The sequence below is a fragment of the Meriones unguiculatus genome, chromosome 4 (assembly GCF_030254825.1).
Source record: "Meriones unguiculatus strain TT.TT164.6M chromosome 4, Bangor_MerUng_6.1, whole genome shotgun sequence".
NCBI lineage: Eukaryota > Metazoa > Chordata > Mammalia > Rodentia > Muridae > Meriones > Meriones unguiculatus.
In genome coordinates, this window is record NC_083352.1 from 93,957,197 (window position 1) to 94,245,554 (window position 288,358).

Below are 288,358 nucleotides of genomic sequence, written 5' to 3' on the forward strand. Positions count from 1 at the left end.
TTATTAAGATTTTTTTTTTTATATGAGCCATGGGACCTCAGCAGCAGGCTGGCCAGCTAGACCTGCCTCTAACAGCAACCCCTGTGTTGAGAGACCCTGCTCAGTGAACAAGGTTGGAACCTACCGAGGAAGACTCCCGATGTTAACCTTGCCTTTTTCACGTTCCCACATCCCTCACAGTACACATAGGCAGGTGTGGAGCTACACGCCAGCACTCAGGAGGCAAAGACAGGCTGATCTCTCAAGTTCAAGGGCAGCCTGGTGGACAGAGCCAGCTCTGGGACAGTCAGGACTACACAGAGAAACCCTGTCTTGGAGGAAAAAAGCCACATCTTGGAACCTTTCTTCCAGGTGTTGCTTTAATGGGAGGGGCCCATGCCACTAGAGTAGATTGCTAACTCAGTCAGTTAGCTTGAGGGGAGGTTGCTACACAGCGACTCTCTTCCTGCGTGCATGCTTTCCCTTCTCAGCTCCATCCCTCCATCCCTTTCTCTGGCAGGAGTATGGCCCAAGCTGGCTATATAGTAGGGGGTAACCTTGAACTTCCTATCCTTCTACCCCAACCTCTTCCCTGCTGGAAACACTGCACCTCCGAGCCCAGTTCCTGCATGCCAGGCTGCCCTCTAGTGATTGAGCCACAACCTCCAGTCTTGCTGTTTCCCTTACACGCGTGTACACACAGAGTCACTTCCCTCCAGCTTCTGGAGGTCCAAAAGGTATAGAAGCGTCTGAAAGCTGACCCATTCTCTTGGACTTGTCAAGCTTCAGAACTGTGAGCCAAATGTGATACCTCTGCATTATAACTAAGGAATCCATGGGTATTCTGTTACAATAGTAGAAAAACTGACAGGAACAAGAAAGCAGAATTTGCTCTCACTGGGCACAATGGCACCAACATTTCCAACTGAAACTCTACTCAGTGTTCACGTCCCCATTCTACAGATGGAGAAATGGAGGTACAGAGAAGTGAAATAAACTCCCAGACCATCACAGCCTCACACCTATGTTTATAGAATGAACTCCTCGTCTCTGATATTTCCTTATCAAGTAATGGATTGGTCTTGTTTTGTTTTTAAATATTTTTAAAAATTTATTGTTGGCATACATTAAAAAAAAAAACCTTTCATTTACATTTTTAATATCTCGTTCTCCCTACTCCACCCAAAACCCTTCCAATACCCCAAGTAGGAGAGAGAAAGGGTTAGTGGGAGAGGGGGCGTAGTTCTCTTAGTGGCTTCCTGCTGGTTAGGGTCCTCGGTTTCTTTGGAGCCAGTCCAATCCTTGTTTCAGGAGATCTCCAACTTCTTGTCTCACTGCATTAACAGCAACAAGAGCCGAATGGGGAAAGCGGAAGCAGCGGAAGCAGCGGAAGCAGCGGAAGCAGCGGAAGCAGCGGAAGCAGCGGAAGCAGCGGAAGCAGCGGAAGCAGCGGAAGCAGCGGAAGCCGCCTTCTTTCTCAGAGCTACTTTACACTCCCGGGCCGTGGCATTTATTCTCTCTCCAGAGTCCTTAGATTTAAATATCTGCAGCTGGCAAAGAGCTCCTCTAAGAGCCCACATGAGGCAAATAGTCTGTTGCTGTGGACCTTCTGAATCAGTCCCATACCCTACATCTGGGATTAAAACAAAAACATGTTTATAGCCACAACAATTTGTGTGTGTGTGTGTGTGTTCGTGTTCTGATCCCCCTTGGGCTGAAGTTATAGGGAGTTGAGGGTGCTGGGAGATAGTACAAGCTCTTACTCGCTAAGCCCTGTTTTTGTTTTGTTTTTTATTTGATTTGGGGTCTATGTGGACTAAGCAGGCAGCAAACTCATGGGCTCAAAAAATCCTCCTCCTGCCTCAGTCTCAAGAGTAGGACCTGAGACTGTAAGTGTTTGTCCCTCTGCCTGGCCTCAGGAATTAGCTGTTAAAGTCCAGAGTGGAAAGGTCTTGTGGTGGAATCTATGTGCCCTTGTGGCAAGAAAGCATGCCCATTTAATCCTTGGCAAAGCTATCAGGGCTGGAGTGGTGGTGCACCCCTTGTAACTCCATTTTCTCAGGAGACCAAGGCAGGACCAGGCTGAAGCAGGAGGAGTCCAAGTTTAAGGCCAGCCTGGGCTACATTACAAGATCCTGTTTCAAAACAGCAATTTAGAGGTCAGGTGTGGAGTCACATGCCTTTAACCGCAGCACTCAGGAGGCAAAGACAGGCTGATCTCTAAAGTTCAAGGTCAGCTGGTCTACCCAGCCAGTTCCGGGACAGTCAGCACTACACAGAGAAATCCTGTCTTGTGGGGAAGGGCAACAACAGTAACAACATATTAACAATTTTAAAAGGTCTGGGTTACAACTTAGCTTTTGCCAGGCTCTGGGTCCAAGCCCCAGTATAATAATATAATTAAAATGCATTGGGCAGGACAGGGCTAAGAGCAGGGATGGCTCTTCCAGAGGGACTGGAGTTTGGTTCCTGTTTGATGTCAGGTGTCCCCCGTCCCTACCTTCTGCAGGGTGTGGCGGTATACCCAAACCCAGTACCCTCAACTCTCCGGCCCCTCCCCTTCACCATACAAGAGACTTTCTGTCTCCCTGCTCTCTTCGTTCTTTCTGTATCTCTTCTCCTTCTCCACCTCTCTCTCCTCTCTCTCCAGAGCACTTTTCTCCCTCACGGCAGCCGAGAGCTGCTTCCAATAAACCCGTGTTTATATATAGCTCCATCTAGCAATTAGCGCATTCCATCATTTCAATCAGTTTCCAGCACTCACATCAGGCAGATCCCAACCGCCTGTAACTCCAGCTTCCGAGACCACAGCGGCCTCTGACACACACACACATAAATAAGCCTTAGAAACAACAGCAAAAGATACACTTACAATATGTATTTCAAGAAGCTTAAAAAACACACAGGAAACAACAAAGTAACGAAAGCTAGTTCTTGCTAGTCTAAACTGGAATAATAAATGTGTTGTTTCAGCTGGACATAACGCACCCACTTGCCAGCTCTTGAGAGGTTGAGGCAGGAGGATCCGGGATTTGAGGCCAATACAAAGCTACTTAACCAGTTTCAATTGAAAAAACAAAACAAACAAAAAAGTAAAGTGATCTAGTTTTCTTTGGTTGCTATGTCAAACACTGTGACCAAAGACAAAACTGGGGAGGGATTTCTTTCAGCTTACACTTTGAAATCCATCACAGAGAGAAGCCAAGGCAGGAACCTGAGGCAGAAGCCAAGGAACGGTGAGGCTTGGCTTTTCCCAGGTTCACTGCCTAGAGCTGGCCCCGCCCACAGGGGCTGACCCGCCCACACCCGTCAGCAATCAAGAAAACGCGCTGCAAAAGTGCCCACGTGCCATAGGATAGAGGCAATTCCACATTTGAAATTCCCTCTTCTCAGGTTTCAGGTGTATGAGGTTGACAACCGAGAGACGGAGGAGAAGGGGAACAGAGATAAAACAAGAAATTCCCGTGCTTTCTGGACCTGGAGCCAACAGACAAGCTCAGTTACAAGCGTGGTCGCCAGGTGGCGCTCTCATCGCTGAGTGGACTTTGGCTCCCTCAGCCAAGGCCATCTAAGAGGTAACCATCCAGCCAAGAGGCATGAAACTCCAAAGAATTTTCGAGGTTACTGCTCAGCCAATAGCCGCTGCGGTCCAGAGAAGTCAGGACGGGCTAAGAGTTACTAAACATCTCATTCAAGGTCACAGCTCTTAGGAAAAAAACGGAGACTCCACACCCGGCTCTGGGCTCTGATAGCCTAAAATGTATCGCACAGCTAGGGACACAAAGCAGGAATTCCTCTGGTTAATTCAGGAAAACCCCTCCCGTCCGTAAATACTGGAGACAGTGACTTTTGTGCAGTGTAAGCCGTGAGGAGTAGAGGCATTCACCCCCAAACCCAGATTCGTTTGCCCCCAACCACTGCTTTCTTAAAATAGCCCCCCTCAGGTCTTAATTGATTCCTTCCAAAGGATGGGAGTCTGTTCCTTTTATTTTATTTTTTAATTGCTAGGACCAACTACTTGAAAGAAGCAATTTATTTTTTATTTAATTTATTTATTATGTAGTTAGTTAGTTAGTTGGTTTCGAGACAGAGTTTCTCTGTGTAGCCCTGGCTGTCCTGGAACTCACTCTTTAGACCAGGCTGGCCTTGAACTCAGAGATTTCAACTTGCTGTTTTGAAAACTAAGTGTGGTCTCAAGCCACAGCTTGAGTGTGGAGATCAGAGGACAGCTTGCAAGAGTCGGTTTGCTGCCTCGATCTTGGGGACCTGGGGTTGAGCCACAGGCTGTTCGGCGTAGCTTCAGGTCTTCTTGTCTCCAACCCCTCTTGGCGCCATGTTTATTGCTGTTACTCTGCCAACTGCTTTTTGCACTTAACATATGTGGGTCTTCGTCACACCATCCTTCGTGAGTGTGATGGCGCTTTGTGAAAACTGCTTGCTTTTCCACAGTGGAGCTTCCTCGCCATGCCTCATGCTTCCCTCAGTGGACCTGTATGCTGCTCCCTCTCATTCCCCCATGGTAGAAGAGCAGCATAGACCGGTGCTGCTGCAGCCTTCTGGGGCTTTGTGGAGAGGAGGACAAAACAAACAAACAAGCAAACAAGCAACTTGGTCTCTCCTAGTTTCTCACAATACAATCACATCTGAGGCTGAACCCCACACCCGCCTCTAACTCATGGTTGCCAATTCTGATATTACCTGCACACGGCGATCCCCCACAGCTTCTTCTGACTTAGCTGCCACCAAAGTGGAGGACCCCCGAGGGATCACTGACCCTTAGAAGCAGAGACACTCGAGGCAAGGCAGGTGGGAATTTGTGCAGAACTCCGTGCGGTCCCTAAGTACCTGAGGTCAGCTTGCCTCTGCCCCTCTGAACCCTGCTGTTTGTTTTTTGAGATGCCTCCCTGTACACACAATTACCCTCCACCTTTCTCTCCTCTGTAGGGAGCTGAGGGTGAGAGTCCTCACCTGCCCGTCAGGAGCCTAGGGTCGGCTTCTTCCCTTTGGGCATCCAGACGCCGCTGTGTACAGGTGCTGGAAGCAGGGTGGAGGAAAGAGGCGGGTCTGCAGGACCCTTCTTCGGCAGTGAGTGGGGTGGACTAGGATCGCTGTCTCTCCGACAGCTTTTATAGTGTTTCAGCCCTTTCAGCGACACAGCTCTCTGGGGGACTAAGGGCCAGCTAAACCTTGAGGAAGAGGGTAGGCGTTTTGGGGTGAGTGAGTCATTGGCTGGGGTGATATGCTGAGAATATGTGTGCTAGGCTGCGTGACTGCCTTGAGGATGGAGATGGTGCCCGGGGCATTCGGGCAGAGAACAGGGAGGGAGCTATCTCTACTCCTGCCAGTCTCAAGGTTGAGATTTTTAGGGCTTGAACACGTCTGGACCTCACTCCAGCTCCAGCTCCAGCTCCATGCGGTTTTCCCCAGCTGCACACCCCGTGTGCCTCAGACACGTCCTCTCACATTCCTGGGTTTCTCTGGGGACTTGCCTCCATCCTAAATTTACCCGGCCAGGCAACTCAATAATAAAACAAAAGCAAAAACAAAAAATACCCACCACTCTGAGAGCCCAACGAGTTCAGGAATTATGTTTCAGAAAGTGGGACAAAGGCCAAATGTCTATTTCACAACCTGGCATGGGCAGCTTCTCAGATGAGGGCTAGGTACAGGCAAGCATGTCTGAAGGTTGCGTTGATCCTGCCAAATTGCCTCCTAAAAAGGATGTTACTCCAGCAGCCACGTGCAAGCTGAGCCCCAGTCTTTCCCCACACCCCAGGAAGTGCCACGTGTTTCAGTGATGAGGTTTAAAAGGCTGCCGCTGGCCAGGGATGTATCTGGACACGGAGAGTGCTTGCTTAGCCTGGGCAACATCCTGCTTTCCATCCTCAGCACTGCATAAGCCAGGTGCAATGGGCACCTGTGACCCCAGCGCTTTGCAGGTGAGGTAGGAGGATCTGAAAGACAGGTTCATCTTGGCTACAAAGCAAGTTCAAAGCTGACCTGGGAGACATGAGACCACAAGAAGTTTCAATTAGTTGGTTAATTAAGTGCAGCGACAGAGACAGAATCCAGGCCATGACAGATGCCGGGCACGTCCTGTACCACTGAACTACCCCCAGGACTAGACTGGAAGGTTTTTTGTTTTGTTTATTTGTTTGTTTGTTTGTTTGTTTGAGACAGGGACTCCCTGCCTAGCTATGGCTGTTTATGGAGCTCACTCTGTAGACCAGGTTGGCCTTGAACTCACAGAGAGCTGCTTGCCTCTGCTGCCTAAGTGCTAGGATTATAGGCATGAGCCACTAGGCTTGGCTCTGTGAGGTCTCTTAACTTCTCTTTGAATGGAGAGGGGAGGCAGAGAAAGAGAAATAAGCAGTTTGAGAGACCACACCTCATTTGCCGTTAACACTGACATTAGAGCCCAAGCTTTACATAAAGCGATATACCCGCTGTTCTCCAGGAGGCCCCTACCTGCAGCGAGACATGCCTAACTGACTCTCAGGAGAATCAAAGATTTTACTTTTAGTGTGTGTGTGCCTGTGTGAGTGTAGGTGCTCTGGAAGGCCGGAACAGAGCAGGGTGTCAGGCCTCCTGGGGCTGGAGTTCCAGGTGGCTTTTAGTTACCTGATGTGAGTGCTGGGTCCTCTAGAAAAGCAGGGTACACTCCTCGTCACTTCCCAGGTCCCCCCAAAGAGGAGTAAGTGGAAAATTTCCCTCTCTCTGCTACAACCCTCCTCCCACTGTGAAACGTGGGAACAGACCCCTCCCCACGTCACCAAATACTTGCGTCTAAAGCAGTGGTTCTCAACCCATGGGTCGAAACCCCTCGGGGGTCACATACCAGATTTCCTGCATGTCAGGTACTGACATTACGACTCATAGAAGTCACAAGATTACAGGTATGAAATAGCAACGAAATAACTGTATGGTTGGGGGTCACCACAACATGAGGAATGGTATTGAAGGGCACAGCGTTAGGAAGGTTGAGAACCACTGGACTCCAAAGCAAACTCGTGGCCACGAATGAGCCCATCTCACTGCCGAGCAGGAGAACAAGAGCAAAAATCTATCCCTTTATAATCATATGTGTCTGGGCAGTGGTGGCACGTGCCTTTGATCCCAGCACTCGGGAGGCAGAGGCAGGCGGACAGAGTTTGAGGCCAGCCTGGTCTACAGAGTGAGTTTCAGGACAGCCAGGGCTACACAGAGAAACTCGGTCTCAAAACAAACAGAAATGAAAATAAATAAATAACCGAATGAATAATCACAGGTGTCCACTGAGGACTTTGTCGCTGCTGCTGGGATCTGCCTTGGCACTTGGTTTCCCAGTGTCTCTGTTTACTCACCTTGAACATCTGGATGGATATTAAGTTCAGTGTCTCCTCACCCGTCCAAACCAGTCCGAGAGGTCACGGTAAATCCAAGGTTGCTGTGTTTCGATAATTTGATAATTGAGGATTAATTTCTGGATGACACAGAATGTTCTAGTAAACTCGAAAGGCTTTGATATGCAGGGCTGAAGTCTGTTTTAATTAAGTGACTGACACCGTATGCAATTTCTATCAGCTATGCACCTGTGCGAGGTGTTCCCCAATGCGGCATGAACGTTTGCCGAGTCAGTCAATGAGAGGGATGTCCGAAATGGTGTGCGCATGGCTCATATCCCACAATGCCGTAAGGGCGGGCAAACAGCTAGACATGGTCAGCGTTTTAGCCAGCGACCGAGCCCGGTGCTCTGTATCTGTAATCACAGCCATCAGGAGGCTGAGGCAGGAGGATGGCGAGTTCTGGGTCAGCCTAAGCTAGACAGCCAGACTCTACCTCTCAAAAATTCCAACACAGCAAGATGGCTCAGGGTAAAGGCTGCCAAGCCTGATGATCTTCATTGGATCCCAGGCCCCACATGGCAAGACCACAGAACCAACTCCATCAGGTTGGCCGCTGGTCACCTGCTCCCCACCCCACATAAATAAGTAAATCAACGGAACTTAAAAAACCCAAAGAAGCCAGGAATGGTGGCACACACCTTTTAAGTCATATTCTTAAGAGACAGAACCCGATTGAGCTTTGTGAGTTCCAGGTCAGCCTGGTCTACTCAGTGAGCTACAGGCTAGCCAACACTACACAGTGAGGCCTTGTCTTAAAAAGAAAAAAAAAAAAGTGAGCATGGTGTTGCATGCCTTTAGTCCCAGCATTCAGGGAGGCAGAGGCAGGCGGATCTCTGTGAGTTCGAGTACAGGACAGACAAGGCTACACAGAGAAATCCTGTCTCAAAAAGAAAAAAATGAAAACAATTTAAAAAAAATTACCAAGAAGAGTGACAAGCAGGTGGCTGGGGCTGGCCACATAACTCAGTCTACAAGAGTTTCGGGGTGTTAGGATATAGAAACCTTCCCTCTGTGGAGTTACTGTCCAGGATGTAGCCAGGCTGCAAGCTGTACTGGTCCCCTTCTCCCCTTGCTGTGCGACAATCACTGAAAACTTTGAGTCTTAAGACAACACAGATTTGTCACCACCGAGTGACTCAGTCGTTTGGTCATAATAGTAATGGATTCTCTGTTGAGCAGGGGCCTCCCAAGAGGATGTCTAAGGCAGCGTTTCTCAACCTGTGGGTCGAGTCTCCTTTGGGGTTGAATAACTCTTTTACAGGGGTTGCCTGAGACGACCATTAGAAAACATAGACATTTACATCATGATTCATAACAGTAGTAAAATTACAGTTATGAAGTAGCAACAAAAATAATTTTATGGTTGGGGATCACCACAATATGAGGAGCTGTATTAAAGGGTTGCAGCATTAGGAAGGCTGAGGGCCACTGGTCTAAGGGGTCAACTGAGGCTGGGGACTGAGCTCAGGACAGAACTGAGCTGGGTGTCTGAACAGCCAACACAAGATCAGGAGTTCTAGGCCAGCCTGCATAGCCTGTTTAAGGCCAGCCTGGGGCACACAAGATCCTGTCTCAAAAAGAAATACACACATTTCCTGAGTCTTTTCAAGGAATTTTTTAAAAGGTGCCAGTGAGAGTATGGGGTGTGTTTTCAGCAGCTTTGAGATTATTAAGGACACACATAGGCAGGCGCGCGTGCACGCACGCACACGCACGCACACACACGCACACACACGCACGCGCGCGCACACACACACACAGTGGTATTTTTACAATTTTTTTTTTTTTTTTGCAGTGTATATAGCCCAGGCTAGACTTGGAATCAGGCTTCTCCTACTGGAGATTTGTAAGAGCTAGTGTTACAGGTCTAGTCTTCGTCAACTGGTTCAAAGCACATTGTTCTTCATAAGTACATGTATCTATGTGTGCACACGTGTGCAGTACCCATGCAGGCCAAAAGAGGCCACCAGACTATCTACATACAGGTGGTTGTGAGCTATCTGTCATGGGTGCTGAGAACCAAACCCAGCACAAGGACCTTGTTTCACTCAGATTCCCAACACTGTAACAGGTACCTGGGGAAATCACGGAGGAAATGCGTGCCAGGGCTCACAGGTTTGTATGTGAGTGCCTATGTGAGTGCCTATTGTCTACCCGCCTCATTGCCCTTGGGGCTTGTGGGAGGAGGTTCACGTAGCCTTAAGCACGTGGTGGAACAAAACCACATCCCCCGTGGTCAGAAGAGAGCACAAGAGAACAGGGTCTGCAGTGTGCCTCAAGGACACTCTCCCCCATTACCTAAGACCTGCCAGCAGGCCCTACCTCCCAGACTTAACCTTTAACACGCGGGTCTTTGGGGGACTCTTGTCAGAACTCTCAAAATTTACATATTAGAAAGTTTTCAAAATAAGAGTCCTCAAAGAGGGTATGGTGGATAACAGGGACCGTTGTCAGGTGACAGGATTCAGAATGGCTTATGGGTCAAACCTCTGGGTGTGTTTGTGAAGGGGTTTCTCCACTGGGTAAGTTGAGGCCGGAAGACCCACACTGCTGGGTGGGAGGCGCTGGGCCGTGGGTTGGGGTCCTGCACTGTATAAAAAGAAGGAAGTGAGCCGAGCACCAGCGTGTGTGTGTGTGTGTGTGTGTGTGTCTGGTTTTTGACCGCAGGCGCAGCGCGGCTGGGCACTCCTTGGCACCTTCCCTGTCACGCTGGCCTGCTTCCTCAAACCGAGAGCGCGCCCAGGTAAAGCCTCTCTTCTTCACGCTGCGGTTCTCGGGCGTTTTGCCGCAGCGTGAGAGACGTAACTAAGAGGGGGAAATGCAGGCGTGCATGCATGTCCATGGGGATAGTGTATGTTCATGAGTTTCCTTTTTCGAACATTTTTACTTATTTTCAAATCTTTCTCCTGTTCAGGAAGGGGAGGAGCCTTGTGAAGCCAGAGATCTTCCTACCCCCTCCAGGAGGCCCTGTTAGGAGCGGCTTATTTAGGACGGTCTCCTCTGGGTCATTATGGCTTCTCTGTTCAAAATATGAAGGGTGTGTGTGTGTGTGTGTGTATTTAGTGGGTAAAGGCATTTGCCAAGCCTGACCACCCAGCTCCATCCCTGGCACCACATGGTACAATAGAAAGAGAGACCCACCCGACTCTCACAATTTTCCTCTGAGCTCTATACTTAGACCTGAGGCAAGCATATTCAATACTGCGCACCGGTATACACACACAGTTGACAAAGAAATGAAAATAAGTCAGTGATAGCCAGGCCGCGGTGGTGCACACCATTAATCCCAGCACTCAGGAGGCAGAGGCAGCGGATCGTTGTGAATTCCAGGCTAGCCTGGACTACAGAGTGAGTTCCAGGACAGCCAGGGCTGCACAGAAAAACACCGTCTTGAAAACAACAACAGAAATAAACCTCAACAAACAAATCAGTGATCATGTCGTCCCCGGAGAATTAGAGCATTCCCTGTATTCCATTAGCCACACAGTGTAAAAACTCGGAGGATGGATGGCAATCAATCCTCATCAGATCTGCTTCCTTCTAGAGGCCCAGGTCCATCTGCAAAGCTGGCACTGGTCCAGCTTTGCTTACCCTCCCTCAGTATGGTCTTGTCAATCCCGCTTTCCATTTCTGTCTTGTAGGACCCGTGGGATGACCTGGGGGCCACCCCGAAAATATCCACATTCTGAGGCTATCGATTGGCCAGCTGATTTCCGCTCTGTCTTCTAAAGTTGTCCGCAGAACTTGTTCTGGCCTGGGAAAAGCACTGTATCTACGCGCTCAGCTGTTGCAGCTTGCAAACCACGGTCAAGATGGGGCACGTAGACTATTGACATTCCCTCACAGAAGGAGGTGGGGTTGTCGGTTAAGGCCTCACCTGAGATCTAGCCTCGTCCTCCCAGCCATCCTTATGCAGTTCTGCCCTATTTTGCAGGCACACTGGCTGAAGGGTTAATTGTACAGAGGTTCCAGTGTGGGCATTTATGGGGCGATAGGGAGACCGTCATCCATGCCCGGAGCAGAACTTGCAGTGCAGTTGCTTTGGAGTCACCCACAGACTCATTGGTTTCCAGAGCTTGAAAGTCGTTGGTTGACGTTTAAAAAAACCTTTAAACCAACAACAAAAGATAACGCAGAGAAGAAATCGGGATCAAAAAGAAATGCAAGGGGAAACGCATAGTCTTATCTCTAAGAATTGCGAAATGGAGCAAAACGTCCTCCAAATGCAAAGCAGGAGCCGCAAGATTAATTGACACCATAACCTTCACTCTCAGGCCTGCAGGCGCCGCGCGGAAAGCTTTGCAGTGACCCTGGCGCTCGGACCGCCCAGGTCCTGATCAGCCAATCAGAGGACGAGGGGGCGCGGCCTGACCTGCGATTGGTCAAGCGGCGGCGGTATACTGCGCAAGCGTCCTGGCTTCGCGGCCCTCGGGACTCAGCGCGCGTGGCCTCTTTCGTGCAGTCGCCATGCCCGCCGACATCAGCCAGTGGGCCGGGCCGCTGAGCCTGCAGGAGGTGGACGAGCGGCCCCAGCACGCGCTGCGTGTCGTCTACGCCGGGGTGGAGGTGGACGAGCTGGGCAAAGTGCTGACGCCCACCCAGGTAGGGCGCAGGCCTCGTGGCGAGGGAGGCCCGGGGGCGGTGGGGCGGAGCAGGCCGTGCACCCCCGGCCTCCTGCTTTTGCAGTCCCAGCTGCACGGCGGGAGCCCCACCCGACAGCCGGGGACCTCTTATGTAACCTTTCTTAACGGTCCAGAGCTTGCAGTCAGCCCTAGGGAGCGGCCTGCACTTTGAAGGGCTCCAGGGCCAGCGCCTTCCCGTTACCTAGTTTGCTTTTGCGCGTGGGGGTGGGGCCGACGCTCCAGAGCGGCTCCAAGCTCGGAGAAACTGGGTCTGACCGCCCCCGTTGGTTATTTAGAGCGCAGGGTTTGGGATGGTGACATGCGAGTTTTCCACCGGATGGACTGTCCAGTCTCCATTGTCTCAAACTTTGTACGTGTCCTTGGGCGCTCTCATTTTCGGAAGGCAGGTCACACCTCAGCTGGCCCCAAGTGGCCCCGTGGCCACCACATTCAAAGTCATGGTGGCTCAGGACCTCAGTAAGGTTGTGTGGGGGTTGGGGGACCTGCTGCCACCGCTGGACTCCTGTCCCACCACTTTCTGTTAATAACGTGAGAAGTGTTGTTAAGGCTGGTGTGTGTGTGTGTGTGTGTGTGTGTGTGTGTCACATACAGGGTCTCACTGTGTAGCTCCGTCTGGCCTGGGATGGAACTCACAGGGACCCACCTGCTTCTGCCTCCCAAGTGCTGGGATAAAAGGAGTGCGTCACATCTGGCTTCTTCTGCCTTTTCTGAGATTTGTTTTGTTTTTATTTTATGTGTCAGTGTGTGGACATGTGTGAGTGAGAGCAGGGAGCTGTGGAGGTCAAAAGAGGCATCAGATCCCCGGGAGCTGGAGTTGCTGGCAGTTGAGAGGAACCCCCCCCAACACTCACACACAGGGGTGCTGGGAATGTGTGCCCTTTGCAGGAGCTCTTAGTGGCTGAGCCGTCTCTCCAAGCTGCAGGCCTTTAGTAGAGGCCCTTACTCAGGACCGTCCACGCACCTGCTGTTGCAAACTATAGTAGAAAACATGGGTGAAAATGCAAGAAACTGTTTCTGTCTCCTTAGTAAAGAGAAAATTCTCATGTTTTACCTTTTAGGAGTACAAGGTGGCAAAGTGTTGAGTTTTGAGAGCATTTCTGAATTTTTAACCCACAACTGGTGCCTTCCTACAGGTTAAGAATAGGCCCAGCAGCATTTCATGGGATGGCCTGGATCCAGGGAAACTCTACACCCTGGTCCTCACAGACCCGGATGCTCCTAGCAGGAAGGACCCCAAATTCAGGTAAGTGAGAAAAGATGGGGAGGGGGCAGTCATCCAGATGTGACAGACCTGGTGGGAGTCCCTTGCTAGATAGGAACTCACAGACCCCCCCCTGGGGTTGCAGCGTTGTGTGTAGTGCCGGGGAGGAAGTGGGAAGGGGCTCAGGCATGAAGGGGAAAGACCCCCTCCTCCAGCCACATCCTCAGCCTTATAAACAGGGCCCTCTTGCCACACAGCCTCTCACTTATTCCAGCTTTCCTACTGTATCATCTGCCCATCGTAGTCCAGCATGGAGGGTACCCTTGGTGCACACCTGCCATCTGGTGTTCACAGTCCCTTGTTCCCCCCCCCCCCCCCCGCAGGGAGTGGCATCATTTTCTGGTGGTCAACATGAAGGGTAATGACATCAGCAGTGGCACGGTCCTCTCGGATTATGTGGGCTCTGGGCCTCCCAGTGGCACAGGTCGGTAAAGGCTGCTTTTGGGGGAAGGGTGGGAGGGCAGTCTGAGTGTTGGGCTGGCCTAGGGGGGCTGCCACAGGCTCTGTTTATTTCCAGGCCTTCCTCTAAGGGAGATGGAGACGGAAGCCTGCTTTCTTTCTCCTTCGGGCAGGTCCTTTCCAATGCGGTCAGCCTGTAGCTAGCACTCTGGTTCTGATGGGGTGGGCCCTCTGTGGAGCCGCTTCTTGGACTCGTGGAGAGATGTGTCTATATATGATTTTTGGTGGTCCTGAAAAATCAAAGCCAGGGCCTCAGACACTTTAGGCAAGCTGTTTGTCACTGGGCCTGTCAAGGGCTGTGGGCCTTTAATAGGCAGGAGCACAGAGAGCAATCAGGGCTGTAGGAAGCTCACAGTGGGTGTCTGGGGGTTGTATGTGAGGCCAACCGAGTTGAGCCCCCTCTCTTCTCTGTCTGATCTCTGCTTTGTGTGATCTTGGGAGTTTCTGATCCTGTAAACAGGAAGTAAACACTATTTTCATACTCATGCCAAAGATCGAGTATAACTCTCCTTCTCTCCACAAGATGTGGTTGGGTACTTTGAAAAGATTTGGAACACCATAGTAAGCCACACTGAATACAACACACACTCTTGTCACTGTGTTTACAATGGAAAGTGAGACAGTCCGTGAGAGGTAACGCCACCACTGAAATCTTCAAGCCACACCAGCACTCCCTGGAGCTGGTGGGGGACAGTTAACGCATGTTGCCTGTTACACCGTGTTCCCGTTCACTGGAACAAGGCCACGATGATGATGGCTCATGCATGGCAGAATGCAGATTACCTCGCACTGTTCTGCCCTGAGGATGGACTGGGATAATGAGTACCCCGGAAGAAGGACCGTGTTGCTCCTTGCTCATGTGGTGTCCATAGGCCCAGAGCTTCCAGGTGGTTTAAAGGCCTCTTGAAGGTTCATAAACAGGAGAGTCAAGAGACAGCCCTCCTGGGGACTCTGAGGTTCTCCAGGGCACCGACAGAAGCAGGTGATTTAATTAGAGGCAGGAGACACTGGGGAGTAACGAGATTCTCTGGAGTCGGAGCTGCGCTCTGCTTGAATAAAACCCCAGCAGCTCTCAGGTGCTGGGAAGGGTTAGCGGGCATGATGAACTGGTGGCCTGGAAGGTTTCAGGCAGACAATCTGAGGCACCCATGTCTGGACACCCTGGGAAGACAGAGGTTCTTCCTGTCATCCCGAAGGTCTCGAGGGGCCTTGTTCCTGTCACTGCCCTGTGGTTCAGCATTTTCTGAAATGTACCTCCATGGCTCGCTTTGGCCACCAGTTTCCTATGGGCGTGGGTAGGTCCTTGGTGTGAGAGTCTTCCAGTTCTGGCTTGGTTAATTAGTATTCCCTGTCACGGCGTGCTGCACGGTTCAGCATCCTCTTGGGCTGTGGCCAGGATGTGGGTGTTATGAATAGAGCCACTGTGTGCCATCTGATTGTTCTAGGCAGGAGTTTCCACTGCTCTTGGGCAGATGTCCTAGGTCTAGGCATTGCTCTAGAGTTCTCCAAAATGGATGTCTTAGACTTCGATTAGCCTGTGTAAGGTTTTTATGAGTCCATGTGTAATCCTTGCAGCTCTCTGAAGCTTTTGTGGTGGGTGTGGCTTCCTTGTCTAGCCCTTGGATGGATGATGACCACTTCTGTCTTTATATTTAAATAACTTTTCAAAAAGTGGTCATTGTAAATTGCACTCACCACGGATCCTGTGTGGAGAGGGAATGTGAAATTTTAAAGTCATTTCTTTTGAGAGAAACTTGTTTTGGATGCTCCCCCAAGCCACCTCCTCCCCTTCATTGTAAAATGTTGGGTCACAGGATGAAGTGGGTTTTTTAGTTGAGGTTTTTTGTTTTGTTTTTTTAAACATTCCTCGATGTAAATTTGTACTATTTAACTGACTACTGGTGTAAAATCTTGTCATGTGTATAAAAATTTAAAAAGATCCCAAATTAAAAAAAAAAAAAGAAAAAAGTGGTTATAACCGTAGGACTTGACGTAGTTTCACGTAGCCTCGGGCCGCCCCGAGCTTGCGTTGTTCTTGAGCCAAGTGCTGTGTCACAGGTGTGCACCGCTATACTCTCTTCTCACGTTGCGCTGCGCAGAAAACCAGCCTGAGGTTTGGTGCATCTTAGGCAAGAGTCTGGGGTGCGTCCCCGCCTCCAGATTTCCTGTCTGGGTGATGCTCGCCCCTCCCTGCATCCCCGCCTCCAGGTTTACTGTCTGGGTGATGCTTGCCTCTCCCTGCAGGCCTGCACCGCTACGTCTGGCTGGTGTACGAGCAGGACAAGCCCCTGAGCTGTGACGAGCCGGTCCTCAGCAACAGGTCTGGAGACCACCGCGGCAAGTTCAAGGTGGCGGCCTTCCGCAAGAAGTACCACCTGGGCGCCCCGGTGGCGGGCACGTGTTACCAGGCAGAGTGGGATGACTACGTGCCCAAGCTCTACGAGCAGCTGTCTGGGAAGTAGGGGCGCTGCAGAGGCCAGCGGTCCCGGGCAGCCCCGCAGTATTGTCAAGCTGTGCAAAGCATGCCGTTTCTCCCCCTTCCTTCCCAGCCCTCCCAGGGAGTCCTGAGCCTGCTAGGATAGAGGTTTAGGGTGAGTCTTCTTGCTGCCCATCCTTAGATTCTAGATAGTCCCATCCCAGCCTGTGTTCTGTTAGGCTCCATCCGGGGGTGTTTAGGATTCTGATGGAGTCCTTATAGTGTTGATTTAGAAAGAGCAACTCTGGAAAAGAAGATTTCTGCCAGGACCAGGGCCACAGGGAGAGGGCCGGGGCTTGTGTTGTCTGTAAGTGCTTTAACAGGGAGACTCGGTCCAGAACCAGGCACAGTGGCGTCCTTTGAAGTGTTTTTTAGGGTCCTGTTCCCCGACTGAGACAACCCAACCCTCCCATCTCAGCTAAGCTCTGATAGTTCAGCTTGGTCTGGTGGCTGCACGGGTGTTGATGTCCTGTAGCTCTAAAGGACAGGGCTACCGTGCGGAGGTGTGGCCGTGGAGCGAGAGCCTGCTAAGCTCGTTGCTTTTCAGTGCTGTGAGCAAAAGTCACTGGCGTTGCTGGGTGTGTTAATCTTGTTCGTCGTCAAATAAAAATAAAGGCATTGGAATCAGACATTCAGGTATTTTCCTTATTGTGTCTGGGCTTTATACAGGGGCAGAGTCAAAACCAGCTGAGCTAAGTGATGTGATCTGCTGGCCACAGGGAGGGTCCTGCCATCCGCTCCCTCCAGATGCTTATAAAGGGCAGTGGGAGAAATGCTCAAGAGTCAGATGTGGCACACGCCTTTGGTCCCAGCGCTTGGGAGGCAAAGGCAGGTGAATCTGTGAGTTCTAGGCCAGCCTGGTCTACATAGGGAGATCCTGTCTCAAAACAAGAACAACAACAAAACCATACTCCCAGGCTTCAGGCCAACCTGGGAATGGTGGATTGGGCCTGTAATCCCAGCAGCTGGGGCGGAGGCAGGATTGTGTGAATTTGAGGTCAGTTTGAGCTATGTAAAAAATAATAATAAAAATAAAGGCCAGGGAGGTGACTCAGCAGGAAAAAGCACTCGTCACCAACTCTCATGTCCAGGGCCCGGGTGGTGGAAAGAGTAAAGTTGGAATCTTACTTGCACCATGGTACATGGATGCCCAAATGGGATTTTAAAGAAATTGTGAAAGAAAGCTAGGCTTGCTTCAGGCCAGGAAACAAGTCCTTTCTGGCCAAGGAGGGACATCGTTGCTGTGTTTGTGCCCTTGAGACAGACCTGACCCATAGAAGGGTTTGCTGGTTTATAGTTGAGGGAAGGTACAGCTGGATGGCCCGTGCTTTGGGGGTGGGATTGCCTGGCAAATGGGCTCAAATTCTGGCAAGACAGGACAGGGAGCTGAAGAGCCAAAAGAAAAAAACGCCTTGATGGCAATTCCTGGCTCGGATTTTCTTCAAGAAGAAACAAAATACATGTTATCTTTTTATCCTTCAGATAAGAGGAAGTCTCAGATGGAAGGAGAGGAGGACCTCCCCTATCGGTGGACTTGGAGAGGGGCATGGGAGGAGATGAGGGAGGGAGGGGCTACAGCTGGGATACAAAGTGAATAAACTGTAATTAATATAAAAAATAAATTTAAAAAATGTAAAAAAAGAAAAGAGGAAGTCTTGCTATGAACACTGATAAACACTGTTAGGCATGACGCCCTAGAGCTGGAGTTAAGGGGGTTGTGAGCGATTCCTCACATAGTGTGGGGAACTGAGAGGTTGGGTCCTCTGCACAAACAGTGTGCGCTCCTAACTACTGAGCCCCCTGTCTAGCCTGTTCTATCATCTGTTGTCGATACCTAGTGTATGCATACACGTGTGTGCACACGGACACGAGCTAGAGCACACTTGAAAGTACAGTTTGTGGGCGGTGCTTAATCTTCCACTTGTGGGTCCTGGGGATCAAGCTCAAATTGCTAGGTTTGGCAGCAAGCTCCTTTGTCCACTGAGCCATCTCACCTGCCCTAGGCACTTAGTTCCCAAACGTACTACTTTATGTGGTAGTTAAGGTGTTGTAGTTGACATTTTAAAAAAAGATTTGTTTATTATGGATAGAATGTTCTGCCAGCATGTGTGGGCCAGAAGAAGTCATCAGATCTTACTACAGATGGTTGTGAGCCACCATGAGGTTGCTGGGAATTGAACTCGGGACCTCTGGCAGAACAGCCAGTGCTCTTAACCCCTGAGCCATCTCTCCAGCCCTGTAGCTGACATTTTGAATAAGTACTTTATTTTACAGATGTTCATAGCACTGTGCAATTTCCATTTATTTGTTCCTATAAATAGTACTTCAGCAAACACGCTTCGTACGTGTAAGAAGTCCTTGGCAGGTTTTGTAGGGGGGTATTTCCTAGTATCGCAACAGTTAGGTGCAAACTGCCCCCAGGAAGACGGTCAGTGGCCAGTGAGGCCCGTCTCCACGCTGAGGCCAGTTTTATTGAACTTCAAACATATTTTGTTTTCTGTTTTTCAAGACAGGGTTTCTCTGTGTAGCCTTGCCTATCCTGGACTTAATTTTTAGACCAGGCTGGCCTCGAACTCACAGAGATCAGCCTGCCTCTGCCTCCCCAAGTGCTGGGATTGAGGGGTGCAACTACGCCCAGCTGAACTTCATACACTTTGACTTGATAGTTACATGTATTTAAAATCATGTACTGTTTTTTTCCTCTTTTATACTATTTTTCATGTGTTTTTCTCTCACTAATTGCAAGATGTTAGATTTTTTTAAAAAGTGATAATCAGGGTGAGGTAGGAACCTTGTCTAAACAGGTGTAGTCGAGGGCCAGCAAGATGGATTAGTGAATAAGGTCACTGCCACCAAATTTGATGACCTGAATTTTATCCCAGGGACCCACATGGCGGCGGAAGGGAAGAACTGACTGTCCAGAGTTGTCCTCTGAGCCCCATGTATGAAGCGTGGCACATGTGGCTGTGCACATACACACAAACTAAATGTAATAAACAGGGGCTGGAGATGGCTCAGAGGTTAAGAGCGCTGCTGTTCTGCCAGAGGTCCTGAGTTCAAGCCCCAGCACGCACGTGGCAGCGCACAATCGAGTGCCTTCTTCTGGTCTACAGGCGTATATGCAGATAAAGCACCGGTATATATAACAAATATATCTTACAAAATAAAGAAGCCAGGTGGTGGGGGTGGTGGCGGCACGGGCCTTTAGTCCAGCGCTCAGGAGGCAGAGGCAGTGGATTTCTGTGAATTTGAGGTCTACAGAGCGAGCTCCAGGACAGCCAAGGTACACAGAGAAACCCTTTCGGGAAAAACAGAACAACAGAAATGTAATAACTGATTAAACTGGACCTGATTGACATGCAAGAGCAAAGTCCAGAGGTTCTGGGCTGCTCCCTTGTCTCCAGCCTTCCCAAGACCGTAGTCTAAGGCTGTGGAGTAAGCACAAGAGTGTTAGTGACAAAGCACTGAGGCAGCTTGTGGGAGGAAGGGTCTATCGTGGCTCACAGTTTGAAGAGCTCGAAGTGGCTGTCCTCCACAGTCAGGAAGCAAGAATGCTCAGGCCAGGAGCTCAAGCCGCAGCATGAAGCCACCGCAGTCAGGAAGGGTCTCCCCATCTCACCCTCACCCACAGAGACATGCCCAGAGACTTGTCTCTTCTCTGATTATTCTAGATCCATGCTAATAATTAATACAGCCTAGGGGCTCACGGCCCAGTATTGCTTAAAATTTTATCCTGTTGTTTTTGTGTGTGTCTTGTGTGCATGCATAGCCACAGCATGCGTGCGGGCAGTGGATGACTTGGAGTTGATTCTCTCCATTTGTTTAGCTATTAAACTCAGCACACCAGGTTGGCACAGCAAGCTCCTTTGTTGCTGAGCCATCTCATTGGCTCACAGTTGGCCCAAAGCCCAGTATTTCTAAGGTTGGAATCCTGGGATGTGCTGGTCACTCTGACCTCATGTAGAAGGGAACGTGTGCCATGCCAAGCCCTCCGGAATTCGGGAAGCCACCTCTCATAAACAGAGACCATATCTCAAAAGCTGGGGTAATAACTCGTCAATATTTAAACCCAACAGCACAGGGTCGAAGCCTGTCTTGACATTGGTTCGGTCAGCAGCCTCAGACTTGATTGGAGAAATCCCTGAGCAATTTACAGATCCATGGGGCCCGGGAGCCTTTTGTAATCTGATTGCCACAAGCTGTCAAGAGGCTCTCATTCAGCTCCTCTCTTCCAAGACTGCTTTCTGGTTCCTTGAACTTGCCAGGCACCTTCCAGAGCTGGCCCTTCACACACACACTGTCATTTTCCCAAAGCCCTCTCTGCTGAAGCTCTGATGACCCTCACAGCACCTTATCTGAATGGGCTAATTCCTGTGGCTCTGTGGCCGTGTTTCCATTGCCATTTAAAGATGTGTGTGCTTATAGGCTCTCTTTCTCTGCCTGTCTCTCTATCTCTGTCTCTCTCTCTTTTCCTTCCTCTCCCTCCCTCTCTGTCTCCCTCTCTGTCAGGGTGCTATGACTCCCAAGGTGGCCTGAAACCTCTCATCTCCCAGCCCTACTCCTCAGGTGCTGGGATTACAGGTCACCTGACTGATAAGCAGTTGTTACCAGCACCATAGTGAATAGCTATATATGTGTGTATAATTTATTTAAATGTAACGTTTAAAAGATGGCACCCTTCATGAAGTCAAGAACTGAGAATGCTGGGTGGAGGTGTGACTCCATGAATTCCCTCCCCCCACCCAGCACTACAGGAAACAAAACAAAACAAAACAGACAGCCAAACAATAAGAGACTGAAGAGTCCAGCTGGGGTACAGTGGTGCACGCCTCTAATCCCAGCACTTGGGAGGCAGAAGCAAGCACATTTCTGTGAGTTCAAGGCCAGCCTGTTCTACAAAGAGAATCCAGGACAGCCAAGGCTACACAGAGAAGCCCTGTCTCGAGAAGACAACAACAACAACAAAAACCAACGAACAAACAAAAAAACCTGAAGTCCCCAGTAGGGGCAGTTACCTCACGTGTAATGAAGTCTCCTGGATGATTGTCAAGTGCATGTTAGGTTTCAGGACTTTTGTTATTCGTTTTCTCTCTTTGCTTTGAGACGGAGTCTTACTGTGCAGGCCCGCAGAGCAGACCAGCTTTTCCTACATGTACTTCCGTATCCCTAGGCGTTTCTACCAGTCATTTACCATAACCACTAGCTAACTGGGTTTCTTCCAGCCCTGCGATCATCTCCATTTGAAAGCTCATACTCACCTGTTTCAGGCACATTAGCACATCTCAGGCATCTGGGATGGGCACGTGTAATGCACTCAATAAACAGCCTCAATAATTTCCGGTCAAGGATTACCAGCTATGCCTTATCTATATTCCCGACAAACACAGTAAAAAAAACAAACAAACATTTATTTTGTATGAACATGCCATGGTGGGTGTGTAGAGGTCAGAGGACAACTTGTAGGAGTGGGTTTTTGCCTTTCATCATGTGGATTCCAGGGTTTGAACTCAGGTTGGCAGTAAGCACCTACCTATGGAACCATCTTGGCAGCCCATAAACCTGTTTTTATAGTCCTTTAAAACTCACGGACATTTGCTGCATGCTGGAAGGGAGCACGCCTGCTCTCTGCCATGGTCCTATGTTTCTTTTTTTTTATATGAAAGATGTTTATTAGATGGAGAGAGAGAGAGAGAGAGAGACAGAAGGGAGAGCAGGACATGATGGGAGGAAGAGAGGGAAAAGAAAGAGGGGGAAAGAAAGGGGAGACCGACCGTCAAGAGGGCAAGATGGGGAGCAAGAGGCAAGAGAGAAGAGAAGGCAAGAGCAAGAGCCCTATGTTTCTTTTAATTGGGTTGTTTTCTGCTGGGGATGGAACCTAGAGCCATGTCCCCTGCCTTTACACATCCTTCTGGCTGCCATCCTAGATCCTGCCATTTCTTCTTCTCATTCAGGTACACAAAGGTGATGAAGATACGTCTGGTCCCCCCTCCTGGCACCTCTGTTCTGGACCATCACAGACAGAATCAAGAAGGTGATTAGATAAAATGCCATCTATTACCCTCATGGGTTTGAAGTGTTTTCACAAGCCACCTGGCCACTGTCACTATAGAGAGAAAAGGATGGGGAGACCAGGTGGGAGGGCCTGTATAACTGTAGACCGACTCTCCTTCTGGGTTGTGAGTTCTGAAATCAGATCTCAAACAAGACCCCACATTGCTGCTAGCCACCACCTGAGCTTTTCATCTGTCAGATGTTAGGGTGGCATTCCTTGACATGGTAAGCAGAAGCACGTGACACATGCTATTTCTTTTCTTTTTTTTTTTTTTTTAAGATTTGTTTATTTTATTATGTGCCTGTGTGCACACATGCACACCAGAAGAGGGCACCAGATTTCAATATAGACGGTTGTGAGCCATCATAGGGTTGCTGGGAATTGAACTCAGGACCTCTGCAAGAGCAAGCAGTGCTCTTAACCTCTGAGCCATCCCTCCAGCCCCCGATTTGCTCATCTTTACTATGACAAATACCTGAGACAGTCAACGTAAGAGAGGAAAAGTTTCTTTGGCTCATGGTTTCACTCATGGTTGCCTGACCCTGTTGCTCTGTGCCTGTGGGGACATGGAGACGGAGAAGGTCTATTTGTCCATGGCAACCAGGAAGGGAAAAGGATGTCTCAAGGTCCTCTCCAAAGGACTGAATGTCCTTTCATTGGGTTTTACCTCCTAAAGGTTCCAATCACTGCCTCACAGGACCACACACTGGGGACCTAGAGCTCATCACACAGGACGTCAAGCTGTGTCCATCACCTGTCTTCTTCGCCCTCTCCACCGTTACCTACTTTCCTCTTTCTCTGTCTCTCTGTGAGACAGGGTTTCTCTGTGTAGCCCTGGCTGTCCTGGAACTCACTCTGTAAACCAGGCTGTCCTGGAACTCAAGAGCTCCCCCTGCTTCTTCCTCCTGGGTGCTGGGGTTAAAGGCTCGGGCTGCCATGCCAGGCTCCTCCAACATGCTGAGCACTGACGCTAACAGGCTCCACAGCCCAGGGAGCTGGATGGCCGTTACAGGCTTCATGGAGACGTTTAACTCACATTAGTAACTCTCTGTAATTTTATACCTGTCAGGTTTAGTTTATCACAATGAAGCCAATAGGTTACATTTGTACTTTTCAGGGTCTAAGAATGGTCCTTAGGTCCTCATTCAAAAGAGCAGTGGAGGGGCTGGGGCTGGCTCTGCTGTATGTGCGTAGGGAGCTGCCCTTAGTCTCCACACTGCAGAACAGAACACTGCATCTAATCCCAGCCTGGCTAAGGTCTACGAAGCCCAGCCCTCAAGTCAGCAGAAAAAACACAAAACAGGGCTGGCTGTGATGCCTCTAATCCTAGCGCTTCAGGGCAGTAGGGGTGGGACAGAGGCAGAATGATCTCTGGAGTTAGAGGCTAGCCTGGGCTACATTGTCAGTCCAGAAAAAAAAAAAAGTAAAGAAAAAAAGAAGAAGAAAGACAATAATGACAAGAAAGCAAAATCCAATTTTTAGGCTTGCAGAGCTAAGGCTAGAGCTGTGAGGTTGTCCTGACCCCAAAACCATATCCCGGAAGTTTTATTTTTACTGTCTAGTTGCTCCGGTGAGCGAAAACCAGGAGGCCATGGAGTCTGTACTACAGTGGGACTATTTCCGGTGGGAGTGCCCCCTTGCCTCCTCCAGAGCTTCTTCGTGGGGTCAGCTTCTCTCGCCTTCGATCCCGGGCGGTTCTCACAGTGTGTGTGGCTTGTGCTTCTGTGGCTAGGGGCACCGACGCTGGGCTGGCCTCACTGAGCACGTCAAACAGCACACCTCCACCTCTGTCCAGGAGAAGAGACTGGAAGATGCGGCTTTACTTCAGCATCCTTCCGGGAGGAGCAGCCGAAGCCCTGGAGCACAGTTCCAGGCGGGACCAGCCCTCAGAGTCATCCCCAACGGTACCTGGAAGGAAAATCCTGCTACAAGAACACAGCCAGGCGATGTGACGAACACTTTTATTTACAAATATAATTAAAAGCCCTGACAGTTAATCATGCTCTTCCTTGGAACCTGAAAAATGTTTTTGTTTTTTTTTTTTAAAGTTTTTTTTTAAGGTGCATGCAAAAGGAGTAAAGCCTTTTTTTCTTCATCATTTTTTATTGTAAGAAAATACACAGTTTGAAAGGATGAATAATGCAATATTTATGACCAAAGATAGGGGGCATGGGTAGGGGAAGGAGAAATAAACAGAGATGATCGGACAGAAAAGACATTGAACTCCAGAGACTGACCTGGAAACTGCGGGGAGGTGGGCGTGGGGGCGGGGGGAGGAACAGGAGGAGGAAGTAAAAAAATTTTGATCAGAGAAACAGTTAAAATACAATATGAAAATAAGCAATTCCTCTCCTTAGATTCCCTCTATACACAAAATACATGATTTGCCAAAGCCCAATTTTGTGCTACTGGGATTCTGTGAGCTCCTTAAGTGTATTCGCACCGTCTGCAACCGCAGAGGATGCCGGGATACAGTAGACCAGGCTGACAGCAAGGCAAACTCTTGCCGGCAGGTTCTTAAAAATCACAAGATCTCTTCACCCCGCCCACCCACCCGACCCCAAAATAGTAATAATATGTTACCACTCCGTATGTACATCACAATTAGTTCCTGTAAAATGTATCAAATTTTCAATCTTTAATAAAACTTTGTTTTTTTTTAATTCCTGATGAATAAATACCAAAAAAATAAAATAAAATAAAGTTATGCAGCAGCTGGTTAAGGTGTAAGGCTGCGGATTTTGTGTCTCTCTCCCCCTTGGCATGTTTTATGTATTTAGTTTTCTTTCTTTAGGTATTTGCTTGTTTATCTGTTTTTGCTTTACTTTCACTGGTTGGTGACAATGAGGGATTGCTCAAAGCAATATCCATCTGTGTTCCATCGCCGTTTGTTGATTGACAGACCCTAAAACCACCTCCGAGGTTTTCACCAGAACATCCGTGAGCCACATCGTACTGCCGTGTGGACGGTGGACAGTAGGGCGGCCCGGTCGTGGCCAGCACTGAAAGTTGACACGGGGGAGGAAAGGGCCCCTGATGGAGTAAGAGTAAACAGGCACTAGTGCGACACGATGTCAGGAAGAGTGAGAGAGAGAGAGAGAGACAGAGAGAGAAAGGGGGGACAGGGAGAGAGATAGAGTGTGTGTGAAGTGAGAGCAACGCCCGTTAAAATGGGGAATGTAGTTTTGCAGGGTCTGAATTTTTTGTTTTCTTTTTTCTTTTCTTTCTTTTTCTTTTTTCTTTTTTTTTTTTTTTTTGTAAATGGCAAAAAAATTTAATCTCATCTATAGTCCTCCTTAGGAAAATCTAATGTCACCAAATTCCCAAATCCCATTCTGAGGCTCTCCATGTCAAAAGTCTCCGTCTCTCGCTCTTGTCTTTCCAGGAGAATCTTGATCCTCTCACTGCGTTCCTTCTGCAGGGCGGCCAGCTCCTCTTCAATCTGCACCAAGCATAGAAGTGGGTCTCCGAGCCAACGCTCACTCCCACAGCCATGAGGGGTCCCTCCCCCCAACACAGGGGAGTGGGGAATAGCCTAGACCTGAGAGAGGGGAGCCCAGTGATAAAGTGTCTCAGATTTAACCCACTGTGCTTCAGACTTGCTGGGGCTAGGAGTGGGGTGCGGGTGTGGGGTTGGGGTAGAGGTGGAGATGCTCTCTGAGCCCAGGCTGATGTAGGCCAGTGCCCTCCCCTGGCATGAGGCAACTGCGGAGAAGCCCCGAGAGCTTGAGCACAGTGAACCCTGTGTGACTGCTGTGGAGGGCCTCCTGCAGCCTTAGAAATCTGATGCTGGAGCAGTGGCAGGGACAGCAGGCTGCCGTGCTGCTTGGGGAGAGAAGGTGAGGGCAAGCAGAGAGCGGGGCACCAACTTGAGGCGCTGCGCCTGTGCGTGGGACATGTGTGCTGGAGCCCAGAGGTCTGCTTTGCTGTCTTCCTTGGTCACTCTCCACCTTGTTTTCTGAGACAGGGTGTTACTGAACCTGGGGCCTGGGTTTCAGCTCCCGCAGGCTATCCAGAGTCCCTGGGATCCTCCTGTCTCCGCCTTCCCAGGGTTATGACTTAGGGTTACATGTGTGCTGTCCAATCCAGCGCTCACATGGGGGACTAGAGAGCTAAAATCAGGTCCTAGTGCTTTCCCAGCCAGCACGTCGCCTGAGATGCGTTGTGTGTATACACACACGCGAAAGCTTGTGTTTACGGGGAAGCCAGACAGCAATGTGTGGTACTGCTCCTGAGGTGCCACCTGCCTTGTTTGTTGAGGCAGGACTTCTTAGTAGCTAAGTAGGCTGGGCCGGCTAGCCGGGGAGACCCAAGGGGCCGTCCGTCGCTGCCTCCCTGTGCTGGTGTCACAAGTGTGCACAACTATGTCTGGCCTTTTACAATTTTAATGTAGGTGTTTGGGATAGCACTCAGGGCCTCATGTTTGCACAGCAAGCACCTCATCCACTGGGCCATCTCCTCGGCTCCGGCTCTGAGATACTTCATGACACAGCTTCCAGCTGACGTGCCCTAGAACCCTGTCTGGAGCAAGGCCTAAACCAAGCAGGGCCACATTCACTATATGTGGCAATACTGACCTATCTTCAGTTTCACTCTTCATTAAAAAAAACATTTTTATTTAATTACTTATGTCTGTGTTTAGGCATATTCATGTGCATGTGATCTGTGGAGGCCAGGAGAGGACGTCAGAGCCCCTAGAACTGGAGTTACAGGAGGCTGTGAGCTGCCTGATGTGGGTGCAGGGAACTGAACCCTGGACCTCTGGAAGAGCAGCAAGTGCTCTTAACCTCTGAGCCATCTCTCTAGAACCTCATTTTATTTCTTATTTAAAAAGCCCTGCTGGTAATTTTTTTTTTTTCTGGAAAAAAAAATCAAATCTCATTTGATTTTCTTAGGCTACTGGGCAGCCATGTAGGCATCCCATAGTTCTTTTGAAGTGATGTCATCCTGCTGGCTAAGATGGTGGGATCCCTAAGCAGAACCTCAGATGGCTGAATAACATTCCTGAGCCATGGTGTCCCAGGTCAGGGGGGTAATGCCTGCCTCTCTTGGATACCAGGGCTAAGGTGACAGTCTGACCCTTGGTCACTAGGGAGGGCTCCACACAACACCACGACCCTCCTGCCTCCCAGCCCTACTGCCCGGCTCCCAGGAACCTTCCTACCTTTTGCTCAAGATGAGCTCTGCGTAGAGATACCCTCTGCTCTAGCTTCTGTAGCTCGCGCTCGTGCTGGGCCTCCGTCTGCATCTTGATTTTGCTCTGGTAGGCGTTGAGCAGCTCCATCTCCTGCTGGAGCTGTAGTCTCAAGGCCTGGCACTCTGCCTCTTGCGCCTCATCTAGCCGTAACTGTGGGTACAGAAGATATACGCTGTCATAAGGCGGTCCCTACTGCATTGCTCTAGGGCAACTGGGAACGGTCTCCTTACTCAGACGTGGGTGGAAGGACAGAAACACACGGACACTGTAATTTGGATTAGCTCCAGTGGAGTCTGTCTGGTCGGCCACAGGATTCTAAGAACACATTTCCCTCGGTGCAGGGCTCAAGATCCTGGGAAGGCTGCTCGCTCCAGTGGCAAAGCTTGTGGGCTCCGGAGGTGCACACTGGTGAGCCCGAAGCTGGGCTCTGCCACTCCAGGGTGGCATTTTGCTAATTATCTGGCCTCCTTTAGTCTCATCTCTCTCTCTCTTCAAGAAAACAATAGTTCCCATTAAGTTTTAAATGAAAGACTCTATATAGGATCCCAGACCTAAGATTCCACGTGTACTACAAGGTCCAATAAACAGTAGATGTTACATCATTTTGGTTTTGACAAGACTGTGTCCATATTTAAACACCTTTAACTATAAAACCATGACGCCATTTAGACATGCTTAGTACAACAGAAGTAAATCCAGAGTCATGCAGTGTGAATGCCATGTCACCATAGCTGTTATGACCAAACACTTCATGCTGGCTATGGCTGTGGCTACACCTGGCATCTTTCTAGCTGCCAATCCAGAACCCCAGAGGTTCAAAACCTCACCATTTGAGAGCATCTGGAAACCTCAGGAGACATATTTAGCGTTTAAAGCAACGGAATCTAGATCATGCATGCAGCCTGGCGCAGTTCCCTTTGCATCCAGGCATGTGCATCTGAACTTTACATCTGGTACCAAGATGCCCGGATCTAGTGTGGAGATGGGCTAAGCCCACTTGCAAGGGACTTGAAGGCTAGAACCCAGAGATGCTTCTGTGTCAGACCACTAGCAGAACACAGATTAGGTACTCTGTCATAGGCTTGGGTATATCCCCACAGCAGTCCCTCAGTGTGGCTGGGACCACTGAGGTCAGAGCCCCTGAATCAGAAGGTAAGGCTACCTAGAGTTTCTATGCATCTTCCCATACAGGCCATTTTCCCCAGTGTCATCTTCAGCTGATCTAGGCCTGTGACAACGGACAATCCATCCCACAGCAGGGAGTGATTCTGGAAATGTTAAAGCTACTTGCAGAATGTCATCTTTAGTCCTTCTGTGGGAAATACACCATGGAGTTAAGGGGAAAGTGTGTTTTTGGAGTCCCAGCCTATGCTGTCTATATTAGAATCCACTGGGGGACACAGGCGGTTGCTGCATACACACAGTCGGTCTGCAGCTGGAATAGCTCACGGATGAGAGTGAAATGTGTAGCTCCCAGTGAGGACTGCTAGGGATTTTCTCCTGATCTGGGAGGCTCCTTCCCAGGAACCTTTCTCTATTCCTATGCATCACCTGCCATGAGCCTGGGTGAGCGGCTGAGAGTTCAGATGTCCAGTGGGCAGTGCTGACCTCAAAATGTCTCCAGCTTCCTCTGAGACAGGGTCTCATGCAGGCCACATTGGAGCCAGCGCCTGTAATGCAGCCAAGGATGACCTTGAACTTCTGATCCTTCCTCTATCTCCCAAGGGTGGGGATTACAGGTGTGTGCATGGCCATGCTGGGATTCTAGCAGTGGGGTAGCAAAACTGAGGACTTCCTGCATGGTAGACAAGCCCTCTGTTAACCCAGCCTGCAGCTTTTGTTTCTGGCGTCCAGCTATCCTCAAACTCTACTCTGTGCCAGCTCTGACCACACAAGTCCACGTGCTAGAATCCACAGGAGTTCCAGATTTTGGAGTTTTTGTTTTTTGCACTCACAGTCACACGTGCACTCTAAGGTTTATAACAATGTGAGTGGCTATCATGCTTGCTTCTACAGTAGCTTAAGAAGAGAGGAAAAGGATGTAAGGAGTGTGCAGTGTAACTCAGCTCATGGCCTCCTCCTTAGGTAAATTCAAATCCTGCCTCCCCAAAATGCCAGAAACTGGAGTGCTATAGCCCCTAGGCCATGCCATCTGTCGATGTATAAAGTTTACTAGGGCATGCCGGATCTATCTCAAACACACACACACCTCATTTCTGGCTGCCTCTGCAGAGGTGATCTGGTGAGTGTGATGGACACCTCGTAGTCCACATGGATTACATTTATGATCTGTCCCTTTACAGAAAAAATTTAAAAAGTATCAGCTCATTGGAATGGCCTTCCTTCAGTGTGCCTCTGGTTTGCCCAGGTAAATAGGCATTCACGGCCAGTACGTAAAGGGCTACACCTGACCCATGGCCCGAGGCCAGTGATGGGCAGCTGTGATAGCCAGACTGACTCACCTCTTCCCTGTCCCTGCTCTCCTCTGCACTCCTTCTCCTGTGTCTGCATAACACAGTCACTGGACCCTTGCTGCAGAGCCAGGAAATGCCGCAGGCGCTATGAGTACAACTAACAGGACTGGAGCCAGGCTAGGGTGTGGGCAGGCCGGTAGAGTAGGGCAGCATGAAGCCCTGGTCCCGTCTCCAGCCCGAAATAGACAGTATGTGGTAATGAACACCTGTAATCCCAGTGGGAGATGGGGAGGCAGGAGGATCAGAAGTTCGATCCTCTTTTGGCCACATAGTGAGTTCCAGGCCAGCTGGGGCTACAAGAGAACCTGTCTCAAAACACACCAAAAGACAAGGCAGGAATCCCACCTGGCACTATCTGACCCATCCTCCACTTACATTACTCACACTCCGGTTTCTGAGCATCTTGGTGAGATGTTCTTATGTGACCTCATGTCCCGGGAGGGTTTGCCACCATCGGCTGCCTCCTTTCTTGTGATTCTTTGTCTCTGTCCTTGACTTGAGACATGGCATACCCCTCCCCGTGCTTTTCTTCCCACTTTGCTTCTTTCCCAGCTGGGTCCTGCTCAGGACCTTGTGAAATGCGGCTGCTCCAGGGCCTTGGCTGGGGCCCTCTCTAAACTGCTCTTTCTATGACTATTTGTTGGGCAAATGCTGGCAAATCCTGGGATACATGGTCCAGACTTGCTTTGGGGAGGGGGGAGGCTAGCCCTCCTGCTCTCCCTCTTGGTTTATCTGCTTATCCGCTGGACAGCTTCACCTGGGCGGTTTCGCAGACCCATGAGCTCGATGTGACCACTACAAACTCATCCTTCCTTCCACTTCCCCAGCCTGTCCCACTGCTCTTTTAGAAAACTGTCACTGTCACCTACTATTAAAGTCAACCCAGAGACTTGGATCTTTTCCCAAGCTTTCCTCGTAATCTTGACCCTCACCGTCTCGAACATGGCCACCTTTCCCTTCATCCCCGAGACGCATCTCTACTGTCTTACCCTTACAGCTGGGCAAGAGCAACACCCCTTAGTGGCCTCCCAGTGCTCCTGCCATCTCTCGTGCCGTTCTCCGCATGTCTCAGAGGGACGGTCCCCAAACAGCAATATGATGCCAGCTCCCCTACTCTTTAGTGACAGTGTACTGTGCTACCCTGCAGAGCCAACTGTGACCTGGCCCCCTGTGCAACCCTCCTGTCTTATTCCCAGGCAAGACCCTCCCCAGTGCTCTGAACTCCAGACAGAACTGATGCCTTCGAGCTCTTCAGAAGGGCGACTGTTTTTCCCCTCCTGCACCGGGGGCTCCTCAGCCTAAATAGCTGTGGTGGTAAGGCTGTTCCCGCCATTCCAGACCAGGCTAGCCCTTCTGGTTCTGCTGCTGCCTTCTCATTCTTGCTCTACCCCATGTGAAGCCCCTTTGATGTTGTTTCCACCATTATCCCAGGAGGACCAGGTTGGGGGATGACAGGATATTCATCATGGTATTCCAGGATGCCTGGGTCATGGTGCAGATACTCATGAACACCTGCCAATGGATGGATGAACAGATGAAGGCATGAGGGCGGCAGCGCCCATCCTCAGCTCAAGAGCATGTTTAAGCCTCTCCCTACTGGCAGAAGCCTCCTCAAACCATCCCCTCCGCTTGCTACATGTCTGTCTGCCTCTGCTGATGAGGATGGGAAATGTAGTTCCACGTGCAGTTTCTTCTTCTTTTTATGGGCACTCTTTATTTGTGAGACAGGGTCTCATGGAGCCCAGGCTGCCACTGGCCTTGAACTTATGTGGCTGAGGATGACTTTGAACTTCCGATCCTCATTCTCCACCTCTCAGGTGCAGGCATCGCAGGTGGGAGCCACCATGCTGGTTTGCGTGGTGTGGAGGGTCAAACCCAGGGCCCTAGGCATGCTTGGCAAGCATTATACCCACTGGGCTGCAGCCCCATCCCTTTGAAGTCTGAGAATGTCTAGTCCACTGCTGTACTGTACTGACTAAAGCCACTGTCCAAAGCAAGGAGGTCGCCGAGGCTTACTGCTCTCGTGGCTCCTGCACATTTGAACCCTCCCGTGGGAACCATTGCCCTGGCATCTGTGACTTGTGCTTGCCCGGCCCCTCCTGATCTCTGGGTACTCGTCCTCTTTGATCTATGTCTCCTCGGGCCTTCAAATATGGACAGCTACTAGTTCCTGTCCCCGGCCCACTTCTCAAACCCCACCATCTGTCCCTGGTAGATTTTGCTTACTCTTAAAAGTTACAGCTGCCTTCACAGGGCAAAGGCATGGTGCCTTCTGTCTTCAATCCTGGTGTCCCTTCTGACCTGTAGATTTCAGTATCTGCGTCTCTCCACATGGACGCCCACAGGCCTCAGGTGCCATGGCCACCTTGTGCAATTACCGTGCCCGTCATCTGAATTCACCTGCCTCCCTCAACTCTCCTAGTCTCCTGACAACCTCTCAGTTCTCTCTGCTGCTCTAAGTGTCCCTCAAACCATGCCCAGCCCTTACCACATCTATGTGCCTGCCTCCCACCTCCCACCTGTACTGTGGTGGAACCCAGGCTTCATGGCAACTACACACCAGACATCAGTCACCTCCTGCTGGGGTTTCTGTCCCCCACCCTCTTACCCCCCCCCACATGTCACTTCCTGGCTGCTGCAGCTACTCAGGCTGCTCCCTTGGTCTCAGACCCTTTGAGGCCTCTGCATCTTTGCAGACTACAGCCTTAGGTGGGACTAATGCTTCTGTTCGGTAAACCGTTGGTTGTTAGGGCTTTTCGCTGTGAGATGACATCGTTCAATCACCTGACACACCCCTTCCCCAACCTACCAACATCCTCCATGTCCTAGGATGCCTGGGACACAGTGAAGAACACAGGGCTGGCCCGAGTGTAAGACAGGAGGGATGCATGGGGATCCCAGCCCCCCTTCTCTTTCCCTCCTCCTCCTTCCTCTCTTTCCTCCTTCTGCTTTTCCTCCATTCTTTTCCCCTTTCCTTCTTTCCCACCTTCCCTCATTTTCAGTGCTGGGGGCCCTCCATCAATGGTCTACTGATGAGTTGCACCCCCCACCTTTGTTTTGCAAGACTACATCTCGCTAGTAGCCCAGGCTGTCACAATCCTCTTGCCCCAGTCTTCTGAAGGTTGGGATGGCGGGTGTGCGTCATGGCTCCCGGCCCAGTCCTCTTCCTTGCACTCTGGGCTCACCCTCCAGCTCTGAGCCCCAGATACACACTCTCCTCATCTGGACCCTTGCCCATGCAGGCCCATGTATTTTGATGGCTTCCTTTTAGGTCTCCAGCTGTTCCCGGGCCAGCTTCCCTGTTCCTTTTTGTCCTTCCAAGGCCCTGGGTACCCGAACAACCAAGTACTCAGTGTGCTTGACTGTTACCGCCCAGTTGCTCTGACTCCCCGCTTTCCCTGACACAGTGTGAGGCCCTGCCTAGCTCCATGGTCTCTGGGCCCAGCACAGTGCTGCACACGGAGGCTTGGCCAGAGCTTATTGAGCAAATATGCCTCTCTCTGTGCGTCCCCTCACTTGACAGTAGCTCTGCTTGGAGGCAGCAGACATTTGTTGGGTGGTGATCAGTAAACCTCTGATGAATAAGCATACACACACACACACACACACACACACACACGGTATCCACCCCTCCCCCGCTCCCTGCGTGCCCAAGGCTGGACTGGCTCTGCTCCTTCAGCTCCACATTGTAAGATGTGTTCCAGCGAGTATCCTCTACACGGGCTCAGCTGTACTCGGCGTCACGTCACTTTCCTCCGTTCCTCGGGCAGGGAGAGAAGCCAACAATATATCCTAAACCAATATATCCCGGAAGGTGCTTGGGAAGGAAAGCCGAATCTTGAGTTTTCTTGAAATCCCAAAAGCTCTCGCAGCCGTGGTGACAAACCTACCCACTTACCGCTTGAGAGGCCATCATCTCGTTTATGCTCTGTTCATACTGCTCGGCCAAAATGGCCAGTTTCCTCGTCTGCTCGTCCTTCAGCGTCTTTAGGATTGTTTTGTGCTCGTTCTTTGGAGTGACTTCCAACTGGTGATTTTTGAGTGCTTTGTACTGTTTGGTCTGTACTTTGCAAGTGTCCTGAAACTGTTTTTTAATTTGCATTTCCATGGCCTGGCAGATTTAAAAAAGTGACAGAGAAAGAAAATATAAACAAGTCAGTCCACACGGAAGTCCTTAGGTTACATGACAGCCACCAACCAGTATTCCGGGTTTTGTTTGTTTGTATGTTTTTGTTTTTAAAGATTTATTTATTATGTATACAATGTGTGTTTTGCATGTACACCTGCAGCCAGAAAGGGGCACCAGATTTTATTTTAGATGGTTGTAAGCCACCATGTGGTTGCTGGGAACTGAACTCAGGACCTCTGGAAGAGCAGACAGTACGCTTATCCTCTGACCCATCTCTCTGGCCCTTTGGTTTGTTTTTTAACAGATTAAATGGATGAGGTGATTTTGAACTGACAAATGGCTTTAGGAAAAAAATGGATTACAACAGAATGACAGTTCGTTAGCAGATTGTGGAATATGACAAAGTTTGTTAAAAAAGCTGGCAACTGTTTCCCTGCGTCCCTCCAAGTCTTCAGTGGCCCCTGTTGCTTGCTGTTTTTTCCTCTCTCTGGGTACGTGTGTACAAAGCCATGTATACACTTTCTCCTCTCATTTCCGAGTGAGAAACAGGGTAGCTGTACAGCCAGCTCCCACTGCCCTGGCTCACAGTGTCTCTCTGAGACATCAATGAAGAAGAACGCCTGACAGCAGCTCACACCCCAACCCATTTCTACTTGGTCTCAGTAGAAACTGAGAGAGAAAGGTGATTTTGGGTCTTTGGATCCACTGAGCATGCTTTCAGGAGGTGAAGTCACATCTGCACTCTGGCAAGTAGGCAGAGGGGTATATGGAAGGCACAGGCCACATGCTCCATGTCACTTGTTGAACACTCATGGCTTCTGGTGGCAGGGGTCATGGATGTGCCTGGGGTTTGCCTTGAAGGGACAAGAGCCAGTGTGATTAACGGCAGCTTGCATCTGTACTGGCACTGAGGCTGGCCTCTTTTCCTGACATGTGATAGTGGCTGAGGACACAAAACTTGCCACCTGGTGTGATGTGATGCAAGAACTAGCTGGAGGCTGCAATGGCCAAAGGGTCCCTCCATTTATCCCTCTCTGCAGCCTGGAGAGCCAGTCTTGATGCTCAGGCCCACAGCAATTTCAGGGCTGTAATTTTGCTACTGTTATGAATGTAAATATCTGTGTTTTTCTTTTTTTTTGGGGGGGGGTGATCCCTGTGAAAGGGTCATTTGAGAATCTCCTGAGCTCTCCTTGTTCACTTTAAAATTTTTAGCTCTATTTTATAGACATGGGTGTTTTGCCTACACGTAAGTCTATATACCATATGTGTGCCTGGTGCCCTTGGCGGCCAGAAGAGGGCATTAGATTGCCTGGAACTGGAGTTACAGATGGTTGTGAGCTGCCAAGTAGGAGCTGGGAATTAAACCCAGGATCCCTGGAGGATCAGCCATCTCTCCATTCCTTTTTTACTGCCTTTCAGAGCGGGGGGGGGGGGGGGGGGGCGGAGGGAGGGGTAACCTATGGCTCACGTAGGTAAAGTACTGAACTACAGGGAGGGCTGAGGCCCCTGTAGCCCAGCAAGTTGTAGAGCAGCTTCCCAGTTGGCGGGAGGCGCCCTGGACCCCACACCTGGAGATTCTGATATTGGGGAGGCGGGCACAGACATGCCGCTGTGGCCCACCTGTCTGTGAGATGGCACCCCGGGAGCGGGCTCCCTGCCCTCTTACCTTTAAGTTTTTCGGCTGTTGCCGAAGCTCCATGACGTGCTTCCGGTGCAGCTCCCGCTCCCGCCTCTTATTGTACTCCAGCTGGTTCTCCAGCTCCGTCTGGTGCTGTAGCCGGATCAGATCCATGCGGAGCTTCTGCAGCGTGTGCAGCTGTCTGTACTCTAGCTCTCGGGTGGACTCGTCATGCCGGATCAGCATGGCGTGCTCCATCTCCTTCTGCGTCCTCTTCTTATTTAGTTCCTGCATCCGGGGGCAAAAGATGAATGGAGAGAGATGAGTGGAGGGGAAGGAGGCGGGGCTGGGGGGCGGGGACACGACAGCACGGTGAGGGGCGGCTCTTAATTAAGTCCATTAGTGTTTGCAGCATGACTTAATGAGATCAGAGGGGCAGTCCCTGGGGTTTTTCGTTCTGTGATGAGGTCGCCACCCACAAGGTGGAAACTTCCCAGCAGTCATAACTGCGCTACCTGGGAAATGGGGTTAATGTGGTTAATCCCACCTGGTTTTTCCTGCCTCATAGAGGGCCTGTGGGTCTTCGGTGACATTCTAGGCTTCCGTGTGGTTAAACCCGGGGCTCCCATACTGACTACCCATTAAAATCATGTAAGGACACACACCCTCAGATTCTGATAGTCGTCTGGGATTGGGATACCCGATTTCAATTTTAAAGACTTTTCCAGGTGACTCTGTTATATGACCACTGTTGAGATCTCCAGGTGACTCTGCTCTGCAACCAGTGTCAAGAACCAGACTAAAGCACCAGAATGTCTGCACTGCCCTCAGCTTTCGGGGGAATACCCTGTTTTCATACATAACAGAAATAGGCCAATTATCTATTTTTAAAAAGCGGAGCTTAGGGCATGCTGGGAGAAATTGGAGGACACCACTCTCCCCTTTCATCTTTCCCACGGCAGTCAGTCTGATCATTTCTAGATCTAACCACTTGCTGCTTGTCAGTTTTCTTTCTTTCTTTTTTTTTACTGTGGCATTGGGGATTGAGCCCAGAGCCAGGCACAGGCTAGATAAGAGCTCCAGACCGCTGAGCCACACCCCCTAGACCGCTTAGCCACACCCCCAGACCACTGAACCACACCTCCAGACCTCTCTTGGGTTCTATTCCTGTCCATCTGGTTCCTTTTACACCTTCCTTCCTCGGAGGGTGGAGAAGGATCAACCAGAAAAACAAAAGGTTAAATAAAAACATTTTTACCAACTAACCTGAGACTATTTTCACCTCTCCCAACTGGGGATTGAACTTGGAGCCCCGGGCTGGTTCGAGAACTGAGCTCCATCCCGGCCCCTTGATGGCATCTCCTAAATGCGCACTTGCAAAGCTCTAAACCCTGAGAGCCCTGGATTCCTGCTAACGTTTGCTAAACTGTGGCCGCTGCCCTCGACCTGGGGGACACTCTAATGGTGAGGTAGGGTAGACGCTTGTTGAAGGAGGTGCTGGTCTCACAGGTGACCGGATCCAAGGTGGGCGAACGGCCTAACCTGAGCCAATCTATTTTCTCTCCTAGGAATTTGGAGCTGTGACTCAGGGCCAGTTGTCTCTGTGGTGGCTGGAGTGACGGCACACACAGGAACTATGGGGTGGTCATCTGCTATGAGGGATGACGTTTAGATAAAGCTAGACTTCAGAAGAGAGGGAAAAGGGGGAGTGGGAAGAGGGGGACGGGAAGGAGGGAGAGACGGGGGAGAGAGGGAGAGGAAGAGGGAAAGAGGGAGACAGGGAGAGAAGGAGACAGGAAGAGGGAGAGAGAGAGAGAGAAATGGATGCAGTGAGTACATTGTACCCATGTCTTGGCTGCTTTTCAGTCCATCTCTATGTCCAGCTATATTAACTTCTACTGAGGTTTTTGTTCTGTTCTGTATTTTTTTGTCCCTGAGATAGAGCCTCACTAGGTAGCCTAGGCTAGTCCAGAACTTGCAACTTAGACCAGGCTGCCCTCACAGAGATCTGCCTGCTTCTGCCTCCTGAGTGTTGGGAACAGAGGCGTGAGCGACTGCACTAGCTGCTGTTGAGTTTTCTTGGTGCTGTCTCCCTGCCCAAATAAGTTCCAGTTAACATGCAAGCAAGACAGTTCATAACCAGTGCAGGCAAACAGGCTCTGTACAAATTTAGAAGGGAAAAGAGCAGGGCTACGGAGATGTCGCTCTGGAAAGGATGCATGCTACGGACTTTTGGGAAAGGTGTTATTGGCTGAGAAGGTCAGGGTGGGAGAAAGCTTGGAGGTGAACTTGGCAGGAGAACAACCTCTCTCTTGGCATCTGTGAGAAAAGGAGAAGATACAAGGGGTTTGTATCTGCAGGGGTGTTAGTAAAAGGTGGCTGGAATTATCCTGCAGACACTGGCCTTCCACCCATAACTTCTAGCATCGTCACTTAGCAAGCATTATTGCAAAAGTGGCATGAATCAGGTACTGAGGTAGGCACATGGGATGGAGCTTGGACAAGGGCATCCCTGGAGCTCATTTTAAGTGCAGGAATAGTTACTGTTAAACATTGTTTAATGTTTCAATTCCTGAAAGGCAATTTTGCCAGGGCCTCTTTCCCTAGATCCTCAGTGTTTCTATTGTTTTATTTTTGCCTTTCTACAAGGACCACCAAGTGTCTTCTTTAAAAAAGAATTATTTTTTAACATCTATGAGTGTTTCCCCTGCACTGTATATAAAACACAAGTGCTGAAAGAGCCCAGAAGAGGGTGTCAGATCCCCTGGAACTGGAGTAAAGATGGCTATGAGCCAGTATGTGGGTGCTGGGATTCAAACCCAAGTTCTCTGGAGGAGCAGCCAGTGCTCTTGACTACCGAGCCAGCTCTCCAGCCAAAACTAAATATCTTCTTTCAAAAGTCAGTGAGTGGCACCACAGGAAAGTGGCCCTCGCCACAGATCAGGTGATCGAACCAAGAATTTGGAGCGTGCCAAGGAAAGCTCAGACTGTTGTGAGCCTTAGTGCTGGGCTTTATAGATCTAATGAACTCCAGGAGCCCAAATCAGAGAATAAAATAAAAGCCACTAAGCAAGCTTTCCGTGGAGAGCATGGGCTTCCCTTCTTGGGTGGAGCGGCTCCAGGTGCTGAGGGACACCCGCATGGGGTGCTCTGGGTGCCAGGACTGTCTGGGGGCTGAGGAACACCTGCATGGGGTACTCTGGGTGGTGAGTTCTTTGGGAGTCATCCAAACAATGCTCAGGTGAGAGTCAGCTTTGGTCCTTCTGGTGACTTGCTGTCTGTGGCTTTGGCAAGCTTCTATACAGGCAAGGCCCCTAATGCACACTTTAGTTTCTTCAGGCATGAACTCAGGACCTTCTCCCCAAGCACAAACAGTGTTGGTGAAGATGAAATGACTGAAATATTTCAGAATGTAACTATATGTCTTTGGTTTTCAGTTCTCAGAAATGAATAAATAACTGGAGTAGAGTAGCTTAGACTTGGTTTTTACAAATTATTTAGAATATGCAAGTATGAAAAAAAATGGTTCTGGGTTGCAGTTTCTAGGCTGTTCCCTTCATCCTGAGTCCTGTGTCTGGGTTGGTGAGGTGTAACATGGCCACTTGACTATAGTAGATCAAGCTCTGGGGAACCCTTTTACATCCATCTTATCTTGAGTCCACTGCCACGTCCATATGACAACATGCAAAGTGCTTTCACTTTTCTCTTTTATATGGGAGTCTTGCCATGGTACCCACGCTGATTTCCAACTCCTGCACCCAAGCAATCCTCCTGCCTCATCTTAGCCTCCTGGATAGTGAGGACTTCAGGTATGCCCCATCATGCCTACCTCTCAATTAAAAAAAAAAACATAATTTCATAAAGCTTAACTCCAACTGCATCCCTGTAAAGTGACAACCTTGCAATTACATATATATGAATCACACACACACACACACACACAGACCAGGCTGGCCTTGAACTCACAGAGATCCCTCTGCCTCTGCCTCCTAAGTGTTGGGATTAAATGTGTGCACCACCACCCTGAGGACTCCTTGTGAAGATTTTCATACGTAACAATGAGGACTGGGAAACTGAAGGTCTAAGATTACATACAACTTCTGTGAAATTAAATGGAGGCTAAACCTCTGGGTCTCAGGTTTGCAACATTTCTGTGAAAAGACAGCCAGTGAAGTGTGTCTTCCTGTATTCTATTTTTTCCGATCTGTGTTAGAATGTTCTAGACAGTGGTAATATATTATATGTTAGAGTCATGAATGTCTGTGGCTTGTATAAAATCACCAACATTGTATAAAATCTGTAACATTGCTGACCCAGCCTGCCAATGCCCTCAAGGTCCACACGCCCTGCCAGAGGGGGAGGCAGAGGCAGCCATCTCCCTTTCTGCCGGGCACAGGCTCTCCTAACCTCCAGATCTTCTCATGAGATATTCCGAGACAGAATCTTCGTAAGTTGCCTAGGCTGGCCTCCAATTCATGATTCCCCTGCCTCAGCCTTCCGAGTGCTGGGGTTATAGGTGTGTGTGCCACCCATCCCTGGCTTGGAACTCAAACTTCACAGTGGTGCTGCTGTTGGGTTGTGTATTTAGCAATTTCTTAGTTCCAGTTCTTGGGTCAGGTTAAGAGGACTCAGCCAGACTGCTGTTCCTTTGTGTCTGCTTCGTGAGCTAATGGGAGTGGGATTTCTGAGAGTGATGAAGGAAGTTAGGCTCGCTGGTGGAACTACAGACACCTAAGAGGATGACATGTGTCTGTCCATCTATCTGTTGGTCTTGGTCTATCTGTTGTTTTTTTGTTTGTTTGTTTGTTTGTTTTGTTTTAACAGGGTTTCTTTCTGTAGCCTGAACTGTCCTGGACTAGTTTTGTAGACACTGAACTGAACTCACGGTGACCCGCCTGCCTCTGCCTCCCTAAGTGCTGGGATGACAGGGGTGTGCCACCCAGTTCTATCTGTTCTATGGTTTTGCTTCTTTGTGGGTGTGCATGTGTGGGTGCATGTGGAAGTGAGTTCTCTCCTTCCACCATGTGGTTTTTGGGGATCAATCTCCGGTCATCAGGCCTAGCAGCAAGAGCCTTCACCTCCTGAGCTGTGATATGTATCTAAAACTTTGGTCTAGAGACTTGACGTCTGAGAAAAAGCTATGAAAGCATGTGTGCATGGAAATCCTCAGCGATGGATTTTTTTTTTTTCCTATAGCGCTGGGGATGGAACCCATGGCCTCACGCATGCTAGGTGTGCTGTCTACCACTGAGGCACAGCCAGGGATACTAAAAACATGCAAAGGTGCTCTCTGTAGTATTGCTGGTGACAGTCACATTTCCGAAGATGCCCTGAGAGGAACAGCATTAATAAGGATCCCGTGATGCTGTGGGGAACAGGGCAGTGCTCCATGTGTTTCACGGTGAATGGAGAAAAGCTAAGCAGAACAGTGCAGTGGACATCTGGGATTTCTGCACTGCCCCGCCCTGGCCTTCCTCTTCTGCTTGGAGAGAGGACTCCATCTTTGCTGGAGTCATGGTAAGCCCCGCCCTGGCCTTCCTCTTCTGCTTGGAGAGAGGACTCCATCTTTGCTGGAGTCATGGTAAGCCCCGCCCGTGCCTTCCTCTTCTGCTTGGAGAGAGGACTCCATCTTTGCTGGAGTCATGGTAAGCCCCGCCCGTGCCTTCCTCTTCTGCTTGGAGAAAGGACTCCATCTTTGCTGGAGTCATGGTAAGCCCCGCCCGTGCCTTCCTCTTCTGCTTGGAGAAAGGACTCCATCTTTGCTGGAGTCATGGTAAGCCCCGCCCTGGCCTTCCTCTTCTGCTTGGAGAAAGGACTCCATCTTTGCTGGAGTCATGGTAAGGATGGCATGTCACCCACTCAAGTTCTCGCTCTCCTGGGAACTGAGTCTGGTACAGAAATGATACATTAGCGAGGTGGGAGGAGGCACTGCCAGAGGAGCATAGCCCTTGCCTTCTACTTCAGGGAATGTGCTTTTCTGGCACGTCTCCTCACCATTCCTGCCTTGTTCCATCACCTCTGTTACCTGCTCTTCATCCTCCCAGTTAGCTCTGGGGCTGGAGAGATGGCTCAGTGGTTAAGAGCTTGCTGCTCTTGCCAAGGACCTGGGTTAGGTTTCTGGCACCCACATGATGGCTCACAATCTAGCTCTAGAGGGACACACTACCCTCTTCTGGCCTCTTACGCACAATGCAAAACATCCAGACACATAAAACAAAAATAAATAATTGTTGAAAAATGTCATCACCATGCTTATGCCAGCCAGAGTTTGTTCCTGTTGCAGATAATGTCACAAAGTTAAAGTCACACATAAGACACAGGGGGAAAATGTAGAATGATGTGTGCTAAATGAATGGTTGGCTGTCTTGGGGGTAGAAGCTGGATGATATGAAGTTAGGAGGGAAGGGCAATATTGATCAAAAGCCACAAACTTTTCATTATGCAAGATGAAGAATTTTTGGACCTCTGAAGGACAGCATGGTAACAATAGCTTGCCATGTTATGTCACAATGTTTGTCATGTTGTATTTGTAAGGATGGACAGAAATCTCGTCACACAAGCAGAGATATGGACTTGCACATACTGTATACACACATACACACTTGCACATAATGTATGCATATGCACAATCATACATGCACAACACACACGCATGTATACTTACACATAATGCATGTACATATACATGATACATGCATACGATAACTATGCACATAATGAATGTATATACATACACAAAGCCATGCATATACACATGTACACCATGCAAGCACACACAGGGAGACACAGGCACACACTGCATGCAATGCACAAACATACAAAGAGCAACCCTAGAGGGCTGATGGCTATGGTAATCAATTCAAATATGCTAACTTGACAATGCACACTATGCCAGAGCGTAGGGTTACATGCCCTCAGAATACCCAACTTCTACTCATAGTAAAAAAGAACTTTCAGATTACACTTCTTATTTTTTAGTGTTCTTGCTGCTTGTGTAACTAGAAAAATATAAACATTTTCATTAAAGCGTTTCTAGGGGAAAAAAAAAAACCTAAAAAAAAGAAAATGTGAACCTGTAAGAAAAATAGTCTTGTTTAGCTGGTTGTGTGTGTGTGTGTGTTTTGTATGTGTATCACCTGTGAGCTGTGCCCTTGGAGGTCAGCAGAGAGCACTGGGTTCCCTGGAACAGGAGTTACAGGTGGTTGTGAACCATGTGAGTGCTAGGAACTGAGCCTGGGTCCATTGCAAGTACAATGAATGATTTTAAATGCTGAGCCATCTCTTCATGAATATAGTTTTTTTTTAAAATCATGTTGGAGAGTAGTCACTTTCTATAACTTTTATTGATGATAACTGACCATTTGGCTTCAAAATTTTCCTAAAAATCTGCTATTGGAATCATAGTAATTGTCAGGTGAAAAAATATTTTATTTCTAACCAGCAATGGGGCTTTTTATTTTAATTTAAAAAATGTGTGTATGTGTATGTATGTACATGGCATGTGTCTGATGTGCATACATGTATGTGTGTGTGTGTGTCTGTGAATGTGAGTGCATGCCATGACATGCATGTATGTGGAGGTCAGGGTTCTCCTGTCTCTGTCTTCCTCCTTTCTGTATGAACCACAGGAGCACCAGGATTATAGGCATGTGTGCACTATGAGTCCAGCTTTCTGCGGGCCTGGGGCCCTGAACTAGGGTCCTCGCGTTTGCACAGTCATGAGGCACTCTTTATGGCACCTTCTCCTGTATTTAATTTTTGCTTTCTGACAGATTCAGAATATTCACTGCTTAGTTAATTTCTCTCTTGAAGCTTCTAGCTCGACCTAGATGTCTCCAAGTCTTTAGTCGTTAAGTAACTCGATTCTATCCCCATCTCTCCTCTCATTGGCTGCCAGGACCTGCTCTTGTTCCTTTTATTTCTTAAGTCAGGGTTTCGTGCGGCTCAGACCAACCCCAGATATCTCCTGAGTGCTGAGGTGAAGGTGTGACCCATCACACCCGTTTCTGTGCCGCTGGAGGTGGGACTCAGGGTTCTCTGTGTGCTAAGCAAACACTACCGGCTGAGCAGTCCAAGCCCCGTTTATTCTGTTTGAAATCATGATTCAGACCCAGCTGTCTTTTGGAACCTCCCACCACCATGTCGTCCGTTCCCCGCACTTGATCTCTTTGCTTCTAGTCTCTTCTCTCTAAACAGCTTTTCTCAAATATTTGTTGTCATTACTGCCCACGGAATGAACCTTTCTAGTTTTTGTCTCCTCTGTTTACTCATAGCCCTGACACATCACTACAGCTCCACTGTGTGTCTATCTATGGCCTGTGGCCCAGCAATGGTCCCCACATCATCACAGGATCTAGACGTATCTTCCCATCCCAGAACCCATTTTCATCCCCTTGGGGTAAGCTTGGACCTCACTAAGGACCCAGGCCCTAATCAGCCCCTGTGTCACTCCAAACCAGCCCCCTCCCTCTCAGCTCTCCTGTTTATCAGATCACTGTCCTGAGTGGAAATACCCATCAGTTTCTCCTTCCCAGAGCTCAAAACACAAACACAGAGCCTGGCTGGTCTAGAATGGCTGCTGGCGAGCAAATTCCAGTTTGCTTTGCTCTTTCTTCTAGTTGGAATGCTGCTGCGAGCACACCCAGCACTCAGCAGGCCGAGGCAGGAGGACTGACTGCAGGTCAGCTGGCCCACACAAGGAGAACTTGTCTCAGAAAAATGAATATTTTCTGCAACACTTGCTCCAATTCCTCTCCTGTTCATGGTGCCTGAAGTGGGTCTGTCCCTCTTGTACACAGGGGCTTTTTTGGAACCATGAATATTTTTACCATTGGCTCAGTGGCATGTCTTTTCATATTAATAATGATTTCCTGACAGACTGATGTGCCTTCTATAGCCTCCATCTTACTGAAGGCCAACGTGCCTACCTAGTCTCCCAAACTGGGCGACTGGCAGTTATTACTATAACTATTATTATTACTAAAGTTATTGTTATGATTGTGTGCGTATGTGTGTTTGTATGTGTGTGTGCGTAATCTCTGTCCACTTTATATTTTCAGACAGGGACTCTCACTGAACCTAGAGCTCCCTCCTTAGCCTAAACTGGATGGACAGCGAACCCCAATCATCCTCCTGTCCCTGCCTCCCCAGTGCAGGGATAACAGATGCCCACTGTTGCACCTGGAGTTTTACGTCAGTGCTGGGATCTAAACTTGGGTCCTTATGCTTGTATGGTAAGCACTTTAGTGACGGAGCTACCCTTTAGCTCCATCATCATTATTTTTGAGACCAGGCTAGCCTCAAACTTGTGATCCTGCCCTGCTCTCAAGACCAGAAATCACTCTGGACTCCTCTGTTTGAAAGCCCTGTAGGAAACTGGTAAGGATTAACAGTAGCTGACTTTAGGAATGTGCCTCTGATAGAACCTCCCCTTTCTGTGCTATAGACTCTGGGCTAGAACTCACAGAGGAAGCTTGTCTGCCTCCCTCCCTGCTCTTTGCCTCTCACTGGGGCAGCCTGGGTCTCACGCTGGTGCTTTAGCTCTTCAAAGCAAAGCTAGCTTTCGCCAGGTCAATCCCCTGCCTAGAAGCCTCTGATGGCTGCACTGCCTTCAGGGTCCAGCCTGAAGGCCTCACTTTAAACGAGGTCTTCAGCCTGCTCTGGCCAGCCCCCTTCCCCCTCATTCCCAGGCTGCCTTCCACGTAACCCAGATCTCTGGCTGCCTGAGAGTCTCCTCCAAGCCCATGTCTCCAAGTCTCAGCTCCGTGCCCCCATTAGTTGTATGTCTGTCACTGCCACCCAGGCAAGAGACTGACATTAGCCTGTTATGTCTGTTTCCCTTCTCAGGCCTTGGCAGTCAGGTGCTGCTTGGTAGCCCTGGTGTCTGCCTCAGACAGAGCCTGGCACAAAGGGGGCGTCCAATGACAAGTGTGATCATGGTGATGCGTCATTTAAGTGTCTCCCGTAGAGTCACAAAACTCAGGGCCCGGGCAGGCAGGCCTAAAGCGGAAGTTTTCCTCTCTGCTCTACCTCCCACTCTGGTTTGCATGGTAGTATGCACATGCGCCTCCATCCCAACAAAGCTTTTCGTCTATTTAAGGCTGATCTTTACACTGCAAACGGCTTTCTCTTATTGAAGGTAACTTTGCTCCCTGACACGTTTTGCATGTGACTCTGCCACTGTGCTAAGGGCTAAGGACATAGGAACGGAGGAGACGGACTCCCCCACCCCCCCAGTGCCCCTCGGAAGGCCTCAGTGCGACAGATAGATACCTCCCGAATGTTCTGCTGTTCCACCTCATGGCGCTTCATCATTATTTTCCGCTTGAAGAAGCGGCAGTTTCTGTCGTAGTACAGTCTCTGTTGAGTGAGCAGGTGGGCTTCCTCCTCGGCCTGCGTATGCTGCAGGTTTTCTTTATGCTTTGATATCCGCTCCTGCTTCTCCTTCTTGGGTGTGCTGTGGTCCTCATTCATTTCCTTAGAACAACAACACGAACACATCAAACTGCACGGCACCGAGGAACGGGATGAAGCCAGTGCCGATCTCAGCACAGAAAGGCTTTGCTGTGCACAGCCTCTGCCCACCGTCCCCTCCCCCATTTGTATTTTACCCAGTTACTTGAGTGTTAAGAGAGGGATATTTAAGAGAGAAGAGCTTGTCTTGCTCTGGCTTCTCACTCTCAGAGATCATTTATTCAGTCATCAACCAATGACTCTAAGCTCCAACCATGGGGCTAGTAGTTGGCAAGAAGAGATCATGCTGCCTTGACCCTCACGGGCCGGACAGTCCAGAATCAAAGACAGGCTTAAGAGCCACGGAAACGACTGTCAAACCTGCCGTCAAGGGAAGGCCTGGAGACCTCAAAGGGTATTGGTGGAAAGCATTTGGCCTCAAACCACTATGTCGACATTTGAAGAAACCGGTGAAGTTAACTAGGGGAAGAGAAGAGGAGAACTATTCTGATATTGCGAATGGACAGGGCAGCCCGTGAAACACTCTTAGTGTGGAATAATGTGGTCAAGGGGTAACAGGAGGCGACAGCCTGTAACATCCAACATGCCACAAGGCTGCGCAGGCCGATGGACACTGAAGCCTTGTAGACCTGGAGTTGGTGATGTTTTTACCCACTTCTGGGGTTGAACCCAGGGACTTGATTGAACTCAGACATGCTAAGCAAGAACTCTAGCAATGAGCTACATCCCTAGCACACCAATGATCTTCGGTCTGGGGCAGGGGCACTGCTCTCGGGAGTGTCACAGTGAGAAACCAGGATGCGGGCTGCAGTGTGGAGAACAGCACAGGGGCAGGGCTGTGTCTGTGGAGGCAGGTGGGAGTCTCGTGGGAAGGTCAAGGCAAGGGAACAGAGTGGCTTGGACCAGGGAGGAGGTGGAAGACTTCAAGAGAAGGGGGAGGTTTCAAAGTCAGGAAGAAGCACTGCAGATGTTACAAATTGGAACTCAGGGAAAAACAGATTCATGTTTCATTTGGGATCAGAGGGTGAGGGAGTCACACAAGAGAACTCTCCCCTCTGGCTTCCTGGAACACATGGGCAGTGTGACGAGGGATGCAAACTGGAACAGTTGGGATGGTGGTCTGTGGAGAGGGTGAGAGACTGCTTCTGAAGAGAATACAGCGCTCTCCCTCACCTTCCTTCATACCATCTAGCTTGACCCATATTTGGCCAACTCTCACATACCTGAAACGATCTGCTTTTCTTAATGTTTGTCACAAACCACCACTATTTAGATTCGTTTTTGTCCTTAGTCAAGAGATGCTTGTAAATCAGAGTACTTGGCTGATGCATCTTTTTATGCCATGATGCTGTGCCTAGGTTCAGCATGAGCCTTGAGTCTGCATGTTTAGATTCAAATATGACCATAAGAAGTTACTCTAAGGTCAAGCCTGGATTATTAACGCCCTTCCATACCCCTGTGATTGGCCCCTGGTGACATTCTAGAGGCTATCCGAACACTTAGTAAGTGGCTGAAGCCACCTCTAGTTGGCTTGGGGCCTGCTTTTCTCCAAGAAAAGGCCCAAACCTTCTATGCTGTCTAAGCATGATGAGCCAATCATAACCTGTGGGATTGGGTTGGGAGTGGGGCAGAACTCTGGAGTGGGTGTTTTGTGGAGAATCTTCTAAAGCTATTTGTTGACACCCAATATCTTGGTGTTACAAATACCCAAGATGGCAGCCATGCTTCTAAAGGATGACCTCCAGATTGGGAATGAACACAAAGACTTTATAAAAGGAGGAGGTATTTGGAATTGAGGAAAATTGCAAAATATCCTATTGGGAAAAAAAAAAATCAAAGCAATCTCCAAGATCCAGCAATATCCTGTCGACTAAAAAAAAAAAAAAAAAGCCCTGAAGAGAACACAGACCTTTTTCTTTACTAGGCTATTGCTCTCTAATTCTCAGAACTTAGAGAGCCAGAGACCCTTGGCACTCAGGTAGCATGGATGAGCGGCACCAGTGTCTTACCTGGCAGGGCCTGATAGCCTACTGCTGGATATACCTGGATACCTGACCTGACCACTCACAGGTTCTTCACTAGGCCCTGTGTTATCCACCAGCCAATCAGCTCATGAGCATATGACTTCACTAGGGCAATGCCCAAGACTGCACTTTATTAAACCTTAATACACCTAGGAAGCCTTCAGATAAGGAATCCTAAACCTCATGAAGAGGGAAGAATGCGGAAGCATGGGAAATTCACCTGTCAATACTGGAAAAAGGAGAATGAAGAAAGCTAAGCTCTCAGATAAAAGTGCAGTTCCTCTGGGGACTCTCTTAAGTCCATCTGCACTCTTCAACCAAACATTCTAGAATCATCTCTTCACGAAGCAGATAGACTCAGATACCATACATAGTCTTGGGCAACGGCAGACATGGTCTCCGCTTTTGTGGTTCTGAGCAGCTAAGCAAGTACCGTGAATAGTTATTAAACACTCTGCTTTCATGAAACGAAAGACATGTATCTTGGCCAAGGAGGTTAGGAAAGGCTTCCCTGGGGAAGTAATGTTTAAGATAAGATTTCAGTAAATCAATCTTAACTCTTACAAGGAGGCGAATGAACTGTGCAGAACTGGGGTAAAGAAGCACCATGTGCAAAGGCTTGGGGGAGGGGGAGCTTGTCATATTTGTGGAACTGAGAGGCATCACTGCAGACGCAGCAGCTGTGAGAAGGCTTGGGGTGGGGAGGCAGGGGGGTGAGGGGAAGCTGGTGGTGGACCACGTGGGGTCTTTAGACAGTCAATCTTCTCTGAGAACAATGGGAGGATGGTGGCCTTTACAAGGCTGAAATGGTACAGTGGGTTTCAAAATGGTTTAAAACTATGTCTTCAGCTGAGGTGTGGAGAACAGGCTGGAGAAATCAGAACTTAGATCGAGGTTCCTGAAATGCAGCCCACGGCTCAGCGACATAGACATCCCACGGGACCCAGGCCCAGTGAAGATGGCAGGATGGAGGGGTGTTTAGCTCCCCGCTTTTAATAAGCTTTCCAACAACTCTAACGGAAAGTCAGAACTGCCGGATTCAGATGCTGATCGCACTGTGAAATGGGCCATTTCAAGCTCTGAGCCAATTCAACGTGCCACAGGTGACCTGGGGTTGGGGGGTGGGGCATGGGTGTGGGCATGGGTGTTTTTACCTCTTTTATTTTTTCCTTACAAATCTTGTACTGCTTCTTCTGACTGTCTAAGAAAGTTGTCAAATCCTTCTTCTGCTGGGCCAGGATCTGCTGCTGGAACTTCTTCTCATCCGCTGCGGCTACCTTCGCCTGAGAGGACGACAGAGGTGTCCAAGGTCAGCCTGAGCTTTGCTCGGGACTCAGTTGTCCATGAGTGCCAAAAAATGTCATGCCTGGACACAGAATGAAGGAGATCTGAAGATCTACCTTCTGTGGTCCTTCTGCATCTTAAATGACAGGGGTAATATGAAGGTGGACCAGAAATGTGTCGGTGTGTGCGCATGCACATATGTGTGTGGGTGAATGTGGGTGCCAGAGGTCAGTCTCAGGTGTTGTTCTTCGGGGGATACCCACCCCGAATTGTTTATGTGTGTGCGTGCGTGTGTGTGTGTGTGTGTGTGTGTGTGTCTGTGTGAATGTGTGAATGTGCTGCATTGCATGGGGAAGAGGAGATGCTTGTGCCTGTGTGTGCAGACTCTTGGAGGTCAGAGGGGCACATTGGCTGCCCTGCTCTCTCTACCTTACTTGTTTGAGACAGTGTCTCTCTCTGAATCTCAAACTAGTGTGTAGCAAGCCCTGGTGATCTCCTTGTCTCCCTCCCCACAGCACTGCAGTTAGAGGTGTGCATAAAAGCATGCCCATGGAGGGCACTGGGGCTTGAACTCAGGTCCTCATGCATGTATGGTAACTGCTCTTATTTACTGAGCTACCATTCTCCCTGACCTCCACCCCTATCCATCACTTTGTTTTTGGAGACAAGGTCTCCCATTGGCCTGAGATTCACTACCCATTAGGCTAAGCCAGCTAGCCAGAGAGCCCCAGAAATCCCATCTCCACCTTTTCAGTGATAGTGTTATAGGTATGTGCCTCCATGCCTGGCCCACGATTCCCTTCTAATATTAAACATTTGATAGTAATAGAGGCAGTATCTTGAATCTTTGTCTTATAATTTTCTCTCTTTCTCTCTCTCTCTCTCTTTTTTTTTGCCTGACAGGGTATGATGATAAAAGCCAGGAAGGCCTTGAACTTAGATTAGAATCCTCCTGCCCAAGCACTCAAATCCCTGAGATTGCAGGTGCATGCCAAACACAGAGAGAGAATGCTTTCCAAATTAGTTTATAGGGCTTGAGAGTGAATCTCAGGTGAGCATGCAAGGAGGCCCTGGCTCCATCCCCAGCACTGCCAAGAAATTAACTGAAATAATTAAATTGGTTAAGGACATGGATGAGGAAGAGACCCTTCCTCAGAAAATCCAAATCAAAGACAGATTAAATCTTCACTGTGGCCAGTGGCTGGTGTAGCAGCCACAGCAGGAATGGCCCTTAGCAAAGGGGCTATGTGAGGAGAACTGGCTGTGGCAGGCACAGGACAGATATGCTCTGTGCATAGTCCCTGAAGAAAGTGGCATACTGCTTCCCTTCACTGGTTCTAAGGCCACCGTGGAGGGAGCCATTCTCTCAACTGAAGTCACCTGCTAATTTTGCCTTCCATGGTAGTAATTTCAGGCAGGACCCCAATCCAGAAACAGTGCTCCCCCTCTACTCCCTCTCCCTGCTGACTGCCACTGGCTGAGGCAGGCTAGCGGTGGCAGCATCCGAGGGTGGGCCCCCTCCCACAGCCCGTTTACTGACCTCCTTTTCTATGGTAGCCACTTGCTTCTTGGCCAGCTTCTCCAGCTCGATGGACGAGTTGTTGGCATGCGTCTCCACCTCCTTCTGGAGCTTGAGGCGGTGCTCATCCATCTCTGCCTTCAGCTTGTTCTCCAGGGCGATCAGCTGCTTCTGGTGCTGGCGCCGCATCCGCTTATAACCTGACATCTGTTCCCGCAACTCGTTCTCCTGCTCATGCTCATGGATCTGCCGTGTAACCTGAGGCAGGTGGGGGCACAGAGCTTGGGTCACCATGTGGAACAGAGGTGGCCTTTCAAGGCAGAGCAGAGAGTGCCCCCGTGACATTGGCATCCTCGCCAGCCTGTGGCTTCCAAGCCTCCAGATGCTGACCTGGAGGGGGTCTCTGCCGGACAGTGTCAGCCTCAAAAACATCTCATTTGCTTAGCTCTTTTATTCTCATGAGGTAGGTGCTACTGCTCTCATTTAATAAAGAAATGGAGATTTGAGGGAGGTCATTCATATATTTTTAACAGTCATTCAGATCATATATATCACACACATACACACACACATACACACACACACACACATACACACACACACAGAATTTTTAAGCCCTTTGCCCCATCCCTAAAAGAGCTGCCAACAAATTACAATATTTTTTTCCTAAAAAGGAGAAAGTGTTTCTGAGTTTCGCAGGACCGCTTGTCCTTAATTCCCTTTCAATTCAATGTCCAGCAGGCCCAAAGCTGCCAGGGGAACTGCAGCCTGTTACCTCCTGTCTCCTCTTTTGATCCTTTGGGGATTTTCCAGCCTCCTCCGCTGGCTTCTCGACCTTCCCTTGGAGTTGTCAATCACTTCCTTCTCCTCTCCCCTATTTTAGAAAAGCCCTTGGCTTTCAGCATCGCTGCACGGTCTGGTGACTCCCCTGGAGAATGAGCCCCACCCCCCACTGCACCCCCAGAACAAGTTTTCTTGGAAAATCCCACACTGCTATTAATGTTCTACACTGTTTTCATTTTGTGGGTCAAACTGTGTTTCACAGATGGTGCGGTTTGTGCGTCTGCTCTTGTCAGAAGGGTGTCCCTGCACTCTTCACTGGGTCCTTACTACAGAGCAGTGGTTCTCAACCTGTGGGTCATGACCCCATGGAGGAAGCATATCAGATATCCTGCATATCAGACATTTACAGTACAATTCATAACAGTAGCAAAATTGCAGTTATAAAGTAGCAACAAGATAATTTTATGGTTGGGGTCACCACAGCGTGAGGGACTGTACTAAGGGGTCTCTGTGGTAGGAAGGTGGAGAACCACTGTTGTAGAGGAAGGGCTGTCCTGGGATGGACTTCACTCCTTCCTAGCTGAGAGCACTTGTGTTTCATATGCATGCCTCACTTGCCTCACTTGGAAGGACGGCCCTCTCTAGGACTGAGAGCAGAGGGTATTTTAAGACTGACCGACAAAGAACATCACCCTAAAGCCCTCTAGTACTCTGAAAAATGAGTGGTGTGTTTTGTTCCTATAGTCCTGAGTGATCTCTCTCGCTCTCTTTCTTATATTTTGGGCACTGGAAAAGAAACCAAAGGTTTCCAGTGCTAGCCTGCCCTTTAGGCAGGCTGGTCTGAAACCCTGCACCCTTCTGTTCTGGTCTTCCACATCCTGGGACGACAGCTTTGCCTCTACCACGCCTGGGTCTATATGGGCTGTGTCTGCTCCTCACCCCTATCTGCTACCTCCCCACCCCCACTCCTGTAAGCTTCCCAGCCCAGTGCTGGAGTGGAACACTAGCTGACTTCTCTACCACTGAGGTAAATTCCCAGACATTATTATTATTATTATTATTATTATTATTTTGAGGTTAGGGTGTCCCTATGTAGCCCAGGGAACCTTGACCTTCATAGCAAGCCTCCTGCCTCTGTCTCTCAAGTGCTGGCATTACAAGCCTATCTTAATAACCTACTTCCATTATTGTTTTCTTAAATGATCTTGGTAGAGGAAAACAAAGGCTATGTGTGTAAGTTTCAATCCCAAATGCTCATATCACACACAAGGACAACTTTAAGAAAGAAAACTAAACAAAACAATTCTGGTCAACAGAGAACATACAGGCCCTTTTAAATTTGGATTTTTTTTTCCCCACACACAAATATGACACTACAGTGGCTGTTTCCAGGATGACATGTTTTATCCAGATACTTTTTATTTTAGTATTTGCTTTTGTGTGTGTGAGACAGTGGGTGTCTTTCTCTATTGCTCTCCACCTTAGTTTTTGAGGGAGTCTGGAGCTCACCATTTCAGCCAGGCTGGCTCCCCAGCAAGCCCTGGGGATCTTCCAGTGTCCACCTCTCCAGTGTGCCGAGATCACAGGCGCACACTACAGTGCCTGGCTTTCACATGGTGCTGGGATCTGAGCTCAGCAGCAGGCACTGAACCCACTGAGTCATCTCCTCATCTCTCCGGAATTCCCTCTTTAATGATATTCCCAGAGGGAGGCAGGGCTTACTCTAATGCCACCACGATGCATCCAAACTGCACACATGCTGGCCCATGGCTGATATGATGCTCTGAGATGATTACCTTATGCCAGGCCTAATCCTGGACCGGGAGGGAGGCAAGGGGCATTTCCTGTATTACCTAGGGGTGGGTCCCTGCAAACCCACTGCCTGTCTTTTCACACCTGGGTCAAATGTGTGACAAAGACAATTGATGGAGCCCAGCATGCTCTCCTTGTACCGGGCCATCTTCCAGGAGGGCAGCTTTGCTTTTGGATGCTTCCCACAGTCAGGATAATCACCTTTTCAGACTCCAAACACAACCTTCCATTTGTCACCACCAAACTTTCTGAGTTTCAGATTGTCTTCCTGGGCACATACAGAGATTTTTTTCTCCCCCAGAGGCACGGTTTCTGTGTGTAGCCTTGGCTGTCCTGGACTCACTTTGTAAACCAGGCTGGCCTCCAACTCACAGAGATCTGCCTGCCTCTGCCTCCCTGAGTGCTGGGATCACAGTCGTGCACAACTGTGATCCCAGCTTGAGACTTTTTGGTTTGGTTTGTTTGTTGGTTTCTTTGTTTTGACACAGGATCTTGCTACATAGCTCAGGGTGACCTGCAATTCCCAAGTGGTAGGTTAGCAGGTGTGAGCTACCAAGAGATGCTAAGTTTTATCCTTCCATGCTCAAGGTAGACAGACAAGCTTAAACTAAAGTATGAGCAGTGGACTCACGTGTGAAAGTTAACATGAAATATATTAATTTTGTTAATTACATTGTGAATCTTATTTCACATTTACGCAATTTGTCTGAAGATACGCTGCCTGGTCAGCAGAATTTTGAATAGCTAATGATTTCATGTACTTTATCCGTACTTTGTAATATATGTCCATGTGTGTGGTGGATGATTTGTCAGTGTGGGTGTGTACACACGCCGGTGTATGCACCTGCCTGTCCCAGTGTGGAGACTGGAGGGGAGGCTCACACCAGCTATCTCTCCTGGATCTCCAGCTACCTTTAGTTTCCGAGACAGGGTCTCTCAGTGAACCACGGCTCATCAGCTCTGCCAACTGGGATGGTCAAAGAGCTTCATGGATCTGCCGGTCTTTACTGCACCCCCTCCACCCCCACATACCCAACACATACCCCCCCCCCGTGTTGAGGTTACAGACACATACCACCAAACCTGGCTTTTTACATGGATTCTGGGGATTTGAACTCAGGTCCTCATGATTGTAAAGCAGATACTTTGTGGACTGAGCCATATCTCCAGCCTGGAGACAGGGCCTCACAGTGTTGTCCACACTGGCCTGGGACTCACTATGTATGTAGCCTCATCTGGCCTCAAGCTTGTCACATTCCTGCCCCAGCTTCTCAGGTACCAGGCTCAGGGGTGTCATTGCACTTCTGGCCCTGGGGCCTCACCATGAAGCCCTGGCTGAGCCGGAACTCACTATGTAGCTCAGGCTGGTCTAACCGGAGTGATCAGGCTGCCTCTGCTTCTAGAGTGCTGGGATTAAAGGCGTGCACCACCGCATGCTGTCCAATTCTGGGGGTCAGAACCAAGAGCTCACAGTTCTGGATCTTCCTTGGGGAATCCATTATCGAGGCAGAATGACTGTTTTCTGTTATAAAGATATCAAAGGAAGTCCCCCTCCCCCCAGCCAAAAAAAAAGGTCAGAGCTGGAGAGAACGGTAAGACTGACTTACAAATTGAGTTGAGTGTGAAGCTGCAAAGAACTATAGGAATGTGGTGACTACAGTTCTACAAGGGACGTCTCAATGATGCCAAACATGAGTGGGCAATGCCACAGCGCCACATCCATGCGCTGCTGTGGAAAAACATTCATTCTGTCCCAATTATACCTTTGACCCTGGGCAAAAACTTGACCTCTTGAAGCCTTTTGATGCCTTCCCAGGGAAAGGGTAATGGGCCTAGTTTTCCTCAGTATGGTGCACTGGGTAAGGTGGCTGACAGGCCTCTGACTCAAGGGAAAACAAATGACCTGTTGGTCTCCTACCTTCTCCTGCCAGCCCTGGAGGGATGGCTCCCCTATGCCCCTGCTTCTAGTGGTGCAGGTCTGAGTCTCAAAAAGTGGACAGGAAAGAAAGGGCTTTATTTCATTTTTATTTTTGCTTTTAGACAGAGTCCCACCATAGAGCCCTGGCTGGCTAAGAATTAACCATATAGACCAGGAGGGTCTGGAACGCATGGAGATCTGTCTGCCTCTGCCTCCTGAGTGCTGGGATTACAAGTGTGCTCCACCAAGCCTGATGAGAGAGCACACTTAACAATGCAATTGCCCACTGGCAGCTTGTGGGTTTTAAGGGGAAATGTGACAGAACACAGGCTTAGCATGAATGAGGCCCTGGCTTCTGTACTCAGCACCCCACCACACACACACACACACACACACACACACACACACACTCACTAAAAAAGGATTAAGTATATTCCCCCTGAGTCCTGTCCTCCGGCATGTTCTCTAGACTGAGCTATACTCCCTGTCCACATATAATTTCTTAGTCAGAGTTACTGCCCATCTCACATACCTAGAATACATACACTGTAATGAATAAATATCAGCTAATGAGCCTGAATCACCTTTTAAAGGAAGTTCACAGTTGTTCAAGGCTACCCTGTTTAATCCTGGGAAGACCTGGTTCTGAAGCCTACCATGTGCAAGCATGAAGGCTGACATGCAGCCTACTGAACAACAGGCTCTTGAGTGATCCAAGTGCATGAACAGGATTAACTCTTCCTAAGGCGCAAAGCAGTGCATTTGGTGGAGGTGGTCACCTCAGAGCCGAACGTCAATAAACTGCCAGCAAGTTCTCAGAGAGAACATGGTAAGACTCACGTTGGCCGAAGAGACCTGACTCGACACCCTTCAGAACACCAAGGGAAAAGGTGTTGTAAGTTCTTCAATAACAGTCATGAGAGATACCAGGAGATTTCTGTCATCTGTCTCTCTCCCCCTGCCCCTGTCTCTTTCTCCCCCCCACCAAAAAAAAAAAAAAAAATTCAGAGTAACTGACATATACACTTTTTTAAAGAGAGCTAGGATCTCATTCTGTAGCCCAAGCTGACCTTGAACTTGAGCTCTTCATGACTCTGCTTCCCATGTGGTGGCATCACAGGTGTGCACTACCACACCCAGCTAAAATGCATACTTCTCAATCCAAATCTTCATGTGGCGGTGGCTGGAGACCTCGTTCATTCACTCGTTCATCTAATATGTGTTTATGGAGTGAGTGGCCCTGTGGGTTGGGCATATTGATTGACAGCACAGGTGAAAGCAACTGGTATCAGCAACTTGCTTAGTGAGTTAAGAAGACAGGTGATGGTGAGAAGTATGCAAAGTTCATGTATGTGCGTGCCTGTATGTATGGAGGCTACAGGTCGATACTAGGTGTCATTCTCAACGTTCTCCACCTTGTTTGGGGAGGATGAACTCATTAATTAAGCTAGACTGGCCGGCCAATGAGCACCAAGGATCTGCCTGTTCCTACTCCGGACCCTGCCCTTCCCTCTTATCTGGAGAACTAGGGCTACAGATACACACAGTCACAGCTGGCTATTCACACGGGTAAACTGCACTGACTGTCACCTCCCCAGCTCCAGCAGTTGCCATGTATCGATAACACATTCTCTGTGCACTGTCATGGAGGGCACACTTTCAAACTCTCTCTCTGATAAGCACTGGGCTCCTGAGAGGTGACACACAGGAGGGCTTCCTGCTGAGGCAGAAACATTTTTCTACTTATGGACCACACTCATTCAAATGTCACATGGTGAGCTCAACAGTCAGACTGCACTTCTAAAATTCCGAAGGCATAGCCCCCCTTTTATAAGTTTTTCTCCTCGTTCTGGTAAGGCCAAATAAGAAAATCTGCACTATGAGGACAGAACCACAGTTTCTCTTCCACGTTTTTCTGACCTCAAACTAAGATTTCTTCTCATGTTCGATAGCTCCCTGATGTGTGGTCCGTAACGAACTTACTCGTGCAGGTGGGCCATTTCTTTCTTTAAGAGATAACGAATGAGCCATCTGGTAGACCCCATGACGTTGGTGTACTGTGGAAACTACCAGGGATCCAGAATATCACATATAAGAGGAAGTGACATCAAACATGGAAACAACCAGAACTGGTCTCCTGGGTCAGCAGCAAAAAATGGAAACAGAAGGCATTCCATTTGCCAGTTGTCAGAACTCAAGGAAGGTGCACCTCAAAGGGCCAAGGACTCGGAGAGACAATCCTGAAGAATGATATAAACTGCTTTCCTCTAGGCAACAGATCAGCTTGATCCACACTTCCTTACAGAAAAAGGCAGACACCATGATGTTCTCTTCTTTTTCCTAAGTCTACATGAGGCTATGGAGGTTGCTCATGGGAGGTTCTAAAGAAGAAGCCATATTCCAAAGCTTCCTCAGGGCCTGCCTTTCCTTTGTTCCACATGCAATGGGGCAGCAGTGTGTGGAACCCAGAACTCACTGTTTTGAGGTGCCCTAGAGAGGCATGCTCCCAGTAGCAAGAGCCCATAGTTCATGGCCTTCATGCACCTCATACAGAGACACGACATAGAGAGCTACGCCAAGAGCAAGCCATGTCCCGCTAGGGTCTCCTTTAGGTTTGCATAGAAAAGGTGGGTTCATGAAACACATCTGAGAAGTTGGGACTGTTGGTTTGCAAGTCAGGTGAAAAATGTTCTCGTCGTTTATTGAGCTCATAATGGAAATGTGAGGCTGTGTATTTCTTTGCTCTTTGCTGATCACCTTTAGAGCTCTCTGTGGCTCATCAGCAACTCTACCAGAAGGAAAACCATAGAGAAAGGGCACAACCCAAACCAACCAATAAGCAATGGTTGACACGTCAACCAACACAACCAGTACTGCCATCAGCTCTTGGTTTTGACCAGTGGCTTGAACCCTGATGGTGGCACCCCCCACTGTCCTGTAGCCTTGCACTTAATTTAATGCTTTCTACACTATGTTAGTCAGTTTCACTTGAAGTAGGATCCGTAAAAAAAAAAAGGGGGGGGGACATGTGATCCATTTTCTAAAATTACACCCTTCTTTCCAATATTCTAGTGTCATGGCTTGAGCAGTCCTTGGGTCTAGTGTTTGAGACCATGTATTGAGGAGCAGGATTGAAGTGCTTGATAACATACATGAAAATAGCCAATAGTTAGATCATCCCAAATGGGACACAGGTGCAACCATCCAACACCATACTCCATTCTTCCCTTCATTCATTTATTTTTCTCCCTCGAAAATTACCAGGTACTCAGAAGAGCGTCCAAGGATACTATCATGACTCCCAAGGCATGCCATCAGGAGAGGCTGTACCATAAAACAACTGATTTCCGTGCCTGGAGCGCCAGCTGCTGCCCCACCCAAACCCGGGCTACTCCGCTTCTAACTCAGCACTGGAGCAGAGACCTTTTGACAAATCAGAACGTCCACTAGAGAGACGGAGCCCATGGTTCCCTGCATGGGGGTGGGGTGGGGCCACTTGGAAGCCTGTAGGATTCTGAGTGCTTCTGAAGGCTCTGCCTGTAGCCTGAAGTGGCCTAGCAGGGGAGCAGCTTCTATTAGCCACCAAGAGGAAGGCTGTGATGGCTGAAGCCCATGCTGAGCAGCCCTGGTGGGAGTTTTCAGAGGCCGGCATGAGACTATTCTGGCTGTAGTAATAAAGGGAGGGAGGAGAGAGTCATGAATATATGATGTGGGAAGGAGGAGGGTGTGGCCTGAGGGAAAGCAGAGAACCTGTCCCACAATGGAGAAACTGCTGGGCTAAGGTCCGCCTCCCTGCAGCGCCTGCTCCCCATGGCTTCCCTTCTCACTCCTGGAGAGCAGGTGGGGGTTAAAGGGACAAGCCCCACCAGAGCCTGTGGTGAGTAGTCACAGCTTTCTTGTCAGACAGATGCGTGGCGTGCAGGCCACTACTGACAGCCCCACCATGTTCCATTGGCTTCCCAGGCTTGTTTGTGAGAGGCTCGCCATGCCCGAGCAGCTACAGAGTGGACATTTTGAGATCTCCCTCCCACGGTGGGGCATTCCTTTCAGATGAAAAATTGCCCATTATAGAGGTTACAGAAACTTCAACATGAAGGAACTCGGGAGTTGGGGATCTTTACGAGCAGACTACATTAAACTGGGAGATTTTTTTTTCTCCACATGGAATAGGCATAAGCAATAGATTGCTGCTTCCATCTCCATTTTCCTTCTATTTGCTCTTTCAAAGATTATAATTCCTTCTAAATTTCAAACATCACTGAAGCCTTAAAAAAAAAAAAAAGAACTTGGCAGGGTAGGGGGATAAAAGTAGAAATCACGTTTGAAAATAGGACAAGAAAAAACGCTTATTTCTGGGTCGGCCTCGGATGATGTCATCATGGGTTCTGGATGTAACGGCCAAGCAGTGTACAGTAACCCTTCCTGCTCATGTGACCTCTAACATCCATTTGGGCAAAACAACTAATATTTCAATAATTTTCCTGGCTGAGAAGTGAGATTTGGGTGGAAAAGCTAAAACAGAGTTGCAAACGCTAAGGATGAAAAGGGGAGAGAGAGAGAGGGAAAGAGGGAGAGTATGTGTGGGAGCGCGCACGCGCACGCGTGGGGGGCCAAGGGGAGGAGGCATGAAAACTAAGTCTTCCTGCGCACACCCCTTTTGCTACTACAAGGGCACCCGGCAATCACATTTGCAGTAGTAAAAATGCTGAGGAATCCGACGGCCCCTCGGCTCCCACAGCCGCTGCCAGCCTCTTCTACAAAGCCCTCCTCGCTTTATGGCCACCAGGAAATTCTTCAGGGGTTAAATGGGGGAAGCTCGGCCACTACCACTGTTGCAATAAATAAATGAATGAACCAGAACAAACTGGCGGACTAGCCCTGGGAAGGAAGTGTCTGGTTTTTCTACAATTCCAGATGGAAGCCGGCAACCATATATACATACATATACATACATTTTAAATCGAGTTTTACCTTTTGATGTGTGTGTACATCATAGAGACACACATGCACCTATATAAAAAGAAGCATAGTGCCCTGCACACACATCCATACCTTGAAAAATATTTTTAGCATTATTTATTTCTATGAAAACACAGATCGCTTAGGAAAAATTTGTTCATGCCAGCAACTCACCTCAAAGCCTTATATTTTGCATATACAGCATATACACACACACACTCACACACACAAAATCACACACACAAAGGTTTTTTTTTTTCCTATGTCATAGACAATGCTAAATATCTGAGACCAGGTTGCTATGCCAACAGATTTTTTTTTTTCTAAAATGAATAAAATTATTTGGAGGGAGACAACATCCCTGGCTCCTTTTCCTCCCATCCATGAAGCCGAGGGAGGCCCAGGGAGGGCCAGAGGCTGCCAGACAGGGAGGAGGGGAAGGCAGGGAAGGTGGGTTGGGGAGTATCAGCTTACCAAAGACGCGGATTTGATCGTGGCAAAGCGCTCTCGGTTCCGATAGTGGAGGGCCTGGCTCTGAACTGACTGGGTAGGCCGCGGCTCAGGCCTGGGATCGCCGTGGCCCGCCTCATCCCTTACGAATACATGATCCTGCAGAAATGGATGAAGAGAAGGAGAAAGTCCAGCTGCGCTCTTTCCTCGCCGGCTGCCTCTCTCTCACCCCTCTTTCTGAACAAGCACCGCTGTTTGAAATGCATAGTTCAGCTCTCTGCTAGTCCCCGCAGCTCCCACGGTATAAAATGAATAAGCAACACATTGCAGCCTTCAGTTAGGAGTGTCAGCTGATCGCTAGCGGGATGCCTTCTGAGTCCCTGGCAGGCTTTTTTTTCCCCCTTTACCTCCGGAATTACATATATGCAAAAGCAAAAAGGAAGAGGAGAGAGAATGGCGCGGACGGGTGCCTCAGAGCAGTCTGCTTAAAACGCGGTGACCAGCTAATTCCTTTAAAAATGTCATGTCCATGTCTGGCGGGGAGGATGCTGGTAGCTTTTAACATAAAAGCGAGCCTCCGCCTCATTCCCTTGAAAGAGCTGCGTTGTCAATTGAATTGGATCTGTGAGCTGGTCGGTGGGGTCATCCTTCTTCTGGGGGGTGGGGGGATCAGGGGAGGCTTGTGGCAAGCCGCCTCTCCGTCTTGTGCTGGGAAGATTCGGCAGTCACTGAGGGATCCTGCTTTCCAGTCATGATCGTACACAGTTCTAGCACCTTCTCTCTACAGCTTCTGAAAGGATTTTTTTTTTTTTTTTTTTTTTTTTTTAGATTTAAAGAGACAGGCGTACAATTCCAAACCAAATGATACTTTCACAAATGGTCCCTCAACTCAGCATCGGTATGCCAGGAGACTGAGTGAGGCTGGGATTTAATGTCCTTGACTGCTTTCCTGAGTCCTATGCTTCCTTGATGGCCAAAGATGATTAATCTCATTCTAATGCCCCGTGGGAAAAAAATAATATGCCCTGGATGAATGATAATGGATGTTCCTTAAAGGCAACTGGAATGACTTTTAAAGGAAAACTGTTTTCAGAAGACCATGACTGCTCTGTACAAAACGAGATGGTCAGTCAGTGGGGAGTGCTAACCCTTTGGAAAATTAAAAAGACAACCCCCCCCATAATACTCTGGCAATTTGTAGCTCAAAACCATGTTTAGTGGTGGGGGATTTTTAAATAGCACATGCTCAGACGGGGAAGGAGAAATCAATTTCCTATTCCCCAGGGTTCGAGGAGAAACCATTTGTTTGCATTTTCTCCAGGAGTACCTGAAATTTTAAAAAACATATAATTGCCCTTTCCTTCATTACAAAACAAGGACCGGAGAGATTCAGAAAATACGAAATTACATCATTTATCTGAAGTTAAAAAAAAAATCAAAACGTGTAGATTTTTTTTTGAGGGAAATAAAATGTTATAACCAGGTTTTGATGTAAAAGCCGCAACCCTAGATTAAATTTATTATAGCACTGTTCCCTTTTGTAAATCTTAAGTGTTTTGATATGTAGGGGAAGTGTTTCCTCTTAGATCTGTATTTAGACTTTTCCCCGTTTCTATACTGAAGTTCAAATAATGAAAAAGATCTTTATATTTTAAAATCACATTTTAGCGTGTGTGTGCGCGCACACGTGCGTGTGCGTGCGTGTGTACATGTACCACAGCACACACATGGAGGTCAGAAGACAACTTTTGGAAGTTCGTCCTCTCCTTCCACCATGTGGGTCTTGGGGAATCTAACTCCAGTTTGGCGGCAGACCCCTCTACCCGTGAGCCATCTTGCAGGCCCGAGAGCGCTGTAATAAATTTGTCGGCTTTCTACCATCAGATTCAGATGGTCCGCAGCTGTGTTGGCAGGTGAACTGGCCACTAGCCACAGGAGGCTATTTTAATTTAAATGAATTAAAAAGAAATAAAACGTAACAGCTGATTCCTGACTCACCCCAGCTACAACTCAAGTTGCCATCCCCGTGGCCAAGGTTGGGGGACTTAGAGCACGGCTGCCTCTGCACAGGCTGAGGTGGGACTTTGCTGGAGGGTAAAAATGCATTTCTTAAGCCTGGAGGATGGCATATCCGGTGAAGCTTTTGCTGAGCAAGCCTGATGACCTGAGTTCAATCCTCAGAATCCACATGAAGGTGGAAGGAGAGAGCCAACCCCCACCAAGCTGACCTCTGGCTGCCATGTGTGCCGTGGCATGCGTGTGCCCCTCTGTCATGTACACACGTGCAATGATAATAAATGAAAAGTGATGCAGTTCTTGAGCTGGGTGAGGTTGTGTGTGGCTATACTGCCCCACCCCGCCCCGCCCCCAACACACACATGCAGCCTGTTCCCTGCACCTAAGGAGGCAGAAGAGGTTGCCAAGTTTGCAGTCACTGTGGTCATTACAATGAAAGCTCACCTTTCCTCCTTCCCCCAATAATTAAAACAATCTTTAATATGTGTATTTTGAAAAACTGCTTGAGGGATCATTTTAAAGTATTTTGTATGACTTCCCAGAAAATCTGAACTTGTGGCACAGAGGGAAAAAAAAGGGCTTGGTATGTGACTGGGACCCTGCTTTGGGCCTAAGGTTCTCAAGAGGTCCTCATCTCATCACTGGGCATTCATTCACTAATGAAGCAACATCTAAACCTGAACTTACTTAACCCAGCCGCTTCAGAAAGTCTCGAGACTTTTAAATGCCAGCATCACTGCAGACACACGAGGTCTGGGGCTCTGAGTCATGACTTTGGTGAGAATTATGCAGGTTCACTGAGAGGGGATCTGGCAGAAGTGGTGGCGGCAGTCACATTTCAATAGGTGGTGACTTCATTTGCAAAGGCAGCCCGTGGCACCGGAGGCCGCAGTGCTCACACCACAAAGCCACACAAAAACCATCCACTCACACCCATAAGTAACAAAAACTAGATCCTTGGCTGTGGCGATGTGTATACACCTATAACTCCAGCACTCAGGAAGCCGAGGTGACAGGGTAGATTGGGGCTAGCCTGGGCTACATAGTAATCCTCCACCTCAAAAACAAATAAAAAAACACAAGAAAAAAAAAAAACCTCAACCAATCAAGCAAAGCTATGAATATTTTAAGTTTAGAACCCTGATTATCAAATTAAAAGTCACTGATGTTTTCTAGGTGCATTATATGTGTAGAAATTGGAATACACTAAGAAGGTTAAAATCTGACATCACTTTTATTGCACTGACACATTAAGTACCTCATAAAGGTATGTATAGAAGATGCTGCACACAAGCCAGGCAGTGTGATGCCGCACAGAAGCCAGGCAGTGTGATGCACACCTTTAGTGCCAGTGCTCGAGAAGCAGACAGGTGGATCTCTGAGTTTGAGGCCAGCCTGGTCTACAGAGCCAGTTTCAGGACAGCTAGGGCTACACACTGAAAACCTGTCCAGAAAGAACTAACAACCAACCAAACAAACAAAAATTGCTGCCGACAGTGTGAGACCTGCCTCAGAAAAACAAACAAACAAACAAAGAAACCTAAGCCACCATTTTAATACTTGGTTCGAAGACAGATCCAAACTTTTGACTTACTTTAAATACAACAGGTAAAATTAAAAATCTAAGTCTTTGTTTTACCCTTTTTTCCTTTTTAAAATTTACATTTATTTATTTATTTACGTGTGTGTGTGTGTGTGTGTGTGTGTGTGTGTGTGTATCTGATTACATGTGTGTGCCACTGCTCCCCTCTGTTTTTCTTTTCATAAGAGAAGTCTTAGATTTGCTGGGCAGTTTTGCACCAGCAACAAGACGGGGCTGAACGTCAGTTGAACAGTGGACACACCCATTTCCAGTGCATCAGTGAAGTAAGTCTACTTGTTTTATATTATATTTTATTTATTTACTTATTTGGAGACAAGGTCTTGCTATTGTAGCCTGGTTGGTCTGGAACTCACAGCTCCACCTGCCTCTGCTGCACGCTGGGGTTAAAGGCATGGCCACCATATCTGCATTACTTGTATTTTGTCTTTTCAGGCAACCATTCACTTTAACACTGAATGACATTCCCTGACCCAAGAAATAAATTTATGAACGTTCAATCTCACTGCATTAAAACAGGCTGAAAGCTGGGTGGTGGCGGCAGCACATGCCTTTATTCCCGGTACTTGGAAGGCAGAGGAAGGTAGATCGATGTGAGTTCCAGGCCAGTATGGTCTACAGAGAGAGTTCCAGGACAGCCAGAGCTGTATATAGAGAAACTCTGTCTCAAAAAAAAAAAAAAAAAAAAAAAAACAAATCAAAAACCAACTCCTCTCGGCCCCCCTACAGAAAAAATCCAGGCTGATGTTCCCAAATCGACTTAATGACTTAACGAACAATTTAAAAACAAGGAAAATGTGGCTTGAGACCTGAAACCCGAACACAATGATGTGCCACGTTCCCTGGACATTGTCCCTTCAAGTCACAGACCCTTAGAGTCTAGCCACTGTATCTGAGTGGTTGTCTCACAGTTTCTGAGCTGGGCATGGTTTAGAACTAGCCACGCAGAGGGTCAGCTGACAGGGAGCAGGAAACGCCTGTTACACACCCAGGAGGACTGAAGGGCTGACATCTCCAAAGAAGGATTTTATGACATGAAGAAGAGATGTCACACTACATCCTGCTAAGAACAGACGCGTGTCCTGGTGAGGGTTTATCTTTAAATATTAACCTCAGGGCTGGTGAAACAGGCTCAGTGGGTAATGGTGCTTGTTTCACAGTCCCAAAACTTGCACTTGATCCCCAGAATTCACTTACTTGGTGGAAGGAGAGAACCCACTCTTGTGGCTTGCCCTTTGACTGCCACAGGTATACTGTGGCTAATGCATGCACACACACACACACACACACACACATAAACACACACACACGTGCATGCACACGGAGTAAATAAAATGTAGTGAAATATTATCATTCGGCAAAACATGAAGTGGTCCCTTGAAATTTCAGTGGGATTAGGGAACCATTGTAAGTCCATGTATTTTAATCTGGTAAATCTACAGTGTGTGCTCATTGTAAAATACAACGGAAATATTTCCTTAGACTAAAAAAACTGCTGATGGACTGTGGGCAGAACTCCAGCTACTGCCTGCTCAGTGCCCTCTGTTAATATACGCAGTAAATTTGTTTCTCTTTAAATTGCATTGTTTATACAAGAAGACTTTTTTGGGAACAGGGGTCTTGCTTTGTAGCCTAGGCTGGCTTGAATCCATGCTGCCTCAGCATCCTGAGTGCTAAGATTACAGGCAGGTGATACCATGGCCTGATAAAAACAATTACATGTTTACATAATAGAGTATGTCATATCACACGAGAGAACCAAACTTATGCCCTGGCTTGGGTCATGTGTGTGTATGCTCATGCATGTGTTCGTGTGTGTGTGTGTGTGAGCTTGCATGTGCATATATAGAGGACAGAGGTGGACAGTGTTGTCTTCTATTGTTTCCAACCTTGTTCTTTAAGGCAGGGTCTCTCACTGAACTTGAAGCTTTGATGGGCTAGCCAGCAAACTCTGGAGTTCTCCTGTCTGTGCCTCGTACTGCTGGGATCACAGGTGTATTCTGGGGATGGAACCCAGCCTGGTGCATGCTCACTCCCAGGACACTGCTTTTATTTAGACTGAAGCTCCACCCAAGACTGGGACGCTTTGTGGTCACCTCTCTATGTTGTATTTGAACGTGGCAGTGACCTTGGTCCCTCTTCCTCTGGACTGCCGTGTGGGCTGGCTTCACTTTTACCAGACTGTTGGACTGGAGGCACCCGTCTCCCTGGCACCTGGCCTGAGGTGTGGCATGTAGTAGGCACCTGGGAGTCGATGGCTCAATAAAGTCAGGAGGAGAGGTCTGAGGTGACTGTGAGGGTATGATGTTTTCTTGTGGGTTATTTAACAGAATTCATGGTCGTATTGCACCAAAGCCTGCTGCTCTGTTCTACAAGAAAGCTGTGAAATAGTGACAAGCGTGGCACATCCCACGGGAGCGAAACCCAAACCAGCTGCTCTCTGGCTTGAACCTTGTAGAGACACCCTCACTGGCCTATCTGTGGGTGAAGGGCCAACAAATTCGTTGCCCTCCTTTGCTTTGCTCATTTCAAAATTACCTTTCTTTCTCTCTCTCTCTCTCTCTCTCTCTTTTTCTTTCTTTTTGAGACAGGGTCTGTCTTTGCAGCTCTGGCTGGCCTGGAACTCGATATGTAGAGCAGGTTGCCTTCAAACTCACAGAGATCCGCTGGCCTCAGCCTCCCCAGTGCTGGGATTAAAGGTGGGCAGCACCATTCCTGGCTTCACTTCAAAGCTATTAAAGGACCCTTGAAGTGGGTATAGTTACCCCATCCTGAGGCTGCTAGATGGAGCTGGATGGGAAGCATAGACCTGAACCAGGAAGTTAGGGAGAAAAGACAGCATGGAGCAGGAGCTGAGGACAGCCTGGATGGCAGGAGCTGAGGACAGCCTAGGGCAGGAGCTGAGAACAGCCTGGATGGCAGGGTGTTCCTTGCTGCTGGTCTGCACTGTCATTCCTTCTTTGCTGAATGTGAGTGGAAGCAGCAAAGAGCCCAGGCATCTGCACAGGCCCCGGGGGCAAAGGCACCAAGGACACCCTACCCCCTCAAGGACTTTTCTTCCTGCTACAAAATTGGGGATAGACAGGCTCCGGTTTTCAGAGAAGGCAACAGGGCTGGTGAGATGGCTCAGCAGGTAAAGGGGCTTGCTGCTAAGCCTGATGACCTGAGTTCTACTCCTGGGCCCCATACACTTGTTGGAGAGAACTAACAGAAAGTTGTCCTTTCTCCTCAGCACAGGTGTTTTTAGTGTGCAGTGCATGTGTGCACACGTACACAGACACACAGTCATACACACATTAAATGTCACAGAACTGAGTTCAGACCCATGACCCACACACACACACACACACACACACACACACACAAATTTAAATTTAGGTCCTACATGGGACACAAAAGAATACTGTAGTGACAAATATGGGTGAAATGCCATAATTAAATCCATTACTTTGCATGATAAAATGTCATTAAGGGAACAGAAGGGCAGGATATTCTAAAAAAAATAATAAATTACTACTTAAGGTGACACAAATGTTCTCTTGATCAGTAAACACCTTTTAAGTTTTGAGTTTTTTGATTGTATTATAAACAGTTGAGAGGATTGGGGCTCATAGTTTTAACAGTCCATGTTAAGTCTGAAAATCATTTGCACACGTGCGAATAGATGCGCATGTATAAATAATGAAACTATAATCAGAGTACATGCAGGTATTTTTAAGTTTGATGAGACGCTCATCTTCCAAGGTGGTAGGCAGGCATGTTTCGGCCTGCTGGCCAGACCCAGTGTGGTGTAGGGTGGGAATCTGTTTTGCGGCTGTGCGTGGTGTAGTGTGGACACTGCTTGTACGAGGCAGGCAAGCATGTTACTGCATTCTTACGTGCTGGTGGACAAGCTCCCCTCCGCTAACTCTTTCAAGCCTCAAGGGCAATATACTGGAGCAACGTAGCCCTCCGGTTCCCACACCTGCTCAGCACGCTGTTGACTCTCTGGTTGTCAGTCTGCCATTGAGTCCCTCACTTGGTCTGTAATTGTTGACTACACTGTCCCAGAAACCCTTCCGGGTACTGGAAGATTTTACATTCTACTCATGGAATCGTGGACACACTAATATATTATATATGTGGGTATGTTTTAAAGATTAAAAAAATTCCCTATGTGTATATGTGTGTGCCTGTGCCAGAAGCCAGAAGAGGTTGTCCAACATTTTGATTTCCTGGAACTGGGCATGTGTATATACATATGTATATATTTAAATATAACATAATAACATATAATTATACATTTTACCTATTTGTTTTTCTGGTGCAGGGGATTGATCCCAGGACCTTGCATATGCAAGGCATCCCAAGCTCTCTGTCTTATTCTTTTGAAACTTATTTATTTATGTGTGTTTGCTTGCATGAGTTTATGTGCACCATGTATGTGCAGGTGTTCTTAATGGCCAGGTGGTCAGATCTCCTGAAGCTGGAGTTACATTTGGTTGTGAGTTGTGTCATGGGGTGCTGGGAGCCAAAGCCAGTCCTCTGCAAGAGCAGCCAGTGCTCTTGGCTGCTGAGCACTCTCAGGGCCCTTGTTTATTGCTGAAACAGGGTCTCCCTGTGCAGCCAGGCAGGACTTGAACCCGTGACCCTGTGGTCACAGTCCCTTGGAAGGCAGAGGAATGATGAGCTTCTGCTGCCAAACCTGGTCCAAATATGATTTTATATAGTGACAGATACTAAAGAAGAAAACATTTAGGATAGTGAAATAATGATTAGAATGAAAGTTGTACAGTGGCTTTTCTGAGACTGTGGATATAACCCAGGCAGACTGGGGACTGGTACAAAATTATACCGTTGAGTTCTTCGGTCTCTGTGGTTTTATGTGGGAGCTAAGCCCACTGTGAGGGAGTGCTGCTGGAGCACACTCTTCCTCGCTGCCCATATTTAATGACCCAAGAGGGACGGAGCATCTAGACATAGCTATTTCGGTCCTGCTGGGACATGGCTACCTGTGGAGTTGCCTAAGGTGTCCAGAAAGCCTGTGCCTCAGGTCAACTTCTTTGGGCTACTTGTTCTTCTCCCTCCCATAGGCACCATTCCAGGGGGACTTCAGAACAGTAAAACCAAAAACCCAGGTGCTAGAGGGTGGTTAAGAGCACTTATTGTGGGCTGGAGGGATGGCTGTTGGAGAGATGAAAGAACTGACTGTTCTTTCAGAGGACTCAGCTTCAAATCCCAGATCACACATGGCAGCTCACAACTATCTGCACCTCCAAGATCTGACCCTGTCACACACATGCATGCAGGCAAAACACCAGTGCACACAAAAGGAAAGTAAATAAAGAGAGAGAGAGAGAGAGAGAGAGAGAGAGAGAGAGAGAGAGAGAGAACCTATTGCTTTTGCAGAGGACCTGGGTTTGGTTCAGTTCACAGCTACCTGTACTCTGGCTCCAGGGGCCCTGATGCCCTCTTCTGGCCTCTGAGGGTACCTGAATACACGTGCTACATTTATCCAGCCTCATAGCTATACATGTAAATGACCATAAATTAAGCAGACACAAGATGAAGATCCTGTCTTGTCTCTGCTTCCTGGAAAGTGTAGCCAGGCACTTAAATGTCGGACCCTCTGTGTGGTACAGTGTTTCCATCTTCATGGGGAGGGGACCACTTGGGTAGTGCTTCTAGAAAAATCCCTTTACAGGGAAATCTCAGATGGACTGCATATACCCACCACAAGACCCAGAAGCAGATTGTGTCCTGGCTGGGGTGGCTATCATCAGGTTGCTGCCATCAAGATTATGGAAACATAAGCTGGAGAAGACACTCTCTGGTGGAGCCCTTGTCACCATGTGCATCTCATCCTGAGCTATCTCTCCAGCAGCCCAAAAGAGCCTTTCTAATGCTTTCCTTTGTTCTCTATAGTCATGGGGTCCAAGATGACAGAAAGAAAACAGGCAAGAGCTGTCAGCACCTAGGAATAAAAAGCTTTCTATTGTTTTATTGTTTACATTTTTATTTAATTTATGCCTCTTCCCTCTCTGTATGTGCACATATGCCACAGGCTGTAGGTCAGAAGGCACCATGTGAACGTGGGGTCTCTCCTATCTTGGGGGTTGAACTCAGGTTTGTCAGGAGGTTGTCAGGTTTGGCAAAAAATACCTCTATCCATTGAACTGTCTTCCTGACCCCTAATTTCTTTTCTGTACTTTAAATACATAACCATTTGCCTCTAATGCAAAGAGGCGAGCTAGAATTGAGCCAAAAGGCTTTCTATATCTGCCGGATATCACCTGTTTCCTTAAACTTCCTGATCCCCAGACCCTGATGTCGTTGAGGTTTGTTGTGCGTCCATTTTCCCAGGCTCCGACATCCCTGATCTTTGCGCTGTATCTTGCAGTGCAAGGCTCCTCCTGCCCCACGGCCTTTGCACTTGTTGCTCTTGGATTCACTCCCATCTCTCATCCTAAGCTACGTGGCTTCCATCTGTCTGTGAAATCTCATCTAAAATGTCATCCTGAGCCAACTTTTCATTCTTCCCTGGTAGATCAAGCCTTCCTGTTACCTACAGCAAATTTCATAAGAACACACAGATGGCTCAGATATTTAAAAAGAAAAAAAACATTACAAGGGGGTGGGGGCGCTGAAGAGATGGCTTGGAGGTTAAGAGCACTTGCTGCTCTTGCAGAGGATGCTGGTTCAGTTCCCATCACCCACAACCACCAAGTAACTCCAGTTCCTAGAGGATCAGACACCATCTTCTGGCATCCATGCATGGGTACTACATGCATGATCTGTCTGTCTATCTATCTATCTATCTATCTATCTATCTATCTATCTCAGATGTATGTAGGTATATATATGTTGTATTTATATATATATGCCATATATGTATACCACATATGTATGAATATATGTAGTATATATGTATATGTATAATGCTACATATATATACACACATATATATTCATAAATATGAAATAAAAATAAATACTTAAAAAAATGACAAGTGATCTTTATAATTTCACACTGTGGAATGTTTACCGCAAGCCAAAGCAAGAGCTTTGAAGTAAGCATTATCTTTTTTCATAAAGAGTTTTAACTTACATTAAGGTTTGTATAGAATGGGCATTCTGCTGCTTAGGTTTTTCATCACCATGACACAAGCTAGGGTCATCTGGGAAAAGGAAACATAATTGGCAAACTGCCTCCATCAGACTGGCCTGTGGGCAAGTCTGTGGCACATTTTCTTGATTAATGATTGATGTGTTAGGGCCCAGCTCCCTGTGAGTGGTGCCAGCCCTGCGCAGGTGGTCCTGGGTGCTTCAAGAAAGCAGGCTGAGCCAGCGTAGTGGTGCACACCTGTAACCCCAGCACTTGGTGAGGCAGAGGCATGTAGGTCTCTGTGAATTTGAGGCCAGCCTGGTCTACAAAGAGTCCAGGACAGCCAAGGCTACACAGAGAAACCCTGTCTCCAAAAGAAAAGAAAAAAAAAGAAAAGAGAAGAGAAGAGAAGAGAAGAGAAGAGAAGAGAAGAAAAGAGAAAAGAAGAAAAGAAAAGGAAAAAGAAACAAAACAAAACAGAAAGCAGGCTGAGCAAGCCAGGAGGAGCAAGCCAGTGAGCAGCATTCCTCCAAGGTCTCTCTATCAGTTCCTGCTTTCAGGTTTCTTCCTTGAGTTCCTGCCCTCACTCCCCTTGCTGATGGAGTGTGACTCGAGGGCTGTAAGATGACATAAACCCTTTCCTCCCCAGGTTGCTGTTGGTTGTGGTGTTTATCACAGTGACAGAGAGCAAACAGGACAAGACCCCTTAACCAGCACCATGCATTCCAAAGCCAAAATACTTAATGGGTTGCCTTAGCAGGTGCAGAAGCTTGCCTGCCACCGAGTCTGATGACCTCAGCTCATGCCTGGAACCCACATGGTGGAAGGACAGAATCAAGCCCTGCATATTTTCTTCTGACTTCTGCATGTGTGTTGTGTCATGCACATGTGTGTCTTCCCCACAAACAATACTGTAAATGTAGCTAGCTGATAGAGAGCTAGCCTTAGAAGAATTACAAATAATGAATTCTAGAAAGCACAGAGAAGAATGAAAAGCACCCCTAAAACAAACAGCACTTAGGACTATAGATTCCGAAACAGTCAGTACCTCCAGTTCTTGGGGTTGAACCAGGGGACCTGCCCACAACAGGCATGGATGCCACCAAAGAGCTCCATCTTCAGTCCTCAGGTGTTGCTCTCGTGTTGGTTTTGGCTTTCCATTTTGAAACAGGGTCTTGATAAACTGCTCATCTTGGACTCACTGTGTAGCCCTGGCAAGCTTTAAACTTGCCATCCCCCTGCCTCAGCCTCTTGAGTCTTTGGGATTAAAGATCAGAACCACCAGGCTGGCTCTAAGTGTTCTGAGCAGTCACAGGGAAAGCTCTGGCGCTCTGAGGTGTGAAGGTCATTGTTTACACAGGACGGGTCATGATGATTTGGGCATCGATTCTTTTCTTTTTCTTTCTTTCTTTTAGACAGGGTTTCTCTGCGTCGTCTTGGCTGTCCTGGATTCACTTTGTAGACCAAGCTGGCCTTGAACTCATAGAAACCTGCCTGTCTTTGCTTCCCAAATACTGGGATTAATGCTCTGCATTAATCCTGGCTTTTCTTTTTTATTGTTTTCTTCCTTCTTCCCTCCCTCCATCCCATTCTTTCTTCCTCCCTTCTTTCCTTCCATCCTTTTTTCCTTTTTTGTTTTTTGAGAAAGGGTTTCTCTGTATAGCCCTGGCAGTTCTTGAACTCACTCTGTACACCAGCAGGCTGGCCTCAAACTCAGAGCACCTGCCTCTGCCTCCTGAGTGCGGGGATTAAAGCTATGTGGCACCATGCCCTGATTTCTTCCTTTTTTCAAAATTTTGTTTATTAATTTATGTGCGTGAGTATTTTACCTGCATATATATCTATGCATTGTGCATGTCTGGTTTCTGAGGAGGCCAGAAGAGGGTGTCAGTGCCACTGGATTGGAGTTACAGATGGCCATGAGACACCATGTGGGGGTGTTGGGAATTGAACGCAGGTCTCTGGAAGAGCAAGCAGTGCTCTTAACCTCTGAGCCATCTCTCCAGTCTTTTTTTGTTTGTCCTTCCTTCCTTCTCTCCCTCTCTCTTTTTCTCTCTCCCTCTCTCTCTTTTTCTTTCTTTCTTTGAGACAGGAGTCTATAGCTCAGGCTGGCCTGATACTCATGATACAAAACAGGGCAGCCTTGAACTTGGGGCAATCCTCCCTCCTCAGCCTTCTAGGGTCTGGGATTCTAGACACTGTATCACCTGGCCCCCCTGGGATTTCTTTACCATTCTGCTGGATGGTGCCAGCCATCAGAGCAACTGGAGAGGGTAAAGCAACAGCAGAAGGTGTGACCAGCATGGTATTATGCCAATTCATCATAAAAAGTCCTCTTGATGTACTTTTCATGCCATGCTTTTGTTGCAAAGAGGAAACCCAGCCTCCTGAAAGCAGCGTGTCCTGAGCTGGCTTTGCTTTGACCACCCGAGCCTGGCTGGTGAGGGCCCTGTGATGCTTACCTTCTTGTGTACCATGGAGGAGCTGGAGTTGACTGTTCCTTCATCCTCCTGCATCATGATGAGCTCGGGGCTGCTCTCATCCATGACCTCCTGCATGCTGTTCACACTGCTGCTCCGGCTGCCCGTGCTCACCGACATGCTAGGGATGGAGTGGATGCTGCCCAGGCTGTCTGCCTCTCTGCTCAGGTTGCTTCCATGCTCAATGTCCTGTAAAAACAGGCACCAGGATTAAAAAACAAAAACAAAAACAAAAACGTGGAGATCCAGGGCTGACCCACTGACTGGGCCACTTGAGGACTCATTTCTGCAGTGACAAATTACTTTTCTGTTGGTGTGTGAAGATCAAGTTTGTGTGTGCATGTTGTTCTTATAAAGAACCATCCACCTTGAGTTTTGAGACAGGGTCTCTCACTGGCTGGAACCCACCAAGTAGGTGAGGCTGGCCAGCCTATGAACTCCAGGGATCCCTCAGTCTCTGCTTGCCCAGAGCTAGAATGACAAGCCAGTGCCATAACTCTCCCTACCCCCCAGTATGGGTTCTGGGGATGGACCTTAGGTCCTTGTGCTTACAGAGCATGTGGCTTGTCAGCTCCTCACATGTATCTCCTCTGGTGGGTCTTTGGGGGGCGCTCTACCATGATCAGACACCTCACTCACTCGCACTCCACCCCCGGGGCCGCTCTGGATGTACTTGCATCGCATCGCAGGGCTCCCCCTGCCCATCCCCCACCATGCATGACCATGATACTCTGGGATTGTGTCATGAGTCCAGGCTTGGGAGGGCTCTCTGGAAATAGCATGGCTCTCCAGAGAGCCACTGCTGGCCACCAATGATGCTCTATACAGCGCCACAGTTGTCACCTGAAACTGGAGTGGACTTGGTGGGGAGAAGCAGCGTACCCCTGCAGGTCATTAGCGAGTAACTTCATATAAGGCAGGGGTGTGAACTCTACCACCCAAGGTAGGTGGTTAAATTCTGCCTGCCTTAAGCAATTCCGTCCTGCTTACCTCTGCGGTCTCATTAAGAAATCTGTGAAGTAACACCATATGCATCACTACTGGTCCAAAGACCAACTGTGGGCCGGGGTGAAACTGTGCCTACAGCACTTGACCATCACAGAGGAGAACCTTCCCCACAGGACTGAATGATATCACTGAGTCAGTTCAGTTACCGGTAAACTATTTTCAAACCCTACTATACACAAATGAACTTAGTGAGTTGAGAATATAAGCAATCACTCAGTAATACAAAATGATAGATGATACACTACTTTCCTGTATTTTCTTTTTTTGAAGACAGGGTCTCGGCATGTGGCCAGGGCTGTCCTGGAACTTACTCTGTAAACTGGGCTGGCTTTGAATGCACAGAGTCATCCTGCTTCTGCCTCCTGAGTGCTCAGATTCAAGGTGTGTGCTTCCATGCTCCACTATCAACATTTAATGCATTTATTTGCTCAATTAATGGGATATCAATTGTCTATCCCAATCAAGAGATTCCTATAGTCAAATTCCTATTTTTCAATTTTATTATTGATAAAATATTTTTGTTTCATTAAAGTTGAAAAATAACATTCACTCTTTCTCTCCATTTAGTTATTTTTCTATGATTTGTCTTGTGTGTATATACATGCCACAGCACGAGTCAGAGTAGGCTTGTGGGGGTTAGGTGTTAGCTTGCAGGAATTGGTTCTCCCCGTCCACCATGTGGGCCCAGAGGTCTAGCTCCGTTTGACAGGCAGGTACCTCTTCTGACTGAGCCCTCTAGCTGGCCCTCATCCAATTCCTTTAGCTGAATGAGAAACTGGGAAGCCATCTTTCCTTTGAAAACGGGCATGTGTACACCGTGTGGAGAGAAGCAGTTGCTGGGACTCCGGTTCCACAGGCCCCTTGCAGAAGTAACCTCAGACCTCTCCTTACTCTTCCTTCTTAGTTCTTTGCTTGTTTGGGACAGGGTGTTACTTTGTGGCTCAAGCTGGCCTCAAATCCATGACCGCCCTTCCATGTCCAGCCTCTACCTGATGCTGACACACTTCCAGGCCACACAGGGTCGTCTTCCATCACTCTCTCACTGAGAGCTACACGTTAGCAAGCCCCATTTTCCATTCCCAGGGTCACTGCCCTTACCATCCCAGTCTACTTACTCTCCTCAGCCAAGACCATCCTCCTGAAGCAGGGCCTTCCTGAGTCTAAAACTGCACCAAGCTCCTGGTAGGATAGGGGCACAGACCCAGCCCTAGCTGAGAGCTGCTGACTGAGAGCTGTGGGGAAGAGCCGGGTTTTCTTTATGGGTGTGGTCCCAGAAGGTAGCTCCAGTAGACTCTCTCATACTCACACATACACGGGCAGCACTGTCTGGACTCAGTGTGCTAAAAAGAAGTTGGGAGGCTAAGGCTGGCTGGGTGGGGGTGGTCCTGGAGGAGCTGGAGAGGAGGCAGGGACTAAAAATGACCGAAAGGCTTTGCATGCACATGCAAAATTCTCAAATTAAAAATATATTTAAAAAATTGATTCATAAATGCCCTACTCCATCTTACGGTACCCACCTCCCTGCAGCCCTGGCTCCCCCCAATACTGGGGGCACTTTTTACATTCTGCCTCAAGTAAAAGTTGCTGCATTTATGTCTCTCTTACCCCCCAAAGCATCTCTTGGGGAGGCATCATTGATCACATTCACATCCTCCAAAATGTTTGCCCAGTGCCAAGTCTGGAAGTTTCCCACACAGAAGATGAAATGAGGGACACCTACTTCCTCCTCTTCTTGTGACTCGTTCAAGGGTCCGTTCCGAGTCTCCTGGAAGAGGATCTTCTTCATTTTTCTGTACTGCAGGTTGTCCAGCTCTCGGACAGCATCTTTTGTCCTCTGGATGAGGTCAATGAGGACCCGTGGTGGCCGCTCCCTCCGAATGAAGTCGTGCTGAACAACAGAGGGGGAAACTGATGGTGAGGTGTTCTCTTTAGGTGTGCTCTATGCTCCTAAGCAGGCAGGGAAGAGCGAACAGGTTCAGGGACCTTAGAAACAAATGTGATCTTGAGGCTGGTGTCCCTCATGGCAGCTCCCCCTCACAAAGAGATAACAGTGCTTCTACATTCTGTCCCAGGCTCCCCTTGTGCAATCTAGAGCAGTGGTTCTCAACCTTCCTGATGCTATGACCCCTTAATATGGTCCCTCATGTTGTAGTGACCTCCCAGCCATAAAATGATTTTTGTTGCTACTTTGTAACTGCACTTTTGTAACTGTTATGAATCATAATGTAATTATCTGATGTGCAGGATATCTGATACATGAGCCATGAAGGAGTTGTGAACCACAGGAGGAGAACCACTGCTTGAGTCTCCATAGGAATTCTTGTTTTGCTTGTTTCTGTTTGGCTAAGCAAGGCAGTGCATAATTCTAATTCCAGCACGTGGGAGGTTGAAGCAAGAGGATTCTGTCTCTGGATTTGAGGCCAGCCTGGTCTACATAGGGAGCTCCAGGCCATCCAGACTACATCATGAGACCTTGTAAAAAATTTCTCTTTTTAATTATAAGTATTTATGGTATACAACGTGATTCTTTGCTACAAATGGTGAAGTAATCAATACAGAGAGGGTAGTTACCGTACCATCACCTCCCATCATTCCCATGAATGCAGCAAAAGGTGCCTAAAAACCTCCGCCTTCAAAACTTACAAGACACCTACAGTCTTCAGGTCAGATCATAAGGTTTCACTACCCAGCATGTGTGAAACACAGGGATCGTCCCTCTGCCTCCGTGATTCTTTTTCACATATTTATTTGTATGTGTATGAACATGCCTGTCAAGGTCAGAGGACAACGTGCTGGAATTGGTCCTTCCCTCTGCCACCTGGGCCCAGGGGATTAAATTCAGGTTTGGTTGCAAACCCCTTTACCCACTGAGCAATCTCATCAGTCCCAAACCTCATTTCCATTCCTGAAACCACATTTCTCCTGATTCCCCCTGTATCTTTGATTAAAAAAAAAACAAACTGTAAATTCTACATGTCATTTGGTACCTTTCTTTGTATATCTGGCTTGTCTTCCTTGTATAATGGCTCTAGATTCACCCATGTTGTCACCTATCATAGGATTTCTCTCTCTCTCTCTCTCTCTCTCTCTCTCTCTCTTTCTGACCTCTCCTTCTCCCCTCCTTTATTTAAGACAGAGTCTCACGTGGCCCAGGCTGACCCTGAATTCACTATGTAGCCCTCTGATCCCCCTGCCTCCACATCCCAAGTGTTGGGCTTACAGGCATGTGGCATCATGCCTAGATAGAAACTTTTATTCCCAGGCTGAAAACTGTGATGGAAACATGGGTTGTTTCCATACCTTGGCTGCTATGAGTAATGCTATAATCATGATAGGATACAGACATCTTTACAAGATAATGAATTCCATTTCTTTTAGCTATGAGCCCAAAGGATGAAATGTTGGATCAGATGCTATCCTGCTTTTTTTTTTTTAATTCTCTTCGGAGTCTCCACCCTGATTTCCACCATGCTTATATCAATTAGTGAGTATTTCCTTTGCTGTGGAACAATTATCTTTTGAGATTGCTTTATCATAAATATAACATAATAAATAAAAATTACTAGAACATGGGACTGGAGAGATGACTCAATGGTTGGGAGCACTGGCTACTCTTGTAGAGGACCTGGGTTCAGTTTTCAGCACCTACATGATGGTTCACAACTGTCTGTAACTCCAGTTCCAGGTGTTCTGGTGCCCTCTTTTGGTCTCTGTGGGCACTGCATGCCCATAGTACACATATACATGCAGGTAACCACCCATACATATAAAATAAAATAAAACCCTTTTAAAAGAATCTTGAGAGCTGAGTGTGGTGGCTCATGCCTTTAATCCCAGCACTTGGGAGACAGAGGTAGACAATTATCTGAGTTCAAGGACACAGTGAAACCCTGCACTTCCACACCCCCTTTGCTCTCTACACCCCTGCAATCAGAAGGTCTAGACCTCTTTAACAGAATAATTTGTAAACCAGGGATGGTCCATGCTTGTCATCCTAGAATTGAGAGGCAGAGGCAGGAAGATCTCTGAGTGTAAAATCAGCCTGGTCTACATAGTGAGTCCCTGGCCAGGTAAAGCTACATAGCAAGACCCTGTCTCAAACAACAACAAAATAATAATTTTATTGTTTAAAAATTCAAGCAATATAGGAAAACACTTAAAGAGAGATAAAGAAATGATTTCTAAATTCCATCATCCGGAAAAAATACTCTCAAATTATGGGATGTCAATTTAGATCTCATCAATTAACCCCCCTCAGAACAAAGTGTTTCAGGAAATAGTTTCAAAAAGGAACCTTATCATGCATTCTATTTAAGTATAATCTATAAAAATGAAGCTGTACTGGAATTTAACAGAATTAGAAGAAAGTGAAATAAAATAATTGCTTAATCTTAGTTATAATTTTTTTTTTCACTGACAGAGTTATCTGTTCCTAAACCTCCCTTTAAAATTAAGGACTGCCATGAATTTGAGAGGGGAGGGGTTGGGGCAGGTGGGTATGTGGGATGGTTGGAAGGAGGAAAAGGAAGGGAAAATGATGTACTTACATTTTAATTTCAAAAATTAAAAACTACAGAACAAATGTGATATACAAAGCAAACAAATAAAAATAAATAAATAAATTTAATTAAACTAAAGAAAGGGCTGGCAAGATGGCTCAGGGGGTAAAGGTGCTTGCCACGAAGGCTGCTGATGACCTGAGTGTGATCCCTGGGACCCACATGGTGGAAGAAGAACGATAGCAAGTGCTATGTGTGTTGGGAACATATGCTCATGTGCACATACATGGATGTACACACACATGCTCTTAAAAATCCTATAAATGTAGTGAAACTATTTCAAGAGTAAAAGTGAAAATATCATAAAAGGCTTGAGAGATCAGGGCGAACTTTATTGAAGAACTATATTTTCATCTGAAGAATAGAGAAATTAAGTAATTTCCTGGCCCCAGTTTTCTCCAGCTGCCTCTTTTTTTTTTTTTTTTTTTTTGCCAATGTTTATCACATCACATTGTAATTTTTAAACATTACAGTATTTTTTTTACCTTAGTTCTATATTTAAATTATTCAATGTAAAAGTGACAGTTTAATGTGAGGAAGAAAATATGAGGAAAAGAAGGGTTATTTTCAAAAATATTTCGGAATAAGTAGGTAGCCAGCTGGAGGAAAAGTGTTGGCTACATCACGCCTTTTCACAATTCAGGAAGACCCTCTCCAGCACACAGCATGCTGAGGGACTCTCGGATAGCAACCCCTCCTGTACTCTTATCTTTGCTCCACATAGCTTTGGCTATCAGCAGTCTTTTCTGGTTCCATATGAATTTTAGGATTTTTTTTTCTATTTCTAAGGATAATGTTTATGTATTTCAACCGGAATTTCATTGTATCCAAACATTGTTTTGATAGGATGCTCATTTTCACAATAGTAAATTTGACCAATCCATGAACATGGGATATCTTTCCATTCTCTAGTGTCTTTCTTAATCTCTTTCTTCAGAGACTTGAAGTGCTCTTTCTCTCTTCTTTTCTTTATTTTATGTTTAGGGGATTAGTTAAGGACAGCTGTGAGCCACCGTGTGGGTGCTGGGCATCAAACCTGGGTCCTCTGGAAGAGCAGCCAGTGCTCTTAACTGCTGTGCCCTCTCTCCAGTCCTGAGATCTGAAGCTTTTATTGTAGGGATCTTTCATGACCTTGGTTAGGTTTATTCAGAAATATCCTTTTTATGTTATTGTGAATGGAAGTGTGCCCATGATCTCTTTCTCAGTCTGTTTGTTGTTGGTATATAGAAAGGCCTAGTGATTTCTAAAGTTGATTTAGGGACCAACAGCATTTCCAGTAGCAGGTACTAGACACCTTTTTTTTAAATTACCGATCAGGGTAGTCTAAGCGATGCCCAAAACAATATAGATTGTATATGCAGCCCTAGGTTGACTCTCATGGGTTGAGAGGGGGACCCTATTGCTGGAGATACCATGGACTCAGGACACGGGAGTCATATAATTTGAGTGGGATCTGACCGGAAAGCTTCTTTCCTGTGGTATAGCTTCCATGGTTCCAGAAATTACAGTGTAAGCTGCCAAGGGAGGAAAGCAATTAGGCAGTCCTACCGAACTATAATACCCATGAATAACAACAACTACCAGCACGGCAAGATATTACACTTTTATGGTGTAATGAGTGGCACCCACATGTTAGTGGCAACCAACAACTGTTTAATTAGACTTAAGGCTCACCCAACGGGAGGGACCTCATGCCTGCTACTGGAAACCCAGCCATATTCCTGGGGCCGATGACGTCTTAGATCTTAGATCACTATCTACACATTGCTAGACCAGCATAATTCCTTACTATATTCTAAATCTTATCCTTAGATCCACGGGTAAGTGTAGCTACCATTCCTCATCACAGAAGCTCCTTTTAACAGTAAATGGAGACCATCACAGAAAACTATAACCGGACACATGCAGAGACCATAAGATATGGGTAGCTGAGCCCCAACATATAAGCTATATCACAGCTGTATGAGCGTCTGTGGCTCAGGGAAAAGTATAGAAGAGCCAGGATACCAGGATGTCTGCTGTGAGGTATTTTCTCCTAGGAAAGGCTACAAACCAGACCAGAACAATGGTATTATCAATGGACATGTAACGTGGAAGAGAGACGTTTTCATGGCCCCCGCTCGACAGTGAACTACAGGCAACAGCTGACTGCTGGAAGAAGGAGAATTAGCCTCTTCCAGGGATGAGACCATTATTAGTCATCCAGTACAGAATGATCAGCCTTGAAATTATATACTACCAACAAAAATGGACCCAGCAGGTTGTATTTTTATACATTTGTGCATACGTATACATATAAACACTCATATAATAATAATAATAATGAGGCTATCAACTTGAGACTAGTGGACATGAAAGGGGCTTGAGGGAAGAGAATTGGGAGATGCTTGTGGGAGGCAAGGGACTGATGAAAGTGATGTAATTACTCTTATTTCAATTAAAAACATTTTAATTTAAGGAAGAATGCTAAAGTAAAAGTAGGAAATATGTTTGTAAGGTTCATTAAAAATTAGTGAAAAAAAAGTCAACAACTAACAGATAAATGGTAAAGACTGTAGAGAGGCTACAGACCAGAAAACAGAGATGGCCTTGCAGCTTAGGAAAGAGACTCATCTAAGGGATGAGAAATAAAACTTAAATTACAGCCAGGGGGGTTGCAGGGTGTCTGTGTGTGTATGTATCTGTGTGCGTGTGTGTGTGTGTGTGTGTGTGTGTGTGTATGTGCGCACGCATATATGATATGTAAGTGTACAAGTACCCATGCCTGTGAGCATGTGTGTGGAGGATGTTGGTTATCTTGCTCTATCACTCCCTTTCTTATCCGTTTGAGACAGGGCCTCTCACTAAACATGGGGATAGGCTAGTGGCCAGCAAGCCTCAGCATCCTTCCTGTCTCTGAGCTTACAGGGTCATGTAGGCATGCCCTGCATTTAATGCAGGCAATGGGATCTGAACCCATGTCCTCATGCTTCTGCAGCAACTGCTCTTACAACTGGGCTATCTCCCAGACAAATATAAACTATGTATTTATTTTTATTTTATATCTGTGGACAGTTACAGCATATTTTGTGTGTGTGCACGTGGGGTGTTTTGTCTGCACGTATGTATGTCTGTGTACCACATGGGTGTGCAATGCCTGCAGGGGCCAAAAAAGGGTACTAGACCCCCTGGAGCTGGAGCTACAGATGGTTGTGGGCTGTCATGTGGGCCCTGGGACCTGAACCAGGACCTTGCAGGAACAGCTACTGCTCTGAACTGCTGAGCCATTGCTCTAGCCCGCAGGTGCCACTGTTTTAGGCCTGACACACTGGAGTAACGCAAGCCTTCAGAGTTCTTCTTATAAACAAGCCAACAAGCAAAACTGCACATAAGAGGACACATTCCGGAAAGGAAATGAACAATAGGGCTGAATAAACACACACACACACACACACACACACACATATATGTTTACACCATAAAGGAGTCCCACCCACGACAGACCGCAGCATCATCACACAAAATGAACACGCAGCGAAGAGCAGACAGAGGTTCAAAATAACTCAATGCATACTCATTTTTAAAAAAGTCAGAAAGTAAGGAAAAGTTAAAAAAAATTATGACAATCAAAAACTTTCTGCTGTTGTTTGAGATAGGGTCTCATGGAACCGGGGCTGGCCTTGAACAGAGGGGTGTTCTTACCTCCAGAGCCCGGTGTAATGACAGTATAGTTCTATAACAACAGTACTGGGAAACTGGAGGTAAGAGGATCATAGTTCAACATCAGCCTTGCCCCAATGACCTCTTGAGGACAGTGATGTGACAGTGCTGTAGCTCATCTGTATGACCTGAGTATCTGTTCTTTACATTGTCGCTCTACATCTTCTGTGCCTGGATCTGACAGCAACTAACCAAAATCTGCAGATTTGGCATCGGCGCCATTGGCAGGTTGTCCTGAGAGCTCATTCAAGTTCGGTCAGAAAAACCCTGGCATGGCAAGGGAAGCAGATCAGGGAAGAAAAGCCTACCCATGGTTATGTGGGGTAGGCAGAGAAGAGGAAGGACATCGATCTTGACAGCCTCCCCGTTTTTATGCCTATTTCCATCCCTGCATGAGCCAGTGTGTCACTGCTTGCCCCCATGGCCAGACTTCATGGCCCCTCCTCAGATGGAAACCAGAAAAGTTACCCGTAACAGTTCCACCGCGGCCGGTCTTTCCTGAGGTATTTTGTGCAAGCAGTAATCGACGAATCTCCTGAAGGAGTCTGTCCTGTGTGAGCAAACACACCAAGGGGAGCAGTGAGGGGCTGTGGGACACAAGGAGCACAGAAGGTGAAGTGCATGGGAGAGAACACTTCGAAATTTGGGGACACTGTGTGTGTGCATGGGGTGTGTGTGTTCCAATGTGCACATGCGAGCACCCGTGTGCATGTGTGCATAGAGGCCAGAGGTCAACATCAGTGTCTTTCACAATCCCTCTCAACCTTATTCTAATGAGGCAGGGTCACTCACAGAACCTGGAGCTCACCAATTTGGCTGGCTGGCACAGACATCCCTCTCTGTCTCCCACACTGGGGTTATGGGGTCCAGTTTTGCCTCAGTTCTGGGGACTGAACCCCCACCCCCGTACACGCATAGCAAGCACTTTGCCAACTGGGCCATCTCCCCAGCCAGGAGAATCTTCTCATTAGACACTTTGAAAATCAGTGGACCCGCACTATGCTCAAGTTACGGCATTGAAAATTAATTCTTTTGGATAATGAGGTGGACACAGTCCCAAGCTAGTCAACCCAGACATATACGTATGTAAGGCTAGGTTAAATCACAAAATAGGTTAGAAAATAAAAATACTATACTTATGCATAACAGTTTAATATTCATTTTTTTCCTCCAGGATAACCGCTTTGCTGCTATCCAGCCTGCATTCTTCATAACACTTCGTTAACTCTACCACCACCTATAACCTCTAACAAGGAGTAAAAGAAAGGCACACAAGGCAGAGAAGCTGGAAAAACACAGTCTGAATAAAACCACTTCCTCTCTTGGGAAATTCATCTCTGTTCACTCTCCTTAGACAGCTCACTCTCTGTAACTCTTGTGGCCAAATAGCTAACAAACATGCCATGGTTTTCAGCTAAGAACAACATGTCTTCTGAATAGACAGTGAGTGTTCTGTCCCAGCCCGTTCTGACAGACACAGAGACGAACAATGATGTCAGCCAGGGCACTTCACAGCTGCTCAGGACTAGAGACGAAGCCAAGTGTGGTGCCTCCCATCAGTTGGGAGGCAGGCACAGGCGAGTCTCTGTGAGTTCTAGGCCAGCCTGGTCTGTAGAGTGAGTTGCAGAATAGCATAGTAAGGCCTTGTCTCAAAACAAAATCCAAAACCACCACTACCAAAAACAAAACTCACCACAACAAAAACCAACAACTAACCAACAAACCAACCAGCCAACAACAAAAACCTAGACATGAGGTGATCAGGTGACCCCTGAGGGCTGAAGTTGAGAGGGAGGAGCAGGGTTCAAGCTACCAATGAGGCTTCAGTTAAATCGTGTGTGTGTGTGTGTGTGTGTGTGTGTATGTACGAAGGTATACTGCTTGTGGGGCACCCATTCTCACTGTCGTCGTGATGGAGGAATGCAATGGTGTTTTAGGACAGACCTTTAAAATGCGGTTGACTGAGAATACAGATGGCCACAGTGAGTTTCGTGGGGATGTCTTACCAGTCCCTGGACTGTAGCGTGGGGGAGTCATTCTGCGCGATGTGGTAGAGGGCGCTCATGGCGTTCATGTTGAAGAGGGGGGGCTTCCGCTCCGCTGGAAGAGGAAGGAAGCACAGTCAGGCATTCCCAAAAGAAGTAAGGTAGGTAGCGAGATCAGGACTACCAGCGGGACACCATCCACTCCTGTACTCTCAGGGTTGTTTCAAGATAATGGGGAGGAAATTTCTTGTTTTTTCATAGATTCTGCAGAGATTGGTGTTGGCCTATTTTCCAATGACAAGGTGTGAATATCTGTGTGTGTATTTTAATTAAAAAATACATATTCATTAAAAAAGTCAGAGAGTAAAGAAGAGTAGAGCAAAATGTATATTATTATGGAATGGAGGGCTGGAGAGACAGACAGCAGTTAAGAGCACTGGAGGCTCTTGCAGAGGACACAGGTTTAGTTTTCAGTACCTACATGAGAGCTTACAACCATCCAATAATTCCAGCTCCAGGGGATCTGATGCTGCCTTCTAGGCATTGCATACAGATGGTGCAGTAAAAAAATAAAAATAAAAAAATATTTATATAAAACAAAAATATATAAAATATATTACTATACCATGTGTATGCAAATATATAGCTATATATATAATATTATATAAATATGTACCATATAAATTATATAAATAATATAAAAAAATAGGTATTTATTTATTTATTTATCTGAGACAGGGTCTTATTTAGCCCAGAAGCTGGGGTATCTTTGTGAGTTTGAGGCCATCTGTTTTAAATGGTGAATTCTAGCATAACCGGGGGTACATAGTAAGATAATGTCTTCAAAATAGACAAATAAATAAAACATTTAAAAAAGAAAAGAAGGTGATGAATTGGGGTGATTTCTTAGACTTTTAAAATGTATTTATTCCTTCGTGGTCTCATATCCATTACAGGCCTCAGTGAGTCTTTGCTGAATGATGTCTGCGAATGCTTCTGGCATGGTCTTTTGGGGTCCTGCAAGGATCTCTCCCCTCCCTCTCCTGCCCCTCCCCCTCTCCCCTTCTCTCCAGGGTCTCTGACATCATCCTATCTGGTTGGCCTCCCTAGTAGCAGGAAACACGTCTGTACCACCACACAGCTGCTGACTGTTTACATGCGTCAAGTAGAAACTGGTTGAAACTGGTCGAAACTGGGAGGTGGTGTATGAACTGCTCTGAGAGAGGGCCATGTGGACAAAAGCTTCAAGCACAGAGGAGAGACAGATATGGTTTGGGGCTATTTTTCAGGAAGTGGACTCAAGTTTCTAGAGTGTGGTCTTCTGGCAACTTCAAGTTTTTAAACCACATGGAACTAGGAACTCCTGTGGCCATCAGTGGCTTCTGATTCCTCCTAGTGCTAAGGTCAGACCCCTGAGCAGCACCTGCTGAGCCATAAGCCTGAGCTGTTCTGAGAACAAGGGCCGCTTTCCTGTCTCTGCCTCCATCTCTGGAGTCACCGAAGCAATCAAGCACAGGCCATTTCACATGGATGTTTTCGGTCTAGACTCTGTGACTTTTCCAGGCTAACTATTTTCAAATATGTTTTAATTAAAAATCTTTTTTGGAGATGAGTCTTGCTATGTTGCTCAGGCTGGTCTGAAACTCCTGGTCCTCTTGTCTGTCTCCTGAGCAGCTGAGAACATGTGTGTCCCTGTCTTGGCTTTGGCTCATTCTTAACCCTTTCACTTTGACCCTGTTGTAGCTTGAAAATGAAATACCCTCACAGGCTCCTGGCATGCTTGAACACTCTCAGCAGGTGCTGTTCTAGCAGGCTGTATAACCTACTGGAGATGGACCCTTGATGGAGGAAGTGAGTTACAGGGAACACATTTTGGGATTGTTCTATAGCCCCCCACTTTCTGTCATTCAACGCTCTGCTTTCTGACTGTGGAAACAAGGTAACCAGCTGACTTATGCCACCTCCACAGACTGTATCCCCTCAAACTGAGCTGAAAACAAACTCTTCTCCCTTATGTTGTTTCTTGTCAGGTTTTTGGTCATAGTAGTGAGAAAGTAACTAATAAGGACTCACTTTGTCTCTGCAGTAATTTAATGCATACTTATTAAGGGCTTATACTATGTGAACGATCCTTCCTCAGGGAAGCTTTCTGTGATGGTTGTCACCACAGATCTATATGTTTACTGCATTTTTGGACCACATATTACACACACACATTACAACGTGGCTCGTGGTTTTGTGTCCTTTCTAAGTGGCTAAGTGTATGCACCCTCTGCAAAACTTCACAGGGACAGTGATGACCTTCATTTTGTTCTTCACTCCTGTTTCTAGTGCTGAGGACTCAGCTTGGGAGGTAGCCCTCATAAAACCTGCTAAATAAATTTATAAAGGGCAGCCTAATGTAAAGAGCTGTGTCCACAATGAATCTTTGTGTGGACCACAGAGATGACTCAGTGTCCAAGGTGATTGCTGCCAAACCTGAGGACCTGAGTTCAATCCCTGGGCCCAGATGGTGGAAGAAGAGAAACAACTCTGGCAAGTTGCTTCCTAACCTCCACTTATGTGCCATGGCACTCACATGCACCTTCCCTAGATAGATAGATAGATAGATAGATAGATAGATAGATAGATAGATAGATATAAATGCAACATTAAAACACAATGTTTGTGTAGGAAAAAGGCATAGAGATGATGAAGAAGAGAGCAGGGTCTTGGGGCTTACGTCAGTTACCATGCATTGGGCTCACCATCAGGGGGATAAGGAAACTCAGGTAAAACAAGCTCAGAGGAATGCTGACTTGCATTGGAGAAGCAGTGGGAAGAGGACTAAATAAAGAAAACAGAAGTTTAGAAAGGAGATACTGGACCTGGGGTTGGTGGAGTGCTTGTCTACCATGTATGAAGCCCTGGGTTCAATCCCCACACTGCACAAACTGGGTGTGATGTAGCATGTTTGTAATTCTAGCACTTGGGAGGTAGAGACAGGAGGATCAGAAATTCAAGGTCATCCTGTGTTGCATAGTGGTCTCAAGGCCAGCCTGGGCTACATGAGACCCTGTCTCAGAAGAGCGAAACAAAACTAAGACTCTGTAGTAATGTGCACAGCAGCAACTCAGCTTTGAAGCCTACAGCAGGCTCAGGAGGAGCAGGCAATGTGCTGGGGGACAAGCCAAGACAGCTAGCTCTCAGCCGGTGAGAAAATCACTCCAGTAGAGAAACCAGAGCCTAGAACCATCCTCCAAACACTGGATTTGAAAGGTCTGGTCTACATTTGAATCCTCTGCTGGATCAACCACACACACACACATACACACCCTAGCCAGCTGAGCTTGGTGCTGGAGGCCTATAATCCCAGCACTGGGCAGGCTAAAGCAAGAAGATCTCAAGTTCTAGAACAGCCTGGGCTTCACAGTAAGACCCTGTCTCCAGCTAACCAGCCAGCCAAGCAAAACCAGCCTCGTAGCCACAGTGACAGGGCTTGTCACAGAGACAGAATGCCACAGAGCAAAGGCCACATTTGGCCAGCAGGCCCCTTCTAAGTAGTGAGGTATTTTCCACGGGTGTTTTTTGTTTTGTTTTGTTTCTGTGGGGAAGATACACACAGTGCAGACAACACACAGCAGGGCCTGCAGGGCCTAGAACATTTGTCATCTGGTCCTTTCCAGGGAGTTCATCACTGCACTGGCGGAGCACAGCAGGTGGCAGAAGTCTGCCACTGCAAAGCAAGGACTGTGACCAAGGATCTCTGAGGCCTTATTTTTTGAATGTGTGGGTCTCTGGTGTGTGTAGGTGTGCTTGCATGTGTGTTTGCATGTGTATGGCATACATGTGTTTCCATGTGTTGGGCATGTAAGTGGATGTGTGTATGCATGTTTACATGTGTGCATGCATGAAGATGGAGGCCAGAGACTGATATTGCTCTCTATGTGGTCTCTCACTTGAACACAGAGCTTGCTGATGTAGACATCTAGTCAGCCTGCTTGCTTCAGAGGTCACTTGTTGCCTCCTCCTGAGCTCTGGGACTATAATTGGGCAGCCAGGTCCTGTCCCTCACTGGAAAAGTGTTAGAGAGCTGGCCCTGATGGCGTAAACTTGGGAGAGCTGGTCCTGCCACTAGCTGGCTGCCACAGACAGGAGTGCTGGCTCTGCCCCTTGCCTGGACAAAGCGGGAGAGCTGGCTCTGGTGGCCTGGGTGCAGGAGTGCTGGTGGGCAGACCAACTCATCTACCATCCAGGCTGATCCAGGGTATTGAGTTAGCCCACCCTCTCTATGAACTGCTGGAGCAAGTGAAGGGGTCAGTCCTGCAGAACTGAAGCTGCAGGATCTCCGTGACACAGGCCACAGCAGGATATCTAAAAGGAGTCCCTGTGAGGATCCGGTATAGATAGTGAGGCAGAAGCCGGAGGCCTAGAACCAGCCCAATGACTCACTGCAGTGAACGTCTGCAAGGGAAGCCGTGTGGTCAAAAGGCACACCGTGTGATACACTGTGATACACCACAGCTTCTATGGTGAGACTTTTTTTTTTTTTGTTAGTTTTGTTTTCTTTAGTGGGGGAGGTTTCAAGGACATAGGGCAGAAATAGAGGGATGGGGAAATGAATGGGATTGGGGTACATGATTTAAAGTTCATAAAGAATCAATTTTAAAATGCTAAAATACCAAAATAAAACAAGTGAGCAGCCATATTTATATACATGCTGGGGATGTGAACCTGGTCTCTATGTAATACAAAAAGCATTTTTTCTACTGAACCATCTCTCCAGCCCAGAACCCATGTTTTCTTAAATGAAAGGAAAGGCCGTAAGAATAGAAAAGCTGATCTTGCTACACACTATAAAAAAGTTCCTGTTTAAGTGAAAGACAATGGTCAAATCTTTGTGAATACACCATCTGTGCCAAATGAGGTCAGGGTTTGTGTGTGGGGTTATTTTAATGGGTTGGCCCTAACAGCTCTGCCTGGCTGTGCTAAGTTAGAACCATTGGGCTGTACTCTATTTGAGAAAGAGAGGTGATCCAAGGGCACCCCACTCTTGGATAAATGCTTTTGCCTTAGAAAGGGCTAAAGTTTCTCATGAACAAATATGGTGGGCAGCCCTAACTGACTAACTCCTAACTACTTCCAGTTACCGAGTTCCTATTCTATGTTGAGCACTCACTGCCTCACGCATGGCACATGTCCACTAGAACCTGGCAATTAAGCGTCATTCTCCAGTTTCCTGAGGGAAGAAACTGTGGTACAGCGAGACTCAGTAACAAAGTAGTGGTCACCGTTGCCTCCGTGAGCCTCCCGATTGCTGGGACATGTACACCACCGTGGTTGATGTGTGTGACCGAGTATGAGTCTCCCAGTGTGGGTGCTGGGAACCAGCTCAGGTCCTCTGAAGAGAAGCAAGTGCTCTTGAACGCTGAGCACCTCTCCAGTCCCTGGGGACAACTTTCAAGCCCGTGTATCTTTTACCATGAAGTTTTCTTCCAGACTCTACCATTAGGTAAAACACCATGTTAGTCATATACTTGAGAAGTCTTCAGATATTTCCCCTGTATGGTTGGAATATAAACTAAAGCAATGGGGGGTTACTGTAAAGACAGGGTATGTGATACCATACAGAGTAAGGAATGTTCCTCAAATATTTGCACTTAACTGGCTTCTATTTCAGTGTTTGCTAACTGCCACATCTACTCAGACTCCTTTAGCTAAATTAATAGCATGGAGACATAGCAGAGAAGGAACAGTTTTTTTGTGGTATACAAGAGCATGCAAAGTATCTACAATAAACTCAGATTGCCTGGCCTCTGTACAGCTGTCAGTCACTGAGTCGGGGTGGGATGAGACAACTGATGAGCATAAGTAGGACCAATTTGCAGAGATCCGGTGGAAAGTTCTCTTCACTCACCCAGTTCTATACAGGTGATGCCGAGCGACCAGATGTCGACTTTCCCATCGTACTGCCCTTCATCCATGGCTAAGATCACCTCTGGGGCCATCCTGCCAAACACAATGTGAAAAACTCAAGTTGTCAGTAGAAACAAAATTTCCATTTTATAAAACTACCCAGTGCAATAGGTTTAAGGGTATTCAAAAAATATTTTTAAAGGTATTTAAAAGTTTTTTTTTCTTTTATTTTCTGAGAACCAAACCTCAGTTGTCTGCAAGAACAGCAAGTGCTTTTAACTGATGAGCCATTTCTCCAGTCAATATTTAAAGCTTTCAATGTTGTGGTGTTATTCATAGAAGCCAGGTAATGAAACCAGCCTAGATAATCAACAGATAAGGAAAATGCAGTTCACATACACAATGGAGGCATCTGTGATGTGTTGGTTTGGATGAGAATGGTTCCTGTAGGCTCATATATTCAAATAAATGGTTCTCAGCTGGTGGAACTATTTGGAGAGGATTAGGAGGTGTGGCCTCATTGGAGACAGTGTGTCACTGGGGGTAGGCTTTGAGTTTACAAACAACTACCACAGTTCCTAGTGTTTCTCTCTCTGCCTCCTGGTTGTGAGCTCTCAGCTGCTCCTGTTACCATGTCTGCCTGCCTCCTGTCCTGCTCCCTGCCCTGAAAGTCACAGACTCCAACCCTCTGAATCCATAAGCCCCAAGATGAACACTCTTAAAAAATTACTTTATTTTTATTCTATGTGCATGGATGGTTTACCTGCATATATGTCTGTGTGAGAGTGTCAGATTCTTTGGAACTGAAGTTACAGAGAGTTGTTGAGCTGCTGTGTGGGTGCTGGGAATGGAACCTGGATCCTCTAGAAGAGCAACCAGTTTTTTTTTTCTCTCTCTCTCTCTGTGTTTTTCAAGACAGGGTTTTTCTGTGTAGCCTTGCCTGTCCTGGACTTGTTCCGTAGACCAGGCTAGCCTTGAACTCACAGGGATCCGCCTGCCTCTACCTCCTCAAGTGCTGGGATCACAGGCATGCATGCACCACTGTGCCCAGCAGCCAGTTCTCTTAACCACGGAGTGATCTCTCCAACCCCCAACACTTTTTTTTTTAAAATAAGTTGACTTGGTGATGGCGTTTTATCACAGCAATAGAAAAGTAACTAAGAAGTAGAAAAATGGATAGAATTGGAGATCATTATGTTAAGTGAAATAAGCCAGACTTAAAAAGATAAATATAGGAGAGAGGGAGGGAGCTAGGGAGAGAAACAGAAAGGGGACTGCTTGGGGGTGGGAAGCAGGATGGAGGAGGACATGGAGATGAATTTGAACAAAGTACAATATGACAGGCATGAGAAAATATCATGATACAACCTATTATTTTGTAAACCAGTTAAAAAATAATTTAAATAGTGGAAGACTTCCCCCCCCCCCCGACAGATAGTTCCTTATAAAAACTATTGTTAGAAACACAAACATCCGTGGTGATTTTTAGGAGATACTGTCTTAACTTTCTTCACATCCTGGCTCTGTTCTTTACTCTTAGTTTGCTCTTGGGTCCATCACTCAATTATGGCTTACCTGTTTCTTCATCTAAAAAATAGAGAGACTCATGATAGGGACCCCATGGAGATCTGTAAAGTATTATTATTTTGTGAGCACAGGCAAATGAGTTCCTCTAAAAGACATGAGAAATATTTGGAGGGAGAGCATAAAGGAATGTGGTCCGCTATTCCAAGAACATTGCAACTTATGGAATAAAGCAGGTTGGTAAAGGCGGGCATCATGCTTGACCCTGAGAAGGGAGGGGCCCTCTGCCTTGACTTTGCTTTGGATGGTGCCGTGGCCTATTTTGTGATGGCAGTAGCTTCGTAAATACTATTTTATGGTAAGGGGAGAAGTCAAAAAACTGTTTAGCAGTTTCTTCCAGTATGTGTCTTTTTCAAAGCTACAAGAACATGACAGTATATCTGTGAATGTTCAGAGGGGGGATCTGGAATAGAATGCTGGGACAGCACCAAGTCAGAATGACGTCATGAAGTATCAGAGAACTCAATAGCATCAGGAGCTTGGATTTCCTTCATTCCACCTTGGTAACCAGCCAGAGGGCTATAGAGAAGATCTCCTGTCCTTACCTGAACACGCTGCCTCCAGGGAACAGTTCAAAAGAGACTTCAAGTGAAACCTTAGATGGAGCTAGCCCAGCAAGCTGATAAAGCACAAGGCAGACTCAGAGTACCAGCTGCCTCATTTGGGCAATTTAAGGTCACTCTTCTTGGCTACTGAGGTTTCTAACCTCAAATGAAATCTGATTGGGTGCAGTTTTTTGTTTGTTTGTTTGTTGTTTTTGCTTTTTAAACAGAGTCACTCTGTGTAGCCTTGACTGTCCTGGAACTCACTATGTACACCAGGCTGGCCTCGAACTCACAGAGATCAGTCTGCCTCTGCTGGGGTTAATAAGGGGGTGCACCAGTGTGCCTGCCTGGTAACACACTGTTGAGACAAAACAAGGCCAGGCCAGGTGGTGCTGGCTTGTGTGCATAGCTCCATGGTAGCCTGAGGCAGGAGGATTGCACATTCAAGGTCAGCCTGGGATGGAGAATGACTCCAAGGCCAATGTGAATAAATTAGTGAGACTGTGTCTCCCAGTAAAGAGGCTGGAGGTGTAACTCAATGGTTAAGCACTTGCCCAGCATTCTCCAGGTCCTAAGTTCAATCCCTACCACTGCAGAAACAACAGCGATGCCAAGCATCTCTCCTGCTCACCTTCGTGTATCTGAAGTCTACACTGTATTTCTCAAGTCTACGTACCAGTAAGGAGTTCCCACAAAGGAGTTGGCAGGAGAAGCCATGGAGGCGGATCCAAAGTCAGCCAGCTTCACCTGGCCTGGCTCTGTCAAGAGGATATTTCCTGCTTTAATGTCCCTACAGGAGAAAAAGAAGAGGATCGGAGAGTTAACTCCTCAATTCTTACTTCGCAAGAAGCCACAGCATGCAACTGGCAAGATAAAAAAGCTTATTAAAACAAACACACAAGCATACTTTTCTCAGCGGTCACTGCGTGTTGTAAGGGAGCCCGCATTCCTGGGTGTTCACTGGAAGGACTTCCGGGGGAAGCTGTCTTCAGAGGGAGGGGTAGAGCGAGGGAAAGAGGCAGCCATGCCAGTCAAGGAACACTCCGGGACTTGTCCCTTACAAAGCTTGTTCTCCAATGCTTTATCCAGCCACTGCCAACATTCCTTGTGCTGGGGAAACTGGGGCCATTTTTCCCCCTTCCAAATCTGTGCCTGGTGTTGCCGCCCTGACCCGAATCCTCAGCTGGACACATACCTGTTCTGCCTTGCCCGTGACCCTTTCTCTCTGCCTTTAACTGTAACTGCCACTTTAAGGCATGGGAGGGTACAGGTTATAGAAAAGGTGTTATTTGGGAAATAACACTGTACAGTAAAAAGAAGACCCTGAAAGATCAAAACAGACAAGGATTAGGGGTTAGGAGTTTACATTCAGTGTTGCTGTGGCGGGGCGCGTCTGGTTTGCTACTGAAGATGTTTGATGCACTGAAATGTTAGGGACAAAAAAAAAAATAAAACATTTGAAAAGTCTAAATGAGAGGGTGATATGGATGTCCCTATATGTTTCTTAAGAATGAGAGGGTGATGTGGATGTCCCCTTACGTTTCTTAAGACATGAATGAGGTGTAATGAGGACTAGGAACCATGAGCTGCATGTTGATGATGGGCCATGGAAAGATACAGATGGGAAAATGGAGAGAAAGTGATGGGCTTAAACGTTTCCAAAACTTCCCTTGAAATGACAGTTTCCCTCTTCGGGATGACCCTAGGCAAAAAAACTGAAAACAAAGGGATTGTTTATTCTCTCACAACAGAACGGCTTGGAGATGGAATGTCCCTCAAAGCAATAAAAAGCTGAGAAGAATGGTATTCATGCTTTGTTTGAAGACTGGGCCCTCTGCGGCCCAGGATCGCCTTGAACTCCTTATTTTCTGCCGCTCCTTCCCAAGTGTTGGGGTTATATGGACATGCTACTGTGTCTCTCTTTGATACTCTTTTTTTTTTTCCTTTTGAGGTAGTTTCTCTCTATAGTCCCAGCTGTATTGGAAATCACTCTGTAGACCAGGCTGGTTTTGAACTTAGAGTTCCTCCTGCCTCTGCCTCCCCAGTGCTGGGAATATACTACCACACCTGACTTTCATTTTTAAATTTAAAGAATGTTTAAAAAAAAAAAAACCAAACTCATTTTTTTTTTTTTTTTTTTTTTTTTGTTTCTTGATTTCTTTCATAAATAACAGGCTGATTAAAGTAAGAAACACAAACACAAAACTAAACCGTAGCTTCAGGTAACTGAAGCCAGCAAACTTCCAAACGAGTGAGCATCCTGCCATAGTACCTTGATTCCCAGGAAAAATACCTCAAACACTTGCTAAATCCATTGATGAAATGGTAAATGGCCTTAGTCAGCATTTACCAACTGTGACTGGTTCATTCATTTTTTTTTTTTTAATGGTCCTGGGGGTAGATGTGGTGGCCTACGTGTACTATGCAAATGCTACACTACTGAGCTACACACACTGCAGTCTAGCCTTTCTTTGAAAAAGGAGTTTGCGCATGAGCATTTTGCCTACATACATGTATGTGTACCATGTGCGTGCAGTGCCTGTAGAGGCCAGAAGAGGGTGCCAGATCTCCTGGAACTGGAGTCACAGGCAGTGGTGGGCCACTGTGTGTGTTGAGACTGTCCGTGAGTACAGACTGATGCAGGCTTCAGGAATGGGAAGCCTCTGCGATGTGAGACGTCTGTTCCCCACAACAGAATGGCAGTAGCTTAGCTAGGCCGCCCTTCTGTGCAGAAGGGAAAAGCTGATGGGCCCTTCTTCAGATTCCCCTGCACCATCAGGAGACCAGCTACATGCATATGAAGCATACGAATGTGGTGCATGCTACAAATGTCAGTTCTTCGGAGGCTGAGGCAGGACATATGGAGTTCAAGATGCAAATGAGCTACATTGTAAGACCCTCTCTCATTAAAGAAAAAAGAATCTAAAGCTAAAGATAACAACCACTCCCCACAAACAACAAAAAAGCAGCCCCTAAAACATAACAGAGATGCCGTCCGTATGGAGCTATGAGAGAGGCCTGGGGGGTGTCTGTTTGCCTCCTGTAATTCCTTAGTAAGGCACCCTGAGAACTGGAACACACACTGATTCCCACAGTCCCTGGGTTGTGAAAGAGAAATGGAAAGGATGCAGGGGTCTGGACTTACCTGTGAATCAGGGAGTGAAAGTGGAGGTAGGCCAGCCCCTGCAAGGCACCATGGGTAATAGCAGCAATCTCCACTTCTTGAAGTGGTTTCTTATGAACTGAGGAAGGAGAGAGGGTTGGGATGGATAACCAGCCTTCCATGTCACAGTTACATACACTTTACCGAAGGACAACTTAAGATCATATTCATCTAAGTGCACAGAAGCTGTGTCTTCCATAGTAGAGCAGCGGATGAGGGAAGCCAAGTGCATAAAATAAAAATGAGGCCAACAAAATAAGATCCATACCCCTGTAGCATTAATTTACAGGTCAATGGAGAGTCAAAGCTACGTCGACTCCACTCCAGCTGGGCCCAGGTTTATCAGTCCCTCCTGACAGCGTTCTAGGCCACATTGTTCTCCTCTGCCACAAAGCCACCATAATTGTTGTCCTCTACCACAGAGCAACAATAATCACATACACCCCTCCCCCGCCCCGATCTAAGAGGCTATGCAGCAGCTTTTATCAAGAGGTCATGGGTGGCTTTAGAACTTTTTTTAAGTGGAATTTTAAACATAGCTGCAGGTCACAGAAGCACTGATAAGGGGGGATTGGGTCTGTCCTGACACCACATGTGGGAGGATATTAACATGAGCTGACATCACCTCCCCTCTCACATACACAGCTCATGTGGCACTGCAAAGGAGTAGATAGCCACAATTACACATGGCTTTGATGGTTTTTGGCTAGGGGTATGGTACCATATTAAGCATATATTTCAGCAATGCCTGCCCTGGATAGCTAGTAGGGGCACTGCCAGTATCACCCAGACATGCCAACCACACTGTAGAGATTATGTCTACACAGCTTACCCACATGACCCTTACCACCTTTTATCCAGAGGCCACAAACTACATTTTGTCTATTTGTCTAGATGTCTGTAACATTCTTTTTAAAAAATATTTATTTATTTTTTTGTGTGAATGTATTCGTGTGTGTGTGTGTGTGTGTGTGTGCACATGAGTGAAGGCGACTGTGGAGGCTAGAAGAGGGTGTCAGGTCCCCAGAGCTGGAGTTACAGGCAGCTGGGTGCCTCCTCAGAACCAAACTTGGGTCCTTGTAAGAGCAGCATGTTCTTGCTGCTAGGCTCTCATGGAGAACATGATGGAGGAAAAACAGAAGAAGCAGTGATGTCATACTTACCTTCTAACAAGTCAGAGGCTGAACCTAAGCAGTACTCCATCACCAACTAGAACAGATTGAAAAATCAGAATAATTAAAAAATCAGAATAATTAAAGTTAATGAGTTTCTCAAGTTAACACACAACCAACCAACAAAGTAATCAACTAACCCAAAACCAACCAACTAACCAACAAACCAATCAACTAACCACAAAACCAACTAAACTAACTGGCCAACCACAAAACCAAACAACCAACCAACCAATCAACTAACCATGTAACCAACCAACCAACCAATCAGCCAACCATAAAACCAAACAACCAATCAACCAACCAGCCAACCACAAAACCAAACAACCAATCAACCAATCATAAAACTAACTAAGCCAACCAACCAACCAACCAGCCAAATGAACAATCAATCAACCACAAACCAACCAACCAACCAACTAACCAACCATCCACCTAACCAAGTATCTAATCAACCAAATGAATAACCAATCAACCAAGCACATTATCAACAACTGAGGCATCAAGAACATCAGGAGGATAAATATTTGGCATGTCCTAAACCTGTCTTAGCTAGTCACCTGATAATGAATTGATTTCATGATTTCCCACCTTTCAGTTCTTGTCAGCTTTTCCTTGGACCTGGCCTCAGACTGTGTGAGGCTGATACAGAAGTCGTCACTGTGGACGGCCAAGCTGCCATTGCTGATTCTGACCTAGTTCCTTCTTTCCACACTGTCTTCTTTCATAAAAGGTTTTAAGTGGTTAGACTTTGTTTTTTATTTGTTATAAGACAAAATTTGTAACTTAGAAAGTGTCAAGGAACACACAGACCAGAAAAATCTGCGTTGAACTCAGGATTTTGCACCTGATTTATTTGGGGTTCAATCCTCAGCAGCAAAAGTAAACAGAAAACCTCCATTCACAGGGCGGTGGTGGCACAGGCCTTTAACCTCAACACTCAGGAGGCAGATCTCTTTGAGTTCAAGGGCACCTTGGTCTACAGAGTGAGTCCCAGGATAGCCAGGGTTACATAGAGAACCCTGTCACCAAAACAAAAAAGAAAAAAAGACAAACAAAGAAAAAAGACACCCCTCCCCCCATCAGCCATTCTCTGTGTCCATACTGTCTAAAGCTTGAAATAAGCCCAGCCCAGCATAACAGGGAGGACTGTGGTTTGCATGCCAGCCCAGACTCAGATGGCACTTTCTGCTGTGTATATTGGTTGTACCCCACTGTGAACTCAGAGCCCTACTTGAGTCACCATGTTCCCACACAACTTCAACACTGCACAGGAGGGAGTTAGTTGTGCTGTGTTTCTTTTCTTTTAAAGATGTGTACTAAAAGACCCTCAGGATTGCTGTCACAGGGCTTTTTCTCGGTTCTTCACGCTAAGCCCTTGAGAGCCCTGCTGCTCTGTCATGCGCTGGGCAGGTCTCAGCTCCCTTTCCTTCTACATGGCTACTTCATGGTCTAGGGATTCTTGGTGCTGTTTGTCTCCCCACCTCTTGCAGCTCCGTGCCTAGAAGCACCTTCTAACTAGTAGTCAAACTAACTGCAGATGGAAACCAGGTAACGAAGATGGCTAGAATCTCATGGGACTGAAGAGTAAACAGGACCGGGAGGAAGAGTGCCCGAGGCTCTGCTGAGACTTCCGGTTACTTGGAAAGTGCAGCACTTATCCTGCCCCAAGTGAGGTCTCTCCAGACTCCTCCATGGCAGCTGAGGTTGCCCAGAGCAACTGGTTTCCCGAGAAGATGCTCCTTTGATTGACATCTGTTCAGACAGGAAGCAGTGGCTCTAGAGAGCTGAGGGACTGTTTGGGGCTGGAGAGCCACTCAGTGGGGAGAGTGCTTGCCAGCATGAGGATCAGAGCTCAGCCTCCCAGTGAATGCTGGGTATCCGGTTGTGTGCCTATAATCCCAGGGCAGGGGAGGCGACACAGGCTTCCCTGGGGCTCAGTGGCTGGCCAGTCCAGTCAAATCAGCAAGTTCCAGGTTCAGCAAGAGGCACTGTCTCAGCAAATCAGATGGAGAGTGACTGAGGAAGACACCTGAATTTCAACCTGTGGCACTCACATGCACATACAGAAAAACGCTCAAGTGCATACGTGTGTGCATCCATGCACACATACACAGAGAAATGCAAGTGTACAATGCACACACAGAGAAATGCAAGTGCATACATGTATACACAGAACTGCACACAAACACACACACACACACAGAAATACACTTACACACAGACACCAAAATGACCTCTTAGAGCAGTGCTTGCACACATGTTTGGGAACAGAATGTCTATTTCCTGTTGGCAATGGGATCCAGAAAGGCCTCATCACAAGCAACCCATCATCGACAGGTAAACCAGACTTTAAGCTGAAACACCCAATGTGATTAACTACGAAGTTTACCCCCTTCATACTCTCATTGGCCTATCACATGCCAGTGTCAAACAGTGACAGCTACCTAAAAAAAAAAAAAAAAAAAAAAAAAAAGTGTGGAAGGGCTCCGGACTCCATTTTACATGGTGGTGGTGTCAGTGTCAGAGTTTTGGTCATGCGGAAGGGGAGGAGGGTGGAAGCGGTAAAGACAAACTTCTAGAATGAGGGCTGGAGAGAGGACTCTGGCTCTGCCCCCAGCACTCACACAGGGCTACAGCTGTCCATGACTCCAGTTCCGAGGGATCTGAAGCCCTCTTCTCACCTCTGTGAGCACCGCACACATGGGGTGCACTTGCCTATGTGCGGCCAAAACACTCCTACATACAAAATTAAAATAAATAAATCTTAAAAAATAATTCAGAGATGAGGGTTGGCTAGACCACTCAGTGGGTAAAGGCACTTACTGTTGACGACTCGAAGCCAATCCTTGGAACATGCTTTGTGGAAGGAATAAAACAACTTCCACAAGTTGACCTCTGACCGCCACGTGTCAAACGTGCGCATGCGCACACAGAATAAATGTAATGTTTGGAAATGCTGGGAAACTAAAAGGATTTAATTTGGGGCTTTACAAGATGACATTAGTTCTCTACTATCTCTTGGCTAAACGTTTTCAGAATGGTGTTTTCAATAGGCTAGACCGGCATATTTAATCTTATGGAACACATACCATATGACGCACACACTGGCAAAGCATAGATAAGTGTTAAATAACCGATTACAAAAGCAAAATGGGACAGAAGCAGGATTCACAGCTATATAGCGCAAATAAATACATATTTTTTGAGACAGGGTTTCTCTGTGTCGCCTTGACTGCCCTGACCTCTCAATGTAGACCAGGCTGACCTCGAACTCACAGAGATCCACCTGCCTCCTCCTCCCTGAGTGCTGGGATTTCAGGTGTGAGCCGCCACGCTCAGCTTCAAATAAATCACTTTAAACATTAATGGAGAAAAAAGAAAAGAGACGGACTCACCCAAGCAGTGTGCTCCTTTAAATAACACCCTTTGTACTCGATGGTGTTCGGATGCTTCAGCTGCTGTAGGAATTTAACTTCCTTAAGAATATCTTGCCATTTCTATGGAAACCAGAAAAACAGTGTTTAACTTTCAAACCGAAAACAGCATTTATCAAGTGCGTGCAGATTCATATACATAGATGGACACAAGGTAAATGCTTAATAAATGATCCAGCTAGTTACCCTGTGCCACAGTTTCAGGCCCAAATCTCTCAACAAATGAATCAAAATAAAACCGCTACTCGTATTCATGTTCTATGCTGCAAAGTGTTGCTCCAATGCGGAATCAGAAAGCTTTAGGCCCCACAAGGGACAAAATGTGGCCAGTAGTTTTTTGTGCTCCACCTACACAGCTTCCTAAGCTGGCCCACTTCACCGAGGGATTCAGAAGAGCATAAATTCTCTTTTCTTTCTCTTTGTGGTTTTTCTTTTCTTTTTCTATCTTTTGTTTGTTTGTTTGTTTGTTTTGAGAAAGGATTTCTCTGTGTAGCTATGGCTGTCCTGGAATTTACTATTAGACTAGGCTGGCTTGGAATTCTGAAATACTGCCATGTGTATTTCTCTTTACTATTTCCCTAGAGCCTCCCTCCCTGTCTGCCATGTGCCTGACCTCCACACCAGTTTAAATGACTTTTTTTTCTCTTCTCATTTTCATTCTTCCTCTCTTACCAGGCAGCCACTGAGGTTTACAGCTTGCCTGTCCTAGCACAGTTTTCTTTTAAACACTTACAAAATTATCCTTGTGTTTAAGAGAGAGAGAGAAAAACAAACAAACAAAAAAACAAAAAACCAACAACCAAAAGAACAACATTGTGAATGCTTAGATATATTATATGAATTACATTTTTTGGAAGGCTTTGTTCTGTGTGTAGTGGACATAGACTAATCACATGTGTTGATGGAATACCCTACATGTCTCCAGACCGAAATTATCCTCCTAAGAGGGTAGTCTAGCATGTTCGTTATCTCTGATGCTAGCCACCTCTCTGTGGTTGGAATGGTGGGCTCTTCCCATCCAGTCACTTTGAAATACACATGGCAGTATTTCAAGAATGCTGACTAGCTGCCCATGGCAGTATTTCAGAATTCAAGACTAGCTGCTCTCCTCTGTGTGGGACGCCAGAACTCAGGACTTGGCTAACCTCATCCTAACTTGGCACATGTGCTTGGGCATGGCACTGACTCACCTCATGGGTCTGCTTCCCACTGTAGGACATTTTCTTAATAGCGACCACCTCATTGGTGTGAGCATTTGTTGCCTGTGATAAGAGATGAGAAGAAAAATAAGTTCTGATACACAGTCACCTTCATTTAAGCTCCAGACTAGGGCCTTGGGGCATTTGTCCTCACAGTTCCGCAATGTAGTTTAAAGATACTTCCACTGATAGGCTAGAGAGCCACTCCATCCTGGTTTCATAGGGTCTGCTTCTCCTATTCCTCGCTGTGTAACATGTATTGAGTTATAATACAAGAAAGGGCCAGACTTTAAGAAAATACATGGTCAAATGAAAGGAAAGCAAATTTACTGAAGTCCAGTTTCTCCCCGTTAGATGCCCAACAATGGAGAACGAGCTAAACATACAAGATCAACCACGAAATGAAATCACAAGACACTGAGGCTGGAGAGAGGGCTCAGCGTTAAGAAGGAGCTCTGGGTGCTCTTACGGAGACCCAGGCCAGTTCCTGAGGTACACAAGCATCCAGTTCCAGGGGATCTGGCACCGTCTCCTGGCCTCTATGGGCATTGCACACACATACATGCAGACAAACACTCATATATACAAAATAAAAATAAACAAATCTTTAGAAAAAGAACCAGGTAATCAACAGATGAATGCACACCTCCCCCATCTTAATTGCTGTACCACTCAGTAAGCATCTGAGATATAGAATCACCTGGGATTCCTGATATTAAAGTGCAGGGTAAAATGGATGCACATTAAAATAATTTTTTATGCTCACTAAGGTGACAGGATCTATTATATAAAAGCAGTATCTACTAGTTAACCGTTTTTAATTCTGAAGGCATTCTGAAAGGCATATATATGGTAATTATTGATTTAGAAGGTCCAGATAGACTTTCATTAAAAACAAAATCTTGGTCTGGGAGTCGGCCATGGGCAGAGTACTTGCTTAGCAGGATTGAGGTCCTAGGTTCCAGCCCTGAACCAAAAAAAAAAAAAAAAAAAAAAAAAAATCCATGCATAGGGCATGCTGGGTAACTGAGCCACATTCTAACCTGAAAGGAAACAGGATAGAGATATAGTTTATTGGGAGAGCACTTGCCTCGTGTGTGTGAGGCCTTCCTCACCCCAGGGTCAGGGAGCAGAAGAGAGGAGAGGAGAGGAGACTTGAGTGGCATTAGACAGTGCCACCATGTAACAGCTCACTATGGACACTTACGGTCAGTGCTGCCCGCTTACATCTGAAGTCAGCACTAGCTGGTCCTCACTGCGAACACTTACTCATGAGCTCTATCCACTGGTGTGGGACTGGAAATTGGGAAACAATTTCCATGTTGCTTTTCTTATAGACACGTGAAGGTGCTGTGTACATGTGTATGTGTGTGCACGTGTGTGTGGAGGCAAGAGGGGGACACTGAGTTTCCCATCTATCGCTCTATGCCTTATTCCCTGAACTTGGAGCTATACTGGCACCCTGCAAGCCCCTCACTCCCTGTCATTCTCCTGCCTCTGTCCCTGTTAGCATTGGAATACAGGGGTGTGAGGCTTATGTGGCTATATCATGCTTTAATATAATAATAGTAACAACAATACATGATAAACATTTTACAACAGGAGAGGAGATTATGCACAATCTAGCCTTCACAATGCCCCAGGCTGAATTCTGCATACTTACAATTATCCTGGGAATTTAGAATTCCATTTTATATCTTCAAGAGAATAAATGGTCTTGGGAGCTTTGGACAAAAATCTCAGACTACAGACACACTTTCTGAGAACTTACTGTCAGCTTATTATTGTCTCTTAGCCATTCTCCAGATTGTCTGCTAGTTTATAAAGACAACTGTGTTTGTTTATTTATTTATTTATTTATTTATTTATTTACTTTTTAGATTTTATTTTTATTTAAATTAAGTGTATAAGTGTGCCTGGGTGTGAGTTTTGAACATGAATGGAGTGCCTGTGGAGGCCAGAAGAGGGCGGTGGACACCTTGAGCTGGAGTTACGGGTAGTTTTGAATCACCTTGATGTGCATGCTGGGAACCAAACTCAGGACCTCTGCAAGAGCGGCTAGTGCTTGTAACCTCTGAGCCAACACTCCAGCCCCTGATAAAAGTATAAGACCAAACACAAGTATTTCTTCTGTTCTGCTAATTGAGCCTAAGATGAAGGCCAACATCGATGTGGTAGAGGTGATGACAGAGGCGACCTGTGGAGGGCGGGCAGACTCTCTGAGGAAGCACTGGAAAACTGTAGACATTACGGTGGCCTGGGTGACAGAACGAACAGGCTCCACCTGCTTTTCCCTTTCCCTGCGTCTCACCATCCTGTTTACTAGTGCTGCCAACTGCATGTGTAAATGCAAACTGTGGCGGTATGTCATCTGGTAATATTTAGGCTCTGAGTGAAACCCACACCCTCAGCTGGTTTGTTCCACAAGGGCTGGAAGAGCTCACAAGTCACTTTCAAAGCATTTCCTGGCACCTCTCCATGTAAAGCCCTAGGCTACAGAGTCAACACGAGTTGCAGTGTAGAACCCTTGGTTGCAGGATCTTTGTCTGCCATCCCAGTACTAACTGGGCCCAACCCTGCTTAGCCTCTGACATCAGAGGAGATGAGGCTATAGAATGGACTCTGGTCTTTAGGACTGGCTAGATTCATGAATAAATAATAAGTCATAAAACTATGATTCATGAAAAATACTAATTAGTCATACCAAGAACTATGAGTTTCCCATCACTCACTCATCCAGCCGGCAAATCTTATCGTTTTTACATTTATTTATATATTTGGTGGTAGTGGTGCCACTCTGAATGTGGAGGTCAGAAGACAACTCGCACCAGTTGGTTTGATCTTTCTGCCATGTGCGCTCTGGGGATTGAATTCAGGCTGTCGGGTTTGGTGGCAGTCTCCTTCGCCCACTGAGCCTTCTCACCAGATCCAGGACAAATACTTCTTATGTGTTCACACCTTGTTAGTCACCGTGCTAAATGGCAGGGACAGAATTGTGGAAAATGTGCCCAGCACACATATCTCCTCTAATAGGTTAAAGAGACAAGTCAAAGCAGGGATGGCATGTAGCTTAGAGGCCAGCCACTTGCCTGCCTAGTGTGCACAAGCCCTGTTCCACCCTCACCACTATAAAAAACAAACAGCAAACAAACCAAACCAACCAACTAACCAAACCCCAAAGCCTCAAACCCCCAAAGACACAAATAAGTAGACAGAAACTAAAGGGATGGTAAGGTGTTCTTAGGTACAGTGGTGAATAAAAAGAGGAAGGATCCACTGACCAGAAGGTAGGTGTGACATACACGGTGAATTAATGACAACAGCTATAATGACCAATGGTGAATCTTTCTTTTAGGCACTGCCTACTTGTCCACATTAGACAAAAGGGTAATGTTTTTGGTCTTCTGAGACAGGGATTCTCTGTGTATCCCTGGCTATCCTGAACTCACTCTGTAGATCAGGCTGGACTGGAACTCACAGAGATCCACCTGCCTCTGCCTTCTGAGTGCTGGGATTAAAGGAATGTACCACTAGGCTCAACTTTTTTTTTTAAGTTTTATATTAAAACATTGGCTTCCTTTTCACCTGTCTTCAGTGAACACAGTTACCTTGTTTCGGGGTGTCAAAGTAACAGTAACATATAAAGAAAAGCAAGAGCACATGAACCATGAAATATGGACAGTGACACTCCTCAGGGGAGCAGAGAGCGGGGCCCCAGGACAGGAAGGACACATGAGGGCCTTCTAAGACATGGCACCATTCTTGTCCTGGCAATTTCCCAGAGATTGCCTTTTAATTATTGCTTTAATTATATATATATACTTACAGGGAGGTATTTGCTAAATAATGGTTCTACCTCTGAGTTACACCCAGATTAATTGTGTGTTTGTGTGTGTACTTCTTTTGCATGATTTATTTATAATTAAAAATACTTTTTAAAAAAAGCATCTGTGTGAAGAAGGAAACAGGATTTTGCTTCGGCCTTTAATACTCTAGTAAAAACTTAAGACTAACATGGAGCTATTATGTAGAAAATAGTCCTTCCTTTCAGCCTCAGGAAACTCAGCCAGTGGTATGATAGTAAGGGGAGCATGGCGCGGGGATGAAGGGAGATGACTGCAGTGCTGAGCACAGATGCCAAGGGCTGCAGAAGGGTTCGGAGGACACCCAAGGTGATGCTCAAGGCAAAAGGACAGGCTGAAGGTGGGAAACCTCATTGGGAAGGACAACTGAAGAAGCGCCATACCAGACAGTTGAGCCTGAGGCCACTTGAGAGGGATTGGAAGCTGGGCACAGAGACACATGCCTGTAATCCCAGCACTCAGGGAGGCAGAGGCTGGTGGACTGCTGTGAGTTCAAGGACAGCCTGGTCTACAAAGTGGATCCAGGACAGTCAAGGCTACATAGAGAAACCCTGTCTCGAAAAACAAAACAAAACAACAACAACAAAACCAGAGTGATTGGTAACAGGATTAGAGAAGAAGCTGTGAACTCACACTTTATTCCTAACTTGTTTTACAGGCCGATGCCCTTTGAGACACATAAGCTACTCTGATGAAGCAGCCTCCTCCCATTCCAGGTAGAAAAACTGTTTCACATGACCACCTCCAGGTAAATGGCCTGAGCTTCCATCTCAGCCATTTCTTCTTTTCTCAATAAAAATGCACATTTTGGAGGATTTGGAGTTAGGAATAGCCTTATATCATTTATCAGAAAGCAGTGACTTTCTGTGATTTTCAACAAATGTCTTTGTATATCTCTCTAAATAGCTATTATCTGTCTATCTACTCACCCACCACCCAGCCATCTACTGGCTCATCCATCCATCCATCCACCCATCCATCCTCCATCCATTTACTCATTCATTCATTCATCCATCCCTCCATCCATCCACCCATCCTCTTACCCACCTACCCATCCATCCATCATCCATCCATGCATCTATCCACCTGCATTTATTTAATTTCTACCTTGGCAGACATTGTATCAGTTCCTAGGAACACAGTAATGGCTGAGATGAACATACCTTTGTTGTCATGGTGAATATTATTTAGGGTAAGGGACATAATCAGCCATTCTTACACATACCTGTGTCACTACCACTGTGCTAGAATGTAACTGACATGAACACCAGGTGTTGAAAGGTAGAGGGTTGAATAATAAAAAATGTCTTGTGAAAGTAACACTTGAGCTGAAATGCACAGGACCAACAAGTGCTACAAGGGCTTGGAGGCCTTGTGGTGAAGAAATGAGAGCAGAGGCTAAAGCAGAGCCCAGTGTTTCCAGGAAACACATGGGACTCTACTTTAGATTTGTCACTTTGCCTTACCATCCCAGAAATAGAGCCTAGCATTCCAGACCTGGCCACAGCAGTGACCATGCGGCTCTACATAGAACACAAGCGTGCTCCACAGAAGACAGCTCCACGCACGCTTCCTCAACCTACTCTACCTGGGCAATTGATTACTTACAAAGTACACGGCTCCGAAGCTCCCATGTCCAATTTCATGCAAGTCAATAAAAAGCTCTTCAGGGTCATCTTTGTAGAACAGGTCGGCAATCTCTGGGTCCTTCAGTATCCCTTTACGCATCGTGGCCGTGTGGCAAACACGTTGCTTTTTGATGGCCCAGTCCTTTTGTCTCTCTCATTGACTACGATTTTTGTTCTTATAAATCTTCAGTCCCTGTAGAAAAATGAGATTGGCCATTCAGTCCTTTCTAACACACTGTTTCAATGATAATACAAACACAAATCAACACTAAAAAGTATTTATCTGGGTCAACAAGAGGGCTCAGCAGGTAAAGGAGCTTGCCACCAAGGCTGACCATCTGAGCTCCCATCAACAGGACCCATGATGCAGGCGAGAGTCAACTCCACGTGTGCACTGTGGCCTCCAAGCACCAACCCACCCCAAGCAGATAAAACAGAATGTAGTAAATTTAAAAGTATCCTTATCTTACAACCCAATGGCAGAAGAACAAGAAACACAAGTTTAAAAACTGGCACAGGACTTGAACAAAGTTTCCTTAAAAAAAAGAAGACATAGAAATGACTATGAAAATATGTTACAAAGCTTGATATCATCATCAGAAATAAAAAAAAAATTAAAACCCCTAGCCAAACTATTTCATGTTCATTATGACAGTCATAAAAACAGACAAATACTGGGAACTGGGAAGGTAGGGAGAGAGCTCTGACCTTGCAGGTAGGAATGCAGAATGGCACAGACATCTTGGGAACAGGAGAAAAACAACAATAATAAAACACCAAAACTTGGAAACAGAAGTTAGCATTTGCCTCAGGATTTCCATCCCATGGATGGGGCTAGAGAGGTGGCTCGGTGGTTAAGAGCATATGTTGTTCTTCCAGAGGACCCGAGTTCTGTTCCCAGCATCCATCCAGCACCCATGTCAAGGGGCTCACAACCATCTTTAATTCCAGCTCCAGGGGATCCTGTGTCTGGCTTTTTTAAGCATACACATACACATACACATACACATCACACACACATGACTAAAAATAAAAAAAATAAAATAAAGAATAATATTTGTGGTGGTTTGAATGGATATGTGCCCATAGACTCATGTATTTGAATGCTTGGGCCATAGGGGCACTATTAAGAGGTGTGGCCTTGTTGGAGGAAGTGTGTCACTGTGGGGGTGGGTTTTGACGTCTCAGATGCTCAAGCTACCCTCAGTCCCCTTCTGCTGCCCACGGATCAAGATGTAGAACTCTCAGCTCCTTCTCTAGCACCATGCCTGCCTGCCATGATGCTTCTTGACATGATGATAATGGACTAACCCTTGAAACTGTGAGCCAAACCCAGCTAAATGCTTTCTTTTGTAAGAGTTGCCTTGGTCATGGTGTCTCTTCATAGCAATAAAACCCTAAGACAATATTGTTAGGTACATACATACCCAAGAGAAAGGAAACAACAGCCATACAAAACAAACAAACAAACTCAGTGACGTTATTCCTAATCACCATATAATAGAAATAACCCAATGCCCAGTAACTGGTGAATAAATAAAATGTGGCATACCCAAACAATGGAATATAATAGCCATACTGGGGAATAAAGGACTAGGCATGGTGGTACATGCCTGTAGTCCAAGCACTTGGGGTGTGGAAGCAAGTGGACTGTGAGTTCAGTCACCCTTGGTTATACACAGAGTTTGAGGGCAGCATGGGCTTCACGAGACGCGGTCTCAAAAAGAAAAATAAATAAATAAAAGGAATAAAGTAATGGCCTGTGCTCCAATGTGAACCAATCCTGTAAACATTATGTTAAGTGAACAAAGCCAGCAATAGGGATGATTTAATTTATATAAGAGTCCCAGACCAGGTAAATACACAGAGAGTATATTGGTTACTCAGGAGGGTGTGGTCAGGGACAGGTCAAGTGGCCAGCTACCTCATCAGGATGCTGAAAATGTTTTAAAGTTGACTCGGTATGCCTGTCTAAGTTCTGATGGGCAGAACCAGTGGTTCCTGGAACTGTTCCCAGCTCTGGCTGGGACAGGAAGGTCTGTACTCTGGAGTGGCATGTGATGTTTTCTTGCTGCAAGGAGCTCAGGTGACTCAACAGTTCTTTGTTAACCATGGAAAGAAACTGCTATTAACGAGAGACCATGCCATGCCCACTCTGAGAGACCCCTGAACAACTCTAAGCTTCCATGAGTAGCAGGATACCATTTGACTTGTCTCTGCGTTGACCTACCAATAGTCACATGAGTTCATTCTGTGTTGATTCTACTCTTTGCCTTAATTTTTGAAAAACAGTGGAATGTCATTTTTCCTGTATTTCTTTTTTGTTTAGTCTAAATAACTTCTGCTGCTCACACATAAGCACTTATTTCTGTTTGAACTAATTATAGTATAGACTGTGTTTCTTCCTTGACCCCCTGGCTAACCAGGCCACACATTTAGTAATTAGCCAATAAGTCTATTTTTCTTCAAAGTATGATATTCCAGAAATTTAAAAGGCCACCCAAAGTAAGGGTAACAGTGCTGGCAGATACATTTCCTCCTGTGACATGACAGCATTGGGTTGACAGTGCACATGGCTTCATGGACTCAGTTTTCTTGAGTTATTAGTGTATGTGAGTGAACCACCTAATCATCTAGCCATTGGCGGACCTCATCATTTCATTTAAAAAATACTTGCTGCATACTTAGGATTTTCACACCATTGTATTGGGCTGGGTGTTAGGGCCAGAACTCATACCATCCTGTATCTTTATAAAGGACTTGTGGTCAAATGGAGTTTAGGCACCCAAAGCACAAAGTGGTCCAAACTGTTGTTACAGACTAAACACAAGGTATAGAAGATTGGTCTAGCTCCCCCTGCCCCTTTACAAGTCAAAAAGCCTTCCCTTCTTAGGGAAAAACAAATGTAGTTCATTTAATATGGATGGCTGAGAGAGTTGGGAGCAGAAATTATAAAGCTGGTGTTTAGCCAAAGAAAACTACAAAAAAAAAAAAAAAAAGCCTTTTAAACCATGTTAAGAAATCTGGACTTTCTACCATGCATAACAGGATGCCACCAAAACTTTACCTAAGAAGGAAGGTCTGCCTTCCAAGTGCTACATCTGCTGTCCTGGCCAACCGTCCTGCTCATCTTCAGACACTGATAGGCAAACATGAAATCAGCATGTCAATACTGTTGGGAAGGTATCTTAAATAGAGCAATGTATCAGGACACAGAAGGGGCAGCTCAAAGTGGGCTTGCCTTCCTTGTGGCTGAGAACAGAAAGGCATCCTGATTAAACCAGGAGACCAGGCATGACAGGCAGAGTAGGAGATTGATTCCCTTTAAGAATGATGCAGAGGTCTAGGGACCAAAATTCAATTGCTGAAGTGTATTTTGAATTTCTGAATACTTTGGCTTCAGCTAGGATTAAGCTAAGTTACTAACAATCATTTTTGAGAAAGCAAAGATTCTTCTGTCATATTATAGACCAAAATGATTATTTAAAGAAATATATGTTTAAATGTAAAAAAGAGAGACCTTAAAAAAACTCCCAGAATAAATGACGAGTGAACATTTAATTACTAAGTGCCACAGCAGAGCAGACACCATACACTAAATCAATAAGCCTGACTACCCATAATTAATAAGCTCAAAAATAGAAGAGGAGATTTCTGGTTCTAGCCAAGATGAAGAAACGGGCACTTGATTTATTTATTTTCTGTCATCTGAAACAATCAAAGCATTAGACTAAACACAGGTAAAATGGTATTTGAAGACAGTGGCTGACAGGCAGAGGACAAGGATCCCTGACATATGAGAAGAAGATGCAAGGTTCAGGGCAGTGCAGGTAGAGGCTGGTGGACTTTGTGATAGGGAGAGAGAACCCTGAGACGCTGAGGTGACCCCATGGCTAGAGCTCACAGGGCAGAGCTGAAATAGAAGGGGACAGTCCAAGAGAGAGTATAGGGACCCCTCCACTGTGTACTGTATACTGGCAGTGAGGAAGCTATGCCAGACCCAAACGGGGCCACCTGATATGAAAAGAACAAATGGTATCTGGAACTTACTCTGTAGCCCAAGTTGGCCTTGAACTTGAGACAATGCAAGGAGAGTAAACATGTGACTCAAATCCAACCTGCATGGGGAAAAGTACAACACAATGTCCAGGATAAAAATATGTAGCATGAGCCAGCATGGTGGTGCGCACCTGTAATCCCAGCACTCAGGGAGGCAGAGGCAGGTGATCGCTGTGAGTTCAAGGCCAGCCTGGTCCACAAAGTGAGTCCAAGACAGCCAAGGCTAGATAGAGAAACCCTGCCTTGAAAAAAAAAAGTTGCATGGGCTGTAAAGCAAAAAAATATTAGTGAATGTTTTTGAATGAATGTATGAAACTCAAATAAAAATTAAAAAAAATTAATAAAAGAAAGGAAAGAAGGAAATAAGCACAGCTGAGTATCATTCAGCTAGGGACACCTTCAAGCAGCCTTGTGTATATCTAGCAGGCATCTGTAAAGGAGAGGATGAGATGAGACATACCCAGAGAGATGGCTCAGTGGGTAAAAGCATTAGCTGTACTTTCAGAGGACCCAGGTTCTATCCCCAGCAGCCACATGCTTGTCCACAACCAACTCCATAGTTCCAGGGGATCTGATGCTCTCTTCTGGATTCTGTAGGTACCAGGAATGCACATGTTGCATGGATATACACACAGGCAAAACACTCACACACATACAATAAGTAATATAAAGAAGAAAATAAGTATTTCCTGATGAAATGATGTTGGGAACATTTACAAATCTGGTGAGAGTTAGAAACTCTGAGATATGCAGATGTCTATGAAAAGCCAAGAACAAGAGACACGAAGGAAGTCACATTGCACTTACTACAAAAAAAAAAAAAAAAAAAAAAAAAAAAAAAAAGCACTCAGAACTTGTGGTGAGGGTCTGGAGAAATGACCTGGGTTAAGTGCACTGGCTGCGCTTCCAGAGGACCAGGGATCATTTCCTAGCATTCACATGGTGGCTCACAGCCACCTGTAACTCCAGTTCTAGGGGATCCAACTGTGAGCCCAAACATATCATCTCTCCAGTAAGTTGCTTTTGTCAGGATATTTTATCATAGCAGCAAAAGGAGCAACTGATACTCCAACCAAGGACCATTCATGGAGATAATCTAGACCCCCTGCACAGAGGTAGCCCGTGGCAGCTCAGTCTCCAAATGGGCTCCCTAATAATGGGAACAGAGGCTGTCTCTGACGTGAATTCAGTGGCTGGCTCTTTGATCACCTCCCCCTGAGGGGGAAGCAGGCTTAACAGGCCACAGAGGAAGACTATGAAAGATAGTCCTGGTGAGACCTGATAGGCTAGGGTCAGATGGAAGGGGAGAAGGTCCTTCACTATTAGTGGACTGGGGAAGGGGTATGGGAGGAGATGAGGGAGGGACGGTAGGTGGAATTGGGAGGGGACAAGGGTAGGGCTACAGCTGGGATACAAAGTGAATAACTTGTAATAAATAAAAAAAATATATTAAAAAAAGGAGCAACTAAGACAAACAGTTCAGGGATAATGGAGACATTGAGTCCAGGGAAAAAGGAAGCAGGCAGAGGATGACAGCAGACTCAGCAGACTCCTGGCTGTAAATATTATAATCACAAAGACAATAGAATGCCTTTCTTAGAGTGCCAAAAGTAAGAAAAAAATCAAACTCAAAATTCTCTACCCAATGAAAATATCTTTGAAAAGTGAAGGCAGAATAAAGGCGTTAGGACACATGAGAGCCGAGTGAATGCTTGGCCTGACTACTTATACTGTAGGAAAGGCTGAGGGGAGTCCTTCAGACAGGAGGGAAGGCATGCTAGACAGAAGCACAGGCCTGCACAGAGGGACAAAAGCAACAAAACTGGGAAGTGCTTGGTGAGATGTGTGAGGTTTTTCCATTATGTACATTTCTTTAAAGCATAGCCAATCATTTAAACCAAAAATCAAGATGCAGCATGAGGTGTGAAATGTAAAGAATGTGACAGCTCAAAGTCCGGGGGAAGAAAACTGGACTATACTGTTATAAAATGCCACACTGGGCTGAAAGGGTATGTCAACAGCACCGTTTCAACACTGACCTGATGCATACACAAATCATACATGAATACACGTGCACATACATATGTACTTCAAGTAGGAAGACACAAAGAAACTGAAGGTCAAGGGACAGAGGACATAAGCCGCTATAAATTGAGTGGACTTTGCTATTACCATGAGACTTCAGGTCACTATTGATAATGAAGGGCATTGATGATATTGATAATATTAAAGCCATGGATCCATCAAAGAACATAACGATCTTTGTTTATGTTCCTCAGAACAGGGCCTTAAAATTTGTGGCTAAAACTAACTTAATGGGGGTGCATGGGTTAGGATGTCTTGTTTCCATGTGTGAAACTGTCAAAAAATAAAGGAAGATATTCTATTAAAATAAATTTTAAAAGAAAATTAAGGGGCTGAAGAGACAGCTCAGCATTTAAAGGCACTGGGCATTCTTCCAGAGGACCTGGGTTCAGTTTCCAGCACCCACATGACAACTCACACCTATGTGAAGCTCCAGTTCTGGGGGATCTGATGCCCTCTCCTGGCTTCTGCAGTTATCAGGCATGTGCACAGCACCCATGTATACATGCAGGCAAAACACCCATAGATATAGACAAACGAACAAATTAATCTTCAAAAAAGAATCTATGGGTTGAAGAGCAAATGAAGAGAGAAATAAGAGCCCATTTTGACTGGATTGAAAATGCAAGCACAGCTGTGGGGGTGGGAAGGTAGCCTGTGACCTCAGTGCCTGAGAGCATGAAACAGGGGGATCATTGTGAGTTTGACACCAGCCTGGGCTACAGAGTGAGACCCTGTCTCAAAAGAAAAGCAATCAAATAAATGTAAAAGGAAAAGCAATGGCAGACTCAATGTATCCAAACCATTTCATGCGGCTAACCTTACAGGGGTGTAAGGCATAGAAAATAAGGGAAGTTTCAAATCAGTGACCTCGGCTTGTGCCGAGCATTTATTTATTTACTTATTAAAAAAAAATAGAGTCACTTGAACCTAATGTGAGCAGAGCAAATAATGAAGATTAAAGAGGAAACCACTGAAATAAAAGAAAGAAAGAAAAAAAAAAAAACCCACACCTAACGAAAGCAAAGTTTTTATGGAAAAAGAACAGTATTTATTAATCTCATATCAAACGGATTTCATAATTGAAAAAAAAAATGAAACAAACGATTAATCAGGAACCAAAAGAGATATCAGGACAGCTTCACCAACATCAGAATAATTAGAAACTTTTTTTTTTCTTGAGACGGGGTTTCTCTGTGTAGCCTTGGCTGTCCTGGAGTCACTTTCTCAATCAAGCTGGCCTCAATCTCACAGAGATCCACCTGCCTTTGCCTCCCTGAGTGTGGGGATTATAGGATTACGCCACCATGCCTGGCTAGTAATTAGGAACTTTTATGGACAATTTTGAACAAAGAAATTCAAGGACTTGGGAGAAATGGTCAAATATTTCAGAAAAAACAAATCATCATAGTTTGATCAAGAAAAAAAATTATCTGAATATTATATTAAAATAACTGAAGTTTGAGCTGGTGAGATGGCTCAGTGTATAAAGATGCTTGCCCCTAAACTTGAGGTCAGTCCCTCTAAGCCACGTGGTAGAAGGAGAGAAACAACTCATGAAGTTGACCCCTGACCTCCGCAATGCACGGTGGCATGCTGGTGCCCTCTGACCTCCACACATGCATTGTGGCATGATGGTGCTGAAACACACATGGAATAAGTAAGTGTAACAGCATATTTAAAAAACTGAAATATGGGATTTTTCCACAGCTCAATATTCAGGCTTTACCAGTGATTCCAGCCTATATGCCAGGGAGAAGCAAAAACCAGTCTATCCAAGTACCCCAGAAAAGAGCAAATTCAAACAGAAATGAGGGCTGCACTGGCCTCAGGTCAGAAAGAAAAGTGCAGCCCACGGAAGGAAGAGTCCACATCAGAGTTCATCACGGTTGGACATGTCTGCTGTTCCAAAGACACACGACAGCACGAAGGAAAGGCAACACTACACTCAATATCCGCACAAAAACGCACCGCCCTTCTGAACAGAAATTACACGGATTTGAAAACAGAAATTATACAGAACTCTCAAAACCCACTAGCAGTTAATTTTATTTTCTTTTTTACCTTTACATTTTATTTTTTACATTATATGTAAGGGTGCTTTGCCTATATATGTCTGTGTACCATGTGCATGCCTGGTGCCTGCAGAGGCCAGAAGAGGGCGCTGGACACGCCCCACCCCATCGGCAGAGCTGGAGTTACAGATGGTTGTGAGCCACCATGCCTGGCCTCTTATATGGGTTCCAGGGCGGTCAAAGTGAGGCCTTCATGCTTGGAAAGCAGACAGCTTGTCCACTGAGCCCTCTCCTTAGCCCTAAAGAACGCTTTTGATAGTGTAACATTTTAAACACATCTATTTCATCTTGTAAATTGTGTATGTGCTTGTGTCTATGTGTGGGTTTGTCCATGTGGGTACAGTGCCAAGGGAGGCCAGAAGAGGGCACCAAACCTCTCAGAGCTGGAGTTACAGGTGGTTATGAGCTGTCCTACATGGGTGCTAGGAACAGAACTCAGGTCTTCTGCAAGAGCAGTGCATGTTTTTAATCACTAAGCCATCTCTACAGTCATATAATGCACTGCTTTTTATATTTATGTGTTTGTATACCTTTTATATTCTTACGAAGACAGTAAAACTTCACCATAGAAAGCCCAGAAAACACAACTTATTCCCGTTTTTCAGGAGGAAGCGATGCCGCAGAGCCCTGCACACTACCTTTCGTGTGTGGCACCAACTCCACAATAATGCTCAGGTTCATTGTAGCAGCAGTCTCTTCTTATTTACAATCCCAGTCTTCCACACTAGGATGAACCTGGGGACGGAGGGTAAAATACATAATTATAGGAGAAAAGTGAGGGGAGACAGTAATTAAAGCCAGATGTGGTAGCAGACATTTGTGACCCCAGCAACTCTGCAGGTGGGGAATCCAGGAGTCTGAGGCCAATCTGTACAACCTAATGAGACCTCCATCTCTGGTTAAAAACAAAGCAATAACTAGTGATGTAGATAAAACATTTATTATCATGCATGAATGACAAATGTTAAAAAATCCAACTTTCACGACAGGCTATTTAAGATTCCCCTGAGATGAACATGACACTAGACTCATAATCTACATGGAGGAGGCCACAGATCTGTATGTGCTCCATGTCACTCAACTCTACCTCTCTCTCTTTTAGCACCCGAGTGCTCGCTCAGCAGTTAAGAGTGCCTGTTGCCCTTCTGGAGGACTCCAGTATGGTTCCTATACCCCGTGTGATTCCAGTTGCAGGGGATCTGGTGCCCTCTTCTGGCCTCCTTGAGTGCTGCACACACATAGTTCACAAAACACCCATATGGATAAAAAAAAAAAATCTCAAACAGAAGAAAAAAAAAACTGACAACAAACAAACAAATAAGATGTAGATGAGAAGGATAAGAAAGCCTAACCCCCAGCACAGGACGCTAACCTGAAAGCATGTGGTAACGTCACTGGCTCTCGGCAAGGCCAGTGACTTCAGTTGCTTCTCTCAAGGTCATGGATACACTATCACTATTCCAGCCTCCTCCCTTCCCAGGCTCATCCATAACCAATCTCCTGCATTTTCAAGTTAACTGCTCATTTTCAATCATTGAAGAAATATATGACTAATGTGTACACAAATTTAGATTTTTTTTTAAAAATTCCTAATTCAGGGACTGGGAAGATGGCTCAGCTGATAAAGCATGAGGACCTGAGTTCTGAGTAGCTCTAGACCCTGCATTAAAAAAAATAAAACAAACCGAAAACCTGGATGTGGAGAAGGTTTTGATGCCAGTGCTGAGAAGACAGAGGCAGGTGGACGCCTGGCGATTGCCCGCCAGCCACAATAGCTGAACTAGTGAGCTCTCAGCCAGTGGGGGGCTCAGAAACAAGGTGGGACGACCCCAGCACCGTGGGGTGACAGCCGTGTTTGTTTCCAGGCCTCCGCACGCACCCCGTCCCACCACAACGACGAGAACTCATCATTCAGAACGCCTATTAACAACTGCCTTTCCTCCGTCCGTGTCCACACTTACGTTTTCATGCCTGCACTTTCGATAGGAACCTGACACGGGCATAGATCTCGTCTTCAAACCCTTGTCTCGGCATTGTTGTTTCAGGGAACACTGTCCTCAAAGAGTGCCCAATGCCTGCGCAGTGTCAGTCTCACAGAATGGTCGCTGTTCGTTCACAACTAGTACTCTAACCATTGGAGACAGATATCGCTTGGTTCTGGATCTCTGGACTCATGTCATCACCTTGCCCAATGAGCCATCTCCCCAGCCCTGTAGCACATTTACGTTTTGTTGAGATGGGGTCTCCTTATGTATCCATGTCTGGCCTGGAACTCTCTATGTAGACCAGGCTAGCCCCAAAGTCACAGAGCTTTGCCTGTCTTTGCCTCCCGAGTGCTGAGATTAAAGTTGTGAACCACTGCACCTGGCCTGACAGTAAGTTTTTAAAGCCCAGAGGCCTTGCAAGAAGAAAAATAAATGACTAGAAGAGATGTCTCAGCTCCCACCTCTTTTCCTCCCGCCTCTCACTGGGAATATCCCATGCCTCCATTTATGAACCTCAGTTATTTGTTATTTCCGTTATTTCCTCTGATTATTTTTGTTTGTTTGTTTGGTTGGTTTTTTTAAAGACAGGATTTCTCCGTGTAGCCCTGGCTGTCGTGGAGCTTAATATGTAGACCAGGCTGGCCTTGAACTCACAGAGATCCGCTTGCTTCTGCCTCCTGAGTGCTGGGACTAAAGGTGTGTGGCACCACTGCCCAGCTGTTCTCTCTGATTCCTGTTTTAGATTAGCTAGAGTCTGCCTGCATTCAGCACCAGATCTCACCTAATCACTAAACCATCGGTAACTCCACCGCTATACTCTCCTGCTAATCTAGTCTGACTATGGCCTTGATGAACCAAGACAGTCCCAGCCACATTGTGTGAAAGCAACAGGATATGGTAATGTGAGTGTGTGTACACGTGTGTGCATATGCATGCAGAGGTCAGCAGTCAATGTCAGGTCTCAATCACTTCCCTATTATCTATCTATCTATCTATCTATCTATCTATCTATCTACCTACCTACCTACCTGTCTACCGTGATAGGTCTCTCATTGACCCTGAGTTACTGATGAGGCCTAGCTGGCTGGCTAGTGAGCTCCAGGGATCCCCCATTTTCCTCCCCAGTGCACTGGGATCACAGGCAGGTACTACCACTCCTGGTCTTTTTCTGTGGGCTCAGAGCAAGCACTTTACTGACTGAGCCACCTCCCTAGACCTCGCCTGTAATTTTAACTCTTTGCTTCAGCTCTAAACAAGCAAATAAACACAGACCGGAGTGTCCAGAGTGTCCTCAGAAAAAGGGACTTCTCGGTTGAACTATGTGTCCGTCCTCAAGTTATCACTTGAACAAAACTACTTTATTGGAATCTGATTCCCATATCTAATCTGCTCATTTAAACTGAGAAGTTTGGTGGTTTTGGTGTTTTCCCAGGTTATGTGTGACCATTGCTATTTTTAGACCATTTTTACCACAAGGAGAAACCTACAAACCTGCAGCCTTCATTCTCTCACTCTTCCACGCTAGGCAAACACTAACCAGCTTAAGTGTCCTTCCATGTCCTGGTTCCTGATAGTTCAGGAAAATAGCCTCATACAGCATGCGTTATACAAGTACTTTTGGGACTGGTTTCATTAATGTGGTATAGGCCAGCACGTAGCATGAATTTCACATCTGCTCAATACCATGTACCATTCCATTTTATGAGCATACCACAGTTGGCCTGTCAGCAACTCAACTGATGGACAGGAGGGCCCTGTCTACCTGTTGTGAATAATCACAATACAGTCACCTGAGCCAATGTTTTTGCGTGGATGTTTGTTTTTATTTCTCTTGAGTATATACCCATGGCTGGACTAGCTGGGCTCTCTGGCCTCAGTAAGTAGCTGACGATCCATGCAACCCTGTGCCAATGTCCTCTTGTCCAGCTCAGGACCAAAAATGAGAATCCAAGCCCACCCCCTTCCCCAAATACAACTGGGGATATTTTCCCCTGGGAAGATTTCATTTTGAGCATTAGCTGAAGTGACATGCATAAAATCATCTTCCCTCCTCAGCCTCTTGCAACCTTAAATGTCACATGGACAGTGATGGCTGAGAACTGTGCCAAGAATGCTGCCTTTCAGGTCTTGGGGCCTTGGGTCAACTAAACAATCCAGCTAGCTTAGAGTAGCTCTCATCAGCGACTGAAATAACATGGTTTACTCTTGCTCCTCTGAAATGGAAGCCTTCCAACGATGGGAAGCAAGTGAGTGACTTGTTCACAGACCTTGTGGAAAAAAAGAAGAAACAGAAAGAGAGAATAGAAACACAGCATTTCCATGACTTCCCTTCCCAGAAACTTGGAGGATGACTCACTGAGGCTCTCTATTGCTTTGCTGTGTTTTAATCACACCACTTCCGTGACAGACCAGGAGCTAGCAAAGCTGAAACCTCGAGGTATTTCAGCATCAAGGAAGGGAGGAAGAGTTAGAATGCTTCATGCTGGAAAAGCACCCACATTCCTCTCTCCTGCCTCCCCTTCCTTTCCTCCTTTCTTTTCCTCCCCTCCCTTCTCGTTCTCTTTCCTCCCTTTTCTCCGTTACCTCTCACTCTTCCCTCCCCTGTCCTCTCCTTCTCCTTCCCCTCTTTCTTTCCTCCTTTCTCTACCTACCTTCCCTCTTTTACTCTCCTTGGACCTGCTGGGTCTTAGGAACTTACTGTTACCCCATACCTGCAGACTGGCATTTCCTCAAACCAAAGCCCAGATTTTCCCATTTCCCAGCCCAAAGAGCTTCCCCTGAACCACACGCCCAAGTCAAACTTCCATGCAACCCAAGTTGCTATGTTTTGGAGGGCAGGGGGACATCAGAGTGCAGGTGGGGCATGAGAGGGCAGATGGGGACTGGAGGGTAGATGAGTCTTGAGAGGGCAGGTAGAACATGAGAGGGCAGATGGGACATCAGAGAGTAGATGGGGCATGAGAGGGCAGATGGGGCATCATTGGTCAGGATGGGACACCACAGGGCAGATGGGGCATCATTGGTCAGGATGGGGCACCACAGGGCAGATGGGGCATCATTGGTCAGGATGGGGCACCACAGGGCAGATGGGGCATCATTGGTCAGGATGGGGCATCACAGGGCAGATGGGGCATCAGAGGGCGAATGGGCATCCAATAATGAAGTTATTAATTATTAGACAGCAGTGAAAACTAAAGTTGAAACAGGAGTCAGGGCTTTTTCACAGTTGGAATTAGGACAGTGTGGGTCGCCACACCCCATGCCTACCACTCAACCTAGATGCAGACTTGGGGAGTGTCACCTGCCAAGAAAGTCACAGAAAACCTGGACTGCTGGCTGCTGTGCCGCCCGCCACCGCTAACTGTTATTCTGAGGCAGGAAAACTGCCTTTCACGGCATTTACATTCTGACAATGAAACTACACAATAGTTAGCTTCTGCACAAGCAAGATCATATCAGAGCCCAGGAAGCTCGTGTGTGGCAGCATTGGAGAGCTGGGAAGGGACATTGCAATCACCTGAGCTCCACCTTGCATGTATGGCAGAAGTGTCCAAGTTTGTTGATTTATCGTCATAAGAATAACCTTTGGCCTACTCCTGGGTGAACCAACATTAAATTATATGGCAAAAAGTCTTCCTATCCTTTCTTAAGACTAAGGTCTATATCTCTGTGTTAAAAACAAAACAAAACAAAAACAAAACTATTGGTTGTTGTGATTAATTGAGTTGGTAGACAGAGGAGGGAAGCCAGGCTCCTCAGACCACATACCTTTACATATTTTCATTTTGTGTGTATGAATGTTTTGCTTGTGTGTATGTCTGTGTACCATGTCTGTGGCTGGCGTCTGTGGAGATCAGAAGAAGGTATCAGATCCCCTGGAAATGGATACAGACAGTTGTGGACTGCAAATATTGGTACTGGGATTTGAATCTGGGTACTCTGGAAGGGCAGCAAGTGCTCTTAACCATTGAGCCATCTCTCCAGCCTGGATCCCTTAACTTGAACACAGAGTAACTTTGTACTGTCTGCTACTTTAAAGGGAGGCCAGAAACTTGAGATCAATGCTACATCCAGCTCAGAAAATAAATGGTACTCTACTGGACTTTGTAGACCAAGCTGGCCTTAAACTCATTGAGATCTGCCTGCCTCCCCAAGTGCTGGCATTAAAGGAGTGTGCCACCATGCCCAGCATCTACATGGGTCTTAAATAAAGAATCCAGGGGTTGGGGAGATGGGTCAGAGGTTAAGAGTACATGCTGTTCTTGCAAAGGACTGGATTTTGTTTTAAGCACCTATATCAGTTACAACTTGTAACTTCAGTTCTATGGGATCTGATGCTGTCTTCTGGCTTCTTTGGCACTGTACTCATGTGAGGCACATAAGCCAAGCAGGTACATGCACACGCACACGGGCGCACGCACATGCACACACACACACACACACACACACACACACACACACACACACGGGCGCGCGCGCGCACACACACACACACACGGGCACGGGCGCGCGCGCGCACACACACACACACACACAATTTTAAAAAATTCAAGGACAGTAGAAAAATGGAACTCACCTGGCCTTATTTATTCCAAATTATTCTGATAGATTTGACCAAACCATGGTCTTCACTATAGAGCAGAAGCCTATTGATATATATATATATAATATATAATATGAATGCTGTACATGATTGCAAAATAAAATAATAACACATCCAGTGTTTCTCAAACTTGATTAATATTCATCTATATCTATTATCAACAAGTTCCACAGATCCCTCATTCATTTTTAAACTTATTTTGGGTTATTTGGTTAATTCACTTATTACATATTTTCATTCATTCATTCATTCATTCACTCACTCAGCAAGTATACTAAATGTCCCCTGTGTGTCCAGCACTGAGCAAGGCTTTAGGCTCTTTGTGCCCTGAGTCAGCTTGTATTCTAGCACTTATCACCTTAAACATGTGTGTGTAGGTGCATGTGCTCGTGGGCAGCATGCATACATGCAGTGGGCAGAGCGGGATGTTGGGTGGCCTCTATTACTCTCTGCATTAGTGCCTCGAGACAGCATCTCCCTGGCCAGAAAGCTCTCAGGATCTTCCTGTCTCCACCCCACAGTGCTGGGGTGACAGGCACACACAGTTTCCACCAGGGGACTTGAACTTGGGTGCACATGCTTGTAGAACAAGAGCTCCTAACCGCTGGTGCCTAATTTCTTGACCTGTGTGCTTTGAGGCCTGGATGGGACTGTGCCAATGAATGCAGAGGACACAGAAAATCCGTCGACAGTAAAGGTAGCTTTCTATGTGTTCGATGACCAGAAATTAATTCAAACTCAAATGCTAACGAATGCCAGGTGTTTCTGGCCGCCCTTACTATAGCAGATGCTCTCACTGTAGCCATGCTTCTGAACAGGAAATGCACACTTTATACCATGAATACTGCTGTACTATGCAGGGGGGTGTATGCTTCTGGAAACACCTGGGCTCAGATGCAAGACTGGTACATGTTACAAACTGCAGCATATTTTCTGGGGACACGAAGTTTTCTATTCTTGTAGAAGCATTACTGTAGAACACAAAACAAAGACCATTTTCCTATCACCATTCCCACAGTATAAAATGCAAAAAAAAAAAAAAAAAATCAGTAGCAAAAAATAACCCAAATCATCCAACAGATTAACTAGACTAGTCTCAAAAGAAGACATGCAAATGGGCAGAGAGTACATTCAAAAAACACTCAGATCGGGAGCCTCAGGGGGAAATGCAAATCAAAAGCAGGAGGAGATGCCTCTTCCCTCCAGTAAGGATGGCTATTATCAAAGAGACAAAGATGACAAGAGCTAGGAAGGGGGTATGAAAGAGAGAATCCTTCCTGGCACAATGTGGGAGGGAACTCACACAAATGCAACCATTGTGCCGAAAAGTATAAAGGTTCCTGGGAAAATTCTATCCCAGTTGATTGTAGTGCTGCTCGTAGTTAGCTGAGAAATGGAAACAACCCAAGTGTCCAGCCCCTGAAGAATACTCAGGCATGTGTTGCTCATACACACAGGACTGTTGTTCAGCCATTTAAATGGATGATATCCCATCCTTGGCAATGGCGTGGATGGAGCTGGAGATCACTGTAGGAAGTTAAATGAGCCAGGCAGAGAGTGAAAAAGGACCAGGTGATGTCACGGTGGTAGTTTGACAAGAATGTCCCCCATAGGTTCCTATATTTGAGTGCTCTGTCCTGAGTTGGCGTTTCCCTGTTGGAGGAGGTGTGTGACTGGGGCAGGTCTTGAGGTTTCCAAAGACTTGTACTATTCCCAGTGTCCTCTCTGCCTTCTCCCCGTGGATCAAGATGTAGGCTCTCAGCTATTGCTCCAGTGCCATGCTCCCTGCCATGACAGTCAATGACTCTAACTCTCTGAAACTTTAAGCCCCTAATAAACTCTTTTTTTTTCTTCTGTAAATTGCTTTGCTGTGGTGTCTTATCAGGGCAACAAAATAGTAACTAAGACAGTCACTAACCTGTACAACCATTAACAAGCTGATCTCAGGACTTGAGAGTAGAATGGTGCTCACAGGCTGAGGTATGTTGGGGAGGGGGAAGAATTGCACATAGGTTGACTGATAAGAATTAAGACATAGGTGAAGAAGGGTCTAATAAGCTGTGATGTTATAAAAAAAAATTACAAGACCACAGACCAGGATTCAATAGTGATTACCATGGGTGTTGGGAACATACACATTTTCTGTTCTTTTTACCTTCTGCATTAATTATATTTTTTCATTGTCCATATATCACTTCTGCAGTGAGACCTGGTTAAAACGTTTACTGTAATAATTAGTTTGTGGCCCTATGAATCTGGACTCATGAAACAGGTGGCAACCCAGAAAGAATCTGAGAACTGAGCGACTTGTTTGTCTCAGAAATGACAAGGGGGTCTGAGGTAGCTCTGGGACTCTAGGAACTGATGACAAGGGAGGAGTTCATTCAGCAAGTAAAAGCCAAGCGCTAAGAGGGATCAAGGTTGGTGGTGAGAAAGATGAGGGTGAGCCAGATGGAGTTGAGAATGCTAAATGGGCATCCAAGAAGAGACACATAGGAAGCAAAAAGAAATGGTGGTCAGGGGTCAAGGTCGGTGATAGAGCTTGGTGAGACTGGGCAGTACTGGCCCAGACAGGGAAGATGTTCAGGTGGCAGCCCTGACTTGGAAGGAAAAGGCAGCTGAGGGTCACGCTAAAGTGGTAGCTTTAGTGAGTGCTGGATGCATGTGAAGTGTATTCCTCCCTTTGAATATACAGTCAAAATGTTAAATTGACTTTCCAAGCAAGTGAGTGGAATGAATGAATGAATACTAGTAATACAATTTAGGTCCTTATTTGTTTTAATTTAAAAAATCATTACTTTGTGTGTATGAATGTTTTACCTACACATATGTATGTGCACCACATGTGTGCCAAGTGCTTGCAGAGGCCAAAAGAGGGCACTGAATCTCCTAGGACCAAGCACCACGTGGGGCCTGGGAATTGAACCAGCTCCGGGTCCATATCTGCACACAAGTCTACAATCTGGGGAATGTTGCTTAATATATACATATACGTTTGTTTTGGGTCTCAGTATGTAGCCCTGGCTGGCCTGGAACTGACCATATAGACCAGGTCTTGAACTCACAGAGATCCACCTGCCTCTGCCTCCCAAGGTCTGGGGTTACAGATGTGTACTACCATGCTTGGCTCCTTAAGTTTTCAAAAGATTACTGCACACTTAACTTCATAGAAAAAGAAAAACAAACAAATAACCAGACACTCCAAATAAAACGCAAAAACCAAGCCTTTGTTCTTTTCCTGTTTTAGGAAGTCCCCCTGGATCCTGGGCTTTGTCATCTTTTCTTTCTTTCTTTTCTTTTCTTTTCTTTTCTTTTCTTTTCTTTTCTTTTCTTTTCTTTTCTTTTCTTTTCTTTTCTTTTCTTTTTTTCCTGAAGTGTGTAGAGCTTGAGAACACATTGAACAAACTGGAATTGGTCAACGTATTTAAGTGTGTGCTTTTATAAGAGTCAATGTATAAACAGCACTTCAGATTGGGGGTGGACCTAAGTGGGGCTCAGGGACATTGAGGTGTTTCTCAGTGATTTTAGGGTTAGTTGTACTTGGGACTTGACAGCCCAGACTCACTACCTGAGTCAAATGTCCATGTACCTACATGGTACCTCTGCCCTCGTTGTCTTCAGGAAGGTAGCCACTGGGGAGCGCAGGACTCAGAAATAGGAGCCTTGCAAAGAAACCACCTCCAGTGCAGGGTTTCCCAGCATGCACCCCTTCTAAAAGGTCAGAGCTATCAGCAAGCACTTTCTTGGCTGCTGGTTTGGGAACAGTTCTCTCTTCCTTCCATTTCATTGATGGGGACGGCAATCTTTGATCACGATCAGTTAGAGACTCAAACTTTAAACCAAATCATACACACTTACATACAATAGTTTATATTTTGGTTTTGGGACAGACTCTCACACTGTAATTTGGGCTGGCTTGGTACTCAGTATGTAGCCCGAGTTTGCTTGAACTCCTAGAGATCCTCCTGCCTCTGCCTTCCCAGTGATGGGGCTGTAAGCATGAGCTGGTAGGGACCAGCTAAAGTAGACTTAAGGGTCTGTCTGGCCTCTGTTAGGAATGGGCCTGTGTCTCCCACCTCCCACCCTTCACCTTGCATGCTGAAACAGCAGGTGACTGTTTGGAGATGGAGCCTTTAAGATAGAGAATGGAGGTCAAATGATGTCTTAAGGGCAGAGCCCTAATCTGGAAGGACTGAGGTCCTTAGAAGTGAGAGACAGGAGAAGAGCAGCAGGGAGAGATCCTTAAGCAAAGCCAGAATGCGGCTGGCACCCAAGAATGCCCCAAAAAGGAACAAGGTTTGTAGCACACTGGGTTTGGACTTGCAGCCTCTACTAAAAACATAGATATGCACATATGTAGATATATTGCATTATACATAAGTGTATTTTTACATGGTATGTATAAATGTTATATTGGTATATGCATATATAAATATATATGTAAACACACATGGGCTGGAGAGATGGCTCAGAGGTTAAGAGCACTGGCTGCTCTTCCAAAGGTCCTGAGCTTGGGGAGGGGGAAGAATTGCACATAGGTTGACTGTTAAGAATTAAGACATAGGTGAAGAAGGGTCTAGTAAGCTGTGATGTTATAAAAAAAATTACAAGACCACAGACCAGGATTCTGTGGAAGCAAAAAGAAATTGTGGTCAGGGGTCAAGGTCGGTGATAGAGCTGGGTGTTCCCAGTAAACACATGGTGGCTCACAACCATCTATAGTGAGATCTGGTGCCCTCTTCTGGTATGTAGGCACACATGCCAGAAGAACTCTTTATATATAACAAATAATAAATAAATATTTTAAACACACACATATGGATATGTATATACATATGTATTATACACACACATAACTATATTTATGTTTACATATGTATTATATATACATTTTATGCATTCATACACAATTCCAGGATACACAGATGAAAGAAAAGGCATATTTGTCTTTCTGCACTTATTTTTCTTGGCATGATGATCTCTAATTGTTCCATTTTCCAGCAAGTAACATCATTTTCTTTGTCTCTGTGCCCGAATAAACATTAAGAATCCATATCACCCGAGTGGAATGACAGGTGTTAAGAAAGGAGACTACAGGATGCCCTTGTGAGGATGTGGGAAGAGGGAAGTCTAATTCATTGCAGGTGGGAATGTGAATTGGTACAGCCACCATGGAAGTCAGAATGGTGGCTCCTCAAAAGACTTAAGAGTAGAATCACCATGTGACCCAGCTGACCACTGATGGGCATAGCCCAGCAAGGCTAAGTCAGCAGGACACAGCAGTATCAGCAGACATAGTACTATTAACAAGAGTTAAGTTATACAACCATCAGCACCTATCATGGAGGAATAAAGAACATCAAACCTTTGTTAATTGTTTCCTCTCAAAATATATCATGGGGGTTGGAGTGATGGCACAGCGTTAAAAGCTCTTACTGCTTTTTCACAGGCCTGGAGTTCAGTTCCCAGCACCCACACCATGTGGGTCACAATCACCTGTAACTCTAGCTCCACAGGGATCTAACGCCCTTTTCTGGACTCAAGGGGCACTGTGGTCACATGCACAGACACAGATACACATAAACATAATTTTAAAAAATCTCTCAAAATATATCATGGTAATTCAAAGAATCAAGTACAAATATTCTTTGAAATAGAAGGAAATGTTACTAATATACTTAAGTCTTTGCCCAATAACTGGAGGTGGGGGGAATGGCCCACAAATAAGATTAGGGTACACAAGATTAACCACAAAGTCTTGACCTAAATGTGTCTTCAAGTGCTATTTAAGTGCATTTGAACATCAGCAGTTCTAAGTGAGCTGAACAGATGAGTGCAAGTCCCTCTGGTCAGCAGTGGGTACCAGTGCCTCACTCTCCATGTAGGTAAAGCAGTTTCTTTATCTGTAGCTGATTTCCTTAAAAATTGTTAATGGTGTGAACTTAGCCTGGGATAGAATGACAGAGTGCTTGCAGAGCATGTGACAGGCTCTATGCTCTGCAAACCAGAAAGCAAAGAAAAGCAAACCAAACCCTAACAAAAGCCCAAACAACGGCAACTGAATGGTCACTGTCAATTTTCCATACACGTTCTTTTTCTTTCTTTGGTCTCACATAGCACAAGCTGGACTTGAACTCACTATGTAGGGAAGGAAGGTGAGTTTGAACTTCTGATCTTCCTGTCTCCACTCCACTGAGTGCTGGGACTCATAGATAAAATTCAAATGTTCTTTGCAACTGCTAATGAATGGCGTCTACCCTACACACCTCAGTTAGCACTGTCGCCCTGAAACTCACGCTGCCTGTGCCACTCCCCAGCTCCACACCCATAAGCCCCATCTTCATGGACTACAACATCATCTTTGGTCATTGCAGATGGTATATGACATCCTTCCTGGTCAATACTGGAATCTTGTCTTCAGTGACCCCAGGGTCCCACATGGACGCCACTGCTCTCTGGGATACCAAGAAGCCCACTGCAAAAATGAAGAATGAGAGGCTTTGCCTGGCGAGCAACTGCTTAAGTGAGGAACTGCTTAAGAACCACTGGGTCATGCAGGTGTCTGCTCTCTGTCCCCAAGAAAGGGTATATATGGTGACATTTATGTCATATGTAGTACTTACTACAAGGGTCAGGTTATCTTAGGCATGGGCCTCCGTGCTATGGGGGAAACCCACACAAGCACACCTATACCTCCCCAGACAAATCATACTAGCACTTAGGAGCTGTGGTAAAATGCTGTTCTTCTGGACCTGACATGGCCATTGCACTTATGGACTCTCTACATCCATAGTCACCTGCACAAGATAGGGTCCATCAGTATTTCCTCATGGATTTGGGGGGGTTGCTCATGAGACCCCTATCTCTCCCAACTACTGGTGGTTAATGGTTGTTGGGGGAGGAGTGCCACTTCCTTTAGAGGTATAGCTACTGTAAACAACCCTTCTTAAATTCAATGGGACACACACACATATAGACACATACATACACATACACACACTTATACACACATACATACACACATAACACACACATATATACATACATACAAACACATACATATATATATATACAAACACACACACATACATATACACACAAACACACACGTACACATACACATATATACACATACAAACACACACATTAAAATAGAAAGAGAACTTGCTGAGAAGGGTTTCGGTTTGAGAGGAATGGAGGAGGGAAGGTAATGGGGAGTAAGAGTGACAAAACTGTGTTATATAAATGTATAAGACTGTCAAACCATAAAAGAGAAAGACTCACTAAACCTCAATGTCCCCCAGTTTCAATGTGGGCACCACAGAGCCTTATTTGTCTTCTGTCCTAATTTAATTCACCTTTCTGGATATTACATTCATATTTACTGTGGACATGATGGTTCTGCCAACTGGAAAACACTTTTTTTCCATTGACTCTTCTAGGTGCTTACATAGCCTGTATGCCCTAGCTCTAGATTTGGTCTCAGTGCCACCAAAACCAAGCCAAGCCAAGCCAAGCCAAACCAAACCACCACTACCACCAACAACAAAAGAAATAGCTTCTTTTCCTCTGCTACTCCTAAAGCAAAGTGTGTATTTTTTTTTAACAATTTAAGTTTGAAGTCCAGTGTGGTAGTACACACCTTTAATCCAGCCTTAGGAGGCAGAGGCAGGTAGATCTCTGTGAGTCCGGCCTGGTCTACATAGTGAGCTCCAGGAAGCCAGAACTCCACACTAAGACCCTGACAAAACAAAAAAGTAAGGTTAGACAGGATAACTTGAGCTGCAGTTTCAATTTACCCATAGTTCACTTACAGTGTTTATTTATGGCCCTCTGGGCACTGTTCTGAGTACTTAGAGAAACAGAACAAAGCTCCCCATTCTTGAGAAGTTTAAATGAACAATTAATAATAAATATGGTAACTAATCAGCATATTAAAAGGATAATGAGGGTAGGTGAGACAGCTCAGCAAGTAAAGGTGCTTGTTGCCAAGCCCAAGGGCCTTAGTTCAATGCCCAGGGTGCTTATGGTAAGAAATTGTCCTCTGAACCCTGCTTGCAGGTGCCCACAGAGCCACACATCGACTATATACACCTACAGAACAACATTTCCTATAAAAAAGTAAGAGTATGATGAAAATGGAAAATAGAAGCATAAAGTTAAGATGAGATTAGGAATCCCAGGGGTGTGGGGCAAGCTGAAACTTGCATCAGGGTTGTGGGCCACAGCTCCGTGAGGAAGTGAAATATGACCCTTCTCAAATTTGGAAGCAGGTGTGTGGGAGGCCTCTTCTCCTGCTGTAAGCTGGGGAGCAGCCAGTGCAAAGCCATGCTAAGGCTGTGCTGAGGCAGTGAGTGGCTGAGCCGAGCTAGGAGAGGGGTGAGTCAGGAGACTCAAGGGCAGAGCCCATAGGGCCCTGTGGAATCCCACTGCCAGGACTCCAGTCTCCCTCTGGGAAGGAGGTCTGCCACACTGATTTCTTTCTTAAGGGGTCACTCTGTGCTGAGAGCAGATGGAAGCCCAGAGCCCAGCTAGGGGGCTGCTAGGATGTGCTGGTGGCCTGAGCCAAGGTGCTGTAAAACGACAGAGTTCATTTTACCGATATAAATGTATACAACATGGCCATACATCACATAATGCTGACTCAGCTGACCATGGCAGGTCCATAAGATTCTAATGATGACATGGTTCCACTGGGAAAGCAACAGGTGTGAGGATCTGTGTTTGGTCCTCAGCATCCACAAAAAAAAAAAAAAAAAAAAAAAAAGCCAGCAGGGTGACCGACCGCCTGTATCCCCAGCACTTCCTGGCCAGCCAGCCAAGCCCAATAGGGAGCTCCAGGTTCAATGAGAGACCCTGTCTCAAAAAGCAAGGTGGAGAGGGATTGAAAAAGAGAGAGGACCCTGACTAAACACTCAGTCCCCATCCTGAAAGGCAAGGAGGTTGGACATCAGAAGAAGAAGAAAACAGGAAACAACCTAGGAACCTGCCACAGAGGGCCTCCGAAAGCCTCTGCCCTGCAGACTATCAAAGCAGACGCTGAGACTTATGGCCAACTGTTGGGCAGAGTGCATAGAATCTTATGTAAGAAGTGGGAAATAGTAAGAGCTGGAAAGGACAGGAACCCCACAAGGAGAGCAACAGAACCAGAAAATTTGAACACAGGGGTCTTCCCAGAGACTCATACTCCAACCAAGGACTATTCATGGAGATAACCTAGAACCCCTGCACAGATGTAGCACATGACAGTTCAGTGTCCAAGTGGGTTACATAGTAATGGGAAGAGGGACTGCCTCTGACATAGTCTGATTTGCCTACTCTTTGATCACCTCCCCCTGAGGGGGGAGCAGCCTTACCAGGCCACAGAAGAAGACAATGCAGCCACTCCTGATATGATCTGATAGACTAAGATCAGAAGGAAGGAGAAGAGGACCTCCCCTATCAGTGGACTTGGGGAGGGGCATGTGTGAAGAAAGGGGAGAGAGGGTGGGATCAGGAAGGGAGGAGGGAGGGGCTTATGGGGGATACAAAGTGAATAAAGTGTAATTAATAATAAAAAAAAACTAAATACACCACAAAATTTTTCATTATTTTCTACAAAGCTTCAATTGCGGAAGTACTAGAAATGTTAAAAAGCAGAAACACAAATAAACAGAAAATATTTTGTGTTCAGAAAAAAAAAAAAAAAGAAAAGAAAAAGACACCTAACACTGGCCTCTGGCTTCAACATGTACATGTATACATACATGCACAGATATGCGGATGCATACCCCCCATGTCTACATGAATACACACACATACACATATGCACACATAAAAGATTATAATGGTCCAAAAGCTTCCCATTGCTGAGGGATGCAGCTGCATTAACATGCCAATGCATGGCAGTGGGGGGTACCGGTGTGGACAACTAGACTTTGCATGCTGAGACACACAGGCGCTTGCTGTGTGTTATAGCAGTCTCCTGTGTGAAGCTCTCTACCCAAGTTAACAGCCTAGGGGTAGGTGGTAGCCTACCACAGGGCCCAGTGTGTCCTCAGCAGTCAGGTTTGTGTGAGCCTGACCTGATGCTAGAAGTCATTCTCCCGTGAAGCAACAGGTGACAAGAGCTTCAAAAATGAGACTAGGAACCAGGCAAGGAGCTGCACTCTTCTAATCCAGCATTCTGGAGACCAAAGCAGATGGATTCCTGTGACTTTGAGGGCTGTCTGGTCTACACAGAGTGTTCCAGGACAGCCAGCGCTATACTGTGAGACACTGTCTCAAAGGGGGAGAAAAGGAAGAGAATGGGAGGGAGAGGGAAAGGAAAAGGGGGGAAAAGAGTAAGGGAGACAGAGACACAGAGACACAAAGAGAGAGAGAAATACACAGAGGGAGAGAGGGAAGAGAAAGAAGAGAGAGGGAGAGACAGACTGATTGATTTTAGGGCTATCTCAGTGGTAAAAGTGTTTGCCACACAAGTCTGAGGACTGAGTTCGAATCCCTAGAAGTCATATAACTGCTGGGTGGGCATATCTGTTTATCTGAAATCCCATCCTAGGAAGGCAGAGACAGATGATCCCCAGAGCAAGCTGGCTAAGGAAACAAGCTGCATCAGTGAGTCCTGAATTTGACTGAGAGACCCTGCCTCATTGAACAAAATGGAAGAATGATTGGTGATGATTCCTGATGTCAACTCGGGTCTCCACATTCTCAAGCACATATGGGAAAGCCTGTGTACCCCCAAACAGAGGTACCTCTGACACGCTCATGGAACAAACACACAGAAATGGAAAAATAAAAAATAAGAGGTTAAACTGAAAGGATAGTTACACCAAAAAGGTTCAATTAGAAGTCAGGATCCTGGGGCTGGAGGGATGGCTGATCAGTTAAGAGCACTGGCTGCCCCCTCACAACCCAGGCTTGGTTCCCAGCACCCACAAGGTGGTATGTGACCATCTATAACTCCAATTCCAGGGTATTTGGTGTCTTCTGACTTCCACATGCACATGGTACATGGATAAACATGCAGGCAAAACATCCCTACATACAAAATAAAATATTAATAATTTTTGAAAACTATCTTTTTAGTGTGCAAAAAGCTATCATCTTCACTTCTCCCAGTTTAACACAGGGAATGCTCAGACGTCTACAGATACCCTGACCCGTAGTGCCATCTTGATTTTGGAATACTGTGGCCATCTTTAAAAAGCAGCAAAAATACAAGCTACAGCAGTACACTAAAGAGGGAACAAAATCAGGTTGAGAATTCTTTTTCTAAATCTGAGGTACTGAAGGTTTCTCGAAGTTTTCTCAATTATTGACAGGAATTCTATTTCGTTTGGCTGAAACTGAATGTATTTGGAAAGAACTCCAGGTGTTTACCTCCGTGGGTGATGAGGGGAAAGGGTTCTCATGGAGTATCCCGGCATGCCTCAGGAAGAGGGTCAAGCTTGTCTTGCAGAGGAATCGCGGACAGTGGGTGTCTCTGCAGTTTTCCCCCATCTGTCCCTACCCTATGATGAAAGCCTCACGTGTTGGAGCGGGGCATGCTTACTGGGCCAGGGCCTTTCAGGACAGGGTATGAATTGCTTTTGTGCTTGATCTAGAATGTTGGCCAGGAAACCTTCGTCAAAGGAAATCAAGGCGATCGCTTGGCTGATTAGGAACCACTAACGAATCCCTTAGAACTCAGAGGCGTAGGAGAGATGGTCATCTGAACAAGGAGTGTCCACTGGGACTCCAAGAGCGAGACCAAAGGCTCAAAAGATGGAAGGCGCACAGGAAAGTGAATCCGATCCCTGCGCTTTGGCACCCCAGATACTGGGTCTGCTCCCGCTGAAGGGTGACTTCCGCAAGTCCTAGCTGAGTATCAAGCGAGAAGAGAGAAGAGAAGAGAGACTGTCTATGTAGCACGCCTGGGAGCTTCGATCCAAAGATGAGAGAATTATCCCAGGGGAGGATGCTCACAGGTTAAACCACCTTAAAGGGCAATGTCTGCAAACAGGCGCTCTGAATAACCTCCCTGCAGCGTGTATTAGAAGCGGATCTGCGCTCACAGGCAGCCTTTAACGTCCTGAAGGGTACTTTCCAAGTTTCCTCCCTCCCAGCACTCTGCTGTTCTGCTCTGCCCTTCAGCAGTGTCAGCGTGTGTCAGTGGCCCAGTGAGCACAAGTCATCAGATGAAGTTAAGTACAAATGTTTTACATCGTGAGCCTGCCTTACTGTGGTGCTTGATAAATTTGAGATCAGTACACACTACCACAGGCGGCGGCCAATGTCACCACTGCCACGGTCGACATTAAAGCTGCAAGGAGGTGGAAATGTCAAAGCAAAAACACTCAATGACAGCTTGAATCAAACAAGCACACGAGAAATGTAAATGAGAAACCCTAGCGAACAGTAGTGTCCGCTGCGGAGAGAATTTAATGACGAAAGTTTATTTGGGTGTTTGTCAAAGTGTGAAGGGCCTTGCCCCGAATAAGCTAAGCCCCTCCTCAAAGCTTAAAACTCTCAAAGGATGGGATCCAGCAACATGTTTCTTTTTATGTAAAAATGTAGTTATTAGACTAGAAGGAACCAGAGAGACAGCTCTTTGGGAAAGGCGCTTGCTCCAAGCCAGATAACCTGACTCAGATCCTCTGACTCCAAACCCCACAGGCATGAGGCTCGTGCCTGTGCATACACAGAAAATAAATAAATGTTAAAAAAAAAAAAAAAAAAAAAGCAGAGGGGCATAGGAGGAGAAGAGGGAGAGAGGGAAGGATTTGGAGGAGACAAGGGAGGGGGCCACAGCCGGGATACAAAGTGAATAAATTATAATGAATAATTAATAAATACATTTTAAAAAAGAAAAAAAAAGCTACAAGTAGTGGTCAAATTAGTCATAGTTGGAAGCAAGACAAAAGGACCTTGTCACCTTGTGGCACTTGTTTCTTCTCATCCCCTTTAAATTTTACTGGATGGCATTATTTATGGATAAGTTTTAATATCATCTTATGTGTATAGGTATTTTGCATATATGTCTGTGTATCATGTGCATGTCTGGTGCCAATAGAGGCCAAAGAGGGTGGTGGATCCCTAAAAATTGGAGTTACAGACATTTGTAAGCCTGTAAGACCTTTACAAAAAAATTTTCATATGCTTTCTTTTCCTAGCCAGTATCCCTTATCATCCTCTGCCCCTATCCTAACTGGGTGAACTAAATACCACTTTGTGCACTGGTCAGAGAAAGAGATCGGGTAGCACTGGCTTTGCACCATGGGCTGGCTGCAGTCACTCTCTGCCGGAAGTGGCAGGAGGCAGCGTGAAGACGCTGGCGAGAGGAAGAATTAGGTCAAGAGCCTTAGGTCTGGGGAAGAATGACAGAGTGGCCCAGAAGATTTTGGCACAGGCGCATCTCTCTGAAGGTAGCCTAGCACGCCAGACAAGAATGCTGGCTCAGACACAAACGGACCTCAGCTTGAATATGGGCTTGTGCCTCTGGCATGCAGTGCTGGTCAGGCAATTTAACCTTTGACCTCTTCAAGCCTACTTTCTTGCCAGTACAACAGGGATATTCCCCTTAGAGGCTGTGGAGATTAGATAGCTATTTCAAGCACAAGGCTGACTGTCACATGTCAGGTCACCCCCACCCTATCAACTCTCAGCTATGGGATTATTGATAAACAGCCTGCTGTTTGCTGCTCAATGATATAAATGAAAATACCTATAAATGAACATACCTAGAAAGCAAACAACAACAAATCCAGGGCTGACATTTGAGATCACCTTTATTCCCAGAACTCAGGAGGCAGAGACAGGAGGAGCTCTGCGAGTTCAAGGCCAGCCTGGTATGCCATAGCAAGTTCCAGGATAGCCAGAGCTACACAGATAAGCCCTGTTTTAAAAAACAAGCCAAACAAAAACCAAACCCAAAACAACCAAGCAACCAGAAAACAAAACAATAAAAATTCCTTTCTTTGTTTCTCTTTCCCTTTTCTCATTTTCTTTTCTTCCTTCTTCTCCCTGCTCTCCCCCACCCCTACTTTGTGGTCCCCTCTGTAGCCCAGGCTAGCCTTGAGATTTCAGCTATCCCTTTCCCTCCAGACTACCTGGGATAGGGACTACATGTGCCATTACACATTGTTCAAACAATGTTTTTTTTCTCACACCTCAAGTTATCTCTCACAGCCCATGTCCTGCGGGTTGCAGCCCATGCTTGAAGAAGACGGGATTTATTGCAGGAAGATGGTTTGCCACTGTCTGCATGCTTGGGATGAGTCCCAGTGCAGAAGGAATGCCCTGGCAGACCCTGCCTGCTGGCTGCTTACCTGCCACCAGCTCTTTCCTGCATTCCACTGGCAGACATTTCCTATTCACCGTGCAGGGTGAGGCCTGATAGTCATGGCAACCTGTTAATTGCCATTGCGGTGATGGATCTAGGGGTAGGCACAGGACCCAGTCCTTTCCAACAGAACCTGAGGAGACAGACATCTGCAGGAGGCTTCTGGGCATGGAACTTGGCAAAAGCAAATACCCCTATAGGGCCAGGGATGCAGTTTAATGGGTAGAATGCTTTCCCTGTATGCCTAACACCCTGGGATCCATCCTCAGCGCCACATACATGAAAGCAGGCAGGGAGAGCACACCTGGAACCCCAGCACTCTTGTAGAGGTGCAGGTAGGAGAGCCAGCCACTTAAGGTCATCCTTGCCTATGTAATGCATTTGATGTCAGCCTGGACTGTGTAAGATCCTGTCTCAAACACACACACACACACACACACACACACACACACACACACACACTGAAACAAAAAAATACACAACACCCATTAACTAACCAAAGTCCCCTACCCCATTTATGGGTCATTTCTCCAGCATGTAAGATCGTGGTAGTATGGTCTGCTATGTCACCTAGGCTGTCCTGAAAACCCTGAGGTCAAGCAAATCTCTGCCGCGGTCTCCTAAGGCCTCTAGGCATGTGCCACTGTGCTGTAGCCTGTCCAATTTTATTTCCTTTTGTTTTTATGTCTATGAGTATTTTGTCTGCACATGCGTATATGCACCATATGCATGCAGTGCCTAAGAAGGTCAGAAGAGGGTACTACATTCCCCTGACCTGGAAACAGTTGTAAACTGCCTTGTGAGTGCTAGGAATAGAACCTGAGTCTTCTTCAAGGGTACTCTTAATTGCTGAGCCATCTCTCTAATGCAAGACTGGCACAATTCAAACACATGGATTTCAGTGTTACTCATACACGAATATAAACTTGCTAGGTGGTATTAGGAGAATGGATAAACCCCATGAGAATGGTGAGCTAATACCTGGGCATTCTAGAACAATTTCAGGTATACAGGTGGCTCTAGCAGGTGCTGACTAGTTGAGTGACCCTAGTAAGTGGTTTATTTTTTCATTAATTTTTTTTTTAAAGGTGGGAGTCTCCTGGACTCCATGATGGCCTCGAACTTGCAATGTCACCAAGATGATTTTGAAGCTTTCATCCTCAGCTCTCATCTCCAGAGTCCTGGGATTGCACATTTACCCTCCCTCAACTGGTTTTCCTTTGAGTCATTTAAGAGTTCTAAGTCTTGGAGGCTGGAGAGATGGCACAGAGGTTAAAAGTCTTCTGACAGAGGACTCAGGTTCAGTTCCCAGCACCCACAGAGTGGCTCACAACTTGAGTTTCAGGGGACCCAGTGCCCTTTTCTGGCCCCTGAAGGCATCATCTACACACAAGGAACATGTGTCTACACCAAACACTTATATATAAAATAAAATATATAAATCCAAAAAATTATTTAAAGCCAGAGTTCTAAGTCTCATTTTCACCATCCATAAAGGACAATTATGCAGATGAATGGTAAGTGCATCGAAATGTGAGAAAAATGATGGTGTTGATATAGAGCCTAGAATGCACCAGGCAACACCTACGATGATCCTTATCTCCTTCCCCTCCTCCTCTCCCTCCCCCTCATCTTTCTTCTAGAAGCTCTATCGAGAGACCATCATATCTGAGGATGGACTGGGGAAGAAAAAAGCTGGCTATGGCGGTACATGTCTGGAATCCCAGCACTTGGAAGACTGAGGCAGGAGAGGCATAAGTTCAACACCAGCTGGACCTTGTCTCAACATCCTCTCCCACCTTACAAAAGAGGAGGAGGAACCAAGAAAGCAGGCAGAGAAGGGATGAAGGGTTCGTTCATTCACTCATTTACAAAACACCAAAGTTTACTGAGTAACCACAACTCATAAGGAAACGGAGGTTGGCAGGTCAGTGTATGACAAAACAATCCCACAGAGCTAGGAAAGGGTTGGGTGAGGATGGAGGAAGAGCAAGAGAAGGAAATTAAGACAGGAGAAAGGGGTGTGCCGGACTCCAGAGACAAGTAAGTAGCAAGGTCAAAGGCAAGCTTTATGTAAACAGGAGATCAGGGCTTGCCTGCCTGAGAACGTCAGGAGGAAGAGAGAGACAAGGAAAGCCAAAGCTTTCCAAAACTGTGGCAGTGCAAGAGCTGCTTAGGTTCGCTTCCGAGAAAACAAAACACAGCACCGTCTGCATATGTTAGTCACTCAGCAAACACCGGGCAAATGACTAAATAAGTGATGGGACGACTCTTTACCACAATATCTCTACAGACCTAGGCATTACAAAGAGAGGTGGGGACAGGCAGATTTGTCCCAACTCTGAGGACCTTTCAGAAGTTTTGGTGAGGGCAGTGTATTTTCTACAAAAATCCCAACACCAGGGGCAGGAGAGGTGGCTCAGTGGGTAGGAGCATTGGCTGCTCTTGCAGAGGCGCTGGATTTGGTTCCTAGCACCCCATGGCAGGCCCAGACTGTAACTCTTAGTTCTGGAAGAAGACTTCCACCCTCTTCTGACCTCCGCATGTCATACCTGTGGTATCCGGACATACATGCAGGCAAAACAATCATACCAATAAAAATAAATTAATCTTTTTAAAAAATCCCAAGAGGACAAACTAGCAGTTTGTGCAAGGGTTGTTCATGATGGCTTACTGTGCAGGGTCTCGGGGGGAGGCGAGCGAGACTCTGGTGCATTATCAGGAAACTTTTTAATCCCCTGACTAAATGGGGTCAACTACCCACCCTCCAACTCCCTCACCCCATACAGTGCCACCCACTCAAGCACAGGTTACATCAGACTGAGCACATTGGTGCACAGCACCTGTTCCTTCCCCTGGCTCCATCCTCATTAGAGCAGAGGGCTCACAGCAGTTTCTGCCCTCTGTGGATGCTGTGACTTCAGTAAGGATACAGGCCCTCAACACCCCATTCACTTTGAAGCCTCCTTTCCTCCACCCTTATCCTCTCTTCTGTGTTTTACCTTAGGAATTTGACCATTATCACCTTCTAAACTGCAGTACATTTTCCTTAATTGCACACTGTCTCCTGTTTCTCGTTGTTGATTTGTTCACTGGGGTACGAGGGATTGAACCCAGAGCCTTGCGAATGCTAGGCAAATGTTCTGTCAATGAGCTACACCCTTGGCCCTTCTCTCCTGTTTCCAGAAGGTAAACTCTGCAAGGGCAGGGGTTTCAGTCTCCAACCTTATGGTGGCTAGTATTTGGGGGGAAAAAACTAATTAGTTAATTTGAATACCATAAAACACTACTGTAAAGCTTCTCTTAGAAATTAAGTGTGAACTCTGCTGGAGGCTTCTTCTCTGTCCTGTATCTTTCATATCCTCAGAAGATGTCCTGGAGGCTGGGGGAGGGGAAGAAGGCATCACTAGTCATTCTCAGCTGTGAAGGCTATGAGCTATGAGACGGACCTGCCAGGCAAGATGGGCCGCCTGTGTAACAGTGGCACTATTGTTATGGGGTAACCAACTGTTCTCTGATTGAATTTAAGACCTGCTTCACAGGAGGGAATCTGTGCCTGGTACTGTAAACCTGGTCAAAATCTATAGCTGAAGACATCCCAGGCCCTAATGAATACTGTTGTTTAACAAACTGACAGAGTCAAGCTACCTTCTAACTACATATATAAATATGTTTATAAAAGTATATAGACTACTCTCACCTTTAACCAGAGAAGCCTCTCTTTCCAGCGCTCTGTGGTTAGTGCAGAGACGCACGGCTGTAGGATGTGCTAAGAATAAGCAATAGATGAATGCTCAGTTCTATAGAAGACACTTGTATCATCCGCCTCAGACTCAAGAAGCATTGTGGGAGGGGGAGCAGGAAGAATGGAAAAGGGGTGCAGACATGGCACAATGGTCAATCACACAAAACAAAACTAAAAGTCATGAAATTGGGGAAGAGGCCAGGTGGGACAGGAGGTGATGGTGCTGACAGAGATGGGAGGGAGATGAGAGATGTGGGAAATGGTAGAGAACACTGCGGCCAGGCAGGATGCATGCCTCCAAGCCCAGCACTCAAGAGGCAGATGTACGTAGTGAGTTCCAGGACAGCCAGTGCCTCCCACCTGCTGGGGTTATTGGCATGTGCCACCATGCTGGACCGCAGACTGTAGTTTTAAGTTGTAGAAATGGCAAATAGGGTTTTTCAGATGGAATTCTTTGCCACACTCCTGCAGAGCCAAACTTTCTGACTGAACGGAACTGACCGCTTTTCATCCATGGAGAGGGAAATTCCACTGAACTCCAGGAGTTTCTCACACGGGGCGTTAGAAACTTCGAAGGTCTCAGGAGCCAGAGATGAGATGTGGACTTCATGAACCAGGCTGAGGACTGTGCAGAGACCTCAGACCTTCACCTTCCGATGTATTCATGGCCTCTTTCTGGATCCTTGGTCTGACCTTCGCTTAGGTATTCCAACACCAAGTGACTTCTGAGTTGCCGTGGTCACACCTGACAGAACCAGCTTCAGGGTGGGAGGATTTATTCCAAAGCAGAGTTTCAGTGGGTTTTGTGGCCCCACTGAAAGAGCACAGATGTTCATGGCTGCTAGAGTGCATGGCTGAAGCAGTTCACACCATAAGGGACTAGGGCGGAAAAAGGGCGACAGGCTCTGACAGGGTAGGATCTTCAGAGCCCATGTCTCTGCTAGACTCCATCTCTAAGAGGTGCCACTGCCTCCCCATGTGGCCTTACTGGCTAAGGAACCAGCTCAAGACAGGTTGTGATGCAAGCATCTTTGATCCCAGTTCTCGGGAGGCTGAGACAAGGGGACCTCTGTGAATTCCAAGCCAGCCAAGGCTACCATAGTAAGACCCTTTTTCCCCCCGAATCAAAAAGATTACAATAGTGGCTGGGAAAGGTGGTTCAGCACGTAAAGGAGTTGGGGTGATCTTTTGTTGCGCTGTGTAAAGATTTTCCTTCTATGTTCACATGCTGTTATCTGTACCACCGGAGAGCTGACTCTGGTGTTGTTAAGTACAACAAAAACACACAACACTTCCCTCACCTTCTCACTGGTTTAACAGAGAGATGAATGGCCTGTTGCAAAGGCGGGAGAGGAAAGCAGGACTTCCAGCAGAGATAGGAGCGCTGGGAAGGAATCTGACGCGGGAAGGATTCGCCAGTGAGACATGGAGGAAGAAACACGTGCCAGGACTAAGATACTAAGAAGAGGTAATGGGCCAAGGGGTGGGATGTAAGCCAGGTCATTATTGTTAGGTTAGATAGAATAGCTGAGGATCTGCCCAGCTATAGAGCCTAAGCTCATAATAAATATAAGTCTGTGTCACTATGCCATCCACTGGTGGTATCAAAGAAAGTACCATTTTTATAAAGGTGCTTGCTTTCAAGCCTGATGACCTGAGTTCAATTCCAGGTCCCATATGGTAGAAGGAGAGAACGGGTTCCTGACCTCTAACATCTACACAGGTGCCATGGCGCACACAGGGTGCACATGCACACATATACTTACATACATACATACATACACAAATAAATAAAAACTGAAAATATTTTTTTAATTGCAGAAGACTGGCTCAGTTGGTAGAGGGCTTGCCCAGCACTCCCCCCCTTTAAAGGCCTGGGTTCAATGCCCAGTCCTGCAGAAAACTGGGCATGGTGGCACATATCTATAACCTCAGCCCTGGGGAAGTGGAGGCAGAAAGATCAGGAGCTCAAGGTCATCCTGGGCTACACAGAGAGTTTGAGACCTCGGCTATATACATCACCTGGTGAACTGCAATAGACATAAATTACGACCAGTTTCTCTTTATTTTTAGTTGTTATGAGGAGCAGAAGGCAAACAGGCAAAAACATGGCATCCAGAGCCGGGCTGCAAGCCTCACACACCAGCACCATCTGCAGCTGCTATCTGAGAAGGGGAGAGGAGGGTTTTGCTGAAAGCAGAATGGGGTTCAAGCCCCAGGTCCATCCCTAACCTGATCAGGAACAGTTTTTAGGCCTCTGCTCAGCTCAGGGCCCTTGTCTATACAACATACACACAAGCACCTAATCTGCAGCTCTGCTTACTCTAAGGGGTTGATAGCATGGGTGCACATGCTGCTCAGCAGGGAGAACCAAGCAGGCAAAGCCTCTAGCAACCTTCACCAGTTCCTACAAACAAGCATAGTGCTAACGCAGGGCTGCTATGAGGCAAATGGAAAATGTGCAAAAGACTTAACCCATGACCTTTCTTCTATGTTCTATGTGTTGTAGAGCTGGCTAAACTACCCTCAGTTCCCTTCCTCACTACTGTAGATGTAGGGATACAACCTGACAATGGACTAGGTAGGCCAGTAGTTCTCAATCTTCCTGACACTGTGACCGTGATGACCCCCAATCATAAAATTGTTTTTGTTGCTGCTTCGTAACTGTAGTTTTGCTACTATTGTGAATCATAATGTAAACATCTCTTTTTTTCTGATGGTCTTAGGTGACTCCCATGAAAGGGAGTTCAATCCCTCAAAGGGGTCATGACCCAAATGTTGAGAACCTCTGATTTAGGCTTTCTTCATGGGGCCTTAAATTTTTCTACAAAACCCAGGTAGTGGTGACATGTGCCTTTAATTCTAGCATGCAGAAGGCAGAGGCAGTTGGATCTCTGAGTTTGAGGCCATCCTGGTCTACAGAGTGAGTTCCAGGATAGCCTGGGCTGTACAGAGAAACCCTGTCTTGACCTTCTCCCCAAAGAAAGATGTTTTCATGGGAACGCTTGCTTTTCATAAAATAAAGACTATTGGGAGTCTTGGAATTGGCCACTTTAACGTTGCCTCTTATTTATAATTACTGGAATTGGTACTCTCTCACTTTTGCCCTATCTTGACTTGGATCCTTCTGGAACATAACACTTTTGGCCAATTTTAAATCCACTTGTTTTCCTAGAGACTAAAATTAACGAAGATATATCTTTACTTATATTTAGGAAACACAAATATTCACTCAAAATATGTCTGTATGTGTCAGGCATGTGTGTTTTCATATGTGGGGGCGTGCACGTATGAGGCATGTGTGTTTTCATGAGTGTGGGTATGCATGCCTGTGTGGAGGACACAGAATAACCTTGGGTATCTTTTCTCAGAGACTGTTTACCTTAGGGTTTTTGAGGGGTTTGTGGAGGTGGTATCTCATTGGCATGGAGCTTTGCCAAACAAGCTAGGTTAGCTGGCTAGCGAGCCCCAGTGATGCTCTGCTCCCCACCCCCACTTCTGGGATTATAAGTGTGTGTCACCATGCTGGGCTTTTTACATGTGTGGGTAGGTTCTGAGGGTGAAGCTCAGGCTCTACACTTGTGTGGCTAGTACCTACGTGTGTAAGCTGTTCCCCAGCCTCTGGCCAGGACCACTGTTCATACGAGGAGAACCAAGTTCCATGGTTCCCTCTGCCTTCCCTTCTTCTCTTCTGCCTCCTTCCTCTCTCCTACTTCTTTCCAGTGTTTCCCTACATATTTTTATGTATTTGAGGCTAGCCTTGAACATGCTATTCTCTTGCCTATTTGTGAAATCACTAGAGTGTGCCACCACATCAGCCAGGGTTTGTTTTTAAAAGGTGAGTGCTATTATTATGATGATTATTTCACTTGCTACACTTTGGATTCAATCATTTCATTATAATCTAGAGCATGCCTGGCATCCACCTGCTGCTTTCAGTTTGCAGACAGTCTGCACTTGGGAGCGAGTCTGTCCCTCTTGGTGTCTACTCTGGTAGCCATTTGCAAGCGGCTGGTTAGGTGGCTGGAATGTGGCGGGTGGGACAGAAGAACTGAAATCATAACTTTGTTCCCTCTGGATTAATTGAAATGGAAGTATCTGTCAGGGTTAGCAGCCACACCACTGGAGAGTAGCTCAAGATGGTTTGAAAAGGCTCCAATAATTATAGCAAAGCTGAATAATGATGCGACTCACCACGGGTGGACTCAGGCTCTCACTGTCCACACTGCAGACACTTCTGATGCCCAGGAGTCAGCACTGGTTTTACATTTATGAATCAACCTTCCGCCCTCCCTGCCTCTCCTGTTCCCTCCCTCCCCTGCCCTGGTGCGTCCTCACATTCTCTGTTTGAAGTCATTTGTGCAAAACAACACCAAGATCAGAAATCTAACTAGGGGTCTAACCGAAGCTAGGCAATGAAGCTGACAGCCCTCCATGTCCCTGCCCCCCATGCCTCCACAATGTGAGTCTCACACTGTGGTCTCAACTCTAAGCTTGTTTCAGGTGGACCTCAGCATGGAAGGAGTGAGGGCAGGTGTGTCTCTGTGGTTTTCTCACAGGACACAGGAGAGCAGCTCCACCTCAAAGACACATTTCCAAACATTTCACAGCAGCAGTCTATGCTGGGCCAGAGGTCACGGTTTCTGTCATGAACTGTTAGTGAACTTCAGAGTCTGACAATTGGTTCTAAGTGCTCAACATCCCCCCCCCCCCACCCAAGGAAATGCATCTGATCACTCAAAAACTGAGAGACATTAGGCTGGAGAGTGCTCCACTTTAAAGACCCTTTACCATTTGTCCTGGCTGCACCACAGCACTGCTCTGGTTCGTGTCCCAATAGCTGCTCAAAGCGGGCAGCTGGGGTCAAGTCTGACCTCCATTCATCTTAGAACAACAACATGAATGCTTTTGTTTGCATAAGTGTTTTAGTGGATCCAAACACTTTCAACTACTTTAATCTCCTTATAAGAAGGGGGATCCACTCCAATAATACCCACCATGGCCAGGGCATCACGTAGACATAGCTCTGCAGAAAAAAAGGCCCCAGAAAAAGGCTGCTGGCTTGTGGCATCATGATCCCTGGTTGGTAAAGAATTCACCAGCTTAGCTTTTCCAGTTCTTTCCCCTTCTTTTTGTTTGATACTGTTTTAAATCATACTCATCTTAGTTTCGTTTCCATTGCTGGGATAAAATACTCCAACAAAAGCAACTTAGCGGAGAAGGGGTTTATGCTAACTCATGACTTCGGGAGCCTGAGCCTAGCATGGCAGGGAAGTTGGCCAAGGTGGCAGGGGTCTGAAGCTGCTGGTCCCACCCACAGGTCAGAGAGCCATTCTCCCTTCACTAAGTCCAGGGTCCAAGGTCAGGGTGGCTCTTCCCACCTCAGTTAACCCCATTAAGAACTCTCCCACCCTCCAACTCCCACCACAGGCTAGCCCAGTCTGCACAGTCCCTCACTGAGACTCTCTTCCCAGGCGCCCTGACAATGGAAAGCTGACTGACCATCACAGCTTTGCACCAGGGGAGATGGCAGAGACAGATACAGCTGCACTAGCTCTTGGGCATAACCTGAACAGGTTCACTGACCACTTCTAATTAGTCCTTTTTTTTTTAAACTATTTTTAAATTTTATTTTAAAAAATTTATTCACTTTACATCCTGATGGCAGTCTCTTCTCTCATTTCTTCCCAGTCTCACCCGCCCCCCACCTTTCCCCCCAACTCCCTTCCCTGGTCCTCAGAAAGGGGGAGCCCTCCTCCCCTACCGATTGACCTTAGCCTATCAGGTCCCATCAGGACTGCCTGTATCCTCTTCCTCTGTGGCCTGGCTAGGCTGATCCATCAGGGGGAAGTGATTAAAGAGCAGGCAACAGAGTCCAGTCAGAGACAGAACCCTGTTCCCCTTACTAGGTAGCCCACATGGAGACTGAGCTGTAATGGGCTACCTAGGGGGCCTAGGTCCTCTCTGTGCATGGCACTTGGTTAGTGCTTCAGTCTCCACCAGCCCTCCTGGGCCCAGATTTATTGGGTCTGTTGGTCTTCTTGTAGAGCTCCTGTCCCCTCCAGGTCCTTCTATATCACTTAGTTCTTAGAACCACTCTTTCCTTTCATCCTCCCTCTCACCCGCAAAGGTAGCTTTCCTCTTCTTCCTCCTGGCTGAGTGTGGGTACCACTCTGTCCATACCTGCTGTCACCCCATTTTTCTGCTCCTTGCCATCCATTCCTCCCATTGGCTGCTTCCTTCTCTACCATAAACACTTGTTTCTAACAATGTTCTCTATCTGCTGTTCACACTTGTGAGCTGTGTCCAGACCTTTCTGATGTGTGGAGTACGCACGTCTCCAAACACACAAGCACACAAATTCCTCATGTGCTGTGGAACTTCAGAGGACTCAACTTAAATATGTGCCTTAGAGGGCTGGAAAGATGGCTCTGTGGTTAGGGGTACTGGCTGCTCCTGCAGAAGCCCTGGGTTTGCTTCCCAGCACCCACATGGCTCCTCACCTCCTGTAATTCCAATTACAGGAGATCCTGTGCCCTCTTAAGGACTCTGTGGGCACTGCAGGCTCACTGTGCTCAGACATGGATATAGGCAAACATTCATACACATGAAGTAATAATAAATAAATCTTTTTTTAAAAAAAAGGTGCCCTAGAAAGATTGCTAAACTTGGAGAGAATCTTTGACTGGTTAAAACTGCACTGTTCAACCTGTTTTCAGTCACTATCTCATTGTAATGAGAATTTATGGAAAACAGAATAAAGCAAAAAGCAATGTAGGTATTATCTGGGGTAGAAGGTTTAGGTCAGCTGTAGAGTGCTTATCTAGCACATGCCAAGACCCTGTGATCAACTATCAGCCAAACACACACACACACACACACACACACACACACACACACACTCCACCATTTTCCTTAAATGGATTTCTGTTATCTTTTTTGTAACTCATATCTACCAATACAGTCTCTGAAGGGTTTTCCATCAATAGTCCTAGCAGTGGGTTTAGTGTGTCTGATGGGGGTGCTGGTAGTCCTTTTCTCCTCTAATACAGTAGAGAGTGGAGAAAGAACTTCAAATGTGAGAGAGAAAGATGCCGACAATGGGCAGAGTGCAGGCAGGAAGCCTCATCACACTGGAATCTCTTGCATGCAAGAGGTATTTTGTAACATGTAATTATGCCCCCCCAGTCATCCATAGCAACAGCTCTGTCTGCAAAATCTGTGTAGATCCCATAGAGTCTTCAGAGACAGCTTTTTGTACACGTTTCACAGATAACACAAAGGAACTCTATAATTAATGAACTCTATCAACAGTTAATTTTTTTCCAAAATTGGTGCAACAAAACTGTAAAATATGGGATCTCTAAATATGTGAAGGCTAAAAGAACTCACAAATAAATTGTTTCCTATTTTTTACCACCTAATGAGGAAACCTCTCACTACTATTAACTATTAGCTTAAGTGTGGCTTTGAACCCTTCCCCTCAGGGACCATGAGAGATGGGGAGAACCAGTTCCACGAGGACATGAGTAATTACAGAAAGGGAACAGCAGTAGCTGTATGTAGAAGGAGTGTTTTTAAAAACACTCCCAACAAAGCATACATAGGAAAAAAATGAGAGTTGGAAAAGACCTTTCAGAAACAAAGGTGCTGCGTGGCAGAGGACAGTTATATCAGAGGGTATTGACAATTATTTTTTAAAATGTAATTACATGTAACAATTACTACACGAGACAGCAGTTCACAGCAAGGACAGAAGTCAACAGACAATACTAGGAGCCAAAACATGGAATGAAATATGACTTGGAAATCAAGAGAGCTGACTTCGAAGAAAAAGATTTATCAATACTGTTAAAATAAAATCATTACTGAAATGAAATTAATACAATCATTACTGAAATGAGTAAATTCTGCATGGGAAGTTGAATTAAGAACTGGTAATGCTGAACAAAGCACAGTGACTTGAGTGTACTATCAAGAAAACAACAGAAGTAGAAGATGCTGAACAAAGTTAAAAACAAACAAAAAACACTTACAGGAAATTATAGACATGAACAACAGTCACATTAACCATCAGTATTCTTGAAGAAGATAATTAAAATATATTAAAAATATAAAACTAAAATAATTCTAGGAATAAGAAAAAAGTTGAAACTATAGTTTGAAAGGACCACAGTATCCCAGGGAAATCCTGAGACATATCCTAAATAGCTGAGTTACTCACACCAAAAGTAAGTTCTTCAGCACCAGGACAATAAAATTCAAAGGCAAGTTTGGAATATTTACAATGGAAAGACTACCACAATGGCAATATTTCTCATTAATTCTTGAATTTACTGGTTCAAAATTATTTATCATCAAAATATATTTTCAGAGTATTATTATTTCACCATTTGCTCAAAATGCTTAGGGTAAAAAATATTTCTAAGGAAAATTCAAAGCAGATGAAATGAGTAAGACCCAAAGGAGACCTCACAGTATTAAGTGTTTAAAAATGAGAAAAAAGTGGGACTGGAGACATGGCTTAGCAGTTAAGAGCACTGGCTGCTCTCCCAAAGGACCGGGGCTTGGTTCCCAGAACTCACACACGGGCTCACAACCATCTATAAGTCCAGTTCCAGGGGATCTGATACCCTCATCTGGCCTCTGCAGCCACACAAGTGACATACAGACATACACTTGGCCAAAACACCAATACATATAAAACAGACATTTAAAAACCTTTTAAAAATGTAGTAGTTTGCTTCAACATTTATAGCACAGATGTCTATGGAAATGGTCTGGGGAGGCAGCTCAGTGGCAGGTAGAACCTAGCAGGCAAGCTCTGGATTCAGGCCCCAGTAACAGCAGTCTCCAGACGAACCTCTGAAGAAAGCATAGTTAAACTCTGTAATGATATGGTTTTCTAGACTCAGCAATGTGGGCTGTAGCTCAGCAGAACACATGCCTAGTATATAAGAGGCCCTGGGTTTCGGTCTCAAATGCTGCAAAGCAAGGGGGTGGGAAAAGAAAGAAAAGAGAAATTGGGGGAAGGAGGATTACACAGCTATGACATAATTTTGAAGTGCAAGGGTCACATATATCATTTCTGTAATCTATGACTAGCCTTGCCTCAGACAACTCCAACAAAGTCAGGCATTGTTCTTGGGCTGGTGGGGTAGATGGTAATGAAGGAACAGTTTCTCAAAATAACACATTTGTTAAAGATTTGTGGTTAGCTAGGCACAGTGCTTCACGCCTGTAGTTCTAACAGGTGGGAGGCAGAGGCAGAAGGATCAGGAGTTCAAGGCCAACCTCATTAGGGTTGAAGCCTTGACTCACAAGAAAAAAACGCTAAGGTTTTTAGTTGGTAGCTGTCTTAGGTTTCTTTTTTTCTGTTGCTGTGATAAAAATACTTTGGTAGACTTGATGGAGAAAGGGTTAATGGAGAAAAGCTTAATGGAGAAAGGGTTCATGTTGGCTCATAGCTCCAGGTCACAGTTTGTCTGGGTGGGAAAGTTGAGGCTGCAGGAGCGTGAGGCAGCTGCTCACTGATGTCTGCAGTTGAAAGAGAGTGATGCAAGCATGCCCCATGACCTTCTCCACACAGTCCAGGACGACAGCCAGGGAGCGGTGCCACCTCAGCGAACATACTCAAGATGATCCTTCACAGATATGCCCGGAGACCCATCTCCTAGATGACCCTAGATTCTGTCAGGTTGACAATTAACAATGACCGTCAATGAACCAAATTCAGAGAGTGCTATAACCTGCAAATGTTTTATAATCAAATTATTCAAATAGTTTTTCATTCTGGTGTGACTTCAAAATGCAGAAATGAAACAGAAGCTTAATGGGGCTAATTGCCCCAGACACCACTGAGCCAACAGTCAGGAGAATCTTACTCCTGTGAGGTGTTTCCTCCCCCTTGTCTCTCACAGCTTGCGTCACAAGCTTGCACCCCTGACATTATTTTGGGCTATGGAGTAGCACCCGTCTCCACCATCTCCACTGTGGGCCTGTAGTATCACCTCACACAACAAACCCGAGGTGTGACCTTCTGAGGCTCCCCCCTGCTAGCCCTGTATTCAGTCTTCAGGGAAACTGAAATTGGGATACAATGGGGAGGGAATGCTGGAAAGAGAGGAGACCAGTTGAAAAGAGCAAAGAAAATGAAATCTTATAAAAAATGGCGGTAGGGGTCAGGGATGTAGCTCAATCTGTTGAGTGCCTTTTTGAACATTCATGGAGGGGTTTGCTCCCTGAGCAGTACATAATCTGGTGTGGGGGCACATGCCTGTAATCCCAGACGTTGGAAGGTTGAGGTAGGAGGACCAGCAGATCAAGGTCATCCTTGAGTACATAGTGAGCTCCAGGCAGTCCAGGCTACATGACACTCTGTCATGGGAGAAAGAGGGGAGGGCTTTAAGACTCATATACAAGGCTAGAGAGATGGTGCAGCTGATAAAGGCACTTGTTGCCAACCCTGATGACTTGGGTTTGATCCTTAAGACAAGCTGAAAGGAGAGAAATGATTTCTGTAGGTTGTGCTCTGGCCTCTACAGGTGTGCCATGGTATGCCTCCTCCAATCTTCACTAGATAGATAGATAGATAGATAGATAGATAGATAGATAGATAGATAGACAGACAGACAGACAGATAAGCCATCAAATAAAACTCACATACACATTAAACTTATTTTTTGATGTAGTTATTTTATGTGTATGGATGTTTCCCTTGTCTATCTGAACTATGTGCATGTCTGGTGTGCCCATAGAGGCCATAGAGGGCATCCTCTCTCCCGGGACTGGGGTGGGGTACAGATAGGTGTGAGGCAAGTGGTGGGAATATGATGTGGGTCCTTTGCATGAAGAGCGAGCCCTCTGAACCACTAGCCACTTCTGCAGCCTCTTGCTGTAGATTAAGAAGGGAGGTGGGGGCATTACAAATGGAAGATATTTGCAACCATTAAGGAAGCAAAAAGGAGAGAGGCTTCCCCACTGGGCTTCATTTCTAGGCTTGGTTCACCAGCAACTGCTTTGCTGGGCTGAAGCATACCCTTCCACAGCTGAGTTTACACACACAGGAGTGACTCTACAGTTCAGCCATCGGGGCTGAGTTTAGAAATGAAAACCCAAACTCATGGATCAAAGTGGCCCGGGCTGCTTCTCTTAGGAGATCACACTTTAGAAGGAGTTGTGGCTCTGTTTTGGTGACTCAGCCCTGGGGGTGTTTACCACAGCTGCTGTCCCAGTCATCTCTGCCCTTTCACACAGCATTTGTCAAAGCCTCCCTGTTGCTATGCCTTACTCCTCAAATGAATCAGCCAGGGGTGGATCCAAAACCAGGGTCAGAAGGAAGTTCTAAGCTCTTCCAAGGTTGCACTATGCAAATCTCCCTGCTGTGACATTTGAACTTCTAGCATCTAGATACACACACATGCGCATGTACACACTCATGCATTCTGTACTTGTCATTCTGAACATGTTGCATTCACAAGCCCATATCTTATATGAAATCTAGGGTTGCTGTCCAATGGGCTTATTAACTCAAATGAAAATTCAGTTCCTCATTTTGTATTTAAAGACTTCCTTTAAGCCTGCAGGCCACTGGTACAGCCCTTACCTCCTGTCACAGTTAACTTCAGCTGTCAACCTGACATAAACCTAGGGTCATCTGAGACAAGAGAGCCTCAAGTGCAGAAATGCCTCCATCAGGCTAGTCTGCGGGCATGTCCTTCATTGCTAATTGATGTAGAGGGGCTGCACAGATGGCTCCGAGGTTAAGAGCACTGTCTGCTCTTGCAGAAGTTCTGAGTTCAGTTCCCAGCAACCACATGGTGGCTCACAACCATCTATAATAAGATCTGATGCCCTCTTCTGGTGTGCAGGTATATATGCAGGCAGAACATTGTATACAAATAAATAAATAAATAAATAAATATATCTTTTCAAAAAGGTGCTAATTGATGTAGGAAGACACAGTCCACTATAGGAGGAGCCACTGCTCCTCAGTGGGCATGGGCTATAAAGGAAACTACCTGAGCAAGCCAAAGGAGGCAAGCCAGTAGGCACCCTTTCCGGGCTCCCTGCCTTAAGTTCCTGCCTTTCCTCGCTTGGATGATGGGCTGCGGCGTAAGCTGAAAAATCTAGAAAAGTCTGCACAAACTACACGGAATAGAAATGATTATGGTAGGGCAAAGCTTTTGGAAAATTTTAAATTAGTAACTTTTTTTTTCTTGAGACAGGGTCTCACTATGTAGCCCTGGCTAGCCTAGGATTAGCTACGTAGGAGCAGGCTGTCCTTGAACTCAGAGATCCCCCAGGTTCTGGGATTAAAGTTCTGTTCCACCACGCCCAGCTAGAGTGGTGCCTTTTGTTTGCCCGGGGTTGTCTACTTGCTATATTGTGCTTAGTATAGAAAATATGAGGGATTTGAGCCTTCAATCCGTAATTAAAACGCTACAGCCAACCAACAAGGTGTTTTTAAAAGACACTCTAAGCCCCAGGAAAGCATCTTTCCTGTGCTCCTACAGGTTTACCGAGTATCCCTATGCCCTTATTCTTGATCATTCCATTCACCTGACTGAGATGGTAACAGTAAGGCCTTACATCATGTCCCCATTCTGTTTTATAATCAATGTTCTATTTTTTTTAAAAAAATTACAAAGAAGAAAAAAAATCACATAAGAGTCCAGAATGTGGTAGTGCACGTCCTTAGTCCCAGCACTTGAAGGCAGAGGCAGGTGAGTTCAAGGCCGGGCTGGTCTACAGAGTTAGTTCCAGGCCATGCAGAATGACACTGTAAGAACCCGTCTCAAGAAAAAACTATTATTATTCTGATTTACATGAACAGTAAAAATATAAACATTAAGTTTAGCTTCCAGACTGCATAAAAGCAGATGGCAGGGCAGGCGGATCTGCTCTGTGGGTTACAGTTTTACAGCTCAGTCTGGAAGAACAAACATCAGAGGCACAAGCACGTAGCCAGGGATATTGAGAGGAAAAAAACCAAGAACTCACACTCTCAGGCACGAATAGAATTTGTTGGCCTGGTGAGATGGCTTAACAGGTAAAACGTACTTGCCATTAGCCAGACGGTTTGAGTTCTACGCCTGGAACCCACGGGTCAGAAAGAGAAACCTGACCCCTGTGAGACCTCCTCTGATCTCAACACCCACGGGGTTATGCACACTTAATAAGTAAAATGTAACTTGTTTTTTAAGAAAAAACAACAACAACAAAAAGGATGGATACGATGGTGTAAACCACCAGCTATGACTACACAATGAGACTGTGCATAAAAAATAAAAAAAAAGGTTTAAACTAAAGAAAATTAACTGCTAAGGTCTGGGACTGGTATAGACAGAATTATTAATGAACTAGGAGGGGGACTTCTCAGAAATGAAACCAAACACGGGTGGGTGTGAGTATAGGATGCGAGCTTCATTTCTCATGAGCCTCAGAGGATGAACTGTCCACTTTAAAAAGTGCCGTGACAGCAGGTGACTGGCTGCTCAGCTCAGACAGAACTAGCATCTTTGTCTTGTTCCTATGCCAAAGCAATCTTCATTTTTACAGTGTACCACTTAAGCCAGCTAACCAACATAGTCATGGCTGAATGTTGTTTTGTTTTTGTTTTGTTTTTTCCAGACAGGGTTTTTATGAGTAGCCCTAGCTGTCCTGGACTCGCTTTGTAGACCTCGAACTCAGAGAGATCTGCCTGCCTCTGCCTCCCAGAGTGCTGGGATCATAGGCGTGCGTCACCACACCTGGCTGGCTGAATGTTTTTATGATCTTAAGATTTTAAATGTGATGCAGAATCTAGAAACCTACACACTGACTAATTTTACTGTGTAAGATGTAAACTTCCAGCATTATGTCAGAAAAGAAATAATCAGAACAATAGCTACCACAGAGCCACAAAGAACAGCAGGGTGGCTAAAGCAACTATTATTCAGACTCCGCCATGTGTGTCTGTGATCCCAGCTATTTGGGATGCTGAGGCAGGAGGGTGGCTTGAGTCTGCTATGAGTTTGAGGTTACTCTGGGTAATATAGAGAGAACCCACCTCAAGAGAGAATAATCTACGTAACGATCTTAAGTCTATGGGGTTTTAAGAGCAGTTTGCAGAACAGCGACACCTGTAGGTCCTGTTCCCATCTGAGACGAGATGAGCCATGTGGGTTTGTATGTGAAGCGGCTTCAAGGAGATGCGGTGGAAGACTGGCTGGTAGAGCTGAACATATTGAGAGGAAATTTATGATTCTGGGAGAGAATATGAGAGTGAATTATACAAGTTAACAGAAAAAAAAATGAAGCAGTTATTTACTCTGGGGGAAACAGAACGTCACATGGATAAAGCAAATTTAATCAGTCTACGGAAAGCCACAGCTGTGAGTCACACATATCATCATGGAAGTCTCTCTGCTGAGCTACCCAGAAAAGGTGATGTTGGATCTGGAAGGCAGGAGGAGAACGTGTATGTACGTACGAAGGCTAAATTCTCCTGTCATCTAAAAGTGACACATTTAGACCTCAGTGTAAGTATGCTGTTTAGAAATATGGAGGAAAGAACACATAGAGAAAACATCTTTAAACCTGGAAAGTAGCGGCCACTGGGATGTAAGAACTGGGATGTGGGTGGAGATGGAAGGCAGGAGACAGCCCTTTGGTATCAGAGCCCTCGGGGAAAGGGGCTAGCTTTCCTGCAGTTGATACAGAGAAATGGATAATCTGATAAAATAGTAATACGAAAGTTAATGGCACTTTGGCAGAAAGAATGAAAGGAAAGATACAAGCAGTTAGGGTTTGCCTGATATTACAAGGCTAAGCAGCTTCCAGAGATGAAGTATTTGAGCCCAAAAAGTACAGAAAGCTGCCCAAGAGGCCAAGGAAGGAGGAACACAGTGTACAGAACTCAGAGAGCTAGAGGAGAGGTCTGAGACTTTCAACCACGGCAACAGGCCAGGGAATGAAGACCCACGAGTAGGTGTGGCTACGGACAAGAACACAGGACCTCATTAGCGGGCACTGCCTGTCAGAATTATCAAATAAAGCAGGGCCTGTCAATCAGGAGGCTGGGGAAGGAGGAGGAGCCCAAGTTCAAGGCCAGCCTGCGCAACTGAGTGAACACTTACAGTGAAATGGAAAGCTGAAGAGGGTGGGGTTACGGCTAAGTGACAGAATGCCTGCCTAGCATGTGTGACAACCGGGGTTCAGTCTTTACAGTGGTAAAAATAAGATAACATGGCAACATGTCTTTATCTAGCCGTTTCTACTTCTGGGTCCCTGTTCTGTGGCAGCACGAGTCGGGGAGATGAGTGCAGAGGAGGCTGCCACAGAGCCAGAGAAGGCAGATAGCATGGACATTCAATACCACTGATCACTAAAATAATGGCCCAACAGTTCAGAGATTAAAAAATAGCTACCAGAGTCAAGAGGATTGTCAAACGTACAAGGCCAGCCTGAGCTACGCAGCAGGTTCTGAGTCAGCTTGGGATAGAGTGTGAGAGTCTCTCTCTCACGACAAACAAACAAGATTTATACATGGTGACTTTCTACAGAAATGTATTAAATATAAAGAGCATGTCTCAGAAAGCGGACGGTGGTGGCACACATCTTTAATCCCAACACTTCAGAGGCAGAGGCAGGCAGAGCTCTGTGATCTGCCTGGTCTACAGAGTTCCAGGACAGAACCTGCAGGGAATTTGCTCCAGGACTGCCACCACTTTAGGTAACAAGATCTGTGACCATCTCAGTCCCTTTACATGTGGCCCTACAAGCAGAACGGTTGTACTCCGTGGCTGGCTGAACTCACAAATGTAGGACCGGTGACCATGAAAGGCTGGCAGCACCAAAGACACACTTTTAAGTTACCTGGAAGTGTTAGTTACTTTACATTAATAACAACAACAACCTCTCTATTCTATTTACCTTCATAATCATGGATAGAGTTCTATCTACTATATGAGAACAAGATTTAAAAACCCTTATTCTTAGATCTTACCAGCATGCCAGGCCATGTACTGCTTTTATGTGCGATCTTCACTATCCTAACTTCTGCTAACACAGACTGGCGTTCTCTCGTTTTATCCTGGAGGCAAACGAGTCATACTGTAATCCCATAGCAATGTACAGAAAAGTCTCTTTCCATTTGGCTTCCTCATTTCCACTCCTCCCTCTTCCTCCCTGGCCCTCTCTCTGAGACAGACTTTCACTGGGTAGCCCGGGATGTCCTGGAACTTGCTATGTAGACCAGGCTGGCCTTCAACTCACAAAGATCTGCTTACTTCTGCCTCCCCAGTGCTGGGATTTAAGGTGTGCCCACTACAGCCTGAGTTCAGTTCCCAGCACCTACATGGGTTAGCACACACTACCTATCATTTTAGCTTCAATAGATCCGATACCATCTTCTGGCCTCTGAAGGCAAATGCATACATACACACAGACACATTTACATACATAGATAAAAATTAAAATAAATATTTTAAAATATGCATAATGATAATAATATCAGTAGGCAACTTGTTGATGGAAACTATCAAAACTCAGTCTAAATCAATAGCTACATGCTTACCCTAAAATATTCCTTAGATCGATCTCTTCTGAAAAGACTTAGGGCACGGCTCAATGGTAGAGTGCTTGTCTAGCATGCAGGAGGCCCTGGGTTCAGTCCCCAGCACTGCAAAGTCAAATTATGAAACGGATGAGCATTTCTTATGTAGGAGACATGTTTAGGAAAACTTGGGATCACAGTGATAGAATGCAAGCAAGCAAGCAAGCAAGCAAATTAGCCAAGTGGATCCTGCATCTGGCTTTAATCATGAAAGCCTTTGCTGAACCCACCCTGTCACTTCATCTGCTCCATTTACTTGTCTTTGAGTTTTTCTGCACACCGGCCAATTAATTCCCAAGGGGTCCCAAGTCCTGGCACTATCATCCAAATGTGACAGAAGGAGGAGCTGGGCATCTAAAGAGGTCCCAAGCCTGTACTAGGGAAGGTCTGTGGCTTCACTCTCTGATCATGGCATGGGAGCTACAGGCTGGAATTTGAACCTCTTGTTATAACCTCTTGTTTATCTTCTGAGCACATGTCGATCAGGAGGGAAAATACTTACATGTGTTGGAAAATAACACTGAGGCAACTCACTCCTTCAGACATTTATGTAAATGCTCTGTGTAGGCTGTTTTGATTGTTTGCCAAGAAATACTGAACTCCATCCATGCCAGACAGTTAAGTTCATTGCTATCACGTACTTGGAGACTGGGTCTTGAACCAGAGTTCCTTTCATGGGTGGAGAGGGATAGCCCCAAAACCCTAAACACATGACATCGACAAATAAGCCCCAGTTCACTGGAACCTGGCGTCTCCACTGAGCTGTGTTTTGCCATTCTTTACAGCAGTTTGCACGTGCTTTGGACGGCTTCATTTTTGTCCCATTCAGACTGAAGGAATGACACACAAAATTGATCCCAAAGCTGTGATTTTTCTAATTCCAATAGGACCTTTCTGCTCTTTTCCAGAAAGGGTCTCTTTAGACAGCAACACCCACTTCCTAACTTGGCTGTGTGCATGCATTCCACCACACTGAGTGCATACGCTGAAGAAGGCCCTGACCATCGCACTGACTAAACACAACTAAGTGGTCCAAAAATCCCAGACTTCGTGCTTGGAGGCCAGCGCACACATGGTAGCCCTGAGCCCTGCTGTCAAGGAGCTTCAGTGTACAGAAGAAACACACATGTGTTCACTGTACTGTTCTGTTTCCACGCCCCCCTTCCCTGGTTACTTAGAGATACAGCACAGGAACCCTACTCTCCACTGGCGTTCAAAGCTGTGCAACTAGAGTGTAACTGTCACAAACTGGAAAACAGGAGGGTTGGAGAAACGGTGCTGCCGTTAGGAGTGGCCAGCGCTCTATCAGAGGACCTGGGTTCAGTCCCCCCACCCACAAGACAGCTTACCCCTGTCTATAACCTCAGTTCAAAGGGCTCTGAAGACATTCTTCTGGCCTCTGGATACTGCACATATAGATATACACACAGGTCAAACACCCTTACACATTAATTAACTAAATACATACAAACAAGTAAATATACATATACAAGAAATGGTTGTCAGGGACTGTGAGATGGCTCCATAGGTAAATTGTTTGATGCTTAGCTTGATAACTTGAGTTTTAGCCTGGAAACCCACAAAAAAGTCAGATGTGCTGCTGTACATCTGTAATCCTAATTTTACTATGATGTGACAGGAAGTAGACACAGGGGAATTGCCCAGAGGTTTAGAAACCAGCTAGCTTGGAGTACACAGAGATGCACAAATACCTTAACATGGTGGAAAGAGAGAATCAACTCCTGAAGGTGGTCCTCTGACCTCCACATGTGTCCCGAGGCATGTTTCCCTACAGCAGTAATAATTAAAACCATTCTACGTAACATCCATTTAGGAGGCTTGGGAAGCAGTATTATTCGTTCAAGGCCGGCCTGGGCTACACAGTAAGACCCTGTCTCAAAGACAAACAACAAACAACAACAACACCACAGATCAAAAAGCCCAGATAGTCCAGAAATTCTCATTAATGAAGAGCATGCTAATTATTCCCTCTGGATAGCTAAGCCTTTGTTTTGTTTTCAAATGTTAGCTTCTCACTAAAGAATCTGCTCTGCTGGTTCAGGATTTAAAATAAGACCAAATAATTGGAACTTTTCACTCAGCTTTGTGTTTATCAGGTAACCTGTGAGTATTTTGGCCTGCAGGGTTTATACTGGTTTTTAATTCTTAAAGAAATGAGAAAGTGAGTAATCCCCCCCCCCCCCCGTAACATTATCAATTCTTCTTGCAAATGCTTGTTTAATATCTGTTAGGTTCCAGGTTTCATTCTAAGCAGTAAAGATCCCACCATGAGCATGCTAAGGTCTTGTCCTCAAGGATATTATACCAAGGAAGAGCCAGCCTAAGACCCACGGAAACAGGAGGGTAGTCGGGCAAAGGGGATTTGTTTAACTCAGTCATTTAAGGAGGTGAGAAAGTTCCAGAAAAGCCGAAGAGTATTGGAAGCTGGAGTGACATTCATAAAAGGACTAGGGCAGGGTTCAATGGCTCAGAAGCAAAGACAGCTTGGCAAAGGAATACTGGCATTTGGGGCTTCCAACTTGTGTTAACCCATGTGTGATGTTTCCTGAATAAAGAGCTGTGATGGCTGCTCCCACAGAGGTGATGAGGTGATGATGTCTTGTTGAGTGAAATTTGGGTTCTTGTTTCAGGAACTAAAATGGAGAAGACCAAGATTCTGGGTCTGGAGACTTGGTTTTTGAAGAAATTCAGACTGATCCTGGAACTTTTGGAATACAGCAAAATGGGGCTTGGAGAGATGGCTCAGCAATTAGCAGTTGATAATCTCAGTTAAGGTTTTCATTGCTGTTGTAAATACCACAACCAAAATCAAGGATGAGAGGAAAGTGTTTCTTTCATCTTACAGCTTCTATCAGTGAAGGAAGTCAGGGCAGGAATGCAAGGCAGGAACCTGGAGGCAGGAACTGAAGCAGAGGCTGCAAGGAACACTGCTTACTGGCTTGCTCTTCATGGCTTGCTCTGCCTCCTTTTTTATATGACCAGGACCACCAGCCCAAGGATAGCACCACCCACAGTGGGCTGGATCCTTTTCCATCAATCATTAATTAAGAAAATGCCCTTGGACTTGCCTACAGGCCAATTTTATGGAGGCATTTTCATGGGGGTTCCCTCTTCCCAGGTGACCCCAGCTTATGTCAAGTTGATGAAAACAAAAACAAAACAGAAACAAACAAACAAAAAAACTAACCAGACTTTACTCTTGCTGAGAACCCACATTTGGTCGCTGGCACACATGAGATTTACAGCTACTGGTAACCCTAGCTCCAGGGGTCCAACACCCTCTTCGGGACTCCTAGGGTACATGTAGCTACTCACATATATACATAAAATAGAATTAAACTTTTTTTTGATTCAGCAAAATATCAGAAATAACTATTTCAGAGTAGAATAGAGAAAATTAACATGTGTTTGTGTGTGTGTGCATATGTGTGTGTGTGTGTGTGTGCTGCTAGGGAATGGGACCCAGGGCCTTGGGCATGCCAGGCAAGCCCTCAAGTTAACTATTAGAGCTGATGTTAAACTTTTCCTAGAATAATCATGAAGTATAGGAGTGGATTCCATACCATGAATCATTAAATAAAGATAGACAAAGAATACACTGTTAGAAACTACCACTAGGTTACAATTCTGGGTTACTAAGGACAAACATGTGGCGATCTTGTATATTTTTTTACACAGATGTGTCGATATTTCAGAGGTGGGCATATCCTACAAAATAATGACAGATTTCCTAAAGTAAAATGCCTTTCATTTCCTGTCTCCATCCTCTTGTTCCCCCTCCCCACAATTTATATCTATGCAGGGATCTCTGGATGAGAGACAAAATGAAATGAAAACTTTACTCATGAAAAGTCAAAATAATTGATGAGAAAAAACAGCCTAATGATTGCATTTAGGTCTATAGATAAATAGCTTTAGAATGGATTTTTTTTTAACTGATATGTTAGAGAGGCCTGATAAGGTATTATCTGCCTCTTTTTTCTACAAAGAATCTCTGATGTACTTTCATACATTCCAAGGTAATCGTATATTTGTGGTAGAAAAAAGTCATTTCCAAATGAGGCTTAGGACATGTCTTCTTACATGGTATTTCCTTGTACAGTTTTTATATTTTATGTATCAGTTTAAGAAATAGTAAGGAAACAACACATGACATAGCAGCTTCGTGCTTTTTTAGGCAGTGTTAGGACTCTTGACTCAAGCTGTATTGTCATAGCTGGGGCCCCGGGCCTGAAGGGTAAGATGCGGTGCAGGCGTATGCTCTATCTGGGCCCAGTTGATAGCCATGCAAAAAGGAAATCATCGCAAAGAGGAAGTGTGCCACCAGGCAGTTACTCATTAAACTTTAGACAGGCTGATTTATAGGGAGGAAGAAAAGAAGCAAAGGAAATACAAACCTAGATCCCCAAAGTCCAAACAGAAGAAGAGGTCAATAGAAAGACAAAATAAAGGGAAGGAAATTAAAAAAAAAGGGGAGGGGAGGAGCTAAGGGGTAGGAGTAGGGAGGTGCAAAAGGCAAAACCCTTAATTGATAGCGATGTTTAGCTCCTTAAGTCTGAAACTGTGCAAAACTTGTGTCAAGTTGGAGGCATCTGTTTCCTTGGGTACAAAGCACAAGATGGAGCCGGTGCCACCTGGCCTCTGTGAGTACAGGGTACAGAGGGGAAGATTCTGGCACAGAATGTGTTTTTTCAGGAGTAATTACTACAGAATAGACAGGTGACCTGGAGTTCCCTTTGGGATGAACCATGATGAGTGGCTCTGCACCACAGGGTTAATGCAGAGAGCCAACAAACATGAGAGTTGGACAGTGTAGCATTCCAGAGCTCTGCTCAGGCCATAACACGCGCTAGCCCTGTGCTGTCCAGCTTCCCATATCCTACAACGTGAGGATACTATGACCTGATTTTAGGGTACGCTCTAAGCACCCCCCCTTTTTCAGACAAGTTCTCACTTTGTAGCTCCAACTGGCCTCAAACTCAGAGATTCGCCTGCCTCTGCGTCCAGAGTGTTGAGATTAAAGGCCTGTGCTCAAGGTCTTACAGAGAAGTGCCTTTTAAGCTGCCTTAAGGTCTGGGTGGTCAGGCTCAGGGATGGAGCCCTTGCTTAGTATGTACAAGGCCCTGGGTTTGAGCTTAGAATCAGAAAATAAAGCAAAATAAAATAAACTGCTATAAAATATAACATGTTATTGGTAAGTAAAGAGATTTTTGAACCTGTGAAAGAGAGTCTGGTTACCACACTGAAAAATTAGATGAACTTGTGTTTGTATTGATTTTTTTATTAATTTCACTTTAGGTGTATGGGACTTTTACCTGCATTCTGTCTGTGCGCCATGTGTACGCGGTGCCCATGGAGGCCAGAAGAGGCCATCGTATCCCCTGACTGGAGTTACAGATGGCTGTGAGCTACTATGTTGACACTGGGAATTGCACCAGGGTCTTCTGCAGGAGCAGCAGGTGCTCTTAACTGCTGAGCCACTCTCCAGCCCCCACACTGATGGTTTGCTCCTTCAGAACCACAGTCTTGCTTCACTTCTGCTGCTCGCCAGTGACACCCGTGACCAGCCTTCTCCTTCCGCCGTGTGGCTCTATCAACTCATGCCTGGTTCCACAACCATCTTTGCTCACACAGTCTCGCTCCCATTACCTTTTGCTTTTCATTCATACACTCATCCTGGAAAGACTCTTTTTTTTTTTTCCACTTGAAAAATAGTTACCCTCCTCAAAGCACACACTGTTTTAGAAAGCATTGTAGCTTGCTGCCATTGTGTCTTGCTCTCCTCCCCTCTGGTGCAAGGGCATCGTCAGAGCAAGGCAAATGACAGCAGGACAATGTTTCTGGTATATTCCTTCCTCAGGACACAGAGAGGAACTGCCTTGTCTGTCATTGCTCAGTTAGCTGTCTTCGGCTGCTAGATGATATAATATTCTAAAAACAGACTTGTGTGGAGAGGTGGGAGGATCCAACCATGCGATGGGTTTAAGGCAGTTCCTGTATTTACTTAACCACTTGAAATTGCTCAGAATTCTCATTTGAACAAATCCATAAAACACAAAAGAAGATTTAAAAAAAAAATCAAACCCTGTCTGGGTTGTGGCACCTGTCTTTAATCTCAGCACTAGTGAGGGAGGCAGAGGCAAGTGGGTCTTTGTGTTTTTGAGCCCAGACTGGTCCACATAGCAAGCTGAGGCCAAGCAGGGCTACACAGTGAGGCCCTGTCTTCAACAATTTTTTTTTTCTTGAACTCTGCCTCTGGAAAACTAAACGAATTGACATCACTAACTTAAGACTGTATCCTGCAATGATCAAGTCAACCAGTGCTGCCAGTGTTGTTTATTTATATAAATGATCCCCTGTGGGAGGGTGCCTGTCGGGAAGGGCTTCCAGGAGAGCCCCTCATCCTGGCCAGTCCACTCCTTCTCAACTTGAACAGAACTGAGGCCTGGTGTGCCAGGTAGCTACTGGAGACACTGAGGTTAGGGAATCGAAAGCTTGATGCTGGTTTGGGTTACTTGCTGATGATGTCTCAAAAGTTTTAAAAAGTTCAAAAAGGATTGAGGACCAAGCTCAGTAGTGCAGTACTCACCCAGCACATGCAGAGCCTTTGGTTCAACTGCCTGTTCACAGACACGTAAAAGTGTTTTGGAAGCTCACTATTTTCTGTGCTATTTAAAAACAAACAAACAAACAAACAAACACCAATCCAAACAAACAAAACCTCACCAGCCTGCTCTACAGAGAGGCCAGCCTGGTCTACAGAGTGAATTCCAGGATAATCAAGGCTACACAGAGAAACCCTGTCTTGAAAAAACTAACTAACTAACCAACCAGCGAATGAATGAATGAACGAACTAACTAACGAAAGAACTAAAACCAAAACCAAATCACATAGTTTAACTTTCCTTTTGCATTTGTTTATTTTAAGAGAGTTTCATAATTAGGAGATATTCCGGTGACTGAAATTCCACAAGGTTGTGAAGTGACAGGTACACAATCACAACCTCCACTGCATTCAGTACTGTTTGGTGGTAATCAATATTGCTCTTTTTAAAAACTTCACATGGTGGGCCCGAGATATGGGCTCTGTGGGTAAAGATGCTTGTCACCAAATATGATGATTTGAGTTTGATCCCTGGAACCCACATAATAAAAGAAAACCAACTCCAAAAGTTGTACTCTGACATCCATGTTTGCACTATAGGATACAAACACATGCAAACACAAGCAATAAATGTGTTAATTAAAAAAAAAAAAGCCATGTAGGTTTCTGTCTGTATCTCCATTCTTCCCATTCAGAAGGAATTCTATAGACAATTGTAGGACTCTCAAATTGTAGAAAGAGGCTCGCTGGCTGGGGACCTCAGGACCAGAGAGACACTGATGAGTGTCCTAGGATTCTGTATCGTCTCCATTATGTGCCAGGCTGGGAATGAGAAAGGCCTGCTTCCCTGGACCACCAACAGGCGACAGGAGTAGTCTACTCCCTGGTCCAAGGTTGGGAGAGGCAGAAAGACAACAGCAGATGACCCATATTCCCACAGAGAAAGCAGCAACAATGGAACCTGGGTCAGCTGACCCAGTTCTGTCCCACATTAGGTGGCAGCAGGTGTCTGTCCATCTACCCTAGAGACGCTGGGACACTAATGATTCCTACCCTTCAACCTAGTCACAAAGAAACCCCTCACTTTGATCCCTGGCCAAAGATAGAGGCCAGAAATCTCCTAGTCTTTTATCCCTCTGCCCAGAGGGCCACCTTGTCCCCACTGCTCTCTTCGCTTGCTGGTAGTCTAGACAGGTGCATCCTGTTCTCAGAAGCATTATAAGAGATGGAGTTGAAATACACTGTGTTAAGAATCAGCATCTTCCACTCTCTATGTGGTGATGATGGAAAGCTGAGAGGACTAGGGGATCACTGTCTCCTGATGCTACCAGCAGGGATACAGTGGCGGCTGAAGCATCGCCAGAGGGATGAGGCCAACTAAGAACACTGAAAAGAAGGCTCAGAGTCCAAACTGTCCTTGAAATCGTTACCCACAAATGTAGACAGAACCATGGCTAATGGGCAAATGCCTGGTAAAGTGGATTTAAGCAGGACCAACAGCTGCCAACATGATACCCACAAACTCCAGGATGATGACAACCTTCTCCTAATCACCACTACCATCATCATTATCCACTCACTCACTATCACACCAGAGAACAGACATTAGCACTCTTGTGACCATGGCATCACTCGTCACAACATCTAAAGTGTAAAAAGGCCCAAACATCAACCAGATTTATGGATAAGCATATTGCAGTAAACACACATGTAAACACACAGAAATGTGTCTCAGCCTTAAGAAGAAGTAAAGACCGCAGCATGGTATGATGCGGGAGCATTAAGACACTAGAGCAGTGATACAGTTCCTCATGCTGTAGTGACCCCCAACCATAATATTAATTTTGTTGCTACATCATAACTGTAATTTTGCTACTGTTATGAAGCATACTCTAAGTATCTGATATGCAATGCCCAAAGGGGATGAGGCCCACTCTAAAGACTGCTCTAGAAGAAACGAGATAGTCACTCAGAGCAGGGCAGATGTGGAGAATCTATGATGGCATATACCCACAAGTAAAAACATGGTTGAACTTGTTGTAGTAAACTTTTGTCAAAGTGGGAAGGGGGGAATAAGCAGTTGCTAATCAGCAGGCAAGAGGAAGGATTCCAAGAGGACTGCTTACAACACTGAATGGAATTTAGTTTTTTGCTTTGGGCTGCAATTCACATGCAGCCCTGGCTGGTCTGGAACTTGTCACTTAGACCACGCTGGTCTTGAACTTGTGATCCTCTTTCCTCTAACTCCTAAGTACTGGGACAACATGTGTAAAACCCACTTGACTACATTAATAGTATATGTATTCTTAAATATTCAAAATTTTAAAAATCTGTTTAAAAGATAGATTTTTGTATCAAGGTTTCTTATTTCAGTAAAGTAAGGATAAAATAGAATAAATCACTGACATCAAAAGTAGGAAAGGAAATACTGCTACAGGTCACACAGCCATTAAAAGGCCAAGAAGCTGGCTAGAGAGGTGACTCTGAGGTTAAGAGTACTGGTTGCTCTTCTAGAGGTCCTGAGTTCATTTCTACCATGGTGGCTCATGACCATCTACAATGGAATCACATGTAGCCAGAACACTGTATATGTAATAAATAAATGAATTTTTTTAAAGGCTAAGAAAAGGAGCTGGCAAGAGGGCTGGAAAGATGGCTCAGTGGTTAAAACTACTGGCTATGGCTGCTTTTCCAGAGGACCAGGGTTCAGTTCCCAGCACCCACCCATACAGTAGCTCATAGCCATCCTTATCTCTAGGAGGGATATGATGCCTCCTTCTGGCATCTACAGGCACCAGGCACACAAGCATACATGCAGGCAAACACCTACATGGACACAATAAAAGCTGTAAGAAGGGTAGTTGGAGATTAGTAATGAAGCAATTTTGACAATCTAGAAGACACAGATCAATTGATCTACAACTACCCCTAGAAGTCCACCAGTGGAAAACAGATATTAGTGCCTTGAATAACCTTATATCCAGGAAGCGAATTGAGTTTGTAACAGATTCTAAAAAAGAAACTTCTGGGCCCCTTACTGTAACAGCTTACCAAGTATTTAAAGAGGAATTCACTCTGGCTTCGTGCAATTTCTTTCAGAAAACAGAAGGAGATGGAAGGCTACCGCCCCCTTCTCCTATGAGACTAGCATCATCATGAAACCCAACCAGACAGAGGTCATGGGGAAAGGAAATGACAGACTAATCTCTCGGGAACTCAGGCACAGGACCCTGGGACACGTGCTAGCAGGAGAAGGTGTGGCCCACTGGGGGAACCCACATGTTTATGAAGCCCTGGATTTGATCCCCAGCACCCAAGCAAACAAACAGAAGTCAGGAATGTGCATGTTGATAACTACAAAGATGCAGATGAAAGAAAGAAGCCTTTCTCCGAGAAGAGGCGGCACATTTTCTCACAGAGCAAAAACTTCAACATGGAAAGCTGGCCATGCTCCCAAAATGGACCTGTGCTTTTAACAGAATTCCCACCACAGCTCAGTGAGGCATTTCGTACTACAGAAAAACTCATTCTAAGGTTTATAAGTGAGGACAGTGTACCATAAAGACTAAGCAACCCTGAGGAAGAGAAATAAACACCAAAGTCACTGTATTGCAAACTGACATGTGTAACATAGAACTACAGTGATCACGGCAGGGCTGCTGATGGAGAGAGACAGGACAAAGAGAACCCCAACACACACACACACCCCATACCAATCCCCGCAATCCCCACCCCCTCCAGGGGTGGAGGCTGGAAGCAGAACTCAGGTGCTCTATAAGAGCAGCTCATGCTCTTCATTGCTGAGCCATTTCACTGGCCCTCAGAGTTTTGACAAAAATGCACCCGAGTGGACACCCTTCAACAAATGTTGCTGAAAGTACTGGACATTAGTAGATGAAAACAATCGAACAAACAAACAAACAAACAAACAAACAGTAAGTAAAACCTTGCCCTGGGCCCAGTGCTTGAAATAGGCAGATAACAGACTGGAATGGAAGCCTGTAGGGTTAGAAGAAAAGGTAGGAAATGGATTTTTAGGCTCCAGGAACCATCAGAATCACCAGTGAACTCAGGAGCCCACTAAGGGAAGAACTAGGAAATGGTTTCCAGCAAAACCCCTCAGACTTTTGTTTTTAGGTTAAATGAGAAGGAAAAAAAGCTATAGACTGAGAGGAGATATTTTGGGGTACACATCGGACAGGGTTAGCATGTAGTCTTCCAAGGACCCCCAGAGTCGACGGTGACAACCAGATGAGGCCACTCCTGTCGAACTGTGCGTCCTTTCAACACACGTCTGTTAACACTTAAGTTTTAATGTGGTTTTTATCAGGGACGTCCACTGGGCTGTGTTATTGACCCCCTTTTCCCGATTCTCATTTGCTTGCTGAACATTTTCACTGTTTTATTTTGGCCAAATACTCACTTCCTTTAGAAATGAGCTTGCAGTCACAGCAGTGGGGAGTGTGGCTTTTCTGATTAGGCGATACGGGTCCTCCCTGGGGCGAGAGCTGCTGGGAGGAGGCAAGAACCCACAGCTGCAGGCCGCCTTCGAATCTGCTAACTCGGCGCTAGGCAAATATGATTGACAGCACACATCATGACTTTGAAGTTGACCTTTTTAATAAAGGCTGGAAATGCTGGTGTTAAGGTCTCGCCACACAAGTGATGGGGTATTATGCTGAGCTCAAGTCTGGGAATGATGAAGGCCGGGAAACTACCTTCCACAGTGGCATGAGGACATCAACACTGTCAGACTCTACTCACAGGAGACCAAGGACTGCAAGCTCACTGACTGTCGAATGTGGATGTCGAAGGGTTTCTCCGTGTAGCCCTGGTTGTCCTGGAACTTACTCTGTAGACGAGGCTGGCCTCAAACTCACAAAGATCTGCTTACCTCTGCCTCCCAAGTGCTCAGATTAAAGGAAGGTGCCAACACCATATTCGGCTGCCAAAGTTCTTTTATGACATCAGGATTCTCCGTATATGACAGGACATTAAACCTAATGGCTAGAATGCCCAGGAAAACAATTTCAAACACCTCTGGGGAGGATGAGGGGGTGGCTAGATGGCTGAGTGGGTAAAGATGCTTGCTGCCAAGCCAGAGGACCTCAGTGAAGTCCCCAAAGCTCACATGGTGGAAGGTAAGAACTGACTCCCCAAAGTTGTCCTCTAACGTTCATAAGCGTGTACACCCTCCCTGCCCCCAATAGACAAATATCTAAATGTAAGAAAGGCATTACAGAGTATAGATATTCGGTACATGCAGGGTGACAGCGCATGGAGCCACCAATGTGGTTACTTTAAGGAAGCATTGTAATACGGAGATCAGGATTGGGGTTTCACTTTAAAACTCAAAACCAACACATGACTTGACCCCATGTACTGATGTCCCTCATTTTCTCCCAGCATCCCTTGGTGCTCATTGTCCCATGTTCCAGTGTGCCATCGGAACCCTTTGCTTGATTTATTGCTCCCTGCATATCGAAGCTGGATTCTTTGGCAGTGGTGTCAAAGTGGGCATCACAGCAAATGTGACCCACTGGGTTCCTCTGCAGTGATAACAGACTTGATGGGTCATGTTCTCATGGAAAAGCACAGAGGTGACCTCAGTAGCCATACTCTAACCCTCCTGCCATCCTCACTTGGCTCTTAGCAATCCTCATATTTGACAGGGATGGGCACCACCATGGAAGAGACAGGCCTCTGGCATGAGCATGTTACCATAGGGTGGAAGATATAAAGGGACAGGGCAATGAGGACTTTTTTTAAGGTATCACTTTGTACACCAGGCTGGCCTCGAACTCACAGAGATCTGCCTGCCTCTGCCTCAAGTGCTGGGCTAGACAGGCACCACCACTGCCCGCTCAGTGATGGTATTGTATTAACTACTTGCACATGCTCTCCCCACCCCTATTCATAATGGAAACCAGCCGAAGAAAGCATTTTTCAAAGGCTTCCCTTATCTGCAAAATAAATTGACCAACTGATGCTGCTGTGGAGAGCATTCTGGCAGTGTGAACAGAGGTGCTTACTTCCCCACACTCAGAGCTCTGCATCTCTTTCTGTCTTACTCTTTCAAAGCCTGGAGCTGCCGATGACATTTTTTCTTTGTTGTGTCTGGTCTTTTATTATGTCACACAATGGGTGCCCTTAGCGCCCAGTCCTCTTGTTAATACACACTCACCCCTTCACCTTGTCGAGGGTAATCAGAGCATTAATCTGATTTTCCAAGGTGTTAGCCAGTTGAGGATCACCCGAAAGCTTCCGAGGCTTAGTCTGCCCCGGTTGTTAGGTGAAATGCTAAAACACAAACCCTACAAAGCCAGATCTATTGTTTGGAAGTGATCTCTACTAAATGTGGGAATGAAAATGCTTATATCTCAGGATCAGATCAGGACAGAAACTTGAAGGGTAAAATCAAATAGGGCCAGTGAGATGGCTTAGCAGGTAAAGGGGCTGGCCACCAAGCCTGACGCCTGAGTTCAGTCTCTAGGACCTACATGGCAGATGGACAAAACCGACCCCTGCTAGGTGTCCTCTGACTTCTACATCTGTGTTTGCCTAAAAGAAGAATAAATAAGGGGCTGGAGAGCAGTGGTTCTCAACCTTCCTAGCACGGCAACCCTTTAACACATTTCTTTATGTTGTGGTGATCACAAACCATAAAATTATTTAATTGTTACTTCCCAACTATTTTTTTTTGCCACTGTTATGATCTGTAATATAAATATCTGATATAGCAACCCACAGGTTGAGAATTGCTAGGCTGGACGGATGGCCCAGTGGTTAAGAGCACTGGCTGCTCTTCTAGAGAAGACAGGTTCAGTTTCCAGCGCCCACATAGTAGATTACAACCATCTGTAACTCCAGTTCAAGAGGACCTGATACTCTTTCTGACCTCCTCTTGACACTAGGCATGTCGTGTGGGCACAGACATGGATGCAGACAAAACACGAATACAAATAATTATACATGTATTTAAATAAAATAGGTTAAAGAGACTGAAGTATAGCCAAAAATAGGTAAGAAATAGTCATCAAACACTGTAGACATTAATTAGGAATTGGTTATTTTGGACAGGTCCAACTTTTCTCCTTTCTTAGTCAACATGTTAGAGGTTTGAATGTAAAACTTGAGTAAAAAAAAAAAATAGAGAGAAGGCAGGGATACGAGGAAGGAAGGGTGGCAATAGTGTTTGGGAAGAGATGTGGCAGGAGCTGGCCTGGACCAGATGAAGGCCAAGTAAAATGCCATGTGTCCAGAGAGATAGGGCTAGTTACTACTTTAAAACTATAAAGGAGTCTGGGGAATTATATGCGAAATACAGCCTGGAGTGTCCTATGCAAAATATGTCTGGGATAGGATATAATTTGCATCTACTGATCAAAGCAAGAAGAACGTATTACTTGTAAGGCCTGGGCACCAGCAGTCCAGGGGGAGGCAGAGACAGACAGATTTCAATTTCAAGGGCAGCCTGGTCTAAACTATGAGTTGTGGTACAGCCAGGACTAAACAGTGAGACCCTGTCTTAAAAAAAAAAAAAAAGTATATGAGAACTACTTGGCCAGAAACTGCCACCATTTTGCTGGAAAGAGGAAAGTTAGGGGAAACAATGGTAGGTTCAGCTTCCATGTCTACTCACTCACTGAGCCTTCTTGGTGGGAACCCCCAATTCAAGACAAGGAACTGCTTTTTATAATATCTGAAATACAGACACTTCACAGTTCCAAGTGACATCTGGTCATCAGTACTGGGGGAGAGGAGCAGATTCAAATGTCATCACAGTTGATTCCTAGTTCCCCAAAATAAAAGTCATTTTGATGCCTGCTATGCTATACATGGTGTCCTCATGTTGGCAATCAGCTCGGACCATTGATTCAGAATTGAAGATGACCTGTCCTGAATTCCACTCACACTACCTATAGAAAATACAAAATATTATCATCCTGGGACAAATTTTAGGAAAAGGAAAACATTGGTATAAAAATGTTAAACCGGGGTTTAGGAAGTAAGTTTTTTTTGTTTTTTTTTTTTAAGTAGAATACTGTGTTGGTTTCCCACTATCACAAGTGTTCAAAATACCAAGTTTGAACGCTGACAAGAAACACAGACTGGCCTTGCCTAACTGGTTGCTTGTAAAATTGTACCATGCGGCTACAATTTGGGAAGAAAACACATTTAAAAGGCTAAGTAAAGCTTTTTTTTTTCCTACCTACCTACAAGAGGGAAGTTTACAGAGGCGGTCTGCAGTTCAATCTCTCTCTAAGGGCCGTAGTCAGTCACGGCGTTCTCTCATTCCAGCTGAAATGATCTATCCCTAATGTAGTCCAATCCTGAGCCCCACAATTGTCACCCTCTTCCCCAAAGTCTTTCTTCAGGTTAGCCACCTCTCAACCAGGACAACAAATGGCCTCTGAATCCCTTACCCCGTGACCTGCTCATTGAATTGGTCACCCCTCTCGTCGTTTTCCACCACTGTCTACCCACTTTCAGCTTGGCCACCATCAGAGGGAAGAGCCTTCCCTGAGAGGCACATGCTTTGGGTCATCAGCTGTAGCCTACAAGTCTCCCCATCCAGGAGGATTCTTTTCAGGTCCTATCTCCTGGAACCTCTGGGCAGGCCCTCCCACAGGCTGTGGTTCCTTCTTCCCTGGGGCCCTGTTGTATGTAAGGCTCACTGCAGACACCTGAGGTGGCTGTTCATCCCATCTTTCCACACAGGCGGTCGTGCTGGAAAACTTCCCTTCTCTCTGTTCTCTATCTTATTCTCAGTCAAGCTTGTGCTGTAGTTTCTCCCCCTGAGCTGCTAATGCCCTCGATGAATCTCTCCCAGGCTGCTTTTCTTCTTTTCCACTGAGGCTGTCCTCCGTCCAGAACCTCGGTCCAAATTCTCATTTCCAATCTCTTTCTTCCTTGAAGTCACTCCACAAACTAGCTGCGGAGTGCTCCTTCAAAGGCTCTGATTGCATTGGTCTCTTCTATTCAAATGGCTTAAATGGCTCCCCACTATCTCTGGTTCAAAGTTCAAACTTCTTGCTATGTGATTCAAAAGGCCTTTGATTTCCCACTGTCCCTAAGTACCCCAGGCTTTGTTCACACCCTCTGAACTTGGCTGAGCATGCATTGATGATGTCCTGCCACACCTGATGAAAAGCCGGCCAGCCTTTGGGACTTCGTTCCAATTCCATCTCCACCATGTGAAGTTGCTCTCCTTTGTGTAAAGGAGCCCCCTGACAACTTCCTGATGGCACCCACAGCCTGTGTCTTTCCTATTAGTGATGTGGGCACCCCTCAATTTCATTAATTGTGACTAGCAATAGTCATGTCTTCTACGCAGTGCCCTCATGGTGACCACTCAGAATTGAGGACCACCTGTCCAGGACCCAAGCTAAAGTTTTGTGTCTGTCTTGTTTTTGATGAAAATATCTAGGAGCCCAACTAACTAAATAAACAATATTTTGTGTATGTGTGTGGATCACTTAAGAGAGATGGTTTTTAAAGAATTTTCATTTCTATTATTTTACAAAAATAATTATGAGCAATCTCATTCCTAGGTACATGCTCCAAAGAATTGAAAACGTATGCTCATAGGAAAATGTATACATGGGGACCAGAGAGACAGCTCAGCCATAGAGTGCTTCATGCTCTCTTGAAGCCCAGTACCCAAGTGTGGAGGCTCACAACTGTCCATTACTTTAGTGCCAGGGGATCTGATGCCTTCATCTGGCATGTGTGTGTGTGTGTGTGTGTGTGTATGTGTATGCTCACATCAAATTTACTCACAATCACCAAACAGAAACATCTCAAATGCCCATCATCTGACAACTAACACAAAATACGATGCCATGTACACACTTGGATACTGTTGGCCATAAAAGGGAATGGAGTAATGACACGTTACAATGTGAATGGGTCTTGAAAACATCATGCAAAGTGGAGGGGTCACACATATACACAAAGCCACATGTGGTCCAACCCCACACATATTGAAATGTCCAGAATTGGCTGACTCACAGGACAGAAAGCTGGTGATTTTGAGTTGCTGGAACCACTGCAAGTGCCTGTCGGCAGGGACCCTGCTCTGGGGGCCATGGGGCCGGTCAAGAGTCAAGATTGCAGTGATGGTGCTAGAGCATCATGGATACACTACAACCCTGAATGGTGAGCTTTCAAATGTTGAGTTTCACACTATGTTTGGTAGATTGTGTGTGTCTGTGTGTGTGTGTCACCGGGTGGGGGAACCTGGGGGTTGAATGTAGTGACTCAAAGTAGGCAAGTGCTTCACTGATGAGCTGCACCCCAATCCCCTTTTTACTGCTCCAAATTAGAAAAATATTCAAGTCTCTTCGACATTAACATGATCACTGACTGAGTTTACATAGATACATGCAAAAGCTTTTCTCTTTTCTTTCCCTTCAAAGCACAGACACCAGTCAGACAGCACAGCCTCATACTATGAACAATGGACAATTCAAGTGTAAAGTAGGGTCCTTGTGTTCAAAGGTTCATAGGGCAGATTAACATCTTTACTGTGGGGAACAGACAGAAGCTTCTCAAAAAAAAAAAAAAACAAAAACAGAACAGGCAGGGCACTGCACCTTTCATCCCAACACTCAGGATGCAGAGGCAGAAGGATCTCTGTAAGTTTTGAGGGCAGCCTGGTCTATAGAGCAAGTTCTAGGCCAGCTAGAGAGCCACAGTTGGTCCCCGTCCCAAAACAAAAGCAAAAACCCCATTGAAAAAGAGAAGTATGATCCAGCCGTGCCTCTCCTGGGTATCCACCCGAAGGAACCAGTCACCCGATGCTGCCGCTGACACCTACGCATGCGCATACTGCTTACTTCTGCGCTGTCCACAGCAGCGGTGGAACCAGCCTCAGTGCTGGTACTTTAGAAAGGTGAGGAAGTTACACATATAGTCAGCCATTACCAAAAACAAAATCCTATCATGTGTGTGTAAGTGAACAGAATCAGGATTGCTGGAGCCAGACATGGAAAGACAAGTGTCACAGGTGATCTGTACTTTGTTGAAATGAGAATTAAAAAAAAAAAAAAAAAAAAATTACAGAATAGCTGAAAGTTGCAGAGGGACCTCTAGGAAAGGGGAGGGATGGGGGAACTGAAAGGGGTTGGGATGGAGGCAGGTGGAAGCATGATACAGACCTGTTGAATAAACAAGAGTCACAGGGAAAGCTATTAACTAGCAAATATAACTACTATGCACTGATTATAAAACGCCAGTGTGTATACAAGCCTGGTGATGGCTGCTGCGGTGCATGCCTCCTAGCACTCAAGGAGGCAGAGACAGGTGGATCTCTGGGAGTTCAAGGGCAGCCTGGTCTACATAAGAAGTTCCAGACTGGCCGGGTCTATGTGGTGAGACTCTGGAGGAAATCCTGGTGCTTGGTAGTTAGAGGCAAGAGAACCAGGAGTTCAAGGCCGGCTTTGATGACAGAGAGTCATCAGGTTGAGCTATATGAAACCCTGGCTCAGCAAAAAGACAGCAGACATAGGCAGAGAAAAAGTCAAACAGGAAGTGAGCCTGACACTGGGTCTTGAAGAAAAGGTGAAGTCTGAGGGGTAGAGACCCTTTTTGACGGAAGAACCACTGGTACGGGAGGCAGGAACATCTGAGCGAGCCTGGAACATCTGGCTGACTTCAAGAAAGCGGGAGGGACTGCCCACTAGAGAACAGAGGAAGTAGGGCTGGATAAACACGGTGGGGACAGATTAGAAAGGGTGTGGGGGACAGTATAGTGGGAAGTGGGAACCTCAGAGGCTCTGAGCCAGTGCAGAGCTCTGTGCTCTACGTGGCCTCTGAGGGAGGCTGTGCAGTGGGGTGTGGTAGTGGGAGCCTGAACTCCTAGCACTGAAGAGATTGAGGCAGGAAGATGGAGGAGGCCAGCCTAGCTACACACAGCCAGGCCCTAACAGAATAATGACAAAAGCCAAAGGAGCAAAGAAGTTGTTCAGTGTGAGCTGAGGTGGGTGGGCTGGAGACCAGCATCAAGAGTGGCAACTGTTGCAACCTGTGGATTAGGCCATCAGAAAGGGACACTGAACTGTGTGTTTTTACAGTAGTGTGGAGAAGGGCTAATTAGGGGCTTCCAGACACAAGGAAGACACACATAGAATGCAGAAGCAGGACACAAGAGGGTCATGCTCAGGTGCTCTAGACTATATTCCAAGTGTCAGGACTATATCCACAGAGGCCACACAGCCCTCAACATGGGTACATTTTCTTGGTTTACTGAATCTACTGTCGGTCTCTCCAAATTTCACATCTGCTTTGCCACCATCTCATGAAAATCTGCTCATCATGTCATCAAAGTTTACTAAGTCCTTAGAGGATAGCAATCCCAAGAGATGGACAGTAAAAACAAACAAACAAACAGACAAAACACACCAAAACCCAAACAAAGAACCAGCTTCTTTATCCTCTGGTTGTGCTAAAGAAAAACCCAGCCCTTCTTTTTCAGCTGACCTAGAGTGCTGAAATACAGTCTCAACCTGATGTGATTGTGCAGGAGAAAACACTGGCGCACACACACTGTAGAGAGAAAATGAGTCCAAAACAAACAACCTGAAGGCTGGGAAGCTAGTCCATGTGAAAACTGGGCGTGGTGGAGTGTCTGCTTCTGGATGACGCAGAGATTGAAGAAGACACACATTTTCCCTAAACCTCTGGCCTCAACATACCCGTACAAGGTGAGCATACCCTCATACATGGGTGTACACATGCACAAATTAATAATTTGGAAATAAACTTTGTTTGCCATGGTGTGATTCTGATTTCTCCCGAATTCTATCAAATGTAGAGGAAATTTTCAGTGGGGAGACAAAGAGGAAAATGATGCTAAAGCTGAGTTTAATGGACGAAATAATCATTCTGACCAATAATTACTAGACCTATAGCCAATTCTGCTCCCTCCCCAATTCCCTCCCACCCCCTTGGCCTGAGTAGCATGGAGCAAGGTGAGAGCATGAATGAGACCAGCAGGTCCCTTCTCCATGTCCCATGTCACTTTTCAGTTTGGGACACCGAGGCTTCCAGGAGATGAGCAGGTGTGTGCAGTGACAGAAGGAGCAGATGGTAGACACATGACTGTGCCAGGCCCAGAAGCAGCAATACCCCTTGGCTGACCATGAGCCACAGTGCAGGGGTTAGGGGTCTAAGAGCTGTGTCCTTGACACAGATGACAGGTTCTCTGACTCCCTGGACTGCTGCTGAAGTGGGTGGGACCCTGCTAGAGCTGGCAGCTTACTGTCACCTTTGGCAAGACACTTACATCAAGGTCAGATGGTACACATGAAAGGACAGATGATATCAGCCCATGCAGGGGGTGTTGGGGGCTGGCAGACAGCACTAAATGCTTTAAAAAGTGTTTCCTGAGGCTATCCAGAGATGGGACAGTGTGTGGAGCAACTGCAGTTTACCTCTGAAAGAGACTTCTCAGTTCAATATATATGTGTGTGCGCGCATGTGTATATATATATGTAATATACACACATATAGGAACCTTTATATATATGCCACACACATATCTGTATATATACACGTATGTGTATATGTATGTATATCTGCATATATAATGTAATTTCACACACACACACACACACACACACACACAAAATCATTTTCTGGTAAATCTGTGAATGGTACCTACATTACATTACTCCAGAGCAGCAGGAATGAATACTACCATCAAACATCAGTCACGGGCCCCTCCCTTATTATATGTTTAACACTGGGCTTTGCAGATGATCTCACTCGATCCCCACATTGATCTTGGGAAGTAGGGACTCATCTGACCAATTCCCCTTTCCAGTTTGAGACACCGAGGCTTCTGGTAGGTTAGCAGGTATGCATTTATCCATATATGCACACACACACAAACACACACACACACTATATATATATTCCTAAGACACTTCTAAAAATAATTTGCCTTTGCAATTCTTAAGCATCTGGGCCCAGATGTCATGTCTTCTCCCCAAAACTTCCTTTTTATGTTGCCACCACGGTTTAGCCAGAACAACCTACAACTTCACACTCTTTCACAGGGGTTTTTGATTCTCACTTAACATTTTATGTGATGGTCCCAATGTGACACACACTAACTCTGTAATAATTTAAAATAGGAAGTACAGCACTCTCACTGTGAAGCTGCCCCCCACTTTCTGCTAACATGTGGCCTTACATGAAAGGGGTCTATGTGATCTTTGCAGGCCAGAGATAAGGACTATGACCACAGGAAACCAGAGAGAAGGGTCAGCACAAGTTGTGTCAACTTACTTGGAAGAGTGAGCCCTGTCATCTGGATGGGACCCACAACTGCTGGTGATGGTTAAATCAACAGACACAGACGGATGGGAGCAACCACTGACTTCCACCTTCCCTGACTCCTTAAGATCCGCAATCATCTGTGGGCTGAGGATCCGCCCACTTCCTCTCCCCACTCCCAGCTCTGACTAGGACACTTCTGGACTGAAATCTACATTCAGCCCATCCTGGAGGCTCTCTGAGAGACTGCAATTTCCTCTCTCTCTCTTTCTCTCTCTCTCTCTCTCTCTCTCTCTCTCTCTCTCTCTCACACACACACACACACACACACACACACACACCATTTGGCATTCCTCTTTTCCTTAGATACACCCTTCACCCTGCCATGAGCTGTATCCACTACACACATTCTTGAAGGGACAATGCCTCCTACTCAAAATGACAAGAATCAATTTACACATCAGACATGGAGGATGCTGGAGTGTGTCCAGGGTCGCATGTCAGCCCACACATTTCACTCAGTCCTTGCTCTGATCTCTTAGTAAAGTTGATAAAAGAAACTGAAGATTCAGAAAGGCAGCTTTCCCTCAGAGAATTACTTAGGCTCACTTTAGCATACAAAGGAACAGGCTGTCATTAAGAGTTACTGCCTTGCTTGCATCACCTGACTTTATGACTAGAGTCGTCCCAGAAATTAATGACCTCAAGGCTAAGGTATTTTCTCTTCTACCTCAGTAAGTAAGTAACCCTGGTTGCTGAAATGATTTTTTTTTTTTTAAAAAAAAAAAAAAGGCAAAATGAAGTAAATGTGGCAAACCCTCTGATTTTTGTATCTCTACGGTTGGAATTATATGTGAGAAACTGCTCCTCTTTCTACCCTATTTTCCCTTTGAAATTAAAAAAAAAAAATAGGAAGTGATCTTTTTAAGGTCTGGGAAGGACTCTGTGCCATTTTGAGTGGTTTAGTCCTGAAATGTTACTTTAATGTTGGGGCAATTAGGGTAGATGGCATCCACCTTCAAAACGGCGACCTTTAGCATATTTATAACGTTTTCTCCAAGGGCACTTCTGCCAAGACTGTGACACCCTGTTGGCAGCCTGGCCTTCTCCTCACTCATCCAGAAAAAAGAGGGAAAATTGAAAATTCTAAGTTTTGAAAAACTGACACAAAAGCACAGCTCTATCAAATCACTACTTAAACACACCCTGGGGGCCCAGCTTGCCAGCTCTCAGCTGGACTTTGAGCAAAGGTCCTAAGCACTCGCTCGAAATTCAACAGGAAGTTCAAATGGCTCCCGTGTGTGGACTGTGTGTCTAAGCCACTTTACGATGAGACACTCAGCGGGAAATTAAGAGGCAAGTAGTCTTCCTCGCCTTGGACGGTCTAAGCGCAGGCCCCCTCAACGTCCGAGCAAGGCGTGAGAGAGTTTAGAAAATTTAACCTCGCCCCAGCAGTCAATAAGCCTGAGAGGTGAATTTCTTTGAAAGACTGCCTCTGGCTCACAGGAAAGATAAACCTGAGATCAACTTCAGTGACAAGGACACCCCTAGGCTGTCGAGCGCCTTCATCCTGAGAAAGGAAGTTCTTAACGGAGACTCAAGTGAGACTTAAGCAGCACTTCCTGGTCAGACCAGGAGCCTCAAGAGCTCTTTAGAGGGCTTTGCATTTTGACATTAAGGGAAGGAATGTTCTAAAACAAGTTTCCCCATACCCCTAGCACTCCCCTTCCACCTCCTAGTTCCCACCAAAGAGAACAAACAGGCGCTAGCTAAACAAACACCATGTAAAAATCTATGGCAGTCAGTGCCTGCTGCTGCCAGCCAGGCCAGGCTCCTGGCCTCCATAAGGACAGTTTTCTCATGCTGCGTGAGAGCACCCCTCATCCCTCTGCCTGGGTGCTCCTGGAGGAGCTTTCGAGGGACACACCCTATTAGAAGACAGAGAAAATATCACAGAAGGCACTCACCCAGTTCCTGGGAACGAAGAGCAGTCACATTTTAGTCTTCAGATCCACAGTGTCTTCTGTTCCAAGCTTAGGTGTGGAGAGCCTGCGAGAAAGCCCATGAAATCTGTATGAGGAACTGCAGAAGCATGAGCAGGGTGCCCCACAGTGCTATCAGGCCCAGCAGCTGCATGCGGTATTTCCTGTTCTGACGCCCATTGGCCCTTGCAGGTGCATGTGCCTCTGGGTGGTGCCAATCTGCTGGTTATTCTCTCTCTTCCCTCTCCTCTCGCTTCTCTCTCCTCTCTCCCTCTCTTTCTGTCTGTCTGTCTGTCTGTCTCTCCTTCCACTGGGAACATCTAGGATCTAAGACACTACCACCCTGGGCTCAAACTGAGTACCGTCCATCAAGGTTCATTATGGAGCGGTGAATGCCTGACTTGCAAGGACTGGGGACAGTTTATTTCAACAGGTTTTCACTATTTCTCTAAAACTCACCATTTACGGAGCCTGTCCTAGAAGGTAATGGTGGTGGTGGTGGTGGGGATGAAGCAGGATGATCCCAAGTTTAAGACTTGCTTGGCTACAGGGGACTTCCAAGCCTGTCTGGGCTTCAGAGTGAGTTCAAGGACAGCCTGGGTAACTTAGTGAGAGGTTGTCTAAAAAACGAGCGCTAGGAGGAGATGTGTATGGAGGGGGAGGGCTCCAGAGCTAAAAGGCCTGCAGCTCTACCAGAGGTCTGGAGTTTGTACCCAAGCACCCACATTGAAGGGCTTATAGATGCCTGCAATTCTTGTCCAAGAGATCCAAAGCCTACTTCTGGCTTCCCTGGGCACACACACACATTATATATATATATATATATATATATATATATATATATATATATATATATGTTTAATTTATATAAATTTATATTTATATATAAATATATATATATATAAAGAAAGAGAAAGAGAGGGCTGAGGAGACAGAGCAGCAGGAGGTAGGGTACTGGCCTAATAACCTAGTCAGACCTCAGTCAGTATCAGTACCCACTCCAAAACACTGTCTGTATCCCAGTGGGTCTCAATCTGTGGGTCTCAGCCCTGTCTGGGAATTGCATATCATATATCTTGTATATCAGATATTTACATTATGAGTCAAACAGTAGCAAAGTTACAGTTATGATGTAGCAACAAGATAATTTTATGGTTGGGGGTCACTACAGCATGAGGAACTGTACTAAAGGGGTGCAGTGTTAGGAAGGTGGAGAACCATTGCTCTATTCAAAACATGGTTCTCAGCACTAGAACATTGTGATGCACAGAATAGAGTCTGGAGTTTGGGGGATTTTATATATAAGTGGGGAAGAAGTTTCATGTGGCAGAAACAGAGGAAACTTAGCTGGCAGCTGGGAAAGCTGACAGCAGCTGATGTCTCCTATAAAAAGCATGGTGATGGAACTACTGCTTGAAGCCTCAAAAGACTCTCCGGGCTTGATGGCTCAGGCCAGCAACTCCTGCACTGGGGAGGCTAAGCTGGGAGGATGACAAGTTCAAGGCCAGCCTGGCTTATATGGGGAGACATTGGAAAAAGAGACAGAAGCCTTTTTTCAGAACCCGGTGCGTGGAAGTGAGGGCTTGTGCGTCCCTGGTATTTCAAAATGCACGTTGGAGGTGGGAGTGGGGACCGGCAGGCCAAAGGAAGGTCTCGCCAGTGCTCAGTTACTTCCATTCAGGCTTAAAACACACTTCAAATGCGATGACTTGGATGCACAGAAAGCTGATAACACCCCTGATTAACCTCAGAGTTCAGTCTGACCAGTTTCCAGTGTCACTATCATAACCAATGAGAACCAAGTGGAAAGTCTCTAAGGGGTTAATGCTCCAGGGTTGGGGCTCATTATTACTGCGGGTTTAAGTTGCCTAAAGAGGTGACACAGGCATCGGAGAGGTCACCTTCTAACAAGCAGTTCTTAAAGATTTTTTTTCCAGCCTAAGATGCGTTCTTCTAGGCTTCTATGACAAAAAAAAAAAAAAAAAAAAATGTAGTTGCAAGAGACAAACCTAAAACTCAGAGAGTAAATGGACATAAAAACCACTTCCAAACTATATTTTCCTTCTTCAGGATTTTTACTTCCTTATGCTCAAAATAATGAAAGTGTTGTAGCCAACCAATTGGAGAACTTGCTCGAGCCAGATTTCTATTAGTCATTCAACAAATATTCACTAAGAGACTAGTTGGGGGTGATAGCAATGAGTGAACCAAGAACCTTTCTTTGCAGACCCTAAATGCTAGTGGAGGGGTTTAAGATGAACAGAATAAGAAGGATGTTTGGCATGTCTGACAGAAGTTAGCAAGTGCTGGCGAGAAGAATTCAGTCTGAAAGGTGGGGACACCCCCCCACCCGCAGATTTATCTGTGCTCAGATACCAATGATTATTCCAGAAAGGAAGATCTGGGTATGAGCCTTCCTGAAGGACTCAAGCATCACCATCTTCTGTTACACATAACAGAGACGTGTGTGTGCATGTGCGCGTGTGTGTGCATTTCTGGGTACATCTGTACGTGGAAGCCAGAGTTAAGACAATATCAGTATCTTTCTCAGTCACTGCAGCCTCATTTCTTTCTTTCTTTATTTAGAGACAGTGTCTCACTGCACCTGGAGTGCATGGTTCAGCCAGATTGGTTGGTGAGGGGACCCCAATCTGCCTGTCAACACCTCCTCAGTACCAGGATTACACATGTGCCCCCACCACACTTGGCTTTTAAAAGTTTTTGTTTTTAGCTGGTCAGTGGTGGCGCATACCTTTAACTCCAGCACTCAGGGAGGCAGAGGCAGGCAGTTCTCTGTGAGTTTGAGGCCAGCTGAGCATATAAAGCGAGCAACTCCAGGACAGCCAGGGCTACACAGAGAAACCCAGTCTTGAAAAAAAAAATAGTTTTGGTAGGATGATAGAGAGATGATTCGGTGATTAAGAGTGCTTGGCTGCTCTTGGTAGGGCCAGGATTTGGTTTCCAGCATCTGCATACCTGACAGTTGTCTGTAACCCCAGTTTCACGAGATCTGACACCCTCTTCTGCACCCCCCTGCCCAAGACACTTCATGCATGTGGTGCACAGACATGCACACAAGTAAAACACTCATGCTCATTGAAAAACAATCTAAAATTTTTTAAATTATATTTTTATTTACTTTGAATGTGTATGTGTATATGTGTGTTTGTGTGTGTGTGTGTGTGTGCCTATGAGCATACCTGTTAAACCATGAGTCAGAGGACAAATTATGAGAGTCACTTCTCTCCATCTACCACGTGGGGCCCAGGGATCAGTGGCAGAAATCTTTACCCTCCAAGCGTCTCACCAGTTCATCACCTACTTCTATGGGGTGCCAAGGAGCCAACCTCAGGTTCTCATGGGCAGTTTACAGACTGAGCCCTCTTCCCAACCTGAGAATTTGATTTGTTGCAAATACCCAGAGAAAGTAGAACAAAATTCCAAAAGATCCAGATAATGAAAGCACCATCTAGGAAACAAACTAATGGACCCCAATATTAACAGTCAAAGTGAACTCAGGAGGCAGAGGCAGGTAGATCTCTGAGTTCCAGGACAGCCAGGGCTATACAGAGAATACCTGCCTTGAAAAACTGACAGAGTCAAAATGAGATGCTGAAAATGACCACAGATGTTTCTAAGCCCTGGGCTCCCGATGTCTGACTTTCTCACTGTCATGCTTAGGGGCAGAGCCTTCCCTGAGGAACTGTCCCTGTTATGGTCACCTGCAGTGACAACTGCATTTTATAATTATTTCCATAACTATGCTTAAATATTAGTTTGAATCTCAAGTATCACAATTTAATACAACTCAATAATTAAGATATCCATTGCAAGATTACAAATGTAAGAGACTGTCCTTCTAAAACCAGGAAGATGGACAACTACAAAGGAGAAAAAGAAGTGTAAACCCTAGAACGGACTATAAGAGACAATATTCTAGAAAAAGGAAAATGTACACAAAATACTTAGGGGATTTGACAGAGAGAAGCAAAGAGGGTAGTCGGGGTCTCGCCTTTAACGGCAGCACAATTCAGTGGCAGAACATTTGTTCTGCTTGCGTGTGGCCCTGGGCCCAGCCCCAGGACTCCAGAAAAAAAGAAAATAAAAATAATCGGGAAGATGAGGGACAGAGGCATTGAAGGGGCAGGGGCAAAGAGGGGACCATAGCAAGGCAGGAAGTGCATGGCCAGGGGGTAGGTGAGAAGGCTCAGGAGAGAGGTGATGGGAGGGAACCGGCTGCCACCAGTTGTTCTCTGACTGCCACAGGCCTGCTCAGCTACACCCCATACACAAAATAAATAAATGTGTGGGAAACATGGGGTACTGAAACCCAAGAACATGTGGCTAGATCTGCCCCGAGTTTCCTGGGCCAGGAGGTTAGTCAGTGGCTCTGAGGAAATGAAGAAGATCAGAGGACATCAAAGAGAATCTGTGTATATTAGAAGGACAGAGAGTTGCGGCTGGGGGCTGGAGAGATGGCTGGGTGGAAAAGGACATACGTAGCCGGGTGGTGGTGTACACCTTTAATCCCAGCACTTGGGAGGCAGAGGTGGACAGATCTCTGTGAGTTCCGGGTCAGTCTGGTCTACAAAGAGAGTTACAGGACAGCCGAGACTGTTACACAGGGAAACTGTGTCTTGAAAACAAAACAAAACAAAACAAACAAAGGAAGAAAGAGACCTATATACATACAAGCAGACAGAACAACACTCATACAAAATTATAAAATAGTAATAAAAAAACATTTTAAAAGAGACACTAGACAACTGTCACAGTAGTCCCATCCTAGCACCCTACTAAGGCCCTCAGAGGACCCTGGAGAAAGGAATGAGAGGGAGGAGCGAGAGGGGAGAGGGCTTCCACGTGAAAGGCCAGCTCTTGGGCCCTGGGGAGCTCCCAGAGTACCGCCTCTGTCCCCAGCACAGAAAGACAAAGTAACTAGATCCCGCCCATCTGGGTCAGGCTTGCTGACACGCTCTTGGGAAGTCATTGGCTTTCTTTGAGCCTCAGTTTCTTTATATGTAAATCTAATCCTTGTTCCTTCTGGACTTGGGTATCACACAATTGAGTCAATTCGCAGGAATCCAGCAAAGTTGGCTACAGAAAAACAGTTTTGAGGGTTAAAAGAATCAACCCTCGAAAGTAACCCAGTCAACCTTGTTGACTGGGCAATCTGTTGACACTGTTCGTGGCACTTAATACAGGGCCCTTCATTCATTCATTCCAAGAGTCTGAAAAGCTAGTCTTATTGATGAAAAAAAAAATCTGACACTTTCAATGTCACCAACTTACTCAGGGCCAGGCAGGTGGCACAGAAACAGTTCCACAAAAGGTGCTTAGGTCTTTCTGAGTCTAAGAAGCCCTTTTTACACAGCATCAGACAATGAAATGCTAGCATTTGCTCTTGACTTCCAAAAAGGACGCTGTCTCTTTTCACATCCTGTATTAAAAAATATTTATTTTCAATAGAATACCTTTAAAAATTATTATTTTTAAGTGTGTGTTTGTATTAGAGAGTGTGGGGGGGGTCTGTATGAGGAAGTGTGTGTGTGTGTGTGTGTGTATGAGGTGTGTGCATGTGTGAACACAGATACCTGAGGAGAACAGTTACTGGATACTGGAGTTATAGGAGGTTATGAACCACCTGACTGGGTATTGGGACTTGAATTTGGGTCTTGTCAGAACACAGCACACTCTTAACTGCATAGCCATCTCTCCAGCCCACAGAATAGCCTTAATTTATTCTTTGATAGTTTCATACAGGTGAACAATGTATCTTGATCATCTCAACCCCCAGCTATGTTCTAAATCTCATTTATTATTATTGTGTATGTGTGGGCATGCATCACACACACACATACAAACACACACATACAAACACACACACACACACACACACGTGGAGGTCAGAGGACAACTCTGTGGAGTACTTTCCACCCTCATGTGGGTTACAGGGACTGATCTCTGGTCATCAGGCTTAGGGGCAGGTGCTTTAATAGACTGGGCCATCTTGATGGGCCCCCCTCTTCATATCCTTTTGATGAACTAAAAGCCCTCAGTGAGGATGAGAAAGGAGACATAAGTACGACCTGTTCATTTGCTGATCAGTAATTTGTTTCCTCATTCCTATGCACACTAACTGAGCATACTTCCTGCTTGATGCCTCATACTCAGCCTGGGATATGCAGAGATGAGTATTGTCCATCCTGTCCAGGGTATGCAAAGATGGGTAAGGTGCCCCCACCCCCATTTCCTCAGTTCACAGGCCAGTCAGTGAGACACATATGAAAATGAGGACCTGGGAGAATTTTGCAAGCCAGACATGATGGCTCATGCCTGTAATCCTAGAACTTGGGCAGCTAAGAGCAGAGGTCACTTGAGAGTTCAAGGTCATCCTGGGCTATAGAGTAAGACCCTGTCATAGAACCAAACCAAACGAAACCAGAAAAACAATTTTGCAGAGACAATAAAAGCATAAAGTTCCACAAAGCACCTTTTAACTTTCAATCTCTACTGTTAAATCTTGACCCAGATCACTTAAAAATGATGTCAGTGTAGTTTTTGAAAATATCTGTGGAGGGGCTGCAGCTCCCTGGCCGGGTGCTTGCCTAGTATATTTGAGGTCCTAAGTGAGCCCCACCATCTAAATCAATACAATAAAATACGTGTATTTACACATTCAAAAAACAGAATCTTAGGTTTATCCCCATGATTAGTGTCATGCTCAACCGTGGTCTGGGAGAGGCTTCCTCCAGTGGTGGGCGGCACAGAACCAGCAGACTCAGGCCAAGGCAAAGTGCTGAGACCACTCGGTAGCGGCTGCCGCCCAGAAAGTGTCATCTGTATCAGCAGGTGTCTCAGGCCTCTGAAGGCTCCATAACGCTGAAGAAGATGGGGCTGAAAGAATGTGAAAGGGACAGGGAGGGAGCTGGGAGGTAAAGCCTCCTGGCATGACACAGCCACCACAGCACTCATGAACTCAATGCAGTTATGGTTACCTACACACGATGAAGCCGGAAGAGCAGCTGGCATGCCGGTAGACAGGACTAATTGGACTCAGTGGATCACAAACACACTAGCTTGTGGGGTGGGGGTGGGGTGGTGGACAGGAAGGTGGGAGAGAGATATTTGGAGAGTGTCTGGAGAGACAGAGAAGAGTGTAGCGGGTGTGTGTGTGTGTGGTGTGACCATGTACGAAGTGACACGTATGAAGTGGTCAGAGGATAAAAGGAAGATACTGCAGACATTAAAAATTAAATGAAATTCTAAAAGTGGCTTACATTCTCAACAGAAGAGAAAATTGGCCATGAACCATACTCTGTTCGATGTGTTTACTGCCAAGACCAATTAAGTTATTAGTTTATTTAAGAAAGCTTTCCACTTTAATTAGCGGAATCTATTGTCGTGGCGAAGCAAGATGTATTCGAATTGCCATTACCCTTGTTTGCCATGGGCATATGCCAGTGGCAGACAGAAAGAAAGTGAACACATAAACACAGGGCTGGCAGGAAGGTGGCTGAGTGGTGAAGAGCCTTGCTTGTTCTTGGAGAGGACCTGGGTTCAGTTTCCAGCACCCAATGATGGTTCACAACGACCTCTAACTGTAGTTTCAGGGGATTTGATGTCTTCATCCCACCTTCACAGGCACCAGGCACACATGCTGTGCACAGACATACATTCAGACAAAAAACCCACACACAAAACAAAACAAAACAAAACAAAACAAAACAAAACATGAGAAGTCCTTTCTTATAAAATAAATAACTAAACATAGGGCTGGTGAGATGGCTCAGGGTTAAGGCACTTGACACCAAGCCTGATGAGATAAGTTAGATTCCTGGGACCTACATGGTGAAGGAGAGAGTTCTACAAGCTGTCCTCTGACCTCTGACACATGAGTCTATACATACACAATAGATAAATACCATAAAAAACAAAACTAAGTATATGCTATAAAGTCCCAGTTTAATCTGGGAATAAAAGGTCCCCCACACCCAATGATGAAAAAAACTGGAGTTGAATTCTTCCAATGAATATTTCATTCATTAATTACAATATTAAAATAAAGCATTGAAGGTGGTTTCAATTTTGATTTCTTTATGGAGGCCAGAGGTAAGATGAGGACAGGACCCCTGATGATAGACTGTCATGGAATGTTCCCTTGGCTGGGAACTAAATATATCCCCACAAGCAATAAAGCAGCCAATTAGTGAGTGACGAGGCTAGCCCACAACAAGTTAAGTCATCCAGGCCAAAATACACCCCCAAAACAACAACTCAAAAATTATCCACTGTGAATGATAAGAACTTTTTCTCCATTGAAAGATACTTTCACAGGAATTCCCAAAACATGTAAAGGCAGGATCTTTCTCTCTCTCTGTGTGTGTGTGTGTGTATCTTTCTGTCTAAGTATGTGTGTCTCTGTGTATGTGCATATATATCTCTGGGTGAGAATGTCTGTTTCTCTGTGTGCTTGTCTAAGTGTGTCTGTGTGTATATATGTCTTTCTACCTGTATGTGTGTGTATCTGTCTGTGATCTTTTGGGGAAGGAAGAAATTTAAACTGGGAGAAAATTATGAAGAAAAGATGCATCTGTATGTAACACTGGGCAGAAAATGCATGCAAAGTAAGACTTCGTGGTTCTCCTGCGCCAGCTCTCAGCACTGGCTCCACTCCTACACCCTGCTCTGCTGAAGACCCATGCATTTATGAATGCTGGCAAGCAATGAAAACTCTTGTTCAGGTTGGCTTGCGTGTTAGCCCGATAGATAGCTAGGCAGCCTCGGAGAGCACAATGGACCAACTGTAGAGGACTCAGCAGTAAGGAAAGTGTGAAGGGGGTTATTAGGTTTCCTGGGCTCCGGCTAGCCAGCAACTAAGAACAGGTAAAGGATATGCAAGTGCCCATCTGAATTTCTTCTTGTCACTGTATTTTCCAAACAGGAAGCAAGCCTTTAAAATGAACAAACATTATGATGATCTCACACTCCCTCCCCAGGGAAGAAAGTTGTGGGCTCCTCTTATCACTAAGAATTCTACTCCCCTAGGGATGTCTTCATCAACCACTGTAGATCAACACCTCAGTGTAAGGTAGTTGCTACGGCTGCCTCAGTGATGACTCAGGAGAGGAGCAGGGTACTTTCTTTTCATACAAGGAAATACATTTTTTATTTGGTCTTTAGAAACGACCATTTACACTGCTCAGATGTGAGCTTATAAAATGGGGGAAATTTTTCCATGCTTAGACACTCCTGGAACTTCCTGGAAGGAGTGGGGCAGGGCTTCCCACTCAGAGCACCTCACACCTCCTAATGCTTGACCTCCAGGATGGATAGACACAGGAGTTAACTGGCTTAACCTCCTACCCCCTAACTCTACTGGATGAATTCTGAGAAAATCCATGTTTGCAGTTGGTTGGTCCTCAGCATTACTTGAGTCGCCCAGGGGCGGATTTCTAATGGGTGGGATTTTTATATCACACCTTGCACCACACTCAGAACTGCTGTGAAAGAGCAAACCTTTCACTTACTATGGCCTCACTGAAAACCATTTCAGAGACATTGGTCTTAGACTGAAATGGCATTGAGGCTGGCAGTGTGGCTCAGTGGGAGGATCACTTGCATTTGTAAGGCCCTGTGTTTGATGCTCTGCACCCAAACATATCAACAGCAGACCTGGGCAAGCCTCTACTTTTACTGTTGTTCTGGGGACCACACCTGAGGCTTTGGGCTGGTCTACACTGTGTCTATGAGGAATAATAGAGTATAGTTTTACTGGAGCTGTCTAGTGCTAAACACAAGCAAAACATTTCTTTGGTCATTGAGACAGGGTCTCAGAGCCCAGGCTGGGTTGGCACTCCTTGGGTATATAGCCCAGGCTAGCCTCCAAGTCAAAATTAACCTCAGCACCCTGAGTCCTGCTATGATGCCCAGTGAAAGGGCTTCAAACACCACACATTCAGATCCTGACCCAGAAGCAACATCTAAATAACAAAAATAGGACAGTAGTTACATTTTCCATTATTTCCCTAAAACCATTATTTTCTGTTTCTAAAATGAAACAGTGATGAGAAGAGAACAGAGAAGAGAAACATCAGAAATAGAGAAAATGATTTAAGAACCCTGAAATTCAAGAAGTATATAAAAATGCAACAAATAAAGCTCATTGCTTTGTAAATGCTAACCCCACAAAATAACTGAATTAAAACAACAACAACAAACCATGATCCCGTAATATCTTCAAATGCAGAGCCAGACATGGTGGTGCACGCCTTTGGTCCCAGCACTGGGAGGCAGAAGTAGGTGGATCTCTGTGGACTCAAGGCCAACCTGGTCTATAAAGCAAGTTCCAGGATAGCCAGGACTACACAAAAAGGAATCCTGTCTCGAAAACAACAACAACAACAACAACAACAACAACAAAACAAAACAAAACTAACCAACCCACTAAACAAACAAACAAACAAACAAATCTTCAAATATGAAGTTGATGATCTAATAAAGTGCACTGAGGGAGAAGGTGGTTAGGGCCATGTTAACATATCCTGTCACTGGGGTAATGGTATTGTCACACGCATCAGAGTCAAAGGCTTTCTTGAACCTGCCACCTTCTGTTGTTTCAGTTCTTGGCCCCAGCCTTAAGCTAGACCTGCAGTGTCTACTTGAACATGCCTATCTGGCTCCTCATGGTGCCTAGAAAGTGCTGTTCACTTACTGTCCCCAGTGAGTGCAACCTTCCAACTGTGTCTAACACATCAAAGTTAAACAGCTTTGTCAACTACAAAACCTGCTCTGGTTCTCTTCAATCTGCCTTGCAAACACTGATAAGGACAGGCTGCCAAATGGGGAAAAGTTTCTTAACTCCTTGTGGAGTGAAAGTGAAAAGCTAAAACCAAAACAAAAAGCTGGTGCTTTAAGAGCACACAGCCTTAAAATTAACAACCTAATCAATCCAAGGTGAGGTCTTCTAAAAGAGACCTTCCTCCAACTTCTTGCAATGGGGTAAAAGGAAGCAAGCCTCTCCAGCTTTCCCCCAGATCTGTCATCAAGGAATCCCCACATCAAACATTAGGAGAGAGACGAAGACAGCCTGCTGTTAAGAAGAGGTAAGGCTCTAATCTCTACAAATCGTAAGGCTAGCCCTAGGCCAGCCCTTGGGATCAGTGTCTTTCACTCCCAGGCCCATCACATGATCTCCCTTCCAGCGTCGGGAACTCAACCCTCAGGGAGACCAAGGATTCTTAGAAGTGGAACATCAGTGTCCCCACTCAATGCCACCGGGACTCAAGCTGCCGGTGCTCTTCCCCACGTGCCTGGCTGCTAAGTCAGAAACCCACACTCACACTCCGCAAGCTCTTCTCTGGTACCTTACTCACCAGCTCCTTTTGGATTCTCGGTGTTGGGTCTGCTCTGGGTCCCTCAGCTCACACCCGTCTGTCTTGGCCCCTTTTGGGGACCCCTCCTGTCACCCAGCTGTTCTAAGCCTTCTTGAAGTCCACTTTACATCCATTGCGAGGGCACGTCCCTCTGCCCTGGCCTCCCTTGAGGTCTTTGCTTATTCCCCGTCTCGGTCCCTCTTGGGTCTCCTTCTTTCATTTTGCTGCCTAGGTTCTCTCAAGTCAACTTGCTCAGTCTGCAGTCCGGGTCCCTCTCTGTCTCCTCACTCATTCCACTGTTCGGTCCCTCTCTGGGTCCCATCCGCTCTTCCTACTAGCCCACCTCGGGCAGATCTCGTTCATCCCACCGTCGCAGGAACTCTGGGGTCCTCTCGCTCATCCTACAGCCTGGAGTCCCTCTTCAAGTCGCTTCGTTAATCCCGCTGACTCGTTTTGTCTTGAGGTCCCCTTGCTCACCCGTATTTCTCTGTCCCCTTCTCATCCTTTCTCCACCCCTCTCGGGGTCCCCTCGCTCACTCGTGTTCCCTCTCTGCGTCCGCTCCTCCTCACCCCGCTGTCCCTGTCCCCATCCTGGACCTCTCCCCTACGGTCACTTTCGGGCACCCCTCCCCACTCCCCGTCCCGCTCCCTCCCGGTCCCCCCCCCCCCCCCCCCCGTGCACCGGCAGAACTGCTAGCAACTCCGCTCCCGGGATGCTCGCGGCCGCTGCGCCGGGTCCCCGCGCCGGGACTCCGGCTGTCACTCTGGCGCCCGCGCTCTCACCTCAGCGCTGTCACTCGCGGCCCCGGCGCCGCCGCCTCCTCCCACTCGTGCCCCGAGTCGCTCTCGTGCAGAGTCTTCGCGTTCTGGGTCCCCACGCGCAGCCTCCGCCCGCGAGTCCGCGTCGCGCCCCACTCTCCACGCAGGACCCTCTCTGCCGCCGCTGCTGCTGTCCGAGGTGCGGCTCCGCCAGGGGTGGCCAATCGCACCCGACTGCGCGGAGCGCGCCCCGCCCCCACCCGACCCCGCCCCTGACTCCACCCACAGCCGTGCTCTGATAGGCTCTCTACTGACCTTCCCTGATCGCAGGCCTCAGGGCCCAGGCTGCATATAGGCGTTTGATTGTCTTTCCCTGGAAAACCAGAGCGGTCGATGGATCAAGAGGATTGGCGGAGCTGGCGGTGGGCGGGTCCTGTGGGCGGGGCTCCTCCAAACGCGGAAGCTCACTCAGCTTGGGTTACCCTGGGCCCTCCTCGGGCGCGGTCAGCCGTATTTGTGCTGTGTAGGGGTCAAAGTTCGTGGGTCTCTTCTCCACGCCTTGGCCTTTCTTGGGACGTCACCGTGGGAGAACTTGTGGGATCGACCCGGTCTCTCGCTGGACCTTTTACAACTCCTAGTCACCCTTAAGGGAAGCTTTTCACCCGGGGCTTGTAAATCTTTCCTAGCTCTCAGTGTACAGCTGTAGGGGAAAAATAAAAAATCTGTGGGCTGGAGGAAGACTCAGATAAGTGCTTAACATGATTTGGGCTCATTTTAAAACGTCAAGCCTTTCCACTCACTGTGGCTGGCTGTGATGTGCGCATTCTGTCGGCAGAGGCAGGAAGATGGCCTCCTCTAGTTTGAGCCCAGCCTGAGCTAGATAGCTGGACACAGCCTCAAAAAACAAACAAACAAAGAAACAAACACAGCCTCAAAAAACAAACAAACAAACACAGCCTCAAAAAACAAACAAAAAACAAAACAAGAGTGAAAAGAGAAATACTTATTTTGTGAATTTTGATTACCAAGATTAGACAAGAATTTGGGGTGGGCTGACTCCATGGCTTTGGCAAGGTTCCAGGAAGTATATCCAATTAATCTCTTTCAAGGCCACGGACTTTAGCGAACCAAAGGCAGAAGGCCATTGAGCTTTGACCCCATGTGCAACCTGTAATAACCTGGATCTATCCTGAGCCACGCTGAAACATAGTGTTTGCCAAGGAGTAAAGTGCACCGGGCCTGGTCTCATATTTTGGGCGAAAAATGGCTGTGTTGTTTGAGTTGACTGTAGAAGCTCTAAAAAGCCTTCTGCTGGGACACATTCTCACCCTAAGCCTTGTCAGATGTAGACACTCGCTTTAGTTCTTAGTAAATGCTCTACCACAAAATTATGTATCTATGTATGTGTGTATGTATCTATCTGTCTGTCTGAGACTTGGTATCACTATGTAGCCCAGACTGGCCTGGAACTCTCTCTATATGGACAAGTTGGTCTTGGGCTCATAGCCTGCCGCTGCCACTGGCTGTAATTAATGTCACATGTCACTACACTGGCCTTTTTATTTTATTTTTATTTTTTTAAGGACTGGAGATTGAATCTAGAGATTCAAACATGTCAGAAAATTATTAAAAAAACAAAAACAAACCACTGGGCAATATCCTCCAGCAGAATTTGCATCTTCAACCTTACATGTTTCCAAATCAAACTTCATCTCAATTAATGGGTACCCTTGAATCGGGGTGTTGGGAGCCCAGAAGCTGCTAGGGAGGGCCTGAATATGAGAACCCAGGGCTGCAGGCTTTGGGTTCTAGGTCTTGTTCTGAGGCCAGTGTTTCCTGAGTAAGCTGACTGAATACCATATATGGGAGAAGCAGTGAAGGACTTTAACAGGTGAAACTTGATTTTGAAGGAAACCTAGGTTTTCTAGGCAATGATGAAAGTTGGCCAAGCCTAAAGTCATGAGGGATTTTTTTTGTTTGTTTGTTTAAAGTAGATTCCCTCTTCACTAAAGAGCACTTAGTAAACCACACACTGGGCCAGCACTGCAGTCTCCATGGCAGATAAGGGCCAAACTGTCATCAACCTGCTGTTTTTGTCTCTGTAATACATATAAAACAGAAACTCATGACTATTAACACAGCAATCAGAGAGACAGAAATAGAAGTCAAACGTGAGCAAGATTACAAAAAAAAGGGGCCCAGCTTCTTGTAACTCTTTAGTAACAAAACCAACTACCTTTTGATTCATTGTATCAATGGATTCTGAGTTCAAGAATGTTGCCCTTTATTTTTCTGCTTTGTGAATAGTATTACTGATGGGAGTGTCAGCCCAGGAATGTGGATTACAAATAGTTTACATGTGATTGAACACCACACACACACATAAACTCTCTCTCTCTCTCTCTCTCAAAATCGCAGGAGAGAGACACAGAGAGAGAGAGACAAAGGAAGCAGACCTCATCCTTTGGAGGAGAGACGCTCTGTTGAGGCAGAACTTGAAAAAGAATGCTCTTGTTAAGAAGATCTGAACTTCTGGGAAGGTCATCCCAGCATTGCATTCTGGAAATTCTTGCATTTTACGCAGAGAAAACATCCCTTACAAAGAGAGCCAAGATTTAATTAAAACAAGGTAGTAAATAGGAAATGTCAAAATAAATGGGACAGAGAACGAATGTTCTCATTTTTAGAAGTATCTCTGGGGGGCAATTTGGAAATACATTTGATACAAAGGATGTGAGAATCAGAACACTGTATGGGGTTTGGCCCTGCCTTCCACTGCCTTCACATCTGCCCAGTCTTCTTGCTTGTTCCTTTTTCTGTGCAGATTTGAGTTAACTGAATGGGGTTACTGCAGACACATCTTCCCAGGCTCTCGAGTTAGAGATTGAAGCTAGGGGTCTTTAGCGTGCCAGGCAAGTGTCCTACCCACTCGCACCCACAGGCGTCTTTTTTATTTTTGTTTTCAGACAGGGTCTCAATAAGCTGTCTGGCCTTGAACTCACTCTGAAATCTAGGTAAGCCTTGCTCTTGCTGTCCTCCTACTTTAGCTTCCTGAGTAACTTTTTTTTTTTTTAAGCAAAACTGTAATGCTGTGTCCCGAGGGCAGGCAGTGGTGGTGGTAAGCACAGGGCCATGCAAATGAACACATGGAGAACTCAGTTTCTTGGCTTTGTTTGTTTGCTTGCTTTCATGAAAGGGTTTCTCTGTGTATCCCTGGCTATCTGGGAACTTGCTCTATAGAGCAAGCTGGCCTCAAACTCAAGAGACCTTCTGCCTCTGCCTCCTGAGTGCTGGGACTAAAGGCGTGTGCCACTCTGCCCAGCGTTGGCTTTTGAATTTTAGCCAAAGTAGTTTCTGTAGGGAAGTGCTTTGTTTGCTCACCTGAAAATTAGCAGGTTAACAAGGTACTGGATTAGGCAAAAATACCTCAAAAATTACATTCCAGGAAACATAAGGCAGCTATCCCGCCGACAGCCTGGATTTAGGATTCTAAAATGATGCCACCATTTTCATTTCATTTTCTCCTTCCTTCCTTCCTTCCTTCCTTCCTTCCTTCCTTCCTTCCTTCCTTCCTTCCTTCCTTCCTTCGGAGAATGATGGTTCTTCCGATCATTTGCAAAATCGGGAAGACAGCTTACCCAGTAAATCTATTAAAAAAAGAAAAAAGAAAAAAAAAAAAAAAGCACTGGCAACGCCTGGTTACATGCATTCACTTGACCCGCGGACGGAATGGCAGCAACTTGCCTGTATTTTAATTCTTAATACAGCCCCCACTAAGGCAGAGGCGGAACCACACTCCCCATTTTCTGTATCACACACTCTCTGGCTGTGCAGGCTTCCAAACCCACCAAGGGAACGGTTCCTGTTCACTCGCTTCAATCAGAGAAAACCCCACCTATCCAGGCCCTGGCAAAGCCTCCGCCCATCAGGCCGTGTCCATTCACACTTTAGTTTTGACTCCGGGCGCCGCCTGGCGGCCTTTTCCGGAAGTGTCCTCCCAACTTCGGGGTCCTGAGAGCAGGGCTCCCCAACGGATATGCCTGTCTCCAGAGACACCGACTCCGCCCCTCCCCCGCGGCCTATCGAAGATTCTCAGGACAGTGATGAAGACAGTGTGGTGTGAGAGAACAGTGTGGAGTCCGGCATTTCGCCCATTGCCTCGAGGATGGCTGGATCAGGCCGTCGCCGGGCAGCCCACGACCCGGAAGTGGCAGGCTGCGCGAGGCCCCCGTTGCCCAGCGCGGGCGCCGGGGGGCGGAGTTCGGCGCCGAGGGAGACCGGGTGGCTGTGGCTCTGCCTCCGCGAGGTGGGGGCCGTCCCGGGCTCAGCCAGGCGGCCGCGATCTCCGCGGGACACCCTCCGCCGCGGCCCGAGGCGGCGACATGAGCGCCGCGGGGCTGCTGGCCCCGGCGCCCGCCCCAGCTGCAGCGCCGCCCGCCCCGGAGTACTATCCGGAGGACGACGAGGAGCTGGAGAGCGCCGAGGACGACGAGCGCAGCTGCCGGGGCCGAGAGTCCGACGAAGGTGCCTCCGGGGCTGGGGTCGGGACCGGAGGCTATGGGGCAGGGGTCAGAGGTCGCCAGAGCGCTTCAGAGCCAGGGGTCCATTTAAGACTGTCCCCGGCCCAGTGGCTCCTTTCTGGATGGCAGGGGAGAAAGGCATCCCTTGGAAGTGCACTTAGGTACGAGTGGTGCCCACCTCGGCTTCCTCGCTCGCAGCTTCTCTCCTCAAAATGCTTAGTCCCCCTGGCTCCAACCGGGGGACCCGGAATCAGCCAGGTGTCAGTATTCACTTGGCTAGTATCTGCCCCGGCGTTGCCGCCTTAAGCTCCTCAGACCCTTGTTTACCCACCTGCTGCGGAGTAGCAAGGAGTCCCCACTTCTTGGGTAGGTGTTTGGGGTAAATGAAATCCGCTCTGCCACCGAGAACTAGACGCACGGGGAGGTGGGGTTTGTTTTCAGTCCCGAGTATTTTGCGTTTGCGTTATTGCTCCTTGGAACCTCACTTCTCAATCTGGACCTTGTTTCCCTTTGGTGGGTGTGAGAGACACCCAGAAGGACTGAGGAAGGAACTAGCTGGGTGGAGGAGAAGCTAGGTAGATGCGGAAAGGGGAAGGCGAGGCCTTTGTGAGGTTGGAGTACAGTTTTCTGGCACCACGGTGGGCTGTAAAAAGCAAAAACTGCCTCGACTGCCAGGAGGTTCGTGTCACACACCCTAGTCTCTCAAGAGCCTCCGGACATAGCTGGCTAGCCCTAGACAGGACCTCTGTGAAAGCGCCTTCCCCTGAAGGAAGGGATGTAGCTTTGTGGAGACGTGGGTCCGCAACGGCCTTTCAAAACGCAGCAGCGTATGCAGAGCGGAAGGTTTGAAGGACTGATTGCATATAGTTTAATTACGGTAAAAGTCAAGGCTTCCCCAGGAATTTTTCAGTGTGAAACGCTGCATTGCTTCTAATAACCACGAGGGGGTGCACTGAAGACAAACTTGATCTCTTTTCCCTTTAGCTAGGGGCCATTGAATTCAGTTATTTGCTTAAGACCAATTTAAATACATGATAAAATGCATATATGGGGGCCTAGAGAGATGGCTCAGACTTTAGAGCACTTACTGACTTTTCAGACGATCCAGGTTTGTATGCATCACAACTGTCTGTAACTCCAGCTCCAGGGGATCCAGGGCCTTGTGACCTCTGACCTCTGGGCACCCGTCATGCAGGTGGTGCACCTACATACAGACAAAACATACACATAAAACAAAGTAAATATAATTGAAGGTGTTTTTAATTAATTAATTTTTGTTTATGTGTACTGATGTCTGTATATGAGTTTATGTGCACTTCGTGTGTACAGGTGCCCTTTAAAATCAGAAAAGATGCCAGATCCCCTTGGAACTGCAGTTAGAGGACATTATAAACCATCTGATATGGGTGTTGGAGAACCAATCCCATATCCTCTGCAAAGGTTAATGAGCTCTCTTGACTGCTGAGCCATGCGTCCAGCACAGTTTTTAAATTTTATTTAAATACAAAGTTTTGAAACATTAAAAAAATGCCGTTTTCTATTTTCTTCTGTTTTTCGAAACAGGGTTTCTCTGTGTAGCCTTGGCTGTCCTAGCCTCAAACTCTACACCTGCCTCAGCCTCCTGAGTGCTCGATAACAGGCATGTGCCACCAGGACCAGCTTTGTCTTTTTTTTTAATTTGTTACCTTGGACAGCATGTCAACTATTAGGACTGACTTTGTTGTGAGGACAGTCTCTTTACTGTATGTATCTGGTGTGTGGTGTGGGGGGTATGTGCACGCTCAGATCCTCTCTCACTCTCTCTGTTTTTAACTTTTTTATTGTCTGTGTTTATGTGATGTGTGTGGGCCCCAATCCACCATTTATTGAGGATTTTTGTTGTTGTCTTTATTTTTTGGTTTTTCTAGACAGGATTTCTCTGTGTAGCCTTGACAGTCCTGGACTCACTTTGTAGACCAGGCTGGCCTCGAACTTATATTGATCTGCCTGCCTCTGCCTCCCGAGTGGCTGGCTTAGATCCTCCCTTGACCTGTGCTCACTGTTGCTCTGTGGCCTCTGTCAGGACTACCTGTCTGGTGTGCCCTCTTTTCTCACTTTACATCATATAAAAGCAAGTTCTCAGCATAAATCGAAATTTGAATGACATTTTTCTTTTTTGTTTTAACCATAAGTATGTATATGTGTGTATATGTATATATGCATATATACACACACATACATACATGTGTGTATGTAGCTATGTATACATGTATGTATATAAAACCACTTTGGGTAGAAATTTATTGTTCTTTCTGTTAATTATGCAGTCATGATACCAATCTTGATCTTAGCGGTCATTTCTTCCCTCATTTCATCCAGACACTGAGGATGCCAGTGAGACCGACCTGGCGAAGCACGATGAGGAAGACTACGTGGAGATGAAGGAACAGTGAGTAGGGCTTTGTGCCTTTTCTCTGGAATACGGAATCGGTTTAGAGTCTTCATGGGGACTCCATTTTTGACCTTGCAAAGCTGGAATGTTTCTGTAATTTCCCCGTCCATTCACATCTAACACTCTTCCTCTTAAGAGGCTCTTCCCAGGGTAGGCAAGGAGGGCCATGATGGACATGATGGGGTGGGGCGGTAAGGTGGTTATGGAATTGATGTGAAAACTGGTGTCCAGAAAAATGGTTATCTTGCAGGCCCCAGCCCTAGGTCCACATTGTAGGCAATATGCCAGGTGTCCTCAGTGTCCTGGGAATCCAGGGGAGCCAGGACTGGAGCAGGCTGCTGCCTCTTCTTGCCACACTGCCCTGTTTGCTGTCACACACCTTCACCTAAGCCCTTCCTTTGTCTTCAGCCATCGTTGTATGTTGCCCAGAGAAGCTAAAGCCCTGTTTTTTTTTTTTTTTTTTTTTTTTTTTGACGAAGTGGGGGAGTTTTGTGACCAGGCTGGCCTCCCAACTCCCAGAGTGCTAGGATTCATGGTGTGCACCATTACACCTGGCCTTCCTTTTTATTTTTTATTTTATTTTATTTTATTTTATTTTATTTTATTTTATTTTATTTATTTTAAAGAAAAACACACCACCAACCACCACCAAGAAACAAAATCCAGAGTCTTGCCATGTTGCCGGTTGCTCTCAAACTTTTGTCCTCCTGCCTCAGCCTCCCAAAGGTGGGACTGTAGGTGCACACGGCTGTACCATCCCCTACCTTGTTCCGTGCCCAGATGGAGAAAGTGGGTGGTGTGGGGCGTATTTGAGATAGGGTATCACCCCATGCTTCAGGCTCATCTGGAAATCATTTTGTTACATTGACCTCATCACAGTCCTCCTTCTTCATTCTCCCAAGTGCCAGATTACAGGTCCCGAGGCACCCCCCCAGTTTTCAGGAAGCAGTGGCTGGGATGTATTTCGAGGCTCTTGGTTTTGGACCCTTGAGCTCCTATAGGCCAGGTGGGCCCACATTTCTTCCCTCTAAATTCTCCTTTCAAATGTGCATGGCCATCTCTGGAATCTGTCATTTTCAACCCAAAGGAACAACTCAGCCAGGTATGGCTGCTGCTGGTGAAATAATTCATGTGTGTGTTCTTATTTGCACCCGAAACTCTGTGTGTTCTTTCTACTATGCTAACATTTATTTATTTATTTAGTATGCAATGTTCTGTCTACCTGTAGACCTCATGCTAGAAGAGGGTATCAGAGTTCATTATAGATGGTTGTGAGTCACCATGTGGTTTCTGGGAATTGAACTCAGGACCTCTGGAAAAGCAGCCAGTGTTCTTAACCTTTGAGCCATCTCTCCAGCCCTTGTGCTAACTTTTTACTGGTTGAGTCTGGCCTGTTTGAAATACGTTCTCACAGATTCTCTTCTCTGGATGTGATCTTAATGGATCTGGCCTCCATCCCTGCTTCCTTTTTCATTCTGTAAACATTCCCTTTCCAAAAGAGACTTGGATACAGGAATTGGCTACTCCATCTCTTGGTGGGGACTGGCTTCTGCAGACTTCTCAGAAACCTCCTGGGTGTCTGCTCCTCCCTGTCCTTGCCATGTTTCAAAAAAAAAAATTTTTTTGATCCATTTATTTTTCTTTTCTGTGCATGGGTGTTCTACCTGCATGTTCTGTGTACCATATTTGCAGTGCCCTGGGAAGCCAGAAGAGGGCATTGGATCCCCCGGAACTAGAAATACACACTACTGTCAGCTGCTTCGTAGGCGCTGGACCAGAACTCAGGTCCTCTGGAAGAGCAGCCAGCACCCTGAACCCCTGAGCCATCTCTCCAGCCCCCTTAGGAATGGTTTTGGAGATGAGCTTTTGGTCGACTGTGCCTCCTTCATACTTACTGTGTTAGACAGCTATTGTGACAAAAACAGTGCTTCTAGAGTGGTGAACCTGAGTTGTGCATCAGGGCTGACCCTGAAAGAGGAGGCTGGGAGGGTCTCACAGGCTTTTCACTGCTCTGAAGAGGGGTGTGTTTCATTGCTCTGTCCTTCTGAGGAATGAAAAGATCTTGTTAAACAGTGTTCTCTTAGGCCTTTGTTGTTGTCACTGAGAAACTGGGGATATTTCGCTCATAGAAGTGAAAGCATTGCCCTGGCGTGCTACGCCAGAAACGCACAGCTCAGAGAGACTTGCTGGTGTGTGAGGTGGCCTGTAACCCCCTGGTGTGAGAGGGGGGAACTGGCCACACTGCTTAGTGTGCTCTGTGCCCTCGCCCCGCGGGGGCTGCAGATCTAGCCTGCATTTTGAACACCCCCTTTGGATAGAATTAGACCAGCCCCATTGCTAGATTAAAATTCCTCTGCACAGAACTTTTTTATTTTTAATTTTTTATTTTTTTTGGTTTTTCAAGACGGTTTCTCTGTGTATCCTTGGGTATACTGGACTCTCTTTGTAGACTAGACTGGCTTTGAACTCACAGAGATCTGCCTGCCTCTGCCTCCCAGAGTGCTGGGATTACAGACATGTGTGACCACACATGGCAGCATTTTAACTTTTGAGCCTGAATACACATTATTTTTGATGCTGAAAAGGCTTTAAAGTGACATGAGGATTGTGGACTTGGTGCTTACACAGCCGTGCTGTTCATAGAGACAGGCGTGCTAACAGCGCCTTCTTACTCCACCACTCACAGGCCTTGTGGAAAATACATTCTTATGGATTCTGTGCATTGTGAGGGGTTATGCTGCGCTGTACCGTGGCAGTCTGAGAGCACCTTGCAGGAGCTGGGCCTCTCCTACTATGCTGGTTCCGGGGGTAGAACTCAGGCCATTCGGGCTGGTGGCAATTCCTCCTTCCCACTGAGCCGTCTCCTCAGCCTGCGTTCACCATTCATCATTTAACTGGGATTAATATAGAAGTTTGTTTAGCCACACATAGGCATCTTAAATCCAAGTGAGCAGCATACCCGCCTGGTCTCCTCGGTCCACCCCAGCTTACCTGGGACTGTAGGGGCTTCTCGCTGCCGGCTGCTCTCACTTTTGCACAGTTGACCAGTTTTCCCAGGGACAGACACCCACTGTGCTTCAGTGCAGGGCAGCTCTCTCTGGGATCCCTTCCACCTCGAACCTCCTCGTCAGATTCCCCTTCTGTGCCCCGAAGACCACCAGTTGCATCTCCAGGACAGCCTGGTCCTGCTTGTGAGCTGAGTCCTTCCTCTCTTATAGGATGTATCAGGACAAACTGGCATCTTTGAAGAGGCAGCTGCAGCAGCTGCAGGAAGGTAGGTGTGTGACTGCTGTGTGCAACTTCTGTGTGGGACAGCCCTGCAATTCTGTGCTTCCACAGTGCCCTGCGCTGCAAGTCCTTGAGGTCTATGCTTTACTTTTCTCTGGGAATGTGAGTCAGGGTTGAGTCTGGCTCGTTTTAGCCATCTGTACATGTGCTGTTGTCTCTTCTCAAGGAGTGAGTTTCTGACTTCCGTGTCTCACTCTTTGCAGTTGGGAACAAATCCTTGATCTGAGGTTTCCCTTGTGGCCTTAGGACATAGATTGGAGACCACCATGTCTAGGATAGACTAGGGGTATTGTGGGTCAGCAAGATGATGCCAACCCTCATGCCAGGAGTTTGATGCCCGTAGTTCACATGGAGGGAGGAGAGAACTCACTCCAAGAGATGTCCTGTGACCTCCAGATGCATACATGTGTGTGTGCGCGTACACACACACACACACACACACACAGTTTTCCTTCAAGCCCGTGCTTTACCACACTACTCTCTCTCTTTGGTAAATAATAAGTGATTATGTCTTGCGAGTGCAGTGGCCATTAAAGGCCTGGCAGCCTGAGACTGAGAGGTGGTTCTCCAAGTTCTGTGACAAGCTTGCAACCCAGTGTCACTGCTCTCTAAGGAATATGACTTTAGGTCATGACCTATCTCTTTTCATCTATAAAGTGAAGAAAAAAGGACCTGGAGCAGAGTGTTGGCCGCAGTGTGAACCCAGTCAGTGCAGCTTCTGGTCTCTGCAGCACACTGTAGGGTCCTTGTCAGCACAACTGCTCTCCCGTGGGTGTCTCCTTGTTGGGAGGTGTGTTCCTGGGCTCTGGTCCTCCACTGGCGACAGTATCAGCAAGCACTTCCTACAGATGGGGGCTCATGATAGCTGCCTCAGGGAGAGATGGATGAACAGAGGTTTAGGATCTGCACCTGTATCATCTGACTGCTATGAGCCACATGACTAAGTCATGTTGAATTGAATAAAATTACTCATCGGGTTCCTCCATTGTAGTGATCAAGTTTTAGTGCTGAAGCAGCCCACACTGGCCGCTGTTTTGGACATTATAGAGCGAGAGTTTTCCTGAATAGCCTTGACCTAGACCTCACTGCAAGAGGATGAGCCTTCTCCAAGACAGTGAGGCCCATTGTCTTAGACTGTGGGACCCAATTGTCAGCGTCACCTGGGTATCTGTGCCCTTTTCCTTGCCCTCACTCCCTGGAGGAAGGCAAGATGGGAGGGGGAGCTGCAGTGGTCTCTGGTGCTAGAAAGTGACTTAGGAGACATATGCAAAGGGGGCTGATTTTCTTAGTCACTCTGTGCTTTGTGACTCCCCCGTCAGGTACGTTACAGGAATATCAGAAGAGGATGAAGAAGCTGGACCAGCAGTATAGAGAGAGGATCCGGAACGCAGGTGGGTGCTCCAGCACGCACATGGCACCTGCACGCTTTCCACTTGTCCAAGCTGGTAGAATGCGAAGAGTTTTCTCCGTAACGCACCCGAGTCTTCCCCTGGGGGAAAGGTGAGGGGAAGTCTTTGTCACATGGAGTTGCTCACCTGTCCTCCAGGAGTCAGGGCAGCCCCTGTGGTTGTTGTTCCTGTGGTAGAAGAGGCTGGAGTTCACATGCCTTGGTTAGCTTGTCTGTACCTGAGAAAGGGGTTGTGGCCTTGTGGCCGCCACGTGTTTTAAGCATGTAGTGGCATGGAATTCTATTGGTCTGCTGTACACAGTGTTTGTCACTTTGAGCAGTGTGAAATCACCAACACATTGTGCATGGCTTTAGGAAACTCACCATTTCACTGGCCAAAGGTACTTACCTCCACAAAACTACCTCCGTAAAATTAAGGAACGAGGGAGTTAAGGAACCATGCAGCAGGCTCCTATACCCACAGTTCACTGGGTTGGAGTGACAGTAGCTTCCAGGATGAGTGGCTTGTTTGCTCTGAATGCCTTTCATTAGACTTAATGTCTGGGCTCTTAGCATGAATCCTGGAAGTCTGAAAGCTCCATGGAGTGTGTGTGAATGTGCTTTTCACAGGCAAATGGGTCTGTAGTATATGAGACTTGCAAAAAAACCATGAACTTATGAAATCCAGAAGTTTCTGGTTTGCCCATAATTTTTGTTGACCAAGTGTAGTAGGCCCATACTTCACCTGGAAAGACAGGCAGTCCCAGATACGTTTTGTGTCACTTGCTGTCTTTACTAGAGCTTACAGCATCTTGGTGGGGATACTAGTTTGTATTTAGAGGAACAGAACTGATAGAATGCATCTTTATGTTCAGAAAGTGCTCTTAGAGTGGCTTGTGGGCTGTGGCCCAGCTAGTCCAACAATGGCTGTCTTCCACTGGAAAGTATGAGAATCCAGTAGTTGTTCCAGGCTGGATGTCTGAGCTGGTCTTCTGTAGACGCTGGAATCTGCAGGAAGTAGGCTCTAATGCCATAAAAGGAATGGACTTGTCAGTGAGAATGAGGGCAAACAGGCAAAAAGAGCAAGCTTCCTTCTTCCATGTCCTTTATAGAGGCTGCACTAAAAGGTATGGTCCAGATTAAAGGTGGATCTTTCCAACCCAGAAGATCTGGATTAAAGGTGTGTCTTCCCACTTCAAATGACTTAACGATTCCTCACACATGCACCCATCCACTTAGGCTTCAGTTAATTCCAGGTGTAGTCGAGTTGGTAACCAAAAATAGCCATCTCATAGGTAGACAGTTAATAGTTGTCTGGCACACAGTAGGCATTAAGAAGCTCAGAGTAGGGCTTGATGAATTTGGGTCTGTCAGGGAAGGCCTCAGGAGCAGGCTGCCTTGCATCCAGAATTTGAGAGCCGAGCGTTAAGCCCTAGCTGAGTCTGACCCTTGTCCTCTGGAGTTTCTGGAGAGGGCCCTGCCTTGTCATGCATATACCCACTTGGAAAGCTTCCACATGGACGCTGCCTCTACAGTGGGTACAGTAGGTCTCGAGGGGCTGTCCTACAGGGTGGGCCTGAGTGTAAGGCCAGCTTTGCATTGAGTCAGGCTAGGGGGCTAAAACTGCCCGAGCCTCTCAGTGGATCCTGACGCCTATATCTGGAAAGATGGTGGCCTGGCGAATCTAACTGCACTTTTCTCTCTTTCAGAGCTCTTCCTCCAGCTGGAGGTAAGTACCCAGGGGTCTTTTGGGTTTACAGGCTCCTGCCTCTGAGGCTGGGGGTTCTGACTGTCTGTCTGCTGGCTTTTCCTTCTGCCAGCAGGTGTACTATTTGGGAAGTGTCACCACTGTTCACTCGGTTAGGGGTGCTTGGTGTCTGCTCAGACCTCCCATCCGTTCATGAGTGTTGTACAGTCACTCCTGACCACATGGGGTTAGGGTGCCGCCCCTTCTGTTTCCTTGTTTTTTTTTTTAATTTAAAATTTATGTGTATGTGTGTCAGTGAGAGAAGGCCACATGTGTGTTGGTGCCTCTGGAGGCCAGAAGAGGGTGCTGAATCCCCTGATGCTGGAGTTACAGACAGTTGGAGCCACCCAGTGTGGGCGCTGGGACCCTGCAAATCCTTTGGAGGAGCAGCAAGCTTCCTTCCCCACTAACCCATCTCCCTAGCTCACCGCCTGTCCGTAGATCTTCACCTCACATCACGACCATTTGAAGCATCTCAGGACTATACCTGGTGGTTTGCTAGTGGTTCCCCCATAGCCCTGTCTCTGAGTTGGCTCCATAGATCTGTCTTGTTTTGGGACCTCACAGGGTCGGAAGGCAAAATGGAGTTAACGTTTCCTTTCATGTCACAGACAGCTTCGTGCTGTGGTGCTGAGACAGGGACCTGTTTTTTGAGTGACAGCTGCTCCTGGGGCCTAGAGGGCGTAAGGGATGATTTTCGGTTTGTCAGATTCACACTGTTGGAAGGCATTTTTTCTTTCTTTCTTTTTTTTTTTTAAGACCTTTTTACTCAAATCAGTTCGGCGCACATAGTTACCACCAGGCAGAGCATGCGCTCCAGCCACACAGCCCACAGTCATCACCAGGACATGGGTGAGCTTTCACAAGCGGGCTATTAGGCAGGTTTTATTTTATTAATAGCTTAATTTTGATGCTTGAGTACTTGAGGGTTCAGGAGCCCAATGAATGGTCTATGGTTGCTTTTGTTCTTAGGATCAAACATAATAGCATGCTGTCTGGCTTCAGTATCATGTAATTAATTTTGAATGCAGAAACTTCATCTGGAATGGGCTGTTTTTACTTGAAACTGTGTCCTTCCAAAAGGGACCTCTTGCTCTCTTGGGGAGACTCGAGTTCTGTTTTGACGTTAAAGCCTCACACTCATGGGGGGAGGGTGGTGCTGTGCCTTGGAAGTGAGTGCTGTTCCATGGCTGGGTTTGGGTCCCCTGGTCCCGTGGGGCTTTGTGGGTGAAATGAGGTCTCAGGCTTTCTCTCCTCCTGCGGTCAGAGCTAACCTCGGGCTGGTGCCCCTGGCCATGCTGCCCCAGCCTCCATCTCTGTTTTGATCAGACTGAACAGGTGGAAAGGAACTATATTAAAGAGAAGAAGGCAGCGGTGAAGGAGTTTGAAGACAAGAAAGTCGAGCTGAAGGAGAACTTGATTGCTGAGCTCGAGGAAAAGAAAAAGATGATTGAGAATGAAAAGCTTACGATGGAGCTGACTGGAGGTACAGATGCCCCTGGGTCCTGGGGACGGCCCTCCTCACTGCTCTCCTGCCTGGCAGCAGGGCATAGCCAGATTCCTGACCACATCAGCATCGCACCTCCACCCTGCACCAACTGGGGACTTCAGTCCGGCTGCTTAGCTTCTTCTTGTGGAGGGTTAGATCCCACCTCATCTCTGGACTAAGTGCCCAGGTGTTGGCACACGACCCGCAGGCCACGTGCTCAGCAGCAGTTGCAGGCTCTGGCCTGCACTTCTGAATTTCTTACCAGGGCCACCTGGAGACTGCAACAATTAGACAAGGAACATTGTCCTCAGATGGCAAGAGGAAGGTAGCTTTGCTTCTTCTGTGCTGTGGCTCTCTTTCCCCAGGCAGTGCTGGGAAGCTCAGAACCCGTGATCCCTTCAAGGTAGTGGAGCTTAGCACTCACTTCCAAGGCATAGCACCGCCACCCTGAGCAACTAAAGCACATTTTGGGACTCTAGTTCCACCCTTCCAGCTGGGATCTGGTCATATGCAGGTTGCTCAGAGGGTCCCAGATGGGGGAAGCAGTGCGGGTGTCTCCCGTTGCCATCTGCAGACTGTGGGTAACTCACAGGACGGTGCACAGCACTGGCAAGAACCAGCAGTTAGAACTTGGTTAGAACTTGGCAGGGACTATGCTGCCAGTCAGCACAGAGTTTGCCACATGGCTATGTAGGTGGCGCACACCCCGAAACTTAATCTTCATCGTTGTGAAGAAGGTTCTGGGGCACTGGGATAGCTGATTTTAACAGGGCTCCATAGGACATGTGTGTTTCCATGGAAATCCTTGGAGCTGACTTTGGGTCAGAAACTAGGTAGTTACAGCTCGTGTGCCCCTCTGTGTCTGTGCTGTGAGCCAGCTTGGCCATCCACTGCCACAGGCTGACTTCTATCCACAGGTCCCCGATGACGGTGAGGCAGTGTTTGCTGGGGTTGGTGAGGGGAGCTAGACCTTTAAAAACCTGCTCAGGGCTTGTCAGGAGCAGTGAGCTCTTGAGGGCATGAGTGTGGCTTGAGTGCCAGAGTGGTGTCTTCAGGCTGCACCGCTTCCCGGTCATAGGGCAGTGTTGGTCAGGCATTACCGCCTTGTCGGGTACTAGAAAAAAACACATGTTGTTTTCTTGATGGTGGTTGTGACTGGCATTGACTCCTCATCGCTCTCTGCTGGAGCCTCCAGCTGTTCAGGAGCCTCCATTAGGCTACTAGGAAATCCTGTCCTAGAGCTGCTCCCACTCCATCTGCAGGGAAGGACATACTCACCTTATGTGTGCTTCGGTGTGCTAGTTACTGACAAGTAGCAGGCACTGGCCAGGCGGTTTTATAGCCAGCTTCTGAACTAAGACAGGAGACAAAAAGACAAATAAAGGCAGGGAAATCATCTGTAATGCAATAAAGTAGAAGCGTTTAAAGACATCCATAGGTATAAATGTCTTTCCTCAGGTCATCCGGTACCTTGGTGTGGGGAGCACTGCCAAGGTAATGATGGAGGGTGGGAGGGAAGGCACTGAGGCTGGAAGGATAATGGGCCTTCTGCAGTTGGGGCTTCTGTGGTGTCAGATAGATGGAGACAAGTCAACTGACTTGTTTTGCCTCTGGATTGGTGCCTAGAGCCACTGCTTCCAGCTCTGTCCAGAGAGGAGAGGCCCACGCCTTTTCAACCTGGAGATTTCTCTTAAAAAGTAGATGAGAGGTTGGTGTAAAGGCCATGAGGAGCAGGTGGCCCGGAACACCTGCTCTGTCTAGCAGGATCACTTAGGAACTGGGATCCATGTGCTTAGCAGGAGGTAGTCCGCATCCTCAGCCTCCTGGGGACTCCAGAGGCTAATTGCTCATGCAGTGCTGTGTGCTGCGCTGGAAGCCAAGCTGGGCTGGGCCAGCTTTCTTGTGAAAACTCAGGTCACCTGGGGGCTGCTGAGGGTCTGGGGGCGGGGCCTTTCCTACCCCCAGGGCCTGCCCATGGGCTGTTGGGCCACTCTCTGGTTTGGCAGAGTGAGCCGAATGTGAACCTTTGATGTGGAGGCCAGGGCTGTGAGCGACACAGATGACCAGAGAGAGCCTCATGCTCTTTATCAGGAATGTTACCTTTTTTTTTTTTTCCAAGATTTATCTTAGTGAGGGTGCACACACTTGTGCCACATGCCTGCAGTTGCTTGCAGAGCCTGGAGGAGAGCACCAGATGGCTTTAGAGCTGGAATTGCGGTCAGTTCTGAGTTGACTGAAATGAGAGCTGAACCTGTGTCCTCTGAAGGAAGAGGACTCTTAGGCACTGAGCCCCTCTCCAGCACAGGCTTGATCATTTTTAATTTGCCTTTCCTTTCAGTAATCAGCCATTTTGTTGCTACACTTGCTCACTGGGGTTTCGTCTAACACTGAAACCCCTGTTGGAAGTTACTCATAATCTCAATAAAACCCATGATCTAGGAAATACTGGCTTTGTAGCTGGCCCTGTGAGTGATCATCGTGTCAAGGTAGACATCTGTTGCCTCCTGTGAGGTCATGAGCCCACCTGCCTGTGCAGGCTCACTGGCTGGGAAGAGCCCCGCTCCATCACAGGCCTCTTCCTGTGGGGCATTGTCTTGCCTGGTGAGGGGTGGTGGAATATTTGGACGGTTGACTAGCGCAGGACAGGTACCCGGCATCTGGCAAATGTAGCGTCATTTAGCTGCACAGCTTCACTTGATTTGGGCGTCATTTTCCAGGTTTATAAATGGCAGAACTGAATCAGAAGTCAGGCTCTTGCCCTAAGTCCCCAAAGGACCTAGCTTCTACTTGAGCCAGTCTGCCTGTCTTCAAGTCTGTTCTAACTATGTTAGGCAGGCTACTTCCACTCCACTGAGTCAGGAAAGTCTGGCTGCTGGCTGGCTGGGCAGTTCTGGAGGAGACGGTATCTGGATAGTTCCCAGACGACTGAGCTGCCACACCTTCCAGGTTCAAGGCGAAATAAAGATTTGACAGGGCTTGCTTTAATGTGGTTGTAATAGGCAGCACCTAATATTCCAGCGAAAGGGGCTTTGGAAGTCATGGCAAAGACTGCAGAAAGATATCTGCCCAGAGACGGGGCAGGGGTTCAGGTGACCTGATGTGGGGCTAGCGGGCTCTATCTAAATGTCAGCCCCTTATCCTGGGCAATTTTAGTCTCTTGGAGATTGGTGTCTTTGTTCCCACTGTGGTTCATCCTCAACACTTGATGTTGACGCTTGTGACCTGCTTTCACCTCTGTTTTGGTCACCCCAGCAGCAGTGATTTGTGATGGTGTGGGTGAGCCTCCAGCTACTACAGAAGGACAAGGCTGTGCTGCTCCAGTGGGGCTCAGTGTCACTCCTGTGTGCTACAAGCCTGAAATCATTGCAGCTGTTCTTTTCCCCAAAAGTCTCAGGTCCTAGAGACTGCTTTGAAATGCTCAATGTTATGTACTTAACTGTAGTCACTACTGTGCGTGCAGTAGGACCAGAACTCATTCCCCTCATTGAGCTGGAACTTGATAGGACCTTTCTTCCATTACCTCCTTCTTTCCCCAGCTACTTCCCTTTCTTCCCCTTTTCTCTCTCCCAGCCTCTGCTCAGCCCTTTGTCTGTCTGCCTCTGCTTCTTTGGGGTTAGCTCACTCCCTTAGAGTCCACTTAGGAAGGAGATGGGTGATCTTCCTTTATGGCTAAAGTACGGTAAAGGAAAGTTTGAACTGCAGCTGGGGAGGGGCAGGAAGTGAGAACAGCCTAGGGGGTCCAGAACAAAAGGCAGTTAGTTGCCGTTATTGTAGTAATAATGTTGCCCAGAGGGGCCTTGCTAGACCACCTATTGCCCACCCGTGTCTTCAGTGTTCCCTTTGAGGCAGGCCCAGCACTGGCTGGGGTTCCTGGGTCTGGCAGATTTCCCAGTGAGTGGGTGGGTAGGAACTGGACTATTAGAAGCAGATCGGGTGGGACTCCAGGAAGTGCCTATGCCACGGAAACCAGGGAGGCTTCTAATGCAAGGCAGTTAGGTTAAGTGTACACAACTGAGACATACCGAACTGCTCAGGTGTCTTCTCAAGGCTGTCACCCTCCAGCGTCTGCGCTTCAGACCTGGGAGTTGGATTTTCGTACTGCCCAGGTTGAGCTCTCTCAGGCTCACTGGCCAAAGCTCTGAGTAGCAGCTCTTGCTAGAATTAGAAATAGAACTGCAGGCAGATTCAGACTCAGGTTCCAGGTTAGCTCCTGGAGGAGAGGACTTCCCTGTGTGGAGTCCATCCACTGCAGCTTTTTGTAGAGATGTCAGAATAAAAAGAGACCCTGTTCCCTGTCTTCATTGTATCAGTCTTGACCTCAGGTAGCTACAAAGGGAAAGAAGAGAGTTGGGTGTCTGTAAACAAAGACTTCATATAAAAACTTCGGCTGGGCCAGGGGCCTTCTCTGTCCATGAGTGCTGAGGTTCAGCACTCAGCCTCTATGAGAGCAGCAGAAATGGGGTTGCTGTCTGATCCCTAGCTTCCTTTCAGTCCCATAGCCTGTGACTGTGACTTCTCACCTTGAGGGAAAGGAGGAAGAGCTCTTAGGTCTTGAGGGTACTGGATGCTGGGATCTTGGGCTGGGGTCAGAGGCCTGACTCAGGTAAGCACAGAGCCCACAGTCTGGGATGGGCATCTGGCTGGGTTGTGCATAGACTAAGCATGCTTAGTCACAAAGCTGGGATGGGGTGGCTGTGGGACAGACACTTGGAACTACAGGGACACCAGCTGGCCTCAGCGGCAGTCAGATAGATTCACCCCTTCCATTCGGTCACAGATTCTATGGAAGTGAAACCCATCATGACCAGAAAACTACGGAGGCGACCAAATGATCCTGTTCCCATTCCAGACAAGAGGAGAAAACCGGCTCCTGATATCCTTTTGCGCCAAGCTTGAGTCAAGCAAATCCCTTGCTTATCAACTAATCAATTTATAGTGTATACAGGGCCGTAATCCCACAAAACTGTAGTAAATTATTGGATGAGAAAGCATATGTAAAACATTTACCCATAGGTCGGGTTGGCCATTTTGCACTGGAGCCTTACAACTATTGCTTTTTGTTGGAGAGATTTCCAGAAAATGGTTATGTAGAACGTATTCTGTTGGAAGCAGCCTTGTTTTAACACTCCCTTCAAGCTAAGGGTAACTTATGATGTAGATTGAGGACAGCACTGCCTGCTGTGGTCCCAGTTACCCACTTCTGCACTTCTGGGCTGCAGACTGCCGTGGTCTACCAGTTAGTGTCTCTACACTAGTGGGTTGTGGACTGTACTAAAAGTAGGTAAGGTGTTTCTGGAAAGAGGCTGGATAGCTATAGATGTGGCCAGCATGGATCAGCTGTCTCTGTCCCTCTTGAGGAGATTAATATGTAGCTGTTTTTCAGAGTGGTTCTGTATTTTGTGTGCCACCAGCAGAGGGCATTGCTTCAGGCCCTGTTCACCTTCACAGCATGATTTAAGCCACCGTGAGACTAGTCTTTCCCTGTATGTCTGGAAAGCTTCAAATTTGGGAGCAGAAGTGTTTTCTAAGCTGAGGTTAGATTGTCACTTTACTTTCCTGTGCTCTCAGCACTGCCAGCATCTAATGAACAGCTTTCCTTCCCCTCTGAGCAGTTTGTATGGTGGGGCATAGTGAGTTCTTCTCTGTGCCTGCTGACTGTTAGCATGACAGTCAACTTTTTAAAGAGGCAAGTTCTTCCCTTGAAAACAGAATTTATGTAGCCCAGGCTTTGCCAGTTCCAAAGCCTGTGTCTCCTTGGAAGCCATGTGATTCAGGCATGTTCCTTTAACTCTCAGCACCTCAGCTAAACTATTTGTTAACAGATGAGCAGATCATGGAGGATCTGAGAACGCTAAACAAGGTACAACTGGATGTTTTTGATGCATTTGAAAGCTCACACTTGTTGTAATTTCCTTTGTCACTTCGTTCCCCTGTTACTTGTTAAAGTTACCATGACATCTCTGACACTTTAAGTTGCTTTTAAGATGATTTTCGCTGAGACTTTTTTGTTGTTATTCTTCCTACAGCTTAAGTCACCCAAGAGACCAGGTGAGTGCTTGCTGCCATTGCCAGTCTTTGTTTCCTGTCATTGGAACAGCGTAGGTGGGGTTTGCAAGAGTAAATTACTCATTATTTGACTGCAAGAAGTCATGGAAAGCCAAGGAATCATAAACATGTCTCTCCCAAGTTGTATCTTTAGAGCCAGCTGTGATGTCTTGTCTTTCCCTTAGGATCTATCATAAAGGAGACATTTGATTGGCTCTTGAAGCTTCCCTTCTGTGTAGGTGTTGGGTGGGCATTAGGTTCAGGTCCACGTCATGAAACCATAGGAAATTTCAGTGTGTTGGCCTTTTTGGAGCTCAGCCCTGGCATGACTAGTCAAGTGACGGTCTGGTCCCAGTGAGGCTCCAGGCTGCCCTAGTCTTCATTACTAGACAAGGCAAAGGCCCTTGAAACATTCAAGAATTTCTGAGTGAACTATGCTGATTTGGTGTCCATACTAAGTTTAGAATCAGTGTGAATGGCCTGGCAATGAGGGGCCACCAGGCTGCTGATGATGGTGTAATCCATACCAATGTGAACAGCCAGTGGTCCCTGTGAATGGACAGTGGCCCCTGTGAACGGACAGTGGCCCCTGTGAACGGACAGAGGTCCCTGTGAACAGCCAGTGGTCTTTGTGAACAGCCAGTGGCCCCTGTATGTAGTCACTATGCTCAACCCACACAATACAGTGACTTTGCCTCTAAATACAATTGAAGGACTTGTTGGTTGGGATTGTGGCCACACTGGTGCTATCAGTTACTGTGTGTCATTTTTGGGCCCCATGCTCAGGCCCAGGTTCACTGTCTGCTCGTCATCTTGTTGTCTCTGATTCCTCCAGCTTCCCCGTCCTCTCCCGAACACTTGCCTGCCACACCTGCAGAGTCTCCAGTGCAGAGATTTGAGGCTCGGATAGAAGACGGCAAACTGTACTATGATAAGAGATGGTGAGTTTGAAGAGTATGGACTGCTCATGGTGGTCTCAGAAGAACTGTTTGGAGGGTTGGGGCCGTGCAGGCTGATGATGTCTCAGTACTTTCTCACCTCAGCTCTATATATTACTTTAATTTCTTTTGGTGGTGCTAAGGCTTAAAACAACGTCCTGGAGCTCTGGCCGACTTAGAGTCTTCCCCTTGGGACTGTGAGTGCCAGCTGGTGGATGCCTCCATGAGGTCACTGAGAGCATTGTTTCTCCAAGTGTGTCCCTTGGGTGCTGACCCCTTTCTGCACCATGTTGCTGTCTGCACACTAGCATTACAGCAGTCCCTGACTAGCCAGGACAGGGCAGGTTCTCTGCTCCACCACGTCTTCTATATGCTAAAGGTTATGGGAGAAAAGGATTTTATGATCTGACCAGGTTAGGGGAGGGTACTGCTACCTAAGCCGAGCGGGCACCCCTTCTCAAAGATGCAGTTTTCTCACATCTTAGATGCTTTTTATTTGACAGGTGTACCCTTTTCTTAGGCATTCCTCTGGCTTTCAAGGTGTTCCAGGAAGTGTACATAGGACATTATATCCTAAAACACTTAGATGGAGGGTATTTGAACCATTCAGATTGCCTGTGGCTTTCACTGGAAACAATGGGAAGGAACTGGAGAGGCTCATACATTTATTCATTCAGCAAACACTGGTTAGACATCCTAGGCATTAGCTCACCACTAATTCTGCCATATTTTCAAAGGTTTTCTTTAGTTTCAATGTCCAGTGTTGCTGTTGAGTGTTCCTATGCAGGTAGACATGGCTACACCCTGACTTTCTATTGGCTGTATGGAGGAGGTGTGGGTCACTAGAGACCTGTCATTACCATTTATAATAGCTTTGTGATAACTTCTGTTTTGAGATTGTTTGTTTTTGTTTTTATTTTTTTGAGACAGAGTTTCTCTGTATAGCCGTGGCTGCCCTGGACTCACTTTGTAGACCAGGCTGGCCTTGAACTCAGAGAGATCCATGTTCCTCTGCCTCCTCCCACTGTGCCTGGCTCCATGTTATTATTTAGCCAAAAGTTAACAAAAGTGTGACCTTGTGAGTTGACTGTAGTCATGTTAGTTTATTACCTGATATGTCTAGTCATCTCTCACTATCCTTGGTGGGTCCCAGAACCTCAGAAGCCAAAATTATGATTCTCAGTTCTCTGCATAAAACTGCAGTGTGCACTTAGAAAACTAACCCTGGGGCTGAGAGGACTAAGCAGGTCGGAGTACCTTTGCAAGTTGTCTGCTGACCACACATACACATACACACAGTATTTAAAAACTAAAAGGCCCTAAGCCTATCTTTCTGTGTATTTTAAATCAGCTCCATATTTCTTATATCAACGACAATACAATATTGTGTAAATATGCCAAGCTGTTTACTTGTCAGATTCCCAGCATTAATGTCACTTTAACATGCGGGTCTTAATTTTCCGAGGCTCATGTTGATACAGTTATGTTTTTCCCCATTGGCTGAATCTGGGCTGTGGAACTTCCCATGAAGCCTGTTCCATCAAAAGCTTAGAGATGAGCCTGGGGGTTGGGGGAATGAGGGGGCGAGCAGGTCTGCCAGCCTGCTGCATGACTTCCGCCCTTGCAGAAGGTCAGTCAGTGGGTATCCTAGCTTGGCACAGTTGTTGCTTAGTTCAGTGTGCTGCCACTAGGTGGCAGGCCCTAGCTGCTCAACACTAGGGGTAAAGTGAGATTAAAAAAATGTTTGTAATAATGAAAACCAAATAACCTTTAAAGATCAGGCCCGCATGTAAGAATGGCCTTTGGGAACGATGAGATTTATGGCTAACGGTTCTACGGATCTGTGAGTCTCCCGGCCAGTGTGATATTTCAGACGGTGTTCATTTTGTAACTGTGGCCTCCACTCTTCCATCTTTCTGGACTGGGTCCTGAGACTATGAGATGTGTCTTGAAGAGGAAAATGTAGTAAAATAATTTTCTTTTTAGAAAAGAAACCCATAACGGCTGTGTGTGGTCCTCTCAGCATAGGGTCTGGTTTGAAGTGTCAGAACTCAGCATCTTCCCCATGTCAGCAGAACAGACTGGAAAAGCAGTGTCACTGAATTTTGATGTTGCTTTTGTGCTGTTAAGCACGTGTCATTTTCTTTCTGGTGCAGTGCTCTTCCTCTTTGGTTTGCACAGACAGTCCTATGGAGGTGTTGGCAGCTGGGCCTGCCCTGTCCTGCTCTTATTTCAGGGGGCTTGGGAAGTCCCATCTTGAGGTCTCACCAGCCCGGAACCAACCTGTCACTCCCATCAGGCCCGAGGTGTTGTCTCTCTGCAAGATTCCTTTGTTGTTGTTCTTTTTTCCACAGACACAGCCTCGGGCTCGGGGAGCTTCTGAGTCCTGATATCCCTTCTAGAGGTGGGGTACTTTTGCAAAGTGTCTTTCCTAGGGGCTTCAATGATGTCAGCAGGGCAGTGCAGGGCAGGGCTCCATCTTGGCACGGTCCAGCTGCATCCCTGCCTTCTTCGCTTTGGTTTCCTGCCTTCCATGTCATTTAGCTTGTGTTTGCCTTATGTTTTGATTTAGACTAATGACCCTCATGGAAGACGCTCTGAAAAGCACTGATGGCGCTGCTGGGTGTGTCTGTCTCTCTTCCTTTCCCCCCTCTCTCTGTCTACTCTCCTCCACCCTGATGGAGTTATTCCTTGCTGAGTACATTACCGCTTCTAGCTGTCACCTGACTGTGGGCCTGTTTTCAGTGTCAGTGGGACCCGTTGAGCCTCTAGAGCTGTGAGGTGGGTCAGGCTTTGGGAAATGAAGTTAATTTTATTCTGTGACTATTAGGGTTCTTGGCAGTACATAGACTTCAGTAACTTCTCCCACTCCATATCCCTCTCTTGGACCTGCCAAAAAGTAAGCACCCAGGTTTGCTAGGCCAGTGCATCTCGATCCAGAGCATTAAGGGTGTAACTGGGAGGTTAACTGGGAGGATCCAGGTCAGAGTTTCCATTAGTAAGCCAATCTGCCATACAGAGCCTCAGTCTCAGATGCTTAAAATGTTTTTTTTTTTCCCCAGCAGCTGAATCACAGCTTATACAATAAGTTAATGAGGGGAAATGTGCATTTTTACTAAATTACTAGTACTGATGTAGCTTTTTAACTTTTTTTTCCAAATACACACACACACACACACACACACACACACACACGTGAAAGCTGTGCAATAAAAAGAATACCATTCATCATTTGTGCTTTATATGTTGTATTTAGTGGAAGTTTACCCCAGTTTTTCTTTGTGCGTGTAATACACATGTACACATTTTCTCACCCACACATTACTGTCGCCAGTATTGTGTTTCCCCTCAGCTCCATACCAAGTGCACCTCAAGCTGGCGATGCTTGCGCATCACCCTGTGACCTTTGTTTTTGAAGTGTTGGAGAGGAGAACTAGAGTGGCTGAGGCTGCCTGTGTTGTTTCACAGATCTCGTTCTGTGGCGACACAATCTCCTTAGACCCCCCCTGAGTCCCAGCTTCCCTCTCTTGAAGGCTGCCATTGACTAGGATCACCGACTCCGATGCTGCAGAGAAACCAAGGGAGGTGTGTGTGGCCTCCCTCATGCTGTGCGGTGTGTGATGCAGACCTCGTGATACACATATAATGAGAGGTCTCTGACCAGCAGCAGCAGCATCCAGGCTTGGATCCAGCCAGCCTCCCATTGTTCTTCTCAGGGAGGACATTGACGAGGGAGCCCAGAAGTGCGAGAGCTCAGCTCCCAAGTCGGGTGGAGGCTGCTTAGAGCCTAGGCTGGAGCGAGTTCATAGATGGAGCCTGTGTTTGGGCAGCAGCTCTTCTATCATTGTCATGAAATAGTGCACTGAAATGTAGCACCCTGCCTGGGGGTGTGGGGGTGTGGCTTTACAACAGTTCATAGGAGCTTGAGGCTCTCTGCCATATTTGTGTAGCAGAATGAGTCAGAGGTTGTGTTCCTGGCTGTTCTGGGGCCTGGGAACAGCTAATTGCTCTCTCATCCTGTTGTTCATTTGGCCCAGCTTCTTCTTCATCCTTGGTCTTGTACTGAGCTTGGGCAAGTTGGATGTAGCTGTGCTGCAGGGCAGAGAGCTGATGCTAGGCAGAGTGAGGAGCCACTCCCTGCCACTCCGTTCCTAGCCTTCCCAGCCAGGGTGGCCAAGGCACAGTCCTTCACTCCTGCTCCTTTTGGGACTTAGGCTGTGCCTGCTTAGTGTCTGCCATGGTGGGGTTTTAATGTTCCTGTGTTGTGGACCTTGAAGCTTCCCCTCCCACCCTGCCCCAGGCTTAGTCAGTGGTCGGACACTGTTAAGTGTCTCCTGATTCTTTTTGAATGGATGGCTGAACTAAGGACTGAATGCAAAGTTCCTTCTTGTTGATGGCTTGCTTGGACAAGCAGAAAATGGGTTGCCAGACCCTTCTGTTTGTTTGGAGTGCCAGCTTCCTGCAGGGTGCTTCAGGGTGAGGCCAGAAAGTGCCACCGATCGGACATTTAAGTTTTAACTTTCTGAACTTGGTTATATAGTACCAATAGGAAATTATAGCAGGGCATGCTCGCTTGCTTAGGCCTGCAGTACAGCTACTTGGGAGGGGTGGGGTGAGTCAGGAGAATTGTATTTTCAAGACCAGCTTTGGCCTCTTAATGAGAGTGTTTCAAAATAAAAGTTCAGCAAGGCAGGCTGGGAATGTACCTCCTGGGTGGAGCACTTCCCTAGGGATACAGCTCTGTGGGGAGCACCTGCCTAGGAATGCAGCTCTGTGGTGGAGCACCTGCCTAGGGATATAGCTCCATGGTGGAGCACCTGCCTAAGGATGCAGCTCCATGGTGGAGCACTTTTCTAGGGATGCAGCTCTGTGGTGGAGTAGCTACCTAAGGATGCAGCTCCATGGTGGAACACCTACCCTGCATACAGTAAGCAGGTCCTGGGTTCAGCCTCCAGTAATGTTGAGAGAAGGTGGGTTACACAGCTCTCCAGCCTTCCCCTGAGCCTTTTATTCCTCTTCGCAGAGGGCCAAGGTTGGCTTTGTATCCATAAGATTGGAGGTCACTGGTCTCAAGGTGGAAGCCTTCTGGCTTCTGAAGCCCACGCTTTTCTTAGTTACATGTTCCTGAGACCCCTGGAGTAATGGTTTCTGTAACTGTGGTGCTTTGTTCTCCTTCCTGTCCTTCCTCATTTCTTTGTTTGTGTTCTGTTTTTGGCAGGTACCACAAGAGCCAGGCCATCTACCTAGAGTCCAAGGACAACCAGAAACTGAGCTGTGTGATCAGCTCAGTGGGAGCCAATGAGGTAGGGATCAGATTTCTTCCCTGTGAGGAGAGCACACTGCACCGAGAAGGAAGGAAAGTACCACACACAAAATGGGAAGCCCCACCCCAGACACGATGCGCAGTCCTGTCTTGTGTGGGGTGGGTCAGCACTGTTGGGAAACTGCCAGATCAGCCTCGAGCCCTCGTGCCCGCCTGAGCCAGGCCCTGCAGCTCCGAGTGCAATGGGGCCAGGGTGCCCTCCTGTGCGGCTACTGGGTTGGGAGCCACTGAGCTAACACCAGGAGAGGGAGGAAGCCAGTGTGCACTGCCACCCGGGCATATGTATTTAGAAATTCCTCTTCTACATGCCAACATACTTGATTCTTCTGTGGGGGCTAGTGGGTCACCGGGTACAAGGCCCAGCACCCAGGAAGTGCTCAGTAAATGGGTGCTGGTGTTGCTGGCCTGCAAATCCTGGCTATTCTTCCAGTCTGTCATGCCCTGCTGTGCCTCTGAACACCAAGCTGGCAGGCCTGCCTTTTGGTGCATTTCCTGCAGGATTAGATCTGCATTTAAAGCTGCTCAGTGTGCTGCCCAAGGATGCTAGGACGGCCCTAGGGCTCCCACTGACCCTTCGTTAGGAAGATGTCAGCAATGTCTCATACCATTAGAAGTTTTAAAAGTCTGAAACTTTCATAGCTGCTTTAGCTTCATCTTTTATCAGTCCACAAATGTCTGCAAAGAAATTGATTTTTATGTGTCTCCCCACTGTTAGTGATTTGTGCCAGTGCACAGTAAATCTAATGAAACTGGATTATGAAATAACTTAAGCCTCTGGTATTCTCTCAGCTTCCTGAATCGAAAATGCTCTCAAATGTGACCAGTTTGCAAAGTGATAGTTTGCTTGGAATCTGGAGTCAGCCTTAGATAAAGGAATGCCATTCTTCCCTGGGCTGGGCTTATGAGTTGCCTCTAAACCAGAGCCAGAATGGGGGTCCTCCAGAAAGACACAGTGCTCCCTAGCACGAGGCCTGTGATTATTTGGTGGGCTGCTCTGCAGAGTGTGCAGGCTTCTCTAGGACCTATGAAGACCATCACATTCTGCTGTAGAGTGTGCCAGTGTGGTCCAGTGAGCAGATGGTGATGCTGCAGCAGCTCCCAAAGAGACGAGGCCTCAGGCAGTGAAAGCTCTGCCTGGTGGTGGAGGTGCAGCCTCAGTCCTGGGAGCACCCCAGCTCTGTTTTCAGATCCACAGTCATGTACCACAAAGGTGCCCAGCCTTTGTGGGTGTGTGTGCCTAGTGGTCCAGCAAGTGGGTGACCTCTGGCTCAGCATCACTTGGGGTTAGTTTTCTATTTAAAATGGTCTTGCTGGAGGCTCAGCTTCATGCAGGGTCTCCAGCTTGCTTTGTTTTAGGCTGTTCTACATGTGTTTTTCTGTCACTCACTCATCACCTGGAACAGAAGTGAGACTGAGAATAAGCCTACAACTTGAAGCCTGAGTGGGGAAGGAGAGTTCTGTCTGCAGAGTCTGTATATGAGGGGCAGACTTTGACCCCAAACCTTGCTATAGGCCATTTAATTACCCAAGTCATGGAGAGTCAGTGAGAGGAAGAGGTACTGTGAGGCAGAGCACCCCATAGGACACCCCACAAAGCTGTTGTGAGTGAAGCACCCCATAGTATACCCATTGGGCTGTTAGGAGTTGGGCACCTGATAGTTCACCCCACAGGGTCCAAGGAACTGGTGAGGCTGGAGGACCGTCCTCAGGTCTTTAGCATTGTAAGGCTAAATGAGGGGATTTTTCTGGGGCAAGGAAAATGTGTTTACATTGATTTGAAAAGCGGTTGATTCTGAATGCATATCTCTCAGGTGTTGAAATGTAATCAGCAAGCCCAGAGTCTTGATGACTGCGGCAGAAATGGAGCTGACACTGTTAGAGGTGTGGGTGCCGGCTGAGCGTCACTGTGCTCAGGCTCCAGGAGCGGCCTCTGAAGCCATGGTGCTTAGGTGGCCACTTAAAGCAGACATTCACTGCCCTCACCCAGCCACGAGGAAGTCCCTGTCTCATTCCCGCCCTCCTGTCCCCACAGATCTGGGTGAGGAAGACGAGTGACAGCACCAAGATGAGGATCTACCTGGGCCAGCTGCAGCGTGGGCTCTTCGTGATCCGCCGGCGGTCAGCGGCTTGACTTTCTACGCACTTCCTCTTCCCTTGACCCCTTTTTCTGGAGTGGTTTTTATTTTGTTTTGTTTTCTTCTTAATAGAAAATTCTTAACTTACCGGGACTAGCTACTTGGCCTGGGACATGGAGAGCACTGTGGAGTCTTCAAGGCACTCACATGGCCGGCCACTTCCATCTCTGTACCGTTCTTTCCTGCCTCGGCTTCTTCCAGAAATCAGTCACCAGAGACTCTTGCTTTCAGGAGTATTGGCGGTTTCATCCACTTTCCTTTTATTCCTATTTTTCTTTTTCTTTTCTTTTTTATTTTATTTTTTTGTTTTGTTTATACTTGATCTTTTTTTAAAACCTCCTTTGAGTTTGAAGGGAAGCTCGTTTTAATACTTATCTTTAGATCTTTCTCCCATGAAGAGCAGCGAGTGTGTTTTCCTGTCTGATTCTGATTGGTGGATTGTGTGCCTGCTTCCCTTGTTGGGCCTAGAAGCATGGGACAGGAGAGTCCTCCTCCTGGCTCTGCCTTCTCAGAGAAATAAATGATGTGTAACATCTCATCTGCCTCCTGCTTCTACTCTGCTGACTGAGTAAGCAGAGCTCCAGCCTTCACCCTGGAGACTGCATCCAATGGATGGGCAGGGAGAGGGCATGGCGTATTCCCCAAAGTGCTGGAGTTACCTCCGGACACACCCCTCCTTGCTCAGGGTGAAAGAAGTGGTAATTTCCCAAGTTTCCATTTGTAATTCCTCTTGATCCCAGTGGCTAGAAGTATCATGTGTCCCTGTGGTGTGGGTTCTCTCTTTCTCAATGGGTGGGGTGGCATGGTGAGTATCGCAGTAACCAGTCTGTAGCTGTGCATCACTCTTGAGGTTAGACCCACTGGTGTACTGGGCTGTTTGATGCCACAGAATCCCCAGCCTCCCCTGAGGTTTGGCCCACGTTGGCAACAAGGAGAGCTTTGTTGTGTTGCAGCTGCCAAGGCTTTGTGCTGCTGGAGCTCCAGTGAAGCCACCTGTCATGGCTCTCTTTCCCCCTGGGCCAGCTATTGGAGAAATGAATCATGGGGCAGGGCAGGAGATTATTTATGCTCTAGCTGCCACCATGCCAGTTGTAAAGACACCGGTTAGAGTGACTGTCATCTCTGGGCCATCAGTAGGCTGTCCATGTCTTGGAGATCTTTACCCGTAGACCATCCATGTTGCCTCTTGACATAGACAGCCACAGTAAGCTGCTGTGCCTCACAGGAGGACTTGTACAGACCCACTGTTTTGTCAATATCCACTCTCTCTCACTGGAATTTTTAAGAAAACAGGATAAAAGATGGTGTTTATTAATTGAAAGTTGTCAAGTGGTCTGTTTCTTCTCTGCCTTCCACCTTCCACCCATGCCACTGTCATGGGTACTGCAGTGATCCCTACATTGTTAGCAGCTTTACAGTGAACCCTACTCTGCCACCATGTCATGGCAGTGAACCTGACTTTGCTACATGCTCCCTGCAGTGAGCCCACTTTGAAAACTGCAGTGAACCCCACACTGTCACATGCTCACTGCAGCAGATCCCTCTTTGTTACATGTTCACTGTAGTGAACCCACTTTGTTCCATGCTCACTGCAGTGAGACCCCTCTCTATGACACTCACTACAACGAGCTAAGCCCAAGTTAAGCACACAGGCCTCCCTGGATGTGCTCAGTGGCCCACTGGCTTGGGGAAGCACTCTGCTGGGAACTCAGGTGCTCATGATGGAAGTCATTGAGATGTAGCTGGTGTTTGTCATCAAGGGTGTTAGGACACTCTTTTTTAGCTGTGACCTTTCTTGACCTCGTCTTCCCTGAACTGCATGTGGAAGTGTTTTTATCAGGAGAGGCTGCACCCCCACAGGGTGGGATGAGGCAGTAGGAAGCTGTGTTTCCTCCATCTTGCCTGGTGGCCATACTGTACTTTAGTAGAGTAACTTTGAAGACTGGCATGTGAGCACCTTTGCCTTCTGTAACTTTAGAGGTCATCCGAGGCCCTGCTTAGACACAGCCATGATCTTTGCTGCCTTCCCAGTGTCCTAAGAAACATCAACCCCCAAAGTTAGCATTCCAGATCCCAGAACACTGAGTTTCTTAGTCACCCTTGAGGTGAAAAATCTGCAGTTCTGTTGTTCTTGTAGGGCTTTATTTGTGTGCAGAGGTCCTTCAGAGAGGGCCAGAGACTCAAAGGGGAAGGAGGTAGATGCTGGTGGAATGGGAGGCTGGCCTTCAGAACTCCAGCCGTCCCTAGGCAGTCCTGATGATGCTGTGTGTATCAGGGTGTTTTCTTCCAGTGTTAGCTGGCCAGGAGTCCTCAGTGTCGAACCTCTGCTTGTGGGGTGTCTGTGCTGTCTCCCCTGCAGCTCTTCACAAGCCAGTGCCCTGACAACTTCCAGATAGATTTCCATAGCCATAACCAAAGCCAGGGTGTACATTTTCCATTGAGGTCTAGTATTGAACGGTTGTCCACCTACCACTGTGATTGTTCTGTCTAGGAAGACCCCAGATCCTTATCACAGGTTAAACTACTGGAGGCCCTGTGCAGGACTGCATGGCTTTGCAAGTGAAATAGGGGGTTGTGGGTGGTGGTAGCTAAGGTTAATTCCATTTCTTAAGCTAATGGGTGGGTCCTTTTTACAGTATTTTCTGTTTCTCTTGTTCTTCAATTTTTATGTTATTTTTTTCTTGAATCTTTAATAGATAATCTTCTTATTTAAGAACTTTGCTTTTTATCTGGTAATTTGGAATCTCTATTCTTGTTATCTCATCAGTGTTTCTGAAGAGCCCAAACTGTTTTAAATTCAAGGTCAATCCGCAGCCATTTCAAGCAGCTGGTGGGCTCTCTATAACAACAGTAGCTGGCACCACCTTCAGCGTTTTGAGAAGTGAATGTAAATTGTAAAAAATAGTTTAAAAAAGTATAGTTTTTTTTTTCTTTCAGATAAGCTTTCAAAGAGAAAGCCGGCGACATCCGTTAGATTGGTTGACTTGCTGAGTGATCAAAATTTATTTTAGGTTTTTCCTCCATTGATCATGGGGGCCAGGAGTTTGTGGGGGAGACTGTGGATGAGCTGGTGTGATGTTAAAGGCCCTCAGAACCCTCAGCTCTTGAGCCGTAAAGCACAGGGTGGGGCTGCCACCCCTCACATCCTTCAATCGGGCGATGAGGTACAGTTGAGATACAGTCGGATCAGTAGGAAAACCTTGACAGTCAGCTCACGGCTGAAGCTGCTGTTCACCTGACGTGTGTGGCTCAGAAGGACGGTGGGTACCCAGGTGCAGTGCCACCTGTGACCACCCTGGTATGCCTGTGATCCAGGTGTGGCACATCTGTCCGGAAAGACTACTTTGTACATTAAACAATACAGAAGAGGGGTGGGGTGGGTATCGCATGACCATGATGCTGTGTATAACCTTGCCTGACCTCTCTTGTGTTAGAGTGACATTCAAGCCAGGTGCAGTGGTACACACTTGTTTCATCCTCCTGCTTGGGAGTCAGGAGGATTGTTAGTCCAGGAATTCAGGCCCACCTGGGAAACAGTGGGTCCTTATGTCAGAAAAGCAACCCATTTTCATCTTTCCTTTCTAGCACTTAACTGGTTTTTTATTTGTTGTTTGAGATGTGGTCTTGCTGTGTGGTCAGGCTGGAGTTGAACTTGTGGTCTTGCCCCAGCCTCCTAAGCACAGGGTTGGTGGTATCACCATTAACTATATTTTTAAATTTCCCACCATGAAGTCTGAAGAGAGTACTCGGTAAGTATTGTGCTCCTTTGGAAGCATTTGCTTCCTTGAACCCACATCACAGAAAAGCCAAGTATAGTGGTTTGTGCTTGTAATCCCAGTGCTGAGGAAGCAGAGGCAGAAGGATCCCTGAGGCTTGCTGGCCAGCCAGCGTAGCCTACTCAGTTCCAGACCAAGCAAGAGTCCCTGCCTCAAAGTCATAGTGGGTTGGATACATGCCTTTAACCTCAGTACTCTGTGGCTCCCAGTTTGAGGCCAGCCTGGTAGCTAGTTCCCAGTTGAGACTATCTTAAAACAACAAAAGCCAAACAAGGTAGGAATCCAGTGAGATGGCTCTAGGCAAAAATGCTTGCTGTCATCCCTGACAACTTGAATTTGATCTCTAGGACCACGTGGTGGAAGGAGGGGACAGACCTCTGACCTCTGTGTACACCATGGCTAGCATTACCCCTCCAGTAATAAATGTAACTTTTAAAACAAAGTGGATTGTGCTGAGGAGCAACACCTGAGGTTGACCTCTGACCTTAGCACATACACAGATGATCTCTCCCTTTCATTAGGAAAGGGTCCTGTTAGCTATATTATAACATCATAGTTGTAAGTATCATCATCATCTGTTGTGCTGTGTGGTCTGTGCTAGTGGCTCATTAGAGTCTCCTAATTACTTTGTACAGTGGTGTGAACACTCTAAGAATGTGAAAGAAAGCAGAATTATCTCCCTCTGTTCTCAGACATTTCTCTCTTGTCATTGGCAAATCATATCAATATTACTTTGAACAAATCATTTACATGGAGAGTACGAGGACTGAGACAGTTACATTCTCCTGGCGATGAGTTTTATGTAGCATTTTTATCAGGGGAAAGTGAACTTCCTGGAATTAAACATTGGTTATGCATCATATTCAACACCAGCAAAGCTCATAACCATCAAACGACTCCTAGAAAAGCATTTAGGGAATTGTGGCGGGTCTCCGTCTGCTGCTGTAAGTTCCCAGCTATGTGGCTTTATCACATTCTCATGCGTAGTATAAGTTCCCAAAATTTTATCAGTGTCTTGGCTTCTGTAGCTTTCAGAGACAAGCTGAGATTGAAAGATCTTCTTTGTGAGGTTTTATCCAATAATTCCACCCTATTCTCTCTTCCAGTATTTGGGGAACCGATACTGTTTTTCCATTGATTATATGCTTCATTGAATTTTTTCCTTGGGTGTTTGTCAGACACTCTTTCCAGTGCTAGTTGGTGTGTGTGTGTGTATGTGTGTGCATGCACATGGATACCTGTGTATGGGTACACATGCATGTAGAAATGCATGTGTGTGGAGGCCAGAGGCTGACATTGTACGTTTTCCTCAATTGGTTCCCCACCTTATTTTTGAGAGTGTCTCTGGCTGAAACCTGGAAGCTCACTGATTTGGCTAAACTGTCCAAACTGTTGGCTTCAGAGATCCTATTGGCTCTGCTTCCCAGTGCTGAGATTCTCAGCACTCTCAGCTTTTTATGTAGATGCTGGGAATCTGAACTCAGGTCCTCATGCTTTTGGGGGAAAGCACTTTACCTACTGAGCCATCACCCAACCTGCGAGCTGCATATTGAATCTGCTTTCAGCTCTGATACACAGGTACTGAAAGCAAATGCAGGAGTTGGGGCCACTCATTGGCTTGGGCCACAGCCCTGCTAGCCAGGCCAGAGTTCCTGAGCAGTACAATCGGCCAGGAGCGTGCGATTCCCTGTCTGGAAGATGATCTGAAAAGGAATGGCCTGTGCAATGCCATCAGCTACCCTTCTTTGGACCACTTTATGCAACAGGCAACACAAAAGCCTTTGCAGAACATGGCTGGCGTTTTCCAGATCTGCCCTCTTTGTGTCTTACTTGTCTTCTCCATGAAGGAAGAAGGTGGAGCTGTGCACCCCACATCTGGATGCTCTCTGATGTCAGTGAGCTTTCTTTTGCCTTGTCCCTCTGTGGAGACACTGTCATGGGAGAATGGGAGGACATACCAGTCCATAATCCCTGCTTCAGACTCTACTCAGTTCCATTCAGGACCCTGCTTAGGTTGGCAGTCTCTGTGCAGAGGGAGAGGCACTCCTGATCTCTGTGTTGGACTTCAGGCTCCATCTTTACTGAGGCTAATACATACCTTTCCTGCTCTTTGAGCAGGTGCTGGGTGGAATGAAAGAACACAGAGGGACCATTCACTCTGGACCCGTCATTGCATCAGGAATGCAATTGCTTTAGGATGCTTTCCTGGAGAGGAATTTTTCCCCCTAATCACTGGTTAACTAAGACAACATTGCATTTGTTAAAGAAGCTTGATAGAAGAGAAAAGTAGTTAAGAGACAGGATAGCTGCCAGATATTAATCCCTTTACTGCCCCCCCTTCTCAGTTGCTGGGTCACCCCAAAATAGCAGTCTATAAAACAACAAACTTCACTGAAAAACCAGTAACTACAAGCTGGAAGCTTCTCTCCTTGGTTTCTCAGAGTGTAAGACTCAGAGAGGGTGTTCTGTTTCTCAGCAGGGTGGTGCTCTGACCTGTCAGCAACCCCTCCAAATGCTTGAGATAGGTGAGGGGGAAAGTGGGTATTTGGCAGCCTGGTGAGGTGGCACAAGCCTGTAATCCCAGCACTTGGAGAGGTAGAGGCAGGCGTGGTCTACAAAGCGATTCCAGGACTATACAGAGAAACCCTGTCTCAAAAAAAAAAAAAAAAAAAAAAAAACCCAATAGATAAAGTGGATAGTTGGCTAAGCCTGATCAAAGCAGCATTCCAGGTCCCCAGAACTCAGCAGAGCATCTGGAGAGCCAGCAGACACCAAAGGCAGAAACAGATGTTAGTTAACAAGCCCAGCCATTGGATGAGACATCACCTGTGTTTCATGAATGTTTTTCTCTTTTGATTGATTGACAGGTTTGGGTTCTGTAAGTTGTTCTCTGCATACTCTTTCCCATGGTGTAACTTAGTTTTTTTTTTTTTTTTTTTTTTTTTTTTGTCACCTTGACACAAGCTAGGGCTGTCTGGGGGAAGAGGAACATCATCTGAGAGATGTCTCTGTCAGACTGGTGTGTGGGCACGCCTCTGGGGTGTTTTCTTGGTTAATGATTGACGTGGGAGGGCCCAGCTCCCTGTGGCTGCTGCCATCCCTGGGCAGGGGGGCCTGGGCGGTTAAAGAAAGACTGAGAAAACCGTAGCCAGCAAGCAGCATTCTCCGGGCCTCTGCTTCAGTCCCTGCCTTGACTTCTGTCAGTGACAGAGTGTGATCACACTGTGCAAGCCTAACGAACCCTTTCTCCTCAAGTTGCTCTTGGTCACGTGTTTCATCTCAGCAACAGAAACTAGAGTAGCCATGCTGCGCCTGGTATGAATTTAACCGTGTGCACACCAAGGTGGGTTTCCCGAAAGTTCCTTAAGATGAATCTGCCTTACTGCGCATGCACCCCAAACCAGTCTAGACTGGAATGGTGCTCTGCTTTAGGATGTTTATTGCCACAAAAGGGGAGACAGTCGTTAGGGGTAGCTGGGAGCCCTGGGTCAGTGTGATCTGTGGCTCTGTCTGGGAAGGGCTCTGCATGCCACTCAATGCCGGTGGCTAAGTGCATGGCTGGGGTAGTGCCGTGTGTGTACAGCTCAAGCCAGGGGGTGGTCCCGGTGGCCAAGCTCCGCCCCTGCTCACCTACCACAGCTTGAACACAGTGACTGTCCCACAACCTCAGTGGCTGGTGTTTATCTGCTTCCAGCCTGAGTGTCAGTCCAGCCTACATCAGAAGGGAGCAGCATTTGGCACCCAGAAGCCATGAGAGCAAAGCCACCAGGCATGAGTTCTCATGATTACACGAGCATCAGTTCTTGTTGATGGACTTGGTTGCCTGGTCACAGAGGTGAGGCGGTACAATCTAGACACAGCTGGAAGGGTCACCTCCCTGATTAGTATTTACTATTGTTGAATGTGTGCATGTGTGCCATGACTTGTATATGCAGGTCAGAGACCAACTATGGAGTTGGCTCTCTTTCCATGTGTTGCGTGTACTTGGCATCGTGGGCCATTGCTGAGGGGTAGCAAACTTCAGATCCTCCTGCCTTTACTCCCAAGTGTTGGAGTTACAGAGGTGCACCTCCACAGCAGGTTTATAAAGTGCTGAGGGGGTCTAGCCCAAGGCTTTGAGCACACTAGGCGAACCTCCCAACCATGCCACACCCCCAGGCCCTCTAGTTGTTCTCTGTCTGCTATGGACAAACTGTTTGCCGTCCCCAGTTTACTTTTACCCCTTAATGAGAGCAACTGAGGCCCAGCAGTTGGTACACAACCAAGTTCAGATGGCCACTAGAACGTGGGAGGGATGACCGTTTGAGGACTATGGGTGCCAGGTCTGTTGGACAGCACAGTGCTTATCCCATTCTGCATCTGCCTCAACTGTGGCCTCAGTGGCCTTGTTTGCCTCTTCTGTGCAATGGGAAGGTGGATGGGTCCATAGTTTTTTGAGCCTGGCTCAATCAGTCACCAGCTTTGGGGCATTTACTTGGGATCTGTGTGCTCTGGTGTTCAGATGCCCACTACCCAACATGCCTGGGCATTTTCTGGTTTTAGCAGTGAATGCCTTGCTTGTATCCTTGAATCCCTTGTGGGCCCTGGCGCCCACCCCCTGCTGTTACTTATTTCTGGCTTCCGTCAAATGGAGATGAGCATCGATGGGCCCTATTCCACGGAGCTGATTTACCCTGGGGAGAGTGGTGTTTGGGACCATGGTGAATTCTCTGCACAGGTTGATCATTTCCATTGCTATTGGAGCAGAGTTTCCACCACAGGCTTCTTTGGAGAACCTCACTGTCACTTGCACAAGACAGGGACCTTTGCCATAGTCATCTTTGGTATTATGCAAACAATCATTCTGAGATAATTATTTTCTTTGACTTGAAATAAAAACTATCACCGTCCTTTTAAAATATTTTTTATTCTTTGAAGCCTCCATACATTTATAAAACATGTATTTATAAAATGTCCACCCACCAACCTCCCTCCAACTTTCCCACCTCCCTCCCTGCTTCACGTCATCATTTGACAAATTGTTATTAGTAACCTGAGTCCAGTTGGTCCTGCCCCTGTGTGCTTAGGTGTGTGACCGTCCACCAAGGCGGGCAGGTGTACCAGTGGCCACATCCTCAGAGGACAGTGATTCTTCCTTCCTCAGCCTCTTCAACTGCTCCTGTGATGGGGTGGAGCCCTGGGGCCCCTCCTCTCTCCCTGCTGGTATTTTGACTGGCTTGATCAAATTGTCTCCATCCCAAGGACCCCGTGACTGACTTACCGAGTTCTCTGCAAAAGGCCTTTGTTCAGTTCTACACGGAAGGTTGGTGTTCTCGGGTCTTCTGTCGGATCAGGGGGAGGCAAGTCTTCATGAAGAGGCGAGTGAATGCTGGACACATTTAAAGCCGAAGAACCCAGATTTGGTAATGCGGTGACCTGACAGCCCATCTTCAAACTCTGAAATCCGTCTGTCCTGCAGCGGGCATCTTTTTGTCTTCTATTGGACTCTCCTTCTGTTTCCCCCACACATACACCTCTTCCCTTTCTTCTCCCTCCCTGGCCCACCTCTCAGCCCTCCTCCCCTCTATATCACTGGGGCAGCAGCTCGTGGCGGCCCGGCAGTGACTTTCCAATTTCACACTTACACGCTCCTGAACGCATTTGCAAGCTAATGTGTATGTAAAACCAATAAAGGGCAACAGCGCTTGGGCCTGTTAGACAGTTGTCTGTCCGTCTGTCCTGCCCCCGCCCTTCTCTGACCACCACTCTTCTCCCCAACACACTGCTCTCCCCTGAGAATATAAGTGGGTTAGATTAGATCTATCAGCATAGGGATTAAGAAGAGAGCGCTTACCGAGTGCCCCGTCCCTGGGTGCGTGAAGCTTTCCACATTATCACATTGCTTCCGGGCAATACATGTACAGGGGAAGAAACTGAGGCATGGGGCAGAAGTCCATCTTGTCACCCATTCGTATGCTGCCTTTCCCATGGGCCCTCCCCTTCCTGATATGTCCTGCTAGAGGGCAAAGGACCCTTTGTTGTCAGCTAAGCCAGTGTTTCACTCCTATGTTCAAGCCAGGGGAAACGGGCTTGTCTGATCACAAAGGGGTTGGTGGTAGGGACAGTGGCTAGGACTCAGGTCTGAGGATAAACAGAAGGAAGGTCCGATCTCAACCTGGATCCTAGGATGGGACCTTAAATGTTAGATTTGAAGCCCGTACTCCCAGCACTCAGGGAGGCAGAGGCAGGCTGATCTCTGTGAGTTCAAGGTCAGCCTGGTCTACAAAGCAAGTCCAGGACAGCCAAGGCTACACAGAGAAACCCTATCTTTGAAAAAACAAAGTTAGAATTTCAGCCCTTTTTTTTTCCTCACACAGGGTTTCTCTGTGTAGCTTTGGCTGTCCTGGACTCGATTTGTAGACCAGGCTGACCTCAAACTCACAAAGATCCACCTGCCTCTGCCTTGCCCGAGTGCTGGGATTACAGGCGTGCGCCATTGTGTCTGGCTTCAGTTCTTCCTTATAAGCTGTGTGCCTTTGGGTAAATCACAAAACCTCCCTGAATAGTAATAGTGTGTTGCACAGATCCGGGCTGCTCTCAGCCTTTCTTCTCTATGAAGTGGGCAGTGGTTAGTGCAGAGACTCAAACTGGTCAAAGCGACGAGAAGCGACCAGGTGCTCAGCCCTCAATGGGACATCTAGAGCAAGCCATCCCAGGTCCTGTCCCAAGGCTCTGGGCGCATCAGTCTTGGAGAATGGGAGGGAGCTGTGGATGATGTTCTCTGAACATGACACAGCTGTTGCATTGCTGAACCCTCAGCAGCTGTGCTTACCTGGATGGCTGCTGGAGGAAGGGTTTTTGGGGTGGGGGTTGAGGGGGTGTTATGGTCACTGGTAGGTTGCATATGATGCAGTGGACGGCTCTAAATCCAGGTGCAAATGGTGGCACTGATTAGAGTTATTTAAAAATAAGACATAAAGTTGGGTTGGGGAACCTGGGGGAGTTGAAAGGGGTTTTGGGGTAAATATGATTGAAATACATTGTGTGTGTGTGTGTGTGTGTGTGAAATTCTCAGAGAATAAATGAAGTAATTTTTATAAAAGCCTTGTGAACACCAAAATTACTGTGTGAGATGGCTCAGCAGGTAAAGACACTTGCTGCCAAGCATGATGACAAGAGTTCAGTCCCTGGGGCCCAAGTAGTGGGAAGGAGAGGAATGAGTCTCACCAGTCCTCTGACCTACAGGGCACACACACACCATCAATAAATTAAAAAATAGCTGTGTGAGAGCCAGGCTTGGTTGTCACCTTGACCGGATGAAGAGATGACAAGGAGGTTCATGGCAGCATTTGCTGCGAACCAGTTTTCTCCTTGGAGGGAAGAAGAAAGCTACGTAAGACCCAGGGTGCTCTAAAGTGGGGTGAGACACCCATCCTGCAGGGAAACTCTCCAAGCTCAGGAAAGTATACACACAACTTAGAGGCTTCAGGAAGTCCTTGAAATGGATCAGATTCATGAGGCTCCTCCCTCCCCAAGCACAGATAAACACTGAAGACCACCGAGAGAATCAGGTCAGCTGATCTCCCTGGAAGACTGTGGCGTATGCTCCAGGTGCCCGGCTTTCATGAGCTGTCACTCATGCTGGGATGGGCTTCGGTGATGCAGCTGTCCCTGAGTCACCCCTGCTTCCGTGAGTTACCCTAGCAAAAGCCACTGGTTCAAGTTGGACTACAGTGGCATTGGTACTTTGGTTTATCATTGGTCCCCTTTCTGGTGTGAGTAGATGTTTTTGTCCACATCTCCCCAGGAACGGAATCACACAGCACCCATCTCTGGTCTGCTCGGGAGTCAGTATAGATGGTGGCCTTAGAAGGCAGAGAAGGTGACAGTGAGTCCTAGGTCTCTGGCCCTTTCTGTGCACCCCTCTCCTCTCCTTCCTGTCCACCATGAGGTAAGGAAGAGCCCCGACCACATGACTACATGACCACAATGTTCTGTGCAAGCACATGGGGCCGCATGACGATGCACTAAGGCTCCTGAAACAGCCAGAGAAACAAATCCTTCCCCTTTGGGTTGTCTCTGTCAGATAACTGTCACAATAATTAAAAGCCGACAGAGATCCATGTCAGGTTTCTCGAGAGGATGAAGGGAGGGTGTGCCCACAAAGCAGCATGGTGAGCATGAAGCCTTAGATAAGATGCAGTTGACCCACATGCCTACCCTCAGCAGCTGTCCCAGAAAATCCATGTCACCTCACAGCATGATGGTTACTCCCTAGGCCATTTCCCACAGCCATTTAACCAGAAAAAGGTCAGCGGAAGCCACTAGTCACAAGTCTTGAGTCATCCAAGGCAAGCGAACGTCCTGCCCCTGTTTACCTTATTTTTAACCGCTGCATCCCTGGGTGGGTTTAAGAGTCAGCTTTACCATGCTCCAGGGAAGATGTCCACAGACAGGGTTAGGGTTTCTTTCTTCTCTAACACCCTGTGAAGTGAACCTTTTTCTTTCTCTCTCTAGTAAGCTGTTAGATGCTAGCAGAGTGAATGTTCAGTTATAGCCTTGTGACTTACTATGTTGTGCCTCTCTTCCTCCCCTCCCCTCCTCTCCTCTTCTTCTTCTCCCCTCCTCTTCCTTCCCCTCCTATCTTTTCTCTCCTCTCTCCTTCCCCTCCCCTCTTTTCTCTCCCCTCTTTTCTTCTCTCCCTCCCTCCTTTTATTTTTGAAAAAAGTATATCACCTAGCCCAGGCTGGCCTCAAACTCACTATGTAGCCAAAAATAACCTTGAACTTATAGTCCTCCTGCCTTCAGCCCTGAGTACTGGGGTTACAGGAGCACACCAGCACGCCCGGCTTCATGCAGTGCCGGGGCTTGAACTCAGGGCTTCATGTATTTTGGACAGCACTCTACTAGAGGCAGGGAGCACTCAGAAGCTGCCAGAAATTTGGCCACCAAATTTAGTGAGCTGGTTCTCTCCATCACCTTCCGGAGGTCACTGCACGGTCGACCTGGTTACTGTGATGTTTCCCATCTGCCTCTTGGTGGTCTGTTATGCAAGTGGGTGTGTCAGGGCCTGGCATTACCCCTTCTGCTGCGAAAGTCACCCCTCACTTTCATAGTCACCTTGTCACTAGGTTAGGCCAGTGTTTACATCACTGTGACTGTAAACTCCAGGCACAGCTCATTCGAACTGTCAACTAGAATCGCCATCCTCCCCTTGACAGCTCTTCCCCCTGGGGCTAACAGTTGTCTCGTATTGTTAACCGTTTTCTTCTTGTCGTTTGCTTGGCTGTTTACGTATGTAGCGCTCATTTGACTTCAGACTCATCATCGACTGTCTAAACGCCTTTAAAAGACAAGCGCTTCACAAGACCTCCTCTGAGCTTTGAACTCTTCCTTCCCCAGAGACCTGTTCTCCCTGGCATAGTCCACAGCCGTCACCCTGCAGTCCCCTTCAGCCTTTGTTTCTGTAGCTCCCAGTTCTTGTTTGCCTGTCTTCCTGTGTCTGTACGCCTCCATCTTTATAGGGCACACCTTCTGCTACTTTCCAAAGCTTGACTGCAGATGCCTCCTTTCTGTACCTACTTTATTCAAAGTTTGGCTGGTGGGAGGACACTCTTATGTTTCCAGAACTGAGAAGTCTCACGAGAGCTTTAGTTCTCCCAACTGTTTCATTGTGCTCGGCTCTCCTTACCATCCGTGTTTAGAAGTCCTTTGTGCTTCGAGCTCTTCGGGTCGTGTGTATTTTGAATGCCCCTTCCAGCTTTTAAAATCTGGTCCATGGCTCCCCAGTGCCATCCATTCTGGCTCGTTTAATTCTCGCCTGGGAACCAGTTACCTTCAAGATTTGAAGGCAACGCTTGTTGCTTCCAGCATTTCCTCAAGAATTCAGAATCCATCCCAATTATCGATCGCTTTGGTCTGACATTTTTACACCTCCAAGGAGCTTAGGGTACTCAGTACCTTGATTCTTCACGCTGGTGGGCCCACGGCACTGAGCAGTTATAAACTTCCCAGTTCTTGGAACTTATGTTTTTATGTATTTCCCTTATGTTCTGAGATATTGTAGCCTTTACAACCATGGAATCCGCAGAGTCAGTTAACTGCAAACTGCAGGTGGAGAAGGTAGGTAGGCCTGTTCCTCAAACATCATAGCCTAACAAGTATTTACCTAGCATTTTCCTCGTGTCTAATATTCTAAGCAATGGGGAAATGATGTAGAACATACTTGAGGATGTGTGGAGGTCATATGCAAATGATATGTTAATCACAGCAGGGTCTACTGTCATCACAGAGTCTGGCATCTAGTAGAGATGACGGATATCTCAGTGCCAGTGGGTCTGTGACCCTGAAGGACAACTATATGTCTCTACGTGGAGGCGAAAGCACCTCTAAGATGGCACCCACGATCCTTCCCTCTGGGAGCCACACTCAGAAGTGATGGAATTGTATTTCTGAGGCTGAGGTGTAAAATGGTCTGTCTTGGCCACACTCCTTTCCCCTTGGGTCACTTGCTCTTGGGGCATGTGTTCCATCTTCAGTAGGCCACCGAGGCACGCTTATCAAGGAACCAAGGCATCTTACCACTATTCATCCTGGAACTGAGGTTCTTTGTCAACAGCAGGGGGCCCAGTCAGTTGCTCTGGGAATAGATTCTCCAGCCCCAGCCATTCCCTCATGTGAGATGGCAGCTGGCCCCTGTCGACTTATTGACCCTGAGCCATAGCCACTGAACTTTGCTGTCCTTGAGTGCACTCAACTCTCTCATGGAGGAGCTACAACTGCTGTACCATCACCCTGGGGTCCCAAGGCAGGGGGATCATGTGCTTAAGGCCAACCTGGGTGTCCTGGTTTCATTTCTGTTGCTGTGATAAAACAACATAAGTGAGAAAAGGCTTATTTTAGTTTACAATTCTAGGTTATTGACAGTCCAAGGGGTGTCAAAGCTGCAGGGACTTGACACACTTACTCACATGGCATCCACAGCCAAGAGCAGAGAGATGAATGCATGCTTACTGCTCAGCTCGGTTTTTGCACTCTTACACAGCCTGGGACCTAAACCCAGGGAATGGTGTTGCCCACAGTGGACACGTCTTCCCATATCAATTAACTTCATCAAGACAATCCCCAACTGACATGCCCACAGCCCAACCCTGATCTAGGAAATCCCTCACTGAGATTCTCTTTTCAGAGGATTCTACATTGTGTCACATTGACAATTAAGTAACCAGCACAATGGGCTATACAACCAGATCACACCTGAAAAGTAAATAAGTAAACATTTGTTACTCCAAGACGCTGTTACATAGTAATAGACAATCACTGTAAATGATTTTCGGATCCTCCTTTTCTCTGTTCTTGCATTCTGGACATCCTGTTATTTGGTATGTACATCCCCCCCCCCCCCACACCGCTCTGATAAATGCCCAGGCGAAAGCAACTTAGTGGAGAAAAGATTTATTCTGCCTGACAGCTCTGAGCTACAGTCCATCCTGCCAAGGAAAGCAACCAGGCAGGAGCTTAAGACTGTCTTGTGACAGTCACACTCAGGGAGCAGAAGGGGCTGCTGCTACTCAGCTCCCTTTCTCCATCACTCAGTCCAGGATCCCAGCCAGGGAATGGTGCCACCCACAGGTCGGCAGGTCACCTCAATTAATGTAATCAAGAGAATTCCCCGCAGGAAGCCCAGAGGCCCATTTGCCAGGTTATAGTATTAGAGACGATTACAACCAACACTATCCATCATATTTTGATTATAAAGATGGTAGAATGCTTGCATCAGTCTTCACATTTCATGTCATATAATATTTTCTATCTCTTTGTCTTTTCATTCTATGTTCTGGAAATTTTCTTCAAGTTCATTTTCTAGCCCTTCTTCCGAGTTTTACTATCTCTTTTTAAACAACTTCTAGAAATATTTTTTTTTTCTGAGACAGGGTTTCTCTGTGTAGCCCTGGATGTTCTGGATTTGCTTTTAAGGCTGGCCTCAAACTCACAGAGATCCACCTGCCTCTGCCTCCCCAAGTGCTGGGATTACAAGCTTGTGCCAATTTTTAACATCTTTCTCTATCTATCTATCTATCTATCTATCTATCTATCTATCTATCTATCTATCTATCTATCTATCTTGCGTGCAAGAGAGAGGGTTTCTCTGTGTAACAGCCCTGGCTATACCAGAAATTGCTTTGTAGACCAGGCTAGCCTTGAACTCACAGAGATCCACCTGTTTCTGCCTCCCAAGTGCTGGGATTAAAGTTCTTCACCACCATGCCCATCCTTCTCTTTTGTTTAAAGATTTATTATATTTTTGTGTGTGTGCACATGAAGGTGCCTACAGTCACCAGAAGGGGGCATTGGATCCTCTGGAGCTGGAATTACAGGTGGCTGTGAACCCCCAACATGGGTATTGGGAACTGAACTTCCACTCTGAGCAAGGGGAGTACACACTCTAATGAGCCACGTGCTCTTTTCGCTTCTTTCTGCCTTCAGTTTGTTCTGGGCATCGATCCCAGGACCTCACACATGCTCTGCATCTGCTTCGTGCCGTGGTCCACCTTGGCCTTTTGCACTTACATTTCTAGAAGGCCCTGGAACAATCTGGCCTCTCAGCTTGCTGCCCGCTCAGCTGAAGATTCGACTGTGCTTTCAGTTTCCATGATTTTTTTTTCTTCCCCACTTCCTTCTATTCTAGAGAGTTCTTTTTTTTTTTAAACTTTACATTTATTTTAGCGAGATTTTGTGAAAAAAAAAAAGAGAGAAAAATAGATACGTGTATTTAACTAAGACTTCACATCAACCATCAGTTCCTTGACTATCTGGCCCCCTCCAGACCTCCTGTGATTCATTCAGCTCCTTGCTCATCAAGACAGCCAAAGGGACATTGACTGTTCTCAACCACGTGGTCCTGAGGTCATGGCCTATGAATCGAAGCAGAAGAAACATCAGTAGATCATTCCCAAACACTCTGCATGCTAACTTATTGCAAAGCTGCTGATTTGGACCCGGAAGTCATGCCAATGGCCTTCATCTGCTGATTTTGACCTCTGAGCTGAGAGTCAAGAGCTGAGGGAAGAGAATTTACATGCGTGTAACCCGAAGGTCTGAATGTGTGTATCTAACACAATGCCCGTTGGGTCAGATGCATATAAATGCTCTTCACGCATCTCGAAAATGAGCTTCCTGCAAACAAACCCCACCTTTGGTCTGTGGGAAAATTGAGAATTGTGAAAAATGCTTAGCCTAAAGTATATTTAAATATTCATGGCATCTTCAAAGCGAAGTCGCTGGGAAAGGCCGAGCCACCGGGAACACAGCTGGGACAGCATAGCAACACTGCCCTGAAAGTCAAGAGTCCCATGCAGGACTGAGAGGAATTCAGGGGTGGCCTAGCCGAAGCCCCTGCTGCCACAGTGATAAAAGCTATTTGGATGTGTTGTGTCTGTTGTTAAAGAGACCATGTTCCTATTTAGAAAATGTACTACGGTCATAATATCTTGAAGGCAATCATGTTCTGTGTTACAGATCTTATTTAGGGTAGTAAATTATTGCGTTTGTTTCCTACCTAACTTCCATTAGGTTTTGAGGACGGCAACCATAGGGCATGTTCATCACTTTTCTCCCTGCTCCACCCGTGGTAGACATGACTAATCAATCAACCATGCCACTGGTTCTTTTTAAGCTCAGATATGAGGACTCGGAGTCTTTTTATTTTATTATTTTATTTTGAAACAAGATCTCAGTGACCAAAGCTGACCTTGAATTCACCTTGTGGCCAAGGATGACCTTCGGCCTCTGAGCCTCCTGCTTCCACGTCCTTTGTGTTGAGATCGCAGGAATGTGCCCAGCTCACTAGCCTTTCTCACAGTGTTGCTGGCAGCCACTAGTGACTGACTGCGGCCTGGGGAGCACATTGGTGATTTCTGGGTGGGTAATTTATCACTACCTCACATGTCTGCATCACAGTTCACGTTAGTTCATGTAGAACAAACTGGAAACGGTCTTCCCAGAAAAGACTTAAACTAGAATTTGGGTGTTTCCCCCCGCCCCCCTTCCCTTTATGCATTTGAAGCCTGCAACCACCATAAGAGCTGTGTTGTGTTTTGGCCTCTCATCCTTTGGCTCTGGACTGTTACCCAATATTTTCTTCATGTACATTGAGGTCTTTGATTAACCCACTTAATTGCATGTTCACCCTGCCATTTACTCCATTATGCTCACAAAGTCTCCTGAGCAATGCTAATAACAACACTTCCCACTGTTTGCTGAGCACAGACTATGGTCCATTCAAGGCCGAGCCTGCTACATGCATCAATCGAACAAAAGCCTGTGAGTGGCTTGCCGTAGTGCCTGGCATACGGTGAGTCCTCAATTATTATATTTAATTTTTTACTGCTCACAAGGGCACAGGTATTATCGAACAAAGAGTTTAAGTAGTTACTGCGTAGCTGGCTGGGGAGTCACAAAGCCAGATTCCGGTTCAGTCTGGATAGCTCCCCAAACTTGTGACTCTCTGATTCAACCCGGCTCAACTCCACTCCCGTCTCCTGCCTTCCCAGCGTGGGGATTGCTACATAGTGACAATAGTGAACATTATATAAAGGCGAGTAGAGCCGTCTCTCCGCCTCTTCCCATGGCCCCTTCCAGCTTTCCCTCGCCCCAGAACGCCCAGTTTCACAGATGCTCCAATCTCATCTCAGAGGGCGCGGCACCTGCACATGCCCGTTCGCGTCTTACTGTAGCCGTTCATTCATCTCTGGTTACTTACGGTACCCAATGCAAGGTGAATTGTTATAATGTCTTGCCCTGGGGGGCAATGCCTTCACATGCTCACTATTGCAGGCTATGACAAAGCATGCAGTTTACGGCTGCCTGAGCCACAGGAATCGATGCAGAGGGTTAGCTGTACGTCTTTGTTTTTTCCGGGTTGACTGAGGATTATATATTATGTAGATGTGTGTATGTGTGGTATAATGTGCTAGCTCCGTTCTCCCTAGTAAGTGTTGTTACATTGTTATTTGTTGTTGTTTTTTCTCTTTACAGATAATTAGACTGAGCCTGAGAACACCGTATGGCCAGCAAGCTGCTTGTTAGTAGATTCAAAGTTGATTTGATTAAAGTCATTATATCCCACAGCTTTGATAACGAACCATGAAACACACTGACCAACATCTACCCAGCAGCTGCTACGATGCACATTCACAGAGCACCCATGTCCATCACGAGCTTTCCTCAATCCATCAGACATTCCTTTTCTAAGTCGGGTTTCTCTCCCAAGCATTCACAAAGCACCAGGCTGCCCAGCAGATAGCCGTACTTGGCAATAGACGGTAAGGGCCCCATTGTAAACTCTCCCAGATAATTTGACATCTTTAAAACATTACATTTATTTATTTATTTATTTATTTATCGTGTATCATGTGTATAGACCTTTGTGTAGGGACATATGAGTTCACATAAAAGCCAGAGGTCAACTTGTGGGAATCAGTTCTGTCTTTCCACCATGTGGGTCCAAAGGACTGAACTCAGTTTGTCGTGTTTATTGGCAAGCTCCTTTTATCTGCTGAGCCATCTCACTGGCCCAAGAGTTTGAAAGCTTAGCTATTTGTTTTGTGCTTCGGTCCTCCCATCAGACATGGGAAGGGTACCTGCTTTCCATCTTCCCATTATCAGAGTGTGTGAGATCCCGAGTGTGAGTCTTCATGAGACAGCTGCCAAGCAGAAGTGTGGGAAATTTTTCTTTGGCTTACACTGTGAACGGTGAGAGGCTGGATTAACTTTTAAAACATTAACAATGAGACTCCTTTTTAGTTTCTCTTGAGTTATTAAAACACCCTTGCAAGACCCAGTTGTTCTACTGGGCACTTAGGTGGGCACAAGGACAGTTTCCCATCTTGGCTGAGCCCGTTATGCTGTTAGTGAGTCCCCATCATAGCATTTGTGTCCACCCACCACGGCCACGTCAGTACTTAAAGCTGCCACCCTGTCGCCACTCACTTTTCACGCTTGCCCTTGTAGGTCTCTGACTTTGAACTTGAACACCGGAAGCAGGGGAGAGTGCTCCCGAGGGTTAGAACATCACTGGGACCAACTGTGTCTGACAGCTGTTTGAGCGGCATCGATTCTACGTGCTTAAAAAGTGTCTTTAAACCAGAACAGGGCATTTGAAAGAGTAAATGGAAGGAGTGTCATTTGTAACATATGTACTCACTGGTATGTACTGTGACCACCACCTGTCTATCCGGGGGCAAAACCTGGGCTCTGTGCAAAACTGCCAGACCTGGGTACCCTGGACAGCACCACAGACCTTTTGCTGAATTTCATCTTCTGCCGGGGACAGTCACCTGCGGTCACACACTGTGCGGGACCCTGTGTCCTGAATGTTTATGTGATATAGCTCTGCCATGAACCGAGAGTAATGCAATGTTACAATAGATGATGGGTGTCAATTATTTAATTTCCAAGATTTATTTCTCGAGAATCTCATGTGTGTTATTATATATTTTGATCATATCCACCCTACACCTTCCCTCCAGCTCTTTCCAGATCCCTCCAACACCCCCTTCCAACCTCATGCTCTCTTATTATTATCATCATTTTATAATCCACTGGCTTTAATTAGTGATGCTCGTAGGCACACACATATAGGCCCATCCACCCGAGTGTTGTCAGCCTAGCAGAGGCCACAACCTAAAGAAAACCAACTCTCCCTCCCTTAGCAATCATCAACTGCCAACAGCAACTCAGGTGTGGGAAGATTCTGTGCTCCTACAGATTGGGAAGCTTTCAGGTACATTAGCATCCTAGAAGACCACCGTTTTATTTGTGGTCCATCACTGAACCAGGCATCGGTACGTGGCATGTGGCATCCTGTCTCAAAGTCCAGCTGACTCTGGACCTTTATTTGCCTCTCTTTTTATTGAAACAGGCTCTCACTCTGCAGCCCTGGATGGCCTGGAACTCACAGAAATCTGCCTGGCTCTGCTTCCTGAGTGCTGGGATTACAGGCATGCGCCACCACGGTTGTCCTGACTTTTATTGTTAAAACTGATGTTATTTCTAGAAAGGGAAGTAAGAAATGATAAAAGGGGCTAGAGAGATGGCTCAGCAGCTCAGGCCACTTGCTGTTCTTGCAGAGAACCTGGGTTTGATTCCTAGCATCCCACATGGCTGCCTACAACTGTCCATAACCCTGGTTCCAGAGGATCTGGTGGCTTCTTCTGCCTTCCCTCAGCACCAGACACACGCATGATGCACACACATACATGTAGGCAAAACACGAATACATTTAAAATGAAATAATTTTAAAATAGAAGAAAGAAAGGTCATTCTGTTGAAATGCTGCCTCTTCGTTACACTTACATGTCTACAAGGAAATATATTCTTCATGTCTGCTTGGTTTCTCTGTTTGATTTTAAGGACTGGCCAGTAGAGGCGTTTGTGTGACCTTCTTGAGAGCTCTTGATCATTTGCTGTTTGCCCCTCACAATTCGGTGTTAGCAGTGTTGAGGACCTACCAAGAATTCACCTGGGTCCCTGGAACACAGCTGAGGACCTACCAAGAAGTCCCTGTGTCCTGTTTCAGTGGCACAAGTGCTCATTACTGTGACAGCAAGCATAGTGTCAGTCTGGAGGAGATAGGCCAAATGATCCCATTGTGGGGAGTCTGCTGTTTGGGTTCTCTAAAACAGGCTGTGTCTACTTTCTGCAGCTAGCTTGGTTCACAAGGAGAGTGAGTGACAGGAAAGAATTGGGTCTAGCCTCTGCGCGATCAACACGTGCACACATGCACACACGCACACACGCACTCATGCATTCACACAAACACTGCTCTTGCAAGAGAGTACTCACCACAAAACAAGACATAGGGGCCGAGTTTCACATCCAGGTCAGTGCCAGGGGTGTGGCCCTTGCTCTAGGTAGACATTCTGCACTTGTCTTTTGGCACCAAGCTGGGCAGCGCTCAAGGATCATGGGACTGAGCGGAAACTCATGCTGGTGCCTTTCTGCTGACATCGCTGCTCTGTCATAGGTGCTCTGCATGCAGCCACTCACCCCTCCTGTGCTATTAGTTAAACCTGACCTTGAACACCTAGTGCTGTTACTTATCCCCTAAATGAATCACATGCAGACAGAGTCTAAGGACAGGAACACGTCAGCATGCATCAATATACACAGAAGGTTTGTGTCTTGGTCTGCGTTACCCCAAAGCATGCCTTGACTCAAGGTGGCATACAACTAACTGACCTTGGAGGTGCTCTCTGTAACATGTAATAAGATGGCAAGGTGGGTGAAGGAAGCAAGGGGATGCAGGTGTGACAGCGGATGACCACAGTGTGTCTAAAGGTGCCACTTTCATACGTACCACACCCATACCCCAATCTGACTCACTCTCCCGACTACACTTCATTGCTAGGCTCACTGCTCTCACAAAAGTCCCTTCTCAAGCCACACATACTCACACACACACACACACACACACATACACATTCAGGCACACATACACATGCACACATGTACTTTAATCTAGATTCTGCATAGGAAAGGAAACTTAGTCTTTGCCTTTCCTAACAATGACGCCCACTGTCATCCAGTTTCCTGCAAATGGTGCTGTTGCATTTTTTTTTTCAGTCAAATCAAACTGGATTATGTACACACTCCATATTTTCTTTATTCTTTCCAGATGAGATTAACTTGAATAAATAATGCATTTCCTGTAGCCCAAACACCAGAACTAGTATCTTCCTGGTACGTAATCAATGTAAACATTACGCCCAGGGTCTATTACTTTTTCTGGAAGCAACTGGTATATTCTAATTTTCTGTCTCTGTCTTGGAATGGGGGCTGGGTGTATTCACTGATCAATTCCTGTTGAGAATTGGTTGAGAGTTCGTCTTAGGAACACACCTTCCTGGGTACTTCCGGCCCACCCTACAGCTTGAGTACACCTTCAAATGATAAATCACATGAACTTGCGTCTGAGTTAGGCTTTCTGTTGCTGTGACAAGACATCATGACCAAAAGCGGCCTGGGGAAGAAGGAGGTTATCTGGCCTGTATACCCAGGGTCACAGTCCACGAGAGAAGTCAAAAGGAGAATTCCAGGCAGGAGCTGAGGCAGAGGCCATGGCTGAACACTGCTCACTGACTTGCTCTCCATGGCTTGTTCAGCCTGCTTTCTTCTACATCTTCAGGATTGCTTGGCCAGGGATGGCACCGGCCCCAATAGTCTGGGCCCTCCCCCATCCATCATTAATTAAGAAAATACTCACAGGTTTGCCTTCAGGCCAATCTGAGGGAGGCATTTTCTCAATTGAAGTTTCTCTTCGTCGATAACAGTAGCTTAAAAAAAAACAAAAAACAAACAAGAACAATAACAACAACAACAAAAAACTAAGAGAGACAACCAGAAACCAGAAAGTGACTGGGTGATCCTCTGCTGGGACACACTAGGATTCCACTGTCCCCTGGGAGAATCCAGTGCTGGCTGTGTGGTTTGTGTCCCTGGAGGTCTTTGTGCTTTTGGTCTCAGAAAGATGCATCGTTGTGCGCGCTGAACGCTGAGTGACCCTAGGGGGCGCCACTCACCTAGGCTTTCCACAGAGGCCCAGCACGCATGGCAACCCCTACCACTGTGCTGTAGGCAACCTGCCCAACTTCCCTTGCAAGGGCTGTCAGCGTCCTGCCTCTGTCTGCATTTCATCACTTTGGGAAAAAGAAAAAGGGATTGTCAGAGGAGACATATTCACTTGGGCTGAGCTACAATATTGTCTTTTAAGGGTCACTAAACATTTTAAGCACCTGACAAGTTTTCCCTACAAGCCAGCGTCCTGAGTAGTCAGCAACAGCCAGCTCCTCCGCCCCACTGCCTGCTCTACTCTCCCACCTCCAGTCCCTCCTCCGCCCCCGCCCCCGAGCCCTACAGTCACTTCAGAGTCGCCGCTGCCAATTTTAGCTAGCAATCTGCAAAGACCATCAGTGAGTCTCACAGAAATGGCCGAATGGCTCTTGAAGACACTGGAAGGGGGGCAGATTTCCTCACTAACGTAGCTGTCCTCACTTCCCTGCCCACAGTTTCTCCACACAGGCTTCCTCTCTGCCTCCAGGGTGTCAGAGTTGTGGCTATCAGCATCTCTGGGTGCCTGAGCCAGGCCCTGCAGGCAAAGGGGCTCAGAGTTGATTTCACTCCTCTTTCGCTTGGTTTTCCTCACTGAGCGGCAGGCTGTGCAGATGGAGTCACGGCATCCCGACTGGTAGAATCTACAAATATATATATATATGTATATATATATATATATATATATATGAAGCAGTTCACAGGAAGGGAGTCATAGAATTAATTACAGCCCGGAAGAGCCACTGGCAACCCGGCATCCTAGCCGTGTGCGGTTGCGATGACAGGCTGAAACTGGGAGGCCACAGAGCTCATTCAGGGTCATCCGGGGTTAGCAGCTGAGGTCTAGCATTGGGCGGGGCTGTGTCTTAGGACCTCTCGGATAGGCTAGGCCTGGCAGGAGGTTAAGTTTCAAACACATGTTTGCAGACGAACGGGTGCATTTAAAAAAAAAATTTTTTTTATTAGCACATCCTGTTAATAATAATGGGTTTCACGATGCTGTTTCATCTCTAATGTAGTTTAGCATATTACCCTCTTGTTTCTCCTTCCGTGCCTGCTCATCCCCCTCCTCTTCCTAACTGTTCCCCCTTTATTTTCATGAGTTCGTAGGTGTCATGCATATGTGTGTGTGTGTGCGTTTGAAGGTCAGACGTTAACAGTGGGGGCCTCTCTTTGGCTCTGTACCTCATTTTCTGAGACAGGGTCTCTCACTGTTTCTGCTTGACTGGCTGGCCATTGAGCCCCCAGGATGTGCCTGCCTCTGCTCCCCAACGCTGGGGTTACAGGCCTGACGTTTTATGTCCTTCATTAAGGACATGAAGTCAGAGCCTCACACTTGCAGGGTACCATCCGCACAACAGGACGCTGAAGTGTTTATTCATCATGCCCCTCGGGCAGTTTACTCATCTGGCTTCAGGTGCAACAGGAAAAGCCTAATTGGTTTTCAGCTCACGGAACTTAAAAAGCACAGGGACAGACACATACTTCAATTATCTACGGATGTCTGTGATCTAAGGCTGTCGGTGGCTGGGCCTCTCTGTCCAGTGCTCAGGTCTGCCTGCCCTGTGGAGGCTGGATGCTAAGGCCAGCTGCCCCCCCCCCCCCCCCAGTGACAACATGGCTTTGATTAGTCTAGCGCAGATCACATGTCGATCACGGTTGACGTGGTGAGTGAATATTCTGGTTGGCTATGATTGGATCACACGCTTCTCCCTGGCTTAAGGAGATACCGTCAGGGCAGCAGGAAACAGAGGCCAGATTTGAAAAGTCAGCAGTGCACACTACAGAGACATCTGAAAACATCCACGTAGTTTTATATGTTCTGTGATGGTGTTTTTCTTTTCTTTTCTTTTCTTTTTTTTTTTTTTTTTTTTTTTTTTTTTTTTTTGCCTCTAGATAACCCGGACATTATAAAAATATGCTAGATTTGGGGCAAGCGCCAAGATTAAGTTACGTCATACTCAGCCCCCTGCGGACCATCTTCCTCACCACTTCCAAGATCCAGAGGACACTGAGACCGAGGAGGCAGAAAGAACTTAAGGGCAAGAGGAAGGGGTATGTGTGGTGGGATGCTGCCTCTCAGACTCTCCGAGGGAGGATGGAGGCAGGGGTGGGGGTGGGGCTCACGGGGCGTCACCTCTCCCTGAGTGGCGGAGAAACATCTTTAGTGGCACAGCTGAGCTGTCTGTAACCCTCTAAACAAGGCTTCATCTGTGCTTCTTGTAAGTAATGATACATAAGCGAGGGGGTGGAGAGATGTTTGGGTTGGCCCAGTGTCTGGGGAACAGGTCTCCCCTTCCTGTCAAAGAGTGAGTTGGATTAGCTGAAGGCTACCACAGTGATCTTATTTCCTTTGTCAAGAGATTTTTGTTTAGGCAGAGGCTGAGAAGTGAGGGAGTGAATAAGACAGAGGAGAGAGTTCACCATGTGGATTTGGGGATAGGGCTTTTCTTTGTGGAAAGCGGGTTACTGCTGCCTCGGTGATGGTGGGACAGTTGAATCAGCAGCAAGGGGCTGAGAGCATGAAGAGCCAAGTCTGAGAATAAGAGCCAGTGTGTCAGGGTGGTAGGCAGAGAGGTGGGGAAAGTCTGAGCCTCCTGATGAGGGGTTCTGGGAACAGAACTCCAATTCTCTGGAAGAGCATTAAGCACTTTTAGCCCTTGGCTAGATAACCTGGATATTATAAAAACATGCCGGACTTGGGGTAAGTGCCAAGATTAGAGATCTAGAACACACACACACACACGCACGCAGACACGAACACACACACACATGTGCATGAATGCACATGCTTACACATGCACACATGCATGGACATATGCATACATGCATTAACACAAAACACATGCATATATACACTCTTTCACACACACGTCTCCCTGGAGCACAATGACTCTGTTGTTTAGGAACTGGAACCCCTGTGCATTCAACAGTGTTCAACAAAGCACCCACTAGGTTTACACTCAAAAGATCTGAAATTAGAGACTCAAAACAGGTATTTGTGCACAAATGTTCACAGCAGCATCCTTTGCAATGCCCAAGGCATTGCAACCCAGGTGTCCATAGAGTGGCCAAACAAATTTGGTAAACGTGAGTGCTGGAATACTAGTCAGCCTTCAAAAGGAACCATGTTTTGTTGCATACTCTAATAGATGGATGGCCTGTGAAGACATTTCAAGTGAGACACACCTGTCACAAAAGGACAGATATTGTGGTGCTGTTGCTCTAGAATAAAGAAGTTTACAGAGACAGAAAGTAAAACTGGAGGCCACCGGCACTAGGACAGGAAAGAAATAGGACTGTGTCATGTAATGGGTCCAGTTATTTTGGGGGCCACTAAATACCTCTGAAACTAGAGATTGAGGAAGGTCCCACACCTGGGAGTGTCATTACTGACACCAAATCATGTACTCTGAAACTGTTTCATGTAGTCTAGAGTTTACTACAATGAGAAGCTGACAAGCCTCTTCCCCCACTGAGGTAAGCCATGAACTTTCAACAAGTCTTGAGGTGGTGTGGCGCCATGCTTTCTGAAGACTCCTTGATGGATGATGGCAGAGCAGATAAGGGCTGTTGGGATCTGGAACTGTGCTTCCTAGCATATCCAGGGGAAACTGCTGAGTTTGATGACACCACATACAGAGAGAGGCCACACAGAGCAAGCAATGATGTGCTTTGGTCTGTATGAGGATTTCAGGGCACAGAGAACAGGCTGACCCCGACAGGGATGTGTGTGTTTTGATTCCGTACAGAGCCCATGCTTGTAACATTGGCCTCAAAGTGGCTCACTGAGGGTTGGAGCTGAGTTGCTTAACTTTGGATTCAAGAAGCTATTTTGAGAATTTACTTAGTTAAACACTAATAAGAGAGAAATGAAGTTAGAAGCTCTCAAACGACCCTGGGCTTTCTTAGTCTACAGTTAAAAAACAAATCACATTTCCCGAAAATGTGTTTTTCTCAGTACAATGTCAATTAGATGGGAGAAGTGATTTTCCTGGGAGGAAAGCTGGAGCTCAGGGGGCCTTTTCTGTGGCCCCAGATGCTCCCGAGGCAAGAATCCACAGCTCCCTGCTGGGGCCGAGACAGCCATATCCGTATTTCCTTGTCTATCTTTCTGACTTATCAGGGGGTGGATGGCATTTGATGATTTAATCTGTGTAATCTCTAGACAGAACATGTCTCCACTTGGCTGCCAGGAAAATGTTAATTTATTCTGCTTCTGGAGCTGGGTGAGTAAATGAAGTGATTGAAGATGAGGTGTGTGCCTCTCTCTGTGTGTGTGCACATGCGCATGGACTGTACACTCGTGAGGGCTCGTGCAAAGAGAAACAGATCAATTTTTAACCAGAAGTCGCACACCTCTCCTTGTTCTTAGAAACTGAAACATCACCACCCTTCAAAATTTGTGAAATGTCATGTATGATTGTTTTCCTGAGGGCTGCACTGGGGAATTTTTGTCATTGTTGTTGCTTTTAAATCTCCCAGGAATGGGGTAGAGAATGTCAGCCTGTGGCTTTGTGGGGTGAGGTACCTCAAACACCTTTCCCTTTGAAGAGCCCAACAACTGTCTTAGGCCTAAGGATCCCTTGATATTTAAGAGGTATTTTTATTTGGCTGAGGGGCTGGGGGCAGAGAACAGCAAGGGGAATTGTTATTCTCTGTTTGTTCAGGCTTGCATTAACATTGCAAAATTTGTTCCTTGAAAAAGCTTTTGGCGTTGCATCCTGCTCCTACCAAAGTCTCCAGCAGCTTCTGGCATCTTCTGGTCCTTCTCTCCCCACTATGAGGCCTGGCTACCTTGAGTGCTACAGGGCAGCAGCAGCCAGAAAAGGACGCATAAAAACCAGGTGTCTGGCCTCCTTCAGCTTTTGACTGGCACACAGTAGGAAGCCAGTAAGGGCTTCCAAGAGCCCTGATATTCCCGTCTTTTAGAATGATTGGTAATTCATTCTACAACAAAGAGAAACCCCCCTCCCTCCCTGCCTTTCTGCCCACCTTACTTCCTGTTCTCCCTCCTGGGTCTCGTGTGTCCTAGGCTGGCCTCAAACTCACAGCCAAGGATGACGCTGTTGCTCTGTTCTTCCCGCCTCCACTTTCTGCAGAGTGGGGATTTAAGGCCTGCGCCCGCCAAGCCTGGTATGTTTGGTTCCAGGGTGGAGCTTCATGCTTGCCGGGTGAGCCTGCTACCAACTGAACATCACCCGGAGCTTGCTTCACTCCCTCAGGTTCCCGTTCTTTCATAAACAGGGTAGAAAAACCGGGGGATCTCACAGAGCACACCTCTGCAAATCACAGACTCACACCTCTATAGATCACACCTCCACAGATCACACCTCTCCAACAGGTTCTGTTTAGCATCCTGGCACACGCTGTCAGCCTCACCAGGCACCAGGCAGCCTGGGGTTGATTTCTCTATGATCTCTCTAGCCCATTTTACAGACAAGCTCTACTGAGATGAGCTCATCATTAGGTCTCAGGGACACTGAGCATCGAGAGTTGGGGTTTGAAGCTCTCTTTGTTGCTGTGTCCCCACAAGTGAAACGTTACATAGTCCCCTGGTTTGTTTAGGGAAAACTTCCTTCATGGCAAGGACCATGAGCCAAATACCAAAGCGTGGTTTGATACAGTCAGTGGGTGGAAGAGATGCTACAGTCTGCTCATGATTAACTGGCTCATGGTGGAGCATCTTGCTCCAAACTTCAGAGCACGTGAGGCAGGACAGAGTCCGGATGGACCCGAGGTTCCCAATTCTAACCATTTCCCCAGTGGTGCTGTTCCTGGAACCGACAGGCATTCCAGCAACTTGGAGAGAAAACATGTTAAGATGAATAAGGACGCTCTCATCTATACCTGGCTTGGTGGTTATGTAATTCTGTGAGCCATCCATTATCTCTTCAGTCTCAGGGAACTGAGACCTGGACTGAACACAGCTGCCATTGTTGAGCATCAGGCGGATCCAGAGAGGCAGCAGTAAATGAGACAGTCAGTAGTGGCCATGTCAAAGTGTGGGCAATCAAGGAAGGCTCTGAAGAATTAGATCTGGGGAATCCTCAGCAATCCAGTGAGTGTGATGTATGAGTAAAGCAGATGAATGGGCCTGGATGTTGCTGTTGCTGTTGCTTAGAGGAGTGAGACATATGCATGCTCATGTGTGCGTGCATGTGTGTGCATGTTGTATGTGTGTGTGCTTATGAATGTGAATGTATATATATGTGTGTCTATGTGCGTTGTGTATGTCTGTATGTTTGTGTTGCTACACAAGGGTCTGGGCAAAGAAGCAAATAAGCCTAAACCCAAGAGATTTTATTTATCTTTATGTTTATGAATGTACATGTGTGGTCGTGTTTGCTTGTTCATATATGTGCATGTGCGCGCACATGCATGTGGAGGCCAGAGGCCAGCCTTGGGTATTCTTCAGGGGTGTCCCCACCTCACCTCACTTTTAAGGACAGGTCATCTCACTGGTCTTGAGTTCACCATGCTGTCTAGGCTGGTCGGCCAGTGAGCGCCAAGGATCTGCCTGGATCCATTTGTCCGCGATGGGATTCCAAATATATGTCACAGGGGATGAAGAGATGGCTTGAAGCTAAGAGCACTGGCTACTATTCCAGAGGATCTGGGTTCGATTCCCAGCACCAACATGACAGCTCACAACCTTCTGTAACTCCTTCTGGCTTCCATAGGCAGAAGACACACAGGTAGTGCACATACATACATGCAGGTTAAAAAAAAAAACATATATAAACATAAATAAATCAGTAACAAGTATCTGCCACTGCTCCTATCTTAGTTCTATTTTAAGTGCGGATTCTGGAGGTCCACTTCCGTTTCTCGAGCTCAGAGAAAGCGCTTTACGGACCCAGCTATCTCTCCAGTCCCTCAAGGCATTTGTGTCAGAGTAGAAGCGTTTGCGGATGGTTTTGTGTCAGTTATTTTATCTAATCATGTTTTTGTTTAATCCCAGGTGTGGGGTATGAGATTGTTCACAGCAGCAGCCTATTTGCCTCATGCAGGCTCAGAGAGGGGCTTGGTCTTTGCCAACTGCAGTTAGTTTAAGTCTAAAAACTCTGGAGAGGGAATAGATGCCAGAGCCTGGGGGGGGAGGGGTTCCCCCTTTCTGCTCCTGGTTGCTGTTGATGGAGGTTGACGAGATGACGTTGGAGATATCCTAAAACGAAGATTAGACTTGTCCCAAGGAACCCAACAACCCTAGCCAGCAGGAAGCAGCTAAGGAGAACTACATCCTCTTTCCCCACTAACTTTCTTTCTTTCCTACCTGGTGTTGGGGTGGAGCAGGGACGAAGAGGTATAAGAATAGATAAAATCATACATAATGATATATAAAATAATATTTATAATATATAATATGTAAAACATAATACAATATAATACAATACAATATATTATAATATATATTCCTAATATGTATAATATAATAATGTAATATATAACATATAATATATAATACAAAATATATATTATAATATATAATAGATATTTTTATAATATATAAAATAATAATAAATTAAAAAAACAGATAAAATAAAGATGTCGACAAGGAGCTGCATGCATCATCTCTAGGCATTTGCAATCTCCCTCCTCACACCACATTATATACATAACTCTGTGTGTGATCGGTTTCCTGTGGGGGGCAGGGAGAGGTCCATCACAGTCTCCAAGGGATTTAGAGAAGGCCAGCCTGTAATCTTGTGATTCTCTGTTACCTGGTACTTCTTTCTTCAAAGAGTACCAGTTCTTTCTCTTTGAAGACAGGTGTACCTGTACGCACCAGGGGACGTTTCTGATATGGTTGGCTGTGGAGGTGTATTTGGACACAGCTACCTAGCCTGCAGATCTGGCGTCCAGGAGGGAGGGTCTGGGTGAGAAGAATTGAGAGGTGGAGAACCATCAGCCCAGAGGTGATGACTGGAGTCACTGTTTGGAAAGATTAGAGTCAGGATTCAGAAGGGCGCGAAGTTGGCAAGGCATTTGTACAGTACAAAGAGCTGAGACAGAGGGCCAGGGGAACCTGCCTGACTGGTGCAGACAGCAACTATATTAGACTGAGGTTGACCCTACGGACCTACTTTAATGACTTGTCTCTTTAAAATTAAATCACGTTGTGAGGACTTCGTTGTGTGGGTCTTATGTGGATATAATTCAGCCCACGGCAACTCTTATCCCTTACATTGAGGTCTAAATCCTTCCAGGAAATCTTTCTCTTTCCCACCTACTCCAAATTAGTCCTCTCCATAATTCTCCTAGAGAGCACCCTGGCTTTGCACCTTCCGCCCCAGCAGCTATTTCATGTTATAGGTCTTCACCTGTCTAAATTAAGAACCATGAATTCCAGGGTTGTACCTGACCCCTGCTGTGTCCCCAGTATCCAGCAAGGTTCCATCTAGCTCACAGGAGGCAGCCAATGCAAGTTTTTGAATGAATGAAAAGTCCAGAGACCAAACAGGGCCTGGAGTGATGGCTCAGCATTTAAGAGCATTCGCTGCTCTTCCGACTGAACTCCAGTGAGAGTTTGATTTCCTGCCCCCATGCTGGGTTCTTCACAACCACCTGTAACTCCAGGAGGTTTGATGTCCCCACACACATAAATTAAAAAAAAAAAAATTCAAGGATGCAAGAGAACTTAGAGTTAAACAGACTAAAACCATTGAATGGAATTTTTTTTTTTTTAACCCATGCCTGAAGATCAGGACAGGTGATTTCACACCAACCCTAGCCCCCCGCCCCCACTGTAGTCTTTTGGCATAAAATGTGCAAACTGTGACCGGAAATCAATTCAAGCTCAAAGGTAGGCAGCCAGGGAGAGAGCATTTATAAAATCATTGCCGGTGGCTGCTGTGACATGACTGCCCAGCATGGCGCCACAGGCCAGCATATGGCCAAATCGAATGGTGTCGAGCTTGTCACTGAAGATAAAATTCAACATTAAGCAGGAACTAGGAATGCGTTTTACTCCTGTTCCATTGTATTAGAAGGTGTTTAGACTGAGATTGGATTTGAGCTGCCTTTCAGGTGGATCCGTTTCCAGAGTTTAATGTTTGGGCTGTGTTAAAGTTTTGCATGTATATGCGGTTTGGATTTAGTTCCCAGTTCACAGAGAGCTGGGAGGAAGTTCAGTGTAACTCTCAGCCAAGCTCAGGCATGGTTGGAAAGGCCAAGAGCTTTCTTTCTAGAAGGTTATGGGAAGTTGTTTTGTCCAGGTCCATGGTAACATAAGAAGCTACATCTGTGAAATCTCACCAACATGACTGCCTAATCGTGAGTTGAACAAGAAAGATACCAGTGAACATAACACTGGATGGAGAAGAGCTCATGGGGCCTCAAGCCTATACCGCCGAGAACTACAGGCAACTTAGTAAAGCTGGGAGCCAGGGAGCTGGTCCTTTCCAGGAAGAGCACACCAACTGGTTGTCCAGTGCTAATGAAAATCCCTGAAAACATACACACAAGTAACATTTTATAGATGGACTATTATATGAATAATATATGCTATTATATAAAACATTTAGGAGTATGTATGTATTCCTGTGGGTATGCAGTAACAGTTGAAGAAAGAGGCCATGAATTTGGAGGAGAGTTGGGAGAAGGTATATGGGAAGGTTTGGAGGGAGGAGAGGGAGAAAGGTTGTATGTAAATTACAATCAACAATAAACTCAAGTAAAAACACAGCGATCATGTGTGCGCCCACATGTGTAAGTGCCCATGTGCATGGAAGCATGAGGACAATCCAGTCTTTCAGTGTCTGCCACCTTCTACCTTTTTATGTGAGCTGGGGCCTGTCTTCAGCCTGAATGGTGACACATAGGCCAACCCAGGCAGCCACCAAGCTTCCAGAGTTCTGCCTGTTTCCACCTGTCTCGCCGTGACCTGGGTTGTAGATCTGTGCCTCTGTGCCACTGTGCCTAGCTTTTTACAACGGTGAAGCCATGGCATGTGTTAGAAGATGATGTGAGAGGGCTGGTCCTTTCCTCTACCATAGTGGTCCTGGGGACCAAACTCAGGCTACCTGGCTCAGTGACAAGTGCTCTTCCCTGCTGAGGTGTCTCCCAGGCCCACTGATGCTCTTACTGGTTTAGTGACAGAAAAAAACACTCTTAATAGTTGAAGTTTTTTTTATCTTATTCCCTTGAGACAAGGTCTCCAGCTGAACCAGAAGCGTGCCATTTTTGGCTATGCTGGCTAGCCAGCAAGTGACGTCAGTTCTCCTTTCTTGATCTACCGACACTCACCAGGGCCTCGCAGCCCAGCCTGGCTTTTACATGGGTTCTGAGACCTGAACGCAGGGCCTTCCACTTATGCAGCAAACACTTTACCCAATGGGCTGATTCCCCAGTCCTGGGTGGGTGGGTGGTTTCTGTCAAAGCTGTGCAGTGTTACTAAGGCAGGCAGATACACTCAGGCTGAGTCAAAAGGAACTTTCTGCCTCGAAGTAGGGACTTTAGATGATGGGGTGGACATTTTAGTTGACCCTGAAGACCTGGCAGCCATTTTGAAATTGAACAAATCTGAGTTCCTGAGGTGATGAAAAAAGCCATGTGAAAATGCCACAGGACAAGCAAGAATGTAGCTCATGAGTAGATGCGTGCATGTAAAACACTTCTAAAGTATATAGCAGTACTGTCCAACTAGGCTATCACAGCCAGCATCGTGTGTAGGTTTTCCTACTGCATTATAGAAATTTAAAAATATGAAACTGATAATGCTCTCTTTGGCTCAGGATATCCACAATGAAATGTTAAAATTTTAGCATTTCATCTATGAGTGTTTAGGCGATATGTTTGTTCATTAAAAACTAGTGTGTATTTTATTATACTTACGCAATGTGATGTTTTGAATAAAAATGGCTCTTGTAGGCTCATGTGTTTTAGTACTTGGGTCCCCATTGGTGGAACAGTTTGGGAAGGATTAGGAGGTGTGGCCCTGTTGGAGGAGGTGTGAAACTGAGGGTATGCTGAGGCTTTAAAAGCCAATGCCATTCCCAGTGGACTTCTGTCTCCTGGTTTCTGATCAATACACTCTCAACCCTTCCTGCTGCCAAGCCCTTGCTCTACCACCGTGAACTCTGACCCTCTGAAAGGGTAAGCCCCATCAAATGCTTTCAGCTATAAGTTTCCTGGATCATGGTGTCTAATTATAGTAATAGAAAAGTAACTGAGACACTTGAAGACACTGAAAAACCTAATCTCTCTCTCATAGGTATGGATGAGGGTATATTCTGTGTGAATTGTTGTAGATGCTGCAGTCAACTTCAGGTGTTGCTCCTTGGGCACCACCCACCTTGTCTTTTTGAAACAGGGGCTCTCATTGGATTGATGGATGTCAGTGATTTGCCTAGGCTGGCAGCCAGTGAGCACCAGGGTGTTATTCATGTCCATCTTTGCAACTTTGGTTCCTGGATTTACATGTGGATGCAGGGTTTGCCTATGGATGCAGCATGCACTTTACCGCTGAGCTGTCTCCGCTGCTTCAAATGGAGAACAACTTTATTTCAAGTGCTCGGGTGATCACGCACACCTGCCTGCTACTGTGTTAGACAGCAGAACACAGAGAACAGTGACCTTCAAATGTTTCTGACCAGAGTTTTAATCAGAGCTGAGTGCACACACACACACACACACACACACACACACACACACATTGGACTCCATCTCAAGTCCTTTGTGTTTTTTCAGAGTCTATCTTTAACTCTCTTTGGATTCTCAGGACTGACTCAGAAAACTAAGATTGCGAGAATAATGAAACGTCAGTGTTGATTAAAGGTGACCAGAATATGCCACGTGGTATGACCCACTTTGGTATAAGGATTGTTGGAAGCTGGACACGGTGAAGCGGCAGTAAGTGCATCATGAGCGCTTGGTCCTGAGCTACATAAATGGAGATTTCCCCTTTTGCTTCTTGTACATACGGAGAAAAACAACCATTGTTGCTAGAGATGAAAAAGCACACTAAATTGAATTCGCACAAGCAAACCTTGCTAATTATTGTTTTTCAACTCTATTTATCCTCAGTTGTCAGCCCCTAGAAGCGCAAACTTCCCTTCCTTTGTCTTCTTACTTCATTTTATTACTTTTCGCAAAAGTGCTGTGTAGCCTGGCCCAGGGTCTATATGAGGTTTTTGTCTCTCCTTATTGTGTTAGCAAAGTACCGTAGTGTCTACTGGAACAAAGACACCTGGAAGACAATAAATGACCTTTTCACACTACATACAATTCATTGCCTGCGATCCAAGGCCATTTCATAAATCCTATTAGATCTATAAACATCAACTACATAGAATATACGTTAAGCATACACTGTATCCAGTATGCTAGCAACATGCATACTAGGTTATTTGAAATCAGAAAAAAAAGAATTTATGCTGGGCCTTTGAACACCAATCATACTAGAATTTGGCCCCAATTCCTCAGGGAAAAGAAGGTTATGAGCAAATGTAAAGAAACTAAAATAGGTTAATTTATGCCCTCTGACCTTGCAAAGATCAGTGCAATTTAAGGTATTCTTGACCATGAAAGTTTTTTGCTTTAAGGGCTAACATTAGAACCGACACCTTTAACCTCCCATTCGAAATACAACCCCACAAGCTTTCTATATTGATGGTTTTCAATAGGTCTCCACTGTATGGCCATTAAATCAATCTAATGAGTCAAGACAGGCATTTATTTTAAATGAAACAGAAGAGAAAATATCAAAATGCATGCTTCCTAGCATGACTGAACAGCATTTCACTAATGCTTTGTCTGTCTCAGTCTCTCTGTCTCTCTGTCTCTCAGTCTCTCTCTCTCTGTGTGTGTGTGTGTGTGTGTGACTGCATCTATATGCACCATGCACATAAAGGTACCCACAGAAGCCAAAAAGAGGGTGTCAGAGCTCCTGGAAGTGGAGCTACAGATGGTTGCCAGCCTCCATGTGGACACTGGAAATAGAAACTGGATCCTTTATGAGAATATCAAGAGTATTATCCACTGAGCCATCTCTCCAGCCTCAGTAGAAAGGTTGACAGTTGCAGATGAAGCAATCTGAAGAATGATTTACAGAATAGGAAGAAGTCAAGTAGATCGAGCCGTTTGAGCTAATGGCCTAAGGTAGCCTAATGGTTGTGAACAGAAAGTGATTTTTTTTTCTCTTTTGTCTCTCTGGGTGAAATTGGTATTAGCATTTGCAAAAGACTATAATCCCTGAAAGGTTCATGTGCTGAAGGCTTGATCCTCAGCTGGTTCCATCCATTTGAGAACTCATTGCCTCATGAGGACACTAATAGGTGGATTCATAATTTCATGGTATTATTGAGACGTGGTAGAAATTATGAGATGGGGTCTACTGGAAGAAATGGATCCCTGAATGAAGGATCTTGTCTTTGGTCTCTTCCTGCCTCTGCTCCCTGGCTGCCGGAAGGTGAGCAGCTTTTTCCACCGTGCCCTTCTACCGTGATGCCTGCTTCATGGTCGCACAGGAGATCAGAAGCAACAAGACAAGAGACCCTGGACAGAAGCCTCTCAGACTATGAGCCCCCGCCAGTCCTTCCTCCCTTACGTTTCTATGGCTATTTTGTCATGGCAACAGGAAACGCTGACTGATTTGCTGAGGTCTGGAAACCTTCCTGAGAGAGGAATGGTACTGGCATTTAGGATGTAGAGGACAGGGGTGTTGCTAAACACCCCACCTCTATCCCCGCCACATGCACAGAACAGCTCTGACTACAAAGGACTGTCTGTCCAAGAGTTCACAGTGGCCAGTTGAGAGGGTGTAGAGAGGGTATGGTTTGGTGTGGTAGAGAAAGAGAGAGAGGAGAGTGGAAGAGAGAGAGGAGAGTAAAAGAGAGGCATACAGAGATAGACAGAGAGATAGTGATAGACAGACAGACAGACAGACAGACACACACACACACACACACACACACAGAGGCAGGCAGACAGACAGACAGGCAGATACAAGAACTGAGAGGAAGTGGAGGCTTGTAGACCAGCCGGGTAACGCCTACCTTGGGAGCATGCTAAGGACTTGAGAAACACTTGAGAAGTAGAAAGGTTTTGCTTAATTAGTGTCTAGATCTAGGCAGAAGGGAAGGCAGGGACACAAGGAGGAAAGCGGGATGTCTGCTGGGGACTGAGTGATTGGTGAACCGGGGGTGGGGGGGAAATAAACACAGTACCACGTGTTTCAAACATGGCTGTGAAGTCAGATTCTCCAGTTTTGGGGATGAAGACCTCTAGAAGTAACCCTGTTCTCTCTCTCTCTTCCATACACACGCTGTTCACTTTTGCTTTTATACAAGTGTGTGTGTGTGTGTACATAGTAACTTTTAGGCCACTATTTGTTTATTTGTAATAATTATTTGTGCGTGTGTATGCTTGCCTCAGTGAGCATGTGGAGGTCAGGGTCAACTTTGTGCACTTGGTTCTCTCCTTTCACCTTTTATGTGGGATCAAACTCAGGTTGTCAGGCTTGCACAGACAACACTCTACAGCTTGCCAGCCCTTGGGCCACTCTGTTTACTGTTTTGGGGCTGCTGAGATCAAACCCAGAGCCTCAGCCATTGTAGGAAACCCCCATCACTAAGCTGTGCCCTCAGCCGGGGCATCTTTCCCCTCCTGCTGGCCACATGCATCTTACGTCCTCCTCACAGGCATCCACAAAGCTTTCTGCCACAGGGAAATATTAAGCCTCATTTATCTCACCGAAATGTCCCTGAGTGTTTGGGCATTCTCCTGTTATTGTCCATAGAACATAGAGAGAATGACTTTGTATTTTTGGCTTTCTGTGCCAGCGACTTTGTAGGGGGAAAAAAAATTCAAGCTAGCATTGCTGGGTCAAAGTTTAAACACATTTAAAATTTTGATAAGTTCTCCTAAATTGCCAGATGGCCAGATTTTTAGGAAAGTGTAATGAGCTTTGTTTGGGGTCATGTAAAGTCAAGAGGCCAGAGGCCTAAGGTCACCATTGATGTCGCCAAATCAATTAGTAGCAAAAGGAACTCTGAAGAGAGGTGACAGCTGGAGCTATGCCCGAGTCCGAGGTGTGGAAACACCCATCACGAATCAACTATGCTTCGCACACAAATAAGAACCCACGTTCATCAGGGAAGGTCTTGATGTGCCGTGGAAGGGTACACACTGCACGCAAAAACACAATTCCATCTTGAATTGACCAAAAGTCATCTGCCAGCTGTGATAAATATTAATTCCATGTTCAAATAGCTTTTCTCATTTTCTTGAGTCCAGAAGCACTTTTGGAGGCTGGCTCAGCCTCTTCAGATCTTTTGAGAGCATTTACAAGGGTCAGCACAGCTCAGCAGAAGCCGGCTAGGAACACATTGCTTATTGAAGGAGCTGGGGTTATTGCTCACAGTGGTGACAGAGGAGGACAGGAGACAAAGGAACCATGGGGCACTTGAGCAAAGGGGCTGCAAAGGATTAAAAACAAACTTCTCTGTCTATGTGTGTACCTTGGGTGGTGCTCCTCTCTTTCCGCCCTGTTTGTGACAGATTCAGAGCGTCTTTCATCGCTTGCTGCTGTGTAAACCAGGCTGGCTGGCCTGTGATCTTCTGGGAGTCTCTCTGCCTCCCCTCTCATTTTACCACAGGAACACTGGGATTACAGATGTGTGCTACAGAGCTTGGGGACTTGAACTCGGGTCCTCAGGCCTGGGCAGCTTTGCCACCGAGCCATCTCTTCAGTCCTGGGAAGGATTTATTATAACCTGCTAGAGTTGGACCTGGAAATCCTCCACAGGCTCCTGTGTTGAAGGCATGGTCTCTCGTTGCTATTGAGAAACACTGGAAGCATTAGGGGTGTGTGGCCTCATTGCAGGTAGGTCACTGGAGGGGGGGTCCTTTGAAGGTTGTATTGGGGCCCCAGCACCTCTCTCTCTGCTCCTAGGCTGCATGAAGTGAGCTTCTCTGATCTACTGTAAGCTTTTATCGAGGTCTCCTTACCTCTCTACAGGACCGAAGTGATGGAACCATGTGACCAGAGGTTCATAGAAACGTCTGAAGTAAGGAGCCAAAACAAACCTTTCTTTCTTCTAGTTGTTTTGCCTCAGGTGCTTTGTCTCGGTAATAGAAAACTCTCTCTCTCTCTCTCTCACACACACACACACACAGATTTTAGCTGGGAAGTTAAGTGGATAGAATAAAGAAATGAGGCTTTGGTCCCAACTGAGAAATATGAGGAAAAAATACAGAGGAAAGGAGAATAGATCCGAGGATAACTCGGAACTCCCAGTCTTCCTGTATCTATCTCCCAAGTACTGGCTTTACAGGTGTTAGTTACCCCTCCTGGTTTACGTGGCCCTGGAGTTTGAACCCGAGGTTTAATATTCATGCTGGCAAGCACTCTACCACTGAGCCCCCCCTCCCCACGTTGAATGGAGGGAGAAAAGGCTACAACAAGTGATCTGTTACTAAAGACAGAATTGGTAAAGAAACAAAAGGAACATTTGGTCATTTTTGTGGCTCAGAGAGTGTTGCATTTTGCCCATGTTCACACTGTCCTGCTTTAGCCTGGCTCCTTCCTCCACGGTATCAATGATGACATTCAGTCATGTTGTCTGCAACCAATGGAAGAGTGCCATGCCTAACCATGTATGCCAAAAGATCCAGCCACCACAGCACCAAAGCCAAGAGACAGCACCCGCCTGGCTTCTGCCTATCAGGGCAACTTCTCTCCTGTTCATGCGAAAGCTTTCTTTATCTTTGCATGGTTAATCCCTATTCTTTTTTTCTTTAACTTTGGGGAGAAGACAGGATCTCATGCAGCCCAGGCTGGCCTTAAACTCACTGTGTAGCCCAGGATGACCTTGAACTTCTGATCTTCCCAGCTCTGCCTCCCGTTGCTGGGGTTATAGGTACGTGAAACCAGGCCCAGCAGTGTGAAGCTGGCTGGGGCTTGAACCTAGGACTGCATGCTAGGCAAACTCCGTACCCTCTGAGCTACTCTAGCCACTCTCCCTAAGCACACTGCATGTCAGCCTCGACTTCATATCCTGAAGTCTTCGTGATTTCCATTTCCCCACAAAATGAATAGGCTGTGTCTTCCTGTTTCCCAGCTCCCCACACGCTCTGATCCTCCTTTCCAGCCCTCGACACAATTGGCATTGCTTCACTGAGTTGGGAATTATCTAACTCATGTGTCATCAGCTGGCCTGTAAACTCTGGGAGAGCAGACACCATGCCCACCCTGCTTATCCCAGTGTCCCCGATGGGCCACAGTAGCGAGCGCCAGCTACATGCTCAAAGGCAGCTTTTGATGACAGATGATCGAATGAACACCAGGCATCGAGCTCCATGCGTTTACAGGGCCTCATTTATGTCTGTGTTCGGAGCCTTAATCGGGGCCTGTCGCACAGGAGATGCCCAGGAAACATTTGCATAAAGGCTCACCACGGTGAGGTTAGCGTGTTGACCTGAGCAGGCTACAGGATGACCAGGTAGCTTGTTCAGTGCTATTTCTGGGTGTATCTAGAGAGATGTTTCTGGAAGAGATCAGCATTTGACTGCTAATACTTCCTCCCTCCGTGATCCTGAACTTAACCATGATACTCTCATGGTCAGTGTGAAATGTGTGAGCCTTGGGCTTGGCTTCCAAGTGGTACCATGCATTCCTACTGGCTTTCCTGCTCTTCTGCCATCGATGTGTCATGTTTTGGGGGGCCATTGACCTGAGAGCGGGAACCTTGTCTCCATGGTCATTAACCCCACAGGACCCAGATAATCTCAGGAGAGCCACATACATACGAATAAGAAGTCTCTATCTACTTTCATAAGCCATTCAGCGGTGGTGGTTGTTTGTTACACATTGGAAACTGACTGATACAAGGGAATTTTGAATCTGGTAAGAGTAATAGGCGCTGCCTTCTACCGTGCTTCCCACGAGTGAAGCGGTTAGCTTGGCACACAGAGTGAACGTTTTACTAATAGTTGTTCTGTTCACGTCGCTGGGTGGTGGATTATCCGGATACCTGATCCAGAGTTGAGTAGATAGCCGGTTTTCAGTCCTCAGGCTTAGGAGCTCAGCAATTGCTACCGAACTTCCTAGCACCAGGTTCAGTCCAGGAGGATGCAAATTGGAGCGTGAGCAGGTCGGAGATAATTGATGGGCACTCTTCCTCAAGAGGATATCTGACACCATGGCAACCATAAGCACATTCAGTTTTGTGACTATGGATTATAATTACCAAGTTATTAACCAGAGGGTTATGTGAGAGATTGATGGCTTTTGCTCCATGTAATGTGTCCTTTAAATGCTAAATAGTAAGTTAAATGTAAGGAATAAATAAGTTCCCTGGCTTATTTATGGGACAATTACAGGATATTTTCAGCCTATTAACTAGGGCATCTGTGGAAGCTCAGGGCTGGGAGGAAAAAGATGCCTGAGGAAAAAGCTGGGAGACCTGGCTTCTCTGCCTTCTGCGGCCGGCACCCTCGAACGGGTCAGGCCAGGTCAGCGCTCCGAAGCCCTGTGCCCGTATTTGGAAAATTGTGTACCCGTGAGGAGCTGGGGACCTGATTCCGTGCGCGGTGCTGAGCACTGTGCCCCACAGACGACAAGCAGGCACAAGAATATCGACTCAGTGTATCGTCGTATTGGAAGGAAGAATTCTGAGCCATCTAGCGAGCGATCCCTTCTTTACGTTCTCAGTCAATAAATGATTGATGCACTTCTCAGTAGGTTATCAATGAATTCACAGGCGGCTGGGAACCAAACTCGGGTCTTCGGTGAGTGTACTATAGACTCTTAACCACTAAGTCATCTCGCTAGCCCCAGAAATAGCCCCTACCTGCCTTTTTCTACCTAAAAACAACCTTGAACTTGGGTAAATACCAACAAGAAGAAAGATGAAATTGGAAATCACTGATCACACTCTTACATCGAAATAAGTTTATGTGTGTATATGCACATGTATACATGTATGAGTATGTGTGCATGTGTGTGCACACTTGTGTGGAGGCCAGAGGTCCATGTTGGAGGGCTTCCTCATTTACTCCACTCCTTTTTAATTTAGTTGTACCTATGTATACTTTTTGTTAATTATACCTCATTAAAACTGGGAGAAGCCCTGTAATCCCAGCACTCAGGAGACAGAGGCAGGCAGAGCTCTGTGAGTTCAAAGCCAGGCTGGTGTACAAAAGCAAGTCCAGGACTGCCAAGGCTACACAGAGAAACTGTGCAGAAAAACCAAAAGAAAAAGAAAAACTGGAAGAATTTCTAAAAATTTAGTTCAACTACCTTTCTCTCACTAACTCACAATAAAAATATAGCTGCCATAGTCTTTTTCTTTCTTTTTTTTGGGGTGTGTGTGAATGAATTGATTCAATTTTCTATGTTTTAAAGTAGCAGGAGTCCTTAGGGTGGTGGTGGCACACACCTCTAATCCCAGCAGTGGGGAGGCAGAGGCAAGTGGATCTCTGAGTTAGAGGCCAGCCTGCTGGTCTACACCGTGAGTTCTGGGACAGCCAGGGCTACACAGAGAGACCCTATCTCTAGAAACCAAACCTAACCAAGCCAAAACACACACACACACACACACACACACACAAAACAGTAGCAAGAATAATCTAAATAAATAATATAATATATAATACAATACAATATATAATTAATATAATATATTATAATATAAATTGTGAGAGTGTAAAATCCACCTTATTTTTGAGGCAGCATCTTTCATTGCTTCTGGAGCTTCCATCTTTGTCCAGCCTGCCTGGTCAGAGAGTGCCTGGGATCCTCGGGTCTCTGCCTCCCCAGTTCGGGGTTTGAGGGTACATGCCACTAAGTCCAGCTTTTTGACATGGGGGCAGGAGAATCAAACTTAGTTCCTCAGACACATGTGGCAGGCACCTCATCCACCGAGCCATCATCCCAGCCCCACTGTTACTTCTTATGTGACTCTTTTTCTGTGCTTTTTTTTTTTTATCCATTACATTTTATTAACTCTATATCCCAGCCGTGTCCCGATCCCTCATTCCCTCCCAGTCCCTCCCTCCCTCCCTCATCTCCACCGTGCCCCTTTCCAAGTCCACTGATAGGGGGGACCTCTTCCCCATTCATCTGATCCTGTTTTATCAGGTATCTTCAGGACTGGCTGCAAAGCCCTCCTCTGTGGCCTAACAGGACTGCTCCTCCCTTCGGGGGTGGGGAGACCAAAGAGCCTTTCTGTGCTTTTTTAACCCAGGATTAAATCTTTTAAATCTTAAATCGGAATCATCCTGTCCATGACTATTGCCACCTGCTTTGGAGATGTCACTCAATGTCCTCCTAAAATGAGCCTCTTAAGGTCTTAAGGGCTGCCCTCTCGAAAGCATCTTTCAGGAGGAATGATTTCAGGGGCCCCGCTTAGCGCATTTACCCAAATTACACCTTCAGACTTTCTGAAGTCTTCATTTCAAATCGGCCTTAAATCGGCCAGGCTTGGCTTTCAGATTGCCCCCCCCTTTCTCCTCCCCCACTCCACTGCCCTCAAGCTCTCTGTCAAGTAGTTAATGATCCTACCAGGCACTTATGCAGTCGGGAGCTCTTAGAGTAAAGGGGCTCCATGGTGAGCCATTTTGTAAAAGGGGAAAAATGCCATTCAAATAACCACCCTTTAATTTTTCATCGAGGCTGGGATTTCCCCCTCCCTAAACTGAATTCTGTCTTAACGTCCATCTACAGGTAAAACTTTCCCTACCAGGCTTCTGAAAGTACCTTTCTTTGTTCCTCAAACAAGAAGAAACACCCGTGCCGCTCCTCCCCGCCTCTGGCCCTGCCCCTCTGTCTTCTGCTCCCATGACTGGGTATATTGATGCCCACTGACAGTACTTTCGATGGATTTAAGTGGTGTGTAACTTTAGAAGAGTAAGTTACAGGGATGAGGCGATGGTTGGCTAAGTCAGCCATGCGCTTGCCTTTTGGGTGTGAGGACCCCACTGAGTTTGGTAGGTGTGTAGTGGTTAACAGGCTGCTGGGCGACAAACAGTCACATGGCTGTGTTTGCACACCAGGGCCTTGCACACACACGCTAGCCCGGGAAAGTTTTTTTTTTTTTTTAACAAAATATAACTTTGTAGTTCTGGCTGTCCTTGCCTCTGCCTTTCCAGTGCAGGGCTTAAAGGCGTGCACCACCACACTAGTTGAAAGTTCAGATCTCAAAAAGGGATCCTCTGGACCTTTGTTTTCTTTCACTAATGCTATACCCCAGGCGTTTCCTCGTTCACAGAGTGTCACGGGCATTTCCAGGACCATGAAACACTTTCAGGAAAGGTAAGTTCTAACGGCTTCGCCATGTTCCAATATATGCACGTGGCACAGTTATCTAGCACCTATTAGTAGATACACAAGCATTTTCAACATTGTCTGTATTATAAGTAGTTTTGAAACAAGCATTTACATGCATCAACACAGCTGTGTTAATTTGTCTCCATCACACCATTAAGGTTTCTAATGAAACACTGCCAATGTGCTCGAGGGCTTTCATTTTAAGTATGTTTTTTTTTTTTTAATTTTATTTTTATTTAGAAAGCCCCTACACAGTTTAAAAATATTCTAAAGTTAAGAGGGGTATTAAATAATTGCGGAGATTCCAACCACTTCCTTAAAGATTGCTTCTGATATTATCCTTCATAGTATGTCTTCCAGGTCTTTTCCTGTGCAAGCCCACACCGGAAACTGTGTATGTGTTTGCTGATTTCTTTTCCATTTCCTCTTCCTTTCCTCATCCCTCCTTTATTTTAGTTCTTTTTTTCCCCCTTCCCGTAAGTATTTTCTGAGGGCCAGGCATTAGGTAGCCATTTCTGGAAACTTTCAGTAGCCAGTACCATGTACCTAGAAGACAAAATACATAAGAAATGCAGTTTGATCCCACCCCCTAAGCTACGGAAGCTGTGTCTCCTTCCCCCACTGATGGGAAATTTGGGTCCCAAAGACAACAGCACATCAGTGTTCAGATTATGGCACAATATCCCACAATGCACTTGCAAGAGCTCGGGTACCGCAAAGCCATCATTTTCATTGGCCGATGAAAAGACAGTGGTTGAAGCTGATTTTCTTTATTGAGGCAAAGCCTGTGTAAGATAGAAGTGACCTTTTTGGAGCCATCACCACCATCTCGAATCAAACACATCTTCACCACTCATAAAATCCAGCCACACAGCAAGCAGTCGCCCCCTCAGCCTCCACTCCGGTTGCATCCCTTGAAGACCACTTATCTATTTTTTTCTGCCCACGGGCTTGCTTGTTCTCCACATTTTGTGCACACAGACTCATGACATCATTAGCTTTCTTTCCCTTAGTGAAATACATTCAAGTTCATCACCATTATAGCATGTAGCAACGCTTCATTCTTTTCTTCTTCCTCTTCTTTTTTTAACAGCTGAATCATATTCCATTCGCGCTGGCTAATTAATGTCGGCTTGACATAGGTTAGAGTCATCGGAGATGAGGAAACCTCAATTAAGAAAGTGCTTCCATATGATCATTCTGTAGGCGAGGCTTTGAGACATTTTTTAAAATAGTGATTGATAGAGGAGAACCAAGATCATCATGGGTGGTCAGCCATTCCTGGGCTGAGCAATCCTCTAAGCAGTAAGTCTGTAAGCCAGTAAGCAGCACCCTCCATGGCCTCTGCGTTAGCTCCCGCCTCCAGGTTCCTGCCCTGCTCGCATTCCTGTCCAGACCTCCTTCAATGATGGACTACTTTGTGGAAGTGTAAATCAAACAAACCCTTTCCTTCTCAAGCTGCTTTGGTCATGGTGTTTCATCACAGCAGTGGAAACCCTAAGACACCATGGATAGAAATAGAAACCAAACTAAGATATACCAAACATTTCTTACCAATCCATCAACCGGTAGGTGGCTGTAGGTGGTTGCAATGTTGTGAATAATAGTAAAAAATCTGTTTGAACACTTGTTTTTAAACTCTTTTGACTGCACTTTTGTAGTTTCAAAAAAATCAGTGAGGCATAAGGCACACATTCTTGAAGGATGCTTAACCGATTCCTGTGTATGTGATTATGCTAGCTACCAGCTCAACACGTATTTAGATCTGTTTGCTTTGACTTATCTGAATATTTAGGGAATTACTTTCTGAGTTTAATTTTATTTCAAAATCAGCTTTGGATACAGATTCTTGGCTCATGTTTTGCTTCCCTGAGGACCCTAAATAGGTCATTTCATGCTTTCTAGTATGAAGTGTGGGAGTCACATTTACTGAGTGATTTCTTTTTACCTGAGAAGTGATTTGGTCTCTTCCTGCAGTCTTTATTAATGTTGTTATTTTTCTTTTTCCATTTTCATTTATGTGTGCAGAGTGTGCGTGTATGTGTGTGCATGTTTGTGTGTGCGAGGGCCACACATGCATGTGGAGACCCATGGCTGATGTTGGGAATTCTTCTTCATCATGCTCCCACCTTATTCACAGAGGCAGGGTCTCTCAATCAAACCCAGAGCTCACTGACATGGCTAGTCTTGCTGGCCAGCTGGCCCTGGGGTTCCCTGTCTCTGGTTGAGGATAGAATTGCAGTCTGGCTGCCATGCCCGCTGGCATTTTTAATGGGTTTGGCAGTCTGAACTCTGGCTCCCATTAGTGCATGGCGAGTGCTTTAAACACTGAGAGATCTCCCCAGCCCCTGAATTATTATTATGTAAAGTCTTTTGGGAGTAACGTTGCCTGAAAAGTTTGATTGATCCCTGTATCCCATAGGTTGGCGGGAGAGAACCGACTCCGGGCCTCCACATGTGTTGTTCTCTGGCCTCCACATGTGTTGTTCTCTGGCCTCCACATGTGTTGTTCTCTGGCCTCCACATGTGTTGTTCTCTGGCCTCCACATGTGTTGTTCTCTGGCCTCCACATGTGTTGTTCTCTGGCCTCCACATGTGCACTATAATAAGCACTTAGGGGCTCACAAAAAAAAAAAAAAATAGATGAGGGGGAGGGGGAGGGGAGAGAGAGACAGACAGACAGAGAAGTCTTTTGGGTTGATTTTCTTGAGTTCGTCTTTGGGGTCAGGGTGTGTAGTTGAGGCAGGATCTGGCTTTGAACTTGTCATTTTGCCTTGACCTCTCCAGCAGCTGGGGTAACAGGCGTGTGCTGCCTTCCGTAGCTCTTGGGCTTATTCTGTACAGACTTGTAATATAGAACTGTTATTCAGTCACAGCTCTCTAAATTTCCTTTTGTCTGTTTTGAAATATTAGACAAGAGTTTTCTCTTCCCTTTGTCCCACTTTCCATGGCTGTGTGCTTCTGACCTGCCTTTGTTGGGTGAAAATTGTTATTTTCTCACGACGTTGGGTGATAGTTGACTCCTATGCTGCTGTTACTTGTCTTTAATTAAGATTTCCTGTGTCGTTAGGTAGAAAGTCAGGCTGGGATAACCTCCTAAGCTCCCATTTCACAGCGCTCTGCTGTCTCTAGCCTCAAAGCTTCCTCCCTTTTCCATTTTGTGGCTACACCCTGTCTTCTGTCCCTGTTGCTTCTGCCCCGTGAGGATTCTGTTGTCCACGTAGGTGCAGCCTCACCCAAGGGCTTTGGTACACTAGATTTGGGAACTCCAGGAACAAGATCTTAGTATGAGGCCTTCACTTGTCGTGTGGTCCCCTGCATTCTCCTGCATACAGCCATCTGCAAATTCTGCCAGTGCAGACCCAAGCATTTAGGCTGGCCTGCCTTGACTCCCTATGAGCCTTGAGCCTTCATTGGTGGCCTAGTGGAAAGCATGGGAGGAGGGAGGTTATCTGGGGGAGGAAGGTCACTACTGGTCTGTGCTTGGGGTTATCTTGTCTTGGACTCCTCTTTGTTTCTTTCTGCTTCCTGCAGTCCCTGAGGTGAGCTTTGTTCCACCATGATGCTCTACTTCTCATGAGCTCACTGTCAACAGAGTTGACGCTCCCGGACTGAATCTCTGAAATCACGAACAGAGCAAACCTTTCCATAAGTTGTCTGTGTCGGGCGTTTTGTCACAGGGACGGAAAGTAACAAGTGCTGTCAAGTTCCCTGGAAATGTACATTGCCAAGTGATATCCCCCTTCTTCCCTCCCCCCAGTGTCCTTGGAGTGCCCTTTACAATGTCACCAGCCTATGCATCCTGTCCATGGAAAGTCAGCCTGTTCCCAGGGAAGCCCTTTCTCTGCTCTGCTCCCAGGTCCAGGAAACTCCACCTATGCATGCCTCTTGAACTTCTGTTGAGGCTCTAATACTCTGCCTGGGCCCACAAAACAGGAAGTGTATCAGGTTCTTTGAGCCTTCTCCTCTTGATTGAAGGGAGGGGACCCCTCCTCTTGGGGTTGGATGTGGAAGAGCACAAGCCCCCCCCAACATACACTCATCACAACTTTTTCATTACACCTTCCTCAATTCACATGTAATTTGAAAAAAAAAAATAGACCATTTATTTATTTAATTTGTGTGTGTGATGTTCATGTGTGAGAATGTGCCTATGTATGTGTGTGAGAGTGCACGTGTGGTAGTCAGAGGTTAACCTCAGCTGTTCCTCAGTAGCCCTCCATCTTGAGTTTTGAGAGGGATCTCTCATTGGGGTCTGGGGCATACCAATTTGCTAGTCACTGAGCCCTGAAGACGCTCCTGCCTCCACCTTTCAGGGCTTGGATTAGAGGTGTGTACCAGCATGCCTGGCTTTAAACAAGGTTTCTCTTTATTTTTAATTGTGTGTATGTGTGTGAGTGTGTGTTTTGTGTGTGTGTGTGTGTGTATGTGCAAGGGCCTGCACAGTCCTGAAGGGGTCATCAGATCCCCTGAAGCTGGAGTTACAGGTGATTTGTGACGACTTGGCATGGATGATGGCATCCAAACTCCAATTGCAGAAGAGCAGTAAGCACGGTTAACCAATGGCTACACAGCAAGCACAAGGCACAAGATGGCTAAGTTCTGTCAGTCTAGCACCATGATGCTTTGACGCGCCCTGTGGAGATCGTGTTGTAGTTAAGCTTAAGATAAGGAGGTGTTGGCCCAAATCCAAGAAATAAGATTATTTTAATATCCTGCTCTTAAGTCATTCAATAAATATTTGCTTGGTGGCTAACTTGTGTAGGATTATCTTAATCTCCTTTGTTGGGTAAACAAAGTGGATGGTAAGAACACTGTCCTGGAATTAACACAGCAGGAAAACTCTGGGGACTCAAACAAGGTCACCTCCTCAATTGTCTCATAAGCAACGCTCAGTGGGGGGTAAAGAGTTTGAAGTGACTCCTGGGACAGGAGTGGATACACAAATGTCTGTGACATCACATGGATAGTTAGAGAGGCCTGGAGGCAGCAGCTGCTGGGGGTCTTGACCTAAACCCAGTGGCAGAGAGAAGAACCTTGGGAACCATAACATGAAGTCAGGTTGCAGAAGAAGGGAATGGGTTTTGATGACCTAGATAAGATACCTGTTAGCCCTTCCTCTGGAATAGAATCACCTGGGAGATGGGCCTCTGGGCCGGTAGGGCTTATTACAGTTAGGTTAATTGAAGTGGGAAGAGCACCTACCATGGGTGGTGTCATTCCCCAGGAAGGGCACTTGGAGCCGAGCAGCAGCTTGATTCTCCCCTCTCTGCTTCCTGATTGTGGATGCTATGGGGGCCAGCTACTTCATGATTCTGCAGCCGTGATGCACTGCATAGAATAGACCCTCTTCTCCCTTATGTGGCTTTTGTCAGAGTATTTTATCACAGAAACGGGTAAAGAAACCAAGACCCAGGATCAAATTCTTGTACACCAATATTCATGGCATCATTATTCACAATAGCCATCAGGTAGAAACAACCTATGTGTTCAACAGGTGATGGGCGTAGTGTATCCATAGAGGGGACTACTGTTAAGCTTTAAAAAAGTGTAAAATCTGGAGTAAAAAAAAAAAAAAAAAAAAAAAAGCTATTTCTGAACCCACCCACCTGTTGTCCCTTTGAGAACCCTGGTTTGAGATTAGCTAATTGAAGAAGAAACCTACAGACAGCACGCTTGCTTGGCCCAACGGACATTAGAAGAGGGCCATGGTGGTTTGAGTGTGGAATGTCCCCCATAGGCACATGTGTTTGTTCCCTTGGTCTCCAGATGGTGGCGCTGTTTTTTGAAGGTTGCAGAGCCCTGTTAGGAGGTATGGGGTTTGCTGCAGGACGTGGCTCACTGTGGGCGAGGGCCTTGGGTTATTACAGCCTAGACCATACTTTTGGTCTGTTGTGTTTCCTAACAGTATATAAAATGTCTCCAGCTACCTCATACTCCTGTCTCCATGTTGTCCCCTCCCCCCCAACCATACCGGACTGCTCCCTTAGACAGGAAACTGAAATAAATCCTCTTTCCTTTAAGTTGCTTCTTGTTGTGTATTTGGCAACAAGAGAAGCGAGTAACATAGTGGCCTAATCCAGGAGCCGGTCCCCAAAGGTACCATGGCAGCATGTCCAAGTTTAAGCAGGTATACCACGATGCAGCATTTTCTCCTGGGTGTCAAACGTCAGAATTATACAGCGTCCACCTCACAGAGATGGGGGTGTTGCAAAAGATGCTTCTCTGGTCTGCTCATTGTCCCTGAGAAGTAGGGACAATAGTAGGTCCTGGTGGTGAATTGGTTGAACACGATTTTAAATGACATGATCAGGCCACAAGAGGGCAGTGCTCAGTGCAGAGGAAGGTATTGCTAATGGGAGGATTTCAAGGTAAGTAGAAAGACGCTGTGGTGGGGCTTTTTCTTAAATTATATTTATATGTTTCACCAACTATATGAACACAGCAGTGAATGCGAGAATATATTGCTTTCGAGGGGGAGAGGGGAAGCTAGGGAGGAGGGACCAATGAAAAGAAAAACGAAAGCTCCAGATTTGCCTTTGGCGTCTCTCTGATGAGGAAGAGGGGCCACCTGGGAGTTTCATGACTGGGTATGAGCTGGAACTCGACTGGACAGCAGCCATCTCTCAAAGCCATTCTCAGTTGCTTTCATCACTCTCCCGGACAGCCACGGCATCTGCAGGACCATTTGCAGGTCAGGCCCTCCCCGCTTTCCTGACAATCAGATTATCCTAGCCAGACTCAGGTGCCGCCTAACCAAGTTAGGTACAGAATAATTTAAAGTCTCAGCACTCAGGATCTGAAAATCTGCCGAAGGCATGACAGGCTAAAGGCTGATTTATGCTTTATTTGACTTGGAGAGTTACAGGAAGAAGAACTGAGGGCCTGAGTCTGGGGTAAAATTAGTATGAAGGCCTCCTGGAGAGGGTTTTCATATTCCCCAGATCTCATGATCTCACAGGCTCTGCATTTATCACCAGGACAGCATTTTAATACCTATTTTGGTTACTGTTAATAAAAAAGGTTACTGTATGCGTAAAATACTCCATGCAAGGGGACTGGGTGCCTCCGAGGGTCTGCTCATCACGCATCTGTGACCCACGCACCCATCTATCCATGTATCACTCATCTACTCATTCACACATCCGTCCACTCACCCACTCTCCTGTGTATCCTACATATAACCATCCATCCCTCTCCATTTACCACCCACCCACCCATGTATCCACTCACTCACCCATCTACTTAATATCTGTCCATCTGTTTGTCCACCCTTTCATCTCTCCCTTTATCCACCACCTATCCATTCTCCCTGTATCCACTCATCCACCCATCCACATATCTAGCCTCTGACCTATCTGCTGATATATCCGTATGCTCATATAATTAATCCCTCTATCCCTCTACTATTTATCTGTCCACCATCCACCTCTCCCTCCATTCATCTACCTTCCATTTATCTACAACCCATCTATCCATCCATCCATCCCCCACCATCCACTCACCCATCCATCCATCCATCAATCCATCCATCCCCTACCATCCATCCATCCATCCATCCCCCACCATCCACCCTCCCATCCATCCGTCCACCTGTTCATCCACTCACTTCCCTCACCAACCTTCTGAAAACTTTTCTAGTCTGATAACTATTCTCCAGTCAGGTTTCCATGGCAGCATCTGTGTAATAGTCTCCCCATTGGCCTTTGACTCCAGCCTTCTGCCTTAAACATTTGGGGGCTACACTATAGGACGGTGGCCTTTTTATACTTCAGAGCCCTCATTGGAAGCATCCAGGGCTGTAAAACCTATTTCTGTGGATTACTATAAATGGGATCATTATTCAGCCAATCATTATTTATGGTGTGTGTGCATGCATGTGTGTGTGCCTGGCTGGCCAGTGAGCTCGAGAACTCTCCTGCCTCCACCCCCATGTCTTCCCCCCCCATGGGTGCTGGAGATCCAACTCAGGTCCAAACACTTGTCAGACATGGGCTTTCTCAGCTGAGCCACCTCCTCACTCCCTGTTGAACTTTTAGCTCATGTGTCAGTATCAGCTATAGGTACCAGAGTTTCACTGCAATAAGCTCTTCCCCTGTGGGAGGGGCAGGCAGTGAGAGGACTGGGTACATTTGCAAGCTGTGAGAAATATTCACAAGAGTGTGGTGTGGGAGACATCACCAGTGCTGTGCTGGCAACAGGGAAGTGTCTCTCTAACAACAGGTGTCATATGAATAGCTGTCAGTGTTATCATGTAATGAGCCTTCCACAGCGATTATTGCTGAGACTTTATTGAGCAGTTCATGTGACCCAGCCATTACGTCGAGTACCACAAGATGAATGTGGTAGATGCAGATGCTGAGGCTGGCTCTCCCTGTCTCCTAGGAAGTATCCCAATAGGCAGTTGGGTATGTAGACCTCTCTTTTCCCCCAGGCAGGGTTTCACTTTGCAGTCTGGACTGGCGTGATCCTTCTGCCAGCCTCTGATGTGCTGGGATGACAGGCACATCAGCTCTACCCGGGGCTTGGGATCTGGAGCAGTTGCTGCTGCTGCTTTTGCCAACCCCTTTCTATTGGCCTCTACACTCTCATTTTCAGAGCCTCTTCTTGCGTGGGGCTCTCCTTTAGCAGGGGTGCCCTGTTCCTCCTGTTCTTGGTTTGTGTTTTGTTCCAGGCTTGTGGCAGCTGCTCCATCACACTGCCCATCCCACGGCACTGCTGCCATCTACAGCCAGGTGCTGTTTTGCAAAGAATGCTTTATTTCTGAGAGCCTCAGCTTCCTTCTAACCCCAGGACCCTACCCAACATTACCTGTCTGAGGTGCTCAGTGAATGAACGCCTGCAGGTGTTCCGTGTGAATGGTTTCTCTCCGTAGGGAAGACATGCTTACTCATCGGCAGGTTGAATAGATTAGAAAGGGGGATTCTTTGGGACCCAATGTGACCTGTTAGCTACTACTCAGCTGCTTGCTCTTGCTAGATGGCACAGCAGCACTGAGTCTATTTCCAAGGTCTGTCTAGACTGCATCCTTTTTCTGTCTTCTCCAGGGTGGGTGGTACTTTTGTGGGCATTCCTCAGGACCATCTGAGAGCAAGAGATGGCTGCTGTGAGCATGATGACTGTCTCAGCTGGCTTTCTGTTGCTGAGATAAACACCATGACCAAAGCAACTTGGGGAGGGAAGGGTTTATTATCCCTTACAGACCCCTCCATCAATTATTAAACTTCATATTAACACAGTTGTGCAACTACCTTGAAAATCTAATTTTAGAACATTTTTGTCAATTATCTCCCAAAGAAACCACATATTTATTCTCAAACACACCTATCCCACACTCTACATATCTATTTTCTGCATCTGGGTTTGACACTTGCAGACATTTTATGTGAATGGAATCAAGGGCTTTTGTCAATGGGTTATTTCATTTAGCATAGTGCTTTCAAGGTCCATTCATACTGTAGCACAAATAAGTACTTTGTTCCTTTTGAGGGATGACTAATGTTTTATTGATAGACCACATTTGGCTTGTGAATTCGTTAGTTGACTGGCATTTGGGTTTTCCCCACATCATTTCCTCTAAAAAGAGGAGTGATATCCCCAACTTAATTTTCTAAAGTGCTGAGTTTTGCATACATCTTACTCCTTTCCTGGAGAGTCCTGTCTGTTGTGTTCATGTGGCTCTCCCTCATTCCTAGGGTTGTTGGCCACCGGTCCTCAGGAAGAAGGGAGCAGAAGTGATGGATTAGGAGTGGGGAGGTCCAAGAGCACAGATGGAAATAACCTTCCGGGGCTAGCTGCGGGGATGCAGATCAATTTTCTTTGGGGTGAATGAGGGCTATATAGGACTTTGGGGAGGAGGTGGGCATATTCAGGGTGGACAAATGTCATTGGCTGAAGGGCTAAGGTACTGAGATGCCTCATTAGCATGGGGAGGCATTTCAGGAATCCCAGCTGCTTGCTGAGCAGGTTCTTATGGGGAGAAAGGGAGTTGGACCTGTAAGTTCCCTTAGGACTACGTGGCATTCTTCAGGTAGAGGGTGTGGGGATCCAGGATCCCTGGGCAGAGGAGAGAAAGCCTGCTGACAAGGGGAGTCCTCTATTTTGCATCCATCTTGGGGCTTTTTGGCAATGGCGGACTTTGGCCTAAGCAGCAGAGTTTACTGACATGTGTTTCTGATTAGCATGGTTCCTGGAGCGGAGCTGGTGTTCTAGCGGTTGGCTTTGAGCAGAAGACTGTATCTACGATAGATGGTGATAGATGGTGCCAGCTAGGTATCCCCTGCTCTCCTAGGCCCCCATTCACATGATGCAACAAAAATGGTGCTACATCAGGTTAAAGAAAACACTGTTAAATACTTTGGACTTGCTTCTTTTAGCTTGTCTAGACATGTCTAGGAACTTCCAATTTACCTCCCTGAAGGCTGGGAAGATGGCTCAGCTGGCAAAGCCCAAAGAGCAGAGTTCCACTCTTGAAACTGACTTCAAGAGCTAGACTTGGTGTCTTGCTTATGTCACCCCTGCACTCCCAGCCAAGATGGGAGAAGAGATAGGAGGACTGGTTGGAAGTTCATGAAAGTAGCACAATTCAAGAGCGACTCTGCCTCAAAGTAACGTGGGAAGAAAGAACTGACTCACTAAATGTTGTCCTCTGATGTGTATACACACACATACACACATGTGCACATTCATGCACACAGACATACACACATGTGTGTTCACATATACGCACACACACACACACACAGAGGCATGCACACACACATTAAATATGTGATCATTTGGAATTTATTTATTTAAATGAGCCTACCTCAGGAGAGTGTGTTTGTGCCCAAGCTCACCAGTTGCCTGAGGGCTCCACCCTCTTCCACCCCGGCTATTCCTGCTTCCCACTTCCTCCCCTCAGGTCTCCAAGAGCAGGGGGAGCAGAGCCTAAAGAAACAAGGGGCAAAAGTAAATAACACAGCCTGGTTTAAGGTGAAGCTGGTGTGGGGTGCAGACACTGGCACAGAGTATGAACGTGTTTGCTGAATAACTATTCTGAATGCTTAACCTATAAACTTGGGGGAAGGCTACATCTCAGGCTGTAACTGTGTTCCTTCTGTTTTGGGGACCTACAAGTATTGAGTTTCTTTTCTTTTCTCTTTTTTTCTTTTTAAATATATTTATTTGTACTTGATGTGTATAACCGTTTTGCATGCTTGCATGTATGTGCACAGTGTGTATTGGGAACTGAGCCACGGTCCTCTCTGAGAGCAGTAACTGTTCCTAACTTCTGAGCCATCTCGCCAGCTCCCTTCCTTTTTTGCCTCACTGTGCCCTTGTTTCTTCTACCATCTGCAACATGGGGCCGGGTTGTTTAACCAACTCATTATTTGATGGATGCTGCACTGGCTGTTGTTCAAATCAAAAGGGGCTCTTTCCAAAGGCCACAGTGTGCAGAGGCTGGTTTGGAACCCTCAGAGGCAGACGCTCAACACTGCCATCTCCCACTCCATCAGGGCAGTTCAGAGCCCAGATGGTGGCCTCCAGAGGGACACTGCTAGCACAGACTTGCTTCCAGCAGGCGGATGGCTCTGGCTTCAGGAAACAGAGTAGATTTCAGAGGAAGCCAGAGAGAGCAGGTCTTGTTCCAGGAAGGGGTGTTGCCTCAGACGCTCTCACAGAAAAAAAAAATGGAGAAGCAGCAGATGGGGAATGTTGGCCAGGAAATAATGGTGCTTGTGCAATTAAAATATCAAATAAAAAAAGTAATCGGAACAGGGTGTTTGGTAGTAGGCTTCTGATGGTTCAAACCAGGCCTAGTGAGCCAAAAGATCAAAGATGCATCATCGCAGGCACAGAGGAGATAGATGGTCATGGACGTTTCTCCCACCTAAAATAGCTTTTCTCTCTTAGTCCTTTCAAAGAGCTGAAGCATTGATGTAGTTTTGACAGGTCTGGAACTATTTATAACCACCATTGAAGGAAAGTTTAAAAAACCATGCAAAGTCAAGAACAATTTCTCCTGCTTAGATTCCTCAGTTTCGAAGCTGTATGAGTTCTATCAGGCCTTGGGGATCTGCTCAGTTTCTTGCCAAGGGGAAGATGGAACATGGATTCCTGAGCGATGAGGGCTGGAGGAGAGAGAGTAATCAGTCAGCCCTTTACATATTTATTTTGTCTTTGGGAGAAGGTATCTGGTGGCTCAGTAAGTCTTGTCTTCCTCAGAAATCTTCTGGTTTCTGAATAGAAATGCAAAGTCAGTGGATGTGTTCAACAGCAAAATTTCATAGACCCCAGGGCATCATAGGATTGGGTTGTGGTCAGGCCGTTATTTTTCTGTGTTTCACATACCTCCCTCTCCCATGATCCTCTGCTTCTTCCCATTTTCTTCTCTCTTTGTAAGAAGGAACCAAACCAAAGCCATTTTGAAAAAAAAAAACAAAACAAAAAACAAAAAACAAAACAAAACAAAAAATCCCTTCCATTCTGAATAGGAGTGAAACAAATTTTAAGTTCCCAAGACCTCCCTGGGTGACTGACATCCTGGTTGGCAAGGTGAGACATGATTGCCGGTCAGGCTGCCGTGCCACAGTTAAGTAACCCAACCAATGAGAACAGGAACATTGTACCACATAGAAACACAGGAAAGCCCCTACCACTCAATCCTGATTGGTGGAAAATGCAACTGTAACTTGGCATAGATGTTTGTGATTTTCAGCCTTAAAATCTCCACACAATTCTGGTTTGGGGTCATAGTTCAGCTCCTGAGTCTGTTCTGTGTCCCTGATCCATTAGTAGCAGCTTGATTACAGTAATTTTTTGTTTTCTGTATTGACTTGTTTGAGTTGTGCTGGATCTAAGTGGACTTCATAACACCTTGATTTTATTGTGGCTTTGGACAGTTGGAGAGCCACTATCAGACAGCCTCCAAGACTCTGCGAGTTCTCTCATGATCATTTCTGTCTCTGTGGAGTTGGGGGAAGTCTCACTTTTCACCAAATTAAAACTTGTGTAAGGCTTAAGTTCTTACATTGGCTCACAAGGTTTTTATGTGAAACGAGCGTTCACTGGGACTGCCTCCATGGGAGAAAGCGGTGTGATGTGACGCCCAGAGGACTTTCTCTAAGTTTTTATCAGCATGTGTTAATTATGTATAACAATGGGCTTCATTACCTCATCATCATACATGTGTATAAGTCATTTTGATTATATTAACTACCATTACCCTCTTGAGTCCCCCCTCCCACATCCTTTGGTTTTCATCTTCTTCCCACCTAGCACGACCCCAAACTTTGTGTGTGTGTGTGTGTGTGTGTGTGTGTATGGGCAGTTATACATGTATGTGGGAGTATGCATGCCTGTGTATGTATTTGTGAGCATCGAGGCCAGAGGTTAACCTTAGCTAACACTCTTTAGGTGCCATCCACATTATTATTTTGTTTGTTTGTTTTTTTTGAGATATGGTATGTGATTGGTTTGAATGAGAATGTCCCCTACAGGCTCGTATGTTTGAGTTTTGGTTTCTAGTTGGTGAAGCTGTTTGGGAAGGATCAGGAGGCGTGGCCTTGTTAGAGAAAGTGGCCACTGTTGGTGCACTTTGCGGTTGCAAAAGCCTCATGCTATTCTTAGTGCACCCCTCTGCCTTCTGATCGCTGAAGATATGAGCTCTCGGCCATTGCTGATGCTGTGCCTTTGTCCCACAATCTTAAATGCTTTCTTTTATAGGTTGCCTCGGCCATGATGTTCTACCACAGCAACGGTGGAAAAACTGACACACAGGGTCTCTCACTGGCCTGGGACTCACTAATTGGCTGGCTGGCCAATGAGCCCTAGGGATCCACACTGCTTCCCCAACTCTGGAAGTAAAAGTTTACATAACCTTGCCTGTGGTAAATCAATTTTTTTAAAAAAATTATTGATGATGTACAGGGTCCACCCATGGGTGAGACTGCTGATGACGTGTCTTCCCCAGGATGCCTGAGTCGCACCTTCTAGCACTACGCAAGCCAGCAGGCAGGCAGGCCTCTTCTAGCTCAGCGTCAGCTTGTTTGGCCACACTCTGCATCCGGAGTGTGTGGTGCTTGTAGCACCTAGCCTTACCACCTAGCTCTGGTGTTACTTTTTTTCTTCTTCTTCTCAGTAAACATGGACTCTGAGGATGGAGCTCAGGTCTTTGAGCTTGTAGGACAAGCTTTACCCACTGAACCATCTCCCCATCCTGAGTGTTTGCTGTTGATGGTCATCTCAGACATGCGTGTTTCTCTCTTTTCTTGCGGCGGAGGATGGTGGTTTCCTCATCCTTTGATGTTCCTGGGCAGTTTTGATGGTTATTGGGTTGACACCAAGAGGCTGTGCAGAGCTTTGCAGCGGCTGACTCTTGCTGAGGACCTCTTTTAGGAAGCAGTACGAAAGTGAGGTCAAGGGAACTTGTGGGTAGTTTTCCAGGCTTCATGGGCAACTGTTGCCAGGAAACCAAGGACACATGAGAAGGTGAGTGGCCGGTCCTGAGGGCGGGAAGCAGCGAGCTGGGAGGGACTTTCCAACCTCAGACTTGAGTTGAACCTCTCACTGCTATTGATAAGCTCTGAGACCCCTGAAAGTCAGCCAGCTCCTGAAAAGCTTATCAATAACAGCACAATAATAATAACAACATATATGCACATGTTCGTTCTGTGTGTGCTCATGTGTGTTCAAACATGTGAGAGCAGAGGCCAGAGGACAATTGTGCTGTCATTCCTTAGATTTGGTCTGCCTTTTTTTGTTCCATTTTTATTTTATTTTATATTTTTTGAGATAAGGGTTTCACTGGCCTATAACTCACCAAACACATTAAGCTAGCCAAGTGGTAAGCTCTACAATCAGCCTGAATCTCTTCCCCAGTGCTGAAATTATAAATTATAAATGTACAGGTTTTTTTTTATTATTATTATGGGTTCTAGGGACAGAACTCAGGTCCTTGGGCCTGGATAAGTGCTTTACTGCCTGAGCCATCTCCCAGCCCAATAGTAGTTCTCCTTCTTCTCTTTGCTTTTGTTTCAGATTCAGAAAATTATTATTTTAAAATGATAACCATGTATGTACGTGCATCTGTGTGGCGATGTATGCTCACGCAGATGCTCATGGGGACCCGAGTCAGTGAATGCCCTGACACTGGAGTCCCAGGCAACTTTAAGCTGCTGGATGTAGGTACTGGGAGCGAAACTTGAGTCCTTTGAAAGAGCAGTAAGAGTTCTCAACCACTGAGCCACTTCTCTAGTTGCAGCATGCACGCACGCACGCACGCACGCACGCACGCACGCACGCACGCACGCACGCATTCCAGTCACACACTGAGCGTGCAGCCAGTGGTAGGTGTGATCGTGCTCTCACTATTTGGAGGCAGGCTTCTCCTACATTTCCCAAGAGAAATTCTGGACACCTTCCTGCCTTGCGGGCATTTCTTCCCTGGCCCAGATTCTGGCGCACAGGGAATCTGCAGTCTTGACTTCCTGGCGGTGGGGGGACACTTGTGTACACACTCACTGTGTAGATGAAGCACTCTCCAAGTGGAGTCACTCCAGGGGAGAGAGGGAGGGAAGAGAGCCAGAGGTTAAGCGCCAGACCCTCCGGTTTTACATCGCAGCCTCTCCCCTGGCTGCCGCGTGCTTCTTAGCTGTGACTATCTTTTCTCCTTTTGTCCAACAGGGACAGCATCGGTGCCAGCCTCTACAGGTTAACTGAGACACCCTTGGCAAGACGCCGAGCCTGCAGTTCACGCTGAGTGATGGGGTTTTGTGATTATCCAATTAGCATATGCAAAGCATTTCCACTTCTGGGTGACTTTACACTCTACAGTTTCCTACCTATTTTTTTTTTTTTTTTGAAGCCAATGCGCTATATATTTAACCCGCTACTGATTATCTTTACGGTGCCTCACTCTGGGTAGGCAGAAATGAGCTCCTGACACAACCGTTATTCTCCAGGGGTCTGTCTTTCAGGGAGGGAATTCAAACACTGGACAAAGAATGACAGGTGAGTTAAGAACAATGGCAAAACACAAAGACCCCAAAAACCGCGGGCAAGGGGCAAGATCCAAGGAAACAAAACAGTGTGTGTGTGTGAGAGAGACAGACAGACAGACACACAGACAGACAGACACACACAGAGACAGACAGATGGACAGATGTGCGCGCGCACACACACACACACAGGAAGAGAGAGAGAAAGAGAGAGAGCGCGCAGAGCAACTCCAGGGCAGACTAAGATCCAAGCAGGAGTCACGGGATGAGGAGTGAACATAGTACGTGGAAGAGACAGCTTGTGCAAAGGTCCAGTGGCTGCAGAAAATGTGGCACGATCCTGCTAATACATGTAATCATGTATGTAAGTGGAAAATATGGTTATAGAAAATAGTTGCCTTTTTTTTTTTTTTTTTTTTTTTTTGGAATGGCTCCCTGCAAAAGACCCTTAGCTCAGAAGGTGCATGCACAAGTTCTGTGTAGGAAGCGGTCTTTAATGGCAGGATAGGGTGGGGTTGTGAGAGCTCGAAGGTAGTGCAGAGAGCTGGTGCTCTGTCACACACATGACCACATGTATGTGTTGTGAGAATCCCTTTCCCGGGGAGATGTAAACAACATCTTTCTTCTTCTCAAGGTCTCAGTGACAAACCAAAGTCTGATTCCACCCAACTCCAGCCTGGAGAATCAACTGCGCTGGCTTGTAGAGCGGGGGTGGACGGCTGCCTCCAGGAGTGCTCATGGTGATGATAAGCAGCCACACCAGAGAGTCTTCACTCAGTGTGAGTGACAGCTTCTCCAAAGCCCTGTAGGTGCAGCACCTCTTAGCTAATAGCGCCCCCCCCACACCTATGTATGCCCACACTTCCCAAGGTCACATGCAGTCAGGTAAGTTACATACAAGTGGCTGGAAGCACCGTGAGACTTTCTCAACACCCTACTTCTAGCAGGGAGTTGAAACACCCAACAAGCCGGGTATAGGGATGCACACACATGTAATCCCGGTGCTCGGGGAGGCAGAGGCGGGCGGATCGGATCACTGTGAGTTCCAAGCCAGCCTGGTCTACAAAGTGAGCTCAGGAAAGCCTATTCTACATGGAGAAACCCTGTCTCGAAAAAAAAAAAAAATCCAAGAAAGAAAGAAAAAAAAAAGAAAAAAAAAAAAGAAAAGAAACACCCAACAGCGCCATCCCAGCGGCCCCTCGTAAACAGGCATCATGGATCTGACGAAGATGCTGGCTTCTTCCCTCAGAGGATAGTATGCCACAACAGTGGGCAACTGGTGGGCTCTGGAGGCTGATGTGACACACACCTAGGATGTCCCACCCCACGGGTGATGGACCTGGATACCGATTCCCCATCTTTTATTATTGTCTGAGGGCGGCTTCCTGGGGCATTTTTCCCCCTGGCATCCATCCTGCCGTGCAGATGTGGGCTCTAGTTACTAAGATAGTCCTAAGATAGGAGATGTTAGCTTTTGTGTCTGGGCCAATATGGTAATGGCAAGGGAGTCAGGCAGGGTAACAGAGCACCCGGCATATACACCAGCCCCACTTGGTGCTAGAAGTTCTTGAGGTCGCCCAGGACCAGCTGTGAGGCCTTGTGGGCTAGTGTAAAGGATTTGGGGGTCTATGCTTGGAGGAGTCACTGCTTTAAAATAATTCCATTTCACCTTTAATTGTGTATGTGTGTGTACATGCATATAATGGTGCCTGTGGAAGCCAGAAACATTGGATGCCCTGGAGCTGGAGTTATAGGCAGTTGTGAGCTGCCCACCATGGTTGCTGGGAACTGAACTTGAGTCTTCTGCAGGAGCAGTACATGCTCTTAACTGCTCAGCCATCCCTGTGTTCCATACTGACTGATGGGCTGTCAGCAGAATTGAGACACAATCCAACCTGTGACTTAGAAAGTCACGTTGGTCACTGGGTGGGGAACTGGTGGGATCCACATGACTGAGCATTTGGGAGGTAGCTGAGGCTCTTCAGGCGGGAGGAGATGGTGGTGGCTGAGAGCTGGCAGGGTATGGCTAGAGGGAAGGAAAAGTTGGGGAGAATATTAGGAGCCAGAATGAGCTTGATTCACTGAGATTATGACTGTAGGGAAGGTAGATGTGTTTTCCTGTAAAGACTTCCTTATGTTAAATTAGATGCAGGTGTCCCCGAGACTTGGCAAATGGGGCTGTGATTTTACAGTCGCCCCGCCCCCTCTTTACTTGATAAAGTCCTGTCATCTGCTGCAGTCTGGCTGCCTACCCTTTGAGGTGCCTTCCAGGCAGCTGGGGCCAGTATAAAATAAATAGCCCCTAGTTCTGCCCTTGCCAGCTCTCCTTCTGCCTTGCCCACCCTGCTGTGCCTAGCAAGGGTTGGCTCCAAGTACCAGCTTTTGAACCAGCATTATTGTCAAGGAATGTGGAAGCTGCCGGGCAAGGGAGCAAGGGGCGGATTGAGCCTTCCATTTGCCATCTGTAGAGCCAGCCAGCACTGCTTGCATGGCAGCTGGGGCCAACTCTGTGGGACACAGTAAGATGTGCTCCAGCCAAGATGGCAACCAGGGTCATCTGTTGGCTTATGTGTGTGTCCACTGGGGCCACCATCTTCTTTGACTTTAGGGTCGAAAGGCTAAGGGTTGGGGAAGGGCTTATGGTGAGTTGCTTTGTCTCCGAATGCAATTCCTCTGCCGGACCCTGCAGGGCACAGAATACTGTCACATGCCCCAGGCAGCTTAACAGTTGCACTAGCCCTTGCTAAAGATCATTATTTAAAAAAAGAAAAGAAAAAAAAATCACACTATTAAGCATTTTCAGCAGTGGACACTTTATCTGGAATTCGGATCTTCAAGCTGTCAGAGTCTGAAGGGATTACTCACAAAGATTTATTCTTGGGAAATTTATTTTCTCAAGTAAAGCCAACTCCCACCCAATCCTGCACTCTAATCAGGAGGACCCTAAGAAAGTGGCTGTTGTTATTTCTCAGACTCTACTTTTCGCCTTAGGTGATTGGCCCAGAAATAGATTCTCCAAATCGTGGTTGACTAATTAGGAAGTTCCCTGGAGAGTTTGGGTTGAGAACTGAGAAAGAGGCTTGTAGTGGTGACTTGTCCTCCTTCCTGTCTACCAGCATACCCAGTTTAAGGAGGAAATGTTTTGATTGCCTACGTTGTGTTGTGAAGCACAGAACAGTGTATACCTATGCTCAGCTTGCTTCTCCATTTTATTTTGGACGGGGACCGCCATGCAATGGGATGGTGCTATTCAGATTTAGGATTGCCCTCCTCTTCTCAATTAACCCTTGAAGACATGCCCAGAGATTCCTTTCCATGTTTCAATCCCATCCAAGGTGACAGTCAAGATTCAAAATGTTATAAGCTGGATTTGTAATGTGTGAAAGAAGATGGGCAACCAGGAGAAGGAAGAGGAGGAGGAGGAGAGAGAAGGAAGAAGAGGAGGAAGGGGAAGGAAAAGGGAAGGAAGAAGAGGAGGCGGAGGAGGCAGAGAGGAGAAGGACAGGGCTTGAAAATTAACCAGTATTCAAATACTGAGACAGAACAAACCCAGGCTGGAAAAGGAGACCAAACATTCCTCTCAAGCTTCTCCTGGAGCCTCTGTTTCTCATTTGTCACATAAAGGTGTCCATGTAAGTGATCTACCAGGTCTAGTGTTTTCATTCATTCACTTATTCATTCTCATTCATTCATTCATTCATTCCTAATTTTGAGCTTTTAAAATGTTTTCATTCTGTCTCTCCTACCTGAGTAATCATCCTCCTGCATTCAGGAGACAGATTAAAAAACCCTCAACCCTTTGCTGGGCATCCTCCCTGATTTCTCCTCTTCTCTCTCACTCCCCAATATGCCTCACCTTCCTGAAGGACTGACAGGTCCTTGATCACAGGCTGCTCCACATGCCTCTGCACTGTCCCCATCTCTGTCCATCTGAAGTGCCCTTCTCTCGGCACCTCTGCTCACCATCAGCCACCCAAACAGACTTCTATTCCTCTTGCAAGTCCTTTCTTGCCATTCCTTGTATGCAGACTCAGTGACCTGGCCTTCCACAGAGTCCCTGAAGTCCCATTAAAACCACTTGGCCTAGGGTACAGGCCTAGAGTTTTGGCTGCTTGGGTCACAAGTTCAAGGCCAGTATGAGCCAAAAGAGTGGGTTCAAAATTAGCTTGGGCAGTTTAATCGACACAGTGTCTCCAAATAAAAACATGTGAAAGGAGGTCTGAGGATGCAGTTCAGTCATTGCCCTTGTCCAGCAGGAGCAAGGTCTTAGGTTAAACAGAAACATCTACGCAAGCAAGTCATACAAGCTTTTTAGAGTTGGCAGGGACCCTTACCACTGTAGCCCCTGGGATAGTAGTAGGGTCCACATCTGTCACGTTTAAGGCTTCCTGAACAGCTGGCACATGCACGTGGAAGATCTCAAGAGCCTCAGGTGTCTAGGCATTTGTTTATTTCTATGTATATGACGTGTGTGTGTGTGTGTGTGTGTGTGTGTGTGTGTGTGTGTAAAAGCACCTGCCACAGCATCCATATGAAGGCAGCGGGACAACTTGCGGAAGGTGGTTCTATCTTCCCAGCATGTGGGTCCAGGGATCTAACTTGGGCTGTTGCGTTTGGTGGAGGGCCTTTACCTGCTGGAACTTCTGGCCAGCCTCTGTTTATATTCAAGGACAAATGGCCAACTCTATGCTCTATGCTCTAACCACAAGTTTCCTCTGCTATTGTTTGCTTTGACCAATTTCCAGCTACGGTAGCAGTTTTCCTGTCAGAGTTTCAAGAATCCACCCTGCCCATGAGTGGCAAGCTAGTGTGTCAAGGCACTAAACACCCCTGTCTTCCATCAATGACCCTCGGGAGCTGGTGTGTATTAAACACTGTAGATCTGGGGCGGGAGAGATGGTTCGGTAGTTGAGAGCACTGGCTGCTCTTCCAAAGGACTGGGGTTTGGTTTCTAGCACCTCATGGTGGCTAGCAGTCATCTGTAACTCCAGTCACAGGGGATCTGACGACCTCTCCTGGCTTCTGTGGGCACTGCACACTCATGGTGCACAGCCACACATGCAGGCAAAATACCCACACAGAAGAAAAACAAATGTTAAAAATGAAACAAACCCAGAACTGCAGCTTCTTTGTACCTTTTACCTTGAGCATGTTGAGTCGAGACCCAAGGGGTGAATAAGAAGGAAAAGGCTCTTTTTTTGTATGACCTTGAGCTTCGGATCACCTTCCCCCTCTTGGTGCTGGAATTACAAGCACCTTCCCCCTCTTGGTGCTGGAATTACAAGCATGCGCCACCATGGGGTGAATAAGAAGGAAAAGGCTCTTTTTTTGTATGACCTTGAGCTTCTGATCACCTTCCCCCACTTGGTGCTGGAATTACAAGCATGCGCCACCATGAGAATTTATGAGGGGCTGGGGATCAGTCTCAGGGCTTCATGCTTGCGAGACAAGTACCTCACCACCCTTAGTCCCTTCCACCCTTTAAATGTACCAGTTTCACTCATTTCCCTGTCCACCCCCCAGTATGCAATGTTCTAGTCGAACCCCAGCTTGTGAGCTCCTGTTTTCTTTAAGATGGGAGTCTGAATGCATCAGGTGAGCAAACAAAGCCATAAAGCCAATTAGTTGTATTGATGAGCAGTGTTTATGGGTTCCTGCAGATCAATTCATAAATATTATAAATTGAAACCATTTCTAAACAATGCCCTGTGACTAATGGCTTGGGTTGTAGTGGATTTTCCCAGTCTGTTGAGTACCTAATTGTGCTCAGCTCCAGTGAGTGTTTTTGTGACCTGAGTCCTGTAGCTTCAAGGTCAAAGAGCCGTATTTCTAGTTGCTGGACTGGGGGACAGCAATCCTGGTCTTTCACTCAGAGGTTTTTTTATTAGCATGTATTTATTATACACAAAAGGTTTCATGATGACATTTTCATACCTGTATATAATGAGGTTTATCATATTCATCATTACCCTTTCCCCTCCACCTCTCATTGATTCTTTTCCTCTTCTCAACTAGTTGCCTTCCTCCCTGACTTAGCAGATGGGTAAGGGGTTATTTAGAACATGTTACGGATGGCGCCACCATTGAAGAACTGTCTCCTTTCCCTATGACATGAACTGTCTGTACATCTTCGAGGTAGGGCTGGGCCTCAG

General features: G+C 46.6%; 3 protein-coding genes and 1 long non-coding RNA gene across 7 annotated transcripts; 2 read left to right on the plus strand and 2 right to left on the minus strand.

The window, feature by feature from the left end:
* Window positions 1-1,117: 1,117 nt before the first annotated feature.
* LOC132653703 (uncharacterized) lies at window positions 1,118-11,701 on the minus strand. The gene is made up of 4 exons (XR_009591503.1): window positions 11,242-11,701; window positions 7,323-7,405; window positions 4,678-5,979; window positions 1,118-1,313 (listed from the first exon to the last, which is right to left on the minus strand). It is a non-coding gene; the product is annotated as an uncharacterized LOC132653703 (long non-coding RNA).
* A 64-nt stretch (window positions 11,702-11,765) lies between these two features.
* On the plus strand, window positions 11,766-16,832 carry Pebp1 (phosphatidylethanolamine binding protein 1). Of its 2 annotated transcripts, none has more exons than XM_021642817.2 (4): window positions 11,766-11,966; window positions 13,141-13,250; window positions 13,592-13,692; window positions 15,972-16,832. In XM_021642817.2, the coding sequence occupies exons 1-4, from the start codon at window positions 11,832-11,834 to the stop codon at window positions 16,187-16,189; spliced, it is 564 nt and encodes a 187-aa protein (XP_021498492.1). In that variant the 5' UTR covers window positions 11,766-11,831; the 3' UTR covers window positions 16,190-16,832. The 2 variants fall into 2 exon arrangements, with proteins under 2 accessions (XP_021498492.1, XP_060238516.1); XM_060382533.1 differs by lacking the exon at window positions 11,766-11,966 and adding an exon at window positions 12,089-12,356.
* Window positions 16,833-24,338: 7,506 nt separating this feature from the next.
* Taok3 (TAO kinase 3) lies at window positions 24,339-192,499 on the minus strand. 3 transcript variants are annotated; one of them, XM_060382535.1, is made up of 23 exons: window positions 192,314-192,499; window positions 180,141-180,222; window positions 157,227-157,331; window positions 116,669-116,765; window positions 107,792-108,004; window positions 102,312-102,383; window positions 101,083-101,184; window positions 97,676-97,721; window positions 96,495-96,591; window positions 94,026-94,139; window positions 91,222-91,313; window positions 85,347-85,440; window positions 83,809-83,890; window positions 76,803-76,970; window positions 74,057-74,263; window positions 60,920-61,054; window positions 50,995-51,231; window positions 49,325-49,453; window positions 45,946-46,149; window positions 35,722-35,961; window positions 33,825-34,037; window positions 27,420-27,602; window positions 24,339-25,697 (listed from the first exon to the last, which is right to left on the minus strand). In XM_060382535.1, the coding sequence occupies exons 5-23, from the start codon at window positions 107,909-107,911 to the stop codon at window positions 25,536-25,538; spliced, it is 2,697 nt and encodes an 898-aa protein (XP_060238518.1). In that variant the 5' UTR covers window positions 107,912-108,004; window positions 116,669-116,765; window positions 157,227-157,331; window positions 180,141-180,222; window positions 192,314-192,499; the 3' UTR covers window positions 24,339-25,535. The 3 variants fall into 3 exon arrangements, with proteins under 3 accessions (XP_060238518.1, XP_060238517.1, XP_060238519.1); XM_060382534.1 differs by lacking the exon at window positions 157,227-157,331; XM_060382536.1 differs by lacking the exons at window positions 116,669-116,765; window positions 157,227-157,331.
* A 4,007-nt stretch (window positions 192,500-196,506) lies between these two features.
* Suds3 (SDS3 homolog, SIN3A corepressor complex component) lies at window positions 196,507-222,128 on the plus strand. Its single transcript, XM_021659076.2, has 13 exons — window positions 196,507-196,813; window positions 199,168-199,237; window positions 202,459-202,514; window positions 203,848-203,919; window positions 205,625-205,644; window positions 206,992-207,148; window positions 211,929-212,024; window positions 212,950-213,011; window positions 213,178-213,199; window positions 214,032-214,137; window positions 219,353-219,437; window positions 221,490-221,575; window positions 221,665-222,128. Exons 1-13 carry the CDS (start codon window positions 196,672-196,674, stop codon window positions 221,687-221,689), a joined length of 999 nt encoding a protein of 332 aa, XP_021514751.1. The 5' UTR covers window positions 196,507-196,671; the 3' UTR covers window positions 221,690-222,128.
* Window positions 222,129-288,358: the final 66,230 nt, after the last annotated feature.

What these genes read in the sequence shown, in the direction of transcription:
- Pebp1 (XM_021642817.2), top strand. Translation starts at nt 11,832, where the DNA reads ATGCCCGCCGACATCAGCCAGTGGGCCGGGCCGCTGAGCCTGCAGGAG. An exon ending in AAGTGCTGACGCCCACCCAG is followed by an intron (nt 11,967 to 13,140) that starts GTAGGGCGCAGG and finishes GCCTTCCTACAG; the next exon opens with GTTAAGAATAGGCCCAGCAG. An exon ending in AGGAAGGACCCCAAATTCAG is followed by an intron (nt 13,251 to 13,591) that starts GTAAGTGAGAAA and finishes CCCCCCCCGCAG; the next exon opens with GGAGTGGCATCATTTTCTGG.
- Taok3 (XM_060382536.1), bottom strand. Translation starts at nt 107,911, where the DNA reads ATGCGTAAAGGGATACTGAAGGACCCAGAGATTGCCGACCTGTTCTAC. An exon ending in TAAAGGAGCACACTGCTTGG is followed by an intron (nt 97,722 to 101,082) that starts GTGAGTCCGTCT and finishes AATCTGTTCTAG; the next exon opens with TTGGTGATGGAGTACTGCTT. An exon ending in CGATCAAATCCGCGTCTTTG is followed by an intron (nt 51,232 to 60,919) that starts GTAAGCTGATAC and finishes CACCTGCCTCAG; the next exon opens with GTTACACGGCAGATCCATGA.
- Suds3 (XM_021659076.2), top strand. Translation starts at nt 196,672, where the DNA reads ATGAGCGCCGCGGGGCTGCTGGCCCCGGCGCCCGCCCCAGCTGCAGCG. An exon ending in AGCTCTTCCTCCAGCTGGAG is followed by an intron (nt 205,645 to 206,991) that starts GTAAGTACCCAG and finishes TGTTTTGATCAG; the next exon opens with ACTGAACAGGTGGAAAGGAA. An exon ending in GCTCAGTGGGAGCCAATGAG is followed by an intron (nt 219,438 to 221,489) that starts GTAGGGATCAGA and finishes CTGTCCCCACAG; the next exon opens with ATCTGGGTGAGGAAGACGAG.